This window comes from Lynx canadensis, chromosome E2, assembly GCF_007474595.2.
Source record: "Lynx canadensis isolate LIC74 chromosome E2, mLynCan4.pri.v2, whole genome shotgun sequence".
In the NCBI taxonomy this organism is placed as follows: Eukaryota; Metazoa; Chordata; class Mammalia; order Carnivora; family Felidae; genus Lynx; species Lynx canadensis.
This window is the reverse complement of record NC_044317.1, coordinates 44847044-45087530: the sequence shown is the minus strand read 5'-3', so window position 1 is coordinate 45087530 and position 240487 is coordinate 44847044. Positions and strand designations below refer to the sequence as shown.

Here is a 240487-nt window from a genome sequence, read left to right as displayed (position 1 = left end):
AGATGGCTGTGCTGTGAAGGTAATCAGAGTATGTCACCTCTATATATGCCTCTTGGACAAAAAAAAATTATTTTGAGCTGAAAGCAATTTAGAAGCATGAAAGTCAGGAAAGCTCTCTCTGCCCTCCCCCATTTCTGCCTAAATGCAGGGTATAAATTCTCATTTTATACCCTGTTTGAGTTTTATACCCTGTTGTTGAGTTTGTTGAGTTGTTTGAGACAGCTCTAGATTCTTAGCCCATAGATGGTACCAAAGGAATCTGCAAATACATTTTACTCCCATTAGTTTCCTTTCACAGACTTCCACACTTGGGATTCTAAAACTGCTTTTCTTTATCCTGTCATTTCTCTACAGTCATATTATTTGTTAAAGATGCTGTATAAGCTAGAGTGCTAAGCCACCACTTTTGAGTTACTCTTGTTTTCTCCCATGAGACATGTGCACACATGTTAATAAATTGTTTATGTCTTCTGTTAATCTGTTTTTTGTTGCAGAGCCCTAGCAGAGAACCTAAGATGAGTAGAGGTAAAATATTTTCTCCCAGAAGCCCCATTGTGTGTTATTTCTGGCACGGTTTTGATAGGCCTGTACTTCTGGTTCTTGCTTTGCATGGATACCATGTTTGTGGGTGTAGGGGAGCAGAATTTGCCACCCAAAATGTGTCTCTTTAGCATAAGGATTATTATAGGCTGATTATTTTTTTAAGGAACTGCAAACACAGAAGCTCTGGAACTGAGTACAAGTTACCTTTTTGTAAGAAACATTTACATTTGTAAGGGAAATCTCTATTTTTAAGGGTGTCTCCCTCACTGTAACAAGAAGAAGACGGTACCTAAATCTCTAGAATGTTATCCCTGGAGAAGGCATGGACTTAAATCTGCATAACAACCTTATACTTATTTAATATGCTTTTCCTGGTAACCTCCCATAACTGACCCTCCACCCCAACATCTTTTGTCTTTAACTGAAGATGGTAATTAAGGTGATGGCTTTGGCCATTTCAGGGAGCCACGCAGTTTTCCTAGGTCTCTCCCTTGTATACAGGAAGTATATGTTTTATTAAACTTTTGTTTATCTTCTGTTAATTTATGGTGTGTCGGTTTAACTCTTAGATCAGCCAGAAGAATCTTGAAGGGCAAAGGATAATCCTTCCTCCCCAGCATGGATCACTGTGTTACTAGGTTCTGGGATTTTGATGGTCAGCATCTTGGCCACTAAGTGTGCTCTCAAGAATGTGGTGCTATGGCATTTAAGTGAGTAAAATAATTATAGGCACAAAAATACTGGAAATGAGCATGTAAAATTATCATTATTTATGAGTATAAGATTGTAGGAGTATATAATCAGGAAGTTGAAATTAATAGGACTTCATACAACAAAAGAAGGGCGCTTTATTTTCTCTTATAAATGTACTTGCAATATTCATCTGCATATGAGGTTTTTTTTGTTTTTGTTTTTAACTGCACTTAGATGAAATCTTGGATGAATTCAATGTTTTCAATCACTCTTGGATAATAAAAGTTTCTTTGAACACCTTTAGTTAAAAGATCAGTCTTGGGGTGCCTGGGCGGCTCAGTCAGTTGAGTGTCTGACCTTGATTTTGGCTCAGGTCATAATCTCACAGTTTGTGATATTGAGCCCCACGTTGGGCTCTGCACTGACAGCATGAAGCCTGCTTGGTATTCTCTCTCTGCTCCTCTTTCACTCATGCACTTGGTCTCTCTCTCACTCTCTCAAAATAAATAAATAAACATTAAAAAAAGATCAGTCTTATTTTTAGCAGTTAAAAATGTCTTTTTTTTTTTTAATTTTTTTTTTCAACGTTTATTTATTTTTGGGACAGAGAGAGACAGAGCATGAACGGGGGAGGGGCAGAGAGAGAGGGAGACACAGAATCGGAAACAGGCTCCAGGCTCTGAGCCATCAGTCCAGAGCCTGACGCAGGGCTCGAACTCCCGGACCGCGAGATCGTGACCTGGCTGAAGACGGACGCTTAACCGACTGCGCCACCCAGGCGCCCCAAAAATGTCTTTTTTAATAAAAATGTCAGTGTAATAATCAATATTTCACTTAAAGCAAAAAACTTACACCTTTTTCTTTCTCCTTGACCACCTCCAAATATATCTCAAAGTCAATATGTGGTACTTATATACTAATTATGTAAATTATTTTTTATTCAAAATCAGGTAGATTTTCTAGCTTTTTTTGTTTATTAAGGATTTCATTAGTTTTCTTTGTACCTGTTCTTAGTTTTTATAGATGTTCCACATTTATGTTAAATATCCACAGATGATTTTTTTAAATTGTTCAAATATCCAATTAGAGGGGTGCCTGGGTGGCTCAGTTGGTTAAGCATCTGACTCTTGATTTTGGCTCAGATCATGATTTCACAGTTCGTGAGATCAAGCCCCACATCGGGCTCTCCGCTGAGAGCACAGAGCCTGCTTGAAATCCCCCCCCCTGCCCCTCTCCCCCTCAAAATAACTAACTAAACCTTTTTTAAAAAACCAACAACAAATATCCCATTAGAATCTCTCAGTCTACCATTCTGGGGCTCCAGTTGGACTCTACAGTTGTCATGAAGCTCACTTTCATTGTTTTCCTGAATCGGATTACTGTTTCCTGGAATCAAGTTAATTTTTCATTTTCATTAAGGTTCATTAAGGTTCTTTTTTCAATAGCTTCCTTTAGATGCACGTGTTAGAGTTAAATTTTTTAGTTCTTTCATGTTTGAAAATGTCTTTATTCTACTCTCACACTTCTCCAGTATTCAAAATTTGGAAACATCACCTCAAGTCTTCTGGTAGCTTATGTTGTCAAATCTAATACTAGTTGCTTTCCATTCCTGTATATGTAACTTTATGTCCCCCTCCCCATTCAGATACTTACTGTTATTTATATCTCCAGTGTACTGAAATGTCCTAACTTATGGTATGGATTTTCAAACATTTTTTATGCTAGGTGAGAATTTTAGTCTTTAGACTCCAGATCTGAGAATATTTCTTATATTTTTGTTTTTGGACAAACATTTTTAAGTTTTTAAAAAACGTTTATTTATTTTTGAGAGAGAGACAGACAGATGCAGGGGTGTGGAGAGGGGCAGAGGGAGAGAGGGAAAGATTCCCAAGCAGGCTCCACACTCAGTGCAGAGTCAGACACGGGGCTTGATCTCATGACCATGAGATCATGACCTGAGCTGAAATCAAGAGTCAGACGTTCAACTAACTGAGCCACCCAGGCACCCCTATTTTAGATTTTTAATTCCTGGGATTTGTATTTGCTGGAAGGACTATTCATGAGTTGTGCCTAATTTTTCCTTTTTCATAGGTTTCTCTTATTATATATGGATGCAGTATAATTTTCTATCAGGGTAATTACAGTTGTTCAAATTTTTCTTCTCCATTTTTGTCTTTTATGTCCAAATCAAATTCTTTTTGCAAAAAAACCCTTGAATTGTTTAATTTACATGGGATCCTTTCCTGAAATGTGTGGTAATCCTTGCCTCCAGTCAAGAGGTAAAGTTTCTCAACTGGCAGATATTAGAGCCAGCCTTTTTACTGGAAGACTGCCAGAAAGCTCTGTTCTCTGTTCTTTCTGCTCTGTTTAGAGCAGAAAACATGTCCAGTCTCCTGAGTTACTGGTGTTTGGGGCTAGGATAAGGAAGGTCCTTAGTGGCCTGATTTTTCACTCAGGCAGCCTGTGCCTCAATCCTGTCTTCTTTTGTGCAGTTGTACATCCTTTCTAGGTCAGTTTATCCAGAGATCAAACCCTATGTGCAGTGTATTTGATTACATAAAAGAGGAAAAGTAAAGGGGGAGAGCAAACAGTTTGTGCACAAATTTTCAACCAAACTGTTTCCAGGTACATACCTCTCCAGGTTTATCATCTTTACCAGAATATAGGACTCAGCAGCCAACAGGGTCTAACTGACATTTATAGAACATTTGTTCCAACAGCAGCCGAAAACACATTGTTTACAAATATTCATGGAGCATATAATAAGATATGGCAAATGCATGGCCATAAAGTAAACCTCAAAATACTTAAAAGAATTGGGGCATGTGGTGGCCCAGTTGGTTAAGCATCCAACTCTTGATTTTGCCTCAGGTCATGATCTCATGGTTCATGAGATTGAGCCCCACAATGAGCTCTGTGCTAACAGCTTGGAGGCTGCCTGGAATTCTCTCTTTCCCTCTCTTTCTTTCCCCCTCCTTCGCTTATGTGTGCTCTTGCTCTCTCTCTCAAAATAAGCATTTTAAAAAATGTTTAAAAAGACTTGAAACCAATTCTTTTGGACATTCTCTGACCACAATGGAATCAAACTAGAAATCAGTAACAGAAGGCAGGAAAATCTCCAAACACTTAGAAACTAAACAACACTCTTCTAAATAAACTGTGGGTCAAAGAGGAAACCTTAAGGGAAATTAGAAAATTACATTAAGTTGAATGAAAATACAACATATCAAAATTTGTGGGACACAGCTAAAGCAGTGCTATGGGGAACTTTTTAGCACTAAGTGAATACATTAGAAAAAAAGAAGAGTCCCAAATCAATAATCTAGTTAAGCTTCCACTTCAAGAACCAAAGGGGAAAAAAAGCAATGTAAACAAAGCAAGCAGGAGGAAGAAAGTATTAAAGAGCAAAAATTTAAAAATGAACCTTATACGAAGATCAATTCAAAAAGGATCACAGACTTAAACATTAAAAGTATAAAACTTGTAGGAAGAAACATAGGACAAAATCTTTAGGTTCGAGGTTGAGGTAGAGTACTTAGACCTGATACCAAAAACATAATCCATAAAAGGAAAACTGAAAACTTGGGCTTCATTAAAAGTAAAGTATTTGGCTTGTGAAAGTCCACATTTAAAGGTTGAAAAGACAAGACATAGTCTAGGAGAAAATATTTGTAAACCACATATCCAAAAAAGGGCTAGTATGTAGAATGGATACGTAGATTAGCTTGAATGTGGTGACATTTCATAGTGTATGCATATGCCAAGCCGTCATTTTAATATTCAGTTACACCTCAATAAAAATGGGGGTGGAGGACAGAATGAAAAGGTCTCATATAGCTCTCATTGGAGTGTCAAAAGGAAACAACAAATGAAAAAAGGCAGTATCTAAAGAGATCATGAATGCAAAGTTTCCAGAATTGAAGAAAACTATGAGTCCACAAATCTAGGAAGCACAGTACATCCTAGGTGAGATGAATGAGACAAAAAAGATGCATACTTAAATATATTATTAAAAACAGCAACAAGAACAACTTGAGAATACAAAAGACAAAATTAAAAGCACCTAAGCTAAAAGCATTAAAAACAGAGTACCTACAAAATTATTGCAGTTAGAAAACAGCAGACCTCCCAACAGCAACAACGGAAGCCAGAGACAGAATCATATCTTTATCATTTTTTTAAATTTAATTTAATTTTTTAAATTTACATCCAAATTAGCATACAGTGCAACAATGATTTCAGAAATAGATTCCTTAGTGCCCCTTACCCATTTAGCCCATCTCCCCTCCCACACCCCCTCCAGTAACCCTCACTTTTTTCTCCATATTTATGAGTCTCTTCTGTTTTGTCCCCCTCCCTGTTTTTATATTATTTTTGTTGCCCTTCCCTTATGTTCATCTGTTTTGTCTCTTAAAGTCCTCCTATGAGTGAAGTCATATGATTTTTGTCTTTCTCTGACTAATTTCACTTAGCATAATACCCTCCAGTTCCATCCACGTAGTTGCAAATAGCAAGATTTCTTTTTTTTTTTTTTTACATTTATTTATTTTTGAGAAACAGAGTGAGACAAAGCATGAGCAGGGGAGGGACAGAGAGAGAAGGAGACACAGAATCTGAAGCAGGCTCCAGGCTCTGAGGAAGCAACACAAAGCCTGATGCGGGGCTCGAACCCACAAACCATGAGATCATGACCTGAGCTGAAGTCAGGTGCTCAACCAACTGAGTCACCCAGGCGCCCCGATTTCATTCTTTTTGATTGCCAAGTAATACTCCATTGTATATATATATACCACATCTTCTTTATCCATTCATCCATTGTTGGACATCTGGGCTCTTTCCATACTTTGGCTATCGTTGATAGTGCTGCTATAAACACTGGGGTGCATGTGTCCCTCCAAAACAGCACACCTGTATCCCTTGGATAAATACCTAGTAGTGCAGTTGCTGGGTCGTAGGGTAGTTCTATTTTTAGTTTTTTGAAGAACCTCCATACTCTTTTCCAGAGTGGCTGCACCAGCTTGCATTCCCACAGAATCATATCTGTAAAGAGTTGAGGGTTAAAGCCCATAACTGGGCATCTAGGAAGTGAGTCAAGAATGATGATAAAATATTTACAAATTAATACAAGAGTTTACTACCAAGAGATATCGTTAAATGAACGTCAAAAGGATACACTTCAGGAAGAATGAAAATGATCCCAGGAGGACAATCTAGTGTGCAACAAAGAGTGGTGAACACAACAATGGTAAACATGTATGTGAATAAAAACTAACTTTACAGAAGCATTAATTAACATAATACCATCTAATTGGCAGTATTAAAAGGAAAAAACAAGTGGACTTCCACTCTAACCATGATGGAGTATTAAGGACCAGATTTACCTTTGTTGCCTTTAACAAATGAAAAACTAGAAAAAATAAATAAAGCAACATTTAAAAACAGGCGAAGCAGGAGAATAATCCCTGAGAGAAGGAGAAAAGGGAAGTCTTGTGGTTGCCCTAGAGTACTTCCAGTAGAGACTTTTGCAAGCCACAGCACAAGAAAGGGTAAACTAAATAGTCTCCCATGAACTGAAAAGAGCTGACAATTCAGGAAGGCCAAAGTGGCTAGAATTCCAAGCAATTATACATTTGATAGAATTCATACAGAGAGATCACATGTACCATTTTTCCAACTTTCCCCAATTCTAACATCTTGCAAACCCCATAATAGAATACCACAATACCCAGGTACTGACACTGATAATAGTGAAGATACTGAACATTTGCATCATGCAAGGATCACTAATGTTGCATTTTTAGAACCACACCCACTCTTCTCTGTTACCATTACCTCTTCCATACCTGCAACCACTAATCTGTTCTCTATTTCTAAAATATTGTCATTTTAGGAATGTTATATAGGTGGGATTATACAGAATGTAATCTTTTAGGATTGGATTTTTTTTTTTTTTTCCATTCAGCATGATTCTCAGGATACTCATCCAGGTTGTTGTGTATAGCAATAGTTCTTTTTCTTTTCTATTATTTTCCTTCTTTCTTTTTTATATCTGAATAGCTTTCCATGATATGGATCAGCTTCAGTTAGTTTACTCTTTGAGGGAATCTGGGTTGTTTTTGGGCCTTGGCTGTTACAAATACAGCTGTTACAAATATTTGTTTACAAGTTTTTATGTAAACATGGTTTACATTTCTGTTGAGGAAACACCCAAAGAGCCTTAATTGCTGGGTCATATGGTAGTTACATGTTTAGTCGTGGTTTTTTTTTAAATATATAAAGTTGATTCATTTTAAGAGAGAGAGAAAGAGTGCACATGTGTGAGAGAGAGCGGGGGAGGGACAGAGAGGAAAAGAGAGAATCTGAAGCAGGCTCCATGCTGTCAATGCAGACCCCAACATGGGGCTCGAACCCACAAACCATGAGATCATGACCTGAGCCAAAAACCAAGAGTTGGATGCTTAACTGACTGAGCCACCCAAGTGCCCCACCATGTTTAGTTTTTAAGAAATCACCAAACTTACGGTAACAGCAATGGCTGTACTATTTTACTTTACCAGTAGCAATATATTAGTGATTCAGTTTCTCTGCATTCTTGCCAGCATTTGGTATTGTTACTCTTTTTCATTTTAGCCATTCTAAAGTGAAATGATAGTAGTGATAGCTCACTGAGGTTTTAATCTGCATATCTCTCATGGCTAATGATGTTGAACATCCTTTCATGTGTGCTTATTTGGCATGTGTATATCCTCAGTTAAATGTACCCTTGTCTCTTATGCATGTTTTCTAATGGGATTGGTTTTTTTTTTTAATTTTTTGAGCTTTGAGAGTTCTGTTTGTATAACTTAAAAATTTACTTTAACAAAATTCTTCCAAAATTACAAAAGTAACACTCATTCTACTGTTGAAAACATTATAAAGAAATAAATATTATCCCATATATTCTTCCTTTCCCCACCAGTCTTGAATTTCACCTTCTTTTTCTGCACCCTCTGCAGTATTGGATGCTAATTACATTTTGTCAATTAGATGGGTAAAACATGCTTTCTTAACTGTTGCTTCAATTTGTATTTCTTTGAAAACTAATAAGGTTAAGTGTGTTTGTGCATGCGTGCATGTGCTTGTATGTGTATGTATTCACGTAAGTAGCTTCCTCCTCCCATCTAAAGTTTCACTTTTCACTGTTTCAGTTATCTGTGGTCAACCACATCTGCCTGGAAGCAGATGATCCTCCTGACATACCATGAAAAAGTCAATCAATAGTAGCCTAGTGCTTTGTCATAGTACTTATGTCATTCACTTCACTTCATCTCATCACATAGGCATTTATCATGTCACATCACAAGAAGGCGGCTATCATAGTACAGTAATATATTGAGAGAAACCATATTCACGATTTTATACTGTATGTTATTATAATTGTTCTATTTTATTATTAGTTATTATTGTTAATCTCTAACTATGCCTAATTTGTAAGTTAAACTTTACCATAGGTATGTATGTATAGGAAAAACATAGCACATATAGAGTTTGGTATGTATGCACCTTGAGGCATCCCCTGAGGGTCTTGGAATGTATGTCCCATGGACAAGGGGGTGACTACTACTTGTAAATAAGCAATTCTGTGAATATAATGAAAGCACATCCAGGGAGTTAAGACCAGCATATATACTTTACTGTAATTTCCAAATTATGATATTTCTAAGTCTAGAAATTAAATGTGGAAAAACAGAGGAATGGAAATGTGACATCTTACTGGTAAAATCTGAAGAGAGTTGGGCTTCTATTCACGAGGTGTATTTTCATTGTCCTTTTATTGATGCTGATAGAGATCTCTGTTTCTCTTTGGTGAACCTTCAGGTTGAATCTTCTTTGTCAGAGGTGGAAATCAAAAGATATAATGTTTTGGATACTCTTGTGCTTTATCGATTTATTTCCTAGCAAATCTATCCTTCCTTGACCTGCTTTGCAGTATTGGAGCTGAGCCATGTAAACATTCCCTACTGACAGCTGGGCTAGTGTTAAGCTTTTTACTAGATGGGAGTGGAGAGACACTGCATGAAAGTGGGGCTTTTCTTCCTGGTTCTGAAACACTTTTCAATTCTTACTCAGATGATGAACCGTAGCCAGCAGGATACATGTGGGATACACAATGTCTTGTGAGTTCTGATAGCACTCACAGGCGGCTGGGGCATCTAGTGGCACTCATCATTCTGAGAGCTTCACTGGCACCCTCCCATGCCCCTCCTCCCTTTCAGGAGGCTTCCTTGCACATTTGACAGCACCTTCTGTCTTCTTGAATACGTGAAGTTTTATTTAGAATAGCCTATTTGACAACCTTTTCCATGAATTCTATCGACTGTATAATTTCTTGGAATTCTAGCCACTTCGGCCTTCCTGAATTCTCAACTCTTATCTTTTCAGTTCAGGAAGACTGTTTAGTTTACCCTTTCCTCTGCTGTGGCTTGCAAAAGTCTCTACAGGAAGTACACTAGGACAGTCACAGGACTTCCCTCCTTTTCTCCTTCTCTCAGGGATTTTTCCCCTGCTTTGCCTGTTTTCAAATGTTGTTTTACTTATTTTTTCCAGTTTTTCATTTGTTGAAGCAGCAAAGGTAAATCTGGTCCTTGTGACTCCATCATGGTTGGAGTGGAAGTCCATTTGTGTTTTCCTTTTGATACTGCCAATTAGATAGTATTGTGTTAATTAATATTTTCCAAAAGTTAGTTTTTATTCACATACATGTTTACCATTGTGTGTGCTCACCATTCTTTGTTGCGCATTAAATTGTCCTTCTGGGATCATTTTCATTTTTCCTGAGGCATATTCTTTTGAGGTTCATTTAATGATGTCTCTTGGTAGTGAACTCTTGTTTAATTTGTAATTATTTTATCATCATTCTTGGCTCATTTCCTAGATGCCCAGTTCTGCATTTTTAACCTCAACCCTTTAAATATATTATTCTGGGGGGAGCCTGGGTGACTTAGTCGGTTAAGCATCCCACTTCAGCTCAGGTCATGATCTCACAGTTGGTGAGTTTGAGCTCCTCATCGGGCTCTGTGCTGACAGTGCAGAGCCTGCTTTGGATCCTCCTTCCCCCCCTCTCTCTGCCCTTCACCTGTTTGCACACTCTCTTCCTCTCAAAAATAAACATTAAAAAAAATAATAAAGATATGATTCTGCTAACTCCTGGCTTCTAGTTGTTGCTGTTGAGAAGTCTGCTTCCCTAAATCTTGGTATTTTGGAGCTGGACCAAGTTCCTCATGCTAAAGCTCATGCCAAAAATTAGGAAATTCCAGCTCAGAACTGCCCCTAGGTCACTGGCAGTTTGGGACTGGACTCCACACTGGATGCTCTGACTTTCAGGCCTAAGTGAGCCCAGTTTCTTAACCAAATGTGAGCAACTTTGGCCCGGAAAGGAAGGGAGTTCTCTTGTTTCCCTCATCTGTGAATTAGGTCAAAACCAGCCCCTTCCTATGCAGCTCTGGGGGTTACATAGGTGTGGCCCAGCCCAGGGATGCCACTCAGTAGTAGGAATATCATAATGGGAAGTGGAAGGAGGGCTAGAATTTTGAGAGTTCCCAGACTCTATGTCACTTCTCTTCCCCAAATCCCCTGGTTTACTAGGGAAGTGGTTATAGTGAGTGTTCAACTCTAGTATGAAAACCCACCCTGATTTTATTTTTTCCCCTTCAGAATAGCCCTGAATTTCTCTTTTTCTCTGTCCAACTTTTACCTACATAACAATTCCAGGCCTTTCTGAGGCCTGGTTTTACTGTCATGGCTTCCTAGCCCAGCACCTGGATTTAGCTTCTTTCTAATCCACCTAATATGCCACTGCCTGACTTATCCTAAATGCCAATGTCATCACATTGCTTCCTGCTTAAATACTTGCTGTCATTTTCCAGCATCTGGCTCTTGACCTGTATTTAACTGAGACTGACTTTTCCTGTTTCTGGCCCTGTAGCATTGAGTATCTGGCAGGTCGATAACTGCATTGTTCCAATTATGATGTGTGTCTTAGAAGGAAATTGGTGATCCTTGAAGACAAGGATGGTTACTTGTGTCTGTTTTGGATTTTTTTTTTTTTTTTTTTTTTTGAGACAGAGAGAGACAGAGCATGAACGGGGGAGGGTCAGAGAGAGGGAGACACAGAATCTGAAACAGGCTCCAGGCTCTGAGCTGTCAGCACAGAGCCCGACTCGGGGCTCAAACTCACGGACAGCGAAATCATGACCTGAGCCGAAGTCGGACGCTTAACCGACTGAGCCACCCAGGCGCCCCTTTGGCTTCTGCTTTTTAAGATCTTTTAAAGCTGTGTGTCCTTCCTTTTCAGCCTCACACATGGCAGCCATTATTTCCTCCAGCTAAAGCCTGATTTACTTAATTTAAGTTAGTGTTACATTATTTTCATTTTAGCAGAATAAAGAAAAATCTAGACTTATAGTTAAAACATTTTTCATTTAGCATGACATCTTGAAAGTTGAGTTATAAGTTATTTTCCCAGAAGAAACCATTTTAGAACAAGCTGTTTTAGAAGAAAATGTAGGAGAATATCTTTATAACTTTGGAGGTAAAGAAGCATTAAACCACACACAAAAAGCACAATTATTATAATGACCTGCTATACTGCTATACCTGTTCCACCAAATTCCTTGGAACTCATAGAACTGGATCCCCAATATGAAAACAATGATGATGACAATACACTTATTTCCTATAACAAGTGGTAAAAAGGAATCTGAGGCTTAAAGAGATGAAGCAGTTCCACCCCCCAAGGCCTCAAATGTCCAAAGGGAAAGAGCTGGGTTTGAAACCCGCTGGGTCCACAAATGCTTACCTTCACCACCTTTAGCACCCTGAAGTCTTGGTCTAAACCTTGGTCATTGTGGAGGCACTGATCCTGCAGGAACCACTTGATTCCCCGCCGGGTATCCTATACTTCCTCCTTCCAGTACCCTTCAGTGGGGCTGAGGGCTCTACCCCGGGAGGGTATCCAGCATGTCTGCAGGGGTCTCACCCATGTTCTGGGAAGGTTCCATTTCTGCAGGAATCATGAATATATATTTAAATTGAATAAATTTAATTTATTCAGGGCACCCCTTGAATAAATCCTCTCTGCTTCTGCCCACTCTTTTGAAGAAGGCACCATCTAGCCTTTCTCCAAAAAACTAGAAGACTAGAAGCTGGGGGAGGGAGAGCATGTAAAGGTAGAGAGGGATTTATCCTCCTCCTCCTAGGATGAAGGGGCACCTTCCCTGCAGCACATTGTTCCCATGCCCTGGGCTGCCTTATGCTCAGTAGCCAGCCTCCCACAGTTCTCCCTGCTCTCTTGACGCTTGCAAATTGAAATTCAGCTTGTAGAGGTGGAATTTTCTCTTTCTGTTTGAGGCTGACAAGAACAATGACTGGGAGATGGGGGATTCCCGTGGGCCTCAGACTCAGCCTAGGAATTTTCAAGTGTCCTGGAGCTGGCCTCTTCCCTTTCCCCATTTCCTACTGCATGAAGAGGAGACCTTGATCCCTACAGGAGGTAAATAACATCTGCTCCTAGGGTGTGGAGGTGCTTCCTGCCTGGAGTGAAGGGATGCAGGGGCTTGGGCTAAGCTTGAGGGTCTGGGGCCAGAAAACAATTTCTTAAAACAAACAAACAAAAGGCACCTACAATTTTTATTGCTTGTTTTGTTCCTTATTATATGACTAATCCATGTTCATGGTGGAAAAATTAGAAAATGGAGATGTGCAGAGGTGCCTGGGTGGCTCAGTCAGTTGAGCATCTGACTCTGGATTTCGGCTCATGATCTCATGGTTTGTGAGATTGAGCCCCACATCAGGATCTGTGCTGACAGTGCAGAGCCTGCTCGGGATTCTCTCTCTCCCCCTCTCTCTGACTCTCCTCTGCTTGTGCTCTTGCTCTCTCTCTCTCTCAAAATAAATAAACATTAAAAAAAAAAAAGAAAGTACAGATGTACAGAATGAAGAAAATAAGAACCATCCATATAATCCCATCACCAAGGGATCCTGATCATTTATATTTCGGTGTATGTTCTTCCATTCTTATTACTAGGTGAGTCCTCCCTACCCCATTACCCCATAGCAAAAAGTGAGGAGTCTTACATGTGAGTTCTTAAAAAGTCTTTCATGGGAGAGGGTGCAGTTATCTGAAGGACTTTAAAGATAATAGGACAGTTTGGAGAAGATTCATTGACCTTAAAGGATTTCCATTCATTTGAGCTTTGGAGGCCTAAAGAGGTCTCCCTATGAAATCAGTCAAACAGGGGCGCCTGGGCGTCTCAGTCGGTTTGAGTGTTTGAGTCTTGATTTCAGCTCAGGTCATGATCCCAGGGTCGTGGGATTGAGCCCTGGGTCTGGCTCTGCACTGAGCATACAGCCTGCTTAAGATTCCCCTTCTCTCTCCTCTGCCCCTCTCCCCACCAACCCCCCCACTCACTCTCTCTAAAAGAAGGAGGAGGAGGAGGAGGAGGAGGAGGAAGAGAAATTAGTCAAACAAGTGGCAGAGAAATTTAGTTCAGATTTGGCAGTTATTCCTGGGAAGATGACTGTACATTTGCATAGACTGGATAGCATTGCACACAAGTATTTTAACAATTATTTAAATAGGAAATCCTATTTTGATATTGTGAAGATAAGAAATATACACCTACAGGGGTGCCTGGCTGGCTCATTTGGGGGAGCATGCAACTCTTGATCTTGGGGTCATGAGTTAGAGCCCCACATTGAGTGTAGACATTACTTAAAATATATACGTATCTACAGGATAAATAGAAAAATGTATTAATGTCACATGAATGCATGCAATGAATGCATCATTGTCAATAATGTTCAGATTCCACTTCTTATTCTACTTAGAAGAGAAAATGATGGACCCTGGAAAACTGGCTTACAAACCTCAAAAACAGCTTTGGGGGAGGTGCCTGGGTGGCTCAATTGGTTAAGTGTCTGCCTTTAGCTCAGGTCATGATCTTGTGAGTTTGAGCCCCCTGTCGGGCTCTGTGCTGACAGCTCCAAGCCTGGAGCCTGTTTCAGATTCTGTCTCCATCTCTCTGACCCTCCCCCACTCGTGCATGCATGTGCACTCTCTCTCAAATATAAATAAACATTTAAAAATTATCAAAAAATTGCTTTGGGGATGAGAAAAACACTGCTACTTGTAGAGTTAAAAATCTTTTTTCAAAACATGAAATTGGAGAAGACCAAAATTTATATATTATTCATTCAATTTAAATATATAATTCATCTAAACTAATACATATTATAAGTACATATTTCATTTCCCTAAAAATTTATACCATCAGGACAATCCCAACAAAATCTTCTTGGCTCACTGTGAAATATTACTGCATTGGAAAAAGTAACTTAGATTTAGGGTCACCTTGTGTTTGGGCATTCGTGGTGTCCATATTTATATTTTTTAATTGTAGCCTCTTGTACATACTCTTAAGAAACTTACTTTTAAAAATTAATATATTTTAGATATATTGTTATGCTGATATATCAGTATCTAGATCTATATCTCTACCACCTACATAATATTTTTAAAGATCTGCACAGTAAAGCAAAGTTTGTACTAAAAATTATAAAACACTTGCCTTTTTGTTCTTATTCTTTTCCTTTTCCTTTTTTTTTTTTTTTTTTTTTTAAGCCACATACCTTGAAAATCCTTAACATTGTTAAGGTTTACCAGAGGTTTAGCTCTTGCCTAGCTCTGCAGCGTCATCTCTTAAAACTATCCCTTTCTGCTAGAAACGCACTAGTTTTCCCCAGAGGCTGCCCCCACCTCCAGACTCATCTGTGCTTTTCCTACTTGGTATGACTTCCTCTTCAGGGAATCTTCTCTGGCCCTTCAGATGGCTGCACCTGTTCTTCCCCTTTTCTAACTTTTCCCCTGCTCTTTTCCTGCATGCTGGGAAGTCTAACGTGTAGAGAGTATTGTTTACCCCTGTATTCACCATCACTGCTGCGTGGCCTGGCATCTAGTAGGTGCTCACTAAATGTCTGCTGCATGAATGTGAATGAAAAGTTGTGAGAAAGGAATTCCCCCAACATTTGGAAACAGGGCTGATGTTCACTACCAGGCCATTCTTTTCTCCTGTTGGACATAAACAATCTCACAGACATCATATCAGACAAGGTTTCTCTGAGACCATGACAACATCAAATAAAACAAGGTCCCTCTGTGGCCCACTGAATAACAAACATCCCCCTCTCTCAGCTGACACATGGGTTTATTTTTGTTTATATTTTAATAAAGAAAATTCACATTTGACACCAATATTAAAACTTCTTATGTCTTTAAAACTGATCATAAATGATAAACAATGTGGTTTCTATAAATATACAATTTCTTTTTTAGGAAAATGGACTTTTTGCACTTCTTGTTGATGATAATGGTAACAGCAATTTCCATTCTCAAACGCTTACTGTTCCTATTCCTGGGCTTCATGCTTTACATGGCTTCTCTCATTCACCCCTCACAACTCTATGGTATGGATCCTACTGAAGTCTCCTCTGCAGACAAAGAGAGGGGAGAATACTCATTTATTCTGAATAATTTTGGCAGAAAGGGTGCTTTTGGTCAAAGATGTGAGGAAAGGTAGAAGAGGTGTGGAGAAGAGGGGAAGGGAAAGCATGTTGTGTGTCCCCACAGAGCTACATGGTTGGAATTTAACCTTAGAACAGAGAGGGTCAGACCCAGGAGCTTACAGACTTGATGTCACATGGACATACAGAACTGATATATGACCCAGAGCTTTGGAGAGTGCCTTGGGTGTTCCCTGGCACAGAGCCCTCTGCTGCCCCAGCATCTTGAGCACGAGTGTTGAAGGCAACAGGAGGCAATGCTTTTAGCTTGATACAGAGACAGATGAAGCAGAACATAAAAGATGTGCCCCTAAGTCCACAGGACCCAGAAATCACCCAGGACCCAGGGAGGCCTGGGGAGGAGATGGTCCTTCTCCAAAAGCTGATAGGGATGTGGGCACCCAGGAGTCTGGGTGACTGTTAAGGGAACTTCATCTGATCTTACTTTCTGGGAAGACCTAGCACACATACAGGTCATCTTCCTGGCCTCTCTTTGAACGTTTCTATGGCTTTTCAAAACTTTATCTTCCAAAATTCTCTGTGACATTTATATTCCAACCCCCGTTGCAAAAAAGAAAGAGAGGGAAGGAGAGAGAGAGAAGAAAAGAAAGAAAGAAAGAAAGAAAGAAAGAAAGAAAGAAAGAAAGAAAGAGAAAAACAAAATCTCACTATTTCCAATTCATAGAATTGTAGCGTGGAAGAAATGTGGAGGTGATCTGCTCAGTCCTCGTTTTGCAGATCCTGGAATGAAAACAGCAGTGTTTACCAGAGTTACTTAACATTTTAGTAATAATATTAATTTCAATAGCTATAACTTGCTGGGCACTCAGCATATACTAGGCTCTTCATGGATTAGCTTCTTTAATCCCCACTGGACCCCATGATGTAAATTCTCATCCTACATATGAGGAAATTGAATCTCAGAGAGGTTATGTGACCTACTCAGCCCCAATAGCACATAAGTGGAGTTGCTGTGATTTCTTTTATTCCAAATATCAAAGACTTAACCATTCTACCATCTCAACTGCCCATAGCAGTTGCTATTTATTGAGCTCCTACTGTGTGCTAGTCACTAGATGAAGCCTACAGACAGAGCCATTGGTGGAATTTCTCTATTCACCTACCAAATTTTTATTGAATTCATATTGTGTGCCATGTCTATGCTATGTGCTGAGGATACCACAGAGGACAACTGCTCTGGGGCAACATGGAGCCTGGTCAGATGACTTTCATCCCTCAAGCCACAACTGCTGACTGGGCTTGTGGTGGTTTACACCTCCCAGTGAGCCTGCGATTCTTCCCCCCTCTGAGCTCTCCTCTAAAGCTGAAGGAAACATGGGTAATCCTGAATAGTTTTTGACTTGTGCTCACATTCTTTAGTACCATGTTTCCCAAGAGTATCCCAAGGATGTGCAAAAACAGCTGCTTTCAGTGTTCTACATTTAAAGCCAAACTCAAAGGAAGGAATGGAGGAAATGAAAGACAAAAAATTTTAAGATCTACAGAAACAAATAATGTGAGGAATAAGCTTAAGAATTCCCTGAGCTTTCACCAATGGGTTAACAAGGCTTAGGGTGGAAAGCCAGCACAGGGAGAAAGTGCCACCAGTGTAGAAGAAAGCATAGAGCGGAAAGTCACTTCCACAGGATGGAAGTGTCTGTGAACAGGTAGAAGCAGAAAGCCCCTGCAGCAGGGTAAAAATGTCCAGAGCTAATTAGCAAGAAAAATGCCTTGTTAACCCTGAGGCAGCAGGGTTAGCCCCTAGACAAGTTAAGATAAACAGACACAGTGCCTGGTGGCTGCAGTAAACGGCCATCTACTCAGCGCCGGGACTTTGATTTGTATTGACCCAAACCCCTAACACCACGTACCTTTGAAACCCCCTTTCTCTCACACACATGAATTAATGGTTAGTGTTTTATTGTCTCTTTCTGCATGTCCATCATGTTTGTAAGCCTTCTGATCCTAATAAATATGGAGCAAGGACCCTTACTTGGGGCTCTCGTCTCCTCCCGGACATTAGCCTCTCTTGTATTCAATTCTGCATCCATTTTCTTGCTGGACAAGAGGGAACTCCGACTCAAAGTCTGTGACAAAATAACAATTTGGTAAAAGTAAGTCCTTACATTAGTTTAAATGTAAATTGATTAAACTGCCAATCAAAAGATACAGATTGACAGGATGGGTTTTTAAAACTCAGGATTCAGGGGTGCCTGGGTGGCTCAGTCATTTAAAAGACTGACTCTTGGTTTTGGCTCAGGTCATGATCTCACAGTTTGTGAGACTGAGTCCTGGGTCAGGCTCCACGCTGACAGCATGGAGGCTGCATGGGATTCTCTGTCTCTCTCTCTCTCTCTCTCTCTCTCAAAATAAACTTTTAAGAAATTAAAAAATAAAAATAAAAATCAATGTTCAACTATATGCCATCTATAAAAGATTGAAAATCTTGGGGTGCCTGGGTGGCGCAGTCGGTTAAGCGTCCGACTTCAGCCAGGTCACGATCTTGCGGTCCGTGAGTTCGAGCCCCGCGTCGAGCTCTGGGCTGATGGCTCGAAGCCTGGAGCCTGTTTCCGATTCTGTGTCTCCCTCTCTCTCTGCCCCTCCCCCGTTCATGCTCTGTCTCTCTCTGTCCCAAAAATAAAATAAAAAACGTTGAAAATTAAAAAAAAAAAAGAAAATCTCTAAGGACATATATAAGTTGAAAGTGAAAGTATGGGAAAAGATATTCCAGGTAGATAGTAGCCAAGAGACAGCAGGAGTAGCTATGCTAATGTGGACTTTAGCTCAAAAATTCTTACGAGAGACAAAAAAAAAAGACATTATATAATGATAAAAGGGTCAATTAAGATGACATACAATTATGAGCATATATACAACAAATATCAGAGGTCCTAAATCTATGAAGCAAACATTGATAGAACTGAAGAAATACACAGCTCTACAATAGTAGACTTCAGTTCTCACTTTCAGTAATGATAGAAGAGCCAGATAGAAAGTCAGTAAGGAAACAGAGGACTTGATCAACACTATAAACCAGCTGAACCTAACAGACATATACAGAATACTATTTTGCGCCAGTCTCAACCTATCAATAGTGATGCTATAAATGGCTGGAGGTACTTACCTGGGCTCAGGTTCCCTTTTTGGAACCAGTGTTGTAGTTGAACTGGCCCTTGTGGCTTCAATGCAATCACTATCAAAATTCCAGTAACATTTTTTGTAAAAATAGAAAAATCCATCCTAAAATTCATATGGAATCTTAAGGGACCCTGAATGCCCCCCAAAAAAACTCTTGAAAAAAAAGAACAAAGTTAGAGGTCTCACCCTGATTTCAAACCTACTACAAAGCTACAGTAATCAAAACTGTGTTGTACTGACATTAAGATGGACATACAGACCAGTAAAAAAGAATAAGAAGCCCAGAAAATTACCTTGCAGTATAGTTAGTTGATTTTTGACAAGGCTGCAAGACCATTCCATGGGGGAAACAACAATCTTTTCAACAAACAATTGAAAATTGGATTTGGGGAATCTAATTTGGGATTGGGAAAATTGAATATTCACATGTGAAAGAATGAAGTTGGACCCTTACCTTACACAATATAAAACTATTAATTCAATATGGATCAAAGACCTAAATGTAAGAGTGTAAAACTATAAAATTATTAGAAGACAACATAGGGGAAGGGTTCATGACATTGAATCTGGCAATCATTTCTTGGATATGATACCAAAAGTACAAGCAATAAGAGGAAAAATAAATTATATTACATAAAAAGTTTAAACTGTGCATCAAAGGACACAATCGACAGAGTGAAAAGGCAACCCATAGAATGGGAGAAAATATTTGCAAATCATATACCTGATAAGAGGTTAATATCCAGAATATATGAAGAACTCCTACCACTCAACCACAATAACCCCAAACAACCCACTTTTAAAATGAGCAAAGGACTTGAATAGACATTTCTCTAAAGAAGATATATAAATGGTCAATAAGAATATAAAAAGATGCTCAATATCACTGACCAGGGAAATGCAAATCAAAATCACGATGAGGTATACTACCTTAGATCTATTAGAATGGCTACTATCGAAAAGAAAAACAAAATAACAAGTATTGGTGAGGATATTTAGATTTTGGGATCCTTATGCACTGTTGGTAATGTAAAATGGTACAGATGCAATGGAAAACAGTATGGTGATTCTACAAAAAATTAAAAATAGAATCACCATATTGTCCAGCCATTCCACTTCTGGGTATATCTCCAAAATAACTGAAGAGAGTGTTCAAAGAAATTTTTGTACACCCATTTTCATAGCAGCATTATTTACAACAGCCAAAGGTGGAAGCAGTCCAAGTGTCTATTGCCAGGTAAATAGAACAAAATGTGGTATACACATACAATAGAATTATTCAGCCTTAAAAAGGAAGGAAATTCTGACACATGCTACATACAACATGGGGAAAAGTTACAGACATCATGCTAAGTGAAATAAGCCAGTCACAAAAAGACAAATACTGTATAATTGCACTTAAATGAGGTATCTGTTATAGAGACTGCAACTAGAATAGAGCTTGCCAGAGATTGGGGGGAGGGCAGAATGGAGAGCTGCTGTTTAATGAGTTTAATCAGGCTTGTGGTTTCTCGTTTTTTTTTTTTTTTTTTTTTACCTTTTCTCTTTTTTTGGATCAGAGTTTTTAAAATTCTTTTCTTTTTCCTTCCTTTTTCCTTCCTTCTTTTTTTCCTTTTCTTTTCCTTTCTTTTTCTTTGGAATCAGCCTTATAGTTTTTTGATTCTCTGTTTGGTTTTTTTGTACCCTTTCCTTTTCTCTTTTTTTTTTTTTTTTTTTGAGATCAGGCTTTTTCTCCCTCCCCTCTTTTTACCAAGGTTACTTGAACAAACAAATCAAAGGTTTGGACCTAGTTAAAGGTCCAAACACTCCACCACAGGAAGCATGGAGGAACTCTGCAGAGGACTGACCAGTAGGAAAGAGCAGCCAAAATGCAACAACAGAGTATACACAACATACACCAGAAACACTTCACGAAGTGCCAGGCCCTGGACAGGGTATGACCCCTTTTTAATACAGCAGTACTCTCAGGTTCAGGAAACACAAAACATTTTAAAGCACACAAAAGACAGAAACTTAGCCAAAATGACAAGATGGAAGAATTCTCCCCAAAAGAAAAATCAAGAGGAAATCACAGCCAGAGAATTGCTCAAAATAGACATAAGCAATATATCTGAACAATAATTTAGAACAATAGTCATTAGATTACTAACTGGGCTTGAAAAAAGCATAGAAGACACCAGAAATATCCTTGCTGCAGAGATCAAAGACCTAAGAACTAGTCAGGATGAAATAAAAAGTGCTGTAACTAAGATACAAAACAAACTGGATACAGTGACAATGAGGACTGAAGAAGCAGAGGAGAGAATAGGTGATATAGAGATAAAATTATGGAAAATAATGAAGCTGAAAAAGAGGGAAAGGAAATTATTAGATCACGAGGGGAGACTTAGAGAACTAAGTGATTCCATGAAACAAAACAATATCCATATCATAGGGAGTCCCAGAAGAAGAATGGGGAAAAGGGGGCAGAGGGTTTATTTGAACAAATGATAGCTGAGAACTTCTCTAATCTGGGGAAGGAAACAGGCATTCAAATCCAAGAGGCACAGAGAACTCCCCTCAAAATCAACAAAAACAATTCAACACCATGACATATCATAGTGAAACTTGCAAAATACAAAAATAAAGAGAGAATTCTGAAAATAGCTAGGGACAAAAGGTGCTTAACCTACAAGAATGGGACATAAGGTTAACAGCAGACCTGTCCATTGAAACTTGGCAGGCCAGAAGGGAATGGCAGGAAATACTCAATGTGCTGAATAGGAAAAATATACAGCCAAGAATTCTTTATCCAGCAAGGCTGTCATTCAGTATAGGAGAGTTTCCCAGATAAACAAAATTAAAGGAGTTTGTGACCACTAAACCATTCAACCACTAAACCACTAAACCAGCCCCACAAGAAATTTAAGGGGGGGGGGGGGGGTGTCTCTCTGAGTGGAAGAAAAAAAAAAAAAAAGACCAAAGCAACAAAGACTACAAAGAACCACAGAACATTACCAGACACACCAACTCTACAGGTAACACACTGGCACTAAATTCATGTCTTTCAGTAATCATTCTGAATGTAAATAGACTAAATGTTCCAATCAAAAGACATATGGTATCAGAATGGATAAAAAAAAAAAAAACAAGATTCATCTATATGTTGCCTACAAGAGACTCATTTTATTTATTTATTTATTTATTTATTTATTTATTTATTTATTTAATGTTTATTTATTTTTGAGAGACAGAGCATTAGCAGGGGAAGGGCAGAGAGAGAGAGGGAGACACAGAATCCAAAGCAGGCTCCAGGCTCTGACCGGTCAGCACAGAGCCCGATGTAGGGTTCGAACTCACAAACCTTGAGATCATGACCTGAGCCAAAGTTGGACGCTTAACCGATTGAGCCACCAGGCGCCCCTACAAGAGACTCATTTTAGACTCAAAGACACCTACAGATTGAAAGTGAAGGGATAGAGAACCATCTTTCATGCTAATGGAGATGAAAAGAAGACCAGAATAGCCATACTATATCAGACAAACTAGATTTAAAAACATAGACTGTAACAAGAGATGAAGAAGGGCATTATATCATAATTAAGGGGTCTTTCCATCAAGAAGACAATTGTAATTATTTGTAACAATTGTAAATATTTATGCCCCAACTTGGAACACCCAAATATGTGAATCAATTAATCACAAACATAAAGAAAACTCATTGTTAATAATACCATAATAGGAGATTTTAATACCCCACTTACAACAATGGACAGATCATCTAAGCAGAAAATCAACAAGGAAACAATGGCTTTGAATGACACACTGGACCAGATGGACTTAACAGATATATTCAGAACATTTCATCCTAAGGGAGCGGAATACACATTCTTCTTGAACGCATATGGAACATTCTCCAGAATAGATCACATACTGGGTCACATATCAGCCCTCAACAGGTACAAAAAGATCAAGATTATACCATGCATATTTTCAGATAACAAAATGCTATTTTCGTAGCATTTTCAGATGCTATGAAACTGAAATCAACTATAAGAAAAAAACTCGGAAAGCCCCCAAATACTTGGAGGTTAAAGAACATCCTACTAAAGAATGAATGGGTTAACCAGGAAATTAAAGAAGAAATTTAGAATTATCAATCTCAACACTCAAAAAAACCCAAATAATCCAGTGAAGAAATGGGCAGAACACATGAACACTTTTCCAAAGAAGACATCCAGAGGGCTAACAGATACATGAAATGATGGTCAACATCACTCATCATCAGGGAATACAAATCAAAACCACAATGAGATACCACCTCATACTGGTCAGAATGGCTAAAATTAACAACTCAGGAAACAACAGTTATTGGTGAGGATGTGGAGAAAGGGGAATCCTATTATGCTTTTGGTGGGAATGCAAACTGGTGCAGCCACTCTGGAAAACAGTGTGGAGAGTCCTCAAAAAGTTAAAAATAGAACTACCCTACAACCCAGCAATTGTACTACTAGGTATCTATCCAAAAGACTTAAAAAATTGCTGATTCGAAGGGGCACATGCACCCTAATGTTTTTAGCAGTGTTATTATCAACAATAGCCAAATTATGGAAAAAGCCCAAATGTCCATTGACTGACAAATGGATAAAAAAGATGTGGTAGATATATACAATGGAATATTATTCGGCCATCAAAAAGAATGAAATCTTGGCATTTGCAACAACATGGATGGAACTATAATGTATTATGTATGCTAAGCGAGATAAGTCAGTCAGAGAAAGACAAATATCATATGATTTCACTCACATGTGGAATTTAAGAAACACAACAGATGAACACAGGGGAAGGGAAGGAAAACTAAGATAAAAACAGAGAGGGAGGCAAACCATAAGACACTCTTAATTATAGCAACAAACTGAGGGTTGCTGGAGGGGAGGTGGGTAGGGGGTAGGGCTAAATGGGCAGTGGGCATTAAAGAGGGCACTTGTTGGGATGAGCACTGGGTGTTATATGGAAGTGATGAATCACTGGGTTCTACTCCTGAAACCAATACTACACTGTATGTTAACTAACTTGAATTAAATAAATTAAATTAATTAAAAAATATAAAGAAGCTCACTTGAGCATTGGTATCAGTCTTTCTTAAAACTCCATAGATGATTGTCTGTATGTTGCCTACTAAATAAAAATATTGCCTATGTTTACAGACCCTCTGGATGTTGACAGTTATGTGACCAAAAGCCTAGACCCTGAATCACATTGTTAGTGTGACCCAAAGCCTCTATGTAAATTAGTTGTTATTATTTGGCTTGGCCTAAGGCCTGTACTCCAAATAACCTTGTTAATCCCTGCCTAACACAAAGCCGCTCGTAAACAAAGACATTTACCAGGCAAAATATTCCAAAGAGGTAAAAATAAGTAGGAGCTAAGGAGAAAAAAAAATACCTCTTTCTAGGTAAACTTGAACACTTTACTACCAAACCACCATTCTAGAAATGACAAAACAGTTCTACAGAGAATTTCAGTGAATGGCCCAAGTGCCCACAGATGGCAAATGACCAAGTTAGAATTAAGACCCAGAATAAAATTCCAGAGTCAGACTATTAACCATCAAGTTGTGCTATCTCCCAAAGGCACATAAGAGTTTCATCTGACACAAACTGACACAGTTAGATTTCAAAGGCTTCAACACAGTTCTCATTACTATATTCTCTTAATCTAAAGTCCTCTGTTACAGGAGTGCCTGGGTGGCTCAATTGGGCAAGCCTCTGACTTGGTTTTGGCTCAGGTCATGATCTCACAGTTTCGTGAGTTCGAGCCCCATGTCGGGCTCTATGCTGGCAGCATAGAGCCTGCTTGGGATTCTCTCTCCCTCTCTCTGCCCCTTCCCCACTTGTGCTGTCTCTGTCTCTCTCAAAATAAATAAATAAACTTTAAAAAGTGAAATAGGAGGCGCCTGGGTGGCTTAGTTGTTTAAGCAATTAACTTTGGCTCAGGTCATGATCTCACAGTTTGTGAGCTTGAGCCCTGTGTCAGGCTCTGTGCTGACAGCTCAGAGCCTGGAGCCTACTTCAGACTCTATGTCTCCCCCTCTCTCTACCCCTCCCCTGCTCAGGCTCTGTGTCTGTCTCTCATTAATAAATAAACGTTAAAAAAAAGTGAAATAAAATAAAATTCTATGTTAAAAAATAGTCAATACCTATGCCTGATATTCTCTTAGTGCAAGTTCTGCTCACCTAATGGCTAGAACCAATACCTTCTACCTTGCTTTGTTTTAAAAATACATCTTTCAAGATCAACTATAAATGGAATCTAATTCTATCTAAGCTTAATTCTTCCCCCAGCAGATAATATGTAAAATAAAGGTTTACTATTTCCTACAGAGAAAGAAACTCCACTAAAATGTGGACAAACCAAGACTTACCACATGCCTATGTATATACTAGGTCAGAGGAAAAGGGGCATTGGGAAGGGTCTGAATTCACCAATGCTCTCTCACTGCCATGGGCTGCCATCAATCAATGAAAATAAAAGGCCCATGAACATCTCTATCAGGGAAAACATACATGGAGAAGGAAAGCACATGTAAGAAAAGCAAAAATCAAGTGAAAAATAAACAGTATGTGTAATAACTTGCAAGGAAAAATCTCTGTGAAGACAGAAGGCCATGAAAGACTTGCCAAATGAATATGGCCACACCAGGTAGGCCACGGGAACTCACTGGGCAGGCAAATCCCACCCTCTTCTGTGGACCTCAGCATTCATGCAGGCCCAAGCTGTGCTTTCCTGCTTTCTATGGCACTCATCTTAGGAGAAATACACGAGGGGACAAGAAAGTCATCAGGAGACTAGACACCAGGGCCAGAAGTAACTCAGGCCCTCCCCTGAGTTTACAGATGCACCACAGGACTTACTTGCTTTGTCAAGGGGAGGCTGACTGTCCTTGACAGAGAGGGGTCAAGAATCCGTCAGCGGCCAGCCACTGAGGAAAGAGCCCTGGGTCCTGGAATGCTTCTGGGAAGCACCATCCCCCCCGTCCAAGGAGGCAGGTGCTAAGCAACTGGTGTGCCCCACCAGGGAGGGAGCCCCTCCACAGCTGGGCCTACGTACACTAGGGAAGAGGCTGTTTTTCCGGGGGGTGGGGGGCAGTGGGGTTGCAGACCTGCAGAAAGGGATTCCTGAAAGGCACTGGGAGAGGCAGAAGCTCCGATGTGTGGTGCCAGGGCATGGGACTCCTCCACCCACATCTAGGTCTCAGGGAAAATGGATTTTCAGGTGACAAGGCTATGGGATCTTTATTACCTCACTCACCAGATATCATCCCCACCCCACCTGGCCTTACATCAGATCCCATTCCTACCCGCTCCATTTGGATTTCGGTCCATAGTGTATGCAGTCTGTAGTGTCTGCATCTGGCCATCAAATCTGGCTGGCATGGCCGTAGTGGCGGCCACGGCTGTGATCCAGAGGCCCATGATCTAGGGGAACCGAGGAGAGTAAAGCAGGCTCACCCTCCCCACCTCCCGGGTTACACCCTCCTCTTTCACCCCCTCCCCACCGCCCACAACGCTCCAGGAGCCCAGCAACTCGGGGTTGAGGCCCGCCCTCCAACTGCACAAGTGCGGGCAACAGATATTGCCAGCTTCACCCGGGAACCACCACCATTCCTAAACGAAGGGCGGAAACTGTAGAGGGGCGGGGGCGCCCTCTGGCGGTAGTGTTGGACAGGTTGAGGCACAGGCTGTGGCTGTCCTGTCTTCTAGTGGGTCCAGCGGATGGAAAGAAGGGAGGGAGGGAGGAAAGAAGAGAGGGAGCGAGAGAGGGCCAAGCTAGACTGACCAAGCAGGATGAGAACAGTAGCGTTGGTATCCCTTCCCTTGCGAGTGTGCCTGGGATGATTCTGGAAGGGGTCTGCCCTCTGACCCTGAGATGGGACTGCCCCTGTGTGCTTCCGGGCCAATTTGCTCCCTCGCAGGCTTCAGTTACTGGAGCCAGAGCCAGCCGGAAGCCAATGAGCTGCCCAGTATGGGTGGAGGGATGGGACTTGTCATCTAGGCCTAGGGATGCTTACAGTCCCCATTCTTCCTAGTGACCTTGTAGCTGTTTTTGCTGTGTTTGGCTGTGTAGCTGAGTGTGATTTTTTTCCTCCTCGTTTGTCCTCGGTTTTCTTAAGGTGTGCCTGACCTGGCGATGGCTTCAGACCAGCAGTTGTAGGAAGCCCTTCTCCATCCTAAAAGGCACCTTTCCAAACACAAGAATACAAAAAGACCTGCTCAGGAATGCCTTTCAGACTTTGAGGAAAGAGGTCAAAGAAGGTGCTTTTCACTCTTTAAGGCCCCACCTCACCCCCCTTCCCAAAATTCATATATCTCACCTAACCATTGTGCCATGATCCACAGGAGGCAAGTCACATTAGGAGGGTATGATCCACTCCGTGGCTGACTTGATGGCAAATTTACCACTGATCCACTTCCAGCATTTCATCTTCTGGCTTCCACTCCTTACTGGGAAGCCGGTCCCCGTTTGAGCTTGGGGGAGTAGAAGTGGAGGTGGGAGGGGTGTTTTCCAGAGGAGCGTTGCTACTTGGAATGTGCTTCTTTCTTTTTTTTTTTCTTTTCTTTTTTTTCCCCACCCACTGCAATCTTGTCTGATTTGGGGTTGGCACCAGCCATGTTTCTTCTTGTGGTCCTGTATATGAAATTCTTGATTGTGAGCCTTCCGGGGCTTCTTCTTGCTGCCCAAGCATGGCTTGGGGTCACTGTCAGTCTTGCAGTATCCAAATACTGCCTCAGACATACACTTTCTTCCTCCATCTTCCCTTGCTGGATCCCAATTCTACACCTATTCAACTTGATCTTTCTGTTCTCTGTGCCTGTGTTTGCTCCTCAGCAATTTCCATTATTCTCTCCTCCTCCTATAGGGGACGTGTTATATTCCAGTGGGTTCATTTTTCCTTCTGAAACTATTCTGCTGAGGTCATCACTTACATTTTTTGTATGTCATGGGCAAAACTTTTTTTTTCTTTTCTCCTGGTTTTTGTGTTGTTTTTAAATTTTTTTTTTCAACGTTTTATTTATTTTTGGGACAGAGAGAGACAGAGCATGAACGGGGGAGGGGCAGAGAGAGAGGGAGACACAGAATTGGAAATAGGCTCCAGGCTCTGAGCCATCAGCCCAGAGCCCGACGCGGGGCTCGAACTCACGGACCGCGAGATCGTGACCTGGCTGAAGTCGGACGCTTAACCGACTGCGCCACCCAGGCGCCCCTTGTGTTGTTTTTAAACTCCTAGAAGAGATTTCATTTCCTGTCCAGCCTGAGCATTTCTCTTCTGTGACTGAATCTATATCCCTACCTCCCCTGCCCCTACCAAGGAACTGTCTTTGAGCATAATTCACATCAAACAAAATGCACTGCCTTTCCATTTGGTGTCTGACAACATTTGGCAGATGTCCTTGGAGGTGGCTTGCTGCTGTCACCAGAACCTCAAACACTGGAGGGGATGGAACCCAGAAAGTCTCTGAGGAAACTATGAGTGAAAAATCACTGGGGACTAGAAGAAACTGCTTCTTTTTCCTCAGGGTTCTCTAGAGAACTGCTAGAAGCCTTTTGTGGGTATCAGTACCATGGAGGTGCTGATGTCCCGACATGCAGGATTCCAGTCAGTGGTGGCCTCTAGTGGTGTATGCCTGAACTGAGACTCAGAGACAGCCACGATCCAAGTCCACACTCCAGGCACCTTACCCTCAAGCTCTCCTGAACCAGAGTCAGCTCTAAGACTCACACATAGTGTCTTGACCCAAAACAAAGTCAGGCAGGCCAATCTCCAAACATACGTCATTCTTTATATGGTGTTGGATTCTTTCTCTCTTCAAAAACCACTGTCTCTCACCCCAAACACTGCACCCCCAGACACAGCTAACCGCCACACTGGACTGTATTCCTGACCGAAACAAGTGGCTCCAACCAGGCCCAGTCTGTCAACAGGGGTCTGGAGAGGACATCAAAGGTACCAACCAGGCCTACTTTTCTTCCTCCACAAAATACTGTCTCCCATCACAGTTCGAGACTTTCCCTCCAGGAGGAGGAAAAATCCTTGTAAAGACAAAGGGCCATGAAAGACTTGCTAAATAAATGTGGCCACACTAGGTGGCCACATAGGGATTGGGAAACCCACTGGGTAGGCAAATCCCACTCCCTTCTCTGGACCTCAGCCTTCAGGTAGGCCAAGCTATTGTTTCCAGGGGCACTGGTCTTGGGACTAGAGAATAAGAAAGGTATCAGGAGACTAGATGCCCCAGACTACAGGAATTCAGACGAAGCCCTCCTCTGAGGCTACAGATACAAGGCAGAGGGACAGGAGCTCCACAGGACTTGCCAGCTTTGTCAAAGGGAGGCTGGCTGTTCCTGACACTGAGGTCAAGAATATGCCAGGAGGATAGCCACTGAAGAAAGAGCCTGGATTCTGGAAGACCTATGGGAAGCATTATTGCCCTTTCTCTCCTCCTCTATAGTCCATGTTATATTCCAGGGAGTTCACTTTTCCTTCTCCTATGTCCACTTGTTCTTAAACCTGTCTGCTCAGGCCATTTCTTTCGTTGTTTTCAGTTGTGAGCATCTTTTTCTCATTTCCTTGGTTTATTTTCTTGTTTTTAAACTCATAAAAGAGATTCCATTTCCTGTCCAGTTGACCACTGCTTTTCTGTGTCTTTCACTTATGACTGACTTTATATTTGTACTTCCCCTGTATCAGTAAACTGTCTTTCACTCAGAATTTCATTCAAATATAATTCACTCAAACAAAGCACACTGCTACTCCTTTAAGTGTATGATGATTTTTTACAAACATAGAGGTGGAGTGATGCCATAATGGAAGCTCCAACACAGGGAAGGGGCAGAACCTGGAAAGCCTTTCAGGTAACTCTTTGCAAAAGCCACAGAGCCAGGAAGAAAACATTTCTTTCCCATAGTGTTCCTTTCCACAGTGGTTATAACCACTTCATCCCCCAACCACCATTGTCAGGGCGCACAACCCCTGACACAATTTTTTGAAGTTAGTAGCCCACATGTCCAATAGCAGTATAGATCTCAGCTAGGAGTCCATCTCAGCTAGAATCAAAGTGCGGACATCAGGCTGTTAGGCAAGCTATCCATACTGTATCTTTCCATGAAGCACATCAGGCTGTCATTGCCCAGAAACCAACTCAGGTGGGGAAACTTCAACTCATACTTTGTCCTCACTACAATTTTAACTATCTTGTCTCCATAAAGCCCTGCCTCTTAATCCAAACTAACCATCAAAAGCCATCAATGGGACTTGGCAAAGCAAAATCCTGGTCATATCACACCTGAGAAAAGCAGGTCCTACCTTGCCTAATTTTTTTTTAAATTTTTTTTTCAACGTTTATTTATTTTTGGGACAGAGAGAGACAGAGCATGAACGGGGGAGGGGCAGAGAGAGAGGGAGTCACAGAGTCGGAAACAGGCTCTAGGCTCTGAGCCATCAGCCCAGAGCCCGACACGGGGCTCGAACTCACAGACCGCGAGATCGTGACCTGGCTGAAGTCGGATGCTTAACCGACTGCGCCACCCAGGCGCCCCTACCTTGCCTAATTTTTGAAACCAGGTCACTGGAGAAGATGGAGGATAAATTCTCAACTGGTTCCATATAGTCTTCAATTCTTCCTCCACTAAATACTGTCCAATATCATGGCTTTCCCACTTCTCTCCAAGAGGAAGAAAACTCTTGTACAGTCAGAAAGCTGAGGAGGATTTTTTTAAGTGAAGAGGTTGATAATAGGCAAGTGGGAGAGGGATACTATGTAGGGTCTTCCATCAGGAACCCTTAGTGACAGACAGCACCTTGTACTCTGGGGAAAGGTAAGGCCTGAGAATCTTATCTGGCAGAGTGTGCCTGGGGAAGGAAAAGGCATGTCTGTGATAAAAACCAGAGAACTCTTGGAAAACCAGAAAGCACCTGGAGCATCTTCTTTCTTCCAGGAAGACAAACACTCTATTTTTCTGGAACTGCCTTTTAAGTTCACAGAACTATGCCTTCCTGTTTGGAGAGGTTCTCAAGGAATTCAGACCAAGGCCTCCTGTGGCCTCCTCCATTAGTTCGTACATTCAGGGCAAAGGGAGAATGGCACCAGATAGCTGACCTATCTTTTAAAGGAAAGTCCAGCCAGTCCCTGTCACATGGGGCAAGACTCTCCCAGGAGGACAACTACTTTGGAAAGAGCCCTGGCTCCAGGAAGGCCTCTTGGAAGATTTGCTCCTGTGGGAGAAGTAAGGTGCCCGCTAGCCCACCCATATTTACATCCAACTCAGGAGATAGCACCCTCAATAGCCAGGTCCAGTTATCTGAAAGGAATTGGGGTAAGGAATTGGTGATATAAGACAGGGCAGGTGCAGCATTTCCAGGAAAGTGCTCTAAGAGGCATGGCCCCCTCAGTAGAAGTTTTAGAATTGGCCCTGTGGAGGTGCTGGCCCACCAAGGTGCCCAAGTCAGGAGATAGCACTCTCCATGACCAGTCCCAAGTACAGCTAAAAGAGGTGGGGTGGTTTCACTATTTCTAGGAATGTGCTCAAAGAGTCGGTAACCCCTGGAGTTTGAGGCCAGGATTGGGATCCTTTTTCAATGTCTGAAGGAGGTACTGGTCTCACAATACCTATGAGTGTCTATTTACAATAGACACTATCACTTAGGGACTTGGACCTTCATATCCCTGCCCCCAACCTACCAGCCACATTCCCTCCATACCAGTCTGAAGAGGTGGCAAGGGAAGCCTAGGATGTGCGGTAGGATCCTTGTCTCAAGTCTTCATTGAATGTGTGAATGTGATTGTCCCTGAAGGAGTCTGCCAGAGATATGAATGAATGAATGAATGAATGAATGAATAAATAAAGCAAAACAAAACAAAACAAAAACAAAGCATATAAACATAACAAGAATACTCACTGTCAACTCACTTTCATATTATAGAAGAGGTACAACAACAGGCCATGTACAGTCTTTATAACATCTCACAAGCCCTCTTGCTCTAAAGGGAACCACATAACTAATTGTAGATATTTTGAGAACAGGAACTTCACGGTGGTACAACATTATAAACTGAGCTGCAGATCTTAATGGAAATTCTGCCATTTTCCCACTAATGTCTTTTTTTCTGATCCAGGATCCGCTTTACATTCAGTTGTTATTTCTCCTTAGCCTTTGCCACCTTCCACGTTTTCTCAATCTTTTCTTGTCTTTGAGGATCCTGATGCATGTTTATTTTGTGTAAGTCCTAGGAAGAAACAAAATCAAAATGAAATTCATAGAATTCTGTTATCATTGAAATCATTTTTTCTCATCAACATATATGTTTCTTCTGGGATATATGCTATTGTTATAAATTTCTCTGTTGATATTTTCTTTGTACAAAATAACTTTTGGTTTCACTATGCTTTACATACAATGGGATCATTCATTCTTAGCTCTTGGCCTTTTCATTCCTGTTGTCTAGTGATGTTATCTGCATTCTATTTTTCTTTCACTTTATTTTATTTTATTTTTTTTAATTTTTTTTTTCAACGTTTATTTATTTTTGGGACAGAGAGAGACAGAGCATGAACGGGGGAGGGGCAGAGAGAGAGGGAGACACAGGATCGGAAACAGGCTCCAGGCTCTGAGCTGTCAGCACAGAGCCCGACGCGGGGCTCGAACTCGCGGACCGCGAGATCGTGACCTGGCTGAAGTCGGACGCTTAACCGACTGCACCACCCAGGCGCCCCTATTTTTCTTTCACTTTAAAATGATATCCAATTGCTTATCTCTTTGCTTTTTCTTGGTGGAATGGTTGCTCCTTTGAAAGCCCTTTTTTTTCTCTGGAAGGTTCTACGGTTTTTTTACTTTCATCAAATGTTCTCTTATGGTGATATCTACATGGCTCAGTTGGTTAAGCATCCAACTTGGCTGAGGTCATGATCTTATGGTTTGTGAGTTCAAGCCTGGTGTTGATCTCTGTGCTAACAGCTCAGAGCCTGGAGCCTGCTCTGGATTCTGTGTCTCCCTCTTTCTGCCCCTCCCCTGCTCACAATCTATCTCATGCTAAACTAAAGCAACATCGATAGTCCAAAACTACTCTGTTTAGACGGATCTGCTTACACAGTTGACCCTTGAACAATATGGGGGTGTTAGGGGTGCTGACCCCCCCCATCAGAGTTGAAAATCTGGATATAACTTAATTCCCCAAAACTTAACTACTAATGGTATACCATTGACTGAAAGCCTTAACAATAACATAAACAGTCAAACAACACATATTTTGTATATGTATTATATACTATATTTTTAGAATAAAGTAAACTAGAGAAAAGAAAATGTTATTAAGACAATTATAACGAAGAGAAAATACATTTGCAGTACTTCACTGTGTTTATCGGAAAAAAAAAACCACAGATCAGTGGACCATGCAGTCAAACATACGCTGTTCAAGGGTCAACCATACTGTCTACTGGGTTGTTTTTTTTTTTAATGTTTATTCATCTTTGAGAGAGAAAGAGAGACAGAGTGTGAGCAGGGGACGTGCAGAGAGAGGGATACACAGACTCCAAAGCAGACTCCAGGCTCTGAGCTGTCAGCACACAGCCCAATACAGGTTTGAACCCACAGACCATGAGATCATGACCTGAGCTGAATTCAGATGCTTAACCGACTGAGCCACCCAGGCACCCCTCTACTCTTTCTGCTAGGTCTCGCTCATGTGGTTCTGTTCCCTTGCATGACTTGTTATCTATGACAGCTTGCTGGTCATTATCCCTAAAAAGTTATTTGTTGTTTTTTTTTTTTAATTTTTTTTTAATGTTTATTTATTTTGGGGACAGAGAGACAGAGCATGAATGGGGGAGGGGCAGAGAGAGAGGGAGACACAGAATTGGAAGCAGGCTCCAGGCTCTGAGCCATCAGCCCAGAGCCTGACGCGCGGCTCGAACTCACGGACCGCGAGATCATGACCTGAGCTGAAGTCGGACGCTTAACCGACTGAGCCACCCAGGCACCCCAACCCTAAAAAGTTATTTGTGGAGGCAGAAGCATAAGGTTGGTATACCCACCTGCAGTGTGGACTCTCATTCATCTTGCCAGGTATTAGCCAGCCCAACTCAAATCAAATTTGAGGTTCCTTAATTGATTTAGGTTGTGAGTCCATAATTTCCCACATCTAGTAAACTTGAAAAGAAAGAAAAATAGAACTTTGCCCCAGGAAAAGCAAATGAGGATTGCTGGGAATGGATCCCAATCATTGGTATTTTTTAAGTTTCTGAGTGACTTTAAGATTTAGCTAGAATTCAGAAGCACTGGACTTAAGAGAAAGGCAGAGTATAGGGGCCAAGTTGTAAAAGAAGAACATCTTTAGATTTAAACATTATATCTAAACATGTTCTTCAGTCATGGTCCCTCATACATGGCACTGACCATAAGCTAAAGATAAGAATTTACAGTTTTTTCTTTTTTTCACAAAAATATTTAGAAAAACAGAGAGAAAAGATTAATCACTATGTACTCATTATCCAGATTTAAGTTCTCAGTATTTTGCCAATTTTGCATTAAGAAAAGTTATTTTAAAAAACTAGGAAATAAGGAAACATTACTATGTCATCCTGTGTGACTCTTCAAAGTCATACCAGAGCATGGTCCAAAAACCCACCCAAGGTTGGGACACCTGGCTGGCTCCGTCAGTTAAGCGTCCGAATTCGGCTCAGGTCATGATCTCACTGCTGGTGAGTTGGAGTCCTATGTCAGGCTCTGTGCTAACAGCTCAGAGCCTGGAGCCTGCTTTGGATTCTGTGTCCCCATCTCTCTCTGCCCCTCCCCCACTCGTGCTCGCTCACGCTCTCTGTCTCTCTCTAAAAAATAAACATTAAAAAAAAATTTTTTTTTAAATAAAAGCTGACCCAAGGTCTAATAAGCCATTCTAGTGAAGGTTTTCTAAATTCAGCACTGTTCACATTTTTGGCCAGATAATCCTTTGTTGTGGAAGGTTGTGTTCTGCATTGTAGAATGGTTGGGGGCATCCATCCCTGGCTTTTACCCACCATGTGCCAGTTGCATTCTGCCCATCCTTCCCCTCCCACCCCCCCTAGATGGTGACAACCAAAACTGTCTCCAGACATTGCCAAATGTACCCTGGGGATTAAAACTGCACAGTTTGAGGGTGCCTGAGTGGCTCAGTAGGTTAAGCGTCTGACTTTGGCTCACATCATGATCTCACAGTTGGTGGGTTTGAGCCCCATGTTGGGCTTTGTGCTGACAGCTCAGGGCCTGGAGCCTGCTTCGGATTCTGTGTCTCCCTCTCTCTCTGCCCATCCCCCGTTCATGTTCTGTCTCTCTCTCTCTCAAAAATAAATAAAAATGTTTTAAAAAATTAAAAAATAAAATAAAATTGCACCAGTTTGAGATCCTACTACTCTAGTGGAATACAGGTGTGATTGGCTTTTTACTAATTAGGACTCAGACTATGCATATGCATAGCTAGGTATTCACTTGCAAAAAATTGATGCATTTCATCTATTAGTCTATTACAGATGCAAATTGATTTTTTACAGAAAAGATAACCTTAAAGGTTTGGTTTTTATTGCCCTGTAGGACATGAAATAGTTTTGTATCTAAATTTGCAATCTTATTCCAAGAGTCTTTCTTCCACTAACTTGGCTCCAGCACAGCAATGATTGATCCATCATGCAGGACAAGAGGAAAATGCTAATAACCCTCTCTGATCTGAAAGAAAAATCTCACAAGTTTAAGGACATCTTTAAGAAATCCAAAGACATCAATTATAGTATTTTTACCACAGCATCAGTTATCTATTGCTGTATAACAAATTACTCCCAAACTCAACAGCTTAAAACAAACATTTAGTATCTCACACAGTTTCTGAAAGTCAACAATATGGGAGCTGCTGGTTAGAGTGCTGAGTCTCTCATGCAGTTGCAGTCAATCTGTTATTGGCAAGGCCTGCAGCATGTCAAGGTTTGACCAGGGCTGCAGGATCTGCTCCCAAGATGACCCACTTGGATGGGGAGGGTATCAGTTCCTCCCTGGCTGTTGGCAGATTTCAGTTCCTTGCTACATGGGCCTCTACATAGGCTGTGTCAGCGTCCTCATGACATGACAACTAACTTCTCCCAGAGTAAATTATTTGAGAGAGAGCAAGAGAGAGAGACAGAGAGAGAGCGAGTGACCACACCTTGAAGACAGAAGAGGTATCATTTATAACTTAATCTTAGCAGTGGTGTGCCATCACTTCTACTGTATTTTATTAGCCTCCTAGACCAGCCCTGGTCCAATGTGGAAGGGGACTACACAAAAGTGTTAATGGCAACAGGTAGCCATTTTGGGGGTCAGCTGTTACACCAGTTAGTATAATGACCAATTGGAATTATGTTTTTTTAAAAAGCTATTTTCATAAGACAAGGTAACCATTCCTAAAGATTCCAATGTCTATGATATGTAGAGCACTGCTTTGGGTGCTATGAAATGAATGCTGTCAGTATGATGCAGGCAGGCTGGGTCTGAGGACTCAGGACGGTTCCACAGGACCAGCCAAGAGGGTCCTTGGCTTTATGCAGGAGAGAAATCTAATGAGAGCTGGAGAGAGTGAAGACAGAGTTTACTGAAAAGTGTGAATGACAAACAGAGAATAGCAGACAGAGCGTCTGGGAGACTCAGGAAGGAAAAGACAATGAGTCTCATCATCACTTGTGGTTAAGTGTTTACATTGGAAAGGGGTTTAGAGTACTCAGTTTCTTTCAGGAATCCAGGGTAGGGTCCAATCAAAGCAAGAGTTTGATGAACAATAGGTGTTATTCTGTAAATCACCAACGGTAGGGGGTGTTGATGCCAGGGTCAGCAGAGGTTTGTTTGAAGCTATGTCCTGGAACACGTTTGGGATCTGGCTCTTATTGGATATCATCAGGTGTTTGGGGCGCAGGACAAAACCCAGAGAATGATTAGCTTTCTTGCTTCCCCCTTGAAGTGGGAACATAGTCTCTTTGGCTTATTCACAGGCAAAATATAGAACCTGAGTAAACAGGGGTGCCTGGGTGGCTCAGTCGGCTAACCAGTCTGATTCTGGATTTCAGCTCAGGTCATAATCTGAGATTGGGCTCCATGCTGACAGCACAGGGTCTGTTGGGATTCTCTCTCCTCTCTCTCTGCTTGGTGTTCTCTCTCTCTCTCTCTCTCTCTCTCTCAAAATAAATAAATAAATAAATAAACATTAAAAAGAAAAGAAGAGGTACCTGGGTGGCTTAGTCTGTTAAGTGTCTGACTTCAGCTCAAGTCATGATCCTGCAGTTCGTGAGTTCAAATCCCACATCGGTCTCTGCACTGCCAGTGCAGTGCTTGGATTCTGCTTGGATTCTCTCTCTCTTGCTTGCACTCTCTCTCTCTCAAAGTAAATAAATAAACTTAAGAAGAAGAAGAAGATGATTAGTAAATGGGGCCTAACAGAAACTCTGCCTACACACTCTGCATACAGTTCCTACAGACTCTGCCTGAGACCTTGCCCATGAGACAGGCTAGAAGTGCTAGAGTTTTAAGGCCCTTGTAGTAGCACCCAAATATGAGGAATGAGAAATGATGTACAAATATCTGAGCTTCAGTGGCCCTTGAACGAGACAACTTGTATCTACACTGTCCTCCAGAGTTCCCCACAGCACTGAGCTCCCATTGTTCACAGGGATAATCCCCTCCTTGATACACTCTGTATTGGGTTCCACTCCTCCTTTGTCACTTCCCTAGACCCTACCTGCCAAAAAAAAACTGCCCACACTCACATCCTTGTCTCAGGTCAGCATCCAGGGCAGGCCACTGTTAGAAAGAAAACCACAAGCCCCAAATCGTGTCATTTATCTAAGCCTCCAAACCAGGGCTTAATACTACCTAACTTAATTGTAGTTTCAACCTCCCGTAGAAACGTTAAGTCTTAATTGATGAAGGAGCATGAGGCAGGCTGAAGGATAAAGTACAAGCTAGCACCCCCACCCCCACCCCAGGTGGGATCTGTGTGATATTCCTTGGACACTCCTGGTTCACCCAAGAACAAAGGAAATATTCCTTGGACACTCCTGGTTCACCCAAGAACAAAGGAAGGGGTTTAGGTGCTTGCCATGGTAATGGGGGAAACTAAGGCGAATGAAAAATTAAATTCCCTTTCTGCCTACAGCCCACTGACAAGTCCTTGAAACAGGCAGAGTGACCTCCCTCTACGAGCTCAGCTGCCTCAAGGATGACTCTTTTCTGGGGGCAAAAGAGATCCCGGCTTAACATTGTCCACTTCCTTTATCTCAACTGACCCAGGATATATGCTGGCAATCATGCTCCAAGTTTATGGTCCCCGATATGCATCTGAAGGGTCTCATCACTTAGGTTTTATTAAACAGTGATAAATGGTGTTTCCCTAGCAACAGTTAGCCCCTCAAGGTCCTGGAAACCTTGCTTCCAAAATCCCTTAAAGACATACTCTATCCCTGACCTCCTCCCAACCTGAGGGTATATAATGAGTTACTTGTCACAACCCCTGTACAGCTCTTTGTGCCCATGGGTCCTGTCCCATGCTTTAATAAAATCACCTTTTTTGCACCAAAGATGTCTTCAAGAATTCTTTCTTGGCTCTCAGGTCCAGACCCCACCATCACCCCAAAACTTCATCATTAACCAGTATATCAGGAATTTTCTGATTAGAACCAATGAGGTAAACTGTTACTTGGGCCCTCTCCATCCCCCTAAAATGAAATTATGTTAGTTAGGGATTAGCTCATCAGGGACCACAGTGAGAAATTAAATAAACTATCCTGTTTCTCAGCATGTTTGTTTTTCAGCTTTATGAGTCCTTGAGAACTTCCCTGTTCCTGGAAACCCACCAAAGTTATTCAATTGAGCAGATGTCTGGGAACAAAAAAAATCATAAATGTTCCTGGGAAATTGGAGTTAAGCAAACCCCTGTTAAGTTATGCTTGAACAATTTTTATAAAGGTTTTCTCAGTTCCTGTGACCACTTCTTAATTGCAAGAATAGCCTACCAAAAGGTTGCCCGCTAGCAGTATAAATTGGTCCTGAAGTTTGTGTTAGAGACAGAACTTTGTGGACTATCTCTGTCTCCGTACTACCTGCAAATAGTAAAATCCATTTGCTCAAACCAAAAGACATGGGTCAATCGTTTGGCTGATGCACCCAAGCTAGGTGCCCTTTGTGTTCAGTGACAAACCTGGTGATCCATATGGGTCAGTTATCCACCTAAAAAGACTCCCTGCTCTTCCACCTAAAGGAAGGTGACCTTGCCTGGAACAATCCTTTCTTTTGCTAATAACTTTCTTGCCCCTTTCCCACACCGCCCCATCTTCCTATAAAAGCTTTCCATTTTGTACAACTCGGGGAGCTCCCTTTTGACTTGCTAGATGGGATGTGGCCTGATTCATGAATCGTTCAATAAACTCAACTAGATGTTCAAATTTACTCACCTGAATTTTTATTTTGTAACACTACTTAAGACAAAGTCCCTGTATATCTGGCCCAGCATTAACACAAGGCAGGGAATTATGTCTCTCTAAATTTTTTTTTATTTCCTATGGGATCTCTCATATCAGCAGCAAAAACATAGAGTGCTAAAATTCTTAATTATCATTTATTTAAAATAGTTGAAATCCTAAAAAAAAAAAAAAAAGAAAAAAAGTCCCTGCTTCCAACATTTTCTTTCGGTAAGAGCCAATAGCTTCTTTCTCGCCCTCTCCCATGGCTCCGCCCTCACCGGAGTTCTCGACCCTTCCTCCGGTGGCCTCAGTGTCCCCAAGGGAAGAGCGTCTTAGCTGCTCTCCAACTCCAAGAGCCGTTCGAAGAGAAGTTTCACCTTTTTGGGGGGAGCTCCTCCTATAAGGCGGCCCCGCCCATTACACGTAAGAAACGGTATAAATGTACGAGGCCATCTTACCTCAGCGCCTGCCCTGCTGGAGACAAAGAAAGCTCAGCTTGGAGGTTAGGTCGCCTCCATATTGGTCACAGCCGGTTTGGGCTTCTGAGATGCTAAAAGCAGCCGGGACGTCTGTGTTTGCAGCCCCAGGAGCACTTGTTTCTCCCAGCCCTAAAACAGCTTAACCCTCTTGTCTAACAAAGGGCCTAATCACTACTGTACGGCACAGATTTAAACATGGCTGCCTCCAACAAGGTGTCAAGAGGGAGCGGCCATCAGGCCTTCTGTTAAAGTTCAGAAACCCAGAATCCTGTTCGCTTGGAAGGTTGCCAGGTGGAGGCCGACAGCCTCAGAGTCGCGACTGAGTCTGCGCACTCGCCACTCGGGATGGGAAGAGATTATACTGCGGTGAGGCGGCGTGGTACGAAGATCAATTTCGGGTTATGGGCGCGGATCCAGGAAAAATGGGAAAGGTCAGTATGAGAAACAGTCAAAATTAAAGACTTCTGTAGGATAGTGTTTGGACGACTACGGTGGCCCTTATGGGTCAGTCATGGGTGCCCGTAAGGGTCAGTGACGAGCGTACTGAAGAGGTTAAGTGATTGGACTTGTGAACCTCGTGGGGGTCTGTGGGGCGGGAGGAGGTTTGTGGGAGTCAGTGGCAGTGTCTGTGAAGATGGATTAGAAGTATGTGGGAATCAATAAAGGAGGGTTCTCGATTTCTTGATTGGCACAGTGAGTGGGGATCAGTTTACAGTGGTCTTTAGGGGTCTGGAGCCAAGTGGGTGCTTCAAAAACATTTATTTGAACCGCATTAGAGCGCAATGATCGGAAGCCTGAGAGGGTCCGTGATTGGAGGTTCTGAGTTCTGTTTGGGTACCTGGAAGTGATGATTGTGGAAACTTTGAGGTTAACTGATGAGAAGGGTTAATGGGGACCAAGGTTTAGAGAAATGCTTTCGGCCATCAGTGATTGACACTTCCTTTAGATCATCGATGGGAGGAATCTGAGGGTATTAGTGATTGAACTTTTGTAAACCAAGGAATGGAGAACATACGGATCAGTGGGGGTCAGCGAATGGGATTGTCAGTAATTGTGGGGGGGAGGTGGGTCTGTGGGGGTCAGCGATTGATATTCAGTCATTGGGGTATCATTGGAGATCAGTGTGGGTTCGTGACTGGTGATCTGTGTAATTCTCTGTTGGGCAATCAGAATGGATCAGTGAGCTTTGTAGTCACTGGCTAGCGGTCTCTGATGGTCATTTTTGGACATCCGGGAATATCAGTGACTACAAAATCCTTTGTTGTAGATTGGGGCGCCATACATGTCTGTGATTAGGAAGCTTAATGGGTGTTAAGAAGGATTGGGAAATTTAGAGGTTGGGGATGGGAGAGTTAAGGATTTGAGTCTGCAGTCCTGCATAATGGGAGCACACTTAGCCCTTGTGACACTCTCCAGCTGATGAGCAGTCAGTTCAGTTCAGTCTCTCCCAAAAGCCCACATCAAAAACTCTGAAACCTCCTTCCCCTTTTTATTGTCCCAGCGTTAAAGAAAGTGCTTTCAAAGGACCAAGTGTTAAACTTATCTAAAGTAATATGTTATTAAAGATGTGTCTTCTATTGCTTTTGCCAAGCATTTAGTGCATATTTCTTTAAATGTTTCCTTTAAGGTCCTTTCTGGCAACAGTAATGATGTATCCGTCTGTGACAGCATCCCAAGAATGAGTCTGGTTTCTGGAAATCTATTCTGACTCCATGGCAGCTAGGATGGATGTGTCTTTGCCTGTGGTTAAAAAACAAAGAATTTACTGAGTAAGTATCTAAACTGATCTTGTAAAAGATTTTGCCAAAGGAACAAACTTTGAGAGTGTTTGGAAAATACTTTTATCTAGGCTTAACTTAAAAATGTTGTTAACACACACATACCAAAAAAAAAAGTAATTATGTGAGGTGATGGAAGTGTTAACACTATTGTGGCAATTATTTTGCAATATATACATATATCAAGTCATGGCATTGTACACTTTAAACTTCTACAGGGGCGCCTGGGTGGCGCAGTCGGTTAAGCGTCCGACTTCAGCCAGGTCACGATCTCGCGGTCCGTGAGTTCGAGCCCCGCGTCGGGCTCTGGGCTGATGGCTCGGAGCCTGGAGCCTGTTTCCCATTCTGTGTCTCCCTCTCTCTCTGCCCCTCCCCCGTTCATGCTCTGTCTCTCTCTGTCCCAAAAATAAATAAACGTTGAAAAAAAAAAAATAAATAAACTTCTACAATATTATATGTCCCATACCTCAGTAAGGTTGGGGAAAAAAGAAAAATAAATAAATAAATACTATAAGGGAAAGAAACTGGATCTGGAAGTTACTGTGTTCTAAGAATCTTCTTGCCTTGTTCTGTATTTTTTAGGCATGACACATTTGACCTCCTTGAATCTGTTCCTTATAATATCCTGGCAGAATAATTCAGTAAAGATAAAACCACAAAATCAAAACTTGAAGCTACTTTTAGAAACTGCTCTTCATTGAAATTAAAGTCAAACTAATGCTAATTAAGATGGGCCAAGACAAGATTACAAATCAAACGGATATAAGATTTTGACCATTAGCTTAATGAAGGGGTAAAATGCCAAAACAGTATTTTGTTTTTTAAAATATTATATCCAATTCTCATGTAGTCCTCAGACAAAGCACAATAACTGTAACATTTTCTGAAGCAAAGGAAGCTGAAAGGTAAGGCAGTTAAATATCTGTCAGAAGCCATGCACATCAGGCTTTAGTTTTTAGAGCAGATAGTCTCTGTTTTCAATTGCACAGAATCAAAGACAGGTAGTTGTTTTGATGCAGAAGTCATGAGCTTAGATAAGGAGTTAGGGCGTTTTCTTTTTCTTGTGCTATTTTCCTTTGACACCTACACTGTATTTAGTGCCAGGTTGGGGAGCAAATAATTTTTTTTTTAATGTTTTTATTTTATTTTATCTTATTTTATTTGAGAGAGTGAGAGAGCATACACACTCCAGCGAGAGAGCATACACACTCCAGCAAGGGAGAGGGGCAAAGGGGAAGAGAGAGAGAGGTGTGGGAGAGAGAGAATCTTAAGCAGGCTCAACTCTCAGCCCAGAGCCTGACCTGGGGCTGGATCCCATGACTCTGGGATCATGACCTAAGCCAAAGTCAGGAATCAGATGCTCAATCAGATGCCACCCAGGCACCCCATCTTTTTTTTTTAAACGTTTTACTGAGATATAAGATACATACAGAAATATACATAAATATACAGCTCAATGAATTACCACAAAGGGAAAGCCCTGGGGTAATGTACTCAGGTCAGAAAACAATGTTGTAGCACCCTGAAAGCTTCCATAATACCCTTTCCGTGTTACACTCTGCCAAGGGGAAACCATTCTCCCAGCTTCTAACGTTACTGATTAATGTTGTCTGTTTTGAACCCTAATTAGAACATTCAGGGCATCTGGGTGGCTCAGTCCGTTAAGCGTCCGACTCTTGGTTTCAGTTCAGGTCCTAATCTCAGGGTGGTGAGTTCAAGCCCCGCATTGGCATGGAGCCTACTTAAAAAAAAGAGGAGGGGGAACACTGATACCTGGGGGGTAGGAAGAAAGGCAGTATGTAACTATGTGTGAAAGTTTTTTAAGTTTGAATACAAATTATTTCATTTCATTTGTACCGCAGACATTTTTCCAGATAATTAAATAGGCTTTTTTAAAACTTGAGGTATAACATACATACAGTGAAGTATGCTTATCCTAAGGGTATAGCTCGGTGAATTTCTACATTGAGGAAAATCATGTAAATTCAACCAAGATCAATATAGACATCATCTCTCGCACCCTGAAGCCTTTTGTATCAATCAGTACCCATTGCCACTGCTGGGTCTAATATCATGGATTAATTTTGCCTATTTTTGAACTTGACTTAAATAGAATCATAGAAATAATCTGAAGGCAAAACATTCATACCATGGGAAGTTTTGTCCAAAACTCTGAAACCAAGGGACGCCTGGGTGGTTCAGTCCTACTTCAGCTCAGGTCATGATCTCGCAGTTCGTGCGTTCGAGCCCCGCGTTGGGCTGTGTGCTGATAGCTCAGAGCCTGGAGCCTGCTTTGGATTCTGTGTCTACGTCTCCCTCAGCCCTTCCCCCGCTCAAGCTCTGTCTCTCTCTCTCAAAATAAATAAAAGATTAAAAAAAGTTTTTTTAATCTTTTATTTATTTTTAAGACAGAGAGACAGAGCATGAATGGGGATGGGGCAGAGAGAGAGGGAGACACAGAATGTGAAGCAGGCTCCAGGCTCTGAGCTGTCAGCACAGAGCCCGACGCGGGGCTCGAACTCACGAACTGTTGAGATCATGACCTGGGCCAAAGTTGGATGCTCAACCGACTGAGCCACCCGGGGCCCCTAAAATATTGTTTTAAAAATTAAAAAAAAACAAAAACAAAACTCTTTGGTTTCTCATCTATAGCCCTGGCTTGGCCATTTGAGATTGCCTGTTTTCTGTTAAGTCTCTCTGGAAGCCAAAAATATGCACAGTGAAATGGACCCTATGGGTTTGGAGTAGATGTGAAATAAGGGTCCCATTAATGAAGTTAACAAGTTGAGGATGGCTCTTTGTAGATATTCGGAGGGGTCCAGAGCCCCCTGGTCAAAATCTCTTATTAGCCTTTGGAGACTGACCTTTGCTTGCAGAGACCTGAATAAGGTAGCTTGAAAGAGTCTCTTCAGGGTCTACCTGCCCTGAGGCTCAGCAAATATAGGATACTATGCAAGGAGTCTTTTTCAGGGAACCTAGAAGATCTGATGGATTCATTCTGGGCAGAGGAGAAGCCTCTGTCCCTCCCATCCAACCTGACTTAACCTGGGAAAGCAGCTAACCTCCTTCTTTGACTCACAGGTCTCCCCATCTTGCTTACCTTTCCACAAACATAAGGGATTTTTGTTTTGTTTTTAAATAATTTTAGAGTTAAGAAAGTTGCAAGAATAGTACAGAAATCTTATTACACCCTTCACCCAGATTCTGCAGTAGTTAATATTTTCCTATATGTGTAAATAATTTCATTTTCTTGCTATATATGTATATATATGTAGATTTTGATTTTTTTTTTCTGAACCATTTGGTAGTTGCATACATGATGGTCCTTACCCCTATGTGTATTTCCTTATATGACCATAATATAATTATTGAAAACAGTGAAGTTAACATTGAAATAGTATTATTATTATTGTTATTATTATTATTATTATGGTGTTAGTATTATAATCTACAGACCTTATTTAGATTTTTTTAAGTTGTCCCAATAATGTCCTTTATAGCAATTCTTTTTTCTGGTTCAGGATTCAAATTCACGATTACATGTTGCATTTAGTTGTCATGTCTCTTTAGACTATGTTAAAATTGGAATATTTTCTCAGTTGCTTTTTGCTTCTTTTGACCTTGACATTTTGAGGAGTACAGGCCAATTATTTTTATAAGGTGTTCTTCAATTTAAGTTTTTCTGATTCTTCTTCATGATTAAAATCATGTAGGGGCATCTGGTGGCTCAGTTGGTTAAGTGTCCAACTCTTGACTTCAGCTCTGGTCATGATCTCATGGTTCGTGGGTTTGAACACTGCACTGGGCTCTGCACTGACAGTGTGGAGCCTGCTTGGGATTCTGTCTCTCTCTCTCTCCCTCTCTTTGCCCCTCACCTGCTCTCTCACACACTCTCTGTCTCTCTCTCTCTCTCAAAATAAAGTTTAAAAAAATCATGTGTATTTTTTAAAGATTTTCTTAATATTTATTTTTGAGAGAGAGAGAGAGAGAGACAGAGCATAAGTAGGGAAGGGGCAGAGAGAGGAGACACAGAATCCGAAGCAGGCTCCATCCAGGCTCTGAGCTGTCTGCACAGAGCCCAGCATGGGGCTGGAACTCACAAACCACAAGATCATGACTTGAAATGAAGTTGGCCACTTAACCAACTGAGCCACCCAGGCACCCCGAATCATGTATATTTCTGACAGGAATACCACAGAAATGATACTGTGTCCTCAATGTGCCATGTGTCATGAGAGGTATGATGTTGGTGTGTCGCATTGCTGGTAATGTTAACTTTGATCACTTGGTTAAGGTATGACCACCATGGTCCTCCACTTAGTATCTTAGGGGGAAGTATTTTGAGACCATGTTAAATAATCTCAAATTTTCATTCACTTAGTATTAGTATCCGTTAATGATTTTTTTTTTTTTTTTTTTGAAAGAGAGAAAGAGAGTAGGGGAGGGGCGGAGGGAGAAGGAGAGAGAATCTTAAGCAGTCTCCACAGCCAGCTCGGAGCCCAACACGGAGCCCAGTGCCACAACGGTGAGATCATGACCTGAGCAGAAATCAAGAGACCGACACTTAACTGACTGAGCCACCCAGGTGCCCCTCCATTAGTGATTTTTGCCTGAATCAACTACTATTATTATGGTTGTCATATGATAATTTTCTAATTGTACTGTTACTTCTACATATATTAGTTGAAGCTTTCCTTATTCCCCTATGTATTTATCGGTAAAAATATAATAGTGTGGCCTAGTTACATATAATAAAATATGAACTGTACATCAGAAACTTGCAAAGCTGGTTGAAATGTTGAGTTATACCATGAGCCAGAGCTCCGATCTTCTTAATCGCAAAGAAAACATCTTGGGAGATTGACTTCTTATAGAGAAAGAGTTGTCAGCACATGTGACAAAATGACCCACACAGACAGGAAACTGCTAGGGTCCCACTCTGGGCCAGGTAGATTTCCATCATGCTCCCACAATGAGGGATTGGGAGCTGGAGAAGGAAAAGAAACGTCCTGTCAGAAATATGATAGAATTGTCAAAACCTGATGAAATGATCCATATATATTATAAAATCTAAGTCATGGTTTCATTTATTCTGTGACAGTAAATCTTACTGTATTTTTTAAAAATCAAGATTGGAAAGGTCAGATAAGATAATGGGGGATAGTGTCTTCAATTGATTTATACCAAACTGTGGATAGTTTTCTTTTCTTTTTTTTTTTATTTTTTTTTTTTTTTTTTTTTTTTGAGAGAGAGAAAGAGCACAACTGGGGGAGGAGCAGAGAGAGAGAGAGAGAGGGAGATACAGAATCAGAAGCAGGCACCAGGCTCCGAGGTGTCAGTACAGAGCCTGATGGAGGGCTTGAACCCATGAACTGTAAGATCATGATCTGAGCTGAAGTCGGACGCTTAACCGACTGAGCCACCCAGGTGCCCCTTTATTTTCTGTCTTAATTAAACATTTAATTGAGAGAGTTAGAAGGTATATATGAGAAGTAGAAGGAATCAATAACTGTAAAAGGGGAAATTAATGAGTTAAAGAAAAAAGGGGAAACTAATAAATCTAATTTTTAAAAAATTGATAATATAGATAAACCATTAGCAAACCTTATCAAATCAGGAGGAATGAACAGGTAAACAAATAGGAATGCAAAAAATAGAATAATCATATTATTAAAAAGTATTTTTGTAAAACATATATTTCAAAGCTAGGATGCAGAACATTATTTTCTAGGACTATATGGCTGTATAAAACTTCAATACAAAGAGAAAGAAAACTAAAAGATCAATAGCTAAAGTTTCAAATATTCAGAAAGATTCCTGCACACCACTTCCTGCCATCCCCTATTTCTTTTTTTAGTGTTTATTTATTTTTGAGAGAGAGAGAGAGAGTGAGCGGAGGAGGGGCAGAGAGAGAGGGAGACAGAATCCCAAGTAGGCTCCAAGCTGTAAGCACAGAGCCCAATGCAGAGCTCAAACCCATGAACCATGAGATCATGACCTGAACTGAAACCAACAGTCGGACGATTGACTGAGCCACCCAGGAGCCCCATCATCCCCTATTTCTCAAAAAATAAACAAAAAACAAGTCAACTATCAGACTTGGGTGGTCCAGTTGGAGATTTCTTATAGAGCCTTGAAGTCACTTCAAGTAGCATATAATTTTTCAAATAAACTCTCCAAGAGAATTTATAAAGGAGGGAAGCATTACCACCTCTTTTTATAAAGACATCATTGTTGCATTGATTACAAAAACTGGAAAAGGTGGCATTGCAAAAGAAAATCATAGACCAACTTTGTGACTATATATGCAAAATCCTAAAAAACAAAAATAGAATAAATTAACAATACATTTAAATAATAATGCATTCTGAGAGCAAAGAAATTCATCCTAAAGATGCAAGGTAAATTCGATGTTTAAAGGATTTGTTAATGAATTTTACCATATTAGTAAGTCAAAGGAAAAATACCATACAGTCCTGATAGATGCTAAAACACGATAGATGATGATAAATAGATGATAGATAATAAAAGAGAATTTGATAAAGTTCAACATTTGTTCTGGATTTCTTTAAAATTTTTTTCTTTTAATGTTTATTTTTGAGAGAGAGAGAAAGCGCCAGAGCACAAGTGGGGAGGGGCAGAGAGAGAGGGAGGCACAGAATCCGATCTGAAGCAGGCTCCAGTCTCCGAGCTATCAGCGCAGAGCTTGATGCAGGGCTTGAACCCACAAACCATGAGATCGTGACCTGAGCTGAAGTCGGACACTCAACTGACTGAGCCATCCAGGTACCCCTGGATTTTTTTTTAAATAGTAAAGTAAGACTGTTTTGATATGTTTTAAACACGATAAGACCTTCTTTATGTCAAATTGAAAGTCAGTATCCAGTTTACTGGCATTCAAGTGAGCAGCCTGTCCCTAATGTAATTTTACCTTTTAGAGTATAGTGAGTACAGTTATCAAAGAGTGAGGGAAGAGGTATAACACATTTAGAAAAGAGAAGAAAAAACTGGTAAGTATTTGTGGATGAAATAATTACATACCTCCCCCCAATACACATACAAAGCTCAAGATGATTCATTCCAAACTATTACAGATATTAAGAAAGTTCAGTGGGGCGCCTGGGTGGCTCAGTCGGTTGAGCATCCGACTTCAGCTCAGGTCATGATCTCGAGGTCCGTGAGTTCGAGCCCCGTGTCGGGTTCTATGCTGGCAGCTCAGAGCCTGGAGCCTGCTTCGGATTCTGTGTCTCCTTCTCTCTCTGTCCCTCTCCCACTCATGCTTGCTCTCTCTCTCTCTCTCTCTCTGCAAAAATAAACTTAAAAAAAAAGTATTAAAAAGAAAGTTCAGTAAGGTGGCTGTTTTAAAATGAGTATAGGAAAATAAATTGATGACTTTTCAATTTCAGTTAGTAATTATGAGGATGAAAACATGCCATTTAGAATAGGAACCTGAAACACAATTGGCTACCTAGCAATAAATATAAAAAGAGAATTGGAGTACCTACATGAAGCAAAGTATAAAAATGTTTTGAAATGTAAGGGAAGTCTTGATTAAATGGAGAAATCTTGATCTTGGATTGAAAGGCTCAATATTTTTCAAAATTGTGTACATTTTCTTATATGAATGGGCAAATTTAAATTGTACGACATCAAGCAAAATCTAAGGAGAGATTTTTTTTTTTTAGTGTAGTAGTATAATTCTACATTATATACTGAACATGATGCATTTGAGAATAGCCAGGATATTTTTTTTAAGTAGGTTCCATGCCCAGTGTAGGGTTTGAACTCACAACTTTGAGATCAAGAGTCGCAAGCTCTCCTGACTAAGCCAGTCAGGCACCCTTAGCCAGGATATTTCTTTTTTTTTGTTTGTGTTTTTTTTTTCCATTTTATTTATTTTGAGAGAGAGCGAGAGCCAGAGCTGGGGGGAGGGGCAGAGGGAGAGAGAGGAAGAATCCCAGGCAGGCTCCATGCTGAGAGTGGAGCCTGATGCAGCACTGGATCACAGGACCCTGGGATCATGACCTGAGTCAAAGTCAAGAGTCGGACACTCAACTGAGCCACCCAGGTGCCCCAAGGATATTTCTGAAAAATAAGTAATGTGAGGCAGCCTACCAAAGTTTTAAAACATGTTATAGAACTTGAAGAGTATAAAGCTGTGACCTGAGAAGAGCTAGTTGAGGGAAAAGATACTGAGTTCACGAGAGATCTCTGATCTATCTGATTTAAAATTGATGCCTGAGAGCATCCAAATGATGGTAAATATATAGTAAAACATGGCTTTTGAGTTCAAATGTTAGGGACTGGTGATACAGATGTGTGAGACAGATTCATGTAGGTAAGGAAGAGATGGTAGCCCTAAAGATGACTGCTGTGCTTCTGTTGGGGGACTGTAGGGGGAGCCACCTGCCCCCCTTCATTGAGGATGCAGTGGGGAGACTGACTGCATGTTGGTACCACTTACCAAGATTAACTCTTTATCAAGAAAGACAGTGATTGACTTTGCCTTCCCCCAGTGTTGCTCAGTTTGGGGGAGAACTTGAGGCTGAGGGAGGAGGGGAACCTTGTTTTTCACATTTCCTTCCTTGGAGCATGTGGCACTGTGGCTTTGTCTGCTGTACTAGGGGTATGCAGACAAGCCCTTTAGTAGAAAAATGATCTGCCTTTTTTTTAAAAAACATTTATTTATTTTTGAGAGACAGAGAGAGAGCACAAGTGGGGGGAGGCAGAGAGAAGAAACAGAATTCAAAGCAGGCTCCAGGCTCTGAGCTGTCAGCGCAGAGCCCGATGCAGGGCTCGAACCTGTGAACCACAAGATCATGACTTGAGCCAAAGTCAGACACTTAACTGACTGAGCCACCCAGGCGCCCCGAAAAATAATCTGCTTTTTAGTGAAAAACAAAATTTCTAAATAATTTTACCTTATTGTTGAAAGAAGTTAGAAAACAACGTCTCTTTAATTTCACCATGTGCACCCGATTACTGTTTCCTGCCCTTCTTATTTTAGTCTGTGTGATACTATGATTTGTAAAAAGAAATATATTTTTGGTCTTTCAGTGCATTTCTGGCACAGATCTTCTGAAACCCTTGGAATTTCCTAAGTGATAAGGATAAAAGTGTTAGTCATAATTCAGCCCCTTTCAACCATACCTGAATTTTGTATTAAATGAGGTAACTTATAGAAAGCCTCTACAGATGGGCTTTTAAAAATTATTTTTATTGGGGCGCGTGGGTGGCTCAGCTGGCTAAGTGTCCAACGTCTTGCAGTTCACGAGTTCAAGCCCTGCGTCGGGCTCTGTGCTGACAGCTCAGAGCCTGGAGCGTGCTTCAGATTCTGTGTCTTTCTCTCTCTCTCTGCCCCTCCTCCACTCACGTTCTGTCTCTCCCTTTCAAAAATAAATAAACATTAAAATAAAAATTATTTTTATCATTTATCATTCCTGTTTTCACAGATAAATAAACTGAGCCCCAGGCAGGTAAATTATTTGGCCTAGATTCCCCCCAGTCAGTTAGAGGAATTGCTTGGTTCAGTCTTCTGTCTGATGATTCCAAGGCTCACAGTCTTTCCAGAAGTTCCCCCTACCCCACACCCACAGCAGAGCCATGACTCAGCTATGTCTCCTGCATAGTCCTCCGCAGACTTCTTCCTCTTGAGCCTCAGAGAGTATTGAGGAGAGACTGGTGGATGACTCTTACCTTGAGGTCTGTTTATCTTCAGGTTACCTGAGTCCCCTGTACACCTGTGGGTCCCACCACTTCGCTGACAGCAGGGCTCCACAGGACCTTGGTCAAGTCTACAGAAGGCCTTGCCTGGGGCTACAGCTGAGGGTGAGTTACTGTTGAGAGATGGAGCTGTGAGGGACTAGCAGGCCAGGTAGAAGATCCTCTGGATCCAGAGAGGGGATCTTGGGAAAAGAATCTCTTCTGAAGGAGGAACGTAGGGTCCGAGACCTCTTGCCAGAGCAAAGACTCCTAAGTAGCAGGAAATAGCATCATCCCTTAGCCAGAAGCTGAGCAAGACTCAACTTGGCATCATTCCTTCCAGAGACCCTCCATGGCTCAGGGTAGGGAAAGGGTTGGTTCCAAGATTCAGAGAGACCGAAGTGAAGGGGAAAGCAGGGAAGGTCAAGTGTGATAGGCGTGTTCTCTTAAGGGAAGGAGACCTCGGTCCAACATAGTGCATTCTGCCATCTTGTAGTATGGGATGTGGTCAACCCATTCCCTTACTCTTACTGGCACTTTCTGGACTCTAGGTTGCTCCCTTATCATTTTTGCCACCTTACCTGGCCTCTGGGAATATGGGGAATTCACTCCATCCTGACAAGGGGCAGAAAAGTTCCTGGATTCTCAGAGTTCTGGTGGCAGCAGACCTACTATAGCTATAGATTTTTTTTAAATTAAACTCTACTTGGAAGATTTGCAGGAATATTACTGTCAGCTTTTATGTGTTCTTCATATAAGTTCACCTAGATAAATGTTTACAATCACATCCTCTCTTTCTCTAAATATAATGTTATAAATATATTTTTATGCTTTTTTTCTCAAGTTTTTCAGAGTAAGTTACAAACATGGTGCTCCTTTACCCCAAAGTACTTCAGTGTACATTTCCTAAGAATGAGAACATTTTCCTTATATAACTAGCAGTTTTCAAAATCAGGCAGTTAACACTCATTTGATACCATTATCCAATCTACAGTCCATATTCAGATGTGAACCAATAATGCCATTTCATGGCAACATTTCTTTTTTCATTCTAGAATCCAGTTTGGGATCACCTGCTACCTTTAGTTGACACATCCCTTTAGCCTCCTTTAATTGGGATCAGTTCCTCAGTCTTTGTCTTTCATAAAGTTTCAATATTTTTGAAGAGCATTGGTCAGCTATTTTGTATTAATGTCACTCAGTATGATTTTGTCTGTTTCTTCGTGATTAGATTCAAGTATTCATTTTGGGCAGAATATCACGGAAGGGATGTTGTGCCCCTCACAGTGCATCATATCAGGGGGCACATGATGTTATGTCTCATCACTTGTTAATATCACAAGGTTAAGGTTAAGGTGATATCTGCCAGGTTTCTCCAAGGCAAAGTTGCTATTTTTTTTAAGTTCACTTTATTCTTATTTTGAGAGAGAGAGAGAGTGAGCACAGGCCAGGGAGAGGCAGAGAGAGAGAGTGTGGGGAAGAGAGAGAATCCAAGCAGGCTCCGTGCTAAAAGCATGGAACATCAAACTCACAAACCGTGAGATCATGACCTAAGCCAAAATCAAGAGTCAGATACTTAACCGACTGAGCTACCCAGGCGCCCCCTCATTTTATAATTAATAAATATCTTGGGGGGGATATTTAGATACTATAGAAATACCCTATTTTTTCACCCAGCTTTTGCCAATGGTTTTTGCATCCATTGATGCTGCCATCTTATTTAAAAGTGAAGGAAGTGACTTTCCCAGGCCACAGAACACAGGCCTCCAGATACCCATTCGCTGACATGTTTGCCACACCACCACTCAGCTGGAACCTTGAAGCCTTGGAGACCAGGCCAAAGCTGAGCAGCTCAGTCCAGGAGGGTGAGGGAGGGAGTATACTCTTTTAGAGGATTGAGTAGTTCTCCAAAGCTGGATTAACTGCCCCAGCATGCTGGGCCTTAGGCCTTTCCTGCCAGCTCTGTCCCTAGTGGACGGTTCAGTTCTCTCAGAGAACCTTCTCCTGCTTTCAAAGCCCTCCTGTGGCTTCCCTCATGATGAAAAAAAGCAGTGGAATAATGATCTGTAAATAATGAAGTATGTACCTGTGTGTGTGTTTTAGTTACAGATTAGAATAAGAAACATCCTGCCACCCAAATCGAAACACTAGCATTTTATTGTATTTCATACCAAAAGTTTTTCTACACATATATTTTTTAAATAATGGGATTTTTTTTAACTTGAGATGTGCATAGAGAACAGCGTGTAGCTTAATGAATCGTTCCACATGTGCACACTCATGTACCTACCACCCAGATCATAATAGGGAACATTTCCAGCACCCCAAAGGTTTCCCCCACCCCTCCCAAGCAGTGCCTAGTCAAAGCGGTGACATAGGTTAGGGTTGCCTGTTTCTGACCTTCATATAAATGAAATTCAAACAGTAGATCTTCCTTTTTTTTTTAACTATTTTTTTGACTTACTGGTATAACTTGATTATTTTTTAAGCAAAGAAGTATCTATATTTTATTTAGCATTCAAGGAAATCACTTTTTTTATTCTAGAGACAGGAATCTAAGTAGTTAATCTTAGCATCATTAAGACAAATTCATTATTCTATCTTGTGAACAGGATGTTCCTGGAAATGTTCCATATCTGATAATGTGGTAGTTATGTGTGTGAATACATTTGTCAAAACTCATTGAACTATACAATTAAACTGGATGCATTTATTTTATGTAAATTATACCTCAGGAAAGAAAAAAATATTTCAAAAAGCATAATAAGTTCACTGCTCAGTCCTTCTATTACTGATAGGACAGCTAAATGCCTCTTTCACACTAACTGTGCTATGTGACTTATGTTGTCTGACCTGTACAATATTTCAAAGCATTTTGATACAATTAAGAGAGAGTGGGTGTTTATTGTCTGCTAAAAGTAAATCATTAACTCATTTAGCACTATATGTTAAGAAGTTTTCCATGTGTACCCTCATGTACCCACCACCTAGATTATGACAGAGAATATTTCCAGCACTTTAAAATTATTTTCCTTTTTCAAAAGATGATTGATTTGTCAGATTAGTGAAAAAAGACTTCTGTAAAACAAAGCCAGGAGAACGTATTCATTTTGAAAGAATTTTTTCCCCTTGAAACTAGCACTCCTTCTCTCATGGTTAGAGCCTGTGAGGCTGGCTCCTCTGTCCCTTTGCCAGGACCCATCACTGAAGAAGTGTCTTTGCTTTCTGGCACTTAATATTACAGAGATGCATTTTGTGTTTTTTGCTCCAGATGTGGACTCAGCCATTTCCCAAGGAGGTTTAGTTCCTTTTTGGTGAAATTAGTGGAAGAGATCAGAATCTGGGTACTAGCAGGTTTTTCTAGTTGGGATGACACCACCTCAAGTTACTTCAGTGAGAACAGCCACAAAAGATATAATTTTTAAAATCAGGAGTTATCCCATTGATGATTTTAACATTAAACATTCAAGTACATCGTAAAATATTTATACTCTTACACTATGATTTACCCTTTTTCTTTTATAATTTAAGCCACGTAGTTATCTCTTTAATCAAACACCTTAATTAAAAATAACAATTGTTGGGGCGCCTGGGTGCCTTAGTTGGTTAAGCATCTGACTCTTGATCTTGGTTCAGGTCCTGATCTCACAGTTTGTGAGTTTGAGCCCTGCGTTGGGCTCTGCACTGACATCACGGAGCCTGCTTGGGATTCTGTCTCTCCTTCTCTCTGCCTCTTCCCCGCTTGCACTCTTTCTCTGTCTCTCAAAAGAAATAAATAAAATTTTTTAAAAAGTAACAGTTGTTTGGGGCGCCTGGGTGGCTCAGTCGGTTGAGCGTCCGACTTCGGCTCAGGTAATCATCTCACCGTCCGTGAGGGCGAGCCCCGCGGCGGGCTCTGTGCTGACAGCTCAGAGCCTGGAGCCTGCTTCAGATTCTATGTCTCCCTCTCTCTCTGACCCTCCCCCGTTCATGCTCTGTCTCTCTGTCTCAAAAATAAATAAACATTAAAAAAAAAAGTAAAAAAAAAAAAGTAACAGTTGTTTGTTCTCATTCGTTGAAAATTATTTTTTAACGACAACACTTAATAATATTCCGGATGAATAACAAGGTTTAGCTTTTAGTAATCATTTGTGCCATAGTTTAAGTAACTGTTAGTTTTTCTAATGTTATGCAGTTATTTTATTTTGCTTTAAGTTCTTTGTAATAAGTTACAAAAGCCTTTTTTCAGTTTATACTTTAAAAAAATAATAACATTATTATAGAAAAAGCATCCTAAATATAGGATTTCATAAAAACTAGTAGGTGAACTAAGTGCAAACTTTAAAAGTAAATAAGAGGTAAAACCGAAGCATTTTGCCTTTAAGAGAAAACGTATTGTCCTTGTGCAAAGGTGATCTTATTCAGAGCATGAATGTGACTCCATGGAGCCAGTTATTTAAGTTTTAAGGATTTTGTTTTTAAATAAATTTTCACTTCTTACTTGGTAGCAGCTTTTACTTCCTGGGGGGTCTGTTTTATGCATTCACATTCTGAATTGAATGGCCCTATATTTTTTCTTCTACCACAGTGATTTAAAGCATAGGGACTTTGCATGTTCCAGGATGGGCCTGGTCCCTCACAGCTCTGTTCTCTTTCTCCTCCTTCTCCCCCCAATCTCTGTCTTCACAGGATTCAAATCTTTTTCCAAGGACAGAAAATGATTGAGTACCAGGTAAGTGTGACATTTAAGTAACCTAGTTTCCCTTGGGAAACTGTTCTAGAAAAAATATGTGCATTTCAAGCATATATACTTTGTCACAGATTGGGTTCTTAGAAAACAGACTTGGAGATGGAGGTTTGCACACATGAAGTTTAGTAGGGAGACTCTTGGAACACCTATAAAGAGTGAAGGAAGCAGGATTAGGCAGAGGGAGTTAAAGGGCACCAGCTGATCTTACAAGTTGCTTTGAAATTGGGATGGCCCTCCAACTCCAACTTTGTCCTGAATGGAGCCAAGGAGGCCTTTATATTCGGAAATCAACCAGTCATTGGTTTTCTGCCCCGTGGTGGGGGACTTAAGGTTGGGTGGGGTACCTCCCTTTGACCAAGTGCGGTTTGCAAAAGGTCTGAAGCCTGCAGTAGCCAGTCTCTAGCAGCTGGGAGAAATACCGTGGTCCTTCAGGGGGATTCGGGTGGAAAACCACAGTTTTTCTCTCTACATGTAGATACAATGGCAAGATAGTTACACATACTGTCTACCCCCTTTTTTTCCAGTTAAAATATGCTAGAGGTTGTACATATTAGTACTTGGGACCACAATCTGTGTTGAGGTTGCAGGAAGTGTTTTTAAGTTTTTTTTTTAATTTTTTTTTAATATTTATTTATTTTTGAGAGACAGAGTGAGACAAAGTGAGACTGGGGGAGGGGCAGAGAGAGAGGGAGACACAGGATTGGAAACAGGCTCCAGGCTCTGAGCTGTCAGCACACAGCCTGACACGGGGCTCGAACCCACAGACTGTGAGATCATGACCTGAGCCGAAGTCGGACGCTCAACAGACTGAGCCACCAGGCGCCCCTCTTTTTAAGTTTTTAAAATGTATTTTTTGAGAGAGTGAGCACATGCTCATGCACGAGTGGGGGAGGGGCAGAGAGAGAATCCCAAGGAGGCTCTGCATCGTCAGCACAAACCTGGACATGGGGCTTGAACCCATGAACTATTAGATAATGACCTGAGCCAAAATCAAGAATCAGAAGCTCAACCAACTGAGCCATCCAGGTGCCCCAGGGTTGCAGGAAGTTTTAACTCCTCTGTGCTTTGTGGCCCACATATGTAATGGAATAAAATGCTAAATTTCAGTTAGAGTAATTGAAAATACAAATATTATTTCTTTTCAGAGGGGGCAGGCAGGAAGCTTCCTATACGTTTATGGAAGTCCTGATTTTGATCCAGGATATCTGTAGCTTTGATCTAGACTGGGGAACAGATGAGCTCTCCAGTATTTAAATTACTGTCATTCCCTTAACTGTTTTTACGAGTTTGGCAGCAAACAGTTAAACATCTTATTCCCTAGCAAGTCTCAGTGTGAAGTGTTCCCAGCTCCCCCTACCTTCCTCACCATCTCTGGACTGTGAAGGGCCCTGTGTCCTAATAAGACCCCCTCAGCCCTGGAGTTCCTGCATTTCCACCTCTTTGGAGGCCTCCCTCCAGCAGGGGATATCTCTTTCTGAAGACTCATCCTCTCCCCTTTCCCAGATCTTTTCCCTTGTCCCTACAACCACCGTCAGTGCCTCCAACCCTAGAAACCATCACCACTTCCAAACCAAAAAATCCTTGCCTTTCTCCCCTGGCCTCCTTCACCTCCTGTGGTGATTTCCTTCTCTTGGTGTTTCCATATCCTGCTTCTTGTTCTTTCTTTTTTTTTAAATTAATTTTTATTTTTTAGAGAGAGTGTGTGTGAGTGGGGGAGAGGGGCAGGAAGAGAGAAAATCCTAAGCAGGCTCCACACTGAGCATGGAGCCCGACTCCCACGACCCTGGGATCATGACCTGAGCCAAAATCAAGAGTCAACTGACTGAGCCACCCAGGCATCCCATGTTTCTTATTCTTTCTTGAGTCCAACATCCTTTCTTCCCACCTTACTAAAACTTTTCTGGCCAAGATCCCAGGTGACTTGACTGAGGTTGAAATCAGAAGATGCTTTTTTATTGTTCTGCTAAATTAGATCGCACCTTTTGCCCCCTTCTGTGTGGAAGGCAGCACCATATACTGGATAAGAGCACACACTTTGGAACCAGACTGCTGAATTTTAATCCCAGTTCTTACTATCTGTATGACCTTGCACAAGTCTCTGAACCTTTTTGTGCCCCAGTTTTCCACCTCGGGAAATGGTACTATCACACTGGGCAAACCAGGACCCTGAGATTTACCCTTGACTTCTCCCCACCTTCTCCCTCTCATACTCAATCACTAAGCCATGCTAATTTTACAACCTTAATGTTACGTCCTGTTTGGTGAAAATGACATGGCCTTTTGGGTGCCAAATTACATCTATTTTGTTCTGTTCTATTCCATCCCATCCCATCTCATTCCCATTCCAATTAGCTCTGTTTGGGAAATATCAACCCAGAGCTGTCAACTGACCCAGGCTCCATGCTCTGTGATAAAAGCCTGATTGCTACTCTCCCTCCACCATGGTATGTCATTCTGGCATCAGAGAGGATATCTGGTTGTTACCCACTATGTACATGGCCTTGGTATGGGTCTTAGGGTCTCATGTACCAGCATCCATGGCTTCACCCTGGTTTTGGTCCTGCCTTCCAGCCCATCTGCATGGGCCACTGCTCAGGTGCCACTGTAGGATCCCACATTTTTCAAAGAGATGTACAGCCACCTCCTGAAGTTGAGCTGATGCCTGTGACCCAAAGCCCCCACCAGGAATCACATTGTTAGACCATCTCATGTGGCCCAAAGCCCCCAGGTAAACAAAGGCAGTCTTATCACACAGAACATTCCAGGGGCTTAGAGATTAACTCCCAGGAGCTGAGTGCGAAGATCAGACCTCTCTTTGGGCCAGGTTCATTCTTTACAGTCAGTTGAAGATGTATCATAGTTAGTTTCCTCTACTCACAGGAATAGGGGATTACTTTTTCTTACACCAAACAGTTCTCCGATTCTCTGTGGATGCCAACTAGGTGTCCTACAATTTAATTCAACTCAGAGTTAGCACAGACCCTACAAGTTAGGGTCTCAGTCTCACAAGACTGCCCCCCTCCATGCTAATTGCATCCCAGGTTGTCACCTGAACTTCTGACCAACTAGCTGTAAATCAGGGGTTCCTGTGACCCCTTGCTTAGTTTTGATAATTTGCTATAGTGACTCACAGAACTCTGGGAAACACTTTATTTACTATTATAGGTTTATTATAAAGGTTACAAATGAAAAGCCAGATGAGAAGGTACAGAATGGTCCTGAGCATATGAGCTTCTGTCTGTGGAGTTTGGGGTGTGCATCCTCCCAGATGTGTTCACCAACCTGGAAGCCCTCCAGGGTTTTCATGGGATTTCCATTTTGTAGGCATCACTGATTAAATCATGGGTTGGGGATCAGCTCAATCTCCAGTACCGCCCACCCACACCCACCCCCATCTAGAGGGGGTGGAAAAGGGGACTGAAAGTTCTAACCCTCTAATCACATGGCTAGTTCCTGTGGCAACCAGCCCCCATCTGTGTCATTAGCATAAACTGTATCCTTGACTGGGGCTTGTTATGAATAACAAAAGATACTCCTATTATCCCTATTACTCAGGAAGTTACAAGGGTTTAAGAAGCTCTGTTCTAGGAACCATGAAGGAAGACCAAATATATATTTCTTAATATATCTTAATATCACAGGTGCCCTCTTTAGGTTAATACCCATGGGTCCTTCTTTGGGTCTCCAGCTGAACTCTTTAGTGTCCCTTGGGGCTCTGGCCTAGGCACTTTGCTCATCCTGTCTCCCTGCAGAGATCCCACACTAACAATCTTAGCTACCATTTCTCTGCTGATGGCTCACAGAGCTTTTAGCTCCCTTCCTGATCTTGCTTCTGCTACAAGACTCCTGCGTCCATCCCACTGCCTGCTAAGTGTCTCCACCCATGTGTCCCCAGACATGACTAACAACACAACCTCTTTGCTTCTGCTGTTTTTCTCACTTCTGATTTACCACCACCATCACCCAGTTGGCTTTGAGACACCTGGGTGTTACCCTTACCCCTTTTCACTCACTCCCCACAACCAGTTAAGGTTCGGGTTCTGCTCTTCTTTACTCTTTCTTTTCTCTGTCTCACTGTGTCTTACTGTGCTACTTGTGAACATCATCTTCCACCTGCATTATTACGGTCTTTCTTTTCACTTCTCTCCAGGTCCCCCATCACATTTCTCTTTCTATCCATTCACTTTCAAATTATGTGAGTTCTATACTTCTTTAGGCAGCTTTTTTATCCAGCCTACCAGTCTCTGCCTTTTGGAGTGTTCAATCTTATATTAATTTATATTATAATTTAATATCTTTTAATATAATTATTGGTGTGGTTGGATTTGTATCTATCCTTTTAGTATTTAGTTTTCTGTTTGTCCTATCGCCTTTTGTTCCTTTATTTCTTTTCTCGTGTGTGTGTGTGTGTGTGTGTGTGTGTTAAATATTTTTGAAATTCGTTTACTTCAGTATACCTGTTTGCACTATAATTTTAGTGGTTACTTTAGGAATTCAATATATACCCTTAACTTTTCAGTCTGCTTAGAGTTACTGGTGTACCACTTGATGTGGAATGCGGGAAACTCACCACATGCCTTCTAGAATGTGCTTTCTATACACACCTATTCCTTGATATTTCCACTGATTTAAAGTCCATCATCTCATCACCCACAGGCCCCTGTATTCTCTTTCTGCTACTGAGTGCCTTGTAGCCCTTAAAATCACTGTGCTGCTCCCATGCCGGTGTTCATGCTGCTCCCTCTGCAAGGATTGTAGTTTCTCCATCTTTCTGTAGAGGAGACTCAGCTTCACATATCCCGTAGCTCTGAAGCCTTACTAGCCTTTGAAACATTCACACTTTTCTACATGGTATAACCTAGATGTCTTGCCACCATAGCTCTTATACTTTCACCCTGATGGCTTTACATATTGCTCTTTGCTGGGCTGTCAGCTCCTTGAGGTCAGGAACCATCCATGATTGTGTTTCCAGCAACCAGCACTGGGTTATACACAGCAGGTCTTCAGTCAGTATATGTTGACTCAAAGTGTATGTGGCAGTAGGTTCCAGTAGGATTGTTATTTTTCCTACCATAGATGGCGTAAAGCCAGGAATGTAAAAGGTATTCTAGGCAGATAAATGATCATGATAAGCTCTGACCTAGGAACATAAAAATTCCATGCCATCTACCCCTGGCTACATTTTTCCCACATGACTCAGTGTCATTTCATCCTCAGCAGAGACCTGTGTCATTCAAAGACGTGGTAGTGGGCTTCACTCAAGAGGAGTGGTACAGGCTGAATCCTGCTCAGAGGGCACTGTACCGGGATGTGATGCTGGAGACCTATAGCAACCTTGTTTCAGTGGGTAAGAAGAACTCCTCCACACAATTTAGATTGTGGTTGATTGACCACCTTTCATTTTTCAGTTGCTAAAAGTAACTGAGATACCTAGAGCCTCTGAAGTACCAAATACTTTTTATGTGCCAGACACTATTTCAGCCACTTTTAACATATTAACTTATTTAATCCTCATAAGAGCCCCATGAGGTAGGTACTATTTATACCACTATTTTACACATTTGGAAACAGAGGCAAATAGGTGAAGTCACTTGCCCAGTGTTATTCACCAAGTACATAATAGAGCCAGGCTAGGATTTGAACCCCCAGTAGTCTGGCTGCACAGTCTGCATCCCTAACCCTTATACTGTGCTGCCTCGGTGAGTTTGGCTTGAGTTTCAGTGGTCCTGAGTTACTAATTCCTTTTGGGTTCTGGACAAGGTGTGTGTACAGTCTTCTCCCAAGTCCAATGTCTGTTGTGCAGCCTTTAATGCTGCCTGAGTGGCCCTGAAGACCAAGGAGCTCAGCCCAAGGCCTGGATCATTTCCCTGGAACAGGTTATGAAGGCACTAAACCATATGTGATCCTCAAGCTGGAGCAGGAAGAAGCACCGTGGATTTGTGAGGCAGCATGCTCGGGCTGCCACTGTCAGGGTAAGTATGATAAATCCAGCAAGAGGTGCTATGGGAGGCTGGCACCTTAGGGATTTTGTTGAGTCCACCTTTCAAAAGCCTTAGAGCTTTGCAAGCCACTGGAGACATTTCTCTGAGAGCTTTAGCCTTCTTTATGTTCTTCAACCTCCATGCACCCCACCTCCCTTATCCAGGTGTTCCTTTTCCTCTTTAAATCTCACCTCTCCCTGTGCTCTTGCTCCATCCCCCTATCTCCAGAATCCTTCATTTCTCTTAAGGTTACCTTCTCCATCACATTCAGGCTTTCTCACAAATAAGCTGCTGTCATTCCCCCGCTCCTGCTGGTCCCTTCCTATTCCCTTTTCCCACAGTTTCCAGGTAAAATGCCTCAGACCTGCCTGCCATACCCATACTCTCACTTCCCATCCTTTCCCTAATCCTTTAAGTTATCCCTTAGTCCTTTAGTTTCCTTAAGTCACAGAAGAGGAAGTATTGAATTTCAGGTAACCAAAGACAACTGGGTGGTAAAGGAGATGACTGAGCTTGGCCCATCTTAACCACTTCCTTATAACATTCAGAATAACTGCCCCTTTCCTAGCAGCTCTGTAAAATATTGCAACAATACCCATTGTACCCCAAGTGTTGGTAACCTACTCTTAAGGATGCCTCTGAACTACTTCTCCACAAGAGTCATGAACTTAGTAAGAAGAGTCAGTGTTGTCTGTTCCCACATCTCTTTATGCCACTCACTCTTGGTTTTGTAATCACATAATTGAATTAATATTACATTATGAAAATACCATTCAAGTTATTTTCGTGCTTCTCTCCAAAATGTCTCTGAAATTACCACCAGTCACCTTTCATCCACCTTGGTTGTAGTAGTAGCAGTAACAGCATTAGAATTACTGGCCAACACTCAGTGTGTGCTCACTATATGCCAGATCTGTTCTCAGCCTTTTACATATATCATCTCGTTCAACCCTTACAAGACCTGTGAGGTATCCAACCTTTATTACTCCATTTACAAATGAAACGATCACAGGAAAGTTAGGAAACTTATCTAAGAACATATAGCATAGTAAGGGACCAAACAGAGATTTGAACTCATGTGGTCGCATTTCAGAACCAGTACTCATAACTGTCACACCAACACACTGGTACCCTTTGGGGTGTATTTTGCTTCATTAAACTGTGCTCATCAGCCTTCCTGAAACATTGTAACCTGGCTATCAGCTGCCTTTCTTTTCCCTCTTTTAAGAGCCACACATTGAATAGCAAGGTGCTATATGACACTTAAACCCCTTTCCTCAGTAACAAGATTGACACTACAGCCTATAGTTTGGCCACCTGATTTTGTGAAGAAAGTTTATTGGAACACAGCCATGCCTTAACATTTACATACTATCTGTGTTCCCCAAATACAGTGGGAGAGTTGAATAATTTTGACTGAGACCATATGGCCCACAAAGCCTAAAATATTTATTCTCTGACCTTTTAAGAACATGTTTGCCAACCACTGGTCTATAATATTCTATCTTCTTCAAAATTATGACTTTGTATACTCTGTGACATGTTCCATTTCTTTTGTGCCTGTTGTGAATCTTCTCATACAGCACCCTTCTCCGCATTTAGTTATGGTTCATGCTGTGTCTGTTTATATGCTGTGTGTTGTTTAAATGTTTAGGGTATTTTTCAAGTAATTTTATTCCAGATCATAATAATAGAATAAAGAAAGGTTTGCTGTATTTTCTCCAGAAAACATTTGTCAAGTTAATGTCCAGAGGAAAAGACAGCAAGACATGATTTTGAAACAAGGGGCATTCATCAGCAAAAAAACATTGCCCAAGGAAAGAAGCCATGAAGACAATAAGTTTGGGAAAATATCACCTCTGAGCATTAATCTTTTTCCTTCAGTTCAAGACCCCAATAACTGGGACCCCTATGGAAAAAGTGTGAACCATAATTTAGACTTGATTGGTTTTAAGAGAAACTATTCAAAAAAAGATGAGTGCTGTGGATGTGGGAAATTGTTACAGCATACAAACCATGATAGAAAACCTAATGGAGAAAAATTCTGGGAATGCAGTCACTGTGAGAGAGCTTTTAGCCACAACCCAGCACTTATGTATAAACCAACAGTAACCAATTCTCTTGTGTACAAACGTAAGAGGGTTCCACCTACAGAGAAACCCCATGTCTGTAGTGAGTGTGGGAAAGCCTTCTGCTACAAGTCTGAATTCATTAGGCATCAGAGAAGTCACACTGGGGAGAAGCCATATGGATGCACTGACTGTGGGAAAGCCTTTTCACATAAGTCAACCCTTATTAAACACCAGCGAATTCACACTGGGGTAAGACCCTTTGAATGTTTTTTTTGTGGGAAAGCCTTCACTCAGAAGTCACACCGCAGAGAACATCAAAGAACACATACTGGAGAAAGACCCTTTGTGTGCAGTGAATGTGGGAAGTCATTTGGTGAGAAGTCATACCTCAATGTACATCGAAAAATACACACAGGAGAAAGACCATATCGTTGTAGAGAATGTGGAAAATCCTTCAGCCAAAAATCATGCCTCAATAAACATTGGAGAACTCATACAGGAGAAAAACCCTATGGATGCAGTGAATGCGGCAAAGCTTTCTATCAGAAGCCAAACCTCAGTAGACACCAGAAAATTCATGCCAGAAAGAATGCCTATAGGAATTAAAACATGATAATTGTGGGAAGCCTTAAGCAAGGTATCCTATTTCATTGTATGTGGAAGCATTCATTTTCAGGAGAAATCTCATTGATTTAATGAATTTGGACAAAATGTTTTTACCATAAGGGGAATCATGTTCTAATTGTGATAGAAAACTTTATACAAAGATTGTAGAAAACACTTTATAAAACATAAACATGGTCACTCTGGCTTATGAAAGTTTAAAAATATGTTAATGGAATAACAGAATACAAAATATATGTGAAAAGAATTGGTATATTATGGCATATTCCACAGTGAGCCACATAATAAGCATTATTTATATTTTGGAAATGTAAATGTGGATTTAATGTGATTTGTGAATATCAAGCACATTTGTCACATAGTTTGTAGAATGCCATTCACCAAACTTTTTCACTCTAAATATCACCATTGTCTTTTAATGTCTTAACAATATAAAAAATAAGAACATTTGTTAATGTTGAAAAGGCAAGGCTAAGGAATAGTTTCACAACCTAATATTGGATGAACAAAATACTATAAACTTGATAGCACAGCCATTATTTGACAAATAGTAGTGTGGCCCTGGCATATTGTGCACTACTTCTATTTTATTAGTCTTAGCTTAACATGCCTTTGCAGCAAATTAGGAAAGACAGTGTTTATATGAGTCTTATAATTCAGAAATGTTTCTTGCAGCGACCAAAGATAGAATTTTTCTGTTTTTTTTTTTCTTTTTGCAAATTAATTCAGCAATGTCCACTTTTCTTCCCTATCAATTTCCCTGTGAATATCCTGGGCATGAAAACCCAAATTGTTTCATCATTCCAATCTTGAAAAAAAAATCTACTTCCTTGAGCTGCCACATCTTCCAAATAAAACAAATGCCCACACTGTTCAAGATATGCCTCCTGTAAGAATGCCTGGTCCAGAATGAGAAAGGAAACAATCGCATGAGCACCGGATGTTGTATGTAAGTGATGAATCACTAAATTCTACACCTGAAACTAATATTACACTGTATGTTAATTAACTGGAATTTAAATAAAAATCTGGGAAAAAAAATCACAGATAAAGATATGATTAAAAGAGTGATAAAAGATATTTCATACAAATCTAGATCAACCTGTTTTTAAAAGAGGAATTAAATGCTTTTCTTGCAAAATATAAGTTAGGAAAATTGCAAGAAGTAGAAACTTGATAGAACAATTACCATTGAAGAGTTTGGAAAAGTGATTAAAGATCTAGGATTGAAAAATGCTCCAGGGCCCAGATGATTTCATTGTTTCTTCTTGATACCAGTGTTATTTGAAGTATTGCAGCCCATAGATTATGTTCTCCAGTTTATTTTATGAAGTCAGAATAAGTTTTAACACCAAAACCAAATAAAGGTAATTGGAAAAAAGAAAACTCCAGGCCAGTCTTACTCATGAATTTAGAAACAAAAATTATAATTAAAATAATAACAAGTAGAATTCAGCAATATACCTAAAGAATGACATAATGACCAAGGAAGAATTATTCCAAGAATGCAGAGCCAATGCAGTAATAGGAAATAAATCAATAAAATTAACAGTTTAAAAGAGAAGATGCCATCCATCAATGCTGACAAGATATTTAATAGAATTTGCAAACATTTCCAATCTAATAAAGTATAAATTAAATTGTAATACTTAGTAACCACTTAGGAGTTACTTTACCAAAATCCTATAGCATATTTTATACTAAAACCATTTTTTGAAAATTAAGAATTTAATAGTATTAGAGATAAGGGTTTCACTGCTGTCTATTTTTACTAAACATTGTGTTGGAGTTTCCAATGAAGGCAGTAAAAAAATTAAATTAAATAATTGGTATAAACAATTTAAAAAGAGGGAAACTTTTTGATGATATTATATATCAATAAATGAAGAGACTAGTAATTGTTTTGGGTTGAAAGGTAATTTTCTAAAAAGACAGTATAGAAATTAAGTTTTCTCTGTAAACATCTAATAACTTACATGTACTTCTTTTGGAATTACACTAAATGTCAGTGATTTTTTCTTTTAACTTATGTGAAATGATCTTAAAATCCATATGGAAGAACAAATGTCTAACAATCTAGACAAGAAAAGTATGAAAAAGAATTTCATACCAGATGTCAGAATATAACATGAAGTCACTTTAATCAAATTAATAAAGTATTGGCAAAGGATAAATACATCAATGGATCAGAATAGAAAATCTTGAAATAGACCTAAGTGTATATGAGCTTTCTCATATATGGCAAAGGTGGAATTTCAGGCTATAGGGGAAAGGAATAGTTTATTTAAAAAGAATTCTGGTACAATTGGCTTTTACTCAGGAAGAAAGTGAAATTTGACTAATACCCCAAAGTATATGAAAAAAAATCCAGGTGAATTTAAGATTTAAATTGTTTAATAATAAAATTCTTGAAGGAAAAATGAAAGGAGACTACAGGTACAATCTAGGAGTTGGGAAGATTAACTTTACCAACAAAAGATACTTGAAGGCTATTAAAAAATATTTGACTACATAAAAGTATAATCTTTTGTATGGCAAAAGGTGCCATCAACAAAGTCAGTACACGATATTTTTGAGGGAAATATTTGCAAAGCCAATCAGAGAAGAGGTGCTTTTCAAATTGACAGGAAAAAGATAACTCAGTGGCAAAACATGGGAAAGTATTGTGAATAGACAGTTGTAAAAACAGCAAACCCAACTGGCTGGCTATCAAAAAATGTTTAGCTTCAGTGGTTGTTGGGGAATACAGATTAAACTCATAATGAGATGGGGTGTCATAATGAGTGGGGTTGAGCATCCAGCTTCGGCTCAGGTCATGATCTTGAGGTTCATGAGTTTGAGCCCTGCGTTGGGCTCTCTGTTGACAGCTCGGAACCTGGAGACTGCTTTGGATTCTGGGTCTCCCTCTCTCTCTGCCCCTTCCCCACTAGCACTCTCTTTCAAAAATAAATAAACATTAAAAAAGATTTAAAGTCCTAATGAGATAACTGTGTGCAATCAAACTGACAAAAAATAGCAGGACTGCTTTTTTGCTGTCCCAACAAAGGTTCTTATACACCACTGGTGGAAACATAATCATTACAGCTCTTTCGAAAAATCAATGTGGTAACATCTATTATAATTTAAAGTACTTATGCCACTTTGAGGAATCTCTTAGAAGTAAAACCCCAATACATGAAGACAGATGAATATGGATATTTATTATAAAATTATTCCTAGTGGCAAGAAGACACTAGAATCCAAATAAATGCCCATCAATAGGGAAATTGGAAAAGGGAAGGAATTATATCCATTCCATAACATGTTTATATAGCCACTAAGGTGAACAAATTAAACCATGCTAGTGGACTTGAATTCCATAATGTTTTCTTGAGTGAAAAAAGCATATTTTAAGTGTGTAAAATATGATCCTGTTTTTGTAAATCAGTGACAAAATGCCTCTAGGTGTTTATGAGTGATAAATATGTATCCATATATGTTTGTGTATGATTTTCTATGCATGGAGAAAAGTATTGAAGAGTATATATTGGGTTGGGGGGAGGTGGGTGATATAGGTTGGTTTGAGGGAGTCAGAGAGGGAAAATGAAAGCCAAAAAGAAAAAAAAATACATAAATGAACCAGGTATGATATCTCAAATGTGTGATTAAAGTTATTTGAGTGGGGAGCTAGAATTCTGCTAATTTGTTGATATGTTTGTGCTATATTGTTAAGTGAAAAGGGCAAATTGCAGAATAATGTATACAAATCTATTTTTTTTATTAAAAACCCTGTATGTGTATATATGCATGTATGTTTATATGAACAAAGTATGGATGGATATACAGCAGGGTGTTAACATTGGTTATCTTGGTAGGGAAGGGAAAAATGGCAGTTGTTTAATTTATATGTCTTTGTATTGTTTTACTTGTTTTAACATATATATCTTTTGTAATTTGAAAAACAAAATAAAGGGGGAAAATGTTTCAAAGTGCATAAAGCATTGCAAGTGTTTCTGTTTTCTGACAAGATGGCACCTTGGTCTGGTTTACTGCCTTTCCTCCAGCACTGTCCTTCAGATATCACCAAAGTAAAAGTAAATGTCTAGATTGTTACTTGTGCTTCTGAAAAGCAAAAGGAAATATTTTGAGAAACTCCCAAGCAGAGAGAGGTTTTTTGTTTTTATTTTGAAATAAATTTTGATTTATAAAAAAAAGTTGCAAAACAGTTCTTATGTAGTCTTCATCCAGTGTCTCCTAATGTTAACATCTTATATACCTTAGTACAATTATCAAAACCAGGAAATTAACATGATACAAACTAGTAAGTATAGTCCTTCCCACTGTTGTCTATCTAGTCCAAGGTCAAGACCCCACAGTGCATTTACTTGTTATTTATCTTCAGTCTCCTCCAATTTGTGACAGTTCCTCAGTGTTTGGTCTTTCATGATGACTTAGACGCTTTTTTTTTAAGGAATACTCACCAGTTATTTTGTAGAATATTCCTCAATTTGTGTTTGATTCAGTATTTTCTCTGATTTCACTGAGGTTATGCATCAATACTACAAAAGTGATGTATCCTCAGAGCATAATATCAGAGGATACATGATGTTGATGAAATCTAACAGTCACCATTGATCACATGGTTAAGATGCTTACTGTTAGATTTCTACATTATGAAGGTACTATCTTCCCTTGTAGTTAATAAATATCTTGGGCAAGATAATTTTGCAGAATTTTTTAAAAATACATCTCAGCAGGCCTTGGTTCCAGAGATTCTGTTTAATTAGCTCCAAGGATTCAAGCATCCCTAGTAATTCTAATGGGCAGACAAGAGTGGACTTTGGATATGGACAACACACCTAATCATTAGCCCTGAAACAAAGCATCATCCTTACAGAACAAATAGTAATGAGAAACTGAATTATGACATTTATAAACACTGGTCTTTAGCTTTGGTAACCTAGGTGTGTTAGTTATCTAGTACTACCTAAAAATAAGCACAAACTTAGTAGCTTAAAGCAACACACACCATCTTGCAGTTTCTCTGAGTCAGAAGTCCAGGTATAGCTTAGCTAGGTCCTCTGATTCAGGGTCTTACAAGGCTATAGTTCAGTATTTCCCAGAACAGTGGTCTCATCTGATCCTCAACTAGGGAAGGACCTGCTTGCAAGATCACATGGTTGTTGGCAGAATTCAGTTCTTTGTGAGCTATTAGACTAAGGGCCTCAGTTCCTTGCTGGCTGTGGGCCAGAGGCTACCCTTAGTTCCTTGCCATATGGGCCTCTCTGAAGTCCAGCTTTCTAGAGAGAATAGAGGTGCTAGAAATGGAGTTGTTAATTGATCGTGTCTATGTGAGGAAGCATCCATAAAAATCCCAATAGAATGGGGTCTGGGGAATTTCCAAGTTGATGAGCACAGCCATTTACCAGGAGGGTGGCACACCCCAACTCCACGTAACAGAAGTTCCTGCACTCAGAACCGTCCCAGACCTAGCCCTATGTATCTTTCTATCTGGATGTTCATCTATATACTTTATCATATCTTTTTATAATAAGCTGGTAAACAGCAAGTAAACTGTTTTCCTGGGTTCTGTAAGCTGCTCTAGCAAATTAATCAAACCTTAGGAGGGGGTCTTGGGACCTCCACATTATAGCTGATGTATCAGGAGCACACATAACAACCTAGACTTGTGATTGGCATCTGAAATATCTGTGGGGGTGGGAATGGTAACAGGGCAGTCGTGTGGGACTAAGCCTTAACTTATGAGTTCTAGTGCTATCTCCAGGTAGATAGGGTCAGAACTGAGTTAAATTGTAGGCTTCCAGCTGCTGTCACAGAATTCCTTGAGTGTCAGAAGTGTTGTGAGTGTGGTAGTAGTGTGAGACTAAAGGAGAAACATGAGAAAATATATTTTTCCCACACCCCTTGTAAACAGCAAAGAACCTGTTGCATTCCCAAAAAGAAAAAGGAATTTTAGTGTACATGAGAGGCGTTGGAAAAACATTTCCCTTACACTCTCACCTTCTGGTTGATTCCACTTTAAAAGCTTATGAAGGGCACCTGGATGGTCCAGTCAGTTGAGTCTGACTCTTGATTTCAGCTCAGGATGATCTCGGAGTTCAGGAGTTTGAGCCCTACATGGGGCTCCACTCTGTCAGCTTGGGATTCTCTCCCCCTCTCTCTCCGTACCTCCCTCTCCTTTGTGCGCACTTTCTAAATAAATAAATAAACTGAACTTAAAAAAATTTTAAACTAAAAACTTAGTTTGAAACTAATTAAAAGCAAGACAGTGGAGTTGGGGGGTGGAGAAATTGGCCTGATAATATGGAATACAGATTCCAGTTAAAATATTAATATGATCCAATATAAATTAAAACAAGGGCTTTGAGGATTAAAATTTATTATATAAGTCTAATGTATAGAGGGTGATTATCCCTAACACTTCTACATTTGATAGCCTAATTTTGCCTGCCTTAAGCTTGGAAGACAAATAAACAAACAAACAAACAAATATAAGTGCATAAATGAATGCATGGTGCCACATGGTGAATTACTACAACCTTAATGCTATGGTCCCATCTATTAGAGGTCTCATACCCAATACCCAATATTATTAAAATTACTAATTCTATTCAGTTTTCAACAACTGGTAAATATTTTGCTCTTATAGATTTGGCTAATATGTTCTGTTTAATGCCTATTTCAACAACCTCTCAGCTGTAGTTTGTCCTTGCCTCCAAAGGGACATAATAAAATTTTTCCAGGCTACCCATGGAGTTCCTCAATAACTTTGTTGTTACAAATTGCAGACAAAATCTTAGCTGTATCTGCCTTTCTCTAGGAGCACGAGTATGGCACTACATTAATCACATACTCCTGCAAGGGGATTCATTTCACACACTCATTACAGACATACAAGCCCAACATGTTTTAGTCTTTTTTGGGTTCTTGTGGCAACATAGTCCTCATTTCTAAATTTTACTTTATCTAATTGATGTTTCCATGGATAAATCAGCCCTCCTTAATGGAACCCTCCCCAACAAAAGGGTTAAAATCTGTCCAAGTTAAAATCAACAGTTACTCTCATTAGTGTCCTCAGAAATTCCTTCACCATAGAGGCTTTAGTAGCCTGTCATGCCTCCTAGAGTCTGTGGACCACTTGATGGCCATAAGTTATCCAAGAACTGATAAAAGAGACTGGTTATCTTGGCCTCATGTACACACCATTAAGACAACTGATGGCTGGCCACATATTAGGATCTCCTAGAAAGAGAGGCTCTCACAGACCCTGAGGCTGTGACCCTCTATACCCAGCTTCTCATTATGCTCTGGGTCATGGAAACAGTGCCCGACAGGCTTGGCAAAGCTACTGAGATCTCCTTAAGACAGGGTGGAGCCAAATCTGCAAGAGCTGGTCTCCCCTGTCCTCAGTCCCTTGCCAGATGCCATAGTGCTGGAGGAGGTCTCCCTTCACCCTCCCCCTTTGCTATCTGGGAGCCCCTTGGGATCAACTGAATGTACAGTGAAGAGTGTTTGTAGACTACATACAAAGAGCACTGCTAACCATCTTACGTGATGGAGCTCAGTGTAATATTTCTGTTTCCCTTCCCTTAGCCAGGATTTCCCTCATATGATAGGACACAAGGGACAATATACTTGGGCAAACTTCAGGCAGTCACCTTAGCACTGGATGTCCCAGCCAACAAATGGCTCCATCTTCATATTCATTACAGACTGTTAGCCCATTGATTAAAAATTGTTCCCTTCAGGGTAAAAAAGTCTGTTGCTTCACAGATACCCCAGATACAAATCAATATTACACACGGCTCTACATATACTAAGACCACAATACAAGGCCTTGCCAGGACACACCTTATTTCTTTCAGAGTTATAGACATTGCTGATAGTAACCAAGGCACATAATTTACTTCTCAGAATACACACGCTGCGCTCTTGAAAGAGGCATTCAATAGAACTTTCATGTCCTTAAATAGGTCCCAGATAGCCAGGTTAACTGAAACATAATGGTGTCCTCAACTCCTTTTCCATACCAGTCTGACAAATAGACCCCTAAATTAGCCTTTCTTGCCCTGGGCCTTAATCTCTTCATTCAATGCTCCTTGGCCAATTCATACCTTATACCAACTCTAAAAAACCTTCTCATCACTGTTTCTTATATTTAAAAGGGAAATGTGTCTCATCTCCATGTATATAAAGACTCATTATATATGAAGTCCTTTAATATCTCATCTTTTTTGAATAGTTTTTTTTTTTAGTTTATTAATTTATTTTGAGAGAGAGTGGGAAGGAGGGGCAGAGAGAGAGGGACTGAGAGAGAATCCCAAGAAGGCTCTGCACTGTCTCTGCACTGACATGGGGCTCGAACACGAACCACAAGATCATGACCTGAGCTGAAATCAAGAGTCAGACACTTAACCAACTGATTCACCCAGGCACTTCGTCTCTCCTTATCTTTATAATTTTTTTTATCTTGTCATAAGTACTGGAGGCCAATCTCAAGAAACAAGAAAAATCCCAAATACAAAATCTAACAGCACACCTAAAGGAACTAGAAGCAGAACAACAAAGACACCCCAAACCCAGCAGAAGAAGAGAAATAATAAAGACCAGAGCAGAAATACATAATATAGAATCTAAAAAAAACAGTAGAGCAGATCAATGAAACCAAGAGTTGGTTTTTTGAAAATAAACAAAATTGATAAATCTCTAGCCAGGCTTCTCAAAAAGAAAAGAGAAAGGACCCAAATAGATAAAATCACAAATGAAAATGGAATTATTACAGCCAATCCCTCAGAAATACAAGCAATTATCAGGGAATACTATGAAAAATTATATGCCAACAAATTGGACAACCTGGAAGAAATGGACAAATTCCTAACTACCCACACATTTCCAAAACCCACATGGGAAGAAACAGAAAATTTGAACAGACCAATAACTAGTGAAGAAATTGAATCAGTTATCAAAAATCTCTGAACAAATAAGAGTCCAGGACCAGATGGCTTCCCTGGGGAATTATACCAGACATTTAAAGCAGAGATAATACCTATCCTTCTCAAGCTGTTCCAAAAAATAGAAAAGGAAGGAAAACTTCCAGACTCATTCTATGAAGCCAGCATTACTTTGATTCCCAAACCAGACAGAGACCCAGCAAAAAAAGAGCACTATAGGCCAATATCCCTGATGAACATGGATGCAAAAATTCTCCACAAGATACTAGCAAATCAAATTCAACAGCAGATAAAAAGAATTATTCACCATGATCAAGTGGGATTCATTCCTGGGATGCAGGGCTGGTTCAATATTTGCAAATCAATCAATGTGATACATCACATTAATAAAAGAAAAGATAAGAACCATATGATGCTGTCAATAGATGCAGAAAAAGCATCTGACAAAATACAACATCCTTTCTTAATAAAAACCCTCGAGAAAGTCGGGATAGAAGGAACATACTTAAACATCATAAAAGCCATTTATGAAAAGCCCACAGCTAATATCATCCTCAATGGGGAAAACTGAGAGCTTTCCCCCTGAGATCAGGAACACCACAGGGATGTCCACTCTCACTGCTGTTGTTTAACATAGTGTTGAAAGTTCTAGCATCAGTAACCAGACAACAAAAGGTAATCAAAGGCATCAAAATTGGCAAAGATGAAGTCAAGCTTTCACTTTTTGCAGATGACATGATACTCTACATGGAAAACCCGACAGACTTCACTAAAAGTCTGCTAGAATTGATACATGAATTCAGCAAAGTCACAGGATACGAAATTAATGTACAGAAATCAGTTGCATTTTTATAACCAATAATGAAGCAACAGAAAGACGAATAAAGAAACTGATCCCATTCACAATTGCACCAAGAATCATAAAATACCTAGGAATAAACCTAACCAAAGATGTAAAAGATCTGTATGCTTAAAACTGTAGAAAGCTTATGAAGGAAATTGAAGAAGATACAAAGAAGTGGAAAAACATTCCATGCTCATGGATTGGAAGAATAAATATTGTTAAAATGTCAATATTGCCCAAAGCAATCTACACATTCAATGCAATCCCAATCAAAATTGCACCAGTATTCTTCTCGAACCTAGAACAAGTAATCCTAAAATTTGTATGGAACCACAAAAGACCCCAAATAGATAAAGTAATATTGAAGAAGAAAACCAAAGTGGGAGGCATCACAATCCCAGACTTTAGCCTCTACTACAAAGCTGTAATCATCAAGACAGCATGGTATTGTCACAAAAACAGACACATAAACCAATGGAATAGAATAGAAACTCCAGAATTGGACCCACAAATGTATGGCCAACTAATCTTTGACAAAGCAGGAAAGACTATCCAGTGGAAAAAAGACAGTCGCTTTAACAAATGGTGCTGGGAGAACTGGACAGTAATATGCAGAAGAATGAAACTAGACCACTTTCTCACACCATTCACAAAAATAAACTCAAAATGGATGAAGGACCTGAATGTGAAACAGGAAACCATCAAAACCCTAGAGGAGAAAGCAGGAAAAAAACCTCTCTGACCTCAGCTGTAGCAATTTCTTACTCGACACATCTCCAAAGGCAAGGGAATTAAAAGCAAAAATGAACTACTGGAACCTCATCAAGATAAAAAGCTTCTGCACTGCAAAGAAAACAATCAAAACTAAAAGGCAACCGACGGAATAGGAAAAGATATTTGCAAATGACATATCAGATAAAGGGCTAGTATCCAAAATCTATAAAGAACTCACCAAACTCCACACCCAAAAAACAAATAACCCAGTGAAGAAATGGGCAGAAGACATGAATAGACACTTTTCTAAAGAAGACATTCAGGTGTCCAACAGGCACATGAAAAGATGCTCAACGTCACTCCTCATCAGGGAAATACAAATCAAAACCACACTGAGATATCACCTCATGCTGGTCAGAGTGGCTAAAATGAACAAATCAGGAGACTATAGATGCTGGAGAGGATGTGGAGAAACAGGAACCCTCTTGCACTGTTGGTGGGAATGCAAACTGGTGCAGCCGTTCTGGAAAACAGTTCCTCTGGAAAACAGTTCCTCTGGAGGTTCCTCAAAAAATTAAAAATACATCTACTCTATGACCCAGCAATAGCACTGCTAGGAATTTATCCAAGGGATACAGGAATGCTAATGCATAGGGGCACTTGTACCCCAATGTTTATAGCAGCACTTTCAACAATAGCCAAATTATGGAAAGAGCCTAAATGTCCATCAACTGATGAATGGATAAAGAAGATGTGGTTTATATATACATTGGAATACTATTTGGCAATGAGAAGGAATGAAATCTGGCCATTTGTAGCAACATGGATGGAACTGAAATAAGTCAGGCAGAGAAAGACAGATACCATATGCTTTCACTCATATGTGGGTCCTGAGAAACTTAACAGAAGACCATGGGGGAGAGGAACGGGGGAAAAAAGTTACACAGAGGGAAGGAGGCAAACCATAAGAGACTCTTAAATACTGAGAACAAACTGAGGGTTGGGATGAGCACTGGGTGTTGTATGGAAACCAATTTGACAATAAATTATATATATATATACACATACACACATATACATATATAATATATAATTTATATATATTAATATTATATATATATATATATATATATATATATATATATATATATATGTGCTGGAGGCCAGATTGAGGGCACAAACCCTCCGGAGATCAATTAACCATAAATTGTTTCATGGGCCAAGTAGCTGCTAATCTGATGTGGGACCCATTTGAGCTAAATTCTCACCATAAAACAAAAACCTGTCAAGTGCAGCTGCACAACATTCTGTTGTCTTACTACTATTGGTCTCGGTGCTTTCACTGGTGTATAGTTCAGAGGCCCAAACCCTCCAAAAAAGCCACACTTTCAATAAAACAAATGCTAAGACTCATATCGATTCAAGTGGGTACCCACTTAGAAAGGTCACCTCAGTCCCACATCCCAGGTGACAACACTTTGGTCCAGGAGCTTTCTCATAAAGATGACATTACCTTAAATGACATCACCCCAATCCAAGACCAAGATGATTTTACCCCTGCACTGCAAACAGCTTTGCCCAGGACATCAAAACCTTCATTCCAGTGACACCTGTGGACTGCCTCTCCTAAGGCAATGTCCTAAGGACATTTATTGCTTTTCTTCCTTAATATTAGGAATCCAATTATCTGTCCTGAGCTCACTCTATGCTTAACTCATTATCCTAATATACTCTTTGCTCCCTGCCAAAACTTATACCCCTAGAGTCCCATTTGTAAAGGGAAATCTGGTAGAGGTCACTACTTGTGTCATTCTAAAAATTAATGGAAATTATTGCTTTCCCCAGGAGGCACTCACCTCATAGTAGTCAACTCCCTGATCCCCATGGGAGAGAACAATTCACTCCCCAGTGCCTTCTCCTGCTATCCCACTTTAAGCTTTCCACCCTGACCTTCTGCCCTGCATTTCCAACCATAACTACTTGGTTACATACAAATACAAATCACTACATATACTTCACTAAATTATCAGTTCATATCCTCCAACAATATAACTGCTGGGCCTGAAACCTTGAACCAAGAAATAAACTGAGATATCACTATCAAAAATATATGTACATATATATTTGACTAGGTATATATATTTTCTATTTCTATAATTTTGAATAGCTTGGAGAGTTGATGGGGTGAAATATAATATTTTTTCTTTTGCAACTGGCTTATTTCACTTAGCATAATGTCCTTCAGGGTCATCTATGTTGTAGCATCTGTCAGGATTTCCCTCTTTCTTAAGGTTGCATAATATTCTATTGTATGTGTATGCCACATTTTCCTTATTTATTCATCGATCAATGGATACCTGAACTCTTAATTCATCGAGCATCCTTATGATGGTAATTTTGAATTTTTTGGCAGTTCGTATCTCTATTTAGATTGGGCTTTTTAAAGACTTAATTGGTTCCTTTAAATCTATCATGGTATGTTTTGTTATTTTTGTTGTCGGGATTCAGCATCTGAAGAATCAGTCAACTGTCTCAGATTTTCTGGTCTCCTTTCCTACAGGCAAGACATTTTCCACATGGCCTGGCTAAAGATTCTGGAGACCTCTCAAGCCCTTTCTGAGCATGTATCCTTCCAGGGCTGGTGTGTACAATCTATTTGAATAGGTTTACTGGTTTCTACTAGGAACTTGCCCTTGTGTCTGTCCACGATATTGCAGCCTATCTGGGGCGGTTAGTAAATCATGGTCTGGTGCTCCTCCTTCTATTTATTAGTGGTACTGTAGACTGGCACACATTGATGTCTTTATTCTCAGAAATACCCTCAACCTGTTGCTACATCCCTGTCAGTACTTGGACACAAGCAAGACAGACAGTCCCTTGGGTAGCCCCTCCCCCCTCCAAAGTCGCTTAGAGAAACATTCTTCTCCTTTCTATCCCCAGAGAGAAGATGGGAGTTAGGGTTTTCCAATCAAATATACCTCTCTCTGTAGAGAGAATGCAGAGTATCCCAAACTTCCTACCAGGCTTCTATGCCATTGGTTTTGTGATTGCCTGGAGTGAAAGAACCTCTTGACTGGCTTCTGGATTTCTCACAGTTATTTTGTTGATTTGATTTGGTTCTCCATAAGGGAAGGAGGATCTAGGGTGTCCTATTCCACCATCTTGCGAATGTTATCTCAGGTGCAAGTTTAAAAAAATTTTTTTTTAATGTTTATTTATTTTTGAGACAGAGCGCGAGTGGGGGAGGGGCAGAGAAAGAGAGGGAGACACAGAATCTGAAACAGGTTCCAGGCTCTGAGCTGTCAGCACAGAACCCAATGTGGGGCTTGAACCCAAGAACCATGAGATCATGACCTGAGCCGAAGTCAGACGCTTAACCGACTGAGCCACCCAGGCGCCCCTCAGGTGCAAGTTTTTGTGTGAATGCAAGTTTCAATTAACTTGTAAGCACCAAGGGGCACGATTTCTGGATTGTGTGCTAAAAGTATGTTTAGTTTACAAGAAAGTGCCAAACTGTCTTCCAAAGTGGCTGTAAGCATTCTGCATTCCCATTAGCAATGAATGAGACTTCTTGTTATCCTACATCCTAGCCAGCATTTGGTGTTACCCGTGTTTTGGATTTTAGCCATTCTCACGAGTGTGTAGTGGTATCTCGTTCTAATTTACAACTCTTTGGAGACGATATTGAGCATCTTTTTGTATGTTTTTCATCTGTACATTTTCTTTGGTGATGTCTGGAATTTTGCCCATTTTTAAAAATTGGGTTTTCTTATTGTTGAATTTTAAGAATTGTTTGTATATTTTGGATACTAATCCATTATCAGGTCTTTCACAAATATTTTCTTCTAGTGTATGGCTTGTCTTCTCATTCTCTTAAGTGTCTTTTGCAGAGTGGAAGTTTTAAAAATTTTAATGAAATACAGCTTACCAATCCTTTCTTTCATGGATCATGCTTTTGGTGTTGTATTAAAAAGTCATCACCAAACCTAAAGTCATCTGTATTTTCTCTTGTGTTATCTTCTATGAGTTTTATAGTTTTGCATTTTACAATTAGGACTATGATCCATTTTGAATTTTTTGTGAAGGCTGTAAGGTGGGTCTAGCTTTTTTTTTTTTTGACTGCAGATGTCCAGCTGGTACAGTATCATTTGTTGAAAAAACTATTCCCCATTGTATTGCCTTTGCTGCTTGATCAAAGATTAGTATATTTGAATGGGTCTATTTCTGGGCTCTCTAATCCATTCCATTGATCTATTTGTCTATTCTTTCATAAATACACTATTTTTGTTTCTGTAGTTTTATTGTAAGTCTTGAAGTTCGGTATTGTCAATCCCACACTTCTATTCTTCTCCTTCAATACTGTGTTGGCTATTCTGGATATTTTGCCTCTCCACATAAATTTATAATTTTGGTCTTTGGTGAAACTATGCCACTGGACTGTGAACATCACCAGTTTTCAGACCCTCTTCCCCAATGTAGGTGGGACAGGATGGTTAGAGTGGGCTGGAGTTGGTCATTTCTCTTCAACATGGTTAGATGCTAATAAAACCCCACGAGGTTATTGGGGGCATGCCTTGTTATGAATGCTCTAGGTGTATTTCAAAATAGTGATTTTCCCTTCCTCCTGCCAAAAGCACAATGGGGATTTTGCCAATCTTCACTATAAGAACTTGGTTGGCCTCCTGGTGTTAAAACTCATAAAAGTGTGGGGCTACCCTATGACTGGGACCCCTTGGAATCTTTAATTCTCAGGTATGTTCACACTGAGCCTCTTGCAATTTGTCCATTATAGTTTATGTTTTTCTACTGTATTTTTTCAGTTTCTGCTAATGTGTTTCTGCTCTGGTAATTTTTTTGTAGTGATTTTTTTTTTTTTATGTCTAGAACTTTTATTTATTTTTTTTTATATATATGAAATTTATTGACAAATTGGTTTCCATACAACACCCAGTGCTCATCCCAAAAGGTGCCCTCCTCAATACCCATCACCCACCCTCCCCTCCCTCCCACCCCCCATCAACCCTCAGTTTGTTCTCAGTTTTTAACAGTCTCTTATGCTTTGGCTCTCTCCCACTCTAACCTCTTTTTTTTTTTTTTTCCTTCCCCTCCCCCATGGGTTCCTGTTAAGTTTCTCAGGATCCACATAAGAGTGAAACCATATGGTATCTGTCTTTCTCTGTATGGCTTATTTCACTTAGCATCACACTCTCCAGTTCCATCCACGTTGCTACAAAAGGCCATATTTCATTTTTTCTCATTGCCACGTAGTATTCCATTGTGTATATATACCACAATTTCTTTATCCATTCATCAGTTGATGGACATTTAGGCTCTTTCCATAATTTGGCTATTGTTGAGAGTGCTGCTATGAACATTGGGGTACAAGTGCCCCTATGCATCAGTACTCCTGTATCCCTTGGATAAATTCCTAGCAGTGCTATTGCTGGGTCATAGGGTAGGTCTATTTTTAATTTTCTGAGGAACCTCCACACTGCTTTCCAGAGCGGCTGCACCAATTTGCATTCCCACCAACAGTGCAAAAGGGTTCCCGTTTCTCCACATCCTCTCCAGCATCTATAGTCTCCTGATTTGTTCATTTTGGCCACTCTGACTGGCGTGAGGTGATACCTGAGTGTGGTTTTGATTTGTATTTCCCTGATAAGGAGCGACGCTGAACATCTTTTCATGTGCCTGTTGGCCATCTGGATGTCTTCTTTAGAGAAGTGTCTATTCATGTTTTCTGCCCATTTCTTCACTGGGTTATTTGTTTTTCGGGTGTGGAGTTTGGTGAGCTCTTTATAGATTTTAGATACTAGCCCTTTGTCCGATATGTCATTTGCAAATATCTTTTCCCATTCCGTTGGTTGCCTTTTCGTTTTGTTGGTTGTTTCCTTTGCTGTGCAGAAGCTTTTTATCTTCATAAGGTCCCAGTAATTCACTTTTGCTTTTAATTCCCTTGCCTTTGGGGATGTGTCGAGTAAGAGATTGCTACGGCTGAGGTCAGAGAGGTCTTTTCCTGCTTTCTCCTCTAAGGTTCTGATGGTTTCCTGTCTCACATTTAGGTCCTTTATCCATTTTGAGTTTATTTTTGTAAATGGTGTGAGAAAGTGGTCTAGTTTCAACCTTCTGCATGTTGCTGTCCAGTTCTCCCAGCACCATTTGTTAAAGAGGCTGTCTTTTTTCCATTGGATGTTCTTTCCTGCTTTGTCAAAGATGAGTTGGCCATACGTTTGTGGGTCTAGTTCTGGGGTTTCTATTCTATTCCATTGGTCTGTGTGTCTGTTTTTGTGCCATGTAGTGATGTTTTGATTCCCTTTTCATTTCATGTATTTTATAGGTATTGTCTTTGTAGATACCATGGGGATTACACATAATATCCTAAAGTTATAACAACCTATTTTAAATTGATACCAACTTCAATTGCAGACAAAAAACTCTATCCTTTTACAGGTGGTATCTTTATTACTGATAACACAAATTACACCTTTATATATCATGTAGCCATTAACACAGATTTATATTTCATGCATGTTTCCTTTAAACTTTGTTTAAAAACGAGTTGCAAACAAAAATTACAATACTGTTTTTATATTTATCCATGTATTTACATTTATCGGGTATCTTAGTATTTTTAATGGCTTCCAGGTGCTATCTTGTAGTGCCTGATATTCGGGAGATGGAAAATACTCCATCCCCAAATTCCTAGCTTATCTGTAATAAATTCCCTTTCACCTTTCATGATTTTTGCCAAAAACAGAAACCCAAAACATTTTCCAAGTGTATACACTTCCCAAAGATGCTAATAACAGCAATTAGGAGCAAATAGGATTTCATGTTCAAATTAGTTTGGATCATGCTCATATAAGCCAGTTAAATGAGAGTTTTGTCTTTTTTTCCCCTAAGTGTATTGTTTTGATATGCTGCTGTGCATTATGAGATGTAGGATTATAAGGCTATAATAATTAAAATGCAGACATGGTATTTTAACTCAAAGTCACTCATTATATCCACATTTTATTATAGCATATAACATTGTTTTAATAAAAATATTTTATAAAAGATGATGCTGGGACTTGGTCAAATTCTCAATTGTTATGTTTTCTTAATGTTTGTTTATTTTTGAGAGAGAGAGAGAGAAAGAGCACAAGCATGAGGGGGGAGAGACAGAGGGGGACAGAGGATCCAAGGTGGGTTCTGCACTGACAGCAGTGAGACCTATGTGGGGCTTGAACTCACAAACTGTGAGATCATGACCTGAGCTGAAGTCAGATGCTTAACTGACTGAGTCACACCCAGGCACTCCTGTTACGGAGTTTAGATATACAAAATCCAGAATTTCCACAGAATTATCTTTTGTTGCATTTCAAGAATCCCTCCCTACCCAAAACCTACTTGTTTTCTGGGTTTGGATAACATAGAATACTATGCTAACCAAATCAATGCTTTTTTTAGGAAATGACTAGAGCAAGAGTTGACAAACTTTTTCTGTAATGGGCCAGATAGTAAATATTATAGGCTTTGCAAACCACTTGGTCTTATCAGAGGTACTCAATTGTTTTGTAGTGTGAAAGCAGCCAGACAATATGTGAACGTATGTAGTTCTGTTTTAATGACTTTATTTATGAACACTGAAATTCAATTTCATATAATTTCATGTTATGTATTTTTTTTTTTTAACCACTTTAAAATGTAAAACCCATTCTTAGCTTACAGGCCATACAAAAACAGTCAGTGGTCTAGATTAATTTGCTATCCCGATTTACAGTGTGATAGTTAAGGTTTTATCTAAGGTTTAAGTTCAGGTAATGGGTTCAGATTGTGGTGAATATTTGTATTAATAGACTGCTAGAATAAATTTGTACACTCTTAGTACTATATGACACTAAATTATATTTTTGTGATCTAATTATTTTGACATCAGGAATATGGAAGATTCACAGCAACAAATGGCAAGCTTCTTACTTCATTTGATTTAGAAATTCCTTGAATATTTGATAGATTTTGCCAATAAAATTATCTGGCCTGGTGATCTCTTTAAGTGGAGCTATTTGCCTACATTAAAACATTTTTCCCCCTGCATTTATCATTTTAGTCTATTAAGGGTTTACATCTCTCCTTAATTCTGACAAATTACATTTTCCTACAAATACCACATACTTTGTCCAGATTTCCAGACATTAGTAAATGTGATAATCTCCTAATCATGTCCATATTTAATGTATTCATCTGTCCTTTTCCCCATCAGAATTACCAATGTTTTTGTCTATATGTATTTTTTCTGTCAAAGAAATAATTTTATTTTCCTTGAATTATTTTTATTTTTACTAGTATCTTTTCTATATTTGAATGTAGCTTGCTGTTATTCTTGCTTTTAGTCTTGTATATTTAGTTCATTTATTAATAATCTCTTGCTATTTAAACATCAGCATGCCTAAAACCAGAAAACAGACTCTTAACTATAGAGACCAAACTAAGGGTTACTGGAGGGAAGGTGGGCAGAGAGATGGATTAAATAAATGGGTGATAGGTATTAAGGAGGGCACTTGTGATGAGTAGTGGGTGTTATGAGTAATGAATTACTAAATTTTACACCTGAAACTAATATTACACTGTATGTTAACTGGAATTTAAATAAAAACTTGAAAAAAAAATCAGCATGCCTATGGGCTACACATTATTTGAATATAGATTTAGCTGCTTTCAGGTTTTTCTATGTAATGTGTTCATTCTCATTCATTTAAATATATTCAGGGACTGATTTACTTCTGATTCATGTTACTTGGAAGGGTATTATCAATATTCAGATATGGTTGGCTATCATATTTTAGTTTTTCCCATTTTGAAAAAGAATGTGACCTACATATGTTCTACTTTGGAGGGAAAGTGAGTAAATATTTCATGTTTTCTCTTTTTTGATAAATGGTTTTTCTCAATATGTAAATAGTTTTTGATGGGCATAAAATTATTGTGCAGCATGAAATATAGGTGTGAATGTAGTCTTAATTATTCTTTTTCTTTCTTGACTTTTATACCCTAGGGTTTTTTTTCCTTTTTTAATAGTTGTTTGTTTGTTTGTTTTGAGAGAGAGTCTGCAGGGGAGGGGCAGAGAGGAAGAGAATCCCAAGCAGGCCCTGTGCTGAAAGTGCACAGACGCAGAATAGATCCCATGAACTGTGAGATCATGATCTGAGCCTAAACCAAGAGTCAGATGCTTAACTGACTGAGCCACCCAGGCACCCCCACTATTTTTTGTTGTTGTTGTTGTTGTTTGAGAGAGAGAGAGAGAGAGAGAGAGAGAGAGAGAGAGAGAGAGAGCACAAGCAGGGGAGGGGGGCAGAGAGAGAGAGAAAGAATCCTAAGCAGGCTCCATACTCAGCTCAGACTTGATGTGGGACCTGACCCCAAAACCCTGGGATCATGACCTGAGATGAAATGAAGAGTCAGACGCCCAACTGACTGAGCCACCCAGGCACCCCTTTTCCTTTTTAAACTTCATGCTGAATAAAGAATAAATGTTGGTGCGAAGCTTTTCTCCAAACATTACACCCACTGGTCTTTCTCATTATGAATTCTTTGATGTCAATTAAGGTGTATTACATGGTTAACATCCTTTCTACAAATGATAATAATAATGGTGAAGATATTGATACTAGTATTAAAATAGCATTTGCTAGATAGTTACTATATGTTAGTAACAATCCCACCCATTTTACATTTCTTAACTCATTTAATCCTTGCAGCAATCCAACACACACATTAGCGTGTGTGTATATGTGTATGTATATTCACACACATATAAAATTACAAAGCAGCACTAACTTTTCTACAAGTATTGAAATATTTAGGTATTTGGTTGTGTGTGCACATATTTATAAACAAATATAGTTTTTAAAAGAAGGTCTGGAAGGTTAAAAGACAAATTGGTATCAGTGGTTACAATGAGGGATATGGTTTACAAGGAGAAATACTGATCAGTTATTTTGATACTGAAACGTAATGTTTTTAAAGAAAACAAAATAAGATAGCACTAAATTTGTATTTAAAAGGCAATTTTTATAACTGTAAAATTTCAGTGAGCACCATTAAGTATGTCAGTAGTATTTAGCAAAATGATAATCTACCATAGAAAAGATTATGATACCATTAAAAATAATGATAAATAAATATTTATACTTACTGAAACAGTAGCATGATAGAAGCAGGTTATGGTACGGCATGCACATCAGATTACACTAAGAAAGCCTGGAAGGATATGTTGTAATAATATGAAAGTAGTAATTTCTGTTTGGAAGGCTTACAGATAACCTATTTATTTCCTTTGTGTGTTTTTTACAACATGAAAATATGAGTGTTACCAAAGGGAAAAAGAACACAGCTGCCTTCAAAAACAAAGTTATAATTTTGCCAGGAATTAAAAGATAGCCTATGTAACAGGACTTACAGTGTAGTATTGGTAGTACCAGATCTATAGGTCAGAGCAATAGAAAAGATGGCTCTAAAATGAAGCCAATATAAACACAAATGTATAACCAAGAAGCAGAATAAAACAATGGGGAGGAAAGAATTATTTAAGAAGTAGTTTGGGACAGAATCTTTTTTGGAGGGAAGGCAGGTATAATTTAAACCTTGAATTTACATTTTAGAATACATTTAACAAGTTATGTATAAAAGAAAATTACAAATATGTTAGAAAAACAATGTTAACAGTGTTATGGGTTAAACTATGTTGAAGCCCTAACCCCTGGCACTTGTGAATGTGATCCTACATGGAAATAAGGTCTTTGCAGACGTAATCAGTTAAGATAAGGTCATCGGGGTGTGCCCTAATCCAATAGGACTCATGTCCTGTATGAGTCTCCTCTTAAACAAGACAGAGACCGATATACATAGAGAGAATGCAATGTGAAGACGGAGGCAGAGACTGGAGTGATGCATTACACGACAAGGAATGTCAAAGATTGTTGTTATCAGAAGGCAGGAGAGGGACATGGAACAGATTCTTCCTCAAAGTCCTCAGAAGGAACCAACCTTACCAACAACTTTAATTTTGGATTTCAAAGCTCCAAAACTGTGAGAGAATACATTTATGTTGTTTTAAGTCACCCAATTTTGAGGTACTTGATATTGTTACAGTAGCTCAAAAAACTACTACACTGCTTTATTTTTTTTCCATTACCTATTTTTAAGGTCTTATTATAAAGATTATGAACAGAGCTTATCTTTCACCCAGTATGAATTCCTTCATGGCGAATAAGGTCAGAACGACTACCAAAGGCCTTTCCGCATTCCTTACAGTCAAAGGGTTTCTCACCAGTGTGAATTCTTTGATGTCTAGTAAGGTTTGAACCTTTATTAAAGGCCTTCCCACATTCATTACATTCATAAGGTTTTTCATCTGTATGGATTCTCTGATGTTGAATAAGTTCTGAGCTCTGAATAAAGGCCTTTCCACATTCCTTACATTCATAGAGTTTCTTGCCTGCATGAATTCTGTGATGGTTAGTAAGTGTTGAGGCACTACTAAAGGCCTTCCCACATTCCTTACATTCATAAGGTTTCTCACCAGTATGTATTCTCTGATGTTGAATAAGCCTTGAGTGTTGAGTAAAGGCTTTCCCACATTCTTTACATTCATAAGGTTTCTCACCAGTATGAATTCTCAGATGTGGAAAGAGCTGTGAACTCTTAGTAAAGGCTTTTCCACATACTTTACATTCATAGGGTTTCTCACCAGTGTGAATTCTCTGATGATCGTTGAGGTTTGAGCAATAATTAAAGGCTTTTCCACATTCCTTACATTCATAGGGTTTCTCACCAGTGTGAATCCTCTGATGTTGAGAAAAATATGAACTACAACTAAAAGCCTTGCCACATTCCTTACATTCATAGGGTTTTTCACCAGTATGAATCCTCTGATGTCGAGTAACAAGCGAGCCACGACTAAAGGACTTCCCACACTCTTTACATTTGTAGTTTTTTTCAGCAGAATGAGTTCTCTGATGTTGAATAAATTGTGAGTTCTGATTAAAGGCCTTTCCACATATCTTACATTCACAGGGTTTCTCTTCATTAACAGTTTTTTGATGTGGAGTGAGGAATGTGGGCTGAATAAAAGTGGGCATGTCTTCATGGGTAAATATTACTTGACTAAAATGTCTCTTCTTTAGAGATAATATCTTGGTCTCACACATGGATTCCAGATCTGAAAGAAAATAAAAATGTGTATGTTCATTTATCCTATCTTGGAAAAGATTAAAACTTCAAAAAAAGATTAAGGTAAAAATAATATCTAGGAAAGTAAATGCTTAAACAACTCTCAAATACAGCTAAGCAATTTTTAAAACTGATAACGAAAGCATGGACATTGAGGAGAGCCAACAGGAAATTCAAGAGGGTGATTAGGGAAATAAATAATCTCTATCTTGAAATACTAATGTGAATCAGAATCATTTGAAACTTCTGTAAATACACCCTGTTCAGGGCCACCCTCTATTATATACAGTGATTCTAAGCATATATACATGCTCATAAGCATATATCCCTTACACACAGCATCATACTATATATCTTGTAATTTGTGGACAGTTGTCCGTCCTGGGCACCTCGGTGGCTCAGTCAGTTCAGCATCCGACTTTGGCTCAAGTCATGATCTCACGGTTCATGAGTTCAAGCCCCACATCAGGCTTGCTGCTGTCAGCACCAAGCCTGCTTCGGATCCTCTGTCTCCCTCTCTCTCTATCCCTCCCCCACTCATGCTCTCTCTTTGAAAAATAAACAATTAAAAAAAAGACTTGAGGAACAAATGTGTTGAAATGTATAAATGGGTGGAGGTGCAGTCAGAGACTGTGCAAAGGGTGTGCTGTTGCAAATTCACATTAGGGTATAGCCTACAGGAAGTCTAAGGTGCTGAATGAAATAGGCAAGAATGGTAGGCAGGTGATAGAGCCTGATATATTGGGGATTCACTGAAACTAGTTAGTCTTGACCACTCATGACCACATAATCAAACCCCAATAAAAACTCAGAGCAAGGATTAAGGGAAGCTTCCTAGACTGTATGATGTACAAGGAAGGTGGCATACCTTGACTACATACATGACTACATACCTTGAAAGCACAGAATTTCCTATGCTTGGTACCTCCTAGAATTTGCCGTATGTACCTTTTCAGCTGGCTGTTCACTGTCTCTTTTATATAAAATGGTAATCGTAAGTACAGTGCTTTTCATGAATTTATGAGTTGTTCTAGTGAATTATCAAACCTGAGGAGTTGTATGAAACTCTAAATTTACAGTCAGCCAGGCAGAAGTATGGGTAGCCTGGGGATCCCAGTTGCAACTGGTGTCTGAACTAAGGGCAATCTTGTTGGGTACCTTGCCCTTTAACCTGTGGAATCTGATGTTAATTCCAGGTAGTGTCAGGATTTAATTGAAGTGTAAGACAGCCATTTGATATCAGAGAATTTGTGAAAGCCACAATACTGAAATACTCCTGTTCATTTCATCCCAATTTCACTCTCAGAATGCCAATAATAGGCTCATAACTCCCTCAATTAGTAATGAAAGTAATGAAAGTCCCTTCTGATGGGAAAATTATGCACAAGGGAAAAGACCAAATTACCAAAAGTGGGCAGTCCTCAGTATATTAACCCAACCAGATCATCCTAAAGTAAACAAGACCCAATCCCTACTACACAGAAGTTCCAATCATCTTTTCAGTATGTCATACTTAAAAATGAGCAGTAAGCCATTGTTTATAAGACATTTGAGAAATGTTTTTCAACATGAAAAGGAGCCTAAAACAGAACAAAGTATCTGTGAGGGAACAATCAATGCAAGGAACAGAAGAAAAGGTCAAAACATATAATGAATAACCTCAGAGAGATAAGAGAATTAAACAGGCATAAGATGCTAAACAAAGGAACCCAAAGGAACACTAACATATATACACACAAAGTTCTTAGAAATCAAAAATATAATCATGAAAAAGTATTTTTTAAAACCCCAAAATTCCTCTCTAAATTCTGTGCACAAAATTCTGGCTTCCTTTCTCAATTGACCTTGGAGAAATTACAGAGAATTTGGTTTTGTGGAACTGAGGCAAATTATGAAATATCTTAGGGAGACTGAAGACTTATACAAACTTGTGTGTGTTTGAGGATGGAGCTACTTGCCTAGATAGATGGTAACAGGAGGCAAGGAGAGGCTAGCCTGGTAGTAAAGTCTTTAAACTCTGATTTAGCCTTTCCCTGAACTTCCTTGGGACCACAGCAGCCTATGTCTTTACCACAGGAATTGATGGCAACTCTGCTCAAGTTGCTGAATAAGTAGGATAACCTAATGGCAAAGAAAAAAACCTGTGGATAGAAGAATATGGCTGATCACCTGCTCTCAGGCATATGCTCCTCTACCTCCTAAGCTATTAAAACCCCCAGAGCAGGGCACCTGGGTGGCTCAGTCAGTTGGGAGTCCAACTTCAGCTCAGGTCATGGTCTCACTGCTTGTGGGTTCAAGCCCCGTGTCGGGCTCTGCGCTGACAGCTCAGAGCCTGAAGCCTGCTTCAGATTCTGTGTCTCCCCTCTCTCTGCCCCTCCCATGCTTGTGCACGCTCTCTCTCTCTCTCTCTCTCTCTCAATAATGAATAAATGTTAACAAAAAAAAACTTAAAGAAAACAAAACCCAAGAGCTGGTGGATTACAAAAGGGAAAGCATACTCTTCCGTAGATGCTGCTGCTTTGTAAATGTTGAAAGATCAAACCCTGATAAGAAGAATTAACTAGAGGAGCAGTAGCAAATAAAAGTTATCACCAGTGAACCCTTAGATCTTAGGGCTCATCATCCTGAGCTTATCTCCGCCCACTTCTTATATCTACCTAGAGGGACACAGACCTGGGTCTACCTCTTGGCCCTACCCCAGGCACACTGCTAGACAAGGTGATTGATAATCTCTTGGGAACATGGACTCACAGGTCAAAATGGCCATACAACAGAGGGTACAACTGTTGTTGAAATAAGACTACAAACTACCATGATCATCTTTGACAGATACAGAAAAAGTATAGGATGTGGCCAAGACCTATTTATGATAACTCTGAGCAAATCAGCCCTGCAAAGTAATAGCTGTAACTTGGTAAAAGTTATGAAAGAGAGAGGGAGACACAGAACTTGAAGCAGGCTCCAGGCTCTGAGTTGTCAGCACAGAGCCCAATGTGGGGCTCAAACCCACGAACCACGAGATCATGACCTGAGCCAAAGTTGGACGCTCAACCAACTGGGCCACCCAGGCACCCCTGAAGAAACTTCAGATATGGTCCCATTAGATCAGGAAAAAGAAATGTTACCACTACCAATGTTACCAATTAAGGCAGTCCCAGCTATTATTATAAGCAAAGAAATAATAAGTATGAGGATTGGAAGTGATAAATCCAATAATATGATGATCTAAGTAGAAAAACCTTAATATGATGATGATCTAACTAGAAAAATCAAGAGAATAAAAAACTGCCAGACATTAAAGATCAACTTATAAAAATTAATAGTATTTTGAGTAACATCAGCAAGATGATGGAATAATAAGTGCTAGATTCTCCTGACCCCCATAATAAACACATCAACTCAATACCAATACATAGATAAGTTCCCTTCGTGGGAAATCAAGAAACTAAGAGAATCCTACATACTAGGCAAGTGTGAAGCCAGACATATTGAAACTAGTAGGAAAACTGGAGAAACCCTCTCTCACCATGATCCCCGTACTGGCATAGCGCCATAAACTGGGAGGAAACCTCCAGCTTCCAACTTCTCCCTGAATACAAAAAAAAGTTGGAATGTAGTCAATGACTCAACTTTTCTAAGTGATGCCTAACTGACCATTCTGGAGCCTTGATTAGACCTGTTATACCCTAGACTCCTGAGGACTACAGAGAACAAAAGCACTGGTTTGAACTAGTATGCAGGCACTCACCACAGCTCCTTTCCCTGCTCAATACAGAGTGAATGGGAGAAAAACTTCAGCTCTCAGCTTCTCCCTGGGGAAGGTAAGAGGTGGACTGTGTGTCAAACATTCCAACTTTTCTGGGGTTTGACTAAGGTACTGGCTTCTATCTTACCAGTCTTGGAGTGCTGATGGAACCCGGCAGATTCAAGATGTCTGAGAGCCACCAAGAATTAAGAAGGTAGTTTGAACTAGTATACAAACTTATCATAGCTCCTCCTCCTGGTCTAGTGCAGAACGAATGGATAGAAAACTCTAGCTCCCACCATCTCCTTGAAGATGAGAAGAGTTGGACAATGCAACAATTTTCTAACTTCTCTGGGAGCTACCCAAGGTACTGACTTCAATCTCACCTATCTCAGAGTGCAGATGGGACCTGGCATACAGTGGGCCCCTGGGACTACAGAAAACAAAGGGGGCAATTTGAACTAGCATGGAGGCACCACAGCTCTTCTCCTAGTTTAGTACACAGCGAGTGGGAGAAAAAACAAAGCTCCCAGTTTTCAAATGTTCCAAATTTGGGGGGATTACTTAGGGCCTGGCTTCTGTCTTGGACCTGATGGAACCGGGCATATTCTAGACACCTGGGAGCCATTGAGAACAAAGATGGGGATTTGAACCATCTTTGCATGTAACACCTGCATGTAAACATTTGCCATAGCCCTTCCCCCAATTCCAGAGCAAAGCTAGCAGGCAAAACACTCCAGCTCCCACATTTTCTCTGGAGAGGGAAAGAAACTGGACCACACATCCAATGTTCTAATTTCTTTAGATGCTACATGAGGAATTGGTGCTTGTTTCAGAGCACTGATGGGACCTGGCATACTCTAGACACCTGGGGGTCGCTAATAAAGACAGTGGTTTGGATTAGCATAAAAGTTTGAGAGGCTGACAGAAGCTCTGACTGGTGAAGGTCTTCTCTTGTATGAGGCTAAATACATAATAAATGGGACAAGTGGCATTTTTTTTAACATGTAGATATCAACACAAAGAATCAAGGAAAATGAAGAAACGGAAACACAATCCAAACAAAGAAACAAAGCTCCAGAAAATTACCCTAATGAAATATAAGTAGAGGAATTACCTGACAGGGAATTTTAAATAAACATCATAAAAATGATCAATGAGCTCAGGAGAACAATGTATGAGGAAAGTGAGAATTCCAATGAGACAAAATATGAGAAATAATAAGAAAATCCTGGAGCTGAAGAATGTAAAAACTGAACTGAAAATTTTAATAGATGTAGTCAACAACAGACTAGAGCAAGCAGAAGAATCAGTGAACTCAAAGACACATTTTTTTGAAATTATCCAATCAAAGGAGCGGAAAGAAAAGAGAATAGAAAAGAGTAAAGAAAGCTTAAGGTTCTTATGAAACACCAAGGAATGGTCTAATATACACATTATGGGAATTCTAGAGGCAGAAGTGAGTAAGAACAAGAAAACTTACTCAAATTAGTAATGGATGAAAACTTCCCAAATCTGGGGAAGGAAACAGACATGCAGACTCAGGAAGTCAAAGTATTCCAAAAGAAATCCATACTGAGACACATTATGTCACACTGAGACATCATTATGTCTTTGTCAATAGTCAAAGGCAGGGGCGCCTGGGTGGCTCAGTCGGTTAAGCATCCAACTTCAGCTCAGGTCACGATCTCGCAGTCCGTGAGTTCAAGCCCCGCTTCGGGCTCTGGGCTGATGGCTCAGAGCCTGGAGCCTGCTTCCGATTCTGTGTCTCCCTCTCTCTCTGCCCCTTCCCCGTTCATGCTCTGTCTCTCTCTGTCTCAAAAATAAATAAACGGTAAAAAAAAAAAATTAAAAAAAAATAGTCAAAGGCAAAAGGGGCACCTGGCTGGCTCAGTTGGAAGAGCGTACGACTCTTGATCTCAGGGTCATGAGTTGGAGTCCCATGTTATGTGTAGAGATTAAAATAAATAAAAACTTCAAAGGCAGGGGGACCTGGATGAAATTTAAGAAGACTAAAATCACACCAAGTATCTTTTCTGACTATGGTCAATGAAATTAGAAATCAACAGCAGAATGAAAACTGGAAAATTCACAAATATGTAGAAATTAAACAACACTTCTGAACAAGCGATAGGTCAACAAGAAATAGAGAAATTAGAAAATATCTTGAGAGACAAAAACAAGATGAAGAAAAAGTAGTAATGAAGAGGGAAGAGTATAGTCCTACATTAAAAAATAAGATCACTAATATATGACCTAATTTATGCCTCAAGGAACAAACTAAACCCAAAGTTGGCAGAAGGAAGAAAATGATAAAGATTACAGTGGATATAAATGAAATAGAATAGAAAAACAAGAAAGACCAATGAAATAGTTGGTTTATTGAAATAAATAAGTAAAATTGATAAACTTTTAGACTAAGAAAAAAGAGGAGTCTCAAATAAATAAAATCAGAAATGAAAAAGGAGACACTATAATTAATGTTACAGAAATAAAAAGGACCATAAGAGGCTACTATGAATAATTATATACCATGAAACTGGATAACCTGGAAAAAATGGATAAATTCCTAGATACATATAACCTACCATGACTGAATCATGAAGATACAGCAAGTCTGAATATACCCATAACTAGTAAGAACATTGGCTCACAATAAAAAAAACTTTCAGGGCACCTGGGTGGCTCAGTCAGTTAAGCGTCCAACTCTTGATTCCAGCTCAGGTCATGTCTCACGGTGGTGAGATCCAGCCCCAAGTCGGGATCCATGCTGAGCCTGGAGCCTGCTTGAGATTCTCTTTCTCCCTCTGCCTCTGCCCGTCCCCTGCTTGTGCATGCAGCACACACTCTCTCTCTTTCCTCTCTCTCTCAAAAAAATTCTCTCAACAAAGAAAAGCCCAGGACCAGATGGCTTCATTGGTGAAGTCTACCAAACATTTAAATAATAATAATGTCAACCTAGGGAGTGGGGGAGAGGTACCAATCCTAAAACTCCTACAAAAAAACTGAAAAGCAGGGAACACTTCCAAACTATTTTTGTTTTTGAGAGAAAGAGAAAGTGCACGTGTGCACACACGTAGCGGAGGGGCAGAGGGAGAGAGGCAGAATCCCAAGCAAGCTCCACTCTGGGGCTCGCTCCCATGACCCTGAGATCATGACTTGACCTGAAATCAAGAGTCAGATGCTCAACCAAGTGAGCCACTAGGCTCAAAACTCATTTTATGGGGGTGCCTGGATGGCTCGGTTGGTTAAGCCTCCAACTTTGGCTCAGGTCATGATCTCACAGCTTGCGAATTTGAGCCTCACAATGGGCTCTGTGCTGACAGAGCCTGGAGCCTGCTTTGGATTGTGTCTCCCTCTCTCTCTCTGCCCCTCCCCTGCTCGCACTCTGTCTCTCTCAAAAATAAACATTAAAAAATATTTTTTTTAAATAAAGAGGAAAAAGAAAAACATTCATTTTATGAAGCCAGCATTACCCTCATGCCAAAGTCAGACATAGAAACCATTAAAAAAAGAAACTGACAGGCCAATTCCTAATGAATATTGATGCAAAAATTCTCAAGAAAATACTACTAAACCGAATTCAACAGCACATTAAAAGGATCATACACCATGACCAAGTGGAATTTATTCCTGGGATGTAAAGATGATCCAACATACAAAAATCAATTAATGTGATACCTGAGACTGAAGGATAAAAATCAAATGATCATCTCAACAGATGCAGAAAACTAATTTGATAAAATTCAACACCCTTTCATTAAAAAAACTCTCAGCAAACTACTAGAAGGATATTACCTCAACATAATGAAGACCATATATAAAAAGTACACACCTAATATTATATTCAATGATGCAAAACTGAATGCTTTTCCTCTAAGATCATGAAGGCAAAGATGCCCACTCCTGCCACTTCTATATCCGGCATATAGAAAACTCTATGAAGACTCCACATAAAAACTGTTAGAATTAATAAACAAATTAGGTTTTCAGTTTGCAGTTGCAGGAAATGAGTTGCAGGAAAAATGAGCTGTGTTTCTTTACACTAACAATATTCTGAAAAGGAAATTAGAAAAACAATACTAAGATTAAAAGGACTAATATATTTAGGAACACACTTAACTATGGAGGTGAGAGACTTGTACACTGAAAACTGTGAAACACTGATGGAAGAAATTAAAGATACACAAGATAAATGTTAAGATATTCTGTGTTCATGGATTGGGAAAATACTGTAAAAATGTCCATACTCCCCAAATTATCTACAGATTCAATGCAATCCCTGTAAAAATCCCAATGGCATTTTCTATAGTAATAGAAAAAAACAATTCAATGAGCCAAAATAATCTTTAGACAGTACAACAAAGCTGGAGGCAACACATTTCCTGATTCCAAAATACATTATAAAGCTGCAGCAGTTAAAACAGTATGGTACCGGCACAAAGACATTCATATAGCCAACAGAACAGAATAAATTCACATATACACAATTAATATATAACAAACGTGCAAGACTACATAACAGAGAAGGGTAAGTCTTAACAAATGATGATGGGAGAAGCATCTGCTGGCTCAGTCAGTTAAGCATATGACTCTTGGTTTTGGCTCAGGTCATGATCTCAAGGTTTCGTGAGTTCGAGCCCCATGTCCAGCTCTGTGCTGACAATGTGGAGCCTGCTTGGGATTCTCTGTCTCCCTCTCTCTCTGCCTCTCTTCCACTTATACTCTGTCTCTTTCAAAATAAACTTAAAAAGAATGATGATGGGAAAATGGAACATCCACATGCAAAAAAAAAAAGAAATTGGACTCTTACCTTATATCATACAGAAAAATCAACTCAAAATGTATTAAAGACTTAAATATAAGACCTGACATTGTAAAACTTCTACAAGAACACATAGGGGAAAAGTTTCATGACACCAGTCTTAGTGATGATTTCCAAATATGGCATCAAAAGCACAGGTAACAAAAGCAAAAATAGACATACAGGACTAGGACTACATCAAATTTAAAATCTTACACATAGCAAAGAATCAACAGAATGAAAAGACAATCTATGGAATGGGAGAAAACATTTGCCAACCATATATATGATAAGGGGTTAATGTCTAAAATAGGTAGGAATAAAACCTAATAACCTAATTTAAAAAATTAGTAGGGGGGAGCCTGGGTGGCGCAGTCGGTTAAGCGTCCGACTTCAGCCAGGTCACGATCTCGCGGTCCGGGAGTTCGAGCCCCGCGTCGGGCTCTGGGCTGATGGCTCAGAGCCTGGAGCCTGTTTCCGATTCTGTGTCTCCCTCTCTCTCTGCCCCTCCCCCGTTCATGCTCTGTCTCTCTCTGTCCCAAAAAATAAATAAATAAACGTTGAAAAAAAAAATTAAAAAAAAAAAATTAGTAGGGTGCCTGGGTGGCTCAGTTGGCTAAGCATCCAACTTCAGCTCAAGTCATGATCTCATGGTTCATGAGTTCAAGCCGCTCATTTGGCTATGCTCTGACAGTGCAGAGCCTGCCTGGGATTCCCTATCTCCCTCTCTGCCCACCCCTGACTTGCTCACTTTCTCTCTCTCAAGATAAATAAACTTTAAAAATTAAGTAAGTAAATAAATAAGAACGTGAATAGAAGTTTCTCCAAAGAAACCATACAAATAGCCAAGAAGTAAATGAAAGATGCTCAATATCGCTAATTATTACAGAAACATAAATCAAAACCATGATGAAACATTACCTATTATGGTTAGGACAGCTGTCATTAAAAAAAAGGGGGGGAGGCAAGTAACTGTTGGTGAGGATGCTAAGAAATTGGAACTCTTGTACACTACTGGTGGGAATGCAAAATGGTGTAGCCACTATGGAAAACAGTATGGAGGTTCTTCAAAAAATTAAAAATAGAACTATCATATGATCCATCAATCCCACTTCTGGGTATTTATCCAAAAGAATTGAAATCGAGATCTTGAAGAGATATTAGCACTCATGTGTTCATTGCAGCACTACTCATAATAGTCAAGATGAAAACAACCTAAATCCATAGATAGATGAGTGGATAAAGAAAATGTGGCATATATGTACAATGGAATATTATTCAGCCTTAAAAAGAAGGAAATCTTGCCATATGTGACAACATGGATGAACCCTGAAGACACTATGCTACATGAAATAAGGCAGTCACAGGACAAATACTGCATTATTTGACTTATATGAGGTATCTAAAAAGAGCAAAACTCATAGAAGCAAAGAGTAGAATGGTGGTTGCCAGGGGCTGGGCTGAGAGGGAAATGAGCAGTTGTTAATCAACAAGTATAAAGTTTTAACGATGCAAGGCAAATAAGTTCTAGAGATCTACTATATAATGCTGTGCCTATAGTTAACAATACTATACTATACACTTAAAAATCTGTTAAGATGGTAGATCTCATGTTAAGTGATCTTATCACAATAAAATTTAAGAAGAAAGGGGGGGAAAAAGCAGTTGAAAATTTTATATCCTACAAGCAGCTTGAGGCTGCATACTGCTCCACATTCTCATCTATTCATCTTCAGACTTAAATGTTTGTCCATGTTGCAGGTGTCATAATGGTATCCTACTGCAGTTTTAATTTGCATTTCCCTGATAACTAATAAAATTAAATTCATTTTCACATGTTAAAGAAAAACTAATAGTATTTCTCTGCATCAACAATACTAATTAGAAAATTGTACACGCTCACAATAGCAATACAGCGTGTTTTAAAAATTTAGAAAGTAACTGAACAAAAAACAAAAAATTGCTAGGAACAACAGATTGCAAATGATGTGTCTGGTTAAAAGACAGCCTGAAGGTTACAGATTTATTATCCTGTAGGACAATAACTAGTTTTTATATCCCAGTCAGTGATGTTATTCCTGCATTCTTTCTTTCCATGACAATATGAACTCCATTTCTCCCAAATAATGAACTAAATAAATCCTTCAAATGTGTTTATCATATATTTATGAAAGAGTCATATTAAACTTCTGAAAAGTTATAATTTTTTTTTTCAGTTTATTTATTTGAGAGAGAGACGGGGAGAGGGAGAGAGCGCATACACACACGTGCAAGCAGGGTAAGGGCAGAGGCAGAGGGAGAGAGAGAATCCCAAGCAGGTTCCACACTCAGCCTGGAGCCCAATGTGGAACTCAATCTGACAACTGTGAGATCATGACCTGAGCCAATACCAAGTCAGATACTTAACCGACTGAGTCACCTAGGTGCCCTGAAAAGTTGTATTTTTGAAAAGTTTTGAAAATGTTATACTCTGGGGGCACGTGGGTGGTTCTCAGTTGAGAGTCTGACTCTTGGTATTGGCTCAGATCATGATCTCACAGTCTGTGGAGTTGAACCTTGGGTCAGGCTCCATGCTGACAGTGTAGACCCTGCTTGGGTTCATTCTCTCTCTCTTTCTGCCCTTTCTCTGCTCATGCAGGTGTGTGTTCTCTCTCAAAATAAATAAATAAACATAAAAATAAAAAAGAAAATGTTATTCTCTTAAAATTTTGAAGATTCCACTGAGATGTCCAAATGGACTTAACCGCAGGATGCAATAAAGCATGTGACTTGAGAAGTATTCCTCATAGGCTATTTAAGTCCCAGCAGTCTTCCTTTCTTGGCTGTCTCAGTAAATCCCAAGCAGCAATAAAATTCTATTTCCATTCACTTTCTCTCCACTACACCCTCCTTAGTGTGTCCTGGGCTTGTTTTGGGGCCAAATCCAGTTTGGTTCTGGTTTGTGTAAAGCTGGTACATTATAGTGATTAGGAATGTGATATTATGGTGGTATCTATATGGATAATGGACATCTGTTTCAGTTATCTGGGGATCCCTTCATTCTCTGTTGAGATGACAGAAGATCTGGATTGTTATCTACCCTTTGAGTCTGTTTGTAATATCTTGTGCCTCCTAGAAAGGAAAAAAAATCTTGGGGGGGGGGGTGGCTGGGTGGCTCAGTCAGTTAAACGTTCGACTCTTGGTTTCAGTTCATGATCTTACACTTTGTAAGATCAAGTCCTACATCAGACTGTGCTGACGGTGCAGAGCCTGCTTAGGATTTTCTCTCTCTCCCTCTTTCTCTGCCTCTCCCCTGCTCACTACCTTTCTCTCAAAATAAATAAATAAACTTTAAAAAATTAAAAAAAAACCTCGATTTGTGAGTTCTTTAGTTCTTCATTAATGTATCCTGGGGCGCCTGGGTGGCGCAGTCGGTTGGGCGTCCGACTTCAGCCAGGTCACGATCTCGCGGTCCGGGAGTTCGAGCCCCGCGTCAGGCTCTGGGCTGATGGCTCAGAGCCTGGAGCCTGTTTCCGATTCTGTGTCTCCCTCTCTCTCTGCCCCTCCCCCGTTCATGCTCTGTCTCTCTCTGTCCCAAAAATAAATAAACGTTGAAAAAAAAAATTAAAAATAATGTATCTTGTGGCTAAATTGTAAAACTAAAGTTGTATCTATAACTTTTTTGTTATTTTTTCCTATAACATTTTTTGAGATATAATTGACATAAAAACTTTTACCTGACAAAAAAATAAGTTTTAAATACTTTCCTATTTCCAGAAGGTATTAATAAACTTAACTGTGAAGGCTCTTAAAGGAGTTCACACCAAGACCATATGCAACCAAAAAAAAAATAATAATAAATAAACTGCATTTTGTCAAAATTAAAAACTTTTGTGCTTCAAAGGACAAAATCAAGAGGGTGAAAACACACTCACTAAATGGGGGAAAATAGTCACAAATCATATACTGTTAAGAGACCTGTATTTAGAATATATAATTAACAGAAAACTCAATAATAAAAAGGCAAACAACCCAATTAAAACATGGATAAAATCATCACCCTACATCTCATTCACCTGAACAAAGGCCTCTCGTCAGCTCTCTTTCAACCATCCAGGGCTCTTTTCCTTGTTCCAATAAGGAAATCACAGCTGGCTTAGAATTGGAAAGTCCTGATCACAAGAAAAGACATGGGACATGGTTATGCTGTGGGTGTCCCAGAAATCAGATCCAGTCCCTTGGTGAGAAGAAAGAGATGCCACTGTAGGAAGGACCGAAGAAAGATGAAGGTGAAGCTTCAGCCCACTGGAGCTGCTCATTTCCAATTCTTCTATTCCATTCCAACTCAAACCATTCCTTAAGGAACAGGGAGCAGAAATTTAGCTGGCTACTTGAAACAAATAATTCAGAATGGAGAAAGGAGACATTCCTGAGGGCAGACTCTGAATTTTGGGGGATAGTTCTCCTTACCCACTGAAACCAGGTTGCTGAAATTCTCCAACATCACTTCTTTGTATAAATTCATCTGACCAGAGTCCAGGCATTCCCATTCCTCCTGAGAGAAGTTTATAGAAACATCCCTGAACATCATTGATCCCTGAAACAACAAACACGCTTTCACAGTAGAAGAAGATAAGAAAAAGATGGTAGTAGGGATGGTGGTAGAGGGCTCTACAAAAAGGAACAGAGATTGTTAATCAAATTGAAGGGGCCAGAACTCTATTAGATCAGTAGAAAACATATGTCTTGTATACAGAGGGATATATCTAGGAACGTACAAGTAAAATTTTCCAATGACATGAAATAGCAAAAATACAGCTCAATGCTTGATGCCTGGCTATAGTGAAATGTACGTAAATGTGAATTCCTTTTCTTCCCATATTTTCCTTTTAAGACCTCAAAGAAGGAACTATGTGATGAACTTTAAAACACTTTAAAGTTTCAGAATCAGGGAAAAAAAGAACTTTCTAAAATTTCCAGGAAGAAAAAAACCAGAATTTTCCAAAACTTCCAGGAAGAAAATATGGATTATAAAAAAAAATTTCAGGAATCAAAATCACAGTGGACTTTAAAAAAAAATTTTTAATGTTAATTTATTTTTGAGACAATGCAAGAGGCAGAGTACAAGCAGCAGAAGGGCAGACAGAGGGAGACACAGAATCCAAAGTGGGCTCCAGGCTCCAAGCTGTCAGCACAGAGCCCGACGCGGGGCTCGAACTCACGAGCCATGAGATTGTGACCTGAGCCGAAGTCGGACACTTAACTGACTGAGCCACTCAGGTGCCCCAGAGTGGACTTTTAAAAAGCACCACTTGAAGTAAGAAAAAAAGTGACTCCTTTAATATTACAAAGGAAAATGAATTCTGGCCTTGAATTCTATACCCAGTCAAAGCTAAAGTGAAGATTATATACCAAGCAAGATTAAAAACCAAGCTAGTGTGAAGATTAAGTCAACACAATTATAGATTGGCAGGAAAAGACAAAATTATCTCCTATGTAGCTTTTCATTTTAGAACTTTAAAAATGTTTATTTATTTATTTTTGAGAGAGAATGGTGGGGGGGAGGGGGGACAGAAAGAGGAGACAGAAAGAATCCCAAGCAGGCTCCATGCTGTCATCACAGGGCCTGATGCAGAGCTCGATCTCACAAACCATGAGATCATGACCTGAGCTGAAATCAACACTCAGACACTTAACCAACTGAGCTACCCAGATGCCCCTCTCCTATGCAGCTTTTTAAAAGAAGCTCCTGGCCTATGTGCTCCATCAGAACTGCAGAGTAAATTAAGAAAAAGAAAAATACTATATTCAGAAATTACACAACGTGAAAATACATGACAAAGTCCCAAGTATAACTGTGAAAGGCAAGTCATAGGACAATATCTGGCAGCAGAACTAGAGAGCAACATCTAGGAACAGGAGGATAGAGGACTATGGGAAACATGTCTCCAAAGAAAACTAAAGAACTAATGTTTGATCACATGGAAAATATTTTTGATAGGCAACTGAAAGCAATGTTGGTAGATTTGGGGGAAAAATAGCAACACACATATGGAATGAGACAAAGAAACAAAGCAGTTTACCCTAAGAAAACTGTAAAAGTTGTACTAAAAAGAATCTAGCCTCTAGTATACTACTTGGCTCAGATTAATAATATCTGTGAGGTGCTAATAACATGAATATCAATGATTTAAAGAAAAAATGTGTGGCACAAAAACACTCAGATCAATGGAACAGAATAGAGAACCCAGAAATGGACCCACAAACGTATGGCCAACTAATCTTTGACAAAGCAGGAAAGAATATCCAATGGAATAAAGACCGTCTCTTCAGCAAATGGTGCTGGGAAAACTGGACAGCGACATGCAGGAAAATGAACCTGGACCACTTTCTTACACCATACACAAAAGTAAACTCAAAATAGGTGAAAGACCTAAACGTAAGACAGGAAGCCATCAACATCCTCGAGGAGAAAACAGGCAAAAACCTCTTTGACCTTGGCCACAGCAACTTCTTACTCAACATGTCTCCGGAGGCAAGGGAAACAAAAGCAAAAATGAACTATTGGGACCTCATCAAAATAAAAACCTTCTTCACAGCGAAGGAAACAATCAGCAAAACTAAAAGGCAACTGACAGAATGGGAGAAGATATTTGCAAACGACATATCAGATAAAAGGTTAACATCCAATATCTGTAGAGAGCTTATCAAACTTAACACCCAAAAAACAAATAATCCAGTGAAGAAATGGGCACAAGACATGAATAGACACTTCTCCAAAGAAGACATCCAGATGGCCAACTGACACATGAAAAAATGCTCAACATCACTCATCACCCAGGAAATACAAATCAAAACCACAATGAGATACCACCTCACACCTGTCAGAATGGCTCACATTAACAACTCAGGCAAAAACAGATGTTGGCAAGGATGCAGAGAAAGAGGATCTCTTTTGCACTGCTGGTGGGAATGCAAGCTGGTGCAGCCACTCTGGAAAACAGTATGGAGGTTCCTCAAAAAATTAAAAATAGAACTACCCTATGACCCAGCGATTGCACTGCTAGGTATTTATCCAAGGGATACAGGTATGCTGTTTCGAAGGGGCACCCAATGTTTATAGCAGCACTATCAGCAATAGCCAAAGTATGGAAAGAGCCCAAATGTCCATCGATGGATGAATGGATAAAGATGTGGTGTATGTATATATATGTGTCTGTGTGTGTGTGTATGTGTGTGTGTGTGTATACACACACACAATGGAGTATTACTCGGCAATCAAAAAGAATGAAATCTTGCCATTTGCAACTACGTGGATGGAACTAGAGGGTATTATGCTAAGCAAAATTAGTCAGAGAAAGACAAATATCATTACTTCACTCATATGAGGACTTAAAGACACAGAGGAACAAAAGGGAAGGGAAGCAAAAATAATACAAAAACAGGAAGGGGAACAAAACATAAGAGACTCTTAAATATGGAGAACAAACAGAGGGTTACTGGAGGGATTGTGGGAGGGGGGACAGGCTAAATGGGTAAGGGGCAATAAAGAATCTACTCCTGAAATCATCGTTGCACTATATGCTAACTTGGATGTAAACTAAAAAAGAATACAATTCAGAAACAGCAAAATGGTAGAGAGGCATAGGGCAAGGTATGGGAGGGAGGGCCATATCTGGAGAGGATCTTAAGGATTTTGCTTAACCAAATGGCTGAAATGAAAGGTTTTTCAGTAATATTAATATTGCCATAAATTTTGCCACCAGTAAAATTATAAAAATTAAAGAATATATGTTAGTAGGGAATAATTTTTTTTTTTAATATTTATTTTGAGAGAGAGCACGTGCATGCAGTGGTGTGGGGGGAGAAAGAATCCCAAACAGGCTCTGGTCTGCTAGCACAGAACCCAACTTGGTGCTAGGTACCACGAACCGCAAGATCATGACCTGAGCTGAAACCAAGAGTCAGACACTCAACTGACTGAGCCATCCAGGCACCCCAATAGGGAGTCATTTAACAGTCATAAGAGAACTATAATTTTCAAGAAGTTTAAGTTATACTCTTCTCTAAGATAGTGATACCTTATCAATTTTTACTATGTTTATGTATTTTTGAGAGAGAGCAAGCAGGGGAGGGGCAGAAAGAGAGGGAGACAGAGGATCTGAAGCAGGCTTCATGCTGACAGCAAAGAGCCCAACTTGGGGCTCAAACTCATAAACCGTGAGATCCTGACCTGAGCTGAAGTTGGACATTTAACTGACTGAGCCACCCAGGTGCCCTAAGATAGTGATATTTTAAATTAACATTTAACCAATTTTGCGTTTTAAAAATTCAAGAATTTTTTTAATGTTTATTACAATTTTTGAGAGAGTGTGAGCAGGGGAGAGGCAGAGAGAGAGGGAGGACAGAGGGTTCAAATGGGCTCTGTGCTGACAGCAGAGAACACGATGTGGGGCTCAAACCCACGAACTGTGAGACCATGACCTGAGCTGAAGTTGGACACAACCTGACCCACCCACGCACCCCAAAATTCAAGAAATTTTAAGACTCAGTGAAAAATGGCAGGGCTTTGTCCCAGTACGCAATCTCACTCCCCTCAGGCGGGACCCTCAATTTTTTTTGTTTCTCCTGGTTTTTTCTATATTTCTAATTAATATTCCTGCGTTCCTATTTTTAATAGATGTTTTCTGGGGACTTTCTTGAGGTAATTGTGGATTGACTTTCCCATATCACATTCCTCGTTTCCTGGTCCTGCAAAAGAGTTGTATCACAGTTTTTCTTTATTTTTTAAATCTTTTTCTATAATTTATTTATTTTTTATAATTTACATCCAAGTTAGTTAGCATATATTGCAACAATGATTTCAGGGTAGATTCTTTAATGCCCCTTACCCATTTAGCTCATTCCCCCACCCACAACCCCTCCAGCAACCCTGTTTGTTCTCTATATTTAAGAGTCTTTTAGATTTTGTCCCCTTTCCTGTTTTTATATTATTTTTGCTTCCCTTCCCTTATGTTCATCTGTTTTGTATCTTAAAGTCCTCATATGAGTGAAGTCATGATATTTGTCCTTCTCTGACTAGTTTCGCTTAGCATAATACCCTCTAGTTCCATCCATGTAGTTGCAAGAGGCAAGATTTCATTCTGTTTTTTTTTTACATTTATTTATTTGTAGAGACAGAGAGAGACAGAGCATGAGTGGGGGAGGGGCAGAGAGAGAATGAGACACAGAATCTGAAGCAGGCTCCAGGCTCTGAGCAAGCGTTCAGCAGAGTTCAATGTGGGGCTCAAACCCACAAACCATGAGATTGTGACCCGAGCCAATGCCAGATGCTCAACCAAATGAGCCACCCAGGCGCCCCTGGATTTCATTCTTTTTGATTGCCGAGTAATACTCCATTGTGTGTATGTGTATGTATATATGTGTGTATATATATATATATATATATATATACGTATACATACACACTATATATATATACATACACACTAGATATATATATACACACTAGATATATATACACGCTATATACACGCTATATATATACATACACACACACACACACACACACACACACACACACACACACATATACATACACCACATCTTTATCCATTCATCCATCGATGGACATTTGGGCTCTTTCCATACTTTGGCTATTGCTGATAGTGCTGCTATAAACATTGGGTGCCCCTTCGAAACAGCATACCTGTATCCCTTGGATAAATACCTAGCAGTGCAATCGCTGGGTCATAGGGTAGTTCTATTTTTAATTTTTTGAGGAACCTCCATACTGTTTTCCAGAGTGGCTGCACCAGCTTGCATTCCCACCAGCAGTGCAAAAGAGATCCTCTTTCTCTGCATCCTTGCCAACATCTGTTTTTGCCTGAGTTGTTAATGTGAGCCATTCTGACAGGTGTGAGGTGGTATCTCATTGTGGTTTTGATTTGTATTTCCTGGGTGATGAGTGATGTTGAGCATTTTTTCATGTGTCAGTTGGCCATCTGGATGTCTTCTTTGGAGAAGTGTCTATTCATGTCTTGTGCCCATTTCTTCACTGGATTATTTGTTTTTTGGGTGTTAAGTTTGATAAGCTCTCTACAGATATTGGATGTTAACCTTTTATCTGATATGTCGTTTGCAAATATCTTCTCCCATTCTGTCAGTTGCCTTTTAGTTTTGCTGATTGTTTCCTTCGCTGTGAAGAAGGTTTTTATTTTGATGAGGTCCCAATAGTTCATTTTTGCTTTTGTTTCCCTTGCCTCCGGAGACATGTTGAGTAAGAAGTTGCTGTGGCCAAGGTCAAAGAGGTTTTTGCCTGTTTTCTCCTCGAGGATGTTGATGGCTTCCTGTCTTACGTTTAGGTCTTTCACCTATTTTGAGTTTACTTTTGTGTATGGTGTAAGAAAGTGGTCCAGGTTCATTTTCCTGCATGTCGCTGTCCAGTTTTCCCAGCACCATTTGCTGAAGAGACGGTCTTTATTCCATTGGATATTCTTTCCTGCTTTGTCAAAGATTAGTTGGCCATACGTTTGTGGGTCCATTTCTGGGTTCTCTATTCTGTTCCATTGATCTGAGTGTCTGTTTTGTGCCAGTACCATACTGTCTTGAGGATTACAGCTTTGTAATACAGCTTGAAGTCTGGGATTGTGATGCCTCCTACTAGACTATATTCTTTATAATAAAACTGTGGTCATAAATATAATACTTTGCTGACTTCTATGAATCATTCTAATCAATTACTGTACCTGAGTGAGGATCATGGGAATGTCTCAATTTGTGGTCTGCTGGGCAGAAGTGCAGTGCCTTGGGGATACCCAAGACTTGGAGCTGCTATCTGAAATAGGGCAGTCTTGTAAGACTGAGCCTCTAAACATGTGGGGTTCTGTGTTAACTCTGGGTAATTAGTGTCAGAATTCAATTAAATTGTAGGACACTCAGTTGGTGTCCAAAAACTGGCAGTTATTGGAAAATGATACACATTTCCATCCCATAGGAGAATTTAGGTTATTTCTCCTTCATCTTAGACCAACCAAGGGGGGTCCTTTAGACTCCAGGATCCAAAATGGAATGATGAGACTGTTTAGAAGAATTTTTGTTGTGTTTTCTAGAGTTTAGAGGGCAAAGACTGTTTTGGACCAGATGTAGACCCAATGGAGGGACAATGTGTCTCCCAACAAAGCAGTAGATCACAGACTGCCCAAGTATAAGACAGGTATTATTAAGCAGCCATTTCAAGGAGATGTGTTGCCCACATCACAGGGAAGTACAATTAGAGATTTCCAGCAGGAATTTCTCCCAAAATCCCACAAAAGTACCCCATAGAAAATGAGTCAGTGCTAAACATCCATGAAAGGAAGAGACACCAAGATCAAAACAATAGCACCACTCAAGTAAGACTTTTCTCCTTACCTCCTCTTCCCTACCCATTGCAACCTCATGCGAGCCAGAAACTGCCTACTGGGTGGGAGAAAAGAAATTTAGGTTAAAGAAACGAAGAAGTTTAGCGTATGCCCTTTTTCACACTGCAAGCTTCTAGCTTACAGCAAGGCTGAACTCAAAGAAAAGGCTTTAAATGAAACTTACATATTATTACATTCAACTGGAAATTGTAATTAGCAAAGTGAGACTGACCTTGTCACTAAAAACAACTTGGTAAAGGATACCAAGGAGTGATCAAATCAATTATAGAGACTGCACAAGTTTTTGACCAGGGCAACAACAACAAAAATTAGCACACAGAGACAGTTGAGAGTAGAAATTATGAAAAAAGAATTATTTTGCTTACTTCCTACGGAGTCCTGCTTATTTCAAAGTTATGGTTATAAACTGATTTGGTTTTCCAGGTACACATTCATATCAGCTGCATAGTGATAATCTTATATCCTCTTTTCTAATTTTTAACCTACTTTTTTCTCTTGTTAAAGTGCTTTGGTTAATAACAAGAGAACAACGTTAAATAACACTGGTGATGGTGTATATCCTTGTCTTTTTTCTGATTTTACTAGGAATAGTTCAAATATTTCCTGATTAAACATTAGGTTAAAAAAATAAGGGTGCCTGTCTGGCTTAGTCAGTACAGCATGCAACTATTGATCTGGGGGTTGTAGGTTCAAGCCCCACATTGGGTGTAGAAATTACTTAAAAATAAAATCTTAAAAAAAAAATTATCTTTCTATATTATTCTACCACCCTAGAGTTATTCCCATTAATAATGGGCAACAATCTTCACTAGAGAAATAGCAAGCATAATTAGAGGCTGATGGGAGAGGGTAACCTGATATTCTGGGTTTTGGCACAGGAGAATGGATTGAAAATACTCAGCCATCTTCTAAAGAAACTCAGATAGAAAGGTCTTAAACTGGGGCGCCTGGGTGGCGCAGTCGGTTAAGCGTCCGACTTCAGCCAGGTCACGATCTCGCGGTCCGTGAGTTCGAGCCCCGCGTCGGGCTCTGGGCTGATGGCTCAGAGCCTGGAGCCTGTTTCCGATTCTGTGTCTCCCTCTCTCTCTGCCCCTCCCCCGTTCATGCTCTGTCTCTCTCTGTCCCAAAAATAAATAAACGTTGGAAAAAAAAAAAAAAAAAGAAAGGTCTTAAACTGAATAGATTTTGGGCAATGGATTCTTAACCTGATTTCCTTTGCCTCTGTACCAAACACACATATTTAAAAAATTGAGAGTAGACCTACCTAGTTCCAAATTTGTACTTCAAGAAAACTCTACATACTGAGTTCTCTACTTCAGTACATCCTAATTTTCACATAAGAGAATCATAAGGTGAATGGATAGCCTTATGATTTATAGAGTTCCCCAAGATTAGAAGTGTTAAAATACAACAGAATAAACATATTTTTACTACCAGCTGGGGAAAGGATCCTAAAACTCTAGCTATCTGACATGCCCTCCACCCCTCCTGAGACCAGGCAAGGTTTTTTTGCTTAACAGTGCTTTGATTTGAACTATATGTAACAACTCTCAAAACCAGAAAGAGATTAAGAGACAAAAAAAAGGTAATAATAAAAAATTTCAACCTAAGTTTAATTAGAGCCTGAGAAGGGAGAAGAAAGAGATAATAAGGCAGGGGCAATCTTTGAAGGTGGCTGAGAATTTTCTTAATAAACTAATAAAAATCACCTATTCACAAATTCAAAAAAATGCTACAAATTCCAAGCAGATACAAGTTTTAAAAGGCACATTTAGACACATTATACTAAAATTACAGAAAACCAAAAACTGGGAGAAAGTCTTAAAAACAGCCAGAGGAAGAAAAGCCAAAATACCTTCAAAGGAGAGAAAAGCTAGAATAATTAAGGCTGTGATATTGTGATAGAGCAAAAGAACAAGGAGGACAAACAGTGTATGTCCCATGTACATAAGAACAATGGATATTTATATATATTTGGATATATCTGAAATGAGAACATAATGGACTAATATATGGTACTGAGAGAGCTAGAGAAGAATTCATAAGGGGGAAAAGAACCACAGGCTCCACTTTATGCCATATACAAAAGCCAGAGGTGCATTAAATGTATAAATAGGAGAGGCAAAACCTTTTTTTAAAGATTTTACACACAACTCACAGCCCCAAGATCGAGAGCCACACATCCCACTGACTAAGCCAGCCAGGCACCCCAGAAACGCAAAGCTTATAACTTTAAGCATAAATATAAAAGAATATTTGCATAACCTTGGGACAAGAAAGGATTTCTTAAAATACAAAAAGCACCAACCATAAAGAAAAAAATTGTTAAAATTGACTATGTTAAAGTTAGGACTTCTTTTCATAAAACCACCTTAAAGGAAGTGTTAAAACAATCTAAATAGTAGTAAAATATAATCAATGAAGGACCCATATCCACATTATATGAAGAACTCCTATGAATCAACAAGAGATAATCCAAGAGCAAAAATAGGTAAAAGATTTTAATCAGGCAGGTTACAAAAGAAGAAACCCTAATAACCAATAAACATATGAAACAGTGTTTCATCTCATTATTAATCATGGGAGTCCAATTTCAAATCTGTGTGTGTAATGTGTAAATATTTAAAGATTTCAAAATCTGACATAACTGATCCGAAAAAAAAGGACCAGAACTCATTCATACAAAGAAATAAATATCTTTGAAAAATAGTATTCACAAAGACAATCTGACAACACAGGAGAATGACACTTTTTAGTGAAAATGTAGGACATAATATGGTAAATGAAGTATAATTTGATTTTGTAAAAATAATAAAAATTCATCAAAATATTAACTAGTTATTTGAGTGATTACATTTTATTTTTTCTTGGTAATTCTGTTGTTTTCAAAATCTCTACAGTAATCATGCTTTTATTTTAAAATCATAATATTGAATTTATAAAGAAGAAAACAACAAACACAAGTAGAGCCATTTTCCAAATAAGTGAACATTAAGTATTTGGTGCTGTTGGGCTTTAATACCAGGCTGGACTATCTTTTCCTCTAATAGGGAAATTACAGCGATTTATAATCAAATGGCATAACTTTATTAAACATTTAACTTTCAAAAGAAAGAAAGCAAAGAGGAAACCTCAACACACCTTGGACATTGCTTGCAGAAGTTCATTTTGCATTCTTTCCTTCTCTTCTGCACGTGGATAAGGGTAGAACTGAGAGAGGAAAAATTGTAAAACACCAGGTTTTCCTTGTTTCCCAAACTAGTCTGGTCAGAGGTCAGCCCAAGCCCCAGCCCCAGCACCCAACACACAGGGAATGAAGATCAGAGGAGAATAAGGCATCCTGCCCAACCCCAGTGTGTCAGGAAAAAGCTGAGGTCACTGCTGTCAAGGGACTATAATCTGACTAAACTTCACAGAGGTTCCCCGGGGACAGAGTTCTGGAGTTACAATCTTACACATGGAAGGAGCCCCATAACCAGACACACTGCCGCCACACACTGGGCATGGTCATACTTAAATCAATGGGATACGCAGCCCACAGCCGCACACACAGAGCCACACAGGGTAACACAGTTATAATCACATTCCCATCACTGAACACGTAACAGTTATTCTCGTACAGTCGCAGGGTCACAGTCATACATCACCATAGGGACACACGCAGAAGCAACCCCACAATGATAGACAACTGATATCTGCACACAGGTCTCAGTGTCACAATCTCACAGACGATCCCACAACCTCCCCTTTTCATGCAGCTCCGCTCGCACAGACAGAAGGACCCAATTCCGTACCTGCCTCCGGTCTCCTCAACTTAGGCCTTTCGGGTCTCCCGGGGTTGCAACCTGCATAGCCGAGCCTGTTCCCCCGGGACCCACGGACCCTCACCTCATGGATCTAACGGTCCCGCCAGACGTGACGAAACGTTCGAGTTCCTGCGAGAAGAGCGACCGGCCATCCGGCCCTCTGGGAAATGTGGTCCAAAGCTGGACCCACAGCCAATTCCTCTCGGCGCCCTGCCTGGCCCCTCCCGAAACGACTGTAGCTGCAATTCTCGGCGTCTAGCCGAGTCTCAGGGTTGAGAGGCACTGTAGCTTGGCAGGCTCCAGCCGGCCCTCGAGCGCGCACCTGGCCCGCGCCCCTCCCTCACACAGGAAACTCAGACTGCGTTCTGACCGGAAGTTGAATCGGGCCGCGAAGCCTTCTGGGAGGTGTTGTTGTGCTCAGAAACGTCCGTTGGGAGGCGGGCGCGAAGGGATGGTTCAGCCTTGCCGGCGCCTGGCCTGGACCTTTCTTGTGGGTCGCTTTCACCCAGCCTCCCACATACTGCGCTGTGGATGCGCATTCGGGCGTTTCCAGCAGGTGACGCTACCGCGTCCCCGCGGCGGGGCATGGGGGAGGGGTTTGAGGTGTCTGGGCTGCTCAGTTGCGTTGCTCACGGGGCGGGGCCTCTGAGGAGGCCCTGCGCGTCTGGAGTGGCAGCGGTGCAAAGTGCCCGGGGTTGGGAAGTACGCGCCTGTCGGGTGGTTGGAGTTATTGGAAGAAGAAACTGTGGTGGGAGTCAGTGTGTGTGTGTGTGTGTGTGGTGATGTGTGTGAGAGTAAGGGGGCGTGGTTGCGTGTGAGTGTAATGGAGTAATTGTGATGGGATATATGATTGTGGTGTTGTGGTTGTGTGTGACGGTAGGGTGTTTGTGTGGTTCTCGGAGAAGGTCGATGGTGAGGTGTTTGTGATGTGTAGTGGTTCTTGTCTTATTTGAGTTGACTTCGGTGTAGCGTTTGTCATGGTTGGTAACTGCTTGGAAAAAAAATCTGTATAAATTTTTTTTGTATTTGGTTTTAAGCAGTCCTCCCTGCCCTCCTTGGCCACTCCTTAGTCTCCTTTGCTGTCTTTTTTTCCCTGGAAGTTCTTGGCGCTTTTCTGCTGCTTTCCAGTTTTCCTGTCGACCTTTTCCAGGTTCATTATCTCAGCATCAAATGGCTTGCTTCTTATCATATGTATAATTTAGCTATTGTTATGATAATAATGCTGCCTAGCAAACTACCCCTAAACTCAGTGACGAACTACAGCAAGCATTTATTCTCATGGTCACCTGTTCACAGGTTTTCTGTGTTGAGTTTACTTAGGCTGGGGTTGGCTGGACTGCAGTATGGATTTAGATCTGCTCCACATGTGTTCTTTCTGCTGCTCAGGCTAAAAGGACAGTGGTTAATCATGACATGTTCTCCTCATTATGAATCACCAGAGCCCAAGACAGATCATACAAACACCCTTAAAAACCTCTGCTCCTAAATATGCTAATAATACGTTAGTCAAAGCAAGCCACATGGCTAAGCTTAATGTCAGTTACACCCAAAATGGGAGCACAAGGCAAAGTTACATGGTGAAGAGTGAATATTAGTGGGGGGGGGGGGGGGGGGGGGGGGTGAAGAATTGAGACCAAGATTCTAATCTACCACATTACAAAACACGTCTCTTTATCCTGGTGAATGCCTTTTAGTCCAAGTTCTCTTTTGTCTGATAATATTCCTTTTCAGGTTTTGTTATTGTATTACCCAGGAATTTCATTTTCCAACCCCTTCTTTTTATGTTTTTATGCTTCAGATCTCTTGTAAAGAGTATATTGCTGGGCTTTTTACTCTTTTATCCTGTGTGAATGTTGTTTTAATAGGTGAGTTTAATTCCTTTGCATTTATTGGCATTGCTGATATAAATTTGTTTTTTACTTATTGCGACTTTTTTATTGTGCACATTTACCTTATTCCCCTTTCCCTCTTCAGTGCTTTGGTTTCTTTTATTTTCCTTGAATTTGTAATACGCACACATAGCAAAATCCCAACTTAAGATTTTCAAACACTTGAACTCCAAACTACCCACTCATTTCTGTGTTATTCTTGTCTAATGTATTACTTTCTTCTGACTTTAAATGCCCCAAGTTAGTAGAGTTCATTTGTTAAATACATATTTATGTGTATATATATATATGTGTGTGTGTGTGTGTGTATGTATATATAAAAATGTGTACATATGTGTTTTTATATATATGTGTATATGTGTATATATATTTTTAAATTTTGATAAAATAGAGATAACTTAGCACATAACATAAAATTTACCATCTTAATATCCGCACCCCCATTTTAATTGCAGCATTATTTACAATAGCCAAGATAGGGAAACATTCATCGACAGATAAACAGGTACAGAAAATGTGGCATATATATACAATGGAATATTATGCAAAGAAGGAAAACCTGCCATTTGTGACCACATGGATGAACCTGGAGAACAATTATGCTATGTGAAATAAGCCAGTAGCAGGACAAGTACTACATAATTCCGTTTGTATGACATATATAAAACAGATTCAAGAAGCATGAGAAGAGAAAAATGGTTGCCAGAGCTTGGGAGTAGAGGGAAATGGAGAATTGTTGTTCTGTGGGTATAAAGTTTCTGTTGTGCAAGATGAATAAGTTCTAGAGATCAGTACAACATAGAACCTATATTAACAAAGCAGTATTATGAACTTTGTTAAAACTATAGATTTCATGTTAATTATTCTTACAGAAACAAAACACAAAAGAACACGAAATTTTTAGAGGTAATAGATATGTTTAGTACTTTGGTTATGGAATTGGTACTGGATATATGCATTTGTCCAAACTCACCAGGATGTATATGTTAAATGTGTGCAATTTTTTGTGTATTAATTATACTTCAATAAAGCTAAAAACATTTAACATTTTAATCATTTTTAAATGTTGAGTTCAATGGCATTACATTCATATTGCTATAACACTATCACCATCCGTCCATCCATCCATAGAACTCTTCATCTTGCAAGACTTTATACCCATTAAACAATAATTCCCCATTCCTTGGATTCCCCAGTCTGAGCGACTATTCTACTTTCTGTCTATATGAATTTGACTTAGTACCTGATATAGTTTGGATCATACAGTATTTGTCTTTTTGTGACTGGTTTAACTTAGCATAATGTCCTCAAGATTCATCCATGTTAAAGCATGTATCAGAATTTCCTTCCTTCTTAAGGCTAAGATTCCACTGTATGTATGCACCACATTTTGTTTATCCATTCATCTGTCAGCACATTCTTTGGTTGCTTCCACCTTTTGACTATTGCAGATAATGCTGCCGTAAACATGGGTGTACAAGTCCCTGCTTTCAGGTTTTTTGGGTACATCCCCAGAAGTGGAATTTTAGGATCATATGGTAATTCTGTTTTTCATTTTTTGACTGCCATACTGTTTTCCATAGTAGCTACACCATTAAAAAAATTTTTTTTTAATGTTTATTTTGGGAGGGGGGGGAGAGACAGAGTGTGGCAGAGAGAGAGGGAGACATAGAATCTGAAGCAGGCTCCAGGCTCTGAGCTGTCAGCACAGAGCCTGATACGGGGCTTGGACCCATGAACTGTGAGATCATGACGAGCTGAAGTCAGCCGCTCAACTAACTGAGCCACCCAGGCACACTGTGGCTACACCATTTAAAAATTTTTTAAATGTTTTTTAAATTTATTTCAGAGAGAGAGCAAGCAGGGGAGGAGAAGAGAAGAGAGGGAGACACAGAAACCAAAGCAGGCTCCAGGCTCTGAGCTGTCAGCACAAAGCCTGATGCGGGGCTCAAACCCATGAACCCTGAGATCATGACCTGAGCTGAAGTCGGACGCTTAACTGATTGGGCCACCCAGGTGCCCTGACACCATTTTTTTTTTAATTTTTTTTTTTAACGTTTATTTATTTTTGAGACAGAGAGAGACAGAGCATGAACGGGGGAGGGGCAGAGAGAGAGGGAGACACAGAATCAGAAGCAGGCTCCAGGCTCTGAGCCATCAGCCCAGAGCCTGACGCGGGGCTCGAACTCACGGACCTCGAGATCGTGACCCGGGCTGAAGTCGGACGCTTAACCGACTGAGCCACCCAGGCGCCCCGCCCTGACACCATTTTAATGAACATATTTTTTTGAGCACCTATCATCAATGGCAAAAACAGATAAAATAAATCCCTGTTTTCATGGAGTTTATATGAGGGGATACACAGACAATATGTATGATAAATAAATTATATAGTTTGTTAGTGATAATTGCTACAGGGGAAAAAATAGAAACTGTGTGACGGATATTAGGATATTAGATATTAGGATATCTCAAAATTATTGTAATTGAACGTTACTGTTTTATTTTGTTCTGTTATACAGTGCAAGGATTATTCTCTTGCATATTATTATTTTACTTTTTACCTACTAAAGGCTCAGAGCAGATGATAATATTTCTTAACTTGGCCATTTTATTCATCCAATATCATTGTGATGTGAGTATAATTCTCATTTCAGATGAAGAGTATTGGAATTCTAAATTGCAACTCTTTTACCTCAGTTGCGAAGATAAATGGGAAATGGAATAGCTGCAGCTCTCTTTTACTCCAAATCTAGAGTTGCTGCAAAGCTGTTTTTTTTTTACTCACCTTTGTATTTGTCTCTTCACAGGGTCTGCACCTTTATGTTCACAGAAGATATTTGAAGAGCAGACACTATGTGAACATCACTGTAGTGTTTACCTTGTTTATCTATAGTCTTGGTGTTTCTCCTGAGCACTTGGTTCAACCTAGGTTGCTAAGTCTTTGAGTTTTCCTCCAGATTTCTGCTGTCTCTGGATCCAGCCTCTCTGGTCAGTGATTCCAATGAATGTGAATTATAAGCAAGGAAGTTAATTGTTTGGGGCTGTATTAGTTATCTACTATTGTGTAACAAATTACCTTAAAATTTAGTGGCTTAAACAACAGGAAATATTTATTGTCTCACTTTCTGTGGGGAATGAGGAACAATTTATCTGGATACTGTGGCTCAGATATTTCATGAAGCCGCAGTCAAGATGTTGACAAAGCTGCAGTCTTTGGAAGACTAGATTAGAGGTGGAGGATTTGCCTCCTAGGTGGCTGGCAAGCTAGTGTTAGCTGAGGGCAGGAGCCTCTCCCTATCGGTGGTTGAGTGTCTTCATGGAATGGTGGCTGGCTTCTCTCAAAGTGCATGGTTCAAAAATGTACAATATAAAAACCACAATGTCATATATTGCTTAATTTCGGAAGTCACACACTGTCATTTCTGCAACATCCTATTGGTTAAACAGATCGACTCTATTCAGCATGGGAAGGGTGTACAAAAACCATGAATACCATAAGGCAGTGATCATTAGGAGCCATCTTGGAGGCTGGTTACCATAGGGATCTAGTGAGAAAAAACAAGTAAATTGGATTTGTATCATAAGCCCACAGGTCCTCCCTCCACAAAGATAAGACAGATCTGTGATATAACTAAAAGGAAGCCTGGAGGACAGGTATCCATCATGGAAGGAGACCTTCTGACCTGAGACCTCTCCTGGAGGCTGTAGAGTCCTGAGATAGAGTGGACCCTGGAATTGCTGGATCTGCAGCTTATTTTAACCCTTCTGCCCTGAGTGGGCAAAGCCTGAATGACTTCTCAACCTTGAGACATCAGCAGTAGCTGTGTGACAGTGGAGCGTTTTACCCAGATGATGGAAAGGAGAGGTGAGGTGGTTCAGAGATGAGCAGAGTTTAGGAGAGCAAGGCTGTACATTGAGGGGCAGAAAGAGTAAAAAGAGTTAGGAAATTCAGTACTCCTAACAAGAAAGTTCATATTGGTGGTAATTGACTGTGCAGGGTAGACATTTGTTTTTTATTTATTCACTTGATTTTTTTAAATAAGTATTTTAAATGTAATTTCTATCTCTCTTACATTTAGATTTTTTTGTAAAGGGCTGTCAAATATATAACCATAAGCAAAATTTCCTACTCTATCCTTTCGCATCCCTTGATCCCACTCCCTAGAAGCAACCATTTTGAACATTTTGGTGTTCAGTTCCACTTTCCTGAATAACATCCTCATACAGCTCATGCTTGATTTCTCAGTTTTAGATATTTCCTGGTGACTTTTGACAATGGAGATAGGGATTTATCTCTGTTTTCTACCTAACCTCTTTCTTGTCTTCCTCATCCTACCCTTCCCCCACTCACTTCTCCTAGTCCTTCTTTCTAATATGGTGTTATTAGAGGTTGAAGGTTGACCAGATGCCAGGATATGCATCTATTTTGGGGTGAGGGGGTGGGCTGGTCAGTTTTCCCAGCAAGAAGTCCTAGATTTTGCTTGAGGAGTATAAGCCAGAAATGCTTTGGGAAGGCAAATAAGGGTAGGAAGTGATGAGAGGGGAGAGGGAGGATACCTCATCTTTCAACATTACAACTTTCACTTTAATTCCCTTATTTTCTCTACATTGCTCCTGTTCCCATCCCTGCATTTGGTTCCCATCCCATACTCCTGGTACCTAGTGTCCCATTCCTAAGCCTTTCAAGGGTTCTGCCATGGTTTCCCCACCCTTCCCCCACCCTCACTTAAGCTGCAGCTTTCTCTAGTTAATTAGATAACAGTCATCTGTCTCTAGCTTCCAAAATTTTGTTGATATCTCTTATCTGAAGTCTCTATATTCTTTATCCTTGTGAAATTCAGCTTCCTTTGTTCCTTTACTTTCATCATGGTTGGGTTTGGAAGAGGGCAGAAGTAAATGCAAATATGCACTCTTCTATGAGTTTTTTAGATTAAAATTTAAATTAAATTGTTTGAAAATATCATTAGAATCATGATCGCATTTTATTTTTTCCATCATAAGAATGTTTCACAATGCCTATAACTTGTCTCTGATGAAAGTTTTCCCACGTTTTTTGCAGTGCTTCATAAATTATATAATTTTTTAATCTTTGTAGTATTTATTAGTATGTACTTGAAATAAATTTCCTAGTAAGAATAAAATAACAGGTTCCTAGGGAAAAGCTATATTGTCAATAAATTCATTGGGCACCCTGTACTTAGCCTTTCATAAATTCCCATTGGACCCTGTATGATTACATTAGTCTTTCATGTACATTTCAGCATCTCTATAGCCTAGCGGTCACTAACATTTCTCAGTGCTTTGAGGATCATTATAGATGATATTATAGCCACCTGGTACTGAAGATTTCTATAGTCCTTTGTCTGGAGCTCTGAAGTAAATTTGCTTTATTTCTCTTCCCTCAGCTTGGCATTCTCAGGACTCTGACCTTTTGGAGGAAGAAGACGATATGACCAGGTCTCTTGTACGTTTTAAGCATTTATTTGTTTCCTGTATTATTTTACAATGCAGTAGTAGTGGGTTACCTTAACATACCAGTATATTGGAAAAAAACTAAATTGATGAAAATTAAGGTGAGGAAAAATACAGATGGAAGATCAGAACCAGGTAAAATTTGGGATACGGCTATACAGAAACAGGCCCATACAAAGTTATTAAAGTTGAGTTCAATTTGAAAATGAGTGGGAGAAACAAAAGCAAACTGTGACACAAAGTTTATTCCATAATTTGCACTGTTTATGAGGAAAAAGCTATTAAGGAAGGAAGGAAAGAGAAAGCTTTTCATTGGCACCATCATTCTTATACTTTTAAGCTTAGATTTTTTCAAAGTCTGTCCTGGCCAAAGATTAAAAACTAAAATTATCTGGAAAAGTAAATAGAACACATCTTTAAAATGATCCTACATATATATTTTCTTCAGTTGAGATTTTTACAAATTGAGCTAAAACATACTAACATTCTATGGAAAAATCTAGTTCTCTTATCTATAGCTTTCCACATTTTTTTTTTTATTATTGACTCAGAGGATGCAGTATTCTTTGTCTTCTTGCAAAATGACTTGTTCTCCTTTGCTCTTAATTCTTTTTGTTTCCAATTCTAGAATCCCTTACACCTCTGTGGTTTAAATATTATCCACTTCGCTACCTCTTTTTCTCAGCTTATACTTTCCATCCTGAGACACACAAACACACTTCTTTTGGATGTGTGATCATGTGGTTCATGCAGTTATTTCTCCTGTTGGCAGAGTGCTTCCCTAGGCCTGTGGAGACTTAGGTTCATATCTTGGCCCAGCAACTTACTAAGTGCATGTTATGGGCAGGTTTCTTAATCTCTTTGGCTTTAATTGTTTATAAATGGGAATTATAATAATACTTACCCCATAGGAATATTGGGAGGGTTCAATGCATATACTAAGTGCTCCATAAATGATAAGTATTGTTAATAATTGTTAGCTGTAGAAGTCCTTCCCACCTGAAAAGGCCTTGGGATATGTTGGCTGTATTCATTGATTGCCTTTTTAGTTTGACATATGAAGCCAATGAGATAAAAGAGAATATGCCTGGTTTGGGTTCATACAATTAATCCTTCTTTTTGGTAAAACCCTTAAACACTGTAATAAGGCAAACAGCTTATTTTGCCTTTATAAAAGGGAACAGCTTTTGTAATGCCGCATAAATATACTAACAATTCTTAAAAACCAATAATTAAGAAAACAGAAAATATCACGAAGAACATGAAGAGGCAGTTGGAAGAAATGAAGGTGGCCAGTAAATATTTTAAAATATTAATGTCAAAAAGAAAAAGACTGTTCAGATTTGCAGTTACATTTTTTAGGCGTATTTTGAATTGGTGGGTAATGACCATCTTTTATAAGAAGATTCCAAATAATTAGTTCACACATGCATTTTGTCTATGTAGTAGAAATCTGGAGATCAAGCAGTTGTGGTGTGCAAGTGGGATACTCGTAGCTATCAAAAAATTCATAATAGCTCTTGTCAGATATGAAAGCCAAATGTTTTGGACTATCAAATAGAAATAGACTGCCTCTGTTCCTGGGCTTGCAGTCCCAAATTCATTCTACAATACGGATATAAATCTAGTCCATGGCAATTTTTATTTATGTGTGAATAAACTACAGCTAGAAAAGCAGCTAGAAAAATTTTTCTACGACAATAATAGCTTTATTATGTGCCAGGTGTATTATGCTATAAACTTTACGTAGCTTATTTCATGTAATCATTATCAGAAGCTTGTAAAGTAGATATTATTATTTTAGTTTTTACCAAGGAAGGAAGTAAAGCACAAAGGTTAAGAAGTTGGCATAACTTCATGTATGACGTGTATATTAAAGCCAGAATTCAAACCATACAACCTGACTCTAGGACCACACCATGATACTGTACAGATTGAAGCCCACTCATGAATGAAGGAATGCAATTGACTGTTCATATTATTTGTTCATTTTATATTAGTCTTTTTTCTACTTGATTTTAGGGAATTTTAAGAATGCCTGTTTTAGCATTAAGATTTATATAGATACCTTTGCCTAATCTATCACTTTTATGTTGTTTTGTATCTTTTGTTGTATAGACACTTTAAATTTGGATAGTTACATTTAGCATATTATAAATATGGGCCATATACAATAAGAATTCAGTCAATATACAGCATCAGTATATAATAGTCCTTTCTTTCATGAATTGCCAATGTTGGTCTTTTCTAAGATAGCTTTTTTTTTTTTTTTTAAGTTTATTTATTTTGAGAGACAGTACATGCAAGCAGGGGAGGGGAAGAGAGAGAAAGAGGGAGAGAGAGAATTCCAAGCAGGCTCTGTGCTGTCAGCACAGAGCCCGACATGGGGCTCAATCCCATGAACTGTAAGATCATGACCTGAAATGAAATCAAGAGTTGGATGCTCAACCAACTGAGCCACCTAAGCACCCCATTCTAAGATAGCTTTCATAATGTTAGGTTATAGAGATAGTCTGTTTTGAAAAGAAAACAGACCATTTTTGCATGTAGACCAGTTGTTCCAACACCGTTGTTAAATAGATATTTCCTTTGTGATGCCACCTTTATCGTGTACATGCTTAATTGTTTCTTAATTGTTTCTTTATTCTCTTTCTTTATTCTATTTGTCTACATCTATACCAGTACTATACTTCTGTGTGTGGGTGTGTTTACATTGTTTTAATTACCATAATTTTAAAATAACCCTGTTACATAGGCAAGGATTTCCCCATCTCCCACCACACACCACACATATGTTGTTCATAGTCTTTTAGAAATTTCTTAGCTACTTTGGAACCCCTGTGGTTCCACTTGAATTTTATTTATTTTTTATTTTTTTAAGTTTTTTTTTAATGTTTTATTTATTTTTGAAAGAGAGAGAGAGAGCAAGTCAGGGACGAACAGAGACGGGACAGAGGACCAGAAGCAGGCTCCATGCTGACAGCACAGAGCCCAATCCGTGGCTCAAACCCATAAACCCCCATGCTACCACATTTATTTACTATAATTCTATATGCCTAGTCATGTAAAAAGAGAAAAAAATGTGAGATACAAATTGGGAAGGTGTGTGCAAAATTATGATATCTAGATGATACAGTTATGGACGTGGGCAGCTGAAGAGAAATAATAGAACTCAATCTCATATGGACACAAAATTAATTTATATAAAACCAATAGCATTCTATATATAAATCACAACCAGCTCAAAAATAAAATGGAAGAGGGGCACATAGGTGGCTCAATCAGTTAAGCATCTGACTTGGTTTCAGGTCAGGTCATGATCTCACAGTTTGTGAGTCTGAGCTCTGCATCAGGCTCTATGCTGACAGTGTGGATCCTGCTTGGGATTCTCTCTCTCTCTCTCTCTCTCTCTCTCTCTCAATAAATAAATAAAATAAATAAACTAAAAATAAATAAAATGGAAGATAGTAAAAGTAGAAAAAAAACCATAAGGAAAAAAATATGGGAGAAAAAAACTTAAAATATTAATGTGGCCTAAAAGAGGATTTCAATACATTTTTAAAGCATATGTTTTGGATAAGATCCATCACTATTAAACCAATTTAATTTTAAATTAATCTTTAGACTTAGTAAAGATTCTAAATATTTTTCTTAGAATAAGGCAAGTCTATTCAAACTGAGTCTAGAATATATTTGAAAAGTAAGGATATAAAATAGCCAAGAAGAAATATGAAAAAAATGTTGTGTGTCATGCTCTAAGTTCTTAAAGGAATATTTAATATTTGTGTAATCTTTTTTTTTTGAGTTTTAAACTATTTACACTTTATTTTTTTTTCAATGTATGAAATTTATTGTCAAATTGGTTTTCATACAACACCCAGTGCTCATCCCAAAATGTGCCCTCCTCAATACCCATCACCCACCCTCCCCTCCCTCCCACCCCCCATCAACCCTCAGTTTGTTCTCAGTTTTTAACAGTCTCTTATGCTTTGGCTCTCTCCCACTCTAACCTCTTTTTTTTTTTTTCCTTCCCCTCCCCCATGGGTTTCTGTTAAGTTTCTCAGGATCCACATAAGAGTGAAACCATATGGTATCTGTCTTTCTCTGTATGGCTTATTTCACTTAGCATCACACTCTCCAGTTCCATCCACGTTGCTACAAAAGGCCATATTTCATTCTTTTCATTGCCACATAGTATTCCATTGTTGGTGGGAATGCAAATTGGTGCAGCCGCTCTGGAAAGCAGTGTGGAGGTTCCTCAGAAAATTAAAAATAGACCTACCCTATGACCCAGCAATAGCACTGCTAGGAATTTACCCAAGGGATACAGGAGTACTGATGCATAGGGGCACTTGTACCCCAATGTTTATAGCAGCACTCTCAACAATAGCCAAATTGTGGAAAGAGCCTAAATGTCCATCAACTGATGAATGGATAAAGAAATTGTGTAATCTTTAAAAAAAATTTTTTTAACATTTATTTTTGAGAGACAGAAAGAGACAGAGCATGAGCAAGGGAGGAGCAGAGAGAGACAGGGAGACACAGAATCCAAAGCAGGCTCCAGGCTCTGAGCTGTCAGCACAGAGCCCGATGCGGGGCTTGAACCCACAAACTGCGAGATCGTGACCTGAGTTGAAGTCAGATGCTTAACCAACTGAGCCACCCAGGCGCCCTGTTCTGTAATCTTTTTAAAGTTTATTTATTGGGGCACCTGGATGGCTCAGTTGGTTGGGCGTTAAAACAATAAGCATTAAAAAAATATAACTAATCAATTAATTAAAGTTTATTTACTTTGAGAGAGAGAGAGAGAGAGAGAGAGTGAGCACGAGGTGGGGAGAGCAGAGAGAGAGGGAGACACAGAATCGGAAACAGGCTCCAGGCTCTGAGCCATCAGCCCAGAGCCCGACGCGGGGCTCGAACTCACGGACCGCGAGATCGTGACCTGGCTGAAGTCGGACGCTTAACTGACTGCGCCACCCAGGCGCCCCTATGCTAGACATTTTTAAATGTCATTATGCTGTCAGTGCATAGCCCAACTTGGGACTTGAACTCACAAACCACGAGATCATGACCTGAGCCAAAATCAAGAGTCGCACATTTGACTGACTGAGCCACCCAGGTATCCCTAATATTTGTGTAACTTTAGGAAAAAATAATTTTTTAGAAAAAGTTGCCAGCATCATATATACTACAGAAGTGACATGCAATTGCCTTTATGCCTTTATTGTAAACTTTGTCATTTTTTAAAAAGATTTGTCCTAATAAGTATCTTAAAAATGGAGAGGAAAGTGCTGTGGTACCAGCAAGACCTTTGGAGATGTTAAATCTTGTTGCCAGGGCTATGGGGATACCCATCTTTTTTTTTTTTTTTTTTTTTTTTTTTTTGACAGGAAAAGGAATAAAACTTAATGACACAAAATCTGTGGGATTTTTTTGTTTGTTTTTGTTTTGTTTTTTGAGGGAGAGAGAGTCTGAGAGAGAGTCAGGGAGGGGCAGAGGGACAGGAACAGAGAATCTTAAGCAGGCTCCACACTGGGCTCTATCCCACTGCTGTGAGATCATGACCTGAGCCGAAATCAAGAGTCGGACGCTTAACCAGACTAAACCACCCAGGTGTCCCATGACACAAACTTTGAATTTATGTTTTTTAAGGTTCAATCTCTTTGTTCCTTACTACTAATATGGCATTTTTAACATATATATGTAAAGAGAGTTAACATCTTAGGAAAGTAGACTATTTTAAAGCACTGACTCATCTTTTTATACAGTCAGAAATTAACCCATATTTATTTCAAGGTCTTTTGTTACTTGTTTTATATGTTTTTTCAGGAGTGTGATCTTCATTTGTTTTTTTTTTCCTCTGTGAGATTTATGCTCATTTACTAGATTTAGTGGAAAAGATGTTTTGATGCTAATTTATTAGAACTCATGAAAAATGCATTTTCTCTTTTGTTGTTTTTCCTTATCTTTGTTATACTTTATATTCCTTAGGGATTATATATTCCTAAAACATTTATTGAATGATTACTGGGTCCCATGCTTAGTTCTGAGTGCTTCTCATTTTTTGTCTCCTTTAGTTCTTACGTCAACCTGTTGAGGAAAATGACACTTTACAGATGAGGAAACTGAGACTCAAATTTGGCTATTGTTGAGGTCACACAATTAGTAAATTTTGAAGCCAGTAAATTTTGATGTCAGACTCTACAGCCTCACTGTTAACCAGGAAAAATGTCTAAATCGAGTTCTACTTTGAGAGCCTAGTACTTTGAAAATTTTTTCCAGTTAGGTATGTGTTAATTAGATATCTATTCTGCTTTTCTGCTTCTGTTATCATGCTTGGCATCTGTAGGTTGACTATGTGGGTTTGGGGCTCTGCTTTGGGATGCAGGTCAACTGGTCTTGCCAGATCACTAAAGTACGTGAACGAAGTCAAGTGAAGAGCTTGCCCCAGGAAACTGCTGCCCTTTCACCTGAATGAATACATGACAAGCAGACTTGAGGCTACCCAACAGCTCAAGTCGAAGCTGTGAATTGTCTTTTCACTTTCTTGATGATGGCCTTGAAAGCACAAAATTTTTATATTTATCTAATGTCCATTTCCCCCCCCTTTTGTTGCTTATGCTTTTGGTGTCATATCTAAAAATCCATTGCCTAATTCAAGATTACAATTAACACCCATTAACATTGTCATAATATCTCTATTTTTATTTCAGCTCCTTTAATTCTTTTTCATTTGTGCCTTTGGTTTTACTTTGTATCGTGTATACAATACATTGAGTATAGTGTTTAGATTAAATCTTCATTCTCCATCTCCATATTTGTCATCATCTTACAAAATTGAGTATAGTTTTTGGATTAGATCCATTCTCCATCCTCCATATTTGTCATCCTCTTTCAACATTTTCATCTCTTTGTTATTTTACTTTGCATCCTAGGAGAGCTTCTTAGTTCTCATGTCCATGGTCACATTGACAGCTCTGTCCTTTATACCCTCCAATATCGATTAAAAAATATTTTTCATCTCCTGGGTATTTTAATTCTGTAGTTGAATCTCTGTTATGTTGGCATTCCTTGATCTTGCCCATTTCCTTTTTCATCTCATCCCTGTTTTACGTTTCAGCCAGATCTCTCCTTCAGCATAGAGCTTCCCTCCTCTCTCCAAACACACCTCCCTGTATTCACCAACCTGGAAGCTCCTACACCTATGTTTTCTTCTAAAAATTGTATAGTTTTAACTCTTAGCTTTAGGTCTTTGATTCACTTGGAGTTAATTTTTGTACCTGGTATGAGGTAGGGATTCAACTTCACTGTTTTGCATTTAGATAATCTGGTTGCTCCAGCACACGTGTTGAAAAGACTATTCTTTTCCCCAGTGAATTGTCTTGGCACCTTTGCGTAAAATCACTAAAATGTGAGGGTTCATTTCTGAAATCTCTGCTTTATTCACATTGATGTCATATGTCTATACTTATGCTAGTACCGTAACTGTCTTGATTATTGTAGCTTTGTATTATGTTTGAAATTGGGAAGTGTTGAGTCCTCCAGGTTTGGTTTTTTTTTTTTCTTTTTCATGATTGTTTTGACTGTTCTGTGTCCCTTGCATTTTTATAAGAATTTTATTAGGATCACCTTTGCCATTTCTGTAAAAAAAAAAAAAAAAAAAAAAAAAAAAAAAAAGGCAACTGGTATTTTGATAGGGACTCCATTGAATTTGTAGATCAGTTTGAGGTGTATTGTCATCTAATATCGTTTTACAATCCGTGCACATGGGGTGTTTTTCTTTTTTTTAGGTCTTTAAAATGTCTTTCAATAATATTTTATAATTTTCAGAATATAAGTTTGACAAGTATTTGTTAAATTTGTCCTTAAGTATTTTATTCTTTTTGATGCTATTGTAAATGGGATTGTTTTCTTAATTTTATTTTTTGTTTATTTATTATTTTGAGACAAAGGGAGAGAGTGCAAGCACATGAGCAGTGGAGGGGCAGAGAGAGAGAGAGAGGGAAAGAGAGGGAGAGAGGGAAAATCCCAAGCAGGCTCCCCACTGTCAGCATGAATTCCAATACGGGACTCGAAATGACAAAGCATGAAATCACAACCTGAGCCGAGATCAAGAGTCAGACTCTTAATTGACTGGACCACTCAGATGCCCCTTTATTTCATTTTTGGATGTTCTCTACAAGTGTCTAGAAATACAGGTGAGGTTTTTGTGTTGATCTTATATCCTGCAAACTCGCTGAGTTGTTTATTAGTTCTAATAGAATTGTAGTGGATTCCTTAGATTTTCTATATACAAAATTATGCCATATGAAAATAGTTTTACTTTTTCCGTCTAATCTGGATGCCTTTTATTTCGTTTTCTTGCCTGATTACTCTGTCTAAAACATTCATCACAATGTTGAATAAAAGTGTACATCCTTGTCTTGCTCCTGACCTTAACAGGAAAGCATTTAGTCTATTACCATTTATTATGTTAGCTGTAGATTTTCTGTAGATGCTTTATATAGCATTGAGGAAGTTTCCCTTTTTTGCTAGTTTGTTGAGTGTTTTTATCATGAAAAGATGTTGGAGGTTTTTTTTTTTTTTTTTAATGTTTATTTATTTTTGAGAGAGCACAAGCAGGGGAGGAGCAGAGAGAGAGAGAGAGATAGAGAGAGAGAGAGACAGAATCTGAAGCAGACTCCTGGCTCTGAACTATCAGCACAGAGCCCAATGCAGGGCTCAAACCCACGAACTATGAGATAGTGACCTGAGACGAAGTCCGACGCTCAATGGACTGAGCCACCCAAGTGCCCCCAAATTTTGGGTTTTGTTAAGTGCTTTTTCTGCATCTGTTGAGATGATCATGTGGTTTTTGTTCTTTATTCCGTTGATACCATGTATTTCATTAATTGACTTTCAGGTGTTAAACCAATATTGCATTCCTGGGATAAATCCTTCATAATCATTTTTATATATTTTTGTCTGTTTTTAAAAAAAATTATGTTTATTTATTTTTGAGAGAGAGAGAGGGCATGAGCAGGAAGGGACAGAGAGAGAGGGAGACAGAGAGTCCGAAGCAGGCTCCAGGCTTTGAGCTGTCAGCACAGAGCCCGATGTAGGGCTCAAACCCACGAACTGTGAGATCATGACCTGAGCCAAAGTCGGACACTTAACTGACTGAGCCACCCAGTCACCTCTATTTGTTTTTAAAGAGCAGTTTTTGGTTCATAGCAAAGTTGTAAGTATAGAGATTTCCCATATACTCCTTGTCCCCATGCATGCACAGCCTGCATGACAGAATATTATCAATATTCTCCACCAGAATGGTTGGTACATTTATTACAATTTGTGGACCTATATTCCCCAAGCCTATAGTTTACATTGGGGTTCACTCTTGATTTTGTGCAGTTGATGGAATTAGACAAGTTTATAATGGCATGTACTCATCATTATAGTATCATACAGAGTATTTTCACTAACTTAAAAATCCTCTGTTTTCTATTCATTGCTCCTCTCTCCACCAACTGCTGGCAATCAATGATCTTTTTACTGTCTCCATAGTAGTTTTGCCTGTTTCAGAACATCACATAGTTAGAATCATACAGTATATAGCCTTTTCAGATCAGCTTCCTTCACTTAGTAATATGCATTATAAGGTTCCTCCCTGTCTTTTCATGGCTTGATAGCTCATTTCTTTTTAGTGCTGAATGATATTCCATTATCTGAATATACCACTGTTTATTTATCCATTCACCTACTAAAGGACATTTTGGTTTCTTTTAAGTTTGGTAATTCTGAATAAAGCTGCTATAAACATCTGTGTTCCCGGGGCGCCTAGGTGGCTCAGTTGGTTAAGCATCCAACTCTTGATCTTAGCTCAGGTCCGACAGTGTCTACCCCATTTTTTTTTTATTATTGTTTAATCCATTTACTACTAATGTTAACACTAAAATTGTTGGATTTATGTTTTCTATGTTCGTGTCTTTTTTGTTTCTCCTTTACTGCTTATTTTTTCCCTTAAGTAAATGTTTTCTACTATAAAATTTTAACTTTTAAATTATTTTTGACTATATTTTTCTCTGTGCTTGTTCTAGGGCCCATCATATACATTTTAACTTACAAGAATCTTCAAGTTTATGCTAAATTCCAGTAAGATATAGAGACATTACTCTAGCTCTATTCTCTCTTCTGTTTTTTGTATTATTATTGTTACGTGTATTACATCCATGTTACAAACCCAATGCATTTCATATTATATCTTTTTTTTTTTAATGTTTATTTATTTTAAGAGAAAGAGAGTGAGCAGGGTAGGGGCAGAGAGAGAGAGAATCCCAAGTCCACGCTGTCATGCTGTCAGCACAGAGCCTGACACAGAACTCAATCCCATGAACTGTGAGATCATGACCTGAGCTGAAATCAAGAGTTGGATCCTACCCAGGTGTCCCATTCTAGTTTTCATCATTTGTTCATATGGGTTGGAGTTCCCAGTGGGTGTCATTTGCCTTATTCCAGTATAACTTTGCTTTCAAGATTTTCTCTTTGCCTCTGGCCTTCAGCATTTTTGCTATGATTTACCTGGATGTGTGTGTGTATGTGTATGTTTTTACTTGGAGCTCATTTAGTTTCTTGGATTCATAGAGTATTTTTCATCAAATTTGGATAGTGTTCAGCTATTTCTTGGCATGTTTTTTAATACCTTTATCTTTTTCTTGTCCTTTTAGTACTTTTACCATGTGTATATTGATATACTTGATGTATATATTTGATAGTGTACTTGATGTCCCACATTTCTCTGAGGTTCCGTTTATTTTTCTTCATACTTTCTCCTGTTTGGTCCTCAGATTGTGTAATCTTGTTTTAGTCTACAAGTTTGCTAATTCTTCATTTTGCCAATTCAGATCTTCTAAGCTTGTCTAGTGAATTTCTCACTTCGGTTATTGTACTTTTTAATTTCAGAATTTGGCTCCTTTTATAACTCTGTCTCTTTATTCATCTGTTTCTGATGAGACATTCTCACTGTACTATCCTTTTTTTTTTTTTTTAAGTTTTTGTTTTAATCACCTGGTACTCATCATGACAAGTGCACTCCTTAATTCCCATCACCCATTTTACCCATCCTCTACCTACCTTCCCTCTGGTAACCATCAGTTTGTTCTCTATAGTTAAGAGTCTATTTCTTGGTTTGCACTCTCTCTCTTTGTTTTTTCTCTTTGCTCATTTTATTCCTTAAATTCCACATATGACAAATCATACGGTATTTGTCTTTCTCTGACTGAATTATCTCACTTAGCATTATACTTTCTAGACCATCCATGTTATGGCAAGATTTCATTCTTTTTTATAACTAAATTACATTCCAGCATATATATGTGTGTGTGTGTGTGTGTGTGTGTGTGTGTGTGTGTGTGTGTGTGTATATACACACACGTATATATGCATGCGTATGTGTGTGTGTATACATGCTGCCATGTCTTGGCTATCATAAACAATGCTGCAATAAACATAGGGGTGCATGTATCTCTTTGCTTTTTGTTTTGTTTTTTTGTTTATTTTTAAGTAGGCTTCACACCCAGTGCAGAGTCCAGTGCGGGGCTGAAACTCATGACCCTGAGATCAAGACCTGAGTTGAGATCAAGACTCAAATGCTTAACTGACTAAGCCACTCAGGTGCCCCAGAGGTGCATGTATCCCTTTGAATTAGCATTTTTGTGTTCTTTGGGTAAATACCCAATTGTTTAATTGCTGGATTGTAGGACAGTTTGATTTTTAATTTTTTGAGGAACTTCCATACTGTTTTCCAGAGTGGCCACACCAGTTTGCATTCCCACTAATAGTGTAAGAGGGTTCTCCTATCTCTACATCCTCACCAACACCAGTGGTTTCTTGTGTTGTTGATTTTAGCCATTTTGACAAGTGTGTGGTGATCTTTCTTTGTAGTCTTTTCATTGTAGTCTCCTGCCCATTTTTAAAAAAATTTTTTTTTTCAACGTTTATTTATTTTTGGGACAGAGAGAGACAGAGCATGAACGGGGGAGGGTCAGAGAGAGAGGGAGACACAGAATCGGAAACAGGCTCTAGGCTCCGAGCCATCAGCCCAGAGCCCGACGCGGGGCTCGAACTCACGGACCGCGAGATCGTGACCTGGCTGAAGTCGGACGCTTAACCAACTGCGCCACCCAGGCGCCCCTCCTGCCCATTTTTTAATTGGATTATTTGGTTTTGGGGTATTGAGTTTTATGTTTTTTATATATTTTAGATACTAACCCTTTATCAGATATGTCATTTGCAAATATATTTTCACATTCCATGGGTTGCCTTTTAGTTCTGTTGATAGTTTCCTTTGCTGTACAGAAGCTTTTTATGTGGCTGTAGTCCCAATACTTTTATTTTTGCTTTTTTTTTTTTTTTTTTTGGAGGTGTAGGTGAATTTTTCTTGGGCAGTTGTCAACTTAAACAGCAACAAATGAAAATTGAAGGAAACTTCTTGTTGTCACAGCTAGACAAGTCCTCCATCATATATGATAAGGGAGGCATTTCAATTTGTGACCCTGAGCACAGAAATGTCAAATACTAATCTAATACTAATACTTCTGGATTGTCTAATCTAATACTTCTGGATTCCTACCGAAAACAAGTACATTAAGAGCATGGAAAAGTTGCTTACTGAAAGGAAACCCCTGAAGGAGAGTAAGGGAGGGAAAGTAGAAATTAAGTTATGTAGAACACTTATAAAGTGTAATGAACTACATTTTCTTTTTTTTTTTTTTAAGTATATTTCTTTTGAGAGAGACAGAGACAGTAAGAGTGGGAGAGGAGCAGAGAGAGGGAGAAAGAAAGAACCTCAGGCAGGCTCTGCACTGTCAGTTCAGAGCCTGACGTAGGGCTCAAATTCACGATCCATGAAATCATTACCTGAGTGGAAACCAAGAATCGGATGCTTAACTGACTGAGCCACCCAGGCGCCCAGCATCTTCATATCTTCATAGTAATATAAAACACAGTCACTTGCAGAACTGGTTCGGATTACTTAAATACCAAATACATTTTTAGTCCTCTACATAAGTGTTTGAATGTTATCAATGTTTATATGAAATGAACCTATTAATACTTTTCTATAGCAGTAACTGCACAGCAAGAACACCAAGCCAAACACAATCAAGGAATGGAGTTTTCCCAAAGCTGCAGTGTGAAAAGACTATAAACAGTTGATTCCATACACATGAATGGGTTTCTTTGCTGTAGGAAATCCAAATAGAATAAGGAATGGAGATGAGTAAAAAGGTTTCTTGTAGGGAAGAAGGATGACACCTTATATGCTTTTAGTTTTCTGCCCGTTCTGCCATATCACATTCTTCTACTACACTGTCTGATGTCCATAAGGTTAGGTTGTCTCTATTAACATGCCTCAACTGCATGATGAGGGTGTTGTCTCTGTATGAATCTTCATTCAGTGTATAAAGTTCTGCAGTGTCCTCAAGCAGTTTTAGCCAGTGTGCAGGAAAGGTCTGGGTTAGTAAATATCTCAAAGTAAAATACAGAAAAGTTAAGAGCCAGCCTGAGGTGGATTGGGTATAGGCTGCATCTCTTTCTTGCTTATATCAAAAGCCTCTTGGTAAGCTCCTTGGGAATTATCGATCATTTGTTTTCAATAAACACCATATGCAACTTCAGCAAGATACCTGAAGTAATCTCCCTTCATTTTCTGATAGGAGACCTTACTTTTTATAATTAGTTGCATAGGCTGTTAAATAGTTATCCAACAATTCTAGCACCATGGTGCAGATGGACCTCAGTTTAGACTCCACTTTCTCCCAGTAGTCCTTAATCAACTGCAACTTCTTGTCTGAGGTGTCAGTTTTCTGGTCACTGCTCCAGATGACCCTCCACATGGACCTGCAGCCCTGACCATGTTCTCATAGGACACTGAGAGCAGGTTGTGTTCCTTGTTGCACAGCTCAGCACCCTGCTCAGTCATGGCCTTCATGCAGATGGCTATGTCACTGTAGTGTTTGGCCTGCCCAGCCCAGCTTCACCTTCTGGATGATTTACAACTTCTCCATGGGGGCCAGGAGAGGAGAGTGAGGGCAAGTACCAACGAGATCAACAGGAGGTATGGGGAGGGCCTTCATATCTCCACCGCTGGGGCACAAGTCTATTTTTGTTTTTGTTTCCTTTGCCTCAGGGACCTGTAGAGAAAAAAATTGCTACAGCTGATATCAGAGAAATTAGTGCCTGTGCTGTCTTTTAAGATTTTATGTTTTCAGGTCTCCCATTTAGATCTTTAATCCATTCTTTTTTTTTTTTAATGTTTTATTTATTTTTGAGAGAGAGAGAGAGAGAGAGAGAGAGAGAGAGAAAGCTAAGGAGGGGCACAGAGAGAGGAAGACACAGAATCTGAAGCAGGCTTCAGGATCTGAGCTGTCAGCACAGAGCCTGACGTGGGACTCGAACTCACGAACCGTGAGATCGTGACCTGAGCCGAAGCCAGACACTTAACTGACTGAGCCACCCGGATGCCCAATCTTTAATCCATTCTGAATTTATTTTTCTACATAATGTAAAAAACTGTTCCACTTTTGTTCTTTTGATGTTGCTGTCCAGTTTTCCCAGCACCATTCATTGAGGAGACTATCTTTTTCCCATTGGATATTCTTTCCTGCTTTGTCACCAAGATTAATTGACCATGTAGGTTTATTTCTAGATTTTCTATTCTGTTCTATTGATCTATGCCTGTTTTTGTGCCATACCATATTGTTTTGACTGCTATAGCTTTGTAATATAACTTGAAGGCTGGAATTGTAATACCTCCAGCTTTTCTTCTTTTCTTTTTTCTTTGTTTTTAATTTTTTTTTTAATTTTTTAAAGTGTATTCAGTTAGAGCGTGTGTGTGCAAGTGGGGGAGAGGCAGAGAGAGAAGGGTAGAGAGAATCCCAAGCAGGCTCCACACCCTCAGCTCAAAGCCTGACGTGGGGCTCGAACCCACAGACCGTGAGATCATGACCTGAGCCAAAGTCAGATACTCAACTGAGCCACCCAGGTGCCCATTTGTAAGTTTTTATTTAAGCAATCTCTACACCCAGCGTGGGGCTTGAACCCATGATGCCCCCAAGATCAAGAGTTGCATGCTCTTATGACTGAGCCAAGTAAGCATCCCTGCTTTTCTTTCTCAAGATTGCTTTTGACTATTCAGGGTCTCTTGTGGTTCCATACAAATTTTAGGATTGTTTGGTCTAGTTATGTGAAAAATGCTGAGGGGTAGTTTGATAGGGATTGGATTAAACGTGTATGATGCTTTGGGTAGAATAGACATTTATGTTTTATATTTATTGTTTTTTAACAATCTCTACACCCATCGTGGGGCTTGAATTCATGACCCCAAGATCAAGAGTCATAAGCTGTTTGGACTGTGCCAGCCAGGTGCCTGGGTAGCATAGACATTTGAACAGTATTTGTTCTTCCTGTCCATTAGCATGGAATGTCTTTGCATTTCTTTTGTCATTTTCATTTTCTTTCATTTGTATTTTATAGTTTTCAGAGTGCAGATCTTTTATCTTTTGGTTAGATTTATTCCTAGTATTTTATTATTTTTTGTGCAATTGTAAATGGGATTGTTTTCTTAACTTATCTTTTTGCTACTTCATTATTGACGTATAGAAATGCAAGATTTCTATAGATTGATTTTGTATCCTGTGACTTTACTGAATTCATTGATCAGATCTAGCAATTTTTTTGTACAGTCTTTCAGGTTTTCTATATAGTATGACATCATCTGCAAATAGTGCAAATTTTACTTTTTCCATACCGATTTGGATGCCTTTTATTTCCTTTTGTTGTCTGATTGTTGTGGCTTGGACTTCCAGTACCATGTTGAATAAAAGTGGTGAGAGTGGATAACCTTGTCTTGTTCCTAACCTTAGGGGAAATGTTCTCAATTTTTCCCTATTGAAGATGATATTAGCTGTGGATTTTTTGTATGTGGACTTTACTATGTTAAGGTATGTTCCCTCTAAACCTACTTTGTTGAAGGTTTGTATCATAAATGGGTGTTGTACTTTGTCAAGTGTTTTTTCTGCTCTAGTGAAATGATCATATGTTTCTTATCCTTCCTCTTATTGATGTGATGTATGACATTGATTGATTTGAGAATTTTGAACCACAGTTGCATCCCAGGAATAAATCCCACTTGATCATGATAAATTATTTTTTTAATGATGATTTTTGTATCTATGTTCATCAAAGATATTGGCTTGTAGTTCTCAGTTTTTCTGGTGTCTTTATCTGGTTTTGATATCAGGGTCATGCTGGCCCCATAGAATGAATTTGGAAATTTTCCTTTCTCTTCTAGTTTTTAGAATAGTTTGAGAAGAATAGGTATTAATTCTCCTTTAAATGTTTGCTAGAATTCACCTTTGAAGTCATGTGGTCCTGCACTTTTGTTTGTTGGGAGTTTTTTGATTACTGATTCAACTTCATTGATGGTAATTGGTCTGTTCAAATTTTCTATTTCTTCCTGTTTCAGCTTTGGTAGGTTATACATTTCTAGGGATTTATCCATCTCTTCTAGGTTATTCAATTTGTCGGCATATAGTTTTTCATAATATTCTCTTATAATTGTATTTCTATGGTGTTTGTTGTTATTTATCCTCTCTTGTTTGTGATTTTACTTATTTGGATCCTTTCTCTTTTTTTTTCTGTTAAATCTGGCTAGCGGTTTATTAATTTTACTGATTTTTTGCAAAGAACTAGCTCTTGGGTTCACTGATATGTTCTGGTTTTTTTTAGTATCTATATCATTTATTTCTGCTCTAATCTTTATAATTTCCTTCCTTCTGCTGGTTTAGGTTTTATTTGTTGTTCTTTTGGTAGACCCTTTAAGTGTAAGTTTAGACTGTTTCAGATTTTTCTTGCTTCTTGAAGTAGGCCTTTACTGCTATAAACTTCTTTCTTAGAAGCCACTTTTGCTGCATCCCAAAAGTTTTGAACCATTGTGTTTGTATTTTCATTTGTTTTCATGTGCTTTTTAATTTTTCTTTTATTTCCTGGTTGACCTGTTTAGTAGCATGTTATTTGACTTCCATGTATTTGTGGTCTTTCCAGATTTTTTTCTTGTGGTAGACTTCTAGTTTCATAGCATTGTGGTCAGAAAAGATGGATGGTATGACTTTGATCTTTTTGAATCTTTCTGAGGATTGTTTTGTGTCCTAATATGTGATCTATTTGGAGAGTATTTCATATGCAGTTGGAAAGAATGTGTAGGGGTGCCTGGGTGGCTCAGCTGGTTAAGCGTTTGACTCTTGGTTTTGGCCTAGGTCATGATCTCATGGTTCATGAGTTTGAGCCCTACATCAGGCTTTACACTGACAGTGCAGAACCTACGTGGGATTCTCTTTCTCTCCCTCTCTCTGCCCCTCCCACATCTCTTTCTCTCAAAATAAATAAATAAACCTTTTTTAAAAAAGAAAAGAATGTGTATTCTGGTGTTTTTAGAAAGGAATGTTCTGAATATATCTGTTAAATCCATCTGGTCCAATGTGTCTTGCAGAACCATTGCTTCCTTGTTGATTTTCTGTGTAGATGATCTGTCTATTCATGTAAGTGGGGTGTTAGAGTCCCCTATTATTATTGTATTATTATCAATTAGTACCTTTATATTTGTTATTAACTGTTTTATGTCTGGGTGCTCCCATGTTGGCTGCATAAATATTTACAATTGTTATATCTTCTTGTTGGATTGTCCCCTTTATTGTTATATAGTATCCTTTTTTGTCTTACAGTCTTTGTTTTAAAGTCTAGTTTTTGCATTATAAGTATCACTACTCTGGTTTTCTTTTGACATCCATTTGCATGATAAATATTTTTCCATCCCCTTATTTCCAATCTGCAAGTGTCTTTAGGTCTAAAATGAGTCTCTGGGCATCTGGTTGGCTCAATTAAGTGTCTGATTTCAACTCAGGTCATGATCTCACAGTTCATGGGTTCAAGCCCTGCATCAGGCTCTATGATGACAGCTCAGAACCTGGAGCCTGCTTCAGATTCTGTGTCTCCCTCTCTCTCTGCTCCTTCCCCGCTTGTGCTCTCTCTCTCAAAAATAAATATTAAGAAATAAATGAATCTCTTATAGGTAGCATATAGATGGGTCTTGTTTTTTTGTTTTTTTTTTTAAATCCATTCTGTCACCTTGTGTCTTTTGATTGGAGCATTTAGTCCATTTACATTCAAAGTAATTATTGAAAGATATGTATGTATTGACATTTTATCCCTTGTTTTGTGGTTGTTTCTGAAGATTTTCTCTGGTGCTTTCTTGTCTTTCATGGTTTGCTGGGGTTTTTTACTGATATATTAGGTTTTCTTTTTTCTTTACATATTCTTTACATATTTATTAGTGGTTTTTGATTTGTGGTTACCATTAGATTTGTATATAATGTCTTCTGCATGTAGCAGTCTATATTACATTGAAGGTCATTTAAGTTTGAGTTCATTCTTTATTCCTCTCCTTTCCATGTTTTAGATATATGGTAGTCATATTTTACAAACTTTTATTTTGTGAGTTCCTTGACTAATTTTTTATAGAAACATTCACTTTTACTGCTTTTGTGTTTCCTATCTTCATATTGTCATTTTTGGTCTTTCCTTTCTACTCAGAGTCCCCTTTAATATTTATTTCTTCCAGGGCTTGTTTAGGAGTCATGAATTCCTTTAGTTTTTGTTTGTCTGGGAAACTCTATCTCTCCTATTCTGAATGATAGCTTTTCTGGATAGAGTATTCTTGGCTGCATCCATTCAACACTTTGAATATGTCATGCCACTCCTTTCTGGCTTGGAAAGTTTCTACTGAAAAATCCACTGATAGCTTTATGGGGTTTCCTTTCTATTTAACTATCTTCTTTTGTCTTGCTGCTTTTAATATTTTTTCTTTCTTACTATATTTTGCCAATATGATTACAATGTGTGTTGGTGTGGATCTGCTTTTGTTGATTTTGTTGGAGGTTCCCTGTACCTCCTGAATCTGGATCTCTGTTTCCTTCCCCACATTAGAAAAGTTTTCACCTATTGTTTCTTTAAATAAATTCTCTGCCCCCTTTCCTCTCTCTTCTTCTTCTGGGACTTGTATGATACAAGTGTTACTAAGTTTGATGGGGTCACTGCATTCCCTAAATGTGTTCTCAGTTTGCTTAATTCTTTTTTTCCTCTTTTGTTCAGCTTGATTACTTTCCATTATTCTCTCTTCTAGGTCATCAATTTGTTCCTCTGCATTATCCAGCCTGCTGTTCATCCCACCAAGTGTTTCTCATTTTGTTTACTGAGCCCTTTATGTCTGCTCTATTATTCCTTATCTCTGTATTAATAGTCTCACTGATTGTCTTCACTCCTGGTCAGATCCAGTGAGTATTGTTATGATCATTGCTTTAAATTCTCCATCAGGCATGTTACTTATATCTGTTTGCTTAGATCTCCAGCCATGGCCTTGTCCTGTTCTTTCATTTGGGACAAATTTCCTCTTCTCTTCTCTTCTCTTCTCTTCTCTCTTCTCTTCTCTTCTCTTCTCTCAAGTCTCTGTGCCTGTTGCTGTGTGGCAGAAGGGTCAACTACATCTCTTGTTCTTGAGGGTAATGGCTTTATGAAGAAGAGGTCCTGTAGTGCCCTGCTATATAGAGTCCCCTGTTTCCTGACGCCTGTTGCTTCTGGGAGTATCTCCAATGTGTGCTGCTTAGCTCTGCTGTTGTGTCCAAGCTGCTTTATCTTTCAGGCAAGTTGTCTGCAGAGGCTCTCTTTGCCTGTTATGGGCAGCGTTTGGGCCCTGGCCTGAATGTGGTGCATTTTAACTGGGTGTGCTCTGGTCTGTTTGTGAAATGAGACCTGTTGCCACTGCCATGGGAACCAAGGCCTCATAGTACTTCCAGGTCAGGAAATACAGTGTTGGCAGGGATTTGAGCTGGTCTTCTGTGGGGGAAAGACCTCCCAAACTGGGACTGAGGCAAGCGTAACTGGGAGGGGCATTTCTTCTGGAACAACAAAGGGAAAACTTGGTGTACACAAGTTAGGTATTGAGTGTGGGCACTCTAACAGTTTCTGCAGGTGGCCCTGTGCTTATGCTGATGGGTGCTGGAGGGAGATGGTGTCAGCTAGTTCCTTTGTTCCCAGGTGGGTCTCTCCATGAACACTGCCTTTCTGTGACACACTCCAAGATGAGCAACTAACCTCCCCACTGTGTGCCCCAGGCACTCTTCAAATCGCTATTTCCACACCGTATGTCAGTGGGATGTTTGCCCTGCCTTTTCTCCAAGAATAGCTCCAATGTCCTCCAAGCTCTCGCAGGGCCAAGCTCACGAACCTTTAAAAGTCTAGGCTTTGGGGCGCCTGGGTGGCTCAGTTGGTTGTGTGTCCGATTTCAGCTCAGGTCATAATCTCATGGCTCATGTGTTTGGGCACTGCATCGGGCTCTGTGCTGATAGCTGGGAGCCTGGAGCTTGCTTCAGATTCTGTATGTCCCTCTCTCTCTGCCCCTCCCCCACTCATTCTCTCTCTCTCTCTCTCTCTCTCTCTCTCTCTCTCTCTCTCTCATTCTCTTTCTCTCTCAAAAATAAATAAACATTAAAAAATAAAAGTATAGGCTTCAAGTCCTGTGGTTGCAAGAACTCATGAAATTTGGGCCCTTTAACTTCCCAAGCCAATTGCTGTGGGTGATTCATTTTCCCCATGTGCTCCTCTGTGTTCTAGTCTTGTCTCTCTCCCTTCTCCATTACTATAGTGCCCTCCCCACTGCAGGGGGGTATAATCTGTTTCTCTCCCATACATGGGGCTTGAATTTACAACCCTTAGATCAAGAGTTGCATGCTCTACTGACTGAGCCAGCCAGGCGCCCCTCCTTATTTTTTAAATGGATAATAATAGTAGCCACTACATAGTAGCCTTATAAGGGGAATTTAAAAGTTAATATAGCTAAAGAAGTTATTATAGTACCTGGCAAATAATAACTACTCAATAGTTGACAGCGATGATAATGTTGATGGTAGTAATGATCATAGATTATAGATACAGTTTCTTAGAAACATCACAATCTAGCCTTTGGTGATTTTCTTTTCTATTTCCCATTTTGTCTATCTCATTTGTACTATTTCTTGAATAAATTTTCCCAAATGTGGGATATATGTGCTTTTTGTTCTCAGAGTCTTTGCAGATAAATTATTTTTCCTTATTTCCTTATTTGAATTTTGAAGTTTTTAAATAAGGAGGAAGAGTTAGATATATGTAATCAAGTAACATTCTTTTCCAGAAATTTGTCATTTGTTTCTTGGCTTCTTTTACATCACAGTCATGGTTTTAATTCTCATCCGCTGATTGTAAATAAAACAAACAAGAAATAGGGTCGCCTTGGTGGGTCAGTTGGTTAAGCATCCGACTTTGGCTCAGGTCATGATCTCACAGTTCATGAGTTCAGGCCCCACATTGGGCTCCCTGCTGTCAGCACAGAACCCACTTTGGATCCTCACTCTCCCTCTATCTCTGCCCCTCCCCACTCATGCACATGCTCTCTCTCTCTTCCTCTAAACATAAACTTTTTTTAAAAACAATAAAACAAGAAACACAAACCTGAGTCCCTTTGATGCTTAACTGTTGATTCTGTCCTTGGCCCTTTACCCACTATGTATGTTCTCTACGTTCTCTACAACTATTCCTATCCTTCAGCCATGGATTCAGCTCTCAATTTTAGGTTGATGGCTAATTCTCATGTTTTGTCATACCTCTAACTGCATAGTAGACCTTTCCATCTGGAAGTTCTATAGACATTTCAAATTTTGCACCTTCAAATTTTCATACCTCTGCTCATCCCTCCTGCCTTATTTCTCTTCTGTCCCCACTTTCTCCATGTTCCTTTTCTCACTAGATCACACAATCACTTGGACAGGTTCTAAGATAGTTACCTGTAAGTCATGTGTAATTCTTTCAATTCTGTCACAGATTCAGTACAAATCTGTGACCACCATCTTCAGTTTCATGCATAATAGATAATGAATGCTTAAGTTTGCTGACTCAATAATTAACACCTTACAGGATATTTCTACTGTGGGGTTTTTTTTCCCCTCACAGTGTAATACAAAATTAGGTAAATATGAAGTCTTAAGATACAGTTTGTAATGAACTCTGATCCCTGGATACTAGCTACATGAGTTCTTACATATTTTGACCACTGCATCTAATTTTGATGACTTCATATTAATTAGGATTGTGCGTTTACAGCAAACAGTGACATTTAAGGATGTGGCTGTGGACCTCACCCAGGAGGAATGGCAGCAGCTGAAACCTGCTCAGAGGAACTTGTACCGGGATGTGATGCTAGAGAACTACAGCAACCTAGTCACAGTAGGTAAGGGTAGCTTTGCAATTTTACATAGAATTCCTTCCCATTTTTGAAATGTATGAAGATTTTAACTTGCCTTTTTTTCACATGATTGTATGTATTCATCTGCAGGGTGAAGCCTAATTACTTTGTCTCACTGTGGAAATTCCTTTCTCCTTATCCTTCACAGACCCTCAAGCCCCTAAGACTCAGCCCAAGGTGTGGATAGTTGTCTCCAGCATTAACATGCAAGTCCTTTGCTATTTCCTGTAATAGGTTATCAAGTCACCAAACCAGATGTGATCTTCAAGTTGGAACAGGAAGAGGAGCCATGGGTGATAGAGGAAGAAATGCTTGGGAGGCACTGTCCAGGTGAGTAAGCAAAAAAGCAGCTCTGAATGAGAAAGCCACACAACAATTGTTCATGGGGTTGACATCATTTCACATTTTCCAAGATTTTTTTTTCTTTAAGTGTATTTATTCTGAGGGGGAGAGAGAGAGGGTGAGAGAATCCCAAGCAGGCTCCACACTGACAGTGCATAGCTTGATGCAGGGCTCTAACTCATGAATCATGAGATCATGACTTAGCTGAAGTCAGACATTTAACCAACTGAGCCACCCAGGTGCCCCCCTTTGACTAATTTTATACATTTCCTGCTCCAGATGTTGAAATAGCAATTTCTCTAGAAATGCCTGCTTCCTTTAGTGGGAAGTGATTTGGAGACCAAAATCCGGGCACAGTGCTTGCTCATTGCTTCTAGAGCTGGACAAAGTCAGGAAAAATACGCTTTTTAGATAGAAAAAAATGTATGTGTTCATACTGATACATCCAATTCAAATTAAGGAGTATAGGGTTGTTACTTACCTTTTTTGTTTTGTTTTTGTATCTTTTATACTGAAAATATTGGCTCCTTATTGCATTAAAATATTTATTTGCTTAATCCATATATATTTCTCAACCTTGGCACTGCTGACATTTTGGCTAGATAATTCTTTGCTGTGGGGGACTATCCTATACATTGTAGGATGTTTATGTAGGGTGTAGAATGTTTAGCACCCTCTGTGGCCCTCTACTTATTAGGTGCTAGGAGTACCAATCCCCTTTCTCACCACTCCCCCAGTCATGACAGCCAAAGTCTCCAGACCTTCCAGATACTGCCAAATGTCCCTTGAGGCCCCAAACTGATCTTATATATATATATATATATATATATATATATATATATATGCAATATATATGCAATATATATTGTTATATATATATATATATAACAATTACATATTGCATATTACATATATTACATATTATATATATTGTATATATAATATATATATTATACAATATATATTAACAATATATACAGTATATACAATATATATTAACAATAATACCATTATTACTAATGATTAAAAGACTACTAAATGTAGTTTAAGATTCTTTGGTTGTATTTTTTTCTCGTTTATGATATAGTCAAACTACTGTGTTTAAAAAGTCACTTTAAAGGGACTAAGTGGCCTTAACTTGATATGTAGGTTTACTTGTTTCCATTTGTTTTCAATTTTTTTTTTTTTAATTTTTTTTTTCAACGTTTATTTATTTTTGGGACAGAGAGAGACAGAGCATGAACGGGGGAGGGGCAGAGAGAGAGGGAGACACAGAACCGGAAACAGGCTCCAGGCTCTGAGCCATCAGCCCAGAGCCCGACGCGGGGCTCGAACTCACGGACCGCGAGATCGTGACCTGGCTGAAGTCGGACGCTTAACCGACTGCGCCACCCAGGCGCCCCTATTTGTTTTCAATTTTTAAGAGTTATTTTTTTCCTCTTTTTTTAGATTTAATTTTTTTTAATTATGTAAAAATTTACATGATTCCAGTGTCAAAGCTATAAAACAAATCAGAGATGTCATGCTTCTTTCTATTCAGGATATATAAGTGAAAAGAAATCAATGTGCAGAACAGCATTTAGAATATGCTACTTTTTTTATAAAAAAGAGTGGCAGAGGCACGTGTGTTAGATATGTGTTACATGTATGTATGTGTATATACATACATGTTTAGTATATGTATAAATTAAAAGAATATAGGAATAACCTCAAAACTAATAAAAATGCTTACCTGTCAGGCAAGGGAGGAATCAGTGTTTCAGGGATAGGGTGGAATCTAGTCTTTTCTGAATATGCTGCTATTTGGTAATTTCCAATTATTATCAACTTGATATTAATGAAAGATGAGGTTTAGTACTCTTGCACCACCACTACCACTTCCCCTTTCCTTTTTCTCTGGATATAGATATATCACAATTTTTGGCTAACTTGATTTTCACTGCTTACTTTGTTCTTTTAGGTGATATATTGTTACTACTGAGCCAAGAAATGACTATTAATTACATATCCTTATATAAATTGCTGTCATTCCTAGGGTTACTATTTGCCCAATTTTTCTGTTTGCTTTGTTTTCTATATATTTTCTATATATATTTTTTCTATATATTATATATATGTTTTAATGAGACTCTCAAATCCTTGTTTAAGTAGGGAATCAATCAGTGTCATTAGTTTTTCTTATTTTGATGCATCAAAGGATAAAAAGGAAATTCCAAAAATTCTTGTAGCTAACAAATTGTTGATGCTTTTTGAGTAGGAGACTGTTGGATTAGAACCTAGGAGTTTTTTGTGGAGTTCCAAATGGCAATTGTAGAATTCCAGTTGTGTGGGTCTTTTATTTTTAATCTTCTCATCTGCTACCTGGAGGTAGATGCCAGCATTCATGAGGGACAAGCAACAGAAAAGGATTGGAGGGGCGCCTAGGTGTCTCAGTCATTAAAGTGTCTGACTTCAGCTCAGGTCATGATCTCATGGTTCGTGGGTTTGAGCCCCATGTCAGGCTTTGTGCTGACAGCTCAGAGGCTGGAGCTTGCTTCAGATTCTGTGTCTCCCTCTTTCTCTGCCCCTGCCCTGCTTGTGCTCTCTCAAAAATAAATAAACTTTATTTTATATATATATGCATATATATATGCATATATATGCATATATATATGACATACTTATATATGTAATATATTTATTATATGTTATATTTATATTATATAGGTATTATATATTTTTATTATATATATTTGTATATATAATATATAAGTATATGTTATATATATGTAATATATATATATATTTTTTTTTTTTTAAGAAAAAGGATTGGAGATATTACCATTCAACATATGCAAGTTTACATTATTCGTAGTTTTTTAGTATGAGGCTTCCTTTGCATCTGCTTTACTTGTTCCTAAGTCTAGAGCCTGTATAATTCATTTTCTCTAGGAAAAGTAAGCCTTCCTTTTCCTGATCAAGTGGTGGATACATGACCACTTCCTGTGTGGGGTGGGTAGGAGGTGGGAGGATATTGGTCACAGTTCAGTTACAGAGAAAAGAGCTCATTAGTAGCTAATTTAAGAAGGAAGGAATTTACATGAAGGTATTAAATGTCCTAGAGAACCTTTAGGAGGACTAAAGGACCAACTATCGGATAGGCTTTTTTAAAAAACAATTTTTTTAATGTTTTTATTATTTTTGAGAGACAGAGTATAAGCGGGGGAGGGGCAGAAAGAGAGGGAGACACAGAATCCAAAGCAGACTCAGGCTCTGAGCTGTCAGCACAGAGCCCCTTGCAGGGCTCAAACTCATGAACAGTGAGGTCATGACTTGAGCAGAAGTCAGAAGCTTAATTGACTGAGCCACCCAGGTGCCCCAGAATAAGCTTTTAGGAATGACTCTCAAAGTCCTATCAGAGAAGTCAGCTGTTAAGTGAGTTCCTTTCCCCACTTTGATCAAGAAATTGCTTTTCATGGGGCACCTGGCTGGTTCGGTCAGTGGAGCATGTGACTCTTGATCTCAGAGTTGTGAGTTTGAGCTCCATATTAGGAGTAAAGCTTACTTTAAAAAAAAAAAAAAAGAAGAAGAAAGAAAGAAAGAAAGAAAAAGAAATTGCTTCTGATTGAACAAGGAAAATGCCTTGACAGCTATGAGCTTCAGAACCCTACCACTTCTGTTGTAATATCATAGGTAAAATGCCCACTTTCATTACTCTTTTAATTTATTTCTGAATTTAAATGTTGTATAATTAATTTAAATCATATTCAGAACCCTATATGCAAGTGTTTCTAGGAAATGTAGTTCTAACTCACCCTCTGCAGGACGGAGAAACATAGTACCAGGTTGGAAAGATGTTACTTAAGTAAATCCATAATACTTGCCTCAGGGAGTGTAATTGCTCCCTAAGACTTTAAGTTAATCCTCTTCAGGCATCTTATCTCTGCTTTATGAGTACCTGAATCCTTTAATTTGTTCTCTTTTCCAGTGCTTTGTGGCCAAATTACTTTGTTACCTGACTTTTACATCTTAGTAGTACTTTAACTTCTTAGCCCTGCTATTAGTTATCAGTTCCCTATATGCCTTTCATTTCCATTCTTTTGTTGAAATCTCTTGTTTACCTTCTTTATACTCGTTTTTTTTTTTTTTCCGTGTGGGTTTGACCTTTAATTCTTTTACTGTCATTTTGATAGATTTTTAGGGAGAAGGGAGAAATAAACATATATATTCAATCCACTGTGTTTAACCACAAGTTTTACTTTCATCCTCTGGTCATTTTGACTCCCTATCCAGTCATTTATATATTCACCCTTTCATCTTAATTATTCTGTTCATGTTACTGATTTCTGCATTATATAAGCACACTTTTAAAATCAATCAAAGCTACTTAGGCCTATCAGTGTCAGTTTTCTCTCCATAATATTTTCTATCGGAGTTAACCCCTTAAAACTTAAAAACTAGGGACATTTGTACTTTGGATTTCTTTCATATTGGGAGACTAGAGTCAATATCAAAGACCAACTCTGTAGTAGCAAATTTCTGAAATGTTATTAATAGTATAAAGCAGAAAAATTCAAAAGTAATAATTTTTGGTCCTCCATTTTAGAAGTTTGGGAAGTTGATGAACAACAGATCAAGAAGCAACAGGAAGCACTCGTGAGGAAAGTCACATCCATCTCCAAGAAAACTCTGATTAAGGAAAATGTCATTGAATGTAAAAAAGTTACAAAAATATTTCCTTTGAACTCAGATATTATTACTTCAAGACCAAACTTCTGTGAATGTGACTCATTTGATAAAGATTTGGAACATAATTTAGACTTACTTAGTTATGATAAGGACTGTATAAGAGAGGAAAATTATGAATATAATAAATACAGGAAGCCATTTTACCCTTGCTCATCCCATGTTCTAACCCCCTTTAAGTGTAATCAGTGTGGACAAGACTTCAGTCATAGATTTGACCTCATCAGACATGAGAGAATTCATGCTGGAGAGAAACCCTACGAGTGTAAGGAATGTGGAAAAGCCTTCAGCAGGAAGGAAAATCTTATTACACATCAAAAAATTCATACTGGGGAGAAACCATATAAATGTAATGAATGTGGAAAAGCTTTCATTCAGATGTCAAACCTTATTAGACACCAGAGAATTCATACAGGGGAGAAACCTTATGCATGTAAGGATTGTTGGAAGGCCTTCAGTCAGAAATCAAATCTCATTGAACACGAGAGAATTCATACTGGAGAAAAGCCCTATGAATGTAAAGAATGCGGAAAATCCTTCAGCCAGAAGCAAAATCTTATTGAACACGAGAAAATTCATACTGGGGAGAAACCTTATGCATGTAATGAATGTGGTAGAGCCTTTTCTCGAATGTCATCTGTTACTCTACACATGAGAAGTCACACAGGGGAAAAACCCTATAAATGTAATAAATGTGGAAAAGCCTTCTCTCAATGTTCAGTGTTTATTATACATATGAGAAGTCATACAGGTGAGAAACCCTATGTATGTAGTGAATGTGGGAAAGCATTCTCTCAAAGTTCATCCCTTACTGTACATATGAGAAATCATACAGCTGAGAAACCCTATGAATGTAATGAGTGTGGAAAAGCCTTCAGCAGGAAAGAAAATCTCATTACACATCAGAAAATTCACACTGGAGAGAAACCGTATGAATGTAATGAATGTGGGAAAGCTTTTATTCAGATGTCAAACCTCATTAGACACCAGAGAATTCATACTGGTGAGAAACCTTATGCATGTGCAGTATGTGGGAAAGCCTTTAGTCAGAAATCAAATCTCACTGAACATGAGAAAATTCATACTGGAGAAAAACCTTATCATTGTAATCAATGTGGAAAAGCTTTCAGTCAGAGACAAAATCTCCTCGAACATGAAAAAATTCACACTGGAGAGAAACCATTTAAATGTAATGAATGTGGTAAAGCCTTCTCTCGAATCTCATCCCTTACTCTTCATGTGAGAAGTCATACAGGAGAGAAACCTTATGAATGTAATAAATGTGGAAAAGCCTTCTCTCAATGCTCATTACTTATTATACATATGAGAAGTCATACTGGTGAGAAACCCTTTGAATGTAATGAATGTGGGAAAGCATTCTCTCAAAGAGCATCCCTTTCTATACATAAGAGAGGTCATACAGGTGAGAAACGCCGAGTGTACTAAATGAAGGAAGGCCTTTTCTTAAATTCAACTCATGCTTTACTTAACTTTTGAAATACATTGGTGTAAACTCAAAACAACCAAGATCTTTATGGAAAAATTATAAAACTTTATTGGAGGGCATAAGACTTGAATAAATAGAAATACCATGTATAGAGATGGAAAAACTCAATATCATAAAAATGTCAGTTCTCCAAAATGAATCTATTGACCTAATATAGTACCAAACATCTAACAAGAATTTTCTAGGATCTTTACAAAATGATTCTAAAATTCATGTGAAATGGAAGTCCCTGGATTGCTGAGATGATTTTGAATAAGAACAGCAAGGACCCATCTTCTACCATATATTACACAAAAGTTATGGTCATTAAATAGTGTGTGGTATCAGAGCATGAATACATAAGCAGATTTTACAGAATAGAATGCCTAGGAATAAGTCAATGAATATATGCAAACCTGGTGTATATTATACATAACAATGACATCATGAATCAATAGAGAAATGACAGCCAATAAAATTTGTTGGAGTATTTGGTTCTCCATATTGGGGAAAATAAAACTACATGCAATCTTACAATATATAAAGAAAACAGAATTCCAAAGGATTTGAACACTGGAATGTGAAAAGCCAAACTGAAATTCTTGGGAGGAAATACAGAATGTTGTCTATGGTTTTGAGGCAGCGAATCATTTTTTTAAAAGGCAAAAGGACCCTGCAGTTCCTTTTCTGTATATTCATCATAAACAAATATGCGTAAATATATATATATACATATATATACACACACACACACACACACACACACTAAATTATGGATGAGGTAATGGATAAATAAAATGTGATATAGTCAAATAATGGAATAGTATACAGCAGTTAAAAGCAATAGACTAGATCTGTATTTTGTAACATGGATAGTTATGTAAAACAATGTTGAGTGGAAAAAAAATCAAAATCCTCAAATGAAACATTGTGTAATGACATTCATATAAATTGGAATTAAATCATAAAGAACAGAACTATGTTTTTATTATTATTGAAATATGTATGTATGTAAAATGGACTAGAAGGGTACATACCAAATTATTATTAGTATTTTCTCTGGCAGGGTATTGATCAAAGGGGACTTTTAGCTTTATTTGTAATTTTTACGGCTTAATAAAGATTGAGAGCATATAAATCTTAAAAATTAATGATTCGCAGTGGCAATATGGATGGCTTGTCTTAATGGTGTTTTTGTAGTTATTTCTCAGACCTTATGGCTTGGGGGAAGCCTGTGCCCATAGAAAAAAATGTTAGGATGGATCCATATGCCCTATCAGACACTGAGCTATTTTATCAAAAATATTTCCAGAAAATTAGTAATTGGAAGTGATAGTCCTATTTACTATACAATATGAAATTAGCATACTTTATCAATCTTATGGTTTTTTTTACATTTTAACATTTCTAAAATTGTGATTCATTTTTTTACCAATTATGTTTTAGATTTATTTATTAAAATTTTGAAAATCAGATGGGAGTATGATAAATCAAGTATGATTTTATTTACTATTTTAGGGCACTATGGTCTACTAATGATTCCTTCTCTCAATATATCTTGCATTATTTGGCAACAGGTTTGTTGGATTCATAGCTAACTAATTAGTAATATATTTAGAGTCAATATGGAGAAAATAACATTTTCCTGAGAATTGACTCTGTGACCAGTTTTCTTGCCCTGTAGGTTTCCATAAAACCAGGACAAACATTAATATCATAGGTAATCATTACAACATTTTGGAATGAGAAAGCCTTTTATTTTCTTGAGATGGCCATAAACAATCATGTAACATTGCTTCACTCTTAACCTACAGATTATTTTATTCCTTTCATAACCCTTGATTTATATGACCTATCTTATTTTGGTTGGAAATGGTAGCGGTCTAGACCCTGAACAGTAAAAACATAGTTCCTATAAAAGGATTTCATTCTCTATAATCTATAATAATATATGAACCACCCCTTAAGGTAAATGTTTTGTTATGCCATCTCACAATATAACTAATGCACAGAAAATCATTGGTGCCTTTTTAAAAGGGAGATTAGAATAGGAGCTATTAAAAGTGAACTTTAGCATTGAATGCTTGAATATTAACTATATTTGTTCGAGGGTGATTTCACAAAAGAAAACCTCAAACTAAAGTAGTGATATACAAACATGACCGTATCACTTTTGACTTTTATTAGCTACTTTTAAAGATTGACACTGACTTACATTTGTAAATTGCAGGGACCAATTTTCATGAAAACAACAATTTACCAAAATTTAAGTATCTAAAGGAGTATTGTCATTTCAGAGTCTCTTCTTCATTCCTTTTTTTTTTTTTCCTTTTTTTAAGTGTTTATTTTTGAGAGACGGAGCACAAGCAGGGGAGGGGCAGAGAGAGAGGGAGACACAGAATCCGAAGCAGCTCCAGGCTCTGAGCTGTCAGCACAGAGGCGGGGCTTGAACACACAAACCATGAGATCCTGACCTGAGCTGAAGTTAAACGTTTAACTGACTGAGCCACCCAGGCACTCCCATAGTCTCTTCTTTAGTAGGTTTTATGCTAAGTCCAGTTTTGCCAGCATACCTAATTTTTGTAGACTTGTTTTTTAAAAAATAGTTTTCAAAGTTCATGTGTTATCTACATAACAAAACCTGTGTTTGAGGAGTATGTGCAGAAATTAGAACCCTTGTGCATTTTTAACAGGAATGTAAAATGGTATAGCTGCTGAGGAAAACAGTTTAGCAGTTCCTCAAAAAATTACCATATGATTCTGCATTTCTCTACCTAAGTATATATCCAGAAGAATTGAAAGCAGGGGTTCAAACTGATCCTTGTACACTAGTGTTCATAGTGGCATATTCAGAATAGCCCAAAAATGGAAACAATCCAAGTGTCCAGCAATAGATGAACAGATAAACAAAATGTGGGATATACAAAAAGTGGAATATTATGCAGCCATGCAAAAGAAATTTGGATACATACTACGACGTAACTGAACCTTGGAAAAGTATGATTCCCATGTACATAAGGTAACTAGAATAGGTAAATTCATACAGGAAGTATGATAGAGATTACTGGAATAAAGGAGGAAGAAATGGAGAATTATTGTTTAATGGGTACATTGGTTCTGTTTCAGATGAGAAAATTCTGGAAATAGTGATGATTATAAAACACTATGAATATACTTAATGCCACTTAATTGTACAGGTAAAATTGTTAAAATGTTAAGTTTTATGTTATTAATGTTTTAACACATATGCACATGCACAAGTTTAGAAATACCCAATTTTTTAATGCCAACATCTGAACTATTTTAGAGTCATTCTCTATTGATAACTTTTTCTCTTGATTCTTTCTTACCTTTCCTATATTTTTGCTTATCTACTAATTTTGATTGTATACTGAACCTTGTGAATATGTTGTAGAGATTATGAATTTTGTTATAATTTTCTGGAGAATGTTGTCTTTGTCCTAAAAACAGCTACATTGGCTGGATTTAAAATCCAGCAATATGGGGCGCCTGGGTGGTGCAGTCGGTTAAGCGTCCGACTTCAGCCAGGTCACGATCTCGCGGTCCGTGAGTTCGAGCCCCGCGTCGGGCTCTGGGCTGATGGCTCGGAGCCTGGAGCCTGTTTCCGATTCTGTGTCTCCCTCTCTCTCTGCCCCTCCCCCGTTCATGCTCTGTCTCTCTCTGTCCCCAAAAAAATAAATAAACGTTGAAAAAAAATTTAAAAAAATCCAGCAATAGCTGAAATATCTGCTTCATTCTTTACATCTTCTAGCTATTGATTTCTATAGGCTCTTTGGAGTTTACATAAATTTGTGAAGTTCAGGCATCAGCCAAAGATTTGGACAGAATTTATAAGTAGATGTTGAATCTCCTCTCTGTAGCTCCTCCTTTCTGGAATTTAACTTTATTTTTAAAGAGTTTTTAAAACAGCCTGAAACTTCATCCTCCAACTTCTCAGGACAATAATACTGTGGCTCTCTATTTGAGTTTAGCTACCCCATACCACAGAGGCTGGAAAGTTCCATTACATGATAACCTGTATAAAAATTAATGTCTCACAGTATACTTTTCTTTTTTTCAAAGGTCAACTTCCCTTCAATTTTTTTGCCTGTTTTTGGTTGTTCCCCAATGCTTTCACATTGTGTGTGTGCGTGTGTGTGTATAAAGTATATATAGTCCAGAGCTGATTATCTTTTTTTTTTGCAGTCCATGAAACATTTTATTTTGAATTAATATTTATGTATTTATTTTTAATTTTATCTTCAAGTTGGCTAACATACAGTGTACTCTTAGCTTCAGGAGTTGATTCCAGGGATTCATCACTTAACATATAACACCCAGTGCTCATCCCAACAAGTGCCCTCCTTAATGTCCATCACCCATTTTCCCCACCCTCCCACCCCAAACCCCCATCAACTCTCAGTTTGTTCTCCCTATTTATGGTTTTCCTCCCTCTCTGTTTTTATCTTAGTTTTCCTACCCTTCCCCTATGATCATCTGTTAAGTTTCTGAAATTCCACATATGAGTGAAATCATATGATATCTTTTTCTGACTTATTTCGCTTAGCATAATACCCTCCAGTTCATCCACATTGTTGCAAATGGCAAGATTTCATTCTTTTTCATCACCGAGTACTATTCTCTTGTGTATGTATATATATATATATATATATATATATATATATATATATATATACCACATCTTTTTACCCCACTCATCAGTTGATGGTCATTTGGACTCTTTCCATAATTTGGCTATTGTTGATAGCACTGCTATAAACATTGGGGTGCATATGCCCCTTCAAATCAGCACTCCTGTATCCTTTGGATAAATTCCTAGTAGTGCAATTGCTGGGTCATAGAGTGATTCTATTTTTAATTTTTTGAGGAACCTCCATATTGTCTTCCAGAGTGGCTGCACCAGTTTGCATTCCCACCAACAGTACAAAAAGGTTCCCCTTTCTTCATATGCTCACCAACATCTGTTGTTTCCTGAGTCGTTAATTTTAGCAGTTTTTAACTGCTAATTTTAACCTTGACCAGCGTGAGGTGGTATCTCAGTGTGGTTTTGATTTGTATTTCTCTAAAGATGAGTGATGTTGAGTATCTTTTCCTGCGTCTGTTTGCCATTTGGATGTGTTCTTTGGAAAAGTGTCTATTCATGTCTTCTGCCCATTTCTTCACTGGATTATTTGTTTTTACGGTGTTGAGTTTGGTAAATTCTTTATAGATTTTTGATACTAACCCTTTATCCAATATGTCATTTGCAAATATCTTCTCCCATTCTGTCAGTTGCCTTTTAGTTTTGTTTGATTGTTTCCTTTGCTGGGCAGAAGCTTTTGATTTTTTTTTTTTTAATTTTTGATGCTTATTTTTTGGGAGACAGAGTGTGAGCAGGGGAGGGGCAGAGAGAGAGGGAGACACAGAATCTGAAGCAGGCTCCAGGCTCCGAACTGTCAGCATAGACCCCGATGTGGGGCTCGAACTCATGAACCGTGAGTTCATGGCCTGAGCTAAAGTTGGACGCTTAACCAACTGAGCTGCCCAGGCACCTCTGAAACTTTTTACCTTGATGAGATCCCAATACTTAATTTTTGCTTTTATTTCTCCTGCCATTGGAGCCATGTCAAGTAAGAAGTTGCTGCAGCCGAGGTCAAAGAGGTTGGTACCTGTTTTCTCCTATAGGATTTTGATGGTTTCCTGTCTCACATTTAGGTCTTTCATCCATTTTGAATTTATTTTTGTGTATGGTGTAAAAAAAGTGGTCAAGTTTCATTCTTCTGCATGTTGCTGTCCAGTTCTCTGAGCACCATTTGCTAAACAGACTGTCTTTTTTCCATTGGATACTCTTTCCTGCTTTGTTGAAGATTAGTTGGCCATAAATTTGTGGGTCCATTTCTGGGTTCTCTATTCTATTTCATTGATCTTTGTGTCTGTTTTTGTGCCAATACCATACTGTCTTGATGATTACAGCTTTGTTAATACAGGCTAAAGTCCAGAATTGTGATGCCTCCAGCTTTGGTTTTCTTTTTCAACATTACTTTGGTTATGTGGGGTCTTTCGTGGTTCCATAAAAATTTTAGGATTGTTTGTACTAGCTCTGTGAAGAATGCTGGTGCCATTTTTATTGGGATTGCATTGAATGTGTAGATTGCTTTGGGTAGCATTGACATTTTAACAATATTTGTTCTTCTAGCCCATGAGCATTTTCCATTTCTTTGTGACTTCTTCCATTTCTTTCATAAGCTTTCTATAGTTTTTAGCATACAGATCTTTTACCAAAGTTTATTATCTTTTATGGATTAATCTGAAATAAGGCCATTTGTCACTACAAAAAGTGGAAATAGAAGATGACATTTGAGTAGAGAACTGAAGGAGGTGAGGGAATAAGTCATGGGGAATTTTAGATAAAGAACACTTAACTATAGAGAACAGAATCTTTAAAGACCCTTCAGTGAGAGCATGCCTGATATATTCAAGTACTGATAAGGAGTAGGACTTTGGTTAGAGTAAATTAAGAAGAGAGTAGTAATTGATAAAATTTAGAAAGAGATTGAGAGCCAGATTAAGTAGTGCCTTAAAGATGAGTCTAGGAAGGAGTTTAGGTTTTGTTTTGTTTTTTTTTTTAATTTTTTTTTCAACGTTTTTTATTTATTTTTTTGGGGACAGAGAGAAACAGAGCATGAAAGGGGGAGGGGCAGAGAGAGAGGGAGACACAGCATCGGAAACAGGCTCCAGGCTCCGAGCCATCAGCCCAGAGCCTGACGCGGGGCTCGAACTCACAGACCGCGAGATCGTGACCTGGCTGAAGTCGGACGCTTAACCGACTGCGCCACCCAGGCGCCCCTAGGTTTTGTTTTGTAATAACTGTAAGACCATTGGAAGGCTTTAAGCAAAAGATTAACACAATCTGACTTAAGTTTTAAAAGAATTGTCTTATAGGACCTAATTATAATAAAGGAGCAAGTGTGGAACCAGAGATACAAATCAAGAGGCCTCAGATAAAAGTTACTTAGATCTGTGTGATAGTGGTTGATGTATTGAGAAGTAGTAAATTTCTTGAGACATTTTCAAGGTAGAGCTGTAAAGACTTGGCTGATAGGTTTGATGCGGTTCATTAGACGAAGAGAAGAATCAAAGCTATTGCCAAGATCTTTGGCCTGATCAACTTGAAAGATGTAATGTCCATCTGTTGAGACGGAAAATCTGTTGTACCAGCTGTTTTGTGGGTCTAAATGAACAAGGGGATATGCCTAGATTTCCAAGCACAGAATCCTACTAGACAGATATATGGATACGGAATCCAGAAGATAAGGATGACTAGAGATATACTTTCATGAGTTGTTAGGATATTAATTGTACTTAAAACCAATGGACTGGATGAGAAGAGATCTAAGGACTGACCTCAGGGAGGGGGGTGGTGTGTGTGGCAGAATTCCAGCATTTAGAGATCAGAGAAGCAAAGAGGAAGCAGCATAGGTGACAAGAAAGTAGACCTAGGGAATTAGGAGAAAACCAAAAAAGGGTCATATACTGGAGGCAAAGTGAATAAAAAGTGTTTTAAAAAGGGGGAAGTAATGAACTTTATCAAATTTTGCTAATTGGTCAAATAAAAAGAAGACTGAGAAACTGATCATTCAGTTATTTAGCAGTGTTAAAGTCATTGGTGACCTTGACAAAAGTAGTTTAAGTGGCAGTAAGTAAAATTCTGAGAATGAAGAGAGGAAACAGAGGTAAAATGACTATAGTGATGGGAGATTTTACAATTGTTCTAAGTGACTGATCAAGCAGACAGGTTATTAAGCTTATAGATAATTTGAATAGCACAGTTAATGAATTTTACCTACTGGGACATATCTAGCACATGCAGCTGGCAACTTTCAAAATATACATTCTTTCCAAGCAAACCTGGAGCATTTATGGAAGTTGATAATAAAGTATCAATTTCATTGATGTAGAATTTAAGAAACAAAACAAAGAAAAAAAAAACCCAGACTCTTAAATACAGAGAACAAACTGGTAGTTGCCAGAGGAAAGGGGGAGGGGGGGTGAAATAAAGGGGATTAAGAGTACAGTTATGGCGATGAGCACTGAGTAAGGTATAGAATTGTTGAATCTTATTGCACACTTGAAACTAATGTAACACTGTTAATTAGACTTCAATGAAAAAAAAAGCAAGTATCAACCAAATATCAGTAGATGATATCTTAAACTGCACTCATCACATTGCAGTTAAACCACACATCAGTTACAAAATGCATAGGTACTCTCAGTGATCAGAAAACAGGAAAGTTATCAAAGACTACTGGGGTCATTTTAAAAGACACAGGAATCATCTTCAAAGGACTCTTACTGACCAAACATAAGACAGTGTTTTTTAATACTTACTTGTTTTTGAGAAAGGAAGAGACAGAGACAGGGAGAGAGGAAGACAGAGGATCCAATGCAGGCTCTGCACTGTCAGCGCAGAGCCCGATGTGGGACTTGAACCCATGAACCATGAGATCATAACCTGAGCTGAGATCAACCTTAACCAACAGAGCTATCCAGGGCCCCAAAGATAAGACAATTTTAACAAGAAAAAGACTAACAACTACAGATGATTGAAATATAGCAATTTGTGAAAATCCATAAGATCAACTGTCTGCAGGAAAGCAAGATATCAAAACTCATTTTTTTGGGGGGGCACGTGGGTGGCACAGTTGGTTGAGCATTGACTTCAGCTTGGGTCATGATCTCACCATTTTTTAATTCAAGCCCCACATCAGGCTCACTTGTCAGTGCGGAGCCCACTTCAGATCCTATGTCTGCCTCTCGCTGACCCTCCCCTGCTTCTGTGCTCTCTCAAAAAGGAATAAACATTAAAAAAACCTTTATATATAAAACCTTTATATATAAAAACCTTTATACTATATATATATAGTACCAACTTCTTATATGAAAAGCATGATAATTAGGGGCGCCTGGGTTGCTCAGTTGGTGGAGCATCTGACTCTTGATTTTGGCTCAGGTCATGATCCCAGGGTCATGAGATCTAGCCCCATATTCTCTCTTTCTCTCCCTCTGCCCCTTTCCCCTGCTTGTACTCTCTCTTAAAAAAATAAAAATAAAAACATAATTAAAGAGAATTAAAATTTTATTTTGCTTTCTCCATATGAATTGTATTTCATAGTACCAAATAGTCCTAGTAAAGGTATAAAATAGCTAAATAATTTATAAAGAAAAGTTCTATACAGAATAGTTCTAGTTAACAATTGTAAGAAGAATGCTAGAATTAGAAAAATCAACATTTTACAACCTCAATGAAGTAACTGATTCAAGCGGTAAGTATCAATGAATACTAAAACCCTAAATAAAGGGTGATTGAGAAATGGGTAGTTTTAGGATACCAACGTGTCACCCTATATAAAATACAACTTTTTTTTTTAAGTTATTAGAATATCACCCTGATGATTTTTTTAAACTTTATTTATTTTGAGAGAAAGAGCATGAGCAGGGGAGGAGCAGAGAGAGAGGGAGACAGAGAATTACAAGCAGGCTCCATGCTGTCAGTGCAGAGCCTGACGTGGGGCTTGATTCCACAAACCATGAGATCATGAACTGAGCTGAAATCAAGAGCTGGCCGCTAAACCGACTGAGCCACCCAGGCACCCCTAAAATATAACTTTAAAGTGGAAAGATCAGGGGCGCCTGGGTGGGTCAGTTGGTTAGGCATCAGACTTCAGCTTAGGTCATGATCCCCCCAGTTGTGGGTTGGAGCCCGACACTGGGCTCTGTGCTGACAGCTCAGAGCCTGGAGCCTGCTTTGGATTCTCTGTCTCTGTCTCTCCCTACCCCTGCCCCAGTCGCACTGTGTGTCTATCTCTCAAAAATAAATAAACATTAAAAAGTTTTTTAATTTTAAGTGGAAAGATCAGTTTCATCACTGGTCAATCTCAGCCTCAAAGTAGGACAACTAAATATTATGTGCTAATTGATGTTATACAGCATAAAGACAGAGCCAATAATTTTTAAAATCTAATCAAATGTTTAATTTCATTTACTAACAATACCCATAAAATGTAGAGAAAAAGATCAGTAATGTGAAACAGAAGCAATCAGGCAAGTTGCATTTTCTTCAGGACAACTAACCTGTTTAATTAAAGCAATGGCGTGAAAACAAAGGAATATTCTAGATTAAGAGAGACAACAGTCAATGCATGGACCCTCTTTAGATTCTTTTCTGATGAAAACAATGGCAAAAAAGATATCTGGGAGTGTAGTTGTAACACTGCATTTTTCTGATAACTAATGATGTGGAATATCTTTTTGTATATTATAGGCCATTTAGGTATCTTCATTTGTGAAGTGCCTATTGTATATTGTCCACATATTTACTGGCTTGTATGTCTTTATTAATTTGTGGATATATGTTCTGGATATATATTCTTTGCCAGAGATATGAATTATTTCTCCCACTAGCTTGACTTTTTACTTTTTTAAAGGTATCGCTTAATGAATAGAATTTCTTAAATCTTAGGGACATCTAATTTATCAGTGTTTTTTTCTTTTATGGTCAGTGTTTCTTGTATCAATTTTAAAAATCCTTGCCATACCACGGGGCACCTGGGTGGCTCAGTTGGTTGAGCATCCAACTTTGGCTCAGGTCATGATCTTGTGGTCTGTGAGTTCCAGCCCCACATGAGCTGTCAGCACAGAGCCTGGGCCCTGCTTCAGATTCTGTGTCTCCCTGTCTCTCTGCCCCTCTCCCCTCATTCTCTGTGTCTCTCTCAAAAATAAATAAACATTAAATTAAAAAAAACATCCTTGCCGTACCAATATCATAAAGACATTTCCCTATGTTTTCTTCCAGAAACTTTGTTTTACCTTGTACATATAGGTCTGCTATTGGTTTTGAATTATTATGTATAATTTGAACTAAGGATCAAGGTTCATTTTTTTCCTCACATAGATATCCAGTTGACTTAGCACTATGCAATGAAAAGACCATTATTTAACTATTGAAATTCAGTGGCTTCTTTGTCATAAACCTGGTGTCTAAAAATGTTCAGTCTATTTTCGGACTTTCTGTTCTGTCCTATTATCTACTTACTTATCTTTGCACCAAACTACAGATTTGTTTACTGTGACTTTATATTATTTATTTATTTTCTTATTAAAAAAAATTTTTTTAATGTTTGAGAGAGACAGAGAGAGACAGAGTGAGTAGGGGAGGGGCAGAGAGAGACATAGAGTCTGAAGCAAGCACCAGACTCTAAGCTGTCAGTACAGGGCCTGATGCAGGGCTTGAACTTCAGGAAACTGTGAGATCATGACCTGAGCCGAAGTTGGACACTTAACTGACTGAGCAACCCAGACTTCCCCAACTGTGACTTTAACACAAGTCTTGATATCTGGAAATGTAAATCCTTCAGCTTCTTCACATTTCCTTAGTGATACAGATCCTTTGCATTTCTGCATATATTTTGGAATTGGCCTGACATTTTCCACAAAAAATTGTGCTGAAATTTTTGGGGGGATTACATTTAATTTATTTATTAATTTACATGAAAATTGAACAATCTTAGAATCTTAGAATCTTAATCTTAGAATCCATGAATATGGTAAATCTTAGAATCCATGAATATGGTAAATCTAGGCCGCCATTCATTCCAGTACACTTGGAGACAACAGGCCAGTGAGGAAAGAAGGAACAGTTTAATCGGGAGCTGGAAAATTTGTTTTTTTTATTTGGCAAAAAGATGAGATCTAACCTTCAACAATACTCAAAAATAAAGCCATATAGATGAAGGATTTTAATGTTAAAACTTAAAACACTGGTAAAAAAAATATATATATATAGTTGAATACCTTTTAGACATTGAGGTAAGAAAATATTTCTTAAAATAAAACACACAAATTGTTGATTAAAAATGAAACAATTTATATATTTGGCCATTGTAAGTGTTCAGTCACCATCAAATGAAATTTTAAAACAAAAAAAAAGTTATAAATTAGGAAAAGACATATGCCATACACATAACTAATAAAGAATTGATATCAAGAGTATATATACTTTGGGGGATCCTGGGTGGCTCAGTCAGTTGGGTGTCCGACTTTGGCTCAGGTCATGATCTCATGGTTTGTGACTTCAGGCCCTGCATCTGGCTCTGTGCTAATGGCGTGGAGCCTGGAGCCTGCTTCGGATTCTGTATTTCCTTCTCTCTCTGCCCCTTTCCTATTTGCACTCTCTTTCTCTCTCAAAAAATAAACATTAAAAATAAAAAAAGAGAATATATATATTTCAAACATTTCTAAAATCAGTAAGAAAAGCAAGGAGACACTGAGTGGCTCAGTCAGTTGAGTATCTGACTCTTGATTTTGGCTGAGGTCATGATGTCATGGTTCATGGGATCAAGTCCCTAGTCGGACTCTGTACTGATAATGTCATGGTTCATGGGATCAAGTCCCTCGCCGGACTCTGTACTGATAGCACAGAGCCTGCTTGGGGTTTTCTCTCTCCCTCTCTTTCTGCCCCTTCCCCATTCACATGCACTCTCTTTCAAAATAAATACATAAACTTTAAAAAATATACAAATAAAAATAAAATCAGTAAGAAAAGTAAAACAACCCAATAGGAATATTGACAGGAAACATAAACAAGCATTTCAAAAAAGAAAGTATGAGATCAATAAATATATGAAGAGAGATTCAATGTAATTAAGGATAGGAGAAATGCAAGTTCAAAAGCACAACAAAATATCATTTTACATCCTCCCAATTAGGAAATTTAGAGTCTAACAATAATGTATCAGTCAAGGCCTTTCAAGAAATAGATATCACTCAAACTGGGTAAGTTGAGTAGCGATTATTAAAGGAACTATTTATAAAAATGTGGACAGTAATAGAGAAACCACAATATCCTGAGACAGAGATCCATTATTACCCTAAGCGTGAGAGGAGTCAGGGGAAGAGACTACCAGAACCCCAAAATAGAGAGGGCTATGTGGAAGGGATGCTTGTCAGGAGCTGAGACTTTTAGCTGAGGGACATAGTCAATACCACACTTCTACAAGGGCAAAAAGGAGGTGGGGAGATAAATGCCTCATTCACTCTTCTCTCTCTCTCTCTCTCTCTCTCTCTCTCTCTCTCTCATCTCCTGGTAGGCAGATGGATGCAACTAGAAACTACAAAAAACAAGGTACAAATTAGGAAAGTATATTTGTTATATACATACCTGACATTGATGAAATCCATACAAGTCAGCCTCTGGGGCATAGAGTAGGGTGAAAAGGGTACAGAATTGATGGGGAGGGGCAAACAGAAGCTATTCAATACAAATACCAAGTGTTGGAGAGGATGCGTGTTCCCAAGTTCAGTTGTTAATTACTTGTAGGAACTTAAATGAGTAGGCCATCTTGTAAAATATTTCGTTTTATCTTCTGTGGTTGAACATTTACATGCCCAGGAACTCCATTCCTAGGAATACACCCAAGATAAGCTCTTACACATGAACACCAGGAGACATATACAAGAATGTACATTGTTGCACTGCTCTCAACAGCCAAAACACAGAAATAACCCAGATGTCCATCAACTGGAGAAAGTGCTTTGTTCTCACAATGGAATTAATTATATAGCAGTCAAAATGAATGGCAATGTCACACAACAGTACAGAAAATCTTATGATAATGTTAGAAAAGATTCCAAAGATTACATATAATTAACCTTTTTATAAAGTAAAAAATAATTTGATAAAAATATACTTTTTAGCAAAACATATAAATGCAGTAAAACTACATAGAAGCAAAGCAAGGGACTAATGAACACAGGATTCAGGATGATATTTGCTCCATTTGGAGAGGAAGGGGTAAGGGTGAGGTTATATATAATAACATATAGGTTATTATCAAAGTTAAAGATAATATGCTGGGTGGTGGGTTCATGAGTACTATAACATTATTTAAAATAAATAACTTTGTTGATCAGTTTAGGACAAATTATGATGTTATGAAAAATGACTCCAAAAGCCTAGGGACTTACAACAACAAGGAATTATTTCTCATATCCATGTCCATTGTAAGTTGGCAGCTGTTCTGTTCCATACCACCTTTATTCCAGGACCTAGGTTGAAGAAGCAGCACTTACACAGAACATTAAAGTCTTGTGGCAGAGAGAAAAAAGAGATGGTGAAACCATTCAACAGCTCTTAAAGCTTCTGCTTTGAAATGGCTATGTCACTTTTATACATTGCCATGCCTGATATCAATGGATAGGAAATATAATCTTGATATTATTTTATAATATCAAAATCTAGTACACTAACCAGCTAAGTAACCTAATGTAGAAGTGCTGTTATTTATATCACTTATATGCACCTGAGGGGCACCTGGCTGGCTCAGTCAGTGGAGTATCCAACTCCTGATCTTGGCTTTGTGAGTTCAAGCCCCACGTTGAGTGCAGAGATTACTTAAAATAAAATCTTTAAAAAAAAAAAAAGCCAAAACCCTATGTGCACCTGAGGTAAAAGAATCAAACAAAACCCAGCAAAACCAAAGATAAAGTTAGGAGGCATGGATCAGGTACCTATATTTCTTTTCAATAGAATTGCATTACATATAATTCTCAAGTCCAAATGATGTCCTAAAACTTGACTTAATGATCTCAAAAAGAAGCAGCTCTGGGAAAAAAAAAAAAAAACAAGCATAATCACATACTTCCTAAGCCTATGATTAAGATATAATATCTGTAAAGTCAGAAGTTTCAGATGAAATTCTGATGCAAGAGTACTGTTAGTTGTCCTATGATTTTCAAAGGATAAATTGGAAGTCTCCATTTCTATATGGACTATACGCCAAGAATTACTAGGAAGGGTTTGCAGGGTTTTGCTAAAGTAAGAAGAATGGGTACATGCTTTATTTAATCATGTTATATCAAACTTTCCCTTTGCATTGAATGTATTGGGTCTCAAAGTTTGCCTAAAAGCAACCTAGATTTTGGTTAGCTTGTGAGAAAATTTGATTATTTTGAGGCCTGTAGACCAGGGGAAATGGGCCAGATCTCTAATCAGAAAGAATCCCATGTCTTTCCTAAAAATTGCCACTGGGCCTAGTGAAAAGTCCTTTCACGAGGAGTTAAATGAGGACTGAGTATGCTGGACCACATTAAAATGTGGAGGGCAGAGGCCAAGATCCTTGGTGTAGAAGACTATTTCCAGTTCAGAAGTGTGAGAATGAAGAAGACAAAACAGAAGGAAGAGAGGAAATGAAGGAAGGGGCAATGCTATTTTAAGACCAAAATAAACTTTCAGGACTTATGAAGCCTTCAGCACACTTAAAATCAAATGCAATAAAAAGTGCAGCCTACATCAAAATTATTTTTATATATCTACATAAAACACTATTGAGAATTAAACTGGCCAAATTGAATTTTAGAGACACTGGATTATAAATGTTAATTTTCCTATTGTAGTTCTCATATCTTAAAGCCTATACGTAGGTCTGAAATATTTGTAGGCCCTTGATTAGTCCACAGGTGTCAGGCTGTTTGCCCATCATTACTTTTTCCCTTTTCTCTACCCTGACTCATGTCTCTAAAACTTCCCCACCCATTTATTTAATGACTGAAGGGTTTTTTCTTTCTCTTTTTTATTTTTATTCATTTTTAATTTATTTTAATGTTTATTCATTTTTGAGAGAGACAGAGTGTGAGTGGGGGAGGGGCAGAGAGAGAGGAAGACACAGAACCTGAAGCAGGCTCCAGGCTCTGAGCTGTCAACGCAGAGCCCGACACGGGGCTTGAACCCACGAACTGTGAGATCATGACCTGAGCTGAAGTTGGACACTTAACCGACTGAGCCACCCAGGCGCCCCTCTCTTTCCCTTTTTAAAAATTAGAGTATAATTTACATATGGTAAAATATAAAAATCTTAAGTATACATCATATGGATATAATTGTGTATTTACTATCCAGATCAAGAAATAGAATATTTCCATCCCCTCAGAAAGTTCCCAGGGATTCTTCCCAGACAATAACCATCCTCTTCTGAGATAATCATTCTTCTGACTTCCATTTCCATAGATTAGTTTTGCTTATTTCGAAACTTTATATAAGTGGAATTAGACATTGTCTTTGGTATCTGGCTTCATTTGCTTAGATACTTAACAGACTTAATTGCTTAACCAACTGTGTGATCAATCCATCCATGAATCTGTGAATTCATGGATAAATCCGTCCATGACTCCATCCATGTGGCAGCAGTTTCTTTTTATTGCTGAGTAAGCATACCATAATTTGTTTATCCAATCACCTGTTGATGAATAATTGGGTTGTTTCAGGTTTGGGACTATTACAAATAAAGCTGCCATGAACATTTGTATACAAGTCTTTGTATAGATCTACGTTTTCATTTGTCTTGGATACATACCTAGCAGTGGATTGGGTGGATCCTATAGAATGTATATGTTTATGAAAGTTCTTAATTTTTGACACTGTTAATTCAGTGTCAGTAGTTTCATTTTTCTTAGCTTGGCAAGCCATGGAAAGTTAGCCACTGATGTATACCGATAACTTTGTATACCAACAAATACAGATTCACATCAGCTGCACTGGCAGCTGCTTGGGTCAGAGTGCCAGCATCAAAGCCAAGGCAAAGCTTCAGCAGCTGTTTCTGGAGCATAACTAATGACTGTTTTAGTGTTCCCAAATAACCAGCTGCTCTATCTCCTCTAACTAAATTTAACAACTGAAAGCATCATGAGCAACCATTTTATGTAATGCTCCCAATATAGTCTCTGTTAAATGAGCTTGGTAGAGAGCTATGCTATGACTGGTGCCTACTCCAAAGTTGTTTCTTACCATTGATGATCCCTCTGCATGTATTAGAGAGGCTTAAGTAACATACAAATTTGTGGTATTAGCCTCAACCATTGTGAAATTTTACTTTCTTGTTGCATGTTGGATAATAACTTTCTAAGATGTGGTGGTCTAATGTGCAAGTGTGATCTCTGCTACGTCTGGGAGTTGCTTGAAGGGACAAATATTGAGAGGGTAGAGAGTAAACCGTAAGTGTTATCTAAAATGTGGGGCACTGGAACTGATCTGATCTTTATATTTAATTTTTTTTAACATTTATTTATTTTTCAAAAGATAGAACATGAGCAGGGGAGGGGCAGAGAGAGAGGGAGTCACAGAATCTGAGGCAGGCTCCAGCCTCTGAGCTGTCAGCCCTGAGCCTTACATGGGACTTGAATTCACAAACCGCAAGATCATGACCTGAGCTGAACTCCAGTGCTTAACCCACTGAGCCACACAGGCACCCTGGAACTGATCTGATCGTTAAATCAAAATGATAAAGTGAAGGTAGTTACAAATGATAGATGAATTTGCAGCCAGTAAGGCATGTCCCACAGGATGACTAATGCCCTCATGTTAGAGGTGGAAGAGGGGCACCTCTGAATAAAAGATATTATCTTTTGCAGTTTCTTAGACACTGGTCTGATCTTTACTATATGGCCAAGATGGGACAAACAAGTGCTACAGGAGGGAGATTACAGCCAGCCTCGAAATTTTTTAAAATGATTTATTTTGAGAGCCTGAGCGGGGTGGGGGGGCAGAGGATCCAAAGCAGGGTCCATGCTGACAGCAGTGAGCCTGATGTGGGGCTTGAACTCACAAACTGTGAGACATGACCTGAGCCCAAGTCGGATGTTCAACCCACTGAGCCACCCAGGTGCCCCAGCCTTGAAATTTTCATTAAGGATGTAAATACGATCTTATTTTCTTGGGAGTCTTTGGTCATATTAATTACAATACAGAAAGCCACATAGCTATTTCTTCAAAGACCAGGTAAATATCCCATCACATCATTTGTTTTTTAGAGTAGTATTTCTCAAATTGTGGTTAAATACAAAGGTTTTTTTTTTTTTCTTTCTTTCTTTCTTTCTTTCTTTTTTAAAATCTGCAATCTGGACTGCCCTCCGGACCGCAAGGGCCGGAGGTGGGGCTCGATGCCTGGCGTCTGCTGCCTGCACTGGCCTCAGGTAACCGCAGCCCCCACCCCCGGCCCCTCGCCCCGCTCTATAAGTGGCCCGCCCCGGACACTGGGCCATGGGGCGCGCCCGCTGTCCCCCGCGATGGAGCCGGCCGAGGGGTGCCACCTGGACGCGTTCGCCTACCTGGAGTGCGCGCTGGGCTTGCTGGGCTCGGTGCAGCTGACGCGCTGGGCGTACGGGCGCTGTGCGTCCCCGCGCCCCACCTACCAGCTGCCGCAGCGCCTGCGCCACGCGCCCAACCGCATCCTCCTGGCCACCTTACTCATCCACTACGCGCAACGGTGCTTGTTTTTTCCCGTTTCTGATCCGAGGAGAAAAGCCGATGCTCCTATACGCATGTACGTTGGCGTTCGTGTTGTGTATCTGTAACGGCTATTTGCAAAGCAGATACTTGAGTCAGTATGCGGTGTATGCTGATGACTGGGTCACTGATCCCCGATTTCTAGTAGGTTTCTGCTTGTGGTTAATAGGCATGCTGATAAACATCCATTCAGACCATATCCTGAGGAATCTCCGGAAACCAGGGGAGACAATATAAAATACCAAGGGGAGGCACTCTCTTTACCTTTTTACTCTCCCGAGCACAGCAGTATCACCAGTGGTTCCTTGAGAAATTTGAAGATTATCCAAAATTCAGGAAAATTATAATCCCGTTTTTATTTTAAGTTTATTGTCAGCGGGATGGTCTTTGACTTGAAGCATTTTAGTGATGTGTCTCTAGGGACTACATAAATGAATTACTCTTCTGTCATTTTCCTGCTACTTCATCTTTTTCAAGATTTGCTCTAGGAGTGTTTTCCTGATAAATACGTAAGCTGCCTAATACCAAGCTAATAACGGGCTGCACACCGGGTCGAGAATCTGCAACTCTGGGTCATTACAGGTGACCATTTCTCTGATTTTGGAGTCTCCTCTTTTGGCTGTGTACAGCTAAGTGTGCACAAGATCAGGATTACAAGCCATTTCTGATGGCCTCTGTGGACTGCAACGTGTCACCGCCCCTTGTACTACCCATTCCAACCATCATTTCAAGGCCAAAGGTGATGTTGCCCCCTCCCCTGATAAAGGCAGGGCTGTCTCCATTGTCCCTCTCACTCCACTGGGTCAATGAGGCCAGGGGCACCTGCAGGGTGGTCACAGCCCCAGGGAAATGCCCAGGCTCTCGCTGTGGGTACTGTGCAGTGGAGAACTTGGGGGCAGAGAAAGGAGACACAAGGGGCCCAGCTGAGGCCCAGACAAGAGGCCTCTGGCACCTGTGGCAGCCTGGCTCCCCAGGTGACTCCACTCAGAGCAGGGTGCTGGGTGCCTTCATGTAAGGGGTAAGGTGCTCTGTCCTCCACTGAGAGGACTTCTTGGAGGCCCTGGTGGGAGCAGGGAGCCCCTTATGCTGATCACCACAAGGCATCAGTAGTCTGTGGTTAAGATGATTTTTCTTCCTTCCAGGTAGAACTAGCAAGTTGTAAGGCACTTTTTTCTCAGTACCCTCAGTATTCCAAAACAACATCTGGAAACAGAATGTCTTACTCTAGATGCACTTGAGAGGTCCACGGAGATAAATCACAGGGATAAAATTCACCATGTATTGCCAGATATGTAAAAGAAATCTCCAACTAGAAGGCTGTTAAATCTCTGGGCTGCTCTGTGAAGCTCTGATGGGACACATGGTGGAGGTCCCCTTCTGGCCAGGGACAGCACTGCCTCGGTGGCCACCACAACTGCAGAGCCAGAAACTGCAGGAGCAGGGGAAGAAAGGAGGAGACTGTTCACTCTCATCTGCTGACCTGTAGGTTCAGAGCACGAGCAGCTCCTGGCTCCCTGTGGGCTCTGTGCAGCCCCTTCCTGGCTGACCTTCCTAGCCACGGTGTCCCTCTCTCACGCGGTTTTATGTAGAAGCCATGTGCTCGTTGTTAGTGATTTGTAGAGTCTCGTTTGGTTTCAGAATTGCACAGCAAATGCTCCCGATGCAGCTATGCTTCATTTTAACTGGGAACAGAACGTTTTTGAAAAGAAATTTTGTTATTCAATGAACTTCATTCCTTTTTCTGACCCTTTTCCAATTACTTGAAAACACGAAGCAATAAATATTTTGGATCTCCTCGGGAAAACTCAAAAGTCTGAACAAGTCACGATGGATTTGGGCTGCTGTGTTCTGGAAAGAGCACCCAGCTGGGAAAAGGATGCCAGTCTGAGAGCTGGAGAAGCTCACAGTGATTTTTACTCCTTTATATGAACCGCCTGCATGAAGGAACGCTTGGGTTAACTCAGGCTTTGATGTGTGGTTACTGCTTTCACCCACCCACACTGGGTGGACGGTTAATAGGAACAAATCCTCTTCTATCTTGTCTCCCTGCCCTCCCTCCAGTTCCTAAAAACTGTCACTTAGCAAATTGTCATCAATTACTGTGTTAATCCTAATAAGGAGATTAATAAATTTACTTCAATCCAAAAAATAAAATAAAATCTGCAATATGTTATGAACCCAGACTTTTGGAAAATATAATAAATATAAATTGCTTGAAAAAAGGAAAAAAGATATACAAAACACAAGCTCCAAGATATCAGCCTTTTATTTGGAATTTTTGCATCTATGATCACAAATGTTAAAATAATTAAACAAGGATGCCATTAGACTGAGATAGTTCTAATGCCTTGGTAGCTTACCAAAGCAAATCAAAACCTAACCCAAAATCAATGCACCCCTATCAGAGAAAATAAAATTTAAGAACAACCTATAACAAACAGCCAAGTTAGTTTTACCAAACAAGGCAACTGCTTATGGTATATCTAACCAGATAATTTCCTTGCTGTGTTTCAGTGTTTTCTCTTTTTTCTTTTCTTTTTTTTTAATGTTTATTTAATTTTGAGAGAGAGAGAGACAGAGCATGAGTGGGGAAGCAGCAGAGAGAGAGGGAGACATAGAATCTGAAGCAGGCTCCAGGCTCTGAGCTGTTAGCACAGAGCCCGATTCAGGGTTTGAACCCATGAACTGTGAGATCATGACCTGAGCCGAAGTTGGTCGTTTAACCGACTGAGCCACCCAGGCGCTCCTCAGTGTCTTTTCTATAAAAAGACCTCTCCAGGGGCACCCTGTCGGTTGAGCGTCCGACATCGGCTCAGGTCATGATCTCACGGTCTGTGAGTTCAAGCCCCGCGTCGGGCTCTGTGCTGACAGCTCAGAGCCTGGAGCCCATTTCAGATTCTGTGTCTCCCTCTCTCTGACCCTCCCCCGTTCATGCTCTGTCTCTCTCTGTCTCAAAAATAAATAAAACGTTAAAAAAAATTAAAAAAAAATACCTCTCCACTAGCTCCTGTTGGTAGAGTACTCCTAACACTTTCAGTCTGATGCTGCCTAATGGAAACTCATGTACACTCAAACTCTTGAAAATTTAGTGCCTCAGTTTATCTTTTAACCCAAGTGAAACTAATCAATACTTTTCTTTTGGCCTGTCTAATTAGAGAGTATTCTCTAAAACTAGAGAGTATTCCATCTTTTTCTGGCATCTGAATAAAGTGAAAAATCATTCAAAAAGTAGTTAAAACTCAGCTATAGCCATCTGGAACCTTTTAACAGTACAGTTTTAAGACATATTTACATTTAATATGGCTATTCTGTTCAGGCTTTCTACTTCTTAGCAGAAATTAGTAATTTCAATTTCACTGCAAAATCTACAATGACCTCTACTGTGGTTATGGAGTTGCTCATAATAGCCTCAAAATTCTTTTAAATTCTATATCTATGGTTTAACCTTTCTCCTTTCTAATGTTCTTCTTCTAATTTGTTTCATTTTGTTATCATTTATCAATATTGTGTCTCGTGTATCTTTTAGAACCAAACTCTACATTTTAAAAATCTGACCAACTTTTTTGTTTTCTAGTTCATCAATTTCAGAATCTATACTTACTCATTTTATTTTTAACAAAATTGAATAAGTAATGTTTCATAAGGACAAGATAATGGCGAAAATATAAGGGAATACTTCTAATGTTTGTTTATTTTTGAGGGGGGGGAGGGGCAGAGAGAGAGGGAGACACAGAATCCGAAGCAGGCTCCAGGCTCTGTGCTGACAGCTGTCAGCAGAGATCCCGATGCAGGGCGGAACCCATGAACAGCGAGCTTATGACCTGAGCGGAAGTCAGACGCCTCACCATTTGAGCCACCCAGGCGCCCCATAAGGGAATACTTTTAAAAGAAAAAAATTACAATTACACATCCTAACAATTAACTACTGTTAACAAATGTTAGTGTAACTTTCCAAAGACTTAGGACCCAAGTGCATTTCTACCTGTATTTATGTACTTATAACAAGTTTGAAAACACTAATATATGGCATATAGAGTTCAGTACTAGTATTCCATGATTTCTACTCCGGACTTACGCTTATCCTCCTTCAACCTCCTGGTGGCCCTTCTCTGCCCCCACACCCTCGTCCTGAGTTCAAGACTCCCACCTTTCATTCAAGGTCTCCTCCGCCACATTCCCAAACCCGTTAGGCCGGGACTACATTTCCCAGACGTCCCGAGGATCCGCCGCTCCCGGTGCCTGAGGCCCCGCCGGAATTGGGTTGAAGAGCCCGGACACCTGGCTTCTGCGTAACGGCAGTACTGACGGAGGGAGGAGTGCGCTTTCTGGTGGTGCCCGGGACGGGGGAATGAATTCTCAGCCGAAACTTGAGCACTTAAACGCACCTGAGCACTCTTACCAGGAGGGATCGTGGGACGGGCTGAACCCACATCCGGGAGGATTCCTAGTTAGCGGCGTATCGGGGAGTCGTCCACTCAGGATCCCGCTCTCAGAGCACGGCTCCTTGTGAAGAGTACTCTGGACTGTCTGCTTCCCGGCTTTTAACTACAGTTCTTAAGAGACCTCTGGGCATTTCCCAGTTTGGAGCGAGGACTGCTGCAGACGGGTTAACTTTGGGGACTGACCCTTCCCCTGGCTGGGGGGCTACATTTCCCAGAAGCCTCCTCGGTCCACAGCCCTTCCCCCACCCAACAGCAGCCACCTTATTGCTGCTTGGACCTGTCGGTGCGCCGAGGTCCTTAGAAGATGCTAGGTGAGGCTGGGCTGTCAGTACTGGCCTTCACTGAAGGCTAGGAACACGACGCGACACTGGGCGAAGACTGTTGTGCCGGCCAGGCTCCAGCTGAATTTTTCCTCCCCTGGACTACATTTTTCTGGGGGCTCCGCGGCATATTCCACTTCCGGCCGAAGTTGGCTTGGCCGGTGGTGAGTTGGCGGGAGTTCGGGTGTAAAGGGTCGGGGCGTTGCGGGTCGGCTGTGTCACCAGTTTGGGGCGGATTCTAGCAGACTGGAATGTGAGGACCCCGGAAAAGTGAATGCTGAGGGGCTCCGGGGCGGGGCCATGGTGTGTCTGGAGTCTAACAAACGGGTGGCCGTTGGGCATTTCTAGGCTGTGTCCTCCCGCTTGAAAAGTAAAGACGTAGCGGAGGTTGGGGAATGTCGAGGGCTCTAGTCTTCACTCGGGGGAGGGAGGTATCAGCAGCGCATCGGCACAGGGTGTGGGAGTGGTATCATGCTGGCTCTGAAGCTGGCTGGCGGTTTCTCGAGGTCAGAGGTGTCGCTGCTGTGTGACCTTCTGCCTGGACGGAAAGTCTGTGCGATACTCTCCCGAAGTGGTTTGTGAGCCCGACCTCCTTTGCTCGGCGACCAGTGCCCGTGGAGCAGTGGTTAGTACATTAAGCGAGGCTTTCTAAGGCCCAGTGGGAGAGCCCCACATGGCCGGCTGCCTCTCGGACTCTGTCTACGGAGCCTGGAAGAGCTCAGTCTCCTGTGGAGGAAGGAGGCCACAGTCTGGGGTTCTCTCCCAGGACTCCTGTCTGGGCCCCTAAGGTCGCCTGCTTTCTGTGATGATAAGAGTGGGGATGGGGTTACAGCCTTCTTTGGCTTTGGGCTCACTCTCCGTGCCTGGAGTGGGGCCAGGGTTTGCTCTGATTTGGCCTCGTCTGGGCTCCAGAAAGGGTCTGTTGTCTCATAGTTTATTAACCACTGTCCATCTTTTTCATTTTCTAGGAGTCCAGAAGAGGAGAGAAAAGCTGCTGTACATCACAAGGCATGGCAGAGGTAAGTTGTATTTGGCACTCTCTTCTTGGAAAGGGTTTCTTGGTTTACAGAACAATATCCTATTTCAGGATTCTATCCAAAAAATTTACAGTAGTGATTTGAAGAAAAAAAAAGGGTAAGCGAGAAGGAAACCAAATTTATGGAGCAGTTTTCCTAAACCAGGTAAGAGTCTAACCCAGGACTGTCTGTTTTGCATACATTGTCTCATCCATCTAGAATTTCCATTTCCCTGAATTTTATCCATTCCCAGAATAGTTGTGACAGATGTGCCTCTCTGCTTTGGCAGAGAAGTTAAAGAACAAAATGAGGTTACTCACTTCAGTCTCACTAATTTCTTTGTTGTCCGCTTCAGGGTCACATGCTTCCAAATTTCTAACAGCCTGAAGTCCTGCCTGCCTGCATCAGCTCTATGTACTTTTTTCTCCAAGATAGAAATAACCTAATTGCTCTCTTTCTAATGATTAAAGTAAAATAGGGTTCTTAAAAACATTTCAAAACTTGAGAACATTTCAGAAAGTTTGTCAACCATGGTCCCACCATGTAGAGATAGAATTAATATTTTCAAATTTTGTCTGTACGAAAGTGTAGGTTTGTAATTTTGTTTTCAGAATGGGATCATGCTAGTGACAAAAGCAACTAACTTAACTGATTGTTAAGCCACTTATAGTTTGAAGTTTTTTACATGTGTTGTCTTGTTGAATCCACATTAACAACTCCATGAGATATTCTGTAATCCATTTTTTTTTCCCCTTCACATTTTAAATTCTCTGAATTTGGACTGGTTTCACAATTCCTGGCCAGTCATAGTTTCACTGGTGGAATTTTTTTTCTTTCCTGGTGTATAAAGTAATGGTGGCTTTACAACCAGTGGCATCTCAGAATTGATGAAATATGGAATTACTCTAAGTTGACAGATGAGGAAATAGATTCTATTAAGTCACTTCAAATTACACACTTAACAAATTATATAACTGGGATCCCTCTACTTTTACCCACTTGTCAAAGGTCATTATCTTCTTTGGTTTATGTTGAATATATGTTAAGTATATTCTCTGTCATTTATAAGTTGTTTTAGAAGTTTTTTCACAGTTAATCTATTCTGTATGTGTTTTAGATTCAGAGTTTTCAAAAAATGTTTTCTTCTTTCATGTCATGGCCTTCCCTAATACAAATATAGAAAAGTCATTCATATTTTTCTAAAGTACTTTGTCTTTTGCCCAATTTAATCTTTTTTTTTTTAAGTTTATTTATTTATTTTGAGAGCTTGAGCAGGGGAGGGGCAGAGAGAGAGAGAGGGAGAGGGAATCCCAAGTAGGCTCTATGCTGTTAGCACAGAGCCCAATGGAGGGCTCAAACTCACAAATTGTGAGATCATGACCTGAGCCAAAATCAGGAGTTGGACACTTAACTGACTGACCATCCAGGCACCACCACCCCCCAAACTATTTAATGTATAAGCACCTGGTGTGAGATATGACCAGCAAATGTTGGTTGTAAAATTTCTAATATGGAGTGTTTATTTAAATTTTGTCTAGAAATAACCTAATAACCTAATTCCTCTCTTCCTGTGGCTTTGGAGTAGTCAGTTTTAAAGAATGGCAGTATTTGGGGGCGCCTGGGTGGCGCAGTCGGTTAAGCGTCCGACTTCAGCCAGGTCACGATCTCGCGGTCCGTGAGTTCGAGCCCCGCGTCGGGCTCTGGGCTGATGGCTCAGAGCCTGGAGCCTGTTTCCGATTCTGTGTCTCCCTCTCTCTCTGACCCTCCCCCATTCATGCTCTGTCTCTCTCTGTCCCAAAAATAAATAAATGTTGAAAAAAAAAAAAAAGTTAAAAAAAAAAAAAAAAGAATGGCAGTATTTGTAGTATATTCGGGTTTTTTCTTTGGATGTGTCTGAGTGTGGCTTTTCATTCTGGCCAATCAGTTCTCAAGGATTCCTTTCTCTTGAGAGACTAATAAAATACGCTTTATTTTTTTTTTAATGTTTTTAAAGATTTAGAGAGAGACCGTGTAAGTGGGGGAGCGGCAGAGAGAGGGAGAGAAAGAATCCCAAGCAGGCTCTGCACTGCCAGCGAGAGCCTGACATGGGGCTTAATCCCACGAACCCTGAGATCATGACCTGAGCTGATACTAAGAGTCCGACACTTAACTCACTGAGCCATCCAGGTGCCCCTAAATACTCTTTCTCTTCTGGATTAATCTGTTTCTTCCTTTCTCTGATTTTTCTTCTGAATTCTGTGAGAATTTGGTGAGTTTGTCTTCCCCTTTTCATCCTGGCCAGAACCCTCCTCAGATTCTCAGAGGAGAAACTACATCCTCCCTATCCATTCTTAGCACATTTTGGTAAGGAAGGAACTCCAGCTCCCCTTGCGTTACAACCCTGGACATCTGTCCATTTCTCCCTTCATTTCCTCCTCAGAGTGGTGGATTGTCCTTTCTCTGTATTAATGAGAAGCTATGCACTGTTAAAAAGAGTAGAGTCTTATCCTGTTTTTGCACTTTACTAGATTTGTGACCATGGGCTTCCTCATAACATCCTATATATAAAGTGGTCATTATATAAGGTTTGGAGAATGTGATAGTAATGGAAATTCAACTGAATTTGCACTGAAACTGACAACCTGGAGTTCTCCCAACTCCTACCTCCTGGTCCCAAATCCCATTGCTTCTGTCTGTTTCCTGTTTCTTGTTGTCATGCCTTATAACCTCACACCACTGTCTGCATCCCAGATCAGACTTTTGTGTAGGGAGAATAGTGCATTGTCTTCCTAATTGGACTACCTGGCTCTACTTTTACTCCTTGCCAATAAAATAGTCCAGGCATGTCATTTCCTTTATTCAGTAAATCCCTGTTACTTTCAGGACAAAGCTATACTTTTATACATTTCATTATACATTTACTGTAAAGCACATTCTATGTTTATTGGAGCACCAATCCTAGTATTGGAGAAGGCGGTTTAATCTTGGCAGGGATGATCTGTCATCTAAGACCTTTCTGTCGTGGCCCCTTTGGATTTCTCCAGTATCACTTCTGTCTACCCCTTTCCCAGAATACCTCACCAGTTATCCCAGTGAACTGTCTTCTCTTCAGACATACAGGCTATATTCCTTTCTCTACAGCTTACCCTGTTCACTCTACTTGGAATGCTGTTCAGGGGTGCCTGGGTGACTCAGTTGTTAAGTGTCCAACTCTTGATTTTGGCTCCAGTCATATATCACAGTCATGAGCTCAAGCTGCACTTTGGGCTCTGCAGCTGGGAGTGGAGCCTGCTTAAGATGCTTAAGATTCTCCCTACCCCCACCTCCCCTGCTCACTTGTTCACTCTTTCTCTTGCTCTCTCCTCGAGAAAAAAAGAAAAGAAAAGGAATGCTGTTCAGTTTGTTTTTGCTTGTTGGAATCCTCTGTTTCCACCACCACCCCCACCCCGCCCCGGGCCCCAATTAATCTTCTATATGTTACATGAAACTTTCACATACCCTTTAACCTAAGTAAGTCACTATTTCATTTTCCATAGCAAGATTCATCTACTTGTAATTAGATGTAATTTATCCTGCTTAGAACCCCCCCAGCTATGAGAACAAGTCAAAATGTCTCATGATCTGATCCTTCTTAACTTCGTTACTCTGTTCCCTTTGTCACTCGACTCTAGCTATTCCCATAATGCACAGTGCTATCTCTTGCCTCTATGGCACAAGAAATACAAGAGGGGGCATATCCCATACCACCACTTTCTCTGGATTCTGTGAAGCCTGCTTCAGTCTCTTGATTATGCTTGGTAACTGAGTGACTGTGCTGACATTCCCCTATGCTGTGTCTGTTGTAGTTCTTTCCATACTGTATTGTAATTGACATTTTAAAACTGATTTTATTAAATATTGAGTGTGGAAAATGTATAATGTATGACAAATATCTGAACACCCATATTTAAAAAGTAGAATGTTAATTATTAAAAACCCCCATGAGTCATCCCAGTCCAGTCTCTATAGGTAACTTCTGAATTTTGTTTTTCATTCCCTTACTTTTCTTTACAGTTAAACATATGTGTTTGTTTTTATTTTAAATTTGATATAAATAAAATCATACAGTTTGGAATCTTCTGTGATTTCATTACCTGTCTCTTAGTGTATATTCAGGAGATTCATTTATGTTGTGAATTTACTGTGTAGCCATCCATTGTATAAATACATTTTTTTCTTTTATATTACAAACACTACTCCTGTGAATGTTTTTGAACTTGTCTCTTGTGTCATGTGCAAGAATTTCTCTGGGCATATAACTAACAGTAGAATTCTTTCTTGGGTCCACGTTAGTAGACCCTTCTCAATTGTTTTTCAGTGTTTATACCTGTTTTTAAACCCTGTTACCTCATATTCTCACCACTACTTGATATTGTTAGACTTTTAAGTTTTTACCTATTTGGTGGGTATGAATTGATACATTATTCTGATTTTAAACTTGCATATTTGGGCACTAAATAAGGTTCAACCCCCTCCTCCCCGCCCCCGGCCCTTTTATGGTTTCTCTTTTCTGAAGTTCTATTTTGCGTCGTTTTCTTTTTTTTTTTTAATTTTTTTTTTCAACGTTTTTATTTATTTTTGGGACAGAGAGAGACAGAGCATGAACGGGGGAGGGGCAGAGAGAGAGGGAGACACAGAATCGGAAACAGGCTCCAGGCTCTGAGCCATCAGCCCAGAGCCTGACGCGGGGCTCGAACTCACGGACCACGAGATCGTGACCTGGCTGAAGTCGGACGCTTAACCGACTGCGCCACCCAGGCGCCCCTTTCGCGTCGTTTTCTAATGCTTCCATTGAGTTTTGTGTTTCCAGTTTTTTGTTCCTTTTGGTGCATTGTAGGTTATTTCTTAAATATTGTAGATTGACATTGTCATCCTTTGTCAGTTATGTGAGCTATACATACTTTCAATATGTGGCTTCTAACATTAAGTGGCAGTAGAAATTCTCAATTGTAATGCCATCATATTTAACAGTGTTTTCCTTTCGTTTACTAACTTATTTATGTCTTGTTTACGAAATCTCTTTTCCTTGGGGCGCCTGGGTGGCTCAGTTGGTTAAGCGTCCGACTTCAGCTAAGGTCATGATCTCACGGTTCATGAGTTTGAGCCCCACATAGGGCTCTGTGTTGACATCTCAGAGCCTGGAGCCAGTTTCAGATTCTGTGTCTCCCTCTCTCTCTGTCCCTCTGCCACTTGCTCTCTTGTCTCTCTTTCAAAAATAAACATTAAAAAATTAAAAAAAAAATAAATCTCTTTTCCTCTGTGAGTAAAGGTACTCTCCCATGTTTTCTATGAATGATATTGTTTTGCCTTTTGTGTTTCAGTCTTTAATTCAATTGGGATTGATTTTAGGATATGGTATATGGTAGGGGTTCAGTTTCACTTTTTCCATTTGGATAACTAACATCCCAACATCATTTATTTGAAAGGCCATCCCAGAGGATTAGGCAAACTGCACAGTCTCAGGGAACAGGCCCTACAAGGTTGCCCTCACTTCAGACCTTAGCTCTAAGGTTGAGAGTCCCTAGGACCACCCTCATTTCAGACCAGCTGGCTGTAAATTCAGGGTTTCTCACAACCATCCTCAGGTTCAATAATTCACTAGAAAGATTCCTAGAACTCCCTGAAAGTTACCATATTCATAGGCACATTTATTACAGGGAAAGAATATGTTAAAATCAGCCCAAGGGATAAGATGAATAGGGTAGAATCTGGGAGGGTTCCAGACTTGAAGTTTACCTTCCCAGTATCAGTATGTGGCAATATGCAGAGTATGGCCAACGAGGAAAGTTCACCCAAGCTTCAGTATCCAGAGTTTTTATTTGCCTAGAGATTGAGCTGATACCACATGGCTCAAGCTCTGAATACATGGTTGGTCTTTAAGGCATGGTCAGCCTCACCCTGAGCCATCTCATCAGCATAATCTTACACTGTGGTCTAAGGGGCCCACCATAAATAACAAAGACACCCTTGTCACTTGGGGAATTCCAAGTGTTTAGAAGTTACATCCCATGAGCCAAAGGCAACACCTCTCTTTGGAGGCCAGATTTCTTTCTTTCTTTTTTAATTTTATTGATTGATTGATTGATTGATTGATTGATTTAAGAGAGAACTCATGCACAAGTGGGGGAAAGGCAGAGAGAAGGGGAGTGTAGAGCTGATAGGGGACTCCATCTAACCACTGATCATGAAGAGATCATGACCTGATAGGGGACTCCATCTAACCACTGATCATGAAGAGATCATGACCTGAGCCAAAATCAAGGGTCACATGCTGCTTAACTGACTGAACCACTCGGGTGCCCCTGGAGGTCAAATTTACTATAGTCATCCTTTCCCCTCTGTACTTCATTGGCAGTTCTGTCAAAATTGAGTTTCCATGTATATGAATTGGCTGTTCTGTCCTTTCTGGCCCACTGCTCTGTTTGTCTTTCCCTAGTGTTTTCTTTCTCTGCACCAAAACCACATTGTCTTAATTAAGACAGCTTTATAGTAATGTTTGATATTTGTTAAGTCATGTTCCTCTACAATAGTTTTGTTTGCTGGGAGTCTAAGCGATTTTTTGGCCTTTGGCTTCTTCATATAAATTTTAGAATTGGCTGGTTAAGTTTTACAGAAATCCAGTTGTGATAGGGGTACCTTGATAACTCGGTTAAGTGTCCGACTCTTGGTTTTGGCTCAGGTCATGATCTCACAGTTCATGAGTTCGAGCCCTGCATTGGGCTCCGTACTGCCAGTACAGAGCCTGTTTGGGATTCTCTCTCTCCTTCTCTCTCTGCCCCACCCCTCTCACTCAAAATAAATAAATAAACCTAAAAAAAAAATTCCAGTTGGGATATCAATTTGTACTGCATTGACTCTGATCAGTTTGGGGAAGATTGCTGTTTAACTTTTTTTAATGTTTTTGTTTTGAGGGAGAGAGAGAGAGAAACAGTGTGAGTGGCGGAGGGCCAGAGAGAGAGAGGGAGATACAGAATCCAAAGCAGGCTCCAGGCTTTGAGCTGACAGCACAGAGCCCAACACAGGGCTGGAACCCACGAGCTATGAGATCATGACCTGAGCTGAAGTTGGAAGCTTAGCTGACTGAGCCACCCAAATGCCCCTAGTTTTGTTTAGTGGTTAACTTAGAAATTTTGGGCACATATTGGGGTGCCTGGGTGACTTAGGAAATCATCTGACATAAAGATGTTCTTTAGTTGTTGTTTTTTTTTAACTTTTTCCCTAAAGTTTTTTATTTAGAGAGAGAACGAGCATGAGTATGTGGGCGAGGGGCAGAGAAAGAGGCAGAGAGAGAATCCCAAGCAGGGCTCAATCTCACAAACTGTGAGATCATGGCCTGAGCTGCAGATTAAGAATTGGACACTTATGCAACTGAGCCACCCAGACACCCCTTATTTTTTTAATTTTAAGTAGGCCCACACCCAACATGGGTCTTGAACTCAGGGCCCTGAGATCAAGAGTCAACAAGCTCTACCAACTAAGCCAGTCAGGTACCACAAGATGTTCTTTAGACACTGGTAAGTTAAGATATGTTAAAATTTATTATTTTTTAATTTCTTTTTTATTTTTTTATTAAAAAAATTTTTTTTAATGTTCATTTATTTGAGAGAGACAGAGAACAAGCAGGGAAGGGGCAGAGAGAGAGGGAGACACAGAATCCAAAGCAGGCTCCAGGCTCTGAGCTGTCAGCACAGAGCCCGACACAGGGCTGCAACCCACGAGCTGTGAGATCATGACCTGAGCTGAAGTCGGGATCTTAACCTACTGAGTCACCCAGGCGCTCCTAGTTTTCTTTAGTGATTACCATAGAAATTTTAACATATTGGGGTGCTTGGGTGGCTTAGTTGGTTAAGCATCTGACATAAAGATGCTGAATAGTATAAGGAACTAAGCTCTTCCAACTGATTAAATTATTTATATTGTCAAATGTTTTAATTCTATCCCCCCTTTTTTAAATTTTTTATTTTTTTGAGTGAGCAAGCATGCAAGGGAGAAGGGTAGAGGGAGGGAGAGGGAGAGAGAAAGAATCCTAAGCAGCTCAGTGTGGAGCCAGACATAGGGCTTGATCCCATAATGCTGGGATCATGACCTGAGCCGAAATCAAGAGTCAAATGCTCAACCGACTGAACCACCCAGGCGCCCCTACCCTTTGTTTAACCCCTACAACGTTTTTCTTATTTTCTATATTTGAATGTTAGTTTAGGTTGTCCACATGTTTGCCACTTGGTTTGTTCACTGTTTTTATGTCTTAAAACTTCTACTTTGGAATCACTTTCCTTCAGATGGAGGTACATATTTTAATGAATTTCTGGAGGGTTTGGTTTTTTGAAAATGTTTTGATTTGCTCCCATTGTGAAAGATAATTTTTCTTTCAGGTGAGATAGTCTGCTGTCTTCTGGTTTATATTGTTGCTATTGAATAATCATTTAGTAATAAGACTGCTGTTCTTGGTAGATAATCTTTTATCTCAAATTGTTTCTCACATATTCTCTTTGTTTTTATTTTATTTTATTTTTTTTTTTTAATTTTTTTTTCAAATTTCATTTATTTTTGGGACAGAGAGAGACAGAGCACGAACGGGGGAGGGGCAGAGAGAGAGGGAGACACAGAATAGGAAACAGGCTCCAGGCTCTGAGCCATCAGCCCAGAGCCCGACGCGGGGCTCGAACCCACGGACCGCGAGATCGTGACCTCGCTGAAGTCGGATGCCCAACCAACTGCGCCACCCAGGCGCCCCATATTCTCTTTGTTTTTAATGCTCTGCAGTTTTGATATAATTGTCTGGGGTTTCTTTTTATTCTCCTTGAGACTCTTTGGGCTTCTGAATAATGCTTGCATTTGCCAGTTTTGAAAATTTCTTAGCCTTAAGAAATTTGTTGTTGTTGTTGTTTTAAGTAAGCTCTATGCCCAATGTGAGGCTTGAATTTACAACCCCGAGATCAAGGGTTGCATTCTCTACCAACTAAGCCACCCAGGTGCCCCCTTTAGGTCTTCAATTACTGCCTTTTCTCAGTACTTTCTACTTTTTCCTTCTACAACTCTGGTTAGATACCTATTAAACCTCTCACTTATCTTCTTGGCATATCTTATACTTTCCTACGTTGTCTTTCTTGATAGCATTCTGCACAATCTCTTTTCATATCTTTTAGTCCAGTAATTTTCTTTTCAGAGATATTTATTCTAGCCATAATATGACTTAATTTTAAATATTAGGGGTTTTTTTTTGTTCCAGAAGTACTTTTTCCTTTTAAATTTACCTGTCATTTTGTGGTTTTGCTTCTCACTATCTTACCTCCTTTCTGTAATATACCTGTCATTATCTATGTAATATATGAATCTTTGCAGGTGTGATATTTTCCCCCTAACATTTTTATTACAGAAAGTTTGTAATGGAAATTTACAACAATTGCATGACTGATTTTCCTGACTCTCTGATCCTGGAAATAGCCTTCTTTGCATGTTTTCTTTTTATTTAGTTTTGTATTTAGGTGAAATTCACATAACATACAATTATCCATTTTATAGTATACAGTTTAGTGGTACTTAGTGTATTCACAGTGTTATGCTGTTTTATTATTTTTGACATTTGGGTCATTTTCCTTGGAATTCTACTTAGGGATTCTGAAGGCCTGGTTGAAGATTGTTCTCTAGGCCAGGTCTGTGTTTGCTTCTGCCAAGAGCACTGCCAAACCAAAGCCACCTTAAAGTAGGCTTATAGATGGCATGTTTTATAGAGTCACCTTAGTAATGTGCATGTGAGCCACACAGCTGTGGGAAGGCTGACTTGTGGTTATAGTTCCTCGGGAAAATGTTTTTTCTTTTCTTTTCTCTTCTCTTCTTTTCTTTTCTTTTCTTTTCTTATCTTTTCTTTCTTTTCCTTTCTTTCCTATGTCAGGATCCAAGTCAGGCCATTTTCTTTGCAGTACTCAAGAATGGGAGTGTTGCTTCTACTTTTTCTTATTTTGAGGGCATGGTCCTAGAGTTCCCAGGACTTTGCAGTGCAGAACCTTTTCGACTTCCATCTTGACCAGCTATAGGCTTGGTCTCCTCTCCCCCCATTCTTTGAGTGTCAAAGCTCATGGTCATCTGGGCTCAGCAGAGGTTCTCTGGTAAAATAAGTGTCAGTGGCTCAGCACACTCCTCTTGGTTCCCAGTTTGACTTGATTTTAGCTTCTGAAGATTACTTTCCTTCTTTACCAGATCATCACTGCATCCCAAAATGTTTTCAATATTCAGAACATTATTTTTCACTTGGTAATTTGATCATGATAACCAGTCTTCCACAGAGCTTGATGTCCTGTGATTGTCTCCTTTTTTCTGTTTTTCCTCCCTGATTCTGAGCTTTTTAAAGGCAGGTGCTGGGTCTAAATCATCATGTCCCCAAGTGCCCCCACTGAGCCGGAGTCAAGGGGGATTTTGACATTTTTGGATAATGGAGTCTTGTTTATAGAACTGCTGCTTTCCTCCCTTTCCCTTCTACCTCTGATTTCCCTTCACAGAGTGTTGTGCTTTGTAGTGACAAACAGAGCAGACTAAGCATTTTCTGCTCCCCAAAGTGGAGAGCCCAGTTCAGGATTTTTTTTAAAGGATCTTCAGAAATCCCTGGCTGCATCTGTAACAGTCAGAAATGGAAGACCATCAGTTTCAGAGTTGGAGAAATCTAAATCTAGATTCAAAAGCCAGCAATGCTACCACTAACTGCAAGTTTGAGTAAATGACTTTACTTCTCTGAGCTAAAGTTTCCTTTGAATTAGGATTTGTGGGCCTCTCGTAAGGATTCATACATACAAGCACCATAAACTTAAAGTGCTTAATATGCAGTAATTGTACTTGAGATGACGTGAACACTATCAGCAATAAGGCTACGGGTAGCAGTGAGAAAGGGTAATGTCAGGCAGGAACGCCATGGTGATCTTGGTTGGGAACCAGAATGTGTTGGCCACAAAGATTCTGAGAATTGTGGTTTCTTGTAAAGCCATTGCAACTTGCATCCAGGTGGTTGAGCTCTGCCAAGACTACTAAGGACCTGCTGATCCTGGTGGGTTGTCTGACTCAGTATTGGTGATTCTGGGCAAGGTCTTTGTGAAAAAAAGTTTCAGTTGGGGTTCTAAGAGCCCTAGTTCTGGGATGTGGGAACAAAGCTAAAGAGGTACCTAATACACTGAGCCTGTTAGGTCAGGGAGAGGCTGGAGATTTCTGTTGCAGAAACTGTTATCCAGGGTTGGGACTGTCCAAGTATTCAGTGCTCCTGGGCCTGGGGGCTCCATCCTGTCTTTAGGATGCACCCATGATTGAGGAGCTCAGTGTCTTCCAGGTTGTAGAACAAAGATCTGCCTGGGGCATGTCAGAACAGGCCCTTCTGAGTTCATATCTGCTGGGAAAGCTGTTTCCTCTAAACACATTATGTACAGTTTGATTCTCTGGGGTTCTGGAAGGCAAGGTTTTGTTATTCTTCCTCAAATCAAGAAAGGCAGACTTTGTATGTGTGTGTGAGAGAGAGAGAGAAAGAGAGAAGAGCTGTCACTAGCAGGAAGATTAGAACAGGAGAGGGGAGGAAAATTTATTCTCTGTCTTTGAGGACTCTGAAGTCAGTCCTGTGACTCAAGACCTCTTTTGCTTCTTCCTCCGTTGCCTTCTTAAGTTATGCATTTCTGTAGGGTCAACCTGAGAAACAAATGATCTGTTTTTACAATCCTAAAGCCATTATTTATGTGAATTGCTGTTTCTCCCCTCCTTCATTGAATGCATTTTCATTTTAAAAGATTTGAGCAGTGGATTTCTTTTTCCTGAAACTTAGTGCTTTCCTGAGCCCCTCCAAAGAACTTACTTGTTATCCATTCCAGTGAGTGATGCTACCAAAGGCTGCTGTCCCATAAGTGTTCCTCTGTTTTACAGGTGTTTCAATATTCATTCCGCAAACCACTTAGCATTCCTTATGTGCATATCCTTTCACCAGGAATACTGATGGAGTAGAAATCCTTGCTGAAAATATTATACCTTCCTTGTTAAAGTGGGCTTTTCATGAAGTGGTTAAGTAGGAACCCATGTTGCAAACTTGATTTTCTAATTAGACAAGAAGTAATTGATGTTGATTTGTTACAGTATTTTCCCAAATCTGTAACTCTCTGAGATTTAATTTTAAGACTGGGGTTATGATAGAGATATGATAGATTGAGTGTATGGAGTTACGTGATATTCCAAGAAGTCTGTGCCATGTAGACACCAATAAGTCAGTCCATTTTGAACTTACGTAGCGTATGCTCATCTTGGGTTGTTTCATTCTGAGTCTGGATCTTCCTCCATTAGTTCTGGCAGATCAGGAACAAGGAAAGTATAGGAACAGTACAACCAGATGTGTAAATTGTTGAGAAGTAAAGACTCATACTGCAAAAGAACTTTAGAGAACTTACGCAGCCTAGTACCCCAAAGTGAGAACATTGAATGTATAAGATGGGTTGTCATATAGCCAGTAAAAATGATGTCTATTTTAGAATTTTTCGTGACATGGAAAAGTGATTAGGTTTTAATATTCTGGCATTTTTATGAATGTGAGTTTTTAAGAAATTATTAAATCACCAAGTTATATTCAAATCCTACTTTCAGAAATATACATTTTTAAAATTTTATTTATTTTGAGAGAGCGCAGGGGAGGGTCAGAGAAAGAGGGAGAGAAAGAATCCCAAGCAGGCTTCACGCTGTCAGTGCAGAGCCCCACGTGGGACTGGAACTCACGAATCATGAGATCATGACCTGAGCCAAAATCAAGAGTCGGACACTTAACTGACCTAAATTGAGTGCTTAACCAGGTGCTCCAGGAAATAGAAATTTTATAAAATATTTTTGAATGATTCAGACTTTTAAATTTTTTTTTTCAACGTTTATTTATTTTTGGGACAGAGAGAGACAGAGCATGAACGGGGGAGGGGCAGAGAGAGAGGGAGACACAGAATCGGAAACAGGCTCCAGGCTCCGAGCCATCAGCCCAGAGCCTGACGCGGGGCTCGAACTCACGGACCGCGAGATCGTGACCTGGCTGAAGTCGGACGCCCAACCGACTGCGCCACCCAGGCGCCCCTGATTCAGACTTTTAAAAAGTATTTCTTTATTGGGAGAAGGAGAATACTGGGGAAGGAGATAGTCACAAGTGTCATGTGGTGAACACAGTGTGCCGTGTATTTGTATGTGTATATAGTTTAATTGGGAAACACCAGTCGTATGAACTTTGGTTATTCCCAAACCTGGGGAGTTAATGGAAGGAAATAGTGTCAAGAGGTTACTTATGTAGTTACAGTCATGGTCAAGCATGATGTGTGCACCAAGAATGGTGTATGCTCTGATCACTCTTGTTTCCACACTGAACCACCTGTATTAAAGGGCCCAGCACAGCCTGTTACCTTACTAATGTTGTCACCTTACTAAATTTCTTTTTCCATTTTTTTAATTCCATTGTAAAGATTTTGTCCATTATTTTCACAAATAGTGTATTTATCTGTGGTTTCAGGGCTTCAAGTTTAAAGATGTGGCCATTTACTTCTCTCAAAAGGAGTGGGAATGCTTGCACCCTTCTCAGAAGGGTTTGTACCGAGATGTAATGTTGGAGAATTATAACAACCTGATCTCACTGGGTAAGTTTTTCAGCCCCCTAAAATTCAGAATTGGACTTCTGGAATTTTATGTTCTCTTAAGAATTTCTCATGAGTGCTTTTCACATTGCCTGGCTGAATTGATGATTCTTGCTTCACAAGGAAAGGATTATCCCATATGAAGTTAGAAATTGGCTGCTCCGTTGGACAACTTTTATCTTTTTTGTACCTGTGACTTATACCCCTTTTGTTGATTCTTAACCTATTTACTCTTCCTTGAAAATCATGTACTGATTTTAATTCCGGTACACGCCTAACATAACTTTGTCGTCCCCCCCCCCCCCCCGCCCCGACCTTTTTTTTTTTTGAGCAGGACTTTCTGATTCTAAGCCAAATGTGATCTCCTTATTGGAGCAGGGGAAGGAGCCCTGGTTGGTTAAGAGTAAGGAAACAAAAGAATGGTGCCCAGGTGAGTAATAGTGACTCCTATTGGGAAGACTGTGGCAGGTGGTCACCTAGGAAGCCTATGAGAAGGCATCACATCTGAGTTATTAGTAGGAAAGCTCACTGAAAAGGCCTGAGATCTGGAGAAGGAAGGATGTTTCAGCACAAAGCCTCAAATTTTCACTCCAGTTATCACTGTTGCTACCCTTCCTCATATTTGCCTCTGATTAAAGTGTACTGTTCAGTGGTTTTTTAGTATATTCAGAGTTTGCACCTGTGACAACAGTCTAATTTTAGAACCTTTCATCACCCCAAAATGAAACCCCATACCCATAAGCAATCAATCCCCACACCCAGCCCTCACCCTTTATTTCTGTAAGGTTGGTTGTGATATCCCTCTTTTATTCCTGATATCAGTATTAGTCTTTCTTTTTTTCTAGCTAAAAGTTTGCCAGTTTTGTTGATCTTTTTCAAAGAACCAGCTTAAAGTTACGTTGATTTCCCTATTTTTCTTCTTTTGTTTTGTTCATTTCCACTCTAATCGTTATTATTATCTTCCTTCTGGTATCTTTGGGTTTACTTGACTCTGTCTAGTTCCAAAATCTGATTTGAGATATTTCTTGTTTTTTGTTTTTTAATATAGGCATATAAGCTGCAAATTTCCCTTTAGGATCTGTTTTAACTGTATCCCATAAGATTTGGTATATTAAGTTTTCCTTTCACCCAACTTGAAAGTATTTTCTAATTTCTCTTGTGATTTCTTCTTTGACCCTTTGGTTATTTAAAAGTGTGTTTTCTGTTTCCTTGTTGATCTTCTGGCTAGTTGAGCTATCCATTATTGAAAGTAGAGCACTGAAGTCCTCAATTTGTTGAATTGTCTGTTTTTTTCTTCAGTTCTGTTTTTGCTTCATGTATTTTGGGCCTCTGTTATTAGACATACATACTTATAACTGTTACCATTTCTTTTTAGCTTTTTATTTCAAAATAATTTAAGACTCAGAAGGAATTACAAAAATACTACAGAGAGTTCCCTTGTACCCTTCACCCAGCTTTCCCTAATGATAACATCTTACCTAATCTTAGTACACTGTCAAAACCAGGAAATTGATGTTGGCACAATAGTAGTAACAAAACTATAGATAGACCTAATTCAGAATTCACTCATGTTCACATACACTCATTTTTTAATTTTAATTTTTATTATTCTTTTAGGTTACTGTGATTTTATGATGTGTATATTTATATAACCACTACCACAATTGGGATACAGAAACCTCAGCATTTTAAATATTTTTAAAAACATTTTTTAATGTTTATTTATTTTTGAGAGAGAGAGAGAGAGACAGAGCATGAGCGGGGGAGGGGCAGAGAGAGAGAGGGAGACACAGAATCTGAAATAGGCTCCAGGCTCTGAGCTGTCAGCACAGAACCCAACATGGGGCTCGAACTCAGGAACGAAGAGATCATGACCTAGGCTGAAGTCAGATGCTCAACCAACTGAGCCACCCAGGCACCCCTAAATATTTTTTATAAAACATTTTTGAAGCAATGCTATAATGTTTAGGTGAAAAAAGCATGGTACCTAACTTTTAGAGTCAGTGCTATTTTGGTTGTATAAAAAGGATTCTAGAAAACAATGGAAGGAACTAAAAGATAACAATGAATAACCTAGAAAGTAGCTAGGGTTAGGAAGGATGCTAGGCCTGCTGGAATTATTCTCACAGGGCATGAGAATGACCTTGTAGGGCAAAATAAGGGATTGTCTTATTAATAGGCCCCTTCTGGAAATAGTGTGTTTGGTAGAGAGGGGCCAAATGTGATTATAGTTTAACACTTGGGGCTCTTTCTGGGCATTTCCTTGAATCATAAACCTTGAATTAATGGGCAGTGTTCAGACAAGGAAGAGCCAGTCTTACCAGGAGCCTGCAGAGGACTTAAGGGCTGATTTAAATTCTTAATCACTGATAACGCTATAAGTTTTCTTTTTCAGAAACTTGGCCTGTGCAATGGCCAGAGAAATGAATGTCTTTTTAGGGGAGATGGTTATAGGTAAGGCACTGCTGTGAGAGAAGATTTGGGGCAATATTATCAGACTGGTAAGACTTTTCAGATTGTGACACATGATATGAAGCTGGAAGGATGAGTAGTAGGATCCAGGAGGTGTGGTGGGAATGCTATACCAGGTAGAGGAATCTCTTCATTGAAGGCACCAAGGAGAGAAAGCCTTGGGTGGGTGTCCTGGAAGACCTGAATGGAGGTCTACGTCATGCAGGGCTTTCTCACCAAGTCTAGGAGTTTAGAGTTTTTTCCTTGAGGACACTTGGCAGCCATTGGAGGTTGTAAACAAGATAGGGACATGATTGGATTGGATGTCCTTTAGGGATTGGATCAGAGGGTTCGTGAGTAAAAATGATAAAACTTGCTAGGAGGCTGTTGGGAAGTCAAGATGATTTTGCATTGTGCTAGGATGAGACCATGGAGTAGGGAAAATGGAGAGATTAAAGATCAATGTAGGGGAATGATTCTGTAGCATGAGGAGTGATTGTGCAGGGTAGGAACAATGGGAGCATCCTTGATGGATATTACTTTTTGATTCAAACGTTCCTTTAAGGTCCAAATTTTTTATTCCAACCCATGCTTTTTACAGTTTTCCCTTTCTACCAGATTGTTTTTATAAAATATTTAAAATAACAGCATCTTCTGACACCTGATGTCTGGAACTTTCCATACAGCATAAAATGCCAACATTATTTTACCAGTCTATATAGACCTTAGTTTTAGTGCCCTTCTCTGAAGGACAGCCTTATAGCATTCCCCAGTGTAAGTGGTATTTTCATTCGATTGCAGATATAGACCATACATTAATCACAGAACAATTTTTTCTTACCAGTTGTTCTAGGTTTATCTCTCTAGATTTCCCAACTGTTTGTCTTTTCTGCAACTTGCTTTTGGCTGGTCCAACTACCCTGGACCTTAGCAAGAGCAAAGGGACTATCCCAAGCAACAGGGTGCCTGTACACAGCTCTGACAACTTACCCGAGCATCTCCCTTTGTCTCAGCCTCCTTGGTTTCCGAGTAGCTAAGTAATGGTCCAGTGTCATACAACTAGCAAATTGTGGGACTAGAATTCACAACCAGGCAGTCTGACTCTGTGTTGTCACAACACATTACGACTTCATATAAATGGTTGCCATAGTATCCTCAGTTTCCATTAGAATTTTTTCAGAATTACATGAAAGATTTTCATTGTTGTGTAAAGCTATCAGTCTTGTAGGGGACTGGTATAAGACATGTACAGATACACTAATGATGCTGGCTTGTTTGTGCCTTACCGCCATGTACTTGGGAAGTGCTGTAGAGAAGGCAGTGAAGCTGGGAAGGAGCAGAGGCCAGAAGACATTCCCCGCATCTGTTAAATAAAACATGAAGTGATTACTCTCATTCTCACTCTTCTAATGTCATTATCTGCAGTATGTTTCCCTTTATTTCCACTGGAGTATCCTTTAGTATTTAGTTAACATTAATTGAACTATGTGCTAGGGATTGATTATATAATGGTGAGTGAAATATGTATTATGTTGGTTCTAGGCCACCTTGGGAGAAATTATCCCGGTAGATAAACCGATGAACAAATGTGTAATTCCAGAATTGAGGAAAAGATTATGAAGGCAAAGAACAGGGTACTTGACAGAAAATAAAGATATTTACAATGAAAGAAACTGGCCATGAAGGAAATCTGGAGCAGAGCATTCATTGGAGATGAGCATTTCCTAAAAGTCTAAGATGAGAATGTAATTGGTATGATATAGGGGTCCAGTGGAGGCCAGTAGAGTAGGTACTGGTGAGTGAACGGGAGAGCATCTTAAAATGACAGTGAATAGGGAAGTAGGGTCCAGATAATGCAGAGTTTTGCAGGCCTGGTAAGGAATTTTGTATTTTATTGTAAGCACAGATGGGATGTACTGTATTTAAACTGTACTGTATACAAACACACTTTGAGTTGCCTCTGAATCACTGAGAGAGATTAATAAAAATGCCAGTGGTCTTTCATTCATCAAAGAGTATTTACTCTGTGCAGATACAGTGAAGGGCAGACAGACAGTACAGAAGTAAACAAAGTATAATATCTGTGGAGTTTAGAGGTATATATACTGATGTCTGCAAGGTGGATGGATGGAGAGATAGAAGGATATGTGATAAGGCAAGTAGAGCCAGATATTTATTGTAGAATCTAAGTTTTGGGGATATGGGAGTTCACTGTCCCAATTCTTTTAATTTTTCTTTATATTTGAAAGTTCTCATGATAATGTTGGAGAAATAGATAAAATGGCATGTGATGATAAGTACATTGCAAAAAATAAGTAGAGTGATGAGGGACCTGATTTGTAAAGAGTGGTCTCAAGTTTGAGTAGAGGTCAAAATGGAGTAATTGAACAAGCCATATTAATATCTTAGGGAAAATATTTGCAGACAGAGATTCTGAAGGAGGGGTGTGCTTCACAGGTTTGAAGACCATCCCGTTGGTCAGGGAGTGGAGCAAAGTGTGCTAAAGAGAGGAGATCAGCAATGAGGTCAGACAGAGGTAGTGCAAGACAGGTTCAGGGAAGGTTTTGTAGACCTCATAAGAACTTTGACTTTTGCTCTGCTCAACAGGGAAATCCAGTGGAGAATTTTAGGCAGAAGAAAGGCCTGATCTAACTTACTTAACAAGAACACTTTGGCTACTGTATGGGATATAGGACAGCAACAGTGGAAGTAGGGAGACCTACACTTAGAGAAGTGTATTAGCTTTGGTGAGAAGATGGGTTTGGACAAGGTGGTAGAGATGCTGATAGAAGGAGTCAAAACCTGGATATATTTTGAAGCTAGAGATGAGAGGACTTGCTGTTAGATACAATGTCCTACGCCTTTAGATTTCTCATTTAGTTGGTCTTAGGCAATTCCTGAATGTCATATTTGTAATGTTCCTTTGCTAATTCTGATTTTCGCCAGGGGTGAAGAACTACTTCTTCATAAATTCCCCTCATTTTCTCTATTCTCATCCCCTCCCCCCAATCTGGGGTGTTTTGTTTTGTTTTGTTTTTTTAGTTTCACTGCTGTGTTTCACTATTTAAATTATTCACTATTTTTAGTTTGTCATTTCTACCTTAGAACTTTCATGTCTCCTGCCACATGAAAATACATCCTATTTTCTTTCTTGTTATCTTACAGATTGGGAGTCCAGAGGAGAAACCAATAATTTATTTCCAAAGACAGACAGTTATGAAATTAAATCATTGCAACTGAAGATAAAAAGACTTGAAAGCTCTCACCTTGAGTGCACTAAGGTCAGAGATGACAGAGAAATGAAATGCCACTTGGAGAAACAACAGGAGGGACATTTCAGACAAGCCATAATAACCTCTGGAGAAGAGTCTGTTTCTGTTCAGTGCACAGTTCATGGAGTACTACAGACAATTTATACTAGAGCAAAAACCAATGAATGCAAGGGATGTAAGGAAGCTGTCAGGTGCCAGTCACACCATAGTCAACATGAAAGAAGTCCTAATAAGGAAAAAGACTCTAAATGTGGAGAATGTGGAAAAGCCTTTAATAGTAGGTCAGACTTAATGAAGCATCAGAGAATTCATGAAAGCAAAAAAAGTAAAGAAAGTAAGAAATGTGCCTACATCCATGGCTCTGAAGTTACTAAACCTCAGAGAATTAATACTGGTGAGAAATCTCATAAATGTAAAGAATGTGGGAAAGCCTTTCATTCTGGCTCACAACTTCGTAAACATCAAAAGATCCACATAGGTGAGAAACCCTATAAATGTAAGGAGTGTAGGAAGGCCTTTCCATCTACTTCACAACTTAATTTACATCAGAGAATTCATACAGATGAGAAATACTATGAATGTAAAGAATGTGGGAAAGCCTTTACCCGACCCTCACACCTCCTTCGACATCAGAGAATCCATACTGGTGAGAAACCCCACAAATGTAAGGAATGTGGGAAAGCTTTTCGTTATGACACGCAACTTAGTCTTCATCAGATAACTCATACTGGTGAAAGACGCTATGAATGTAAGGAATGTGGGAAGGTATATAGTTGTGCCTCACAACTGAGTCTACATCAAAGAATTCATACTGGTGAGAAACCTCATAAATGTAAGGAATGTGGGAAAGCTTTTATCTCTGATTCACATCTTCTTCGACATCAGAGTGTTCATACTGGTGAGAAACCGTATAAATGTAAGCAGTGTGGGAAAGCCTTTCGTCGTGGCTCAGAACTTACTCGACATCAAAGAGCTCACACTGGTGAGAAACCTTATAAATGTAAGGAATGTAAAATGGCCTTTACTTGTAGCACAGAACTTATTCGGCATCAGAAAGTTCACACGGGTGAGAGACCCCATAAATGTAAGGAATGTGGGAAGGCTTTTATTCGAAAGTCAGAACTTACTCATCACGAGAGAAGTCATAGTGGTGAAAAGCCCTATAAGTGTAAGGAATGCGGGAAGGCCTTTGGTCGTGGCTCAGAACTTAATCGACACCAGAAAATTCATACTGGTGAGAAACCTTACAAATGTAAGCAATGTGGGAAGGCCTTTATTCGTGGCTCACACCTTAGTAAACATCAAAGAATTCATACAGGACAGAGGAGTGAATGAAGACATGTGGGAAGGCTCAAAATTTTATTGATATCTGCAAAGTCCTACTAGTTAAACACAAACCTACCGCCTGATTTTAAGGGATGTGGGAAAGCATTTGAGGATAACTTAATATCAGAGTTAATACTGTGGATACAAGGCCTTTTTTTGAGGGCCAGAATTTATTTGACATGTTACTGCTATTTGATAAATGTTAGTGGTTGGGAGGGTTCTATTTATGTTTCAAAATTTATTGGACCATCAGTGTTCAATTAATGTAAAAGTGATAAAACTTCATGAATGTGAGGAAAGTGGGAAGGCTTTGGAAGGCAGTTAATGTGTCAGTGACAGTCCCACAGACATTTCTCAGCATCAGGATCATTTTTACCCTGTGGGAAATCAGAGGATTCTTAATATAAATGTCATATATATAGGAGACAAATTTGCTTTAGCTTAAGTTACTCATCTGGTAATTCATGCTTGGGAAAGACTATAGTAATGTTAAAAATGCAGCAGGTTATTCTATCCCACTCAAATCTTGTCAAATATTTGCAAGCTTAACCTCTAAAAATAACCTGAACTGAATCATAGTGGGACAGGACTTAACCAATGCTCAGTCTTTACTTGCCTTCACCATTTTAACTCATTTCTTATGGGCAAATGACTTAACTAGGTCTAAATTTTCTCACTTAAAAATTAGCAATATTAGCACCATCTTGTTAGCATTGTGAAGATTAAATAATTACATGATATCCCTTAGAATACTGTGTGGCTCATATCGAAAGTGTGTTAAATAAGAGCTGCTTTTATTACTTTATTTTTATACTTGTGGATGGAGATCGTATGAGAGGAAGGCCTTATGTGTGCAGTGAATATAGGAACATCTAACGTCACCTTTTTATTGAATGTCAGGTAATTCCTTCTGGAGAAAAATTAAAAACTGAAGTTTTCATTCTCCTTGCCTTCTTGCTTCACTAGGGGAAAGGAAATCAAGGCAAATTACAATTAGAAATGAATGACAGAGGGACAACTACGCATTAACATTTGTAGGATGAAACAAAGCTATACCCAGGAAAATAACTTCTTTCAATATGGGTAGAAAATGGGAGATGATTAATGGCCAGGATTCATTGTCAGTACTTGGTGCACTGCCTGTTCTAATAGGTCCCCTGTAAACACACGTTGAAATCAGAGGAATGAGGGAGTGAATAAATATTTATCTCTGGTGTGTAGAAAAGCTCTAACAAAGTAAGTGCAAAGCAAAACAAACCAAAAACCTTGAAAACTTTTGAAATGGGAAAGTAAAAAACCCTCAAGCATCATGAATGAGAGGATATGTAACTACAAAAATGGAATTTTAAAGAAATAAGGCAATACAGTTGTGGCAGACACTGTTGGTTACCTACCCATTGGTGTTAGCCATTTTCCCTTTGCTAGGACTGCCCATCTGAAGTCTAGCTCTTGCTGTCCTAGTTTGCTTAATAATTGGACATATATATAACAGTCCTGGCCATAGAAGATCTGAGCAAAAGTTATACGCAGCCTTTATGTTAAATTTTCTTTCCTAACAAAGTAGGAGGAAATGGTCCTCTTATACCCAGGATGCATGTCTATATGTGTAATACCTGGAACTGTGGCCATTTTGCTACCACATGAGTAAGAGGCCGAGATTGGCACAGGGGATAGATTGGAATTACCTGCATCCTTGACATTGTTGAGCTGATGAAACAATGTGGAACTGCCCTGTTCCTGGACTTTGAGTAAAATGAGAAACTTCATGTATATCAGTTTTAAGTTTATACTCACTTTTTTATGATATATCAGAGTCCTAGAAGAAAATATTTTTGTATGTATATACACATATTTATTCACCTTTAATTTAGTAAATTGGGGAAATGTTTATATTCAGCTTCTTTTTATGGTATATCTGAAATTGTAGTAAAGCATTATTTTCTTAAATATTTTTTAGACATGTATATACATATATTCTACTTTGAATTAGTAAGACATGGGAAATTTTTTTTTTACATTCAGCATTTTATAGTATGTGTTTATATTCATCTTTTTAAAGCATGTCTGAAATCCTGAAAGATATTTTCCTGAATAAAGAATCAATAAACTGATTCCTCTCATATCAGAATATCTAACAGATAAAATCTTCTAAGTGTTCAAGGTACAAAGAGTCACAGCTGTGAGGCTAGCATAACGCTTTTAAGAAATTTGGAGGGGTGCCTGGGTTGCTCAGTTGGTTAGGCATCCAGCTTCGGGTCAGGTCATGATCTCATGGTTTGGAGTTCAAGCCCCGAGTTGGGCTCTGTGCTGACAGCTCAGAGCCTGGGACCTGCTTCAGATTCTGTGTCTCTTTCTGTCCCTCCCCTGATCACACTCTGTCTCTCAAAAATAAATAAACATTAAAAAAATTTTTTTTTGGAAAAGGATAACATTCAAATCAAATCACCCAAAAAAATAATCCATTGTACTTACGGTATGTGAATATTAAAATAAGCTAAATCTTGCAGCCTATTAAAGAAAATAGGGTTGTTGGGGAGTTTTTTTGTCCAGAATATGATTCATGACTTGATCTGTCCAGTTAATTTTTAAGTAATGTATAAATGTAGTGTTTACACGTTGAAAACTAGACCCTAAAATAACTTTTTCCCAAAGTAGTAACTGAGAAACTATTAGAGCATATGCATATTCAGCTGCTGTGAAGTCACTGCAGTTATCCACTTAATCAGACCTCATGGGCTGTGGACACATTTGGAATAATCCCTAGTCGATTCCACTTACGTCTTGCACTTTAGAAAATAATACTTCAAATAAGTTTAATGTAAACATGTATTATATGGTAAATCAATTATAGCTAAATGTGAGCCCATTGGAGGAGAATTTATAATAATCTAAGCATTTTTTATTTTTTTGAGTATGCTCTATGCCCAATGTAGGCTTGAATTCCAGACCCTAAGATCAAGAGTCACATGCTCCACTGACTGAGCCAGCCAGGTGCGCCCAAGCATTTTTTAAAGGGGAAATTATTGCTAAATTTTATCTGTACTGGCATAATTATTCCGTAAGTCTCTTCTTGAAAGTTGTACGTACTGTTCTAAGAGGACAAGTTCTGCCCTTAGGAGGAATTGAATTAATAAAGATAGGCAAAACCAGGCATGATCATGATACTGGTTTCATTATAATTTCTAATATTTTTTGACATATTAAGAGACTATTCTCTTTCATTTTTTGCCCATGTATACACTTTCCTTTTTTCAACACTTGAAAATTGTATTCTAATTTTATATAACAAACTATCAGGGTGCCTGGCTGGCTCAGTCTGAAGGATATGCGACTCTTGATCTTGCAGTCATGAGTTCGAGCCCCACATTGGATGTAGAGATTATAAATAAATCAACCTAAAAAAAAAAAAAAAAAAAAAAAACTAGGAGCGCCTGAGTGGCTCAGTCAGTTGAGCATCTGAGCATCTTTTGATTTCGGCTTGGGTCATGATCTCACGGTTTGTAGTTTCGAGCGAGCCATGTGTCAGGTGACTTTCAGCATGGTACCTGCTTGGGATTCTCGGTCTCCCTCTCTGCCTTTCCCCTGCTTGCCCTCTCAAAAATGGATAAATCTTAAAAACAAAAACCCCACGTTCTCTTAATTGCCATTACAAAAGCCTTCCATGCTTTTTGCCATACTCAAGAAGCATGCCCACATCTAAGAAGTTTGCTTTGGTAGTGGTGATGGTGTGTGTGTAGTGTAGCATAGTTTAAACGGGATCATGCTTACACATTAAAGTGCAATCCCCTTTTCTCACTTGGTAACTTACCATGACTGGGCTTCCTTCCAGTCAGTGCCTACAAGTGTAAGTTTTTAGCTTTTAGACTCCTACATCATAAAGACAAAGCATAATAATATGCAGCCCAATCTTCCACCAGTTCAGATTTGTTATTTTACAAATAATTAATTGTACAATTTTATTACACATGTATTATTTCCTGTTGGTGCTTCTGTTGAGTGGATGGATTCCCACCAGTTGGATTCCTTGCTTTACAACATAGTATATTTTAAATGTAGTAGTTAATGCCTTATTTTCTGAAATTCGCCATTAATCTAGAAATATATGCCCATTCCCAACAACTTCAATGAAGAATGAATCTTTTGTTAAATTGAGTGAAGAAAAAAAAGTGTGTTTAATTTGCATTTTCTTAACTGTCGGTGAGGTTGAGCATTTATCATGTCTAAAACATCATGCCTAATGTTGCTGTGAATTCCTTGTTTTTATGTATTCCATTTTTTAAATTGGAGTAGTTTTTGAAGGAGTTTGTAGAAACCTTGTTTTGTTACATACTTTGCAGTTGGTTTTCTTAGTCTAGCATGTATTTTTTACCTTTTTTAATGACAAAAGAAATCAACAGACTTTTTCTGTGAAGGACCAGATAGTAAATATTTCAGGCTTTGTGGTCATACAGAATCTACTCTGCCTTTGTAGTGTGAAAACATACATAAACCAGTGGTTCTTAACCAGGGGTAGTTAGTTTTTACCTGTCCTACTCTTAATCCCAGGAGACACTGGGCAGTGTCCAGAGAGATGTTTGTTTGTCAGTTTGAGGGGGAGGGCTGCTGGCATCTAGTGGGTAAAGGCTAGGGATGCTCTGAATATCCTGTAATGCATAGTACAGTCCCTTACAACAGATCTGGGGGTGCCTGGGTGGCTCAGTAGGTTAAGCGTCTGACTTCAGCTCAGGTCATGATCTCATGGTTGGTGGGTTCAAGCCCCGTGTCGGGCACTGTGCTGACAGCTCAGAGCCTGGAGCCTGCTTCAGATTCTGTGTCTCCCTCTCTTTCTGCTCCTTCCCCACTTGTGCTCTCTCTCATAAATAAATAAACATTGGGGAAAAAAATTTTAGAATTATCTAGTCCAAAATATCAGTGCTGAAGTTGAGAAATCCTGAATGTAAGAAAATGGGCATGGCTGTGTTCCAATAAAACTTTACACAACAAGCAACAGGCCACATTTAGGTATCCTTTTTGATGTATGATATCTACTTTTCTGGTATTGTTCCAGAATTCTCCTAATTTTTCCAAACTTTCTTGTTTATGTTAAATTTTCTTGACTAAAATAATTCAGAAAAACAGTAGCACCTGTGTGACTGGTGCCTACTAACTAGACATCTAATTGTTTTTTATTAAAATTTTATAAAAGAAGTAAATCATTTCATAAATAAGTCCTCTTTTCCCTTCAGTCCTGCTCTTCTCCCTGTGTCTGAAGAGGCAATAACTTGGTGCACGTACTATCTGTAAAACCAGTACTTAGGTGTACACACAAATGGCACATAATATGGGTTTCTAGGAAACAAATGATACGTATTTCTGTAATTTTTCTTATTGACAATATGTGAGATCTAAAACTTGAAAAATACCTAATTTTTATATGCTGTGTTGTGTTTTTATACAGTTTATTCATTGAAGTCCATTCATGAACTAGAAAACAATTGCAGATAAGATCATTTCTATATGTTTTAGCAAGGAATTGAATAAAGGATATTTTGTAATTTGAAGAATTTTCAGAAGGCCAAGGAATTAGACTTCAGGGCTGTACAATCCAGAAAATAACAGGATAAAGGCCCAGATATACCACAAATACAAAAGCTCAGATACATGGTTTCTTGAACAGTACTTGAATGTAGTACTGTTCAAGAAAATCTGTTACTGCCACTTTATGCTCATCACCTAATGTTCTAAGGACTGGAAGCTAGAAACTTCAACAGCTGCTTAAGGGGAAACGAGTCACTCCTGCCACTGCGAATCCTATCCCTATGCCACTACCACCCCATTATGCTCACTTCTTCCACCTCCAAGATTCAGGTAGTGCCTGGTGGAACCTAGATTGCATGCTAACTCCCACCTGCAGTGGAGTCCAGGTGAAGTATGTGGATTGTAATGAGAAATCACAATTTGGGATGATATGACAGATTCATTCTTGTCTGCCATCATCTCACTGAATCTGGTGGAACAAGTACATTTGATGACCCTGGATGAAATCATGGACAGACCATACCCTGAGTCCACCATATAAATCAAAACTGTAAGCATTATGGATAGGGGACTTCCCTCCTTTAGCTCAGGCATGTTGCAGGGTGGGTGAGATGCCAAATGAGGAAAGAAGACATGGCTTCGCCTTTCTGGTCCTCTTTCTCATCTCCCAAGTTGCTGTCCCTAGTTTCTGATTGCTTGGATGGAACTTGAGTATTAGAAAGAGGTCTAGATCCTCCTTGCATGATAAGTCATAATGATCCTGTCACACTGCTCTCCACCCTTGGCTGTTCTCTGCTGGAGTACTTTTGTAAATTTCTTTGGAACCCCTTGATATATAAAAGAGACGATCTGTTCAACAATCTCACACTCCTTTTCTGATTTGTTCTACTTTAGTATTCTTTTTTTTTAATTTATCTTTAAAAAATAAGATTTTCTTATTGTGATGAATTACATCAATTTGAGTTAAATGTTTCCTCATGATTAGGTTCAGAATATGTATATCTGCATTTATGAATTTTCAACAAATACTGTATCTCTTCCAGGCATTATGTCAGGGAGTATATGATGTGACTGTCTTATTAGTGATGGTAACTTCAATTACCTAAGATTGTGCCTTCCAGGTTTCTCCACTGGAAAGAATATTTTTTTCTTTGTAGTAAGTAGTATGCAGGAAGGTGCTTTTAGATTAAGATAGATATCCCATTCTCCATCATATGTTTAAAATCCATTGATGGGGGCACCTGGGTGGCTCAGTTGGTTGAGCATCCAACTCTTGATTTCAGCTCAGGCCATGATCTCGTGGTTTATGGGATCCAGCCCCATATTGTCAGCGCAGAGCCTGCTGGGGATTCCCTCTCTGCCCCTCCTGTCCTCATGTGCTTGCATGCTCTTTCAAAATAAATAAACAAAATTTTTTTTAAATCCATTGATGATTCTTCATTGAATCAATTGTTACTATGATGGTCATACCCTATATGATTCTAATCCTTTTGGAATGTGTTTCATGGCTCAGCATGTTCTCAATTTATATAAAACTTATGTGTGCTTGAAAAATGCCCACCCATCTGGCTCAGTCCATTGAGCATCCGACTTGATTTCAGCTCAGGTCATGATCCCAGGGTCATGGGATCTTGCTCAGCATGGAGCTTACTGATTCTCTCTCTCTTCCTCTGCCCCTCCTCCCTGTTCATGCTCTCTCTCTAAAATAAATAAAATGAAAAAAAAATGTTTTTAATATCTACCCATCAACAAACTACTCGTGAGGCTGCTTTTTCTTTAAAGTTTATTTTTGAGAGAGAGAGAGAGCAGGGGAAGAATAGAGAATCCCAAGTAGGCTCCATGCTGTCAGTACAGAGCGTGACTCGGCTCAAATTCACAAACCATAAGATCATGACCTGAGCCAAAACTCAAAAGTCGGATACTTAACTGACTGAACCATCCAGGTGCCCCCCTCATAGGACTACTTCAAAATGTTGTGCAAATAATCAATTTGATAAATTAATATGTATAAAATGTTCAGAATATCTCGCGGTCCATTAGTTCGAGCCCCGCGTCAGGCTCTGGGCTGATGGCTCAGAGCCTGGAGCCTGTTTCCGATTCTGTGTCTCCCTCTCTCTCTGCCCCTCCCCCGTTCATGCTCTCTGTCTCTCTCTGTCCCAAAAATAAATAAACGTTGAAAAAAAAAAATTAAAAAAAAAAAAGTTCTTTAAAAAAAAAAAAATGTTCAGAATAGATCCTGAATGACCTGTAAACTGTTGATGAGGATGGTAATACACATACTCTTATGTAAAAAAAAAAAAAAAAAAAAAAGCTGCTGTTTTTATTACTACTTTCATCTAGAGTCATTAGTTTTCCATTCTTGTAATTTTTTTTCTTCAAGAAAAAATTTTTAACTTTATTTTTGAGAGTGAGAGCGTGGGTGGGAGCTAGGGAGAGACAGATAAAGAGGGGGGAACAGAAGATCTAAAGTGGGCTTTGCACTGACAGCAGCAAGCCTGGGGTAGGGGGTGGGGGGACTCACACTCAAACTGTGAGAACATGACCTGAATTGATGTCAGACATTCAACCAACCAAGCCACACAGTCACCCCCTATTATTGTATATTAGTACAATTGCAACAACATTCTATTGTGGAATTGACTCTTTGCTTTCAGGCATAGTCTCCTACAAGGAAGGAAATCCAAAGAGGAAATATTTTTTGTCTGCTAATATTCAAGAGGGAAACCCCTCTGAGTATGGGTAGAAACTGGCAATAACAGTTATCCATAATCTTGACTGCTTTTAAAGATTACTTGGCACATCTCAGAAATCAACATATTGCGACAATTATTATGGAAGTGTGACAACATAAAACTGGGAGGATCCACATAGGATAACTAAACAAGCAGAATGACTAGAGAAGTGAAGAGACAAAGATTAGTTACTGTATATGTGCTTATTTCTGCTGTCTCCCTAAAGTCTTGTTAAAATGACAGTAACAGAAAGTACAAATCAAAAGAACAGAGGATGGAAGGGGCCATAACAGTAGAAACAAATGTCAAGATGGAAGATGGAAAGCATACGGAAGGTTGTCACCTAAGAAGCTACAGGAAGTCTTGAAGAAGAAAATCTCATAGGAAAGTGAGATATTTTGTACCACAAAATACCAGAAAGGCCCCCAGCAATCCCATTGCAGCAATAATAGTGACAACAGAGACAGCTGGGCCAGTTCCTAAAATTCCAAGGGAGGAAAATCCTCTTTGACCACAGGATCTGTGTTTCCAAGAACATATAGGGAGTCCCATTGCTTTTTTTTCTATCTTTTTACTGCTTGGCCCTACACGTTGGCAGGAAATGAACAGCAGACAAAAAAGCCAATGCTTCACCTTTCTACCCAGAAGAAAGGGAGAAATGGTCTCTGAATTGGAATATGTTGGGAAGATCAGAGAAAATGGAGCATAAGAAAACAATCCCATAAAATTTTGTATGAACTGGAAGCACCCCCCAAGCTGTGCATTCATCAATCTGACCCTAAATAGCATACTAAGACTTTGAGAACTAAAATATAGGGTAGACCACCACCCAGGTCTCAGACTGGCCACTAGGTGGCACAGACGTGGAACAGCTCTGAAGAGAACTACAAAGATTAAAAATTAAACTGAGGTTGAAGCCACAGCTTACAGAAGGTAAGCAGGAGCTTGTGGCCTGAAACTTACTGGGTTGATTGCCTGCTACACAAACAAAAAATGCTTTAAACGAGACCCAGAGAAATATAATAGTTAAAATGACCAAGATACAATCCAAAATTACTATAGATAGAATGAGGAAAATCATGTCATCTCACAGAGGAAGAGATAATAAATGACACCAATTCTGAGATAATAACAGGTGTTGGAATTAAGAGACAAAGCCTCTAAAGCAACTCTCATAGCCAAACTCCAAGAACAAGGGGCAAATACACTTGAAACAAATGGAAAAATAGAAACTCTGAAAAGAAATCAAAGATACAAAAAATATCTAAATGGAAATTTTAGAACTGAAAATTACAGTAACAAAAGTTCACCATATGGGCTCAATATCAGAATGAAAATGATAGAGGAAAGATTAAGTGAACTTGAAAATTGATTAATGGAAATATTCTAATCTGTATAACAGAAAAAAACAGTTGAAAGAAATTATCAGGAAGAAATTATAACAATTTCCACAATCTCCTCCAGAAAATGAAAGCATGAGAAAACTCTAATAACCCATTCTATAAGCCAACATTATTTTAATACCAATCCCAGATAAAAATATTATAAGAAAGGAAAACTACAGATCAATGTCTCTCATGAATAATAGATGCAAAAATTCTCACAAATAATATTTTAGCAAATCAAATCCAACAATGTATTTAAAAAATTATACCATGACCAAATGGGATTTATTCTAACTGATCAACATTCAGAAATTAATCGATGTAGGGATGCCTGGGTGGCTCTGTCACTTAAGTGTCCAATTCTTGATTTCAGCTCAGGTCATGATCTCATGGTTCATGAGATTGAACCCCATGTCAGGCTCTGTGCTGTCAGTGTGGAGCCTCCTTGAGATTCTCTCCCTCTTTCTCTGCCCCTCCCCTGTTTGCATGTGCTTTCTCTTTCTCTTTTTCTTTCTCTCTCTCTCTCTCTCTCTGTCTCAAAATAAATGAATAAATTTAAGAAAAAATCAATTGATGTAATCCATCACATCAACAGACTAAAGAAGAAAGATCGTGGGATTTTATCAATGATACAGGAAGAGTATTTGACAAAATCTGACATTCATTCATGACAAAACATTCCCAGAAAATTAGGAGAAGAGGAGAATTTCTTCAACTTGATAAAGGCATCTACAAAAACCCCACAGTTAACATCATATTTAATGGGGAGAAACTGAATGCTTTTTCCCTCAAATCAGGAATGAAGCAAGGATATCCTCTTTTACCAATCCTTTTCAACATCATACTGGAAATCCTAAGTAGTTAAAAAAGACAAGAAAATAAATAAAAGGTATACAGATTGGAAAGAAAAAATACAATTTTCTTTGTTCACAGAGGACACAATTGCCTGTACAATCCCAAAGGATCAACAAAACTTCATTCTTTTGTCTTGAATTGACCAATCCAGCCTTAGCCCAGAAAACATGAAGCACTCTGCCACAGACCCTAATGCAGGCATGTGTCCCAGATCCTATCTCTCTCTCTGTGCTGTGGCTTGACTTCCAACATAGGCCTTCAACGTGTGCTTTGTACTTTCTCCAGGACCTGTGAGTAATAATTTATTTCAGTTTCTCTTATAGTTGTTTATTGAACCATGGCTCACTCTCCAGCACCCTTGTGCTCCACTTAACAAATGTGAATTTGACAGATTCATAACAAAATCTAAGAAAATACGTACAGGATCTATATGAAGAAAACTATAAAACTGATAAAAGAAATCAAAGATCTGGGGGCACCTGGGTGGCTCAGTCAGTTAGGCATCCGACTTCAGCTCAAGTCACGATCTTACGGCTTGTGGATTCACGCCCTGCGTGGGGTTCTGTGCTGATGGCTCAGAGCCTGGAGCCTGCTTCAGATTCTGTGTCTCCCTCTCTCTCTGCCCCTCCCCTCTCACACTCTGTCTCTGTCTCTCTGTCAAAAATAAATAAACATTAAAAATAATAATAAAAAAAAGAAATCAAAGATCTAAATAAATGGAGAGATGATCCAGGTTCATGAATTAGAATACTCAGTATTGTGAAGAAGTCAACTGTTCCACACTTGATCTACAGATTTAACACAATCCCAATCAAAATTCCAGAAAGCTACTTTGTAGATATCAGCAAAGTTATTCTAAAATTTATATGGACAAGCAAAATCCCCAGAGTAGCCAGAACAAATTTGTAAGGCTCACATTACACATTTTCAAGACTTACTATAAAGCTACAGTAATCAAGACCACAAGGTATTTGAGAAAGAATAGAAAGAATGCATCCATTAAACAGAATAGGTCCAGAAATGGACCCACACAAATATAGTCAACAGTGCTTTGACAAAGGAGCAAAGTCAATTTAATAGCAAAAGGATAGTCTTTGGGGGCATCTGGCTGACTCAGTTGGTAGAGCATGTGACTCTTGATCTTGGGGTTGTGGTTTGAGCCCCATGTTGGGTGTAGAGATTACTTAAAATCTTAAAGAAAAATAAAGGATAGTCTTTTTAACAAATGGTGCTGAAACAATTGGATGTACATCTTTAAAAATAAACACAGACCTTATATCTTATGGAAAACTTATTTCAAAGTTTTACCATATGTAGATGTATAGATGTATTTTTTACCTTTTCTAGGAAAAACACTCATTTTCAAAAGTAGTTTTGTTTTGCTGTAAAGATATATGTAACTATATGCCTATGGGGAGGTTTTGTTTTTTCCCTTTATCTAAAGGAAACCAATGCAAATCATGTTGCCTGAAGATGTTCACTTTAGTTAAATAGTAAAACATTTAAAACCTAAAATTTTCACTTATAAAATTATGGAAAATCAAAATTGTGTCATATTGTGGCAATTATTTTTAACAGCACCAGATAAGAAAAACTAAAATTTTATTGCAGTGAATGGCTGACATTTATGAAGATGGCCCCAAATTAGAAAGTAACAGAAGGTTCTTTAGTTGCAATTTGATTGATTTCTCCTTCTTAGTATTTACAAGCTTTATATTCTTTTAAAGGATATTATTCCGGGGCACCTAGATGGCTCAGTTGGTTGAGACTCAGACTTCGGCTCAGGTCATGATCTCACAGTTCGAGCCCCACATTGGGCTCACTGCTGTCAGTGCAGAGCCCATTTCAGATCCTCTGTCCCCCCTCTCTATCCCTCTCCTGCTCGTGCTCTCTCAAAAATAAATAAATAAACATTAAAAAAAAAAAAGACATTATTCTGTGGCTGGGAATGGAGGAATAGAAAAAGAACTGTTAGGTAAGAGAAAAAAATTAATGTTTCTTAGTATAAAGGTAAATTGGGTCATTTTATATTGGTTCTTAACAAATTATTAATACACATGTACTAAGGTGAAAGGGCTTTCTCTGCCCATCTACTACTCTCATACAAATGCAATGGCCCAGAACTTCTTACCATTTTAATCACAGGGCAGTTCAGCCCTTTCGAAAGAGATGTACTAATCTGATTACATTGCAGTTTATTCCCTACTCTACTGCCAACTCCCACTCTTCATCTTTCATTCAGTTATATGGGAAAGATCCAGGAAAAATTCAAGATAATGCCCTACTCCAATAGAAGTGGTAAGCTAATGGATAAATCAAACCAAAGTGAAATCCTAACAGGGGCACTTCCCTGGCTCAGTTAGTAGAGCATGTGACTCTTGACCTCAAGGTTGTAAGTTTGAATGCCACTTTATGTGTAGAGATTATTTGAAAATACAATCTTAAGGGGTGACTGACTGGCTCAGTCAGAAAAGCATGCAACTCTTGATCCTGGGGTCATGAGTTCAAGCCCCACATTGGGTATAAAGATTACTTAAAACTTTTTAAAAAATCTTTAATGTGAAACTATAAGAGAAATAATTGACATCACAGGCAACCTTAAAATTTTAAGTGACAACATAAAAAACTAAGTGTATACTATAATTACAATGATTTTCACCTCCCAGTTATTTATCCATTTGCCTGTTTTGTTTCCAGTTTTTGGCTATTATAAATGTGTAATATATTCTTTCTTAATTGAAGTACAGTTGACATCTGTATAATACATGCTTCATTGAACTGGGGAGATTCCCTGAGATAACTCTTTCAATATTCATCCCTTCTGTGAATACAAAAGAAAAAAAAATCACTTGTGCTAATTTACCTCCCTATTTAGTACAATAGGTCTTGCTTTCATTTGTAAACCACAATTTCACTATTATAGAGCCTGGTGGCTTTTGAGGGCCAGGGGTATCTTTAGACTTCTTCCAGAATTCAGGCATGCAGAAATGTTATATTAAGGGAAATGGTGATTTTTTTCAAGAGAATAAAGTACTGATTATTAAGCCTGAAACAATCTGTTAATGGCTTACAGCAAAAATGGAAAGTAATTAGTTCTCCTTTTTTTTTAACGTTTATTTATTTTTGAGACAGAGCATGAATGGGGGAGGGTCAGAGAGAGAGGGAGACACAGAATCGGAAGCAGGCTCCAGGCTCTGAGCCATCAGCCCAGAGCCCGACGCGGGGCTCGAACTCACGGATGGTGAGATCATGACCTGAGCTGAAGTTGGACGCCCAATTGACTGAGCCACCCAGGCGCCCCGTAGTTCTCTGTTTTTGATTGAACTAAAAAAACATTGTCATGGGTGATCTTAAGGCTTTGATTAAGTGAACAAATGTACAACTTCATTAGTGTTGAATCCAAGTTAGCTTGTGGTCACTCAGTTAAAAACTTGAACTCCAAAAATACCCTGCATATCTTCATGCTAACATTTTTATTGAGGTTTTATATAGTTAAAATGTGTCAGTGTCCTCCAGCCGATTACCACCAGGAACATTCCTTATATGCAAACAAGCTGGGTTTACTGCTCATTGAAGCAAACGGGAACACACAATATTGAGTTTGTGTTTATTAACTTAGAGAAGGTTTAAGGAAATGGGGCTTTGTTCTGGATTGGATGTTGTCAGGAATCAGGTTAATTCCATAACTGCATATCTTAATAAATCTTATCTATAAGGAGAGAAGACTAAAGGAAGGTTAAAATGGTAGTTGGTAAAGAAATGGCAGTCATTTCATATCAGATAAAGGGTTAGTATCCAAACTCTATAAAGTTTTCAAACTCAACACCCAAAAAGCAAAAAATCCAGTGAAGAAATGGGCAGAAGACATAGACACTTTTTCAAAACCATCCAGATGGCTAATAGACACATGAAAAGATGCTCAACAGCACTCATCACTAGAGAAATACAAATCAAAACCACAATGAGATACCACCTCACATACCTGTCAGAATGGCTAAAATTAACTCAGGCAACAATAGATGCAGGTGCGGATGCGGAGAAAGGGGAACCCTCTTATACTCTTGTGGGAAAGCAAACTGGTGCAGCCACTCTGGAAAATAGTATGCAGGTTCCTCAAAAAGTTAAAAATAGAACTACCCTATGACCCAGCAATTGCACTACTAGGTATTTATCCAAAGGATACACAAATGCTGATTCGAAGGGGCACATGCCCCCCAATGTTTACAGCAGTGCTATCAACAATAGCCAGATTATGGAAGGAGCCATTGACTGATGAATGGATAAAGAAGATGTGGTATATGTATACAATGGAATATTACTCAGCAATCAAAAAGAATGAAATCTTGCCATTTGCAACAATGTGGATGGAACTAGAGTGTATTATATTATGCTAAGCAAAATAAATCAGAGAAAGACAAATATTATATGATTTCACTCATATGTGGAATTTAAGGAACACAACAGATAAACATAGGGGATGGGAAGGAAAAATAAAAACAGAGAGGGGGGCAAACCATAAAAGACTCTTAAATACATGGAACAAACTGAAGGTTGCTGGAGGGGAGGTGGATGGGAGGGATGGGCTAAATGGGTGATGGACATTAAGGAAGGTACCTTTGGGATGAACACTGGGTATTATATGGAAGTGATGAATCACTGGTTCTACTTCTGAAACCAATACTACACTGTATGTTAACTAACTTAAATTCAAATAAATTAAAAAAAATAATTTAAAAAAGAAGTGGCAGTCATTCATACTATCCAGGAATATATTTAGCGTTCTGTGGTTTGAATGTTCATGTTTTGTCTGTGTTTAGATACGATTACAGAGTAATTTTGTTTTTGTCTTGGTCCATCAGGGTCACAGAACTGCGTATCTAATGTCGATGTTATGTGAAATCACTTATGATCAACAGGAAAACACCAAGATGTAGTTAATAGTACCAGGCTACCTCCCACATATCAGCAGCAGCTTTTCTCTTTCTTAAGTGCATAAAGAGCATAAATCTTAAGTGTACAGCTTGATGTCATTTTATCAACTTTATTAAGTTATATACAATGAATTACACTCATTTTAAGTATACAGCAAAGTTTTGAAAGGTGATACCCATGTAACTACCATGACAATTAAGATGCAGAACATTACCATTGCTTGAGAAAGTTCTTCATGGCCCTGTAGTTAACCTCTCCCACCATACCTTGTTCCAGACAACCACTGATCTGCTTTCTGTCACTGTAGATTAGCTTGCATTTTCTGGAATTTCAAAAAAAAAAGCAATCATACAGTATTTCTCCATTTGTGTATTGCTTTTTCACTTAGAGTGCTTTTGGCATATGGTTTTATTTCTTTTGGGTATATTAGCAGGAGTGGAATTCCTCAGTTAGTTGTTAAGTTTGTATTTTACTCTATTAGAAATTGCTGAGGCACCTGGGTGGCTCAGTTGGTTAAGCATCAGACTTCAGCTCAAGTCATGCTCTCATGGTTTGTGAGTTCAAGCCCCACATCAGGCTCTGTGCTGACAGCTCTGAGCCTGGAGCCTGCTTCTGATTCTGTGTCTCCCTCTCTCTCTGCCCCTGCCCCGCTCATGCTCTGTCTCTCTCTCTCTCTCAAAAATAAACATTAAAAAAAAAAAAAAAGAAAAGAAATTGCTAACCTGTCCTCAACAGAGGTCATTTCATTTTACATTCCCATAAACAGTATTGGAGAGTTCTAGTTGCTCCATATTCTCACCAACACTTTGTATTGTCAATTTTTCCCCCTCCCCCACCCTCAGCCTGTACTGTCAATCTTTTTAATTTTACCTATTCTATTGCTTGAGTTGCAGTCTCTCATTGTGGGTTTTTGGTTTTGTTTTTTAAGTAAGCTCCATGCCCAACATGCCCAACTCATGACACTGAGATCAAGAGTTGGATGCTCTACTGCCTGAGCCAGGTACCCCTCATTGTGGTTTTAACTGGCATTTCCGTGATAACTAATGATGTTGAGCATCCTTTTGTGTGCATACTGGCCACTCTTGTATCTTCTTTTTGAAATACCATTAAGACTGAAGGTTTTTGTTGTAGGTCAGTATTTACCTCAAAAAACCAAATAGGGACCAGAGAATGTATTGGTTCTGAATGTATTGGTTACTGCAGAGAAATAGTAACATTTGGGACACTGAAGAGGTAGAAGTCTTAAGACTATACACCTGAATAATGGAAAGGTAGAAGAACCTATTGTCTTAAAAAATATGATCTAAAAGACACGATTTTTAGAGAGGAGGGACATCTTTCCTGTAGTTGAGATTTGACCTTAAGACTTGCTTCAATAGAGACACAAAAACTTAGGGAACTGAGGAGAATCAATTAAAAAAAAAAAAAAAACCCTGAATATGGGAGGCACCAGGGTGGCTCAAGTAGATTGAACATCCAACTTTAGCTCAGGTCATGAGTTCAGCTCATGAGTTCAACTCATAGTTCATGAGTTCAAGCCCTGCATTAGGCTCTCTGCTGTCAGAGCAGAGCCCACTTTGGATCCTCTGTTTACCTCTCTCTGCCCCTCCCCCGCTGTACTCTCTCAAAAATAAACACTAAAAAAAAACACCAAAATACCACTGCCTGTGCCAAGAGCTTCCTTCTTCAAAAAAAAAAAAAAAAAAAAGAAATCTGAATATTGAATATTTAATAAGTGCTTCCAGATAGTTGGTTTTCATTTCTTTTCAAATGTCTTTATCAAAATCTCCTGCTCCTCCTACTTCAGATGAAACATAGAGTAAGAAGATAACCACCAAAATACTCTGGGATATATAGTTTGTAGCTTAGCAAATAAGTCTGGCTTAAATTTTGTGTATTGTGTGTGCACCAAAACCCAGGACAATGGCTTAAATCTGAAGTGGGCACTGGATAATAAAATGCTCAACTGTTGAGAGAGACAAGCTGGGCACAGCCATATGAAACAAATAAAAAACTTCCCATAACAGTATAATAATGACATGTTTGTTTCTATCCTTTGGTGTAATAGAATATTTTCACTTGTTTCCTTTTCCAATAATACTTTTGAACTGCTTTAGACATTATCTTTCTTATATATTGGTAAAACAGAATACAGGCAAAACATAAAATTCATTTTGACTTATAGCTCTGCTCTTATCAAGCCCATATTCTTGGTGCCAGGCCAATGTGATGACATCAAATACCCACTCAACAAAAAAGCTTTTGAGCATGGACTGTATAGGACTTTACTTGCAAGCAACAGCACATTTTCAGACTTGTAGATGATCTCTGGGACCCTGGAATGTCCTGCCTGAGAGGGGTTTCTTTGTTTGCTTGGGAGCTTTGGCCACCAGATAGTCTAGCAGTGTGAATTACGATGGGGCTTTGGGACACATCACATCAGTTGTGACCTCTGAAGGAACTGGAGACTAAAGGTATGAGCTCAAACCTTCAGAAAGAGCTGGAGACTAAAGATCAGCCTCATGGGAAGAATGTGATTGAGCCCCAGGAAAAACTCTGGCAACCAAAGGCTCAGGCAAGCTTTCCTGTGGGAATTATCATGTCATAACCAGGAGAGGTAATGCCATCTCTGACTCCACAGGGAGAGGATGACTGGAAGCTCCACATTTGGATCCCTCCCACAGTTTTCCTTGCACGTCTCTTCCTGCACATCACATTAGCTGATTCTAATTTGTACCTTTTCACTGTAACAAAAATCATAAGTGCACTGTTTTCCTGAGTTCTGTGAGTTGTTCTACTGAATTACTGAACCTAAGAGTGGTCATAGGAAGCCCTGAATTTGTCAGGAAATTTGTATAATTCATCACATCAGAAAATTAAAGAAGAAACAGATGTTCACACCAATAGATATTTAATGGCTTCTGGCAATGGCAGGGATTAAGTAAAAGAGGGACTGAGTGAAATTAGTTATGTATAACAAAGACTATTTATATCAAGAAGCATTACATTAAATGTTTAAATAGGGGCGCCTGGGTGGCTCAGTCGGTCAAGCGTCCGACTTCAGCTCAGGTCACGATCTCACGGTCCGTGAGTTCGAGCCCCGCGTCGGGCTCTGGGCTGATGGCTCAGAGCCTGGAGCCTGCTTCTGATTCTGTGTCTCCCTCTCTCTCTCTGCCCCTCCCCTGTTCATGCTCTGTCTCTGTCTCAAAAATAAATAAACGTTAAAAAAATAAAAAAAAAATAAATGTTTAAATAGATACATGATTTCCATTAAATTGACAAAACGAGAGAATGCATCACCCACTAATACTCAACTTTATTCTGAAAATACCAGCTACTGCTATGAGAAATGTAAATAAAATAAATATAAATATTGAGGGGACTTATTTCTATTTGCAAATACCATGACCACATGGCAGAAAACATAAGACTAAATATAAATAAAAAGAGTAAGATTATCTGGTAAGGTTGAAAATAAAACTATATCTAAATTTAAAATGTTAGCAAAATAATGAATGCCATAACATAGTTATAACACAAGACACCTTGATAGAAAACAATTCCAATATTTGTAAATGTGTAGTACCTGGAATATCTTACAAATCATGAAAAATCAATGAGATAATCCCAAAGAAATAGAAAAAATGCATGAATAAAAAAAGCACTGTAAGAAAAACGACTGGCCAATAAACATATATGAAAAAGATGCTCAACTCACTTAAAAATTTTTTTTGTGTTTACTTTTGAGAGCGAGAGAGACAGAGCACAAGCCAGGAGGGACAGAGAGAGGGAGACACAAAATCCAAAGCAAGCTCCAGGCTCTGACCTGTCAGCAGAGCCCAGCACAGGGTTTGAACTCATGGACCATGAGATCATGACCTGAGCCAAAGTCGGACGCTTAACTCTCTGAGCCACCCAGGTGCCCAACTCATTTGTAATCAGAGAATTAAATGTTGAAACCAATAACAGAAGAAAATATGGATGCCCATTTCAATGATCAGAGGGATTCAAAATTAGTGCAGTGTTGAAGAATAATATGTATGTATGGCTGACCGTGAACAATTTCACTTCTAGATACGCACCTTAGATTCCTACACCCATTAAAGAAATCAGAAAATACACAAAATGATATTCAATATAGCATTTTTATTACAACTGAAAATGGTTTATGTCCTAATCACTATTTAACAGACTATTTAATCATGTCTAATATACACATATCAAGGACCAAGCTATAATCTTCTACATTCTACAGAAAAGCACTAACCCTCAATTCAAGCAGGAAGCTTTTCAGAATATGATGTGAGCTGCAAAGAAAAGTGTCCTTCCTTACCTCCTCCCGACACAATCACTCACCATAATGTCTGAAATGATGTCCTTGAAGACATTCATTGTGGTAATGGAAGCATCTACCAAAGTGGTTCACATTCTAAAGATGGTAAGAGATACTGGGAATGAGAATTCTACAATGAATTAAGTTTGAGATACCCTGTGTTAAGTAATCATCTCTTTACTATATCTTTTGACAAACTGATAATGTGTATTTGGATTTCCCCAAAGGTAGATTTTTTAATGCCTTGCTGAATTTACACATTTTCCCGAGAAATCGTTTTTTGCCCCAAATACCAAGGACTACTATTCCCCAAAACAAGCTTATGGAGAATGTTGGATTAAGACCCTACACTCTGTTAAACATTGGTCCCCTGGAGATATCAGATACTTGGGAAAGGCAACACATGGATTAGTCAAGACAGATTTTGTAATAAATTCTAAATACACCTTATTTAGAATTAAGATGGGTAGAATCTTCATAAAGGAAGTTGATCTAGATTTTGCTTTTTAGGAGCGATCTTCATCTAGGTTTGTATCAGGATTAACTGTGCGGAATTAATTGGTAGAATTTTGTGAAAGATTATCTATTCTTTAAAGCTTTTACCTATACAACTACCAGAGTTTTTTCTTAAACAGGGTGTTCATATACACACATTTGCTTCTTGGTCTATTTGAGTCAACTGTCATAACAGAACCCTACAGCAAAAAATAAGTAACCCTTTTGTATTTATGTACTAGAATACATATAGCACAGATATACAGTATTACCTTATAATTAAAACAAATTTTTCTTGATAATCTGTAGCTATGCCACCTTTGTCAATATTCTAAATGTATTATCTTTCATTTTCTTTTTCTTAATTAGATCCTCCAGAACCTAGTCATTATTAACATTGGTTAAAATCCACTACTGTCTAATCCTTAATTTCTATTTTTAGTTGTGCTCTACTTCTCTTGTGTAGGTTTTATTTTTTTCTGTTTCTGGTTTCTTGACATAAATACTTACTCATTCCCTTAACACATTTATTTATCTGACAGGCGTAGATAAGGTGAAGATGATGAAGACTGGCCCCACAAACGAAATTTCCTTAATGCATTAAAGGGGATGAATTTCTCACCGAACAGAATTCTGGTGACATCTGACAAGTTTAGATAGACACATCTCATCAACAATCATTTCTAAGTCTATAAATTTCGGTTTTGATTTTAGACATTTTATTATGGAAGCTTTCAAACACATTAAAGAAGTAGAAAATAGAAAATATTAGAACAATGACCCCCCCCCCCAAAAAAAAACAAACCACTACCCTTCAGTAATTAACATTTTATTACTCTACTTCCCAACTCTCTGTGCCAATTCTTTTTCTTTTGCTGGAGTCTTCTAATGCAAATGCAGTATCTTACCATTTCATAAGTATAGAAGTATGTATCTCTAACACTTAGAACCTTTTATTTTTTAATAACCACAATAACATTATCCCTAACAAAATGAGTATTTCTAAATATCATCTAATACTCAGTGCGTGTCCACATTTTCCCCAGTGTCTCCAAAATGTCTTTTTACATTTTGTGTAAACTAGGTCCAAGTAATGCCCATGTACTGAATTTAGTTGATAGGTCTCTTAGGTCTCTTTTAATCAATTAACAGTTGCCCTTACCTTTTCTTTTTCATATCACTCATTAAGTTGAAGAAATCAGATCATTTATTTTGTAGAATTTTACAGTTCTGGGTCTGCTTGGCTGCTTCCTTCTGGTGCCATTTACTTTGTTCAGCTATTCCCCAAATTCTTGTTTTAAAGAATTTGATTTAAAGGTTTGCTTTCTTCAGTTCATTGTTTTGGCAGTAAGGCTTTGTAGGTGGTGGTGTGTACTTCCTATTGCATTTTATCAGGAGGTGGATATTGTCTGATAGTCCCACTTTTATAGAGGTTAAAATTGATCAAAGGGCTCAGAGGTGGTCAGCTTGATAAATCCATTGTAAAGTTCTCACTATAAAATATTTCACTCAATAGTGTTAATATCCACTGAAGATCATTTTCTGGACCCATTGTTCTACTAGGGAACTAGAAAATAGTGATTTTTCTAATCCTATCATTCTGTTTATTTGTAATGATTATTTAAAAAAACAAACAAACCCTTTCAATTTGATGAGCTTTTGGTGGCCCTGAAACTTGGTCCACATGGAAAAAGCAAAAGAAGTGCTCATTTTTCTCCTTATCAATTTTCAGGATGAGTTGGTACCCAAGCATCTTCCATTGCTGACCAAACTGTGTAGCTGTAACCAAGTAAACTATCAAACTACTAGGGGGATCATATCAAAAGACCCAACTCCCACTGGTTGAAGATGGGGCAATTTGATCAAACAGAAAACTGACTACAAAGGAAATGTTTTTTTTTTTATACAAGAGTTTTACACACACACATGCACACACAATATTAAACTTCCAACTGGTGAGTTTCCTGCCATCTTTTTAATAATTTCAAATTCATCTTTAACAGTGGTCAAACAACAGGGATTGCAAAACATTTACTTTTTGGAATTATTATGGGAAACTAATTCCGTATTTTTTCTGATCCTTCAACAGTTGTAATCTTAACCTCACCTTCATGAAATTCATAAGGTTCTTTTAAGCATGAAATTACTGATGCAGCTCAAATGCTCAAATGATGAAGAACTTCTCACTTTCCATATAACGTTCTAGATTTTATCTGGAATAAATTATCTTAAGTTTAATTAAGTGCTGAGCAGTGACATGAGGCATTTCTACATTTACTACTTCTATAGTATATTTTTTTCATATGAATTCACTAATACTAATGATAACGACTATAGATAATATTTACAGAAAACATGCTATGTGGCTGCTATTTTTCCAAGCATTAACTAATTAATCCTCAAGACAATCCTGTCACAGTGTTGGCAGGCTGACTCTGAAATGGTTCCCACATTGTGGTATTCATACTCTTATGTAATCCTCTACGATCTCTACCCTTGAGTGTGGGGTAGCCCAGTAACTTGGTTCTAATCAGTAGAGGACAGCAAAGGTGTCATTTTGGTGATTAGATCACATACGATTATAGCTTCTGTGATGCTAGCAGGCTCTACCACATTCTTGACTTGCACACTTAAATACCAGCCATTTGAAGAAGCCCATGTAGCATGGAACTAAGGTCAGCCTTCAACCAACAGCCAACTAGAAACTGTGGACCTCAGTGCAATAGCTGACAACCATGTGAGGCTGAAAGTGGATCCCTTCCCCTGTTAGACCTTCAGATGAGACCCAACCCTGGCTGAAACCTTTAGTTTAGCTTTGTGAGACCCTAAAGGAGAAGCCCCAACTAAGTTATGTCCAGACACCTGACCTATAGAAATTGTGAGATAATAAGTATTATTTTAAGCTACTAGGTTTGTGGTAATTTATTATACAGCAATAAATAACTAATATACATAGGTACTATTATCACCATTTTACAAGTGAGCAAAATGAGGCACAGAAGTTTAAGTACCTTGTCCAATAACACACTGGTAATAAAGTGGTGAAATGGGATAATGACAGATAAGGCTAAAGTTTTTCCTACATTCATTGTATTATTCCCTCAAATGAATTTGCCAAAGATAAACATCTGAAAGGTGATGGAAGGCTTTTAAAGCAACATTTTTTTCCCAATAATATAAAATTTCTTACACTTAGTTGAAGCATGAAACAAATTTCTCAAAAATGAATTTTCTGATATTGTTACATAATGTACAATTGAAGGCCTTCTTGTTTTAAACTCCATTATGAATTTTCTGATGTTGAGTAAGGTGTGAATGTTGTCTAAAGGCCTTCTTACATTCCTTACATTTGTAGGGTTTCTCCCCAGTATGAATTCTCTGGTGTTGAGTAAGGAATGAATAAAGTCTAAAAGCCTTACCACATTCCTTACATTCATAAGGTTTCTCACCCGTATGAATACTCTGATGCTGAGTAAGTTGTGAGAGCAGTCTAAAAGGTTTTCTACATTCCTTACATTCATAGGGTTTCTCACCGGTATGAATACTCTGATGTTGGGTAAGTTGTGAGAGCAATCTAAAGGCCTTCCCACACTCTTCACATTCATACGGTCTCTCACCAATATGAATGCTCTGATGTGAAATAAGTTGTGAGTAACTACTAAAGGTCTTCCAGCATTCCATACATTCATAGGGTTTCTCACGAGTATGGATTCTCTGATGGCGAACAAGTTGCTGCCTTAGTCTAAAAGTCTTTCCACATTCCTTACATTCATAGGGTTTCTCACCAGTATGAATACTCTGATGGACAGTAAGTTGTTGGCATATTCTAAAAGCCTTTCCACATTCCTTACATTCATAAGGTTTCTCACCAAAATGAATTTTCTGATGTACTCTAAGGTCTGGACCACATACAAAGGCTTTCCCACATTCCTTACACTCATAGAGCTTCTCAGCAGTATGAAGTCTCTGATGTCGAGTAAGATGTGTACACTGCCTAAAGGTCTTCCCACATGCCTTACATTCATAGGGTTTCTCACCAGTGTGAATTCTCTGATGTCGAGCAAGTTGCTGATGTACTCTGAAGGCTTTTCCACACTCCTTACATTCATAGGGCTTTTCACCAGTGTGAAGCCTCTGATGTTGAGTAAGTTCTTGGAGCACTGTAAAGGCCTTCCCACATTCCTTACATTCATAGGGCTTCTCACCAGTATGAAGTTTGTGATGTCGGATAAGGTGTGCACGCTGTCTAAATGCCTGCCCGCATTCCTTACATTTATAAGGTTTCTCACCAGTATGAATTCTCAGGTGTTGACTAAGTGTTGAGCGGCGAATAAAGGTCTTCCTACATTCCTTACATTCATACAACTTTTCTCCATTTTGAATTCTCTGATATTCAGCAAGAAAATTATGCTTTTTGTAAGTGGTCATTTTTTCAGAAGTAATTTTCACTTGCCCAAAATATCCCTCTTGTGGTTCCTTTTGCCCCTCAATCTTGCCTTTGCATTCCCAATCATTTCTAAAAAGGGAGTCCTGAAGACTGTAACTTTTAATTCTTTCCATTATCTCCCACTGGAATGAATATATTTCATAAATGTCCTTTTCTGGAGATAACGTATTGGTCCTGTATCTGGACTCCAAATCTGAAAGAAAACAAGAAGGCAAACATACACTGTTTTCTTGTGACAGAAGAAAGCAAGCTTCTATAGAGAAATAAAAGGCACCTAAAATAATGCCTATTACAAGTGAATGGATTAGATATCTCTAAAACAGGCATTTCTGCTACAATACCACATATGTGTACTGAAAAAACCCCTTATCTTCTGCAAAATTACACACCAAAAAAGAGCTTATGAAGAAAACAGGGCTGGAGAAGACCACTCAAACCTATGCAACTTTATTGGCAGAGCACTAACAAATATAATAATTGATATCTTAAGAGATAACTCAAAAGGCAGCTCAACATGGCTGAAGGCCACTTCATGGATACTAAAATGTCCCAAAATAAAGTGGAAATGCTGGATTTCAAGTGCTGAGACACTGCAGTGGTGGCGGGGGGGGGGGGGGGGGGGGGAGCCCTGAGCCAATGAGGCTACCATTAAGGTGGGAATAAAGTAAAATGTAACCTGTCTTCAGCTAGAAGCCATGCAAGATTGATGGTATGTATCTCTGGGGAGACAGCTCTTGGTGCAGACACTTACTAATATTCTTCATGTAGAGGTGAAAGGGCATCCAACAATAAAGCATCAAGTTGAAGGCTTTTGCCTTTCCTGCTGAATGTTGTAAGTCTACTTCTATTCTGGCTTCATTCAAGTAGGAAAATTGCCTGTGAACCAACTAACTTTCATATTATACTGTTATTCCCTATTTCATATCACTATTAAGCTAATTTGTATTGTGCGTTATTAATTATATTATGGAACAGACCGTATTCTCCTACATTTAAAAAAAAATGGTAAAGGAAACACAGAGAACAGAGTCCAGGATTGGAGGTAAGCCTGGTGATTAGGGACACAAGTTAAATCAGAGTAAGAATCACCTGAAGATTTCTTAAAACTATACATACAGAGGTATTGTTTTAATATATATATTTTTAATATTTATTTATTTTTGAGAGACACAGACAGAGCCTGAGTAGGGGAGGGGCAGAAAGAGGGAGACACAGAATCTGAAGCAGGCTCCAGGCTCTGAGCTGGCAGCACAGAGCCTGACACGGGGCTCAAATTCACAAACTGTGAGATCATGACCTGAGCTGATGTCGGATGCCTAACCGATTGAGCCACCCAGGCACCCCTCACAGGTATTTTTAAAGGAATGAAACCTAATCTGCAGGATTGAGTCCTGGGCATGTTTTGCTTTGTACTTATTTATATTCTCCAGCAAATGATTCAAATGCTCATCAATATTTGAGTCTCTCTACTTAAATGTTTTTAATGACTTCTCTTTAGAATTAGAATCAAATATAAATACCTGAGCAGAGATAATAAGACTTCTGCTATCAAAACTCCTCTCTCATTTGGCTGTTCATGCCACAAGCCTCTTTTCAGCTCACAAAAGGTACTACCACTGTCCCCATTATATAGGACCATTCACAGGTTGTTCCCAACTGCATGGTTGGCTTCCCTTCATCATCAGGTCTCAATCAACAATCACTTCAGAAAAGCTATTCCTGCCGATCCTGTTTAAAACTATGCACTTTACACTCTATCCCAGCAAAGCGTTGCTCTTCTTTTTCCCAATTTTGGAATATTTATTAATTTTCTCATTTGTTATTCCATTAGTTTCTTACCCCTAAGCTTCCTTAGCGGCAGAAGAAATCTCTAAGTTCATTTACCATTAAATAACAAACCCCATTCAAGAAACAAAACAGATGAACATATGGGAAGGGAGAAAAAAAGAGGAGAGGGAAACAAACCACGAGAGACTCTTAATGACAGAGAACAAACTGAGGGGTGATGGAGGGAGCTGGGTGGGGGAGGGACTAGATGGGTGATAGGTATTAAAGAGGGTACTTGTTATGATGAGAACTGGGTGTAGTATGCAAGTGATGAATCACACTGAATTCTACTTCCAAAACCAATATTGCACTGTATGTTAACTAAAATTTAAATAAAAAGTAAAAGATATATAAATAAATAACCCCAAATACACAATAAATGTTACTCATTTAATTCCCATAACTACATAATCACTAACAGATATGTGTATCTGTTTCTAATCTTTTATTTATGTATTATCTTTTTGATGTTTATTTATTTTGGTAGAGGGAAAGGGTGAGCAAGGGAGGGGCAGAGAGAGAGGGAAACAGAGAGAATCCCAAGCAGGCTCTGCACTGACAGATGCAGGGCTCGAACCCACGAACTATAAGATGATGACCTGAGCAGAAATCAAGAGTCGGACACTTAACCTACTAAGCCACACAGGTGCCCCTCTAATCTTTTAAAATGTACTACAATAGGGGTGCCTGGCTGGCTCAGTTGGTGGAGCATGTGACTCTTGATCTCAGAGTTGTGAATTTGAGACCATGTCGGGAATAGAGTTTACTTAAAAAAAAAAAAGTATAATGATTTACTTATCTCTGCTAGAGTTTATACTATTATCAATGCTACATTTACTCAAATTTTTGTTTCTTCATACCTCTTCTAGGTGCTCCTTCCCATTCCTACATACCCAAAGCAATTTTTGTACTTCCTAGAAAACTATCTCAAATATTAAAAAAAAAAAATTTTTTTTTAATGTTTATTTATTTCTGAGACAGAGAGAGACAGAGCATGAGTGGGGGAGGGGCAGACAGAGAGGGAGACACAGAATCTGAAGCAGGCTCCAGGCTCTGAGTTGTCAGCACAGAGCACAATGCGGGGCTCAAACTCACAAACCGTGAGATCATGACCTGAGCTGAAGTCGGGGTCAGGGCTCAACCGACTGAGCCACCCAGGTGCCCCTCAAATATTTTTTAATCACACTAACAGTGAAAGGCTTATGAATTCCTGAACAAAAAGGCATGGGCAGATATTGAGTATAGCAGAATGACTGTCAAATATGGAATGGTACCTGGGATCACCTGAGTGCAAAAGAGTAAAAAATAAAGGCTATGTTGGATAAAGGTCCAAAGATAGTGATCCAGATGGGGGACTTGCATGAGAAAATCTAAATGTTGAATGAAGTAAGCAAAGATATGGGGAGATGTGGGATAGGAGAGATAAGAAACTTTTTTTCTGTGACTACAGTACAAATCTGTAAAACTGCTGGAATGGCTCAAACAAAAGTCTGATCACTGTGAACCAAAATAAGAAATAATACAATCATAAAACCAAAAGTCATCTTCACACTTCAAGTTAAAAAAAACAAAACAAAACCCTTTACCAAGTAAATTGTAGACTATCTAGAAAATAATATTGAAAATACTAGATTACCAAGAATCTACAAAATATACTATAGATCTTAGAAGAATTCATCAATGCATTTAAATTCTTAGAATAAAGAAAAGAAATATGAGTATCCCAGTCAAAAGTTAGAAAAAGAACAAAAAAGTATACGAAGGAACTCAGAGGAGGAAATACAATAAAAGCAAAATTTCATTGATTAGATAACAGAAAAAAAAAATGAAATTAACACAAATTAAAAACCTAGGTTGTTTGAAAAAAGTCAGTGAAACCTATTAACCATTTGCTAAAAAAAATAAAAATAATGAAGCCACTCAAACAAAGTAAAAAATAGCAACTACGTATTCAGGAACAACTCACCATGGGTGTCTCTCATTTTTGCATATCGTGCAAGAAGTATTAACTGCCTTTGTTCTGGACTATCTTTTAAAGAATGTTTGTATAACCAACAACCTTGGAAGGTAGGGATAGTATTTCTCTCTGGATCAATAGGCAGGTTTGCTAACTGTTCAATATAATAAAGGTAGTGTCTCCCTCAGAGCAAAGGTCACTCGTGCTTATTGCCCATTATTAAAGATTTGGGTTCTCTACCTTCAGGGTTCTTCTCTTATTATGCAGCTCACTGCATGTTCAAGTATCCTTCTAGACCCATGCACATCACTCCCATGGGGTTTGTGGGCAAAATAGGAATGATGCAAATATGTTGATGTTCATGCCATTTGTTGTGCTGTTTTATTGTTGAGCAATAAAATCCTCATCTTTGGTTTAGGACTCTTGTATCTTTTGCCAGCATCCATGACACTGCAGCAGGCTAACTTGTTAGCTTGCATGTAGGGTAAAATTGCAGATGCTTCACAGTTCTTGACACTAACAAATAATTAACAAAACAGAATATTTTGAAAATCATAAGGAACTACCATGCCAATAAAGGGTAATTTTCTTTTAAAATTTTTTTAAGTTTTTATTTATTTATTTGAGAGAGAGAGAGAGACAGCATGAACAGGGGAGGAGCAGAGAGAGGGAGAGAAAGAATATCAAGCAGGCTCTGCCCTGTCAGTGCAGAGCTTGACACGGGGCTCGAACCCACAAACTGCGAGATCATGACCTGAGCCAAAATCAAGAGCTCAACACTCAACCAACTGAGTCACTCAGGTGCCCCTAAAGGATAATTTTCTAAGGAAATATAAAGCAATCAAAGACCTAAAAACTACTCTGAAGATTATAAAAACTTTAGAAAGCACAGAGCCCAATTATAAAATGGCCCAGAACATTACAAAAAAGAATAAATTCCAAGTTATTTTAAAGTGAGTTTAAAAATGAAACAAAAACCTAGTAAACTATATGTCAATATCACTTACAAAAATTCATTCAAAAACACCTACAGCACATGAAAGAAAATACAGAACTAACTGTGGCTTATTTTAGGAATGCAAGGGCAGTTCAATACTAGGAAATCTAAAATAATTTATCATATTAATTATTCTAAGGATAAAAAATCATGTAATTGTTTCTACAGACACTGGAAAGGTATCTCACATAATTCAGCACTCATTCCTTATTTTTAAAGCACTCAAAATAACAGGAATGTATAGTTACTTCCTTAACATGATAAAATATATTTCTTCACCAGAAAGCTAGATTTAGCTTAGTGAGGAAACACTGGGGACATGAAGAGACTTTGAAACTATTCTTTTTTTTTTTTTTAAAGTAGGTTTCCATAATTTGGCTATTGTTGAATGGATAAAGAAATTGTGGTTTATATACACAATGGAATACTATGTGGCAATGAGAAAGAATGAAATATGGCCTTTTGTAGCAACGTGGATGGAACTGGAGAGTGTTAGGCTAAGTAAAATAAGCCATACGGAGAAAGACAGATACCATATGTTTTCACTCTTATGTGGATCCTGAGAAACTTAACAGAAGACCATGGGGGAGGGAGCCAAAACATAAGAGACTCTTAAAAACTGAGAACTGAGGGTTGATGGGGGGTGGGGGGGGGGGGGGGTGATGGGTATTGAGGAGGGCACCTGTTGGGATGAGTCCTGGGTGTTGTATGGAAACCAATTTGACAATAAATTTCAATTTAAAATAAATAAATAAATAGATAAATAGATAAATAAATAAAATTAAAAATTAAAAAAAAAGTCATGTGCCTTAACTTTGGATAATCATCCTAATCATCCTGGCCTTCTTGCTTTTCCTCAAACACAAAACTTCCAACTCCCAACCCAAGGCTGTTACATTTGCTGTTCTATCAGAACTTTTTTTTTTTTAATGTTTGTTTATTTTTGAGAGAGGGTGAAAGAGAGACAGAGCGTAAGTGGTGGAGGGGCAAAGAGAGAGAGGAAGAGTCAGAATCCGAAGCAGGCTCTAGGCTCTGAGTTGTTAGCACAGAGCCTGACATGACGTGGGGCTCGAACTCACAACTGTGAGATCATGACCTGAACCAAAGTCAGACGCCAAACTGACTGAGCCACCCAGATGCCCCTAGATCTGCTTTTGCTTTAGATATTCCTATAACCTGAGTTCTTTTTCATGTCTCCACTCAACTATTGCCTCCTCAAAAAGCCTAACCAGCCTAAAATAAACCTGTCTACACCTGCTAATTTCTATTCCCTTACTCTTCTCACTTTTTTAAGCTTGAGAGAGAGAGAGCACATGCACACAGGCGGTGGAGGGGAGGGGAGAGAGAGAATCCTAAGCAGGCTCTGTACTGTCAGTGCAGAGCCTGATGCAAGGTTCCATCTCCAGAGTGAGACACTTAACCAACTGAGTCTCCCAAGAGCCCCTCACTTTTCTTAATAATACTTGTCACCACCTAAAATTATTTATTCATTTACTTGTTTACTTAATGTCCTACTCCTGTTAAAACATAAACTGACTGCTGGAACCTATCATTCTTGTTCACACTTGTTCCACTGGTGTCCAGCACAGTGCTAAATTGGGTACTCAATGAACGAATACATTTTTAGGCAACCAAAGACATTTAAACTAATCAAAACAGAACCTGGAAAGAAACTGGATCCTATATAGATAGATACTGCTATGGACTGAATTGTGTCCTTCCAAAGTTATACACTAAAGCCCTAACCAGCCAATGTGACTGTATTCCGCAATAGTGCTTTTAGAGGTAATTAAGGTTAAATGAAGTCATCAGGCTCCTAATCCAATAGGACTGGTGGCCTTGTTAAGAGATCTGTCTCTCTCTCTCTCTCTCTGGCATATGAGGACAATATGAGAAGGGATGATCTGCAAGCCGGGAAGACAGCCCTTACTGGAGCACCCAAATGCTAATCTCAGATTTCCAGCCTCCACAACTATAGGAAAGCAAGTTTCTGTTGTCTAAATCACCCCATCTATTGTATTTTGTTATGGCAGCTCAAGTTAATACAACAGATTCAGATATAAATGAATTATAATCACTGATCATAAAAAAAGAGTAGCCCCTCTCTTTGTTTAAATCTTTTACTCATCATCCCTAATGGGACATTTTTGTTTACTTCTTAGTTTAAAATAACTGTAGATTCTTAGGAGGCTACAAAGAAATAACAGCAAAGTCTCACGCAACCTTCACCCAGCCTCTCTCAATGTTAACATCTTACATAACTATAGAATAATAGTCAAACCAAGAATTAACACTGGTATAATCCATAGAGCTCATTTAGATTTCACCAGTTATACACACCCTTGTGTGTATGTAGAGTTGACCCCTGAATAATGCAGGGTTAGGGATGCCAACTCCCCATGCAATTGAAAATCTGAGTAAACTTTTGACTCCCCAGAAACAACTAATAGACTAGTGTTGACCAGAAGCCTTACTGACACAGTAAACATTTGATTAACACATATTTTATACGTGATAGTATACACTGTATTCTTATGATAAAGTGAGCTAGAAAATGTTAAGAGAAACATAAGGAAGAAAAACATGGAAGAGAAAATCCATTTATGGTATTGTACTATATTTATTGGAAAAAATCCATGTATAAGTGGACCCACACAGTTCAAATGCATATTGTTCAAGGCTCAACTGTATATGGTCCTATGCAATTTAAAAATTTTATCATGTAGGGTGGGTGCCTGGGTGGCACAGTCAGTTAAATGTCTGCCTTCAACTCAGGTCATGACCTCACAGTTTGTGAGTTGGAGCCCCGTGTCGGGTTCTCTGCTGTCCTCAGAGAGTCTGCTTCAGATCCTTTGTCCCCCTCTCTTTTTGCCCCTTCCCCACCACCCACCAATAAAAAAAAATAAAAAAAAAAACTTAAAAAATTTATCATAAACTTGAATAATCACCATCACAAACAAGTACTCACTGTACCATAACCGCAAGACTCCCTTGTGTTACTCCTTTATGGCCCTAAACACCCCTTCACTTTTCTATATCCTAACCCTTGGCAATGATTAATTCATTTTCATCTCTACAATTAAAAAAAAAATTTTTTTTAATGTTTATTCATATTTATTTTTGAGAGAGAGAGAGAGAGAGAGAGACAAAGCACGAGTGGGGGAGGGGCAAAGAGAGAGGAAGACACAGAATCAGAAGCAGGCTCCAGACTCTGAGCTGTCAGCACAGAGCCTGACACGGGGCTTGAACTCACAGAACACGAGATCATGACCTGAGCCGAAGTTGGACGCTCAACCGACTGAGCCACCCAGGCGCCCCTCTATAATTTTGATATTTCATAAATGTTACATAATTAAGGTCATGTGGTATATAACTTTTTGTGATTGGTTTTTCTCACTCAGCATAATTACCTTGAGATTCACAATTACCTTGAGGTTCACTTAAGCTATCGCATCTATCAATAGTTTCTTTCTTTTTATTGCTGAGCATTATTCCATGGTATAGATGTAACTTTTACCCATTCTTATTTGGGTTATCATTATGGTGTTGAACTGTAGTATATGTTGTTCCTTTGTTGGATATGTTTTCTTGCTATTTTCTCTCAGTCTGTGACTTACCTATTTTTATTGGTATAATTTTTTTACTGGTATATTAAAGTTTTCAATTTGGATAAGGTCTGATTTGTCAATTTTTTATTTTTATGGTTATTGCCTTTACCTAAGAAGCCTTTGCTTACTACTAAGTCATTCTCCTAGTTTTCCTCTAAAAGTTTTCCTCTAAAAGCTTTATATTTAGCTTTCATATATTTTTTAAAGGTGATTTTTAATTTTTTCTACTAATTCCTACACCCAACATGGGGCTCAAACCCCAAGATCAAGAGTCACATGCTTCTCCAACTGAACTAGCCAGGCACCCCTAGCTTTCATATTTTTTATATAAAATTTATATTTAGTTTTAAAACTTTTTATTTTTTTATATTTAACTTTTTTTGAGAGAGACAGTGAGCGAGCATGTGAAATCTGGGGAGAGGAGCAGAGGGAGAGAGAAAGAGAATTTCAAGCAGGCTCCACGCTCAGCACAAACAATGATGCGGGGTTCAATCCCACGACCCTGGGATCATGACCTGAGCTGAAATCAATGGTCAGATGCTCAACCGACTGAGCCACCTGGCACCCATATAGTTAACCTCTATATCTGGCTTTTCTTTAAAAAATTTTTTTTTAACATTTATTTATTTTTGAGAGACAGAGAGAGACAGAGCATGAGCAGAGGAGGGGCAGAGAGAGAGGGAGACACAGAATCCAAAGTAGGTTCCAGGCTCCAAGCTGTCAGCACAGAGCCCGACATGGGGCTCAAACCCACAAACCATGAGATCATGACCTGAGCTGAAGCCCTGAGCTGAAGTTGGACGCTTAACCGACAGAGCCACCCAGGCACCCCTATATCTGGCTTTTTATATTTTTTATATTTAGTTTTTATATTTAAGTCTAAAATGCATCCTAAATTAATTTTTTTAAGTTTATTTCTTTATTTTGAGAGAGAAAGAGAGTGCATGAGCTGGGAAGGGACAGAGAGAGATGGAGACAGAGAAACACAAGCAGGCCCTGTGCTGTCAGCACACAGCCTGATGCAGGGCTCAAACTCAAAACTGCGAGATCATGACCTGAACTGAAATCAGGAGTCAGATGCTTAATAGACTGAGCCACCCAGGCACCCCCATCTTAAATTAATTTTCGAATGAAGTAGGGGTCAAGACTTGTTTTCCCAGTTATTCCAGCACCATTTGTTGAAAAAAAATTTCCTTTCCTCAAAAGGAAAAAAATAAATGGTCTTTTAAGTATGTGTAAGTTCCACCTCTAGGATCTCTGTTCTGTCCTGTTTGTTGATCTAATACTTATCTTCTACTTATACCTTATCTAATACTCAATGTCTTGATTACCATAGTTATATAATAAATCTTGAAGTATCTTGAAGTCATGTAGTCTAAGTCCTATAACATATTCTTCCTTTTCCAAGATTACTTTAGAAATGCTAAGTCCATTGTTTTGCCATATAGATTTTGGAATCAGATTCTTAAAATCTATAAAATTGACATTTTAACAATACTGAGTTTTCTCATCCCCAAAAAGGTCTCTCTTCATTTCAGGTCTTTCTCTTAGGAATGTTCCATGACTTTTAGCATAGAGGTCTTACATGTTTTATCAAATTTATTCCTTAGTATTTTTGTTGACACTATTGTAAACTGACTTAATTTGCTTGCAATTTTTTAATTGACTTAATTTACCTTACTTTCTTAATTTTTTCACTACCAGTATATAAAAATATAATTGATTTTTGTATATTAACCTTGCATTCTGTGATCTTACTGTGATCATTTATTGAGTACTTGTTTTGATTCGTTAGGATTTTCTATGTACATAATCATGCAATCTCCAAAGAGAGTTTAACTTTTTTTATTTTATGTCTCTTATTTTTCTTGTTGTATTGCAATGCTAGGACCTTCAATACAGTGTTAAGCAGACACGGGAAACGTAGGCACTCTTGCCTTGCTCCCAATCTTAGGGGGGAATTCTTTTTTTTTTTTTTTTTCAACGTTTATTTACTTTTTTTTGGGACAGAGAGAGACAGAGCATGAACGGGGGAGGGGCAGAGAGAGAGGGAGACACAGAATGGGAAACAGGCTCCAGGCTCTGAGCCATCAGCCCAGAGCCTGACGCGGGGCTCGAACTCACGGACCGCGAGATCGTGACCTGGCTGAAGTCGGACGCTTAACCGACTGCGCCACCCAGGCGCCCCGGGAATTCTTTAATCAAGTATGATGAAGTTTATAATGTAGTAATTTTTTTTAGCAGTATTTTTTGAGGAAGCTCCCTTCAGTTTTTGGTTTCCTGAAAATTTTTATCATGAATGGATGTTGAATTTTGTTATATACTATTTTTACATCTATGGACACGATCACATGGTTTCCCTCATTTCTGTTAATACAGCGAATTACACATAATTTTTTTTACATTAATTCTAGAATGTTAAACCAAGCTTGCATTCCTGGAATAAACTGTACTTGATCATTTTTATATATTACTGAATATAATTTACTAACATTTTCTTATGATTTTACATCTATGTTCATGAAGGATAATAAGTCTGCAATTTTTCCCCCCTTTAGTGATTTCCTTGTCAGGACACACTGTAACATTTATGCTATTCTCAGAAAATGAGTTGAGAGCTCTTTCCTCTTATGAAGGAATTTGTTAACATTGCTGGTATTTCTTCCTTAAATATTTAATAGAATTCACCAGTGAAGCCATGTGAGCCTGGTGTTTTCTTTGTGGAAAGATTTCTGATTATGAATTAAATTATTTTAATAGATATAAAGTTACTTGTATTTTTTTTCTTGTGTCAGTTCTGGTAATTACGTTTTTCAAGGAATTTTTCCATTTCACTTAAGATGTCCATTTTATTGGCATAAAATTATTCATGGTATTCTTTTATTATTTTAATGGCTATAGGATGTGAAGCAATAACTCTGTTACTCTTTCATTCCTAGTGTTAAAAACTGATGTGTTTCTTTTTTTCTTTTTTTTAGAACATGTATTGCCAAAGTGAGCACTTTTTTTCTAAATGAGTCAAGCTAGGTATTTACCAATTTTGTTGATCTTTTCAAGAAATCAACTTTTGGCTTTATTAATTTTCTTCTACTTTTTCTATCTTGTTGATTTCACCTCATATTTATTATCATCTTTTTATCTTCCATTGAGAATAGCTGCTCTCTTTGTAGTAGGAGAAAAATATGAGAGATGAGAAGAGTTGTAATACAGGTCAACAGGCAGCTCCTTTGGAGTCTAGTCTTAAAAGATTTTCATTTGGGAGCGCCTGGATGGCTCAGTTCGTTAAGCGTCCAACTTCAGCTCAGGTCATGATCTCATGGTTCATGAGTTTGAGCTCCATATTGGGCTCTGTGCTGACAGCTCAGAGCCTGGAGCTTGCTTTGGATTTTGTGTCTCCCTCTCTCTCTGCCCTCCCCTGCTTGCACTCTGTCTCTCTCTTTCTCTCTCAAAAATAAATAAACATAAAAAAAAAAAAAAGATTTTAATTTGTTTCCCAGGTCTCAGGCCTTTTCTCCATAGGCCATGGGCTCTCAAAGAGAGATTTCCAACAACCTCTCAAGGCTAACAGGTTTAGCTATTACCTGTAGTAATTAATTCCCCATCCTGCTCAGCCCTCACTCACCAGGGTAGTGTCTTCTGGTCCCTTCCCTTATAACCATCCAGGGCTCCTTCCCTTCATCCAATAAGGTAATCACATCTGGTTTAGAAATGGAAGGTTCTGCTTAAAAGGTAATGTGACATGAAACTGTAAGTCCAAAAGTCAGGTTCAAATTTGGTTAAATTTGTCATTAATTACAGATCAAAATGGTACTTTATAGAGCCTAAGAGTGAAGAAATGCAAGGGAGTTGAAGAACACTCGTATTAGGGTAACCTTAGGAATAGATGGTTACGAACAGGCCTTAATATAATTTAAACTCATACAAACTCTCTTGAGAGGCAGTAAGAATCTGGATCCAGACTGCCTGAATTCAAATCCTGCCTTTGTTGCTGTGTTACCTCAGCAAATTATTAACCTCTTATGCCTAAGTTTTCTCATCTGAAATGAAGATAATGATAGTATATTTCTTACAGAGTTGTGATAATTAATTAATAATGCACAATACTAAGAATAGTATCTAAGCACAAGTATATGCAGTTATATGTATATATACATATAATATGTGAGTGTATTAACTTTTTTATCATTATCAATTTGCTGAAAGGAGAGTATCTTCCTGACACATCTTCTGATCCTTTATAGGATTATCCATTCAATGTTAAGTGCAAAGTTCTTAGATTTTAAATTTCAACCTCAAAGCATGTAGAACTGAGTATCTCTGTTATAAGAAACAGAATGCATGTACTTGAAGTTTGTGAATCCATTTCGTGCTGTATAAGTTCTACAGGCTCCCCTGGTTTTTAGACAGACTCAAAACCCCTGCGTTTAGGTATTCTTCTTGCAGGTGGATTAGGAAAGAGTGTTGAGCATTTGTATCAAATCTGGGCTCAAATATAATATAAAATCTGATTTCTTGGACAATGCTTCTGTTGTAAGCAATCCAGAATTCAAACCCAGTCCCTTGGATATCAGTGAAACAAGGAAATTACAGAGACTGGAGAAAATATGAAGGATATAGCAGGATGAAAGCGATGAAGTGGCCTATTTCCAAACTAACAACGCTGAAACCATTCCTTTGGAACACAGAGAAAAAAATATCTTGTTTCTCAAATCATAGTCCTGAAATTGGCAGAAGAGAAAGCCAACGTAATTTGGGATAAATAGCCTTACCAAGTGAGATGAAATTACTATAATTCTCCCACATCACATCCCTATATAAGTCTCTTTGAGCCGAGTCCAGGAATTCCCATTCTTCCTGTGAGAAGTCTATGGCCACATCCCTGAATGTCACTGAACCCTGAAAAAAAAGCAAACAGAAACAAAAAACACCTCATGTATTACCTGTGAAAATAAATGAAATATTTCTTAAAAGAAAAGAGGACTTAAAAGATCGAGGACTGCAATGCAGAGAAGGGGCCACATAACAAGCAAATAGGATAGGGCTAAAAATGTATGTATAGGGAACAGTAAGAAAATTGGTATCACTGAAGCACAGTGCTACGTGTCTTGAATAGTCCTGTGGTTGAAGATAAGATTAATTTTCTACCCCAAAATATCTGGAAATGAATAAAATGACCCAAAAAAGTCCCAATTAAATGAAACAGTATACACAAGCCTTCAGCAAGCTATGTGTCTCCACCACAAATTCATGGAAAATATGTCTTCCACCTTCTTTGCCCTTTAATGATCATGAAAAAAATATTGATAAAAACTGGTCCCAAACGTACAACAATACCTCTTCTAAGAAAACAGACTCAAGTTAATCATAAAGTCAGATTTTCCCTATAAGGACCAATTCTTTTTTTTTAAATGTTTTTATTTATTTTTGAGACAGAGAGAGACAGAGCATGAGCAGCAGAGGGGCAGAGAGAGAGGGAGACACAGAATCTGAAGCAGGCTCCAGGCTCTGAGCTGTCAGCACAGAGCCCAACGCGGGGCTCGAACTCATGGAGTGTGAGATCATGACCTGAGCTAAAGCTGGATGCTCAACCGACTGAGCCACCCAGGCGCCCTAAGGACCAATTCTTTAGTAAACTTTAAAATAATTGCTACATGCCAGTCCACATTTTTAATATATCAGATTCAACCATTCTCTTTTCCTATTCAGATATTTTATTTCAATACAATTTCAAAAATCTTCCTCAGCTCTCACAGCCTACATTGTCTATTACTTATGCACCTAGATGACCTTACTCTTTATCATCTACCACCCCTCACCGAACACCCTTCCTCATTCCTAGTTAGAGGACACTGAACCATGATGATATCACCCTGGACCAGTGTTTTCACTAAGGCATGATTTTACTCCCCAGAAGACAACTGACCATGTATGGAGACAGTTTTGGTCGTCACAACTGGGGGGAAAGGGTGTGAGTGTTACAGACATCTAGCTGGTAAAGGCCAGGGATACTCTGAGACATCCCACAATGTAAAAGACAGCCCCCACAATAAAAGATTCTCTGGCTCAAAATATTAATAGTCCCAAGGTTGAGAAACCTTGCTCTAAACCAGTACATCCTATAAAACTACACAAGGAACTTTGCTCCTGGTATTCTTCTCTCAGGGTTTACAGGAGATGATTCTTGATCTCTCTATTCGCAGTTCTGCTGATTACTTCTGAATCACAGGCACTGGTGAGGGAGAGATCCCTTGCCCTAATCAGTATGAGGTGGCTCAATACCGGATGCTGGACAGATGAGATTGACAGCATTTATTAGACATGTATACTCACAGCCCAGGGTAGGAGGGCACCACACATCATGCAGGGCCACACAGGGGTTGCACTCAGGAATGGAGTGAACAAGCAGGGTCTGTGGGAGGCAGGCTTTGTAGTAAAAAGAGGGTAAGGTGTCCCTGATTCCCACAGAACGTGATTGGCTTGTCTGAATAATTCTGTGTGCTGGCAGGAAGGTGAAACCCTTTACAGTGAGAACCAGGAAGGGTTTAGGTCATCTGCCTGATAGGAAAACTAGCTGTGGGGAGTCTTTTCTGCTCTGACAAGAGCAGGGAACTCACATTTAGGCCTCTGGAGCCCTGATAAAGGTATCAGGTCGGCACATGAAATTTTACGCCTTACAATACAAGGCCCCAATTACAGCCCTTACCTAATCCACCCAATCCGAAAAGCCTTTCATACCATAAGATCTCAACACATACAGAGACTGAGACCAATCAATACTAAGCCTCATCATATGTACTTGGAAAACAACTCTGTGGAGAAATCTGGAGTTTTCCCTGTAAACAAATAGGACCAAATTCTCTTTCATCAAACCACAGATCTTCAGAGAAAATTCAAAACAAGGATCTCTCACTTAATATCAATAACCCATCCCTGAATATCAGACATTCTAATACTACATCATCAAACAGGTGCCTATTTTCCTATCACTTAGAAGCAAAGAATTACACTGCATTATAAATCAATTCCAAGTCTCCAACTAGCTTCCATTTCCCTCCAGTATAGAATTATAGTACACATGGGTTACTGAGCACACATCTTTTGTATTTTGTCTCTTTTACTGAATTCACTTTTCTCACTTGCTTTGTTTCTTTCCCCACAATTTCTTCAATACTTTCCCAACTTTTTAGAAACTCATTTTATACTACACAGGGGCTACATGTTAAGTGCACTATGAAAATGCATTTCTAACAAGAACATAACAACGGGATGTCTCACACTCAGTATGCTGTTCTGACACCTCCTTTATCACCAGCAGCACCAGATACACACATCCTCTTTAATGATATCTGTATGCATCTCAAAACATCTGCAGATGGTTCTAACAGTCTAGCAACTATGTTTGAAATATAACGAGACTCTCCCACACATTATTTTTCGTTAAAAAAAAGGCGGCACTGAACTATATAATTTCACTTACACAAAGTTCTAAAAATGGCAAATTCATTTACGGTGTTAGAAGTCAGGACAGTGGTTGTATCTGGGCTGGGTGGGTAGGGAGTGACTGAAAGAGGGGGCATCTGAGGTACTTGTAATATTCTCTTTCTCAACCTGAGTGCTGACAGCATAGATGTGCTCAATTTATGATAATTCATTCAGCTACACACTTATGATTCATGCACTTTCCTCTATGTATGTTATATGCCAATAAAAAGTTCAAAAAACTTTGAAACGATGTCAAATTGTGTATTGGGGACACAAATTTCTCCTACATAAAACCAGACTAAAAATCATTGTATTCAGAGAAATAAACTTACTCTGAAGTTTAAATATTAAAATCAAAAGCTGTTTATTGGGAAATGTTAACAAGGGGACATTCTGCAGAGAATGCCTGCATTTTTCTCAAGGCATTTCACTTTTGCTTGCTCATGGCTCTTGACAGATTTTGTAGTAGCTAGGAGACAGTTCACATCAGTGGGAAAAATGGAAGGGCATATAGAAAGGACACTGGGCTGTCGGTCCCCAATCCTCACAGGAATGACAGCACGTTCTTGGATGGAGTTCTGTTAAATAAGAAGCTTCAAGATAAGGAACAAGTATGTACACATGACCTAGAGATCAACAATATTTCAAAAAGGAAAAAAAAAAAACATAACTTACATGGGCCATGGTTTCAAAATGCAAGAACTGGTCAGTCCTTTTCAAGATTTCTCTTTGGAGAACCGCAGAGTCCAGATAAGCCAGATCTGGAAGAAAAAGAGGCCATGAAACCAAATGTACCTCAGAGATTCCAAAAGGACTTAATGTTAATGTGAGCTTTTTTCTTTTCCATTCCTACTTCTTAACTACTCCCCACTACTCTACTCACCCTGATCCCATACCCACAAAACCTGGAGGAGAGTAGAGGTCTGAAGAAATCCAAGCCCTGAAGGAACCCAGCTGAACAATAATGGATTTGATGTAAAAGCCCAAACACTTCTGAGGACTTGTGACCAGTTTCCTATCTAGTAATGTGGATCTGGTCCTGACATCGGACTCCTCCTCCCTCCAGTACAAATTTTCAGGGCTGAGAAAACGCGATACCATCCATATACGGCCTCTTGAGCCCTCCAGGATCCTGTCTGAACTTCCTAAATATGAAGACTGAAAACCACAGACTGAGCCTGGCAGCTGCTACCACTGTAAAACTGCACTGGCCTTTCCCCAGCCAAGACCACTCACTACTCTGTTTCCCAATCAGGACCTCTCATACCATGACAGCCTGTGCACGTTCCCCCTCTCTTTCAGTATCCAAGGTGGAGACAAGGGGATCCCTGATCACTGCAGTCAACCACCACCATTCATTGAGAACTGTTACGTGCTGGGTGCTTCATATACATCACCTGATGACCCTCAGCACTGCTCTGCAATGTATTCTCATCTCTCAAGAGATCAGGAAACTAATGCTCAGGGGGGAAATCGTTTGCCCAAAGTCACAGCTATCAAGTGGCAAAGCTTTGTTTTGAGTCCACATTTCTCTAACTAAAACACTACCTTTCAACTTTAGGTTTTTGCCTCTCAAGACTAGATTTCTATTTCATTGAGAGGAACCTGACCAAGGGCAATTCAATAAAAAATAGAAATAACCTTTCAAAAGATATTAAACCTCACTGCTAATTACGAAGATGTATATAAAACAAAAAACAATTTATTTTTACAGTGACATGACTGGAAGGTCTAGAAGACTGATGATGTCCCTTATTAGCAAGGTCATGAGAAAATGGACACTACCTTGGCCCAAATTTAGAACTATGTGAGGCAGCATTTAAATGTTATAACTATATAAACCCTGTGAACCAGTTCCCAGAGCTTCACTTGAGACTACAGGAACTACTCCTAGAGTGCCTGGGTGGCTCAGTTGGTTGAGCGTCTGACTTCGGCTCAGGTCATGATCTCATGGTTCATGAGTTTGAGTCCCACATCGGGCTCTGCGCTGGCAGTGTGGAGCCTGCCTAGGATTGGGCACCTGGGTGGCTCAATCAGTTAAGCGTTCAACTTCGGCACAGGTCATTATCTCACAGTCTCGTGAATTCGAGCCCCACGTTGGGCTTTGTGCTGACAGCGTGGAGCCTGGAGCCTGCTTCGAATTCTGTGTATCCCTCACTCTCTGCTCCTCCCCCGCTTGCACTCTCTCTCAAATATAAATAAACATTACCCAAAAAATAAAGGAACTACTCACACATGTACATGAAGATGTCTGCAGAGATATGCTGACAGATAAGGTTTACAATGAATAAAAGCTGAAAAGAATCTAACTGGGAAAATTATTAAACAGTAGTGCATCTGCACCACTGAAAACTAGGCAAATATTAAAAAGTGATGATGTTGGGTGCCTGGGTGGCTCAGTCGGTTAAGCGTTCGACTGGCTCAGGTCATGATCTCGCGGTCTGTGAGTTCGAGCCCTGCGTCAGGCTCTGTGCTGACAGCCTGGAGCCTGCTTCAGATTCTGTCTCCCTCTCTCTCTGCCCTTCCCCCGCTCATGCTCTGTCTCTCTCGGTCAAAAATAAACCTTAAAAAAAATTTTTTTTAAAGTGATAATGTTGCCCTAATTTTGCTGAAATGGGTGAAACAAGTGTGTTTACAAAAAAATCCCAACATCTGTAGTATTACACTATTTTGACAGAAAAAATCACATGTATGCCTAGGAGAAACAGTTAAAATGTTTACAGTAAGAGCCAGCAACACACACCACCACATTAAACATATTAAAGCACATAAGTACTCCAAATAAGGAAAAGATTTTCTCATTTCAAGGTTTTCTTTCAGTCTTCTGTTGACCTGAGAAAAAAAAAAACTCAGGATATTCTAAGAACAGCTGTTTTTCCTGATTGACTTCTTTTTTACTTCACCTTTTAATTCATGAACCAAGTCTATGACTGAATTTGCCCATGTATGCTGGAGTACTATCTAGAAATCAATGGTAAGAAGTCCCTGACTGATGTATTTTAAGTACTGACAGCTGTCTCATCACTGCTTCCTTTCATATCTTAGAAATGACTTCATTTTGCTTCTGAGCCAATCCACTAGGCTAAGATGCCTATGAAGCCTCCAACAACTATTGTATTTCCTTGCCCTACTAGTCTGACTTTGTATAAATCATCATTAAAATAAAAACTGTGAGACATTAACTATACTGGAATTAAAATAAAATTAAAAAAAAAACCTATGTGACAAATCTTTTTTTATAAATTCTTTTTTTTCATGTTTCAGTTTTTTTTTTTTTAAGTTTGTTTATTTTTGAGGAAGAAGGGGGGGGAGAGAGAGAGAGAGAGAGACAGCACAAGCAGGAGAGACACAGAATTTGAAGCAGACTCCAGGCTCTGAGCTGTTAGCACTGAGCCCAACTTGGGGCTGAAAGCCACACACCATGAGACCATGACCTGAACCAAAGTCAGACACTCAACCAAATGAGCCACCCAGGCGCCCCAGCATAAATCTTACTGTAGGAAGTCCATTACCTCCAGACCTCATAGCTTCAGTATAATCTGGACAAAACTTGATGATTCTTGCTGTCATCAGATTAATATTTCTTCCTTCAATCATGAAAGGTTACTGAGTAAGGCAGGAAGAATTTTTTTAAGTATGCATAATGATGAGACTTGGTATACTGTTATAATTACTAAAATGGGCTTTGGTGTGACACTTCCAGGATATAAATCTCAGCTCTGATAGCTATTAACTGTGTGATCTTGGACATGTTACTTAACTTTTCAGCCTTAGTCGCCTCCTATAAAAAAAAAAGTTGATAATTATAAATTCTATCTCAAAGGGTTATTATAAGAATTAAATAAGACACTACATATAAGAAAGCACTTAAAGTAGCAAATAAACATTAAATAAAAGTCAGCTATAGCACTGAAGATGAAGAATACTATATACTCTTCTTTCCCTAATTATTAAAGAAAATTATCTTCTGCTCTTTTCTTCTTCCACAAAAAATTTGAGCTCAGCCTTGCTCTTTCTTACAATGCTAGCTAATAAATTTCAAACTTCATATTGATAAGCAATTCCTCTTGATTAACAACAATTTACAAAAGGGAGTATGTGGATGGATGAAGCAAATGTGAAAAAATGGAATTACAACATAATAGTAACTATTAAATCTACTGAACACTTTTTATGTGTCAAGCATTATCTGAGGACTTTATTTTTTATTTTTGTAATTTTTATTTATTTTTGAGAGAGAGAGAGACAGAGTGCGAGCGGGGGAGGGGCAGAGAGAGAGACGGAGACACAGAATTTTTTTTAAACGTCTCATCCGAGCTGTCAGCACAGACCCTGATGAGGGGCTGGAACTCACGAACTGATGATGACCTGAGCCGAAGTTGGACGCCCAAAGACTGAGCCACCCAGGTGCCCCCTTAGGACTTTATATATATTAATTCACCTATTCAAAGCAATCCTATACAGTAGGTTCTGTCATTATCCTCTTAAAGATGAAAGAACTGTAGCACAAAGAAATGAAATAAATTACTCCGATTCACCCAGCTCTAACTGACAGTTTTAGGACTAGAACACTGGTAATTTAGTACCATAACTAAACTGCCTCTCATAAAACCACATAAATATATGGCCTGAAACAACTCATGTTGTCAAAAACTTCAAACCATTTCTCAAATTTCTACCAGCATCTTCTGTTCCCTTCCCTTGTTAACACAGTACTCTCCCTTAAAAACCCTGTCACATTGCAACTCCTTACAAGCCTCAAAAGCAGAAAACCCTGTCACCAATTAAACCATCTCCAAACTTTCCCTGCTTGTGAATTCAGGGCAGAGGTAAAGATCAAAGACACCTAGCATATGATTCCAACTGAACTGTAATCCTCTCAACAAATCAAAGCCTAAAATAAAGCTCTGCAGTTGGCCTCCCTTCAGGAGGTTTACTTGCAAGCCATTTAAATGATTAGAAAGCAACAGCTCACAGGAGGAATTAAATGACTGCCAAATGTTCATGTGAATACCCACAGGAGAGGAGGCAGGAAGTAACCTCATCACCCCTATCATTCACTGGGAAAGAAGAGCAAAGCTCCAGGTCTATGGATAGGATATTTCCCGTGTTAAAGCCTAACCAGTTAAAGACTACCTGGAACAAGCCTGTAGAGTCCAACAAAATCAGATTTATTGATTTAAGAGAGGGAGGAAATTCCACAGGATGGGTTGGAATGCAATGGAGGAGGAGAAGAAAAGCTCTTTTGTAAAGGGTTGAGTTCCAACTGAAGGACTTTGAAGAGAATGTATGGGAAGCGGGGAACAATTCTAGAATGGTTGGTTTCTGAGGTAAGACTAGGAAAGGCTAGGATTAACTGGAGACTAAGTGCTATCTTGAAGGGAGGGTAGTTTAGCAATTGGGTATCTCCAGTAATAAAAATAAAAAATAGCAAAGCAAGTTTGGAGCTTCACTGGTAAAACAGCTGTAATCTCTCAAAGAGGGAGTTGTGATCGAATTTTACAGTTGCTGCATGAAATAATAATTTCTATTTTGCAGCTGGCCTTATCTGTCTCCTGTCTCCCAGCCTGATTAATGCAAATGCTTTTTCTCTTTTCAGTCCGCACTGATTTTTATTCTTTCTCAGGAGACTCAAAGGTTTTAAACCATGCACAGAAAAATAAAAGTTACATTTCACGGAACAAAGAAATACAAATTCGTCCTGATATACTTTAGATAGACAAATAGATATAGACATAAAAATGGTTATTTCCTCTTTCTCTCCTTCCTAAAGATCAGCAGGATTGGGGGAAAAAAGACGGGAATCTTGAGACACTGAGCCTTTCTTGGAACTCAGCCCGACCTGGCTAACTCAGAACACACCCCCGCTATCACACTTGCTCCCACCATCACCACGCACATAACCCGATGGAAATTAAAGAGGGAGCCGGGAGGTAAAGCTCAGCCTTCAGAGAAAGGCCGAGTACAAAGGCCACGTCTGGAATCCGTCTCCGAATTTCCTTTACGAGGGAGCTCTGATTAAGCCGTGGTTCTGAGAGCAGCAGTTCTCGAAACCGTCTTTTTGTTGGGGGCCTTCACTCTGGGTTTCATGCATCTAACTCGAAGCCATTCTGGGCCGAGAAATCTGTGCGGCCCTTAAGCGGAAAGGGAAAGGACGCCTCAGGGCACCCAATGCCCAGTAGCGTCACAAATTCCACAGTCACTGCAACTCAGTTCACACAGAAGCCCGCGCCACCCCCGCGCCGCCCCCGCGCCCATTTCCTCAATGCACGCGACCAACTCACCTCTCGGAGCCGACACCAGCAAGAAAGCCGGAAGGAAACTACGAGCAGAGGCCTGTGGGAAATGTAGTCTTCGGTAGGGAGGGCCCGCCCCCGCCCCAACTTGTTGCTCGGAGTGCGCAAGCGCGAATGCCTGCGGGAGAGAGCTAGATCGCGGGGCGGCATTTAGGGTTTGACGGTGGGCTACTAGGGGAGGGGCTTCAAGGCTGCCCAGGAATGGACGAAGCGAGTTCTGCGAGCCCGTTTTGTGTTTGTAGCTGAGGAAGCCCTAGTATGGCTTAGAATGCACTTGGCACCAACAAGCACATAATGTCTGTACTAGGGGCGTAGCAGATGCTTAGTATATAGGCTCAAATCTATATGCATCAAGTACTCAATAAAAATATCCCAGAACTAAAACAGAACCAGGATATAACAGAACCGGGAGCAGGACGACACGGAATAGTCCCCCGTGCTAGCTCGCTCTCCCGCCTTCCATTCCTTCCTCCTCTAGGTTTTTCGCCTTCCTGCAGTTGTGAAGATGTTGTTCTATAAATTGTTAGGTTAAGATGGTTGATAAAATTGTTCCCCACCTTATCGGCCGTTTCTTTTTCTCCAGCTTCAGTTGCCAGCCATCAGTTGCCTTCCCGAAGCAGACAATCCTTCTTTGGTGAGGTCAGTAGTAGTCTAATGCTGTGTCAGAATGTGTAAATCATTCACCTCATTTCATTTCATTACTAGGCATTTTATCAAATCAGATCATAAGAAGATGGGTGAGTACAGTACAATAAGATAGTTTAAGAGCAAATGACACATTCACGTAACTTTTATTACACCGTATTGTTATAATTGTTCTATTTCATTATTGTTGTTAATCTCTTGCTGTGCCTAAATTATTAATTAAGCTTTATTATAGGTATGTATGTATAGAAAAAAAAACCAGTCTAGGGGCGCCTGGGTGGCGCAGTCGGTTAAGCGTCCGACTTCAGCCAGGTCACGATCTCGCGGTCCGTGAGTTCGAGCCCCGCGTCAGGCTCTGGGCTGATGGCTCGGAGCCTGGAGCCTGTTTCCGATTCTGTGTCTCCCTCTCTCTCTGCCCCTCCCCGTTCATGCTCTGTCTCTCTCTGTCCCAAAATAAATAAAAAGCGTTGAAAAAAAAAATTAAAAAAAAAAAAAAGAAAAAAAACCAGTCTATATGGGGCTTACTATCCACCCTTTTGGTCATCACCTGAGGGTCTTGAAATGTGTCCTCTGAGGATAAGGGTGGGGGGACTATAAG

The 240487-nt window shown here is 39.1% G+C and overlaps 3 protein-coding genes, 3 long non-coding RNA genes and 2 pseudogenes across 23 annotated transcripts; 2 read left to right on the top strand and 6 right to left on the bottom strand.

Annotated features, from left to right (window-relative positions):
- Window positions 1-15487: 15487 nt before the first annotated feature.
- On the bottom strand, window positions 15488-17858 carry LOC115502529. Its single transcript, XR_003965117.1, has 3 exons — window positions 17828-17858; window positions 16504-16575; window positions 15488-15762 (listed from the first exon to the last, which is right to left on the bottom strand). It is a non-coding gene; the product is annotated as an uncharacterized LOC115502529 (long non-coding RNA).
- A 13567-nt stretch (window positions 17859-31425) lies between these two features.
- LOC115502530 lies at window positions 31426-39979 on the bottom strand. Its single transcript, XR_004343007.1, has 3 exons — window positions 39918-39979; window positions 31910-32237; window positions 31426-31808 (listed from the first exon to the last, which is right to left on the bottom strand). It is a non-coding gene; the product is annotated as an uncharacterized LOC115502530 (long non-coding RNA).
- ZNF568 (zinc finger protein 568) lies at window positions 39938-193321 on the top strand. 11 transcript variants are annotated; one of them, XM_036064246.1, is made up of 10 exons: window positions 112922-113168; window positions 116003-116183; window positions 116781-117060; window positions 118601-118659; window positions 140889-141015; window positions 141265-141360; window positions 145958-147534; window positions 150277-150288; window positions 176851-176874; window positions 191254-193321. In XM_036064246.1, the coding sequence occupies exons 3-10, from the start codon at window positions 117045-117047 to the stop codon at window positions 192388-192390; spliced, it is 3048 nt and encodes a 1015-aa protein (XP_035920139.1). In that variant the 5' UTR covers window positions 112922-113168; window positions 116003-116183; window positions 116781-117044; the 3' UTR covers window positions 192391-193321. The 11 variants fall into 11 exon arrangements, with proteins under 11 accessions (XP_030153806.1, XP_032447351.1, XP_035920133.1 ...); XM_036064240.1 differs by lacking the exons at window positions 150277-150288; window positions 176851-176874; window positions 191254-193321 and adding an exon at window positions 111757-111859 and having other exon boundaries at window positions 113102-113168; window positions 145958-148734; XM_036064238.1 differs by lacking the exons at window positions 150277-150288; window positions 176851-176874; window positions 191254-193321 and adding an exon at window positions 111931-112051 and having other exon boundaries at window positions 113102-113168; window positions 145958-148734.
- Window positions 85351-111658, bottom strand: ZNF829 (zinc finger protein 829). Of its 6 annotated transcripts, none has more exons than XM_032591462.2 (5): window positions 111292-111658; window positions 110639-110707; window positions 100545-100671; window positions 100151-100246; window positions 85351-87535 (listed from the first exon to the last, which is right to left on the bottom strand). In XM_032591462.2, the coding sequence occupies exons 2-5, from the start codon at window positions 110669-110671 to the stop codon at window positions 86556-86558; spliced, it is 1236 nt and encodes a 411-aa protein (XP_032447353.1). In that variant the 5' UTR covers window positions 110672-110707; window positions 111292-111658; the 3' UTR covers window positions 85351-86555. The 6 variants fall into 6 exon arrangements, with proteins under 6 accessions (XP_032447353.1, XP_030153859.1, XP_030153864.1 ...); XM_030297999.3 differs by having other exon boundaries at window positions 111386-111658; XM_030298004.1 differs by lacking the exons at window positions 100151-100246; window positions 100545-100671 and having other exon boundaries at window positions 111386-111397.
- LOC115502524 lies at window positions 131834-132709 on the bottom strand (annotated as a pseudogene).
- LOC115502525 lies at window positions 165698-166281 on the top strand (annotated as a pseudogene).
- An 18607-nt stretch (window positions 193322-211928) lies between the features above and the next one.
- LOC115502532 lies at window positions 211929-213384 on the bottom strand. Its single transcript, XR_003965121.1, has 2 exons — window positions 212582-213384; window positions 211929-212231 (listed from the first exon to the last, which is right to left on the bottom strand). It is a non-coding gene; the product is annotated as an uncharacterized LOC115502532 (long non-coding RNA).
- A 2153-nt stretch (window positions 213385-215537) lies between these two features.
- On the bottom strand, window positions 215538-239275 carry LOC115502510 (zinc finger protein 14 homolog). 3 transcript variants are annotated; one of them, XM_030297956.1, is made up of 5 exons: window positions 239233-239275; window positions 233624-233709; window positions 230236-230362; window positions 229089-229187; window positions 215538-217270 (listed from the first exon to the last, which is right to left on the bottom strand). In XM_030297956.1, the coding sequence occupies exons 2-5, from the start codon at window positions 233630-233632 to the stop codon at window positions 215904-215906; spliced, it is 1602 nt and encodes a 533-aa protein (XP_030153816.1). In that variant the 5' UTR covers window positions 233633-233709; window positions 239233-239275; the 3' UTR covers window positions 215538-215903. The 3 variants fall into 3 exon arrangements, with proteins under 3 accessions (XP_030153816.1, XP_032447341.1, XP_032447342.1); XM_032591450.1 differs by having other exon boundaries at window positions 229089-229184; XM_032591451.1 differs by lacking the exon at window positions 229089-229187.
- Between the last annotated feature and the right edge of the window lie 1212 nt (window positions 239276-240487).

Coding starts and splice junctions, on each gene's coding strand:
- ZNF829 (XM_032591462.2), bottom strand. CDS start 110,671: ATGCAAAATGAACTTCTGCAAGCAATGTCCAAG. Junction 100,247..100,544: donor CAGCAACCTGGTTTCAGTGG/GTAAGGAGAACT, acceptor TCTTGTGATCAG/GACTTTCCAATTCTAAGCCA. Junction 87,536..100,150: donor GACGAGAGGCCTTTGTTCAG/GTGAATGAGATG, acceptor ATTTTCTTTCAG/ATCTGGAATCCATGTGTGAG.
- LOC115502510 (XM_030297956.1), bottom strand. Junction 229,188..230,235: donor TAGTAATTTCATCTCACTTG/GTAAGGCTATTT, acceptor TTACCTTTTAAG/CAGAACCTTCCATTTCTAAA. Junction 217,271..229,088: donor GACCAGAAGACACTACCCTG/GTGAGTGAGGGC, acceptor GTTTTCTTTCAG/ATTTGGAGTCCAGATACAGG.
- ZNF568 (XM_036064246.1), top strand. Junction 118,660..140,888: donor ACGATATGACCAGGTCTCTT/GTACGTTTTAAG, acceptor GTGCGTTTACAG/CAAACAGTGACATTTAAGGA. Junction 141,361..145,957: donor GCTTGGGAGGCACTGTCCAG/GTGAGTAAGCAA, acceptor CCTCCATTTTAG/AAGTTTGGGAAGTTGATGAA.